Raw genomic sequence first — 288,358 nt, 5'->3', positions numbered from 1 at the left:
TGGAGGGTCCCATCATTCCTCTTCATGGAAGTCCTAACATGTACAAAGCACTCCTTGATAGGAATTATCAAGAGTCTTCATACCAACCCTAACAGTCAGACGATATTACTACCTTTGTACTGACTATGGAAGCTAAAGAGAATGAATTATTTGTCCCCAGTCACATGGCTAGTAAGTAATGAAGCGAAATTTTGAATCTAGGTCTGGTTCAAAAAGAAATACTTTTTTGTTTTTGTGAGGAAGATCGGCCCTGAGCTAACATCTGCCAATCCTCCTCTTTTTTTGCTGAGGAAGACTGGCCCTGAGCTAACATCCATGCCCATCTTCCTCTACTTTATATGGGACGCTGCCACAGCATGGCTTGACAAGCGGTGTGTCTTGCTCGAACCAGCGAGCCCCTGGCCGCCCCAGCGGAGCGTGCGCTCTTAACCGCTTGTGCCACTGGGCCGGCCCCCAAAAAGCAATACTTTTAATTATTGTGTTTTAATTAACCTCTCTGAGCCTCAGTTTCTTTGCCTGTAAAATGGGGCTCACAGCAGCTCTATTCATAACAGCCAAAAGGTGCAAATGACCTCAATGTCCATCAAATGATGAATGTATAAACAAAATGTGATGTATCCATACAATAAAATAGTATTCAGCCATAAAAGGGAATGAAGTACTGACACAGGCTACAAAATGGATGAACCTTGAAAACATTATGCTGAGTGAAAGAAGCCAGACACAAAAGACCACATACTGTGTGATTTCATTTTTAGAAACGTCTAGAATCATAGAGACAGAAAGTAGATTAGTGGTTGCCAGGGGCTGGGGGTAGGCAGCAATGGAGAGTGACTGCTAATGGGTATGAAGTTTCTTTGTGGGGTGATGGAAATATTCTGGAATTAGACAGTGGTGATGGTTGCACAACCTTTGTGAAATCCTAAAAAACACTGAATCGTATACTTTAAAAGGATGAATTTTATAGAATGCGAATTATCATCTCAAAAATAAATAAATAAATAGGGCTAATACAAGTACTAACTTCTCAGATTGTTGTGAAGATTAAATGAAGCGATTCCAGGGAAGTGCTTGGCACAGGGCCTATCTAGGGCTTTTTAGGCACATAAAAGCTCTCACCAAATATTGTCCTTTAAAACATTGTAGGGGAAAGGCTGGGCGTTGTGGTTGGCCACAGCCCTGCCGTGGATAACCTATACTCTGCCCCTCATTCCTTCCTCCGAGAGAGCCGTTTGCGTGTCCATCTGTATGTCCATGGGACCCCGGAACCTCCACCCCACCGCTAGTTCTCCACCCTGTCCACTCTCCCTACTGCTTCCCCTCCAGCCCAAGGAGAGCAAAGCAGGAGCTGTCCCTGCATGTTCCTTGTTCGGGGATGTGGTTCCCTCATGGCGGCCTCAGATTGTGCTGCCAACTGGACGTAAGAACTCACAGGAAGGGGACAGTTAAGCACTGTCACGGCATGTACAGTTCTTAACAAATGAGTAGAGGAGAGGAGAAAGGAAAAACCTTTCCTTTCAGAAGGAATGTGAAAATAAATGTGCATGTGCAAACTGTATCTGAGGAAGCGCGAAGAAGTCAAATGCTCAACAGATCCCCATGGAGAGAAGAAAGGAAAGACAACCACGGATGAGGGGATGAAGGGTCTCATAGGCCCTGCTGTGATGTTTGAACTTTATCCTAAATATCATGGGACTCTCCTGAAGGATTTGGTTGAGGGAACGCCATGATCAGATTTCTATTTTAGAAAAGATATTCTTGCAACATGGAACAAGTAACAAGGCCATCAGCAAAGAAAGGAATTTAAGGGGAGGGGCAGGCGAGGAGAGAGGGTGGGCAATGCTGCGTCCAGCTGGGGTCATTTTGAATTGAACATGCCAATGGGATCTGAAGATGGAACTTTCTGGAAGGAGTTGGGTGGCTGAGTTTGGAGCATCAGAGGGAACCCTGGGAGAGAGAATGCGAACAGCACCAGGGGGTAGAGGAAGCATGAATATAGTTGAGATCCCCAAAGGGAGAGGGATAGAGCAAGACACACAAGGGGTTGTGGAGGGAGTCCCAGCAAGGGTTGACATTTCCAGGCAGTGAGAGGAGAGCAGGGCTCAGTCCAGAGCACGTGTTAAGATGAGCCAGTGTTGCCAGAATCTGGCGTTCAAATCCTAGCTCTTCTACTTTCCCACCATTTGTTTGAAAAGTTGTGTGCTTTCTTCTCACATCTGTAGTTCATCCCCAGAGTACTGAGACCATTCTCAATTTTTACAAGACTGTTGCACAAATTTCAACATGAACAAATGTTGTGATGGGCAGGTGGGCCCAGAGCTGGCACGCAGAAATAGCCTGGCTACAGTGTAAACATCAGTTTAGCCACCAAAGTATTCATAGATTCTGTTTCTTTTTGTTTTTCATTTTGTAAGGCTCATCATTTTTACACTTTTGCAGAGCAAATAAGACAGTAACACATATTGTGCATTTTGCGTGGCCAACTGCACCTAATTGTGATTGTCCCATCACACTTCTAAGGGCAAAATAGTCCCACCTCCGTGAAGCTGGAGGCAGCAAGAACCCTTCAATCACACTGAGAAAACTGTCAAGTCGCTTCCCCGCCACTTCCTTCGCGCCGCTGTAGCCCACTCTTTTTTACTGAGCTAGCAGCCTAAACAATAATGGAGCAAGAGTGGAAAACTGGCCATATTTTGAACTGTCTTTCCAAGAAAGTATTTGCTTTTTCTGAAACGTGTATGTTCCAAAAAGAAAAGCTAGTTTAAAATATTGCTTGTCTCAACATATGCAAATTGAGCAGATGTAAAGGAATACATTAAATCCGTTTTTAAAGGATGTGCCCATTACAGACACATTCAGACGTGATTGAGCACTTACGCTCTTTATCGGAAATGCAAGCCTTCCTTAAATACCACTGATTATCATCTCCGATGGCCTGCCAGTTTCATCAGAACCAAACAGAGCCCCACATTCCTTCCTCCTTTTTGCCGGAGAATCCTGAGGTGGGAAACACGCAGCCATCTGGTTTCCGTTTGGAATTGCCGTGCATTATCATACACAATCACATGTGATAAAAGAAAACGTAGGAAACATATGGCTCAGGGTCCAAAGGTATTTGAGTGATTGCACCAAGGGCCACTTCTAGCTCATTTTATACATGGCCAGAATCAAAAAATTTTTTTTGCAAAGTCATTTGCAACAGTATATTTGTTTGCCCAGCATGATTGCATTCTTAATCCGTTCTTTTGATGTTAAATCAGAAAGTGACAGTGAAGCGGAGCGATCATAAATCAACAGGTTACAACTGAGTCTCTCTGGCATTCTTCTGCACTCAGACTGTCATGTCAACCAGCACATATTGAGGCAGTTCTAGAAATTGGGTTATCTTGAGAAGGGGAGAAGTGAGCAAGAAGAAAAAGGATGGAAAAAAGGGTAGAGCAAGCTCAAAGACGCTCGAAATTCCTGATAAGGACCAAGATGCCTCAGCTTACGTGATTTACGACATCCACAGTTTCCTCTACCCTGGTAGACAACTTGGCTCCAGATTTTTCAGGATATATGTTTTTAGTTCAGTGCTACACAATAACAGCCTGGTGGGACTGATTCACCTTGCTTACAGAGGAAAATAATGTGTTTCCCAAGAAAATATCTTACTCGCCTTCCAAAGCAGAATCTTCATTTGTTCTCTCAACCCAAGATTCCTAAACATTATCTTATTCTGTAATTTAACAACTACTTATACAGTGCTTATTACATGCCAGGCATCGTTCCAAGGGCTTGCAAATATATTAAGCCTCATAATATAAATATTGTAATACTCAAAACAATCACGTGACAGAGGCATGATTATTATTCTCATTTGCAGATAAGAAAACTGAAGCACAGAAGTAACTTGCCCAAGGACATAGAACAAGTAGGGGGCAGATCTGAGACTTAAATCCATTTCTTGAATCATTTTGTTGGAAATAGAGAAAAGAGACACACTTGGTTATCTCAGGTAAAAAGGGGGTATCTCATAAAGCACATGGACTAATTGGAATTAACCCTGGAACTGAAAGCCTCCAGTCAGCACTGGGTTCTAGAACTCTCTCTGCCTCCCTCAGTCATGGTCTGTGTCTCCCAGAATCTCCCCTTCTCTCCGCATGGCTCCAGGACTCCAGCTTGCTTGTGGCCTCTCCTGGTTCCTACTCTTCCTCACAGATCTTCTCCCTCTCAGCTACGCTCTCGAGTGCGCTCATTCTCTCTCTTGCTCTCTACTTTTGACTCTAGATTCTCCAGAAAATGGCTGCTGTCTCTATCAAGCCAGGCCACATTGTAGTTCCCTAGAAAGCCTAGCATTGGCTTCCTTGAGTCAAGCGCGCTCTTGCCACTGGACTAATTACATGAGTGTGATAGCTAGTCTCCAGAGATAGCTCCCAACATGTCTTCCCACCCCCACATGTGCATGCTGCAAGAGATGAGTCCATTTCCCCTCCCCTTGAATCTGGGCTGGACTGTGATTTACTTCGGCCCACAGCTTGTGGTAGAAGAGACATTCTGGGACTTCTGAGCCCAGGTCTTAATCATACTGACAGTTTCTGTTTCCTTCCTCCTAAAAATGAGCCACTACATTAGAAGTCTGACTACTCTGGTTGGAAAGAAGCCCAACCCCTTACACCATGTTGCAAGAAAGACCAAACTAACTACATGGAGATAGAGAGATTGAAAGAGAGAGAGAGAGAGACCATTTCACCTAGTGGAGTAGCACCAAGGTCCTAGACATATAAGCAAAGCTTTCTTGGATGTTCTGGCCCAGCCCAGCTGCCAGGTGATGCAGCCAAATGAATGACCCTAGCTGACACACTTGCAGCGGAACCATCCATCTGAGCCCTGCCCAAACTCCTGACCCACCACCTTGTAACAAATAATAAATCACTGTTTCAAGGTTCTACATTTTGGGCTAGTTTGGTACACAGCGAGAGATCACTGAAACAGCGGGCCAGTTTGTTTTTAATAACATTTTTTATAAGGTGAAATAGGGAAAGGGTAATAGCCAGATAGCCAGATGAATGTCTAGGAGATGCCTACCAATGGGGCCATAAATGAAGCCAGGGGGAGGCAGCGAGCACTGGCTACAACGGGACCTGCCTTCCCCTCCTTACATCATTCTGGCCTCACCCCAACCCTGTGAGCCAGTTAGTCTTTTCGGGAAAAGAGTGTGGGTAAGAACGTTGATGCATCTTCCACAAAGTCACTTATCTGAAACTTAAACCCGACTTCCACAGTCCTGCCCTTTTCTCTATATCATGCTTCCTCCCTTTCACTGACAAGACTTTAGTCCCCAAAACCACATGACCCCACTCCCCAGCCATCAGAGGCGAGTCTGGCTGGACACATGGGCATGGCTGACTGTAATCCCCCCTGTCTCATACTGCCAGGCAGCAGCCTCACCTGGAACCGCCTTACTGGCATCAAAACCAAGACCCACTCTTATGTCCCTGGAAGGCTCGAGTGGGAAACCTCCTTTTGTAGTTTACCTGCCCCCTCCATCGCCAGCATCAGCTGCAAACATTTATTGACCTCAACTATGTGTGGGGCCCTGTGCTAGTAGCCTAGGATATGAAGAGATTAAAACTCCAAGGTTGACCTCAAGGAGGTTGATGGAGAAGGCAGATAAACACATAAACCACAAGCAGTAGTGCATGGCAGCATGCACAAAAAGCCAGAAGAACTGTTTAGAGAAACAACAGTTTGGGAACTTGGATAAGACATTGGGTGATCCCTCTTGGAGGGCAGAAGAATGAACTGGAGTCTAAGGAGCAGAAGTTGGATTTCTCTAGTGAGAATGGGAGTTTCAAAGGACTGATCATGTAAAAAAAATTATTATTTAAATTATTTGAAGCTACTCAAGGTGAAAAACAGATTTAGGTTTAGATTAATTACATAGATAAAATCCCTCCAAATAATTATAAGCTTTACACAGTTAGTTGCATGAACAGCTCGAGAAAGCAGAATAGTCAGTTAACTGTGCAAGCAAGAAGACAGCCTCTTGAGAGTGTGGAAATCAGGGCCTGGCACACAGCGAAGAAGCTGTCAGATGGCAGAAGCTCTTGCCATGTAAGGGTGTATTGGATGCATCTTCTCAGTCCCTCCTTACCCGCTCCGCCCCCGTCTGACTTTGTGCCTTGGTGGCGGCCAGCTCCCAAGCGTGCTGCTGGTCTCTCACCTCAGCACCGTGCTGTGTCTATTTGGTTTGCTCGGGGTTTTCTCTGCAGAGCCCCAGCTCACTAAATCCACTTGTGCAGGTACTATCCGGAAGTGCAGGGGGTTAGTGTGCTTCGAACAACCCTCAACTAAGGAGTGATGGGAGTTAGAGTAAATGCCTCCACCTCCCATGTTTCAGAGTGGCAATTCTGAGGCATGTTCTACACAGTTGCTGGTAGGATTGAGCCTCAGTTGTCCACCGCTGTAACCCACTCATTAACGCACCTTTTATTAGTTTTTCCACCCTCCCTTCCTCCCTTTCTCTACTCCCTCATTCCTGCTTCCTGCTATCACCACTCAAATGAAAAAAAACCCTGCTTCTAAGTACTTATCACAGGCGCTCATCTCAGGGGCTAAGACAGCTGGGGACGAGGGAAAGAAAAGACGAGGTGCTGAAGGAAGGTTACACACTTTGGGTGAAAGGCGAGAGGTTGATTGAAGCCAGAAGGGTCTTTACAAAGACAAACCTCCTAGATCCCAGGTTGCCCCACGGCTGACCTCGCCTAAAGAGGACCCTGCCCATTACATGCTGAAGAACTGAGCACAGTTGGCTGGAATCCCAACGCTCCAGTTGGGGCACGCTTCAAGAAAGTCTCTTTTTAACAAAGAATGCAAAAAGTAACGAACTATTGATATACCCAACTCGGATGGATCTCAAGTGTATGCTGAGTGAAAAAGCCAATCTCAAAGGGCTACATACTGTATGATTCCATTTATACAACCACCTTGAAGTGACAAAATTATTGTGAGAGAGAACAGATGAGCAGCTGCCAGGAGTTAGGGTCAGGGGAAGGGTGCGACTATTAAAGGGTAACATGAGGGAGTATCTTTGTGGAGACGGAACAATTCTGCATCCTGATTTTGATGGTTACTTGAACTACACATGAGATCAGATTTCATAGAAATACACACACACACACACACACACACGAATGCTTTAATAGTATCGTGCCAATGTTAACATCCTGGTCTTGACAACATACTATATGTAAAATATTATCATTGCAGGAAACTGAGTGAAGTGTACACAGGAATTCTCTGTACTATTTTTCCAACTTCTTATAAGCTTTAAACTATTTCAAAATAAAAAGTTATAAAACTGAAAAACATTCTTAAAAATTGAATGCCAAAAGCCAAAAAAAAAAAGAGAGAGAGAGAGAGCCAGTTTTCCCTTTCTTCTCCCTCAAATGGTTGCTGTAGCCACGTTACTGGCAGCCAAGGATGAGCTAATGAGATAATCCATGTCAAGGGCCTGCCCCGGTGTGTTCAGAATAAACATTATCAGTTATTATGATGACTGTGATTATTATCGACAAATACAATATAAATTGTTACTCCTGCCACCTGAACAGCCAATAGGCTAAGAATTTAGTGAAGGCATTTATTCTACTGCTTAAGATAAGGGAATTGAAGAATTGTCGGAACATTTTCTTTATCCTGATTCCCTTTGGCCTCGACTGCTAAAGAGAATTTCAACTTGGTAGAACATGGTTCAAAGTGAAGCTGGGAAATGGAGAGGCTGATATCAGTGACCAAGAAACCGGTCTGGATGGGGCACCATCCAGTGAACTTGATGCAACAACTGCATTGAACCTGATCCCGATGAAAAGAAGATCTGCCTGCCATACGCATGGCTTCCACACAGAAGGCTCGGGGTCTGCAATGTAGGTGCACACATGCGTGTCTGAGATGCCAGGGCGTATGCTTCTATTTGACTAAAAGCCATATGATGGGACAAAGAGTTGTGGCCAGGTGGTGAGGAAAAGGTTAGCAGCCACATGATGGGAGAATCAGTCACCGGGAGCAGATGTTAGAAACCAAAAGTAGGTTATTGGAAGGAAAGCAGAATTGGCAGAGAGCTTGCAGAATTTCAATCTTTTCACACAAACAAGCAGATCATCAGTGGAAATGTTTAACAATATTTAAAAAAATATATTTTAGTGTCCTAGATGTTAAAGAAAGCTTAAATATTAAAGTTGTCAAATTTTAACTTAAAAAATTCTCAGAGGTGTACATTCCATGGCCACCCCCTTGGCACCTCCCTTGGGCCATTTCTCTTTCAACAGATTAAGGGCTGAGAGGTCACCACGAGTCATGAGAACAAGGCAGAGAGAGAATCCACAATGGAAACATGAATAGAGGTAGGCATAGTGTTTAGCCTGGCTTCAAAATGGAAACCTTTCCACCCTGGTGACAATAGCACCAGTAGCAATTCACTATAAACCCAAACACAGAGCCTGGAAAGACAGAAAATCAAGGCCATGCCAAGAGATATCTGGCCAGCAAAAAAAAAAAATCAGAATTTAGACCAATATTTCCCTCACCTGGATTAAGCCCTAGACCTGCCTCGGTACTCTAAACTCTCTATGCTGAGCCCACTCTTTCTAAGGAAAGGATCAAGAAAAGAAAAGAGGTAGGCTTGAAGTAGCAAAAAATATGCCTGGCTGGTCTAGGAACGAGGGGTTGGAACGAACTGATTGTGAGGGTAGATACTTAGTGATTTGTGAAGAGACATGTTAGAAGGTGATTCCATTTTCAGAGCTAAGGCTGCAGAAGAGCCAAGAACTCTGTTACAAGTAGGAGGACCTAAGAGAGGACCAGCCCAATTTCTGATACATAGTAGGCACTCAATGAATATTCATAGAGAGGATAAATGGATGGATGGATGGATAGATGGATGGATGGATAGATGGGTAGATGATTAGATGATGGATTGATAGATGGATAGATAAATAGATGAAGGAACGTAAGTATGAAAGGTAGGGATGCCATGTTTCTAATTCTGGTAGTACTGAAGAATGACACCAGTGATGCTCCTTAGTTTTTTTAAAGATAAAGTGCTTTTTGTTTTATTAAAATAAGAAAGTGAAATCTCTTCTTCCAGAAATACATGAGAAAGGGAAGGGAAGGCCATATGTCAGTTCTCACAATAGAGCTGCATGTTACATACCACCAAATTGTCTTTTCCAATGGTCATTCCCGAGCCAAGTTAAATAGGTAAGCGTTATCGGTGGTTAATAATACTAAAAGTTTGAGAAATTCATAAAGTGGAACCATTCTGCGTTTTAGGATACAGAAAAACTAATACTAACAAGTTATCTAACCTGGCTTTAAGGCAAAGCCCACACAAGTCATTTTCCAAATAATAAAATTTAGTTTCAGCCTCAAAATAAGGAGGTTCCATGAGTCCCTCCAGTATTGGATCACTGTCAAGATTTCTCTCCGCCTTATCTTAACCTCCATCAAATATTCTGGAGAGGAAGGCTCATCTTCATCACCTTCTGAGTAACAACCATTCATATAAATTGAGATCACAAGTACATTTTCTCTTCTCCAAGATCTACAAATCTTAGCCTTTGGCCTATGCGCACAGATCTTATATTTCCTTTTTAAATCATTAGGTGGCCATCTTATCACCCTTTATAAGTTCTCTTTACCTTTCATTAGGTAATACAAGGGATTTTAATAAAAGTTTATTAATGCACTTGTCCCTGTGACAGAGTAGATGTAGCTTATATAGATTTTTATTTTGGTTCCAGTTATCAAGAAAAAATAAAAACGTAAATTTGTCAAATTTAGTAATGGTCAAGAATCATTGCATCTTAAGTGACATAAACCCAATTGAAACTTGTTTAAGGAAAGAGAAAGGAGAAGTTTATTGATTCACATAAGTTTTAACTTAAGGCATGCTTGATCCATAATTCAAATACTATTGCCACCTCACTCTCCCTGGTTCTCTCTCCATCTCCAGGTCTGTGTCTCCCCATTTATGGTGTCATTCTCTCTTACACAGGTGAGCTTCCTCCATGCCGCTACTGGATTACAATATCACAGCCAGTGAGCCACGTAGAAAGACAGTGATTCTCTCTCCAGTTGTCCATGTATCAATTAAAGGCAAGATTCCAGACTTGCTTAAGTTATTTGCTCTCTGCTCAGAGCAATCACTGTGACCAGATGATTAGGGGATAACTGACCAGCCTGGGTCACATGCTTAACCTTCTGGACAGAGAGGCAGGATGGACAGCCCCACCAGAATGAAATGAGTTAGAGGGACATGTCCCCAAAGGAAAGGACAGGTGTTATTACCTAGGATGTCCATAGATTCCACTCTTCCCAGGACCCTGAATAGAGGGTACTGATGATTTACTGGGTATTATAAAATGCAGCAGCAAGATGTCCAGAAAACCCAACACACATGAAATAGTATGAGTCATTCATTCACTCTTCATTCATTTATTCAACAACATTTTTAGGCCTCTACTGGGCATCAGACATCACGTGAACACTAAGTGTCAGAGGGGATTCGATGAGCACAGCATTGTCTGATGGAGAAAAACACAGAATCCCATGGCTGCAGCCCAGGGTGGGGAGTGTCATAGTAGTGACAGTCATATGGACAGCACAAGTAAGGCACTTAAACTAGCTTGGAGAAATCAGGGAAGGCTTCCAGGAAGAGGTGATTCTTGAACTCAAAATCAAAGGATGAATAGGAGAAGGAGACAGCATCGAGGTAGAAAGAGGCACTTAGGTCAGAGGTAATATTATGGGCAAAAGTATGTGCTGCTTGGGGCCAGCCTGGTGGCCTCGTGGTTAAGTTTGGCGCGCTCTGCTTCCATGGCCCAGGTTCAGTTCCTGGACACGGACCTACACCACTTGTCAGCGGCCATGCTGTGGCGGTGACCCACGTACAAAATAGAGGAAGATTGGCAACAGATGTTAGCTCAGGGAGAATCTTCCTCAGCAAAAAAAAAAAAAAAAAGTATGTGTTGCTTGAGCAAGGAGCAAAAAGTTTGAGGGAATGGAATGGTGAGAGATGGGGTTGGATAGCTAAGCAACAGCCATGTCATGAATGCACCAAAATTCCTTGCTAAGATATTTGAACACTACTCTAAAGGTGAGGAGGACCCACTGAAGAATTTTAAGTACGTGAGTATCATCAAATTTGCGTTTTAGGAAGGTGACTCTGGTGTCGGTGTGGGGTATTGATTAATATGGAGTCAGGAGTGGAAGTCACCAGGAGACCACTTAGAGATAGCTCAGACCAGACATGATGAGAATTTGAAGTGACAGCAGACATGGAGAGGAGGCTACATATTTGGGAGATATTTAGGAGATAGAAGCAGTGAGTTTTGGTGGCCGATTGGTAGAGGAAAAGTCAGTGTGGACTCTCTGTTTCCAGCTGGGGTCGAAGAGCATACAAGAACAGGAAAGACAGAAGAAAGACCAGCTTTGGAGGAGAAGGTGATGGACCCGATTATGAACATGCACAGTTTGAGGCCCCTGTGAATGGAGATGTGCAGGAGAGAGGATTCCAGAACGGAGAGTCCAGCCCTCAGGAGAAACATCTGCGTGTGAAGCAACGTTTTAGAGAAGAGTTTGTAGCTGACACTTAGTGGGGTAGGTGGAGTGAGAAGAAAACCAAAGGCAGAGCCATGGGGACACCACTGTTTATAGGATGATGAGGAAGAGAGGGTTGACAAGAGGCCGGAGAAGGATTCATTAGAGAAATAGGAGCAAAATGCACGACAGTAGAGAAACACAGTTCAGGATGGAAAACTTAATGCTGAACCACGACCATTTTTGAGTTTTCTGTGGGCTGAAGAAAAGGTGTCATGTGGAAAACAGGAAGATCGAGAAGAAAAATATTCAATTTACCAAAATTAATGATGATTAAAATCGTTACAAAATTAACGCATTATGGCATCATGTTCTATAAGTGGTTGAGAGGTTTTACATAACTTTATCTGTGGGTGTATAATTTATATATAGACCTTTTTCTGCAGATGAGAAAGACTTTAAAAGCAGGGTCAGTAAACTTTGTCTGTAAAGGGTTAGATAGCAAATATTTTCAGCTTTGCAGGCCAGACAGTCTCTGCCACAAGTACTCAGCTCTGTCGTTGTAGCTCTAAAATACCCATAAACAATGTGTGCATGAATGAGTATGGTTGTGTTCCAATACAACTTTATTTACAAAAACAGGCAGTGAGGTAGATTTGGCCTGAGGACCCTAATTTGATGACTCCTCATCTACAGTAATATCTTTACAGACTTTCTCTCTCTTCAGAATCAGTTGCCAAAAGGAGGGAAGTGAACAAACCGCGTTCAGAAAAGCACAGCTTTACACAGGAAGTACAGACTGATGCTGAAAACATTACGTCAGCCCTTTAACCATCTCGGACTCTAGTAACCATTCGTGGGAATTGAGACGTGTTTGCTTCTAGCAGAGAGAAAGCTCTTCCGCCTGGTAGTGTAATATGTGCTGTGCCTACAAATTAAAACACTTGGAAGTTTTACTCCGAGCTCCAACTATATGCAAATACCATTGTTTTGTTTCTTTCCACTACTCATGTTTTAAGTCACTTTTCATAATCAGTGTAAAACTAAAAGAGTTCTTGTTAGATATAGACATGCATGTTTTGGTTCTTTCCAAGAACACAATGATATGCATGCATAATGTTGAGAAAGAGGGAAGGCATTTGAAGTCTTAAGAGGGAAACTCCTCAGCAAATTCTTAAGTGTACTGAATACAATGCAAGATTGCAACCCAGTTAAAATATTAGAAATGTTGTATTCTCTTTAGAGAGAAACAAGTCAGTTTTTGTTAAGTGTGTGTGTGTCTGCTTATGGCAGTGATCCGTTTCACTTTTGACTACTCGCCCAATGCATACAGTGGATTGCATCAGTGCTGAACACTGAATATTCCTAGCATCCAGTAGAATTGCACTTCGTGCCTCCTTTAAAGGGACAGCCACCTGATTTGCCTTGGCCAATAAAATGTGAGCAGATGTGATGTGTCTGACTTTCAGGCAGAAGCCTATAGAGCCATAGACAGCTCTCTTTTCCTGGGCCACAATGAGTAGCAAATTCCAGATGGTAAATGTTCTTTCAGCCTGGGTCCCCGTTTCTAGTATTAAATTCTCATCTGGCAGGTGCTCAATTTTTCTGACTAGACCCTGACTAATGAAGATGCTGACTTAATTTAATACCCTTGTCTGAACAGCAGTTCTTCTAAAGCAGGAGTTAGGCAATTTTTTCTGTAAAGGGCCAGAAAGTACATATTTTCCGCTTTGCAGGCCATACGGTCTCTGTTACAACCATTCAACCCTACCATGGTAGCGGGGAAGCAGCCATAGGCGGTTCGTAAATGGATGGGCGTGTCTGTGTGCCAATAAAACTCTATTTACAAAAACAGGTGGCAGCTGGATTTGACCTGAAGGCTGTAGCTTGCCAACGACTCGAACGTAACTCAGTCTTATATGTAGTCTCTGTGTATTTCCTCCTGGTAGGGGAAGGGCTCACAGACACTGCAAGGAAGAAGGTAATCAGAGCTGAGTGGAGAAACCTATTCAATCTTGTTTCCCAACTGCTGCAGGAGAAACCTGCCAGAAATAAAGGACCAGAGAAACCATTTGACTCAAAGTTCAGCACAAGTGGAAGGGCAGAAATTGCTGTGGAAATAAATGTTTTTGGTGTAAGGAATTTGTTATTGTCAATGCAAATAATCCTTAACTAAGCTATAAATCAAAATTGGGATGTGTTTATTATGAGCCAAATTTGAGGACCATATAACCTGGGGCCTTCCTTCCCCAAAGAAGGAAGGGCATCAAAGAAGTGGGGTGTACAGTGGAGTTATATACCATTAAAGAGCATGTATCACATATGATTGCAATGTTCCTTTTACAATAGTCACAAGATTGCCCTGTCGGCACAGTGATTGATGGACACAGCGGGTAGCAGGTCTGCTGTCTCGAGTTGGGTGGTCACAGGATGAGCGCAGCAATCAAATCCTAGCCTAGGGAGAAATGCTTATCCTTAAGGAAATGCCAATGTGGGGGAAGTTGCATCCTTATCTTAAGGGCATTTGTTCTTGTCTTTGGGACATGGTAAATGTGTAAAGCAGATATACAATGCATGTTCAAAGGCCACATCCGGCCCTTTTGGAAAAACAAAATCAGGCTGAATTAGTTTTACACCAAATGGCTTCTTCGTATACTCCAATATATCCTATTGCTTGCCATTTATTTATCATTATATAATTATGTGCACTTTTGTATTAATTCAAGATTCCCCATAATAAAAAGTGAACAAGAAGAAGGAGGAGGATGAGGAGGAGTAAAAAATCTCTAATATTTCATGTAAGCTTTTTGGAAGATGATTTCTGGGAATTAGTGTAATTCATGGCTTTGTATTCGGCAAAATTCACATAAAAAGAACATTATGGCTGGAATCATGGCCAGTATTTTATCTCGGAAATAGCATATGCATTTTTTTAATGATTTCTCTAGTCTCTGAGAAACTATAAGGGCTCAGCTGGCCCCTTAATCTATATGACATTTTTATGACAATTAAAATATCACCCCAAGGAGGGTCTTTCGTTCCATTGTCAGATTTTATTGGGCTAGCATAAGCTAACAAAACAGAATAAAATTATACAACTAATATTATATTTAAAACGTCAATTTATTACATTTAAGGTTATACCCATAAAATACACTGGCCTTAGGTGTCAACCAAACCAAATTAATCACACATGTTTAATGTCTGATTATACTTTTTCTCTAAGAGTAAGATTCTTTGTGTGGTCCACAGTTAACAAGATTCATCCTCCCAAACATAATGAGAATTTTAACAGCAACTAAAAATCATCTTATGTCTTTTTGTCAGTTTTTTGCTGTAGTTGTATGTAAATTCATCTAACTGCTTCCAAAGCAAAATTGTGTGTCTTTTGTGGGGAGGGAGGCAACTTTCTCTCTGTTTCTGTCTCTCTCTCTCTGTTTGGGCTTTGAACTGTGGAGTTACACGGACTTGGGGTCAAACTGTCATTCCAACACTTATAACTGTATGACTTGGGCCAAATTGCCTAAGCTTTTTAAGTGTCAGTTTCTTCATTTGCTAACAGTAAATGAACAAAGAAGTAAATAAATTCCCAAGATTAATCTCTATAAAGCTCTTAGCACAGTGGCTGACCCATAATAACTATTCAAGAATTGCTAGCTGTTTTCCTTTCTCTGGAATCACTTTTTTCCAAAAATTCACCACCTCCTTGATCTAGTTCGATTACCAATCAATCATATTTGGCCAAAGATCCTGGGCTTAGTTCCAGGGGATCACACGTCCTCGTGTGGTCTAGTACGTGTTAAATCTAGTTAAGCTGTGGAACCAACAGAGGAGCTTTAAAAATACAATTTCCCAGACCCAACCCCAGACCCATTGAGTTGTAAGCCTCAAGGACAGCGCCCTGGAATCTGCATTTTTAACAAACCCTCCAGGCAGCTCGTAAGCAAATGGCCTGGGATCATCCATACAGCTTGCCTTGTTGTCACCTATGTGGCAGGGCTGATCATCAATGTCATGTTCCATTTCCTCACCCACAATCCCTAGGTGCTTCTCACACCTCTATACAATATCCAAACTTCGCCTTTTCAGAAGACAAACCCAAGAAATGTAAGGACAGTACAAGAAATGCACCAAAAAATATTTTTGTAATGAACTGCTTTCAATGTTATACTCTTCAGGCTAATGTCACGTTTTCTTGCCCATTGGTATTTTCAGATGTAGGGCAGACTTTAAAGTCAATATAAACTGAAGAAGAAAAATCAAACAGCATAGCCTCCCCAAATGTCACTGATATCGAGGATGGTGGCCACTGACATTACAGGGTTCAGGGTTCTACTCACATCCGATTATCTCTCTTCAATACCAACCTTTTTCTAGCTGTTCTTTCAGAATAAATGCCATCTCTGGGTGGTGATTTCTCAAGCAATGTGAGTTTGCATTTTCCTTTTCATAAAATCGTATTGTCCCAAGCAGACAGGCTGGCAATGGAAATCGCATTCCCAACGTAGATCAGACAGCGCACATTGCTAAAAGCCTGTGTGCACAGTTCCCAGCAGATGCTGAGTGGCCGTCTTCCTGGGACCAGTAGGAGCTCACAAACACCAGGCCTGTAACCTCAAAGGAAGGGCCTGGCAGTGCTTGTACTGCGTCATGCCAGGCCATCTTGGTACTCTTGGGAGTCAGGTATAATGACAGAATAAAGCCACAGTCTTCCTTTTACTCCACTTACTCCCTAATAGCGTCATTTTTGCTCTTTACTCTGTCTTCTCAATGTTTAAGGGGAAGTCTTGATCAGAGCCCACCTCAGCCAAACAACAACAATAGCAGCACCACCCTTTAGGAAGAATTTTCCATTTTTCCTTGAATTATCTTTTACAACAACCTTAAAAAATAATCTTATTGTCCCTTCTAGTCAGTGTGGAAAGTGAGGTGAGTAAAGGTCTAACTAAGTGGCTTGTCCAAAGGCAGAGAGGGGTGGGTGGAGGGGCCAGTACTCTCCCAGGATGTAAAGCCCTCAGCACAGCCCACCTCCCTCCACTCAGCCATGTTGCAAAAGGGTAAAGTTGGCAACCTTGACTTTGTCTTCCTTTTCATTGGCCCAGCTTCAAGAGTTAACCATTTTAAAATATTTGTACTGAATTGGAGTGGGGGAGTTCTTAGAGACTGAAGAGTTTTAAGGGCATCTATTGAACGTTAATGAGAGAAAGGAGGGGAGTGAGGGAGGAAGGAAGGAAGAGAGGAAGAGAGGTAGGGAGGAAGGGCAAGGAAGGAAAGGAGGAGAAAGGAAGAGAGGAGAAGGAAAGAAAAGAATCTGTTGCTGGTGGTGACGGACCCACCAGAGATAACCCCGGGCAGTAGAGACACCCATAAGTCCATCTGAGCACTCCTGGTTTTCAATGGCCATCTCTGGCTGGAAGAAATGTGATCTGATTCCTTCAACCAAGGCCAAGCTTAAGTGCCAAGTTCAGAGCCCCTAATATCTCACTCCCAGCCCACTAACAATCATCAGGATTGCTTCTTGTTAAAATAGTGTTTCATAAAGAAAAAAATTATACATGTGTATAATTTTATATATATATAAAACCTGAATACACATAGAGTTTGGTGTCTTAAGCAAATAACTTATGCCCATTTTGCTTATAAGGAATTAATATGATTGAGTCACACTATCATAATTTTTCTCTTTTCATGTTACCAATTACCAATCATCAATCTTGATAATTTTTGCATAATCAGTCAATGCCCTATTTTCACTGATGCCTAGAACAGTTGAATCCTTTTCTCACCTGAGAGAGGTATGTGATGTGGGATGTTCATTGGACAGGGAGGAAGACCATTCAATCCTGGTTCCAGCTCAGTCACAAACCTTTGGTAACTCACCCAATGCTCCCTGGGCCTCCATCACCTCTTCTGTAAAATGGGTTGGGAGATTCTCGCTCCTTAAAGTCTGGTCTGTCGACCAGCAGCATCAGCATTACCTGGAAGCTTGGTAGAAATGCAGAATATTGGGCCCCACCCCAGACCTGCTGACTCAGTATGTGATTTTAACAAGACCTCCAAGATTCAAGTGCGTGGCAAAGTTGGTGAGGCCCTGGTGTAGATGGCTTCTGTGAGTACCTCACCTGGGGCTCTCTGTACAGCCTGGTTCAGATTCCTCACTCAGTGGTTCTCAGTTCTCGCTGAACATTAGAATCATCCGGGGGAGCTTTTAAAATTCTGATACCCAGACCAGTTAGATTTGAATCTCTGGCAGTGCAGGTCAAACAAGGGTACTGTTTAAATCTCCCCAGGTGATTCCAGTATGCAACCCTGGTTGAGAGCCTTGGCCTAAATATTCCTCCCCGTCTTGGGCGCCCTGTAGCTCTTTCTCTCTTGTGTTATTTACTCTACCACGCATGCTTTCTCCACTCCCCAAGAGAAACAACAGCGCTTGATCCCTTCTGTTCTGACCACTCTCTTTGGCACAACTGGCTGCAGGAGGATGACAACGGTAACAGCACTGTTGTCAGCCACCGAGCTCAGGGGATTTGGCATTCGCTCTGGGTATCTGGGATTTTGATTTAGGGGCAGCCAACCAATATTTGCTACAAAAGCACTACGAATGGGACCACCACCAGTAATAATACCCATTTATGAAGCACCTCTGGGTTCTGAGCACTATAGAATGCAAAGAAGTGAAATGATGATGCGTCCTTGCTTATTTCTATACACACATCCCCTGTCTTGAGCATTCAGAAGAGATCAGCAGAAGTGGGATGAGAGAGAGAGAAGTCCAAACCAGATCAAAATGGAGGCCATTCTTGCAGCTACCTCGTGAAGATCGTTGATGAACAGGACCTGGAGATGGGCAACAGGCCCTCATGGAGTTGTTTTTATAGCTGCATTTGGCTATGTGCCACACATCTTTCTTTAACATTTCTGAAGTCCCGGGTTAATGAACTCCATCATGGATTGTTACATGTAGACCACAGTGTGGTAGGCAGACTAATGGCCCCCAAAGATGTCCACATCCTAATCCCTGAAACCTGAGAAGGCATTACCCTAGATAGCAAAGGGGATTTTGCAGATGTGATATAGTTAAGGGTCTTGAGATGGGGAGATTATCCAGGATTATCCGAATGGACCCGATGTAATCACAAGAGTCCTTACACCAGGAAAGCAGAAGAGTCAGAGAAGGAGAAGTTATTAGAAGTAATGAAGGGAGCAGAGTTTGGAGCGATGCCATTGCTGGCTGGAAGGGAGTCAATGAGCCAAGGAAGCAGAAAAGGCAAGGAAAGGATTCTTCTCCAGAGTTTCCAGAAGGAACCAGCCCTGCCAACACCTTGATTAGACCCATTTTTGGACTTCTGACCTCCAGAACTGTGAGATAATGTGTTTGTGTTGTTTCATGCCCTAAGTTTGTGGCAATTTGTTATAGCAGCCGCAAGAGACTAATACACCAGACTTCCTATCACGGTCAAGATTCCCCAGCCCACAGGGGGCAAAACCAGGTTCCTGGCCACCCTGACAGAGTCCCATGTTAGGAACGTGTCACTCGTTGGGATGTGCTGCGGTGACACCCAGACCACGGCCCACTGGGCCTGGAGAGGCTCTCCCTGAGAGAGCATCCTCACCAAAAGGAAGAACACCTGCTCCCTGCCCCCCGGCCTCAACCACTTCTCCTATTTTTATAACTAACAACTGCCACTGTCAAAAAAGGTCAGGCTTCCCAATTTGTCTGAACATTTAAAATATTTTAAGAAAAATAGAGCATTATTTTGCCACAGAACCCTTTGCAATAGATTTACATAATCCACACCACCAGAGAAGCTATCAATTTTAATCCGTTGTTGCAACAATTAGTTCATCTGTAAAATCTGAAGAATTAATGTTGCTGTCTATGTGAGTACAACTATATATCTATTCAATGACATCATAATGATGTTCCATCAATATCCTGTAATTTTCTAAGTGTTCCATCAGGCTTGACAAACTTTGTTAAAGGTTCACTCTACCTTTTGGGGTAACCATAGGTAGGCTTTCACCAGAAGCACGAGATCTTTCATTTTGGATGTCCCAATGATCCTGTCAACTGCTATGCTGTTTTTCCAACAACAACCAATTCTCCAATTCTCCATATCAACTGAGTGTCCTGCAATTTAATTCAGTTGAGACGCTACCCAGAGTTAGCAGAGACTCCACAGGTTAAGGGCTTAGTCCCACAAGACTGCCTGCACTTCAGACACCAGCCACAAATGGCGTCCCCAGCTTACCCACACTTCTGCCTGGCCAACTACAAATTCGTGGGTTCCCACGACCTGCCCCCAACTCAGGTTCAATAATTCACTAGAACGACTCGCAGGAAAGCACTGTACTTAACATTACCGTTTGTTATAAAAGATACAAATGGACAGCCAGATGAAGAGGCACATAGGGCAAGGTCCAGAAGGATCCGGAGCACAGGACATGTGTCCTCATGGAGTTGGGATACGCCACCCTCCTGGTACATTGCTATGTTCACCAACCAGGAGCTCCCCCAAACCTCATCGTTCAGAGTTTTTTTTCAAGGTTTCATTACATAGGCATGATTGATAAAATCATCCGCCATCAATTTCCAGCCCCCTCCCCTCCCTGGACATTGGGGACATGGCTGAAAGTTCTAATCTTCTAGTCATGTTGTTGGTTTTTCTGGCCACCAGCCCCCATCCCGAAGCTATCTAGCCCCGCTTCCTTCATGAGTCACCTCATTAGCATAAACTCAGCAAAGGTTGAAAAGGGCTCATTATGAACAACAGAAGACACTCCTATCACTCTGGAAATTACAAGGGTTTTAGGAGCTCTGTGCCAGGAACCAGGGACAAAGACCGACTATATTTTTTGTTATATCATAACCACCTAGGGCAGAAACCAGAACCAGTCTAAAATTATGTTCCTCAGTAGGCAGTAATAAGAACACCCTGCTTCAGGTAGAGGTACCACCTCCAACGGGGAGGGACCATAAGACATAGAGCAGTGGTTCTCAGCCCGCCCATTCATCCCCTGGAAAAATTCGGCAATATCTACAGATATTTTTGGTTGTCCAAACCGGGGGGGTGGGTGCTACTGGCATCTAGTGCGTAGAGGCCAGGGATGCTATTCAACATCCTACAATGCACAGTATGGCTCCCTACAATAAAGAATGATCCAGCCCCAAATGTCAACAGTGTTGAGGTACAGAAATCCTGATACAGAGTGTGGGAACTAGGGAGTAAGGCATTCAGGCAAGGCCAGAGAGTTTTTGCAGAGTTTTGGAACTGGAAGGAAGCTTTTTTAGACAAGGAGACAATGGTTACACAGGAGTTAGCTAAGCTTGCTAAACTATGTTGTTATCATACATGTTGTATTGTTGTGTTCACATCATTTTAGCTCTCCTGGGATTTAGTCAAGTCCTTTCTGAGCTGCAATTCTGTTTTTTCCCTTATTTTATTTCTTTCTTACTATTAAATATATTCAGAGTAAAGCCTTTCTTGCCTCTGTCAAGGGGAACCAAGGTGGGGGCAGACGTGCTCAGTGGGACAGCATTTTTCCCAAGGAAAGCAGGTTGGTGGTGAGTGTGGAAATCAGGGGAGAGAATCCCAGAGGGAAGAAGCAACTTACGATAAACAGATTCAGGGGTGCCTGGTCCACCAGCCAGTTCCTCTAGAGATCTTCTTTCTGGGACTAAAACCGCAGAAGTTTGGGGCTTTGTTGAAGAAGAGAGGCGAGTCCTTCTCATGTGTGGATGAAATTAACACCAAAGTTGTGGACCAGAAAGAAACTTTTTGGAAGCAGCATCTAGAATGGCCTACAGTGTAAGTGCAGAGGAGGTCTGTTTTCAATCGTAAGCCCTGGAGAACAGGGCCTGTGCATTTTGCTTGCTTCATATAACATTTAGCACTGAGCAACCGTAGGTGGGGGCTTCATAAATGCCACCGAAAGACAATGGGGAGGTCATTGTCTTCTTTTTAAGTTTCACCTGGGATGTGGTTTCTTTGTCAGCAAAAGCTCATGGTAAAGAACTCTGAGTAGATACTAGCATCCTGGTGGTGGTTTGGGCTCCTGCTGTGGCAATGTTAAATGGTACTCAGACCATCCAGTTTCTTAAAGGGGAAGGCGCTGGGTTTGAAAGATCAGATGGAAGCTCAACTCTCTATGCAGCACCAGTCGTGGGTGTGGACGGGGCTCCTGTGGAAGACCGCCCTGGGTTACACAATGCATTTTAAAAGTATGAGGCATGGGCTCTGCTCATGAGGAGCTCTCAGTTGTGGGGGTGAGACCTAAATACATGACAAGGAAAATACTCCTCAAAGAGGTAAGTGAGAATGTAACACCAAGGAAAGTAGTAGATGTTTGTGGGTTTTTTTCCTTTGGTGGCCAGCATTTGAACCTCTCTAGGCCACTGAGCTAACAGTAATTTCCAAGGAACTGGGATGTTTCTGTTGCCCATTAGTCAGAGTTGGAGCTTGATAGGCATCAGGAGTTAAACAGAATTTGAGCTGAGGTGACCTAGAGGTAAGTCCAGTGGGAGCCCAAGTCCACCCTGTGTTTGGTTCTCCCACATCCTGAGTGCATGCTCAGCAATGAGCTAAATACTAATTTTGCTCCCAACCTGTGGTGGGAAGGGAAGTAGAAGACTCTAGAGTCCTCCATCCATAGCAAGAAAGGAAATTACGACCAACACCATGAACCCAGGGGAATTGCACTGATTGGAAGCACCATTGAAGACTTGAAAGATGCAGGGTGGGACTTCCCATCCATCTCCACTAAACTTTGCATTGCAACAGGTAAAAAGAGAGATGGGTCGTGGAAAGTCGGATGGTGACGCCAGTTGAGGCTGCTGTTCTAGATGAGGTCTCCTTACTTGGAAAACTCAAGATGCTACAGAAGCACCTTACATGTAGCTGCTGGCTACCTTTTACAACAACACGGTACCCCACACATTGCTCCTTGTGCCACATTCCAGCCCTATATCTGTCTAAGGGACACAGTTACAACATCAGCTATCACACAAGGAACTGCTCTTCATTCTTTCTTGAAGGTCCAAATTGTAATCTAGTGTCATTTCCTTCCAGCCTGAAGAGCTGCTGTTGGCATTTCTTATACAGGGCAGGTCTGCTAGCAAAGAATTCACAGTTCATCTGAAAACGTCTCTATTTCTGTTAATTTATGAAGGGTAGTGTTGCTGGAATCGTTTCCAGATTTTCACCTACAGGTGGTGGCCCAGACTAGAAAGTCAGCTTGTCTGGGACTTCACAGCAGTTACTCAGGGTTAGTGCCTCCGGGTAATGTTTTTTTGTCATTGTAGTTATTTCTGCTACAATCAGTACAAACTCATGTATCCCTTCAATGAATTGATACAATATTTCCTTAAATAAATTGTTTTAAAAAGTGAGTCAATTCAAAGAAAAGTATTTAGTAAATAAAAATATAGGTGGGACAGAGATGTGGCACAAATCTGAAGTTGGTAGAGCATAGCTGGTAACACATTATAATCTGCCAAGTGTTCCAAACTGAGAAGGAGTGCTATCCAGGGGCAGGACCTATGAGTTCCACTGCAAAGTTCCAGATAAGCAAACCCTCTAGTCTGGGTGACCTCGGATAGCTGCAAGTCTGGAAATCAGAATCGTAGAACTGACAGGCTCTTAGAGGACACAGCCAATCCTTCTGCTTTATGGAGGAAAAAGTGGGGGCCAGGTTGTTTTAAGTGACTTGTCCAAAGTCACACAGTTAGCAATTACTCAAGCAAGGATTAGAACTCAGGTCTCCTGCCAGTTCACCCCTGTCCATAAGCTCTCTACATTCCACTCTAAGCTCCTTCTAGACAAAGACTTCCCAGGTCTACATTTGTCTAAGAGACATAGCTTAGCACACCAACTCCTACACCAGGTTAGTAATGGAATTTCCAGGCTGGAGATGAGACCTCGAGCCAATATGTCCAATATCTGTATGGGGCTGAAACATACAGGAAGCAGGAGGTGGAAAGAAATGTGCATGGTTCATGAGCTGAAAACATTCATTAACCCTGAAACAGTGATTACAAAAGAATGAGCTTGTAGGTTACATTAGCACAAAGAAAACTACTTTTAACAAATATTAGCTAAGAATCTATATACATAGATTTCTTTCTTTTTTTTTAAGGTGCATGAATTTTATGATGTCACATTTGTCTATGTTTGATGATTCATTTCTTATGGCAAATATAGGCAAAAAAAAAAAAAGAAAAGAAAAGAAAATAGTGGGGCCAGCCCCATGGCCTGGTGGTTAAGTTCGGCGCACTCCACTTTGGCGGCCCGGCTTCGTGGGTTCAGATCCCAGGTGCAGACCTACACCACTCATCAGCCATGCTGTGGCAGCAACCCACAAACAAAATAGAAGAAGATCGGCTAGCTCAGGGCTAATCTTCCTCAAGCAAAAAAAAGAGGAAAGATTGGCAACAGATGTTAGCTCAGGGAAAATCTTCCTCAGCAGAAAAAAAAAAAAATAGGACAGATTATCATGTACTCTAGGGGCCAAAATAAACTCCTTGGATGAGAGCCCAGTGGGCTTGACATCATTAAATATTTTCAACTCTGAAACTGAGACCTCAAACAAACAGTGACCTGGGACACGGTCCACATCCTACAGAAAGAATGGAGAGAGAGAAAGACCTTTCCAACGGTGAATAGCTGTGCCCGGCTCAGCTTTGGGAGAGCCAGGCTGTGATGACCTTTTCTATTTTGAGAAAGTCAGGCAGTCTGTCTCAGGTTACCTGCAGCTTATCATGAATAAATTGTGCCCAACAGAGAATGTATTCCAAGCTCATGCCTGTCTTGAAGAAGACATCAGCCTCCACAGTTATTGGTAGAGGTGTTAATAATTTCTTCCATTATAGAGGCAGCATCAGAATGAGCTGAACACATTCATTAGATGTGGTCAGAGACCAGTAGATGCCGACATGTGTAATTTGACAACTGTACATACCAGAAACTAGAAGGTGCTATTTCCCATTAGTAAAATAATGTAATAGTAAATAGTAAAATAACTATTTCCCTGGCAAGTGAAAACCTATTACTCAGAATTTATGAAATGATAATTCTATTTATCATAGGGATATGATGACTCATTATTTTCCCACCTGGAAAGAAAGCAAGTTTTTCCTTTCTTGTGGTTTCCATTGAACATGTTTTTGATTGCAAGGTCAAGTGAAGAGGATCTGCTTCCCTTTTTATCATCTACAGGTGTGTCTCACTTTATGCAATAGATATAGTTCAGAAAAATTATGAATGCATTAAATTTCTGAACATGGAGGCATATTTTAAGCCCTCAATGAAAACGAACAACTTGAATGAAATTTGTGGCAAATGATTGTCTACTTTATTGGTAAGTCCTTGTTCTGTCACACTGGTCATAATGTTCCAGAGAGAGCTCCCATTTCTTGCAGGCTGCCTCAAACTCTTTTGTAAGGCATAAGAATGAAAAACTGAATAAGTGAATGCATTCATTAATTTTTTATCTCATACAGAAATAAAGACTTTAGCACAAGAACATGTGACAAGTCACAACCTATTTTTTAGATTTGCAAGCTTTTAAGATTTTATTTTCTAAGGGAAACACTGTGTTATCTGGGCAAGTAAACGGGCAAAGGTTGGGAAAGCCTCCCAATTAACTGTGCATGAAAATTCCCCGTGTGTGTTTACGAAGAGCTAGGACCATCCCCAGAGGGCTTCGGGGCCTGGGGCAAGAGATAACTGAGTCGTCTAGTACCGAAATATATTTCCTCAGGAGAAACCGGGTTAAAACGAACTTCAAAGCCCCCTCAGATCAAGAGAAACCAGAGCTTAAATGTCAGGATCAGAAGGAGATAAAATTGTGATTAAAATAAAAGACGTCATCACAAGATAGGAAAACTCACAAAGGGCAGTATTCAGTTATTTGTTGCAAATGTTTACTGCGCCTCTCCTCACTGTGTCAGAGGATGGGGATTCAACAAGGAAATAGACACTGCCGCATATTTCAAGAAACTCACAAAATAGCAATGGAAATGTACACTCATGTGCAAGGCGAACAAGTCTCTAAGTACTGAAAAGCCTGGGGGGTCATGGAGGGCTTCATAGGGGTAGGCATCCAAATTCTTATTTTAAAAATGTTCATATCTTTTTCAAAAAACCCAAAATAAAAATGTCTGTGTGCATATATGTAGATATATATACACACTTCTAAAGCTGTGAATTACAAAATCCTTGGGTAAGTTTGACTTCAGACTTGTTATTCTGTAGCCAAATTTGGTTCTCCTCATATTCCTTGAATCTTAGATTTGCAGCTCCTCTTAAAAATATAATATACCCACTCTCCTGTTCTGTGTTTACAGCACGTCAGGTTCTAAGGTCCGGTAGAGAACACCAAGCTAAAGGGAATTATGAGGTTCATGGACATGTCATTATCAGATGATAATTAAGTCCAGCTTTCTCTTTCCACGTTTCCCATCTTTTTAACTGGGACTGGAGATACGATGTTAGGTGGGTAGCTTCTTCCAGCTGCATAAGGAGACAATTTCTCTTTTCCTGAAGCAGAATCCTGTAGGTAAGAAAATAGTCCATTGGTGGATTTCAAAGACAGTGAGTATATTTTCATAACAAGAAATTTGACTACAAATTCCCCCAAATTGATTTAAGTTTGAATGACTAAATTTTAAAAAGCACATCTAGGTCATGAACACCAAGATAACAGAGACTGTTTTTGTCTTGCTTGAAAACGTACCTCCAGACCCCTGAACAGTGCCTGATACACTGTAGAAGTTCAATAGATGGGTGGGTGGGTGGCTGAGTGGATGGATGAATGAATAGGTGAGTAGGTGGATGGATGGATGAATAAGTGGGTGAGTGGATGGATGGATGAATAAGTGGGTGAGTGGATGGATGGATGAATAGGTGAGTGGGTGCATGGATGGATGAATAGGTGAGTGGGTGCATGGATGGATGAATAAGTGGGTGAGTGGATGGATGGATGAATAGGTGAGTGGGTGCATGGATGGATGAATAAGTGGGTGAGTGGATGGATGGATGGATGAATAGGTGGGTGGGTGGAAGGAAGGAAGGAAAATAAGCAAATCCTGAGTACAATACCTTGGGTCCTTTAGTTAAACAAACTAAAAGTTCTGATCAGCTCCTTAAAAAGTAGTACCTGGAAGTTATATCACAACTCTACAGTACATTCTTTGGAGTTTGTGGTAAATATTCATTTAACTTAATATTAAAATGGATATAATTCTCTTTCCATAGCCTGGTTCATCTCTTCTCAGTGAATCCTCTTATTATCTTCACAAAGTCCCAGGTTAAGGAACCCCTCTGGCTAGGTTATAAATTGATATATGAATTGAACAAGCTCTAGCTGGCTGTTGAAATCAAGACAACCATACCCAGAGTGTGGGTAAAACGGGTGAGCAACAGCCCTTGCATGTTTGTCTCCAGGTTTATTTCTGTCCAGACGTGCCCCATTTCACATCTGCTTTTCCTAGTGCGGGGCCATCTCTGCTGTTATTGGTACCTGGAGGTCATGACACTGTCTATAGTGAGTGCTAAATCATTTCTCAAGAAAAGGGCCCTAAGAGCAGTAAGAAGAGCGTTTCAAATGCAACTTGATTGATCTTTATCCTCAGATAGTGGTTTCTGCCTTAATGATAAGGAACTTCTTTCTCTTTCTATTGAGTGGTAACCGAATTCCCTTTCGCAGCACACAGTGGTCTATTTATTGATTTACTGCAACTGTCAAGATGCACCAAAGCTTTCTTCATTTAGCCACTTTCTTTGACCTTTGGGTGAGACATTAGGGGTAACGCAAGGGCTCCTCCTCATCACTTCCTCATCCTCTCAAAGAATGAGTTCCCCCCATGCCCAGCATTAACTCAGTCAATAAACCTTTAAAGGCTGCAACCTTACTGAGGCACTGTTCTATGCCCAGGCAATGTATGATCACTCCCCTGAAAGAGCTCATAGCCTAAGATAGGAAACAGAGAGGTAAGTGAATAACTACTTTCATTCAGGAAACTTTTGTTAAAGAAATATTTGCCAAGGCTCAAGTATGAGCATGAGAAAGTGGCTACTGCATGCTGCTGAGCGTAATAGACTTTCTCAGACCTCTTTGAAAGCCTTGTCTCCACTGTTGTGACTTAGAACACAACAATGAACAATCCCATGGAAGGCTTTACAATTCTTTCCATAATCAATCAGAACTTCACACCTAGAATCCCCCGTTTGGGTTATTTGGCTGTGCAACAAGCCACTCCAAAACTTAGTGGCTTAAACCAACAATAATTTATTTTTTCTCATGATTCTGTGAGTTGACTGGGCTCAGCTGGCGGTTCGTTTGAGCCATTTGGCATTGGCCAGAGTCATTCACTCAGCTGTATTCAGCTGCATCTGTACTGGCTGGAAGTGTCAAGAAGCCTTCACTCACATCTGGTGCCTAAGTGGGCTCTCCATGTGGTTGCCTTGGGCTTTCTCACAGCATGAGGGTCTCAGGATAATCAGACCTCTTAAATGGCAGCTGGCTTCCAAGAGGGAGGACTTTAAAAGCAGCCATTTTTCTTAAGGCCTGGGCTCAAAGTCCCAGAATGTCATATCCTTGACATTCTATTGGTCAAAGCAAGTCACAAGGCCACAATTCAGCTACCTGGGGAAGGGAAATAAACTCCACCCCTTGATGGGTGGAGCAGCATATGCGTACAGGGAGGAGAGGAAGTGATGGCAGCTATCACTGGAGATTATCTACCCCGCTTCCTAATACTGAATAAATTCCCCCTTTGGCCTAAGGTTGTCATTACACCATTAACAATATTTTCAGTACTGTGTGACGGGTGACGTAAGAAAGGTATGTTTTATGACAGGTCTCGGCCTATGGATAGTAATGTCTATTGTCTAGAAATGCCCGGGGGCACTCACCTGGGCCTTTGCAAGCTTCCCACAGACATCTCCCCTTTCCAAACCAATGTTACGACTGGACTGACCCTTTTCATTCTTATTATGATTGCAAGACACCCTTCAGCAATAACCATTAGGAAACTGAAGAAGAAAAAAAGAGTTTATTACTTACAAGCCCTGGAGTGTACAACACACACATGGGGCCACAGAGGGAGGTCCCAGGTAGAGAGAGAGAGAGAGAGAGCACTTGCACATGCACAGGAGTCTGGGGTTTGGCTTATATTGGGGTGGAGGGTGGGGGCCTAGGGTTTCCTGAACTCACCCTTTATTGGTGAATTTAAAACATAAGAGTGGAAATTTAAAGCCTAGGAAGAGAAAAAAAATAGCCCAAATGGTCAATTATTGAAATCAACCAGGATCTCTAAAATGAAGGAGCCTCAGTGAGGGGAGGTTGCCTGGCTCTTTATTTAGTCGTGTGGCTAGCAATGTGTTTATCTGAGATAGCCCTCTTGAAGTGGATGCCTCTTTGAAATGGATGCCTCCGCAATCAAAGCTTAAGTCAGGCACTTGCATTACAAAAAGAAAAGCCAACTGTCAGGGCTTACACTACAAGGTGAAAATTCGTTACCATGTTATCAGAAAATAGAAAATAATCAACACTACTCTTGGAAGGATGCATCTGGAAATTCTTCACAAAGGCGGAAACCCTTTGTGGCAACCCTCAAAACCTTGAGCTTCAGCAGAGGTGTTTAGGGTACCTAAGGGGCATCATACAGTGTACATTTCTTAGGGTAGAATAAACTGTGATTGGCTAAGAGGTTTGTATTAGTCAGGGTAGGCTACCTACTGCAGCAAACAACTCCCAGATCTCAGCGGCCTCACACTTTACAGGTTTATTTCTCGTACATGTCACAGTTCAATGCAGCCCATCAGGTAGTCTCTGCTCCACACAGTCATCCAAGGACCCAGGCTCCATTGATCTAATGGCTCTAACGTCCCTGGAGGTCTGAAGTCCTCTATGAGATGAGGGAAAGAGAAAGTGTGGGGACTCACATGAAAACTGTTGATGCGCCAGGCCTGGAGATAGCGTACAACACATGCCCCATCTAACCATAAGGAATTCTGGGAAACATTGTCAAGCTCTGTGCTCTAGAAAGAAAGGAAAGATTTGGTGATCAACTAGTCAGGCTCTGTCACAAACTCTTACTAACTCATCCCTACCTTTACAAAATGTAATACCCTCTGTTATGAAAAAAATGCTTAATTTGTATTTAGTGCTTGTTAGCAGCCATTTTAGAAGAATTGGATATAAAATACAACCCTGAAGAAATATCTGGGTAGTATCCTGTGAAGAGCTTTAGAGACCCCAAGCTCTGAAAGATACGACAGAAATTCCATTCATATCCAATCCCCTTTCCTAATGTCAACCTAAATAAAAACAATACTGAGCCAAAAAAATTAATGTAAGGAAGTCCAACAAATTTTCTGATTTTCCCCATCATTGTCAGTTTGTTATTTTTTCAAAATATCTAATCTCCTCCCCCGAGAATAGTGTGTGTGTGTGTGTGTGTGTACGTGTGGGTTCATGTGTGTATTGCTAGTGTCCTAAGCCAATGCATTGCCTGCCTATGAGAAAATCAAATCTAGCCCAGTACCCAAAGAACAAATACCAGAAGATTTGGCGATGCACAATTTTCCATAGTCCCCTCCATCCCTGACCCACCAAGGACACTCCTCAACAGTACTTGGAGTCCGACTCTAACCCACCTTGTAAATAAATTAATATTCCTGAAGAGGTAGTGTTCTGCAGTTCTGTGTTGACAAACTACATAACTCCTGGGATCCTGGGTAGTCTTGAAGAGGAGACTATTGGAGCAGAAGACTTGGGTTTGTATCTGCTTGTTTGTTTTTGTTTACTCATTTAGAGTCCTAAAGGAGTCTAATCAGAAGGTTTCTCCACCTAACCTGTTCTGATACTTCAGATATTCGAGGCTGAGATCACTATACCTTTAAGATATTTGTAATCAGCTCATAGAGAAGACAGTGTGTATTTTTACAAGAATGTGGAAGTAAAGTTTAGTCAGCATAGGAATGCCTATGCTACAGGAATAGAAATCTCAAAGGCTTAGCACAACATAAGTTTATTTCTCACTTACATGAAGCCCAATGCAAGTTGGCCAAAGCTCACCTCCATCTGGTGACTCAGGGATCCAAGCTCCCTCCATCTGGTGATGCTGCCATCATAATATGTGAATTCCCAGGTTGCCATAGTTGGGAAAGAGAGGGATGGAAAGGCACACCAGCTCTTCACTTCCCTGGCCCATACATGACACATGCCATTTGTACACATAGTTCATTCACTAGAAGTTGTCAGATGGGCCCCACTTCACTTGAAAGGAAGCCAGGAAATATAGGGGAACACATTGTTACCATCTTCGCCATATAAGGGAAATAAGATTACTTTCAGAAAGTTAAACAGGCAACATTCACATATCATGGATGCAACTAGGAAGTCGGGAGCATGTGTGTAAATAGGTGACTGAAGAGTCTGAGAGATATCCAGAACTCCATGAATACCTTGCTGCTCTGAAAAATCATTGGCTAATCTAGAGATTAACAGGCATGGGGCTTTTGGTCACTGGCAGTGTGTCAATTTTTCCTTTGCCTAGGAAAGAAGAGACTCCTAAACTGATATTGTTGTCAAGAAGGCAAGGTGCTGCAAGACTCTTGTTTCAACCCCAAATATAATTTAGACATGATGCAGAAGGAGAAGAGAATTGCAGACAGAAGCATAAAATTCCTGAGATAAAGCTTCCTCTTCCAAAATTATGACTTACTATCTTAAAGATGTTATGAGAGAAAAACAGGAGAAAGCCCGCCCTTCAGTGCTTCCAATGAGAAAAGTCAAAAGCAGGGGCCGGCCCGTGGCATAGCGGTTAAGTTCAGGTGTTCCACTTCAGTGGTCCGGGGTTCACCGGTTCGGATCTTGGGTGTGGACCTATGCACCGCTCATCAAGCCATGCTGAGGCCGCGTCCCACATAGAGCAACTAGAAGGATGTACAACTATGACATACAACTATCTACTGGGGCTTTGGGAAGAAAAGGACAAAAGGAGGAAGATTGGCAACAGAGGTTAGCTCAGGGCCAATCTTCCTCAAAAGAAAAAAAGAAAAGTCAAAAGCAGAGAACACCAATTCTCATCATTTCTGCCCCAGGTAAAACAAAGTCACTGGGTCATGCTGGCCAAGCTTGACTGCTGCCATGCCTCCCTTCGTCCAGTCTTCCATCTTGGGATGGGCCTCCAGCTCTAACATTTGAAAGATAAAGAAAATCTCACCAACAGAGGGCTAAAAATCTCAATGTGGTTAATATGTGATTATTACTTGATACTGTCATGGAAAAAATAAAAGAAATTATTTTGAAAAAACTCTTCTTGTGTTTGCCTGCCTCCTGATGTTTTGAAATGTCCATCCAAAAACTTTTAAAAACCAATAAGATAATTAGGCTATCAAGAAGAAGTTGTCTCTGAACTTGGAAAGATCCAAAATTACACCAGCATCAACTTAGAGAGGCAAGTCTAGAAAGTGATTGGAAACTATTTCATTGTGTTATATTCTTTTTAAAGAAAGGCTAGTTTTTAAAGGTGGGATGATACCGGTCTACCAGCAGACTAGAAAAATCTGTATAATGAAAGCAAATTATGGTGGTGTTTACCCAGGAGAGAGGCGGGCACTGAATCTGACAAATAGAAATAGTCTCGTTCTTAGACATAAATACTATTGAGAGACTTGGGTGGTTTATCAGAGTCAGCATGACCTCAATGGAGTAGCCCTTGGGACCATCCACCAGCCTCGATTCTAATTCCTTGTTATCCACCCAGTCTTCTCATTTCTAAGCCAACTCCCCAGATGTCTGGACACCAGGACAGAAGGCTTCAGGGTGGCTGGCACAAATACTGCACAAAGTTAGTGCTTGCATTTGTGTTCTTCATTATCCCTCAGTCTCTTAGGTGATTGGCTAGTTTGAGTCAATTCCCAAGAGCCCAATATCTCTGATGACATTGATAAAATAGATTTTCTGTTCTTGAAAACCCAGAACATGGTGACCCCCTGCCTTGCCTAAACTGTCAGCCCACTACCTCATCTCATCCATCTCATCTCTTTAACTGCACCAGTGAAGACTGCTGCCCTGGATGCACCACATTCTCTCATGGCCACAGGGCCTCAGTACAACTTTTGTATAAGTTAAAGTCATTTGCTTTTGTTGTAGGTTATGATTTAACAGGAATAGACATAAAAAGGGCTCAATTCTTTAACCTACAAAGTAGCAATCATATAACCCTTTGCTTGTTAAATTTATCCAGCTACAAACATGATTGTAATAGTGTTTGCCTTAAATTTGCCCCTTAGGACCATGGGAAAAGTTTTATGACATAGCCCATGACGCGTGCTGGAGTTCCGTGATGAAAGTACCACAGAAAACCATTATTATTTGTATTCATATAAAATCTCAGTGATTAGAAGTCAGATTGGTGAATTAGACCTTCTATCTTGTTCCCTTGAATGCAGGGCATGAGAAGTCACCATGGGAATGCATTCTGATTCTTGTACGCTCAGAAAAATAAGGATTTTGTTCATTTTGTTTGCCTGCCAGAGAAAGTAACAGCAATTTCAGCTCAGTTTCTTCATACCATATGACTTTTGGAATTTATGCCTTTTAATTGGCTGGCTTCTGGAAGATGGCTATTTATAGACCCATAATTTTATGTGCCACCTTCCCATAAAATTCACTCCCAGTTTGTAAACCCAAGGTCAATGATGGGAAAACTAGGTGTTTGGAGACACATTAGACATAGTAGTCCCAGAGAAACGATAACACTCAAGTCTAGGTTGATAATATGTTTCTTACTCTTTCTTGGGCCTTGGATTTCCAGGTTAGCAAGGCAAATGCTGACCCCCAAACAAAGAAGCTCCGTAACATTCCCTAATGGGCCTGTTGGCAGAAGGCAACTCATATGGAAGGTACTCTGGAATTCATGTGACCCTACATCAGGTTCTGCCCGGGGTCAATGCCTCCATGAGGATAAGTGGCCCTGGCTGCCTATGGGCTTGCCCTGAAGAGTGTGGGTTAGCTTGCTGTCTCCCTATTTCTCTCCCTGGGCTTGACGTAGCCCACTGTCTCATGAAAGTGCACTCCAGGCCCTGCAGTTGGTAGAACATCAAAAGCTAAAGCCACAGATTTCAAATCCACGTCTGCCTTTTATTTCTAGGGCCAGTTTCAGTGTGGTGCATGGGCCACCTTGGGACGTGGTTCCAAGGAGGAGCGTCAACGGAGCAGTGATTGGAAGCCCTTTATTGCGCCCTCTCAAAGCTTGGGATTCTCTCCTTCCTCCTCCCTCCCTTCATCTTTCAAGGTCTCTTACCCCCTGAGTGAACGGCACTTATTTCCTCATCTGCCCATGTGCCAGTTGAGCGCTCCAGGAAGCAGGCATTGAGATGGAGTTAGGAGTGCAAAAGGTATATTGGAGAGTAACACTTGAGGAGAAAAAAGGGAGGAAGAAGGATTGGGCAGAAGAATTGTCAGACTTTGATGCTGACCTGACAATTTCTCCATCAACCCAACAGGGAGCTCCAGAGCAAAACTTGCCCTTAAAGGAGTCCTGCATTGGGAAGAAATGGCTAATCTTTGAAGCATTGCCTTCTTCAGTCCTTGGCCAGGGACTGCCCTATGAAGAGCATGACCTTGGCTGTAAAGCTGAGGCAGTTGGCCAAACACACTCCCCACAGCTCGGCAGCAAGCTTTTTCTTGAAGCTTGAAGGAGGATCTGAGCAGCGCATCTCCATGTCTGCCACAGCCAGCCACATTTCCAATGGGAAATAGCCCCACTCCCAACTCCATGTAATTCTAACAAGGCAAGGAGTGGAGACCCTTTGCTTTCTTGGTCACAGAGTTGAGCACATGCCCCAAGGAAGGACAATCAGAATCAGTTTTAAACATTAGGCATAAGGTGGTGAGGGACTCTCTCTTTCTCTGCAGTGATGAACTCTAAGGACCATATAAGCTTGTTGCTTCTTGGCGGCATCTTGTCACCATGTGGATAAGCCTATCTGAGGATCAGGCAGATGCAAACACAATCAAGAGATGGAACAAGAGACAAGAAGATAGAGACACACTGATAGTGGATAAGACATCTCTATGAGCCACTTGAAATCTTCTCGGCCTCTGCCCTTACTCCATCCACTGCTACCAAGATCAGGTCCATGCAGGCTTTGACCAGCCTCACGCAGGTGCAACCTGACAGTATTTGCCACCCTAGGACATCTCTGAGGCCGCAATGAGTTCACTTTCTACCCGGAGGCTTCCCTCTTGTGGGACACCTATGGAACCTGCTCAGCACTCACATGTGCAACCCATAAATGTGGAAGGAGTCAACACCCATGGCCACACTGGATGAATGGAGGACAGAGCCGATGAATGCACGCTTCTTCCTTTTGTTTCCAAGATCGACAGACCTGAGATGCACTCTATGAGGCTCTCCTGAGGATCCCACAGTATCGAGCTCCAGTTTCCCATAATGCCAGGCAACTCATTAATGCATCTTTCACTTAGTTCTCTCGCATTCTCTTTCCAATGCTGCTCCCAAATAAACTGCCGGCACACAAGCCTTTGTCTCAGGTTCTTTTATGGGGAACCCAGTCTACGACTGAGTAGGCCCAGTCTACCCAGTCTATTTAAACACCTAGACCCAGCTGTTCCTGAATCTACTCCCTTGGATTTCCGAATTCCTTGTAACTCCGATATAGTTACAAAGTTTCTTTTTCCTTTTACTTTCTTTGTCATGTGTGTGTGAGTATGTGTGTGTGTGTTTAAGCTAGTTTGAGTTGAGTCTTTGTGATTCGCAACCCAAAAACACTCACTCCCACAACCCCATTTTCCTCTTCTAAGTTGCTCGTTACCCCCATCACATCATCACCACTTCCACCTTCCCAACACCTCTCCACCCTCCCAGTCAGCTCCAGGAAGATGAAGTGTCATCAGTGACTCCTCCCCATCCATCTCCTCCCAATACAACCAGATGCCAAATCTTGCAACCTTTCAGTGTTTTGAATATAAATGGTGTCTCTTATAGACAGCTCATTGAGTTTGAAGTGCCTGGAGGACCTCCAGCCACATCCAAATGGGAAGTTAGAGAAGCCAATCTGGAGTTTCGGCGATAGGTCAAGGCCAGAAATTGGGGAGAGATGGTCAAAACCGAGAGAGGCTGGATGAGGTCACTCAAAGGGCTTATACAGATGACAGGCCAAGGCTGGAGCCCTGCAAGCCCGTGTTTAGGGGTTGCAGGAAGACATTGCTCATTGTTACTCTTCCTAACACTCCAGGCGTGTTACACAGGTCCAGAAGAAATCTCAGCAGCAAGATGTCAAGTGCTGCAGAAGGTAAAGAAGGATCCAGGAGGCAGCAGAACCCTCATTGAGTGCCCCCTCCTCACATATGGACTCCATCTGTCTGGGTATCAGTACAGATCTGGATGAGGGGGTGAAAGTGAGCCATTTTAGCATCTTCAGACATCTCTGAGTGTCAAGCCTCCCTCCAAAATAGTTGCCTTGTCAGCACCCTTCAAATCACTAAAGACTATCAACTGAGGCAGGAGCATGGTTTCGGAGGTCAACCAATTTCTGCCCTCTTTTCTAGGCTCGAATCTCTCATTTGCTGTCTTCGATTTCCCATTTGTCCCTTAAAAATCTCTCAGTTTCTGGTGGTTGTTGAACACTTCCACGGTAGAGCGGCAAGCCTGAAATTTACTTAGTTCTGAATTTATGCACAATGAAGGACTCAGGAAAGGTCCCCAGGCTTTGCAGTCATGCTCAAGCTGCATCAGGAGGGATTTAAAAGGGGACAGGAAACAGTTGACATTCCACAAACCTTAGAGAGGATTGGTAAGTGCGCATCGGAAGGAGGATACAGTATGAGGTTAGCTGAATAAAATGGGAGGTGACAGCTGATTTTTGAGACGGCATCTTAACGAAGTTTCTAAGTGAGGAAAGAATACTTGCTGACAGACAGCGGTCACTACTGTGATATCAGACAGTTTTCTGGGGCTCTGACTAGGAAAGCATTTTGTCTTAACCAATGCGTCCATATTGCAAATGCCAGATGGTTAGCGCATGCAGCACACAGTCGACAATGACATTTGAAACTTCGGATATTGGAGTCCTCTGCTCTTTTATTCTTTCCAAACCTACTGCTTCTAATATCTACCTTTGAGGATTATATAGTAAAAGACAAGATAAATTCATTGGTCACCATTCCTAAAACATTAGTTTGCCAAAACTAAACTGTATATCACAAGAATAAATAGAATCTGATCCCTAGAGCCTGCATTTTTGCAGAATTATGTACTCCGATAAGATGATTGGGGATGTAGAAGGAGTGGAGAAGCTAGACTTCAAAATGCAAAAGGCAAAGACATTTCGTTCACCTCCCTGATTCTGGGTGTCTCCTTGGCCCGAACACTCACTTGCGAAGAGAAGCTTTGCAGCCCCCACTTTTCTGAGCCTCCGTGTATTATCTACAAAAACTCATGAAATGGCTTAGCACAGGAGTGTCAGATGCCTCTTACTGCATTCAACGTCATGATTTTGCAAATGAGGTATGCAGTTTGTCAAGCCAAAAAGGACTAATCTAGTATCTGCCATCTGGTCAATGCAGGGACTGGCAAACTATGGCCCGCAGGCCAAATCCAGCCCCCCACCTGTGTTTGTGCAGCCCACAGACATCGCTGGAGAAGGCTGGCGCTGTGAACCAGGAGACCAGCCAGGGCATCACTCTTCACCTCTATTTCTCCCTCTGTGCGTAGAACCTGCCTCTGGGGCCAGTGGCTGCTGCTCAGGGCCCATAGTGGTTGCCACCTATACATTGGGACCTCTGCTATTGGCAACTGCTGGGCCCTGAGTAGCCCGGAACCCTCCAGCCAGCTGCCCAAGTTGAGATGGCTCGGCTCTTCAGGAGGAGAGAGGAGTGTGCTGGGACCTGGGGGTCACTAAGGCAGGGTGAAACTGATCAGGGTGGCCTGCCTCTCCCTACCACCACCCACCTCTCAACACTCCTACCCCACCCCTGCCCTACCCAGTGTCAGGCCCCAACCCTAGGGCCAGTCACTCTTCTTCTGGAGAAGGTCTCCAGCAGATGACAACAGGGCACAAAGTTGCCCACCGCCCAAGACCAGCCACCCCAGGCAAATGGGGCAGGGGGGTGACAGGACTTCTCTCTCTTGTTATATCAGAACCCACATAATATCCTCAATTTTGCCTCTTGGCTTGCAAAGTCTAAAATATTTACTATCTAGCCCTTCACAGAAAAAATGTTGACCCCTGGTGTAAATTCTCATAAAACACTTTCTCCAAGAGATTAATGATGAAGGTGAAGAGGGGGCTGGAGGAGGGGGAAGCCTCAAGAACTTTTGCTGGGAAATCAGAAGTCCTTAATACACATTTAAAAAGAGATGCAAACTGTATCTTCACATACCGAATCCACACGCTTCTGAAAGTTGCATTAATTTCTTGCCTTTTGTGTCCTTTGCACATCAGCCTTAGTTATATTGGGTATTTGAATGCCATCTACTGGGCACGAATGGCCTCCACTCATTGGAAAGATCATTCACACTCCAGAGCCGGGCAGTGACAGCTGCGCTGGGTCACACTGCACGTGACAGCCAGCTCAAGGACTTGAAGTACACTGAAAGGCATTCTCTGCCGCAATCAAATTTCTTACTCATGGCAGAGCAGTTTCTCAACCTTTTTGTGGTGGGGGCTGTGCTGTGCATTGCAGGATGTTTCTCAGCATCCCCGGACTCTACTCTTGTAGTGGAGTGAATTGTGTTACCCCTTTAAAAATATGCCCAAGTCCTAACCCCATGTACCTGTGAATGTGACCTTATTAGGAAATAGTATCGTTTTTTTTTTTAATGAGGAAGATCAGCCCTGAGCTAACATCCATGCTAATCCTCCTCTTTTTGCTGAGGAAGACTGGCTCTGAGCTAACATCTATTGCCAATCCTCCTCCTTTTTTTTGCTTTTTCTCCCCAAAGCCCCAGTAGACAGCTGTATGTCATAGTTGCACATCCTTCTAGTTGCTGTATGTGGGACGCCACCTCAGCATGGCCAGACAAGCGGTGCGTCGGTGCGCGCCCGGGATCTGAACCCAGGCCGCCAGTAGCAGAGCACGCGCACTTAACCGCTAAGCCATGGGGCCGGCCCCCCAGAAATAGTATCTTTGCAGATGGAATTAAGTTAAGGGTCTTGAGATGAGATCATCCTGGATTTAGGGTAGGCCTTAAATCCAATGACAAGTGTCCTTACAAGAGAAGGAAAGGGAGGTTTGAGGCATAGAGGGGAAACCCATGTGAAGTGGAAGGCAGAGATTGAAGTGATGCAGCCACAAGCCGTGAAATGCCAAGGATTGCTGGAAGCCACCAGAAGCTAGGAGAGAAGCAAGGAATGGATTGTCCCTCAGAGTCTCCAGAAGGAACCAACCCTGCCAACATCTTTCAGACTTATGAACTGCAGAACTGTTGGAGAAAATTTTTCTGTTGTTTTAAGCCACCCAGTTTGTGGTAGTTTGGTACAGCAGCATCAGGAAACTAATACAACCCACTAGATGCCAGTAGCACCGTCCCCGAGTTGTGACAATCAAAAATGTTTCCAGATATTGCCAAATGTCCCCAGAGGAGCAAAATCGTCCCTGGTTGAGAACCACTGTGTTAGCATTACACCTTCTAAAATCTAAAGGGAAGGACTCTTCCAATCTAAAAGGAAGGAATTCCTGAGTCCATAAATGCTGCCCAGCCACCCTACAAATTGAACAGCAGGTTAAGACTGTTGACACACTAGGCAAAAGGGGACAGCAACTGAATCGAGGGAGTTGAAATGCAGAAATAACCAGTACCTTTCTTTTTTGTTGATTAGACATTCTCTCTGAATCACCATTGGACACAAGTGGGAAACTTTTTAAATCCATTTTGATCACGAAACATTAAGAGAACTATCATCTTCACTTCTTTGTGAGGTGAGAGGTGAAGTCCAGCATCCTGGAAACAGAAAGGAGCCCAGCACCTGTCACACACCCAGGGAGTCTCTCCCTTCACAACAGCGTGTTTCCAGGAGAAAGCGCAACAGTCCACAAAGGGGCTGTTTTTGTGAACAGGGGCTCCTGACTCTTGGCCTCTTCCACTACCGGTTAAAGCGAGATGCGACTTCAGCTCTATTTCTGGGAACAAACTTGGGCCACTTCCAAAAAGAAAGTGACAGTATCATTACTGGTTAGAAGTGTGGGCTCGAGAATCAGGCTGCCAGGTTTCGGAGTAGAGCTCTGCCATGCACTAGCTGAGTCCCCAGACCTACCTCCCCAGCCCTCAAGGTCCTCATCTGTACAATGGGGGCAGCCATGGTGTACTAAGCCCCGAGTGAGTATTCAAAAACATCGTGAACTGAAAAAGTACTCAGCCTGGAGTTTGACTGGCATAGTAAAGTGTTCAGGAAATCTTTGCTATTATTTTCCAGAATGGATCACATTCTTGAATAAGCCAACCAATTTGGTGAGAACATAAAAGCTATTGGCACATGGAAGGCACTACCAGAAGCACGGAGTTACGAAACCTTAGGATTCCAAGTGGCCAAAAACAGAGAGTGCTCAGACAGAGAATTTTCAATTATCTGGATGAGGGATTATCCACAAATAGGGTGGGGAATCAAAAGTAGTAGTTAATGCAGAAATAACTAGACACAATCAGCGGCCACCATCAACAGCAGATCTCCCTCGGCAATGGCGTGTGAGGTCAGGGTCTCTGCTCTGAAAAGCCACCAGCAGACCTCAGAGAGATGCCAACCCCGACCTCGATTTGGTGACAGTTAATCCACAAAGCTGATTCCTGAAACTAACTGAAAATAGACTGCTAAACATCACAACTATGTTGGATCCCAAAAATGCAATTCAAAAATACATAATTAAAAAAATTTGAATATGTGAGTGTATTGTTTTCCTCTTGCTGCTGTAATAAATTACCACAAACTTAGTGACTTAACACAAATTTATTATCTTACCATGCTAGAGGACAGAAGTCTGAATGGGTCTTACAGGCTAAAGTCAAGGTGTCAGCAGAGCTGCATTCCTTCTGGGGCCTCTAGGAGAGAATCTATTCTTATCTTTTCCGGCTTCTAAAGGCCGCCCACATCCTTTGGCTCCTGACCCTGCATAACTCCAATCTGCTTCCATCAACCCATCTCCTTCTCTGACTCTGACACTCCTGCCTCCTTCTGATAAGAACCCTTATAATTATATTGGGCCCACCCAGATAATCCAGGATCATCTCCACGTGTCAAGATCCCTAACTGAATCATACCTGCAAAGTTCCTTTTTCCATGTAGGGTAACATATTCATAGGTTCTGGGGGTTAGGATGTGGACATCTTTAGGGGGGCAATTTTTGTGTCTACCACAGTGCGGACGTTCTGATGAAACATATATCTAATCCAAGATGATCGTAATCATGAATGCATACAGAGATCAAGGTGCATATATGATCAGAGTCATGGTCAAGGGCAGCCAAGACCACACATGTGAAGTCCAGATTGAGAGGTCAGAATAAATGAGTCAGCTCACCTCTGGCAAAGCAGGGAAGTCTTGGTGGAATAAAGAATCAGGGGCCGGGGGCCGGCCCCGTGGCGTAGCGGTCAAGTGCGCGTTCTCCCCTGCTGGTGGCCCGGGGTTCGCCGGTTCGGATCCCGGGCGCGCACCGACGCACCGCTTGTCAGGCCATGCTGTGGCGGTGTCCCATATACAGTGGAGGAAGATCAGCATGGATGTTAGCTCAGGGCCAGTCTTCCTCAGTGAAAAGAGGAGGATTGGCACGAATGTTAGCTCAGGGCTGATCTTCCTCACAAAAAAAAAAAAAAAAGAATCAGGGGCCAGTTAGTGAAAGAACAGAGATGGTCTGGCTGTCAGGACAGGTTATGGGCATCCTAGACGTAGGGTGCTACATTGACCAATGGCTGAAGAGAGCTAATAGATAAACACCCAAGCCTCTTGTCCCTTTTGGGGGTGATAGCTCTGGGATGCGTGCTCTACACTGTCCCCCCGTGTCTCCAGTCGCCCACAGCAGCAACTTGCTGGATGATACACCCTTTGGTGGCTGCCTTGCCACTCTCTGCCTCCCTCCTTCCCTGATCCCTTACGCTGTTTCCCAGCATCACCTTGCAAATAAATGACTTACACTTGAATTTTTGTCTCAGGTCTGCTGTGGGGGAATCCAGAGCCCCCTCTGTACCTGCCACAGCCTCCCTCACAGGAGCACGAAAAGAATAAGACGCTTTCCCCGGGGCCTGTCATCACGGAGTGCTCGGGCGCAGGGGCAGAATCACCGTGCCTAGGACGACGCCCACTTGCCAGGTGGACAAGTGACATCCGGGCAAGGCGGGGGGGTAAAAAGAAGTTGAAGACCTGAAATTTCTAAAGGAACCCAAGACACAAAAATGTATCCCTGGCCCCAAATATCCCTCTTTTAGAAGGACAAAGATTAGGCTGTTCTTCCCTGTTTGCCATATGCCCCGTCCAACCCTAGGTGTTAGCGTTCATCCTTTTATAATGTCTCTTCTTTTAATTTATTCAAGCCTGATCTTGATTCATAGCCACCAACACTTTCTGAGTCATACAAATATACAATGCACTGGTTTATGAGGCTTTGGCATAAGACAAAGAGGAAAAAGATATATTCCCAGTCAGTGGTGTGCTGGTAAATGTTCTCCAGTGGGGCAAAGAAAGAACCTGGTTTGCAGTATCTGCCGATTTCTATGGTGCAAATATTCCCACCATGGCTGATTTCGAGCTAGGAATGTGACAACAAGCTGGCAAAACTCCTGCAACTTGAACCATCGGTCTTGTGAGTTGGTACAAGTTGGCTTCATCACACCACTTCCCACCTTTCTAGGAATTCATAATGATAATAAATGCGTAGTCTGGGTGGACTATCTGACTTATCAAATTGACCCAAAGTGGAAAATGACTCAATATCACAGAGCTTTGTTTCTCACTCACGTGACAGTAGTGGGCAGGTAAACAGAGAGCTGGGAAGTCCTGCCCCGCAGTCATTCAGAGGCTTCTAAGGTCACCCTGGGTCATCTCCATTCCAGCCTGGCAGAGCAGAAGACTGCAGAGGATTGCACATGGGAAGTTTTTGTTTGTTTGTTTTTGGTTTTTTATTTGAAAATTTTTTTGTTTTTTTATTGGTGTCATAATAGTTTATAACATTGCGAGATTCCACTTGTACATTATTTGTCAGTCACCACATAAATGCACCCCTTCACCCCTTGTGCCCGCCCCCCAACTCCCTTCACACATGGGAAGTTTTTAATGGGCCTCACTTCTGCTCATATTCCATTGGCTAGAACTAGTACATGGCCACACCTAACTGCAAGGAATGCTGGGAAATGTAGTCTGGCTGTACGCCCAGGAAGAAAAGGAGAACACACAGATTTGGTGAGCATCTGCTATCTCTGCCGCCGTCACATTTTGAGCATTGATGTTGTGTCAGGTACTGTGCTCAACAAGTTTATATGGATAGATGAATTAACATTTCTCATAGATGAGAACTGAAACTTAGAGGGGTTAAGTGATTTGCCCAAGGTTACACAGCTAGGAGGTAGCGGAGCCTGGACCCAAAATCATGTCCATCCTATGCCAAAATTAAAGGTCTTCAATAGATAATTTTCACCAGGCTTCACCTCTATAAATATAGTGGCCGAGGATAATACGATCCTAAGTCAGATACCAGCTAACGCAATTCTCTGGCAAGACAGAGTTCTCAACTGGCCCTCTCAGACACTGGCTTTTGTCTTACTGGTGACCCCTAAGTAAGAGTGGATTCTTCCAGGTGGCACTTTGGTGGCCATTCCAGGATGCAAAAGCAGACATCTGCCAACACAGTTCTGCATCGGCAGCTGCGAAGTAGGGTCCAAGAGGTTTGTTAATAATATGAAGTACTCAAGTATGCATAGTATTTTTACTTTTTATAAAATATAAGTTAGTATGTTTATTTCTCCAATAACATTCCCCAACATCTTGCCTCAGCCTCCTTGAATCCCCAAGAAAGGAGTCAAGTTGCAAACTGTCCTGGGATTTTCCCACAAACCCAGAGTTTCTCTGTGGGAGTGTTTGCACTGGTGAACTTCAGCCATCTTGGATGTCACAGCTGAAAACAACTTTTTGAACCACTTCTCTAAAAATTACAGTCCTCGTTCTATATTTTTATTCCCCTTCAGACGTGACTATTAGATGCACCTTTTGATATTTTTCTATTAAGTAAACAGAATCACTTAAAGTTCTTATATTTAAAAGAGAAAGAGAATCTATTAACCAAATCCAGAAATACTGAAATTTAATCTCATTTCTATTCTCTCTCAACATTGAGCACCAAAAGAACTTTCCAGTCAGTGGGGCATTTTTCGCTTTGATGTGACATGTTCAGTAAAGTCATGGGCATGGATTTCCTGAGCCGTTAGTCTCCACGGCATTGAGAGGCTGCCACAATTCTTTGCAGGTTCAGTTTGATCAAAGATACACTAGGGCATGTGGAGTCTTCAGACTCCACTTTCACATTCATTCTTTGGAAGTTCAGGATCTCTCAACTGAGCAGCCCTTCTCAGGCCATGAAACACCAAGCCGAGTACCATTTTCTTTTGACACGGAGTGTTTTATGTGACATTTTACACAACGGCAGATGGGTCTCTTTTGGGGAAACGCTCTATGTCTCCAGAAAACTCTGCCAGGATTATTCTAAAAGGTCACAACTAAAGAAGAGGTTTTCAGCACTTATCCATTCTTCAAAAATATGTGATGATTATCATCAATATATAAGATACTAGAATGGACACTGAAGAAATATAATGGAGACATAGCTCCTTGACCTTGAGAAACTCATAGATTTGACCAAGAAAGCCAATCCCAGTTTTTTCACCTTCACGATTCCCACTTTAGGAGTCAATACTCTATGTTAGCCCTGGGCTGAAGAAATAAAAGAGAACCACGAGTTGCTGCATCTGCTTCCAGAGACTGTGCTTTGGAACTTAAAGTTAAGCTACTACGTAAAGCGAGGCCTGCTCTTAACTCTTAGAGTCGAACTTGAATGTCAAAGTGCAGACTTGAAACCATCATGAGCTCACACAGTCCCACCCATCCTGGAAGCAGCATGTGCTTTGCAGTTAGTCTCCAGGTCCAGTAATTGCAAAAACAAAACCCGAATCAGATGATGTGGTTTCAGCCAACAACAGCCCCTTCTCGGAGTCTGTAATCGTTGTTTATACTTTCCCATGTCAGTCTGCAGGAGTCCCCCTCTCTGCTTTTCTTCTCCCGTTGGCAGCTGGTGCCGTGAACGTTTGGTTGAAACAAACATTCTTTCCCGGGGTATGCCCGTCTGTCCCCTCGCTCCGGGCGACCAGTGCACAGCCTTGAATTATGTATGTCTTGGTGCGGTTTTCAGATTGGGAATGGCAATGCTTTGGAGGGGGAGGCTCTGAAAGGGACTGAGGATGAGGCTGGATTCTTTCACCCCCGTGCCACACTGAGGTGTCCCTTCCCCTTGACGATCGTTGACTGACGATGACTCTCTGTGTTTCATCTCGGGGACAATTTGGAGCTCACGTTACAATATGACTTCTGGGGCCTTTAAAGTCCCAGCTGCAGGGGCAGAAGCACTGTAGTGATTAGGGGGCCAGCCCTCTCTGGGGAGGGGGATGGCTGCACAGTTGAATACGAAATGCAATTAAAAAGGAGCACCTGGGCTGAAACAGAAGCAAAGAATGTGACTTGGCTCCAAGCAGAAGGGGGCTCATTTAATCACACAAGAATGTTCATCTCTACAGAGTGCTTGATTCAGAAAAACCCAAAACTTTAAAAAACAAAAGCGAAACGAAACCAAAAAACCCCTCCGACTTGCCAGCAAAGCAAAGGAATGCATGACTTCTTGCTAACACCTTCAGGGCTGCCCACGGTAAAATTAAGTTAGCAGAGGCTCATCTCAGGACGCTGGTGAAATCTTTTATTCTTTTTGCTGCCCTGGTGTCTTCATACTTCCCCAGACGCCCACGGATTCTTGCGTTTTCCATCCTTTCTCACACTCACTCTGCCCCTCTACCCCCAGGGCTAATTTCCCAGAGGCAGTGCCTGTTCCAGGTGTGTGTATGTGTGTGCATGTGCACGCGTGTGTGTACGTGTGTGTTCTGGTTTTAGCATCTTATCTCCATCAAAACTTTCCCATCACCTTGGACCAGTGGTTCTCAATCTTGAGCTGCATCTGAATCAGTTGGAAGGCTTGTTAAAACACAGATGGCTGGGCTCTGTCCCCCAACTTTCTGATTCACTAGGTCCAGGGTGGGGCAAAGGATTGGCATTTCTTTTTTTTTTTTTTTTTTTCCCCCAAAGCCCCAGTAGATAGTTGTGTGTCATAGCTGCACATCCTTCTAGTTGCTGTATGTGGGACGCGGCCTCAGCATGGCCCGAGAAGTGGTAGCGCCGGTGCGCGCCCGGGATCCAAACCCGGGCCGCCAGCAACGGAGCGCGCGCACTTAACCGCTAAGCCACAGGGCCGGCCCAGGATTGGCATTTCTAACAAATTGCTGGCTGATCCTGATGCTGCTGCTCCAGGGACCACCTTCAAGAACCACTGGGTTAGACCAACCAGTTGGACTCAGAGACTAATCTGAGCTGAGGTGAACTGTCATGTAGGAAAAAGTTCCTGGACTTAAAGTCACCAAGAAGAGCCACGTTTGAGATCTAGGCAGACACCAACTAGCTATACCAACTGGGGCAAGTCCCTGGAGCCCAGGGCTTCTCAATCTTGACAACACTTTAGAATCACACGGCAACTCTTTGTAAGTTGATGTCAGGCCCCACCCCGGATCAACTGAATACGAATCTCAGGGCATCGGTATGTTGTAAAAGCTCTACAGGCGATTCTCCTGTGCTTTAACCTCTCTGAGCCGCAGATTCACCTTCTGAACAATGGGTATAATAATAATTTTTACCTCATGGGACCACTGAGAGGAATCAACATAAATAAATATTAAAACCCCTTCGTAAATGACAAAGTGCTAGTCAAATGTTAGGTGTTACTTTCCCTTGCAGAAAACATTTCAATTTTAACAGAGGTCACCAATACCTCTGCTAATGTCTAAGTCGGGACAGATATTTTTGGCACAAGTTAAGCTGTTGGAGAAACTTAGAGGATAGAAAAGTTTTTTAACACGTTCATGTTATTCCACCAACACACACGTCACTCTGCTTCTGTTTTAAAAGCATCTCTTCGGGGCCGGCCCCTAGGTGGCGTAGCAGTTAAGTGCGCGTGCTCCGCTGCTGGCGGCCCAGGTTTGGATCCCGGGAGTGCACAGGCGCACCGCCCGTCAGGCCATCTGTGGTGGCGTCCCACATAAGGTGGAGGAAGATCAGCGCGGATGTTAGCTCAGGGCCAGTCTTCCTCAGCAAAGAAAAAAGAAGAGGATTGGCATGGATGTTAGCTCAGGGCTGACCTCCCTCACACAAAAAATAAAAGCATCCCTTCATATTTTCCACCCGGTTTAAGGAAGAAAGTTAAATTACCCTTAGTGGCTATCCAGTGATTTGGCGACCCTAATTTACTCTAAGCCAGGAGTCAGCAAACTTTTTCTGTAAAGATCCAAAAAGTAAATATTTTAAGCTTTGCAGGCTATGCAGTCTCTGCTGCAACTGCTGAACTCTGCCGTTGTCGCTTGAAAGCAGCCAGAGACAATTCGGAAACAAATGGGCATGGCTGTGTGCCAATAAAACTTTATTTACAAACACAAGTGGCAGGCTGGATTTGGCCTACTCTGCTGTAGTTTGCCAACCATTCCTCTAAGCTCTCAATAAAGACACAAAAATGATCAAAGTTGACTCAAGCAAGCAGCTGGGAATCTTTCCAATGGAGTGTACCAAGCAGAGAGGCATTTTCTATTCACGCTCGTGTGTATGGACTGGACGTGGGAGACGGCTGAGGAAGGAGCACACGGCAGATCACACAGCCAGCTGAAAGGGAAGTCATTCACTTCGAAATCGCCAGTTGGTGGGAGATATACACCCAAGGAAGGTGACTGTAGTCTTCCGGGGTGCACCATTAGGTTCTCAGAAAGAGGCAATGTCCCCCCTCCCTTACTTAAATCGTGGCTTTCTGCTTAAAAGTGGGGGATACTCTTCCCTAGCCACCAGGACACACCAAAGCCTGTCTCCAGGCCTTGGACTCCCCACCCCATCTTTGTCTAACACTAGGGATTTTCACCTAGCTTTATGAAACACTCACCAAAACTACCCCAAAGCATGGTCCCTTTGTCCGTGCTTTGTAAATCCCAGGGCTCCCTTCTGTACAATTGGAGTGGGAGAGGGATTTGCCCCTCACACATACACACGCTTGGCCATGTCAGGAGACATTTTTGGTTGTCAAAACCAGGGGGGGGGATGGGAGCTACTGACATAGAGTGGGTGGAGAGCAGGGATGCTGCTCAACATCCTACAGCGCAGAGGACAGCCCCTCCACAAGGAACGATCCAGCCCAAATGCTGCTAGTGCTGAGGTGGAGCAACCCCGCGACAGAGCATGACACGGGAAAGTTGGGGGCTGAGAAATAGGACGGAGAGACCTCAGGCCAAGTCTCTCTCCACCTTGTTTCTCTGGACAGGCTCCTTCAGTGACCCAATCACTGCAGCCATCACTCCCTGCTTCCTCCGGAAGTGAGAGAATCTTGGAGAACTCTGGATCTGAGAGCTGGAAGTAAGCTCAGGAGATCATCTCGTTCAGACCTGGCACCTAAGGTAGCGCATCTCAAACTTTACGCCACACGTACATCCCCTGGGGATCTTGTTAAAATGCAGATCTGACTCAGCAGCCCTGGGCGGGGATTGGAATTCTGCATTTCTAATCAGCTCTGGTGATGCAGACCCTGCTAGTCCCAAGACACCATTCTGGTTATCAAGCACAAGGAAAGGTCCCTGCTTCACAGATGACGTGCCTGAAGTCCACTAATGGTGATGCACTTCTCCCAGGTCACTCAGCTAGAAATTCTGAAAAGAAATCAAAAAAAGAGACTTCTGGACCCTCACACTCCTGTCCCGATGGCAGCACTTCCCATGGGACTGGTCTTTGGAACCCCAGTCCCATGAGGTTGAACTTTCCAATGTATTTAATCACAGAATCTACTCTCTTCCTCGGGCACCTAGCAGCATCCGGCAGAAACACGTATCCTTGAAGCACTGGAAGCGCATCCCCACCGCAGGCAGACCTGCTAGTTCTCCCCCGCTCTTTAACAGCTAGTTGAGCCTCCTGCCCCATGGAGCAACTCAGCATCTGGCAAGCCCCCGGAGAAAGTTCCTCGTTGACCACGTAAACCATCCACAGCCATTCTTGGAAATACTCTGGTCTTTCTGGGGGCAGACTGAAGTTTGAGAAATGCCAGAAAAGGAAACCTGTTCATCAAAAGGAAGCTAGCTCCAATTTCCACTTCAGTTAGTATCAGCTGGAAACAGGTGGAAGCCCTGCGAGTGAGTGTGTGTGTGAAATGGACATGGAGCCCCATAGAAGGAAGGAATGTTCTACTACCAGCAAGCGTCCTCTGGACTCAACCTGTCAGGGAGCCTGTGGGACAAGAATTTATGTATGTGTTTTCAATTTCTCTGACAGAATCTGTTTGGATTGAGGACGGCTGTTTCATCTTTGAAATATGTGTTCCATAACAAACGCTGGAATCACATAGAAATTGCTCCCTTCATTCTGTGAGCCAAACTCTGACTAAAGGGGTTTAGAAATCCCCACAAGGTGCTCTCTGCTTATTGCTCATTCGCAAAGAAAAAAACATTTCTTTAATGAAATGCAATGTTGAGGAACTGCCAAAAATAGATGCTCCCTATCTGCCTTCACATATGGTAGCTTCTTTCTAGCCAATTAACTCCCAATGAACTGGGGAAGCGATGCAACAACAGGCACGCCAGACTCCCCCGTGCTCACTGGAGTACATTGTCTCCAGAGGACATGGAAGTTTCTGGTCCTGTCTCAACTCATGAAAGCCCAGGAAGAAGCCTGCCTGACCCAGACATTTATTTGCAAGGCCATTCTGGTTAGCTCTAGCTAAGCTCCCAGAATTAAAGCTGATGGTTAGTCCCCTTTCGGACAAATCCTGTTCATTCACTCTCCCCTCTGGTTTTTAACTACATCATGTTGAAGGGAAATATCCAGGCCCTCAAAAGCTGGTCTTTCTACATTATTTATTATCTACAAATAAGTCTTTCTACAAGACTTATTTCTACATTAACATCATGCCAGAGAGATTTTCCTCTGTCTGGAAGTGGAGCGGGTATTGGGTTTTACATTGTCTGAAAATAAGCAAGTAACATACAGTCTTGTGTTTCGTGAACGCTTGCTCCAAATTTTAAGCTAATCAATAGTTCAGAATCCAGGTGTATTGATACTTTTCTGCTCTGCAAGCCGATACAAAGCTACAGAGAAATGGAATTTCCTACCAAGTAGTTTCTTTTCTAATCATTTTCCCATTAATTTGGAGTCACAGAGAACTTTTTTTGACATCCCTTAAGAGATCTGAGTTTTTGTTTGTTTTGTTTCATTTTGGTTTTTTAGAAAAATGACTGCAGAAGAGCTACAAAAAAAGGCAATTGGTTAGCCCAATCTGTGTTTACTTTTAGGGGTCTTATAATTAAAGTGTAATATGTCCTTTAACAACACAAAATTAAAGTAATTTCCAAATACAGCTACTGGGAGGGCTTCATAACATGAGAAAATGATCATATGTACCATTTGCACGGTCTATTCCATGCCAAATGCTCTACAGTGATTATCTCGTTTAATTCTCACAGCCATGCCACTAGTTATGAGCAACAGCTCACTCTACAGAGATGGGGAAACCCAGGCTCAGAGAGGTTCAATCCCTTTGACAATGTCACACAGCCAAGAGACAATGGAGCTGGAACTCAAGCGCACTCCTATCAGTGTTGAATTCAACGTGACTCCCTGAAAACTCAATATTGAAATTCTGTTAGACTCTTGGTTCTGTTTGCTCTTAGGATACCATTAGACCACAGAAGTTTCCAGGCATGGCTTTAACACCACTGATATGCCAATGGCTTGTCTGATATGCCAATGGTTGTCTCTAACCCTAACAATTCCCCTGAACCCTTGACTTGAATGTCCAAGAGATCTCTCCAATGTAGCACTTCCAAAGCAGAGCTCTTCAGCTCATCCAGCCCATCTCAGTAAATGGCAACTTAGTTGTACCATTTTATATCCACTCCACCAGCAAATCTGTTGGCTATACCTTAGAAATATATCCAGAATTCAAGAACTTCTCTGGGGCAAGCCTCCATCATAACTCACCTATTTGCAATAGCCTCCTAGACAGATTCTTGGCTTCTAGTCTTGCTGTACAACAGCCAGAATGGTTTGTGTATAACGCAAATCAAATCATGCCATTGCCCTGAACTCCATGTCTTTATCTGGCCTATGGTCTGGCCCTACAAGGCCCTGAAGCAGCTGCTTGTGTCTACGCTCTCCCCAAAGGAAAATCAAACCAGCGTCCAATACCTCCACTCCCTCCCCAAGCACCACACGTCCTGCAGCCACTCACCCAGGAGCAGGCTAGGCCTGTTCCACCTCAGGACATTTGCACTTGTTGTCTCATCTACTGAAGATGATCGTCCCCAAGCTGGCCCTGGAGGCTGGCTTCCTCTCCTAATCAGAGAGGACTCCTCTCACTGCCTCTTCTAGGTCAAAGGTATGTGGCATTCTCTGTGCATTTTTTTTTTTTTTTTTTTTTACTTTTTTTTTTTTTTTTTTTGTGAGGAGATCAGCCCTGAGCTAACATCCGCCAATCCTCCTCTTTTTTTGCTGAGGAAGATGGCCCTGGGCTAACATCGGTGCCCATCTTCCTCCACTTTATATGGGACGCCGCCACAGCATGGCTTACCAAGCAGTACTTCGGTGCGCGCCCGGGATCCGAACCAGCAAACCCCGGGCCGCCGCAGCGGAGCGCGCGCACTTAACCGCTTGCGCCACCGGGCCGGCCCCTCTCTGTGCATTTTTTTTTTCAGATTTTCTGTAAAGTTGAAAATTTCAAAATAAAAAAACTGGTGGGGAAGGACGTGATTCAAACCATTGTGGCTCCCAAATAGATAAAAAAAATTTCCGTTGAAAGAAAGAATAAATATTAGACCACTGCCGAAGCTGTCCTCCCCAGCATCTCTGAACAGGGCAGACATACAGATGGCCTGGGGACAGTGGTCCTACCCTATCCTTGGATATTTATAGCCCCAGTCTGAATTCTTATTTAACTGTCGTGCACCAGGCTAAGAAGGGATTTTAAAGCTGTCCAAACTGACGTCACACTCTTGCATGACAATCGTAAGAACGGGTCTTGAACTTTACCAGATACTTCAGCAGTCACCAGAATTGGGTTTCCGGAGGTTCCATTGGATAGAAACAGGCTGTGAAATCAGTATCTCTTCCATTTACAACATGCTTCTTGAGGACTCGGCGCATGTTTTATTTTTAAAAACAGAGTTCAAAAATTTAATTTTTAATAAGGTGCCAACATTTACACAGCGTGTTACAATAAAAAAAAACAACCCCACATTGCTATGTGGTCGTTCCAACACCAAATGCAAACAAATCTCATAACAGTCGCACGTAGGCTCATTCCCAGTATACCTAGGACAGCAAATCAATAGTTATTACCACGCCAGTGAAGATGGAGTCTGCTTCATGTTCCCCAAGTTAGATCGCAGGCTCCCCATCATGTACATCGTTGCAAAGCTTAGAAGCTGAGTCTGACAAAACGATGCCCACGCCAAAGTTAAATGTAGGCACAATATTCCAATTACGCAATTCAATATCCCTCCTCCTTGGGTTTCTCATCTTTTCCAGCTCAGCATCTGATAATGAATACTGAGCAGAATCTGCACATGTTGATAATTTAAAGTAACCAGTTCTCACCTAAGTGAAACAAACTGCTCAAAATCTTCCAGTTTCTGAGACTTATTAGGGCCAAAAATCTATCTATTGACATGTCGTCTCCTTTGTCAGGTCTTTGGGAAGTACTGAATACAGAAATTTGAGATTGCCTGGTTCTAAGTAACAGCAGACACTGACTATTGATTTGCTTCTAGCACATTCACCTTTCCCTAAAAGCCACCTGCACATCTGCATTCCCAGGGGAGGCTCTCAAAAACACTTGCAAGAAATTCACATGTCACTTTCAGGATACTCTTTATTTGGTGTCCATCCCTCTACAACACATTTCCTCAGTAATTGAGGGGGGGAGCAAGAAACAGGTTGATATAGTTTGTCACAGAACTCTTTTTCCATTAGGTATCTATGTTTATTTACATCAAAAACCGATTCAGAAAGAATCCAGAAAGTGCTACAAGTGTCTAAAGCCTGGAAAAGAAAACACATTATTCTGAGAAACGTTTATTTGACCTCCACATCCCCGTTCTCCTCATCTTGCTCATCAGCGCACCAGGCAAAGTGGATGAAGTTCTACATCTGGACACAGCAAATACTTCCAAGAATCCCTACGCATGTACTTTTACGAGAAGGCGTGACAAAGCTCGACAGCACGTTCCCCAGCGAGTCTGTCTGAGGCTCCGGGCCGGTGGGCGAGTGGACTGCAATGGCTGAGTTAGGGCTCCGAGGGAGGAAGGCAGCTGACTCTGGCAGTCCCCACTGCAAACTCCCCCATCCTTGCCCTTAACCTGCCTGTCTGACGCTGGCCTTCTGTTGAGGAGAGCCTGAACCCCATGACAAATTAGAGCTTCAACTTGTGAAGGAAAACAAGGTTAGGTTATTTAAGTCAAGTAACACTCCCAACTGTTTCCCGTGATGTCACAGACATCTCTACGCTAAGCACTGGGGAGAAGGACACAACTCCCCTTGGTGACCTTGGCCCAGAGTAAACTGTCACCTCATCCCTCCACGGCCTCAGCTGGAGGCGGAGGCAACTCTGTGGTTTCAGTGACCTTTGGCTGTCCGCTCACTGTTTGTGTTCCCTTCTGAAGCTCCTTGTTTCAGCTAAAAGGGCGTCCTGGATTATATAAATCCAGGGTATGACTAATACTCACTCTTTTGGGAGGCCTCGTAGGAGTAAGACGGGAACTACATGAAGCAATCTTGAAGACTTTTTAGAATTTAAAGTCCAGGAGAATCCAGCTTCACTTGCACATGTTCCATGGAAACCCCAATAACAATAATATTAGGATCTGTTACTCAATACTTACGCGCTGCAAATGAGAACAAACTTCATTCTATTATAGGACCAAATATTACATTCTTTCCTATTGACTGCTATTTCCACACTGCGGTGGCTTCTTTGATATTATTTTGGAGGGGGCCAATTACAGAAACAAATTCTCCATAGTTTGTCAGCATGATCTGACAAACTTTTTTAACCCAGAGAATACATCAGTATATTTTCTTACATCAACTAGAAGTTTCATAGAAACCCGCTTGTAGCTAGGTTTTTATCCAAAGTGAACATTTTTCTTAGGGCTAAGAAATGACAGGTTCTGATTAGGAGTTCTATATCAAATCAGAGAGAAGGACTGAGAGGCTATAAGCTTAGCAGAGAATGTTCAGAGGGGTTTGGCAAGAGAGAGAGTAAAGAAGATAGGAAGGACAATGACAGGGACACAGTGATGGCATCCAATACAGCAGACAATATTCCCTTCCCAAAGACCAATTCCCCTTCCTCATTAAGAGAATCTAAATTTCGCTCAGAGTAATATGCACAGCTAAAAATCTTCCTTTCCAGGCTCACGTGCAGGGGGGGGGGGGGGTGCCATGTGACCGAATTCTAGCCAATGGACGTAAGCTGAGCATCTCTGGGAAAGCTTTGCTGTCCTGATGTAGATACTGCTCCTTGTCACTTGCCTCTTCCTCCCTCTTTTTGCTTAGAAGGCAGACATGATACCTAGCAGTTCAGTAACCATCTTGTGACTATGAGGCAATAAGCCAAAGGACAAAGGGCCAGGATGGTGGGAAAAACACCAGAAGAGTGCGGATCCTTGAGGACAGTCCTGAGTGCCTGCCTCCGGGTTTCTTATTCACCTCTTCACTGTGTCGAGTTTTCTATTATTTGCAGCCAAATGCACACCTGATACATCAATATCCAACAATGAGATTGAAAAGGATGAGGACAACTCAGTGGAAAGGGAAGAACAAAGACTAAAGTGAAGGGCAAGGGGGATGAATCTTTCAGAGATCATACAGCGGACCTGAAAAACACAGCTGAATTCCTTCCCGCGGAAAAACCAGAAGTCCTGACTAAAGGAATAAATGTAACATTAAGTCCAACACAAAGACGCCCAATGCTCAAATTGGCTGTCTACGATTTAACTCTGTCCTTCTGTGCTTTGATTGCTAGTATGAAAGTGCATGCTCATACATTAAAGCTGGACGCTTTGCACCCTACAGAGAAGAGAATGGAAGAGATTTAGAATCAATTTCGTATTTCTCTTGCAATCCATTTGGAGGAGTTCCCACTGAGAACTCGTACACCTCACCCTTCCGGCAGCAGTATTTAATAAGATCTGAGCAGGAAAATAAGTAGTAACACTGAGTAGCCTGTGTTGACTCTTGCATACGCTATTTGGAAATTAAAGCACATTTACAGCAAGCTGGGGGCATACAGAATATGGCCCATGGAAAGTGCTGGACTGATCAATATTTAAGAATGCACAGGCAACAGCAATAAATAAGTGAAGCAAATGCAATGGGGATGCAAATCAATGATTGAGTGTGTATACCCTCAAAATAAGGATGAATCCCTTTTATGGGAGGAAATATAGTGCAGCACTAAACGCTCCAATAGTTCGTCGTGCAGTCCCAAGATGCTGGTCTTGCATAGAGAAATGATTTCTTCATACTCATCATAGCAGGAGACCCTGATGTTGGCTCAGAGACTGACAATAAGCAAAATAACAGGCTGAGAACAGGAGCAAGAAATGGGATGGTCACGAGTGAACCCACCGACATACTTGCAGCTTTCACTATGCTCATATTTAATTTCTTTTTCTTTTCCAACGAAGTAAGTGCAAATATCTTTAGTCTGATTCAGTAACATAGCAGCAAAACTTCAGGAACCAATAAATAAGGACGCTGACATACCAACACCCCTTTGCCTTTGGGACTCAAAGCTTCACAGGCATCAGCCTCAAGCAGAAGGGGCAAACGTTTCTTGACTCAGCCTGTGTGTTCCATGTCCTTGTACAAACCACATGGTTTACCCCCACCCCCATTCCCCCATAGCAGTTATAGCAGTTAGTAAACTCATTAAGAAACACAGCTTGAAACTCATAAGGGGTTAAAGCTATAAAATACCTACTCATTGATGTATTTTTTTAAAAAAAAAAAAAAAGGTTTCATTCTTCTTCCCTTCCTTTCAAACAAAGCTTTTGTTTCCGCTGCCCTCAGCGCATGATCGTTCATTAGGATAATAACATATCATTTGTTTCTTTCTTTTAAAATGACACAGTTGTTGTGTTTTTCTCAAAATAATTGCCACCTCGTTTCTAATTAAACATGATGGATTCAGGGTCCTGGTTTGCCATCTGGGCCATATGTCTCAGAACATCCTTTTTCGTGATGATGCCAAGAAGTCTCCTGGAAAAGAAACAAAATGGAGAAAGGAGGTCAACCGGGCAATACCGACCCATGCTTGTCCCTAAAGCCCAGTGCTTTCTCCACCTGGGCACACAGAGACATTTCCCAGACTCCCCTGCAGTTGGGTGGGGCAACTGAGTGAGCTCTGGCTGGTGGCGTGTGGGTGGAGGTGACAGATGCCCCTCTCAGGTCACCTGCATTTCCTCACACTCTCTCATCTGCCAGCCAGAGGCAGGGTAGCCAGTGACGGACTCCAAGGTCACAGAGGACTGATGTAGAGGCCACCAGATTCAAAGACCTGGGTCCTTGAATGACTGTGTGGTGCAGAGCCTACGCCTGCTGCCACACACACACTGGAAGTGACAGGGGAGAAAAATCAACCTTCATTGTGTTAGGCCACTGAGACTGCAAGCTTGTTTATTATGGCAGTAAACCTACGATGACTAATACACTCTCCTAAATCTCAAGACTGTAATCAATTAAGAAAGGGCTTATGAAAGCCATTGTCAAAACTCGACCACACCACACAAATTCCAAGTATAAGGCATCTTAAGTATAACAATTGATTCTATTTTAAATCTACCTTAATGGAAGGGTAAAGTTTGACATTTATCTTTGACCATACATGTAAATTACCTCCTCTTCCAAAATTCCATTGCATTCAACTTACAAAAACACCACCACTTATCAGGGTCCCTTATATAGGGCCACCTAGACAATACACTGCACAACTCCAGGGAGCACTGTTCACAAACACTGCAATGTAAACAGTGCCCCCGGGATTATGCAAGTGTAAACACTTGCACAACCAGCTACGGCAGCCCCTGTCTCACTCTTGATTTTATTAAATATTTAAATGACCACCGGCTGGAACAAATCATTTCCCTTAGGCAGAGTGAAAGATTTGAAAGAAGGGGATGTACACAACTTCTTTGGAGAAAAGAAGTTCCATTGCCAAATTAGTTTGCAAAATGCTGCTCACCATATCTCCATCATACCCAACAAGAGGGGAATGGAGAAGTAAAGAACTGCGGCAGTCTCACACCAGAATACTGGATTGCTATCAAAATGGCAGCTTTCTACTCTGTATCTATGTGAAATGATGATATACCAAAAAATCAGAAAACACAATTGTAATACAGTGTCATTTATTTTAATTAAAGCCAAATTAGTCAAACTCATCTCTTACTAATAGAAAGTGAATATGAAGAGGGAATGCAAGTATTCAGAGCAGTATTCAAATCAGTTATACCTGGTGAAATGGACACTGGCTAGTGAAACTATCAGGCCAGAATTCTGACTTCCCTGCCCCTGACCACACTGGACCTTACACAATCTTGGAAAGGTAATTGTTTCTTGTGCTAGTTTCCCCATTTATCACACTGGGGGAGACAGCAGGCACTACTTCTTCCCCTCCATCTCATCGGAACATCTCAGGAGAGAGGAAAATCGCAAAAGGGGCCTTTAAAATCATGCTAAACAAAAAGAATAATGACGATATGGATGACAAAACACTGAAAGAAAGAGTCATGACCCCATCATGATAATCAAAAAAAAAATGGGGAAAAATGTAGAAAGCAGGATAGAATTAGAAAATCAACATGCAACTCCTAATATAATAATCAGTTTAGTCAATAATTATCAATGGATTCCAAAACCACTGGGTAAACGGTTGCTGGAAAACAGAAAATCCACATGATCTCAAAGGATCCCTCCACAGATTACGCACAAAGAGAAAAATGTCCCTTTACAATGGAGGCCTCTGGCCATCACCACCTCATCCAAGTGATGGAGATTATCACCAATAAGGATGGAAAAGCTGACATGATGACATCGTCTATGTTGGAATGTTGCCAAAAACTACTTAAACCAAATCAGACCATGAGGAAGCAATCAAGCATTCAGAATGTGAGACTACTGGTCTGAACTCTTCAAAAAAAATCTGTCATAACTAACAAACAAAAAAAGGCAAGGAGCTGTTCTAGACAAAAGACTAAAGAGGCAAAACAACCAAACTCAATGTGTAAACCCTGAAGGAACTCTGGATTGAAATTTGATATGAACTGGATATTGAATGATACATTGAGTTGTTAATTTTGTGTAATTACGGTTTAGGGGTTATGTAAAAGAACGTCCTTACTCTTAGAAGATGTATGCTTCATTCATAATTGCCAAAAACTGTAAGAAACCAAGATGCCCTTCAGTAGGTGAACGGATGAACTATGGTGCATCCGGACAATTTAGCACTAAGGAAATGAGCCATCAAGCCAGGAAAAGACATAGAGGAACCTGAAATGCATATTACTAAGTGAAAGAAGCCAATCTGAGAAGGCTATTTTCCGTGTGATGCCAACACTGTGACATTCTGGACAAGGCAAAACTATGGAGACAATAGACAGCTCGGTGGTTGCCAGAGATCAGAGAGGAGGGAGGGATGAATAGGCAGAGCACAGAGGAGTCTTAGGGAAGTGAAACTATTCTGTAGGATACTGTAATGGTGGACACATGTCCTTCTCTATTTGTCAAAACCCATAGGATGTACAACACCAAGGGTGAACCCTAATGTAAACTAGGGACCTTAGTGAATAATAATACATTGATATTGGTTCATCAATGGCAACAAATATAACACACAAAGGCAAGATGTTAACAATACGGGAAACTGTGAGGGGACAAGAGAGGGTAGATGGGAACTCTCTGTACTTTCTGCTCAATTTTGCTGTAAACCTAAAACTGCTCTAAAAAATAAAGTCTATTCATTAAAGAAAACAAAACCCTTTGGGGGACGGGGGGAGTGGGTGCCTGAAGGGAGAGGGGTGGTGGTGAAGAAGGATAAAGCCAGGAATTGTTTTTTGTTCTACGTGTTTAGAGCTACTTGACTTTAACCATGTTCATATATTACTTTAAATACATTTCTAAAATTTATCAAAATGCCATAAAACGAAGATGCCCCATAAAACAAGATGCTATTATAGTAAATTTGCCAAGCTGAGTCTGAGTCCTGACTTAGTCAGCTCGGGCTGCCATAACAAAGCCCCACAGACTGGGTGGCTTATCAACAAACAGCAGTCCGTTCTCAGAGTTCTGGAGACTGGTGGACCAAGATCAAGGTGCTGGCAGGGTTAGTTTCTCCAGAGGCCACTCTCTTGGTTTGCAGGCAGCCACCTCTTTACTGTGTCCTCACAGGGCCTTTTTCTCTGTGCAAGCAGCCCCGGTGTCTCTTCCTCTTCTTATAAGGACACCAGTCCTATCAGATTAGGGCCCACCCTTATGACCTCATTTAACTTTAATTATCTCCTTAAAGACCCTATCCCCAAATACAGTCACATTGGGGGTTAGGGCTTCAACATGTGAATTTGTAGGGGACACAATTCAGTCCACAACAGTCCTTCAACTCCCTTTAAAATCAAAAAGGAATGGTTATAAGGCAAGCAGCTTATACCTATAATGTGCCACTAAGAAGGCTGTGCTCACTAGAGAAACGGGAGCAGGTGTGAGCAGTTCAGTCCACAAAGGTGTGTTTGTACGCGCTGGGAAGCAGCTCCGATGCTGGCGATCGCCAACTAGTGGACGGTCCCCCAAATTAAACCGCTCTTTTGTCCTCTTTGACATTTATTTTCTACTTGAAAGCCTCAATCAGGACATTACCCTCTAGAACACCTGGATGACACCACTTAAATCGGATTATGCCCACGTTCCTTAGTAGATGACAAGCTCCTCGGCTTTTCCATTTTTTAAAACACTTTTTGAGCCTTCTCCAGTTCTCAAATAGATGATCAGTAAGATGTTGATTAAGCCAATGTTGCTTTCAAAACACTATGACTTGTTAGTGTTTGCAAAGCCATGAGAACTCTACTATAACACACACACACACACACACCCCCCACCCCCATATCTCCAAGCCTGGTTTTTGTTTCCTTATCTTCACCCTGGAGACAGTATCAAAAGATCAGGCATTTGCCTAAAACAGTCTTGACAACCTCCTCTTAAAGCCGTATAACTACAATGTCTGAAAGTCAAGCTGGTTACAATGGTTCTGGGGAAATATGAATTCAGCAGCTGCCTTGAGTTTGGGCATAAATTGTGCCCTGCCTGCAACAATAATTACTGCAAAAGAAGAAAGCTGCGCATCCACCCAGGAGGAGGCCACATCAAATCCAGCAGGGTTCCTCAGTGGCGTGAAACGTCCTCTGTGATTTAAATCAAGCGTTTGAGCTTCCAGCCCCTTGGGGTAGCAGGTATCATTCTGGTGAATGATAAACGGCTGATCTATGACCACGAACATAATTCAGATTAGAGCAACTGGGCTCTTCTGAGAAGACCACCCCGTCCAAGCCCCTGTGGCCCACCTAGCAGGGCTTGGGGAAAGCTGTCACCATCTCCCCTGCTCACTTTTCCTTTCCAGAGCCTCTACGGGACAAATCCCACCCAAATTCGCTTTTAGCCACTGGAGGCTTCCTAGACTCCAGCATTATGGGGACAATGACTTCTCTGGTTCCTGGTCTGGTTTCACGATTACCTTGGACCCCAGGCCCTGAGAAATCCTGCAGACGATGCAGGTCAACAGGACGAGCTGCGGCTCTCAGCCCCGGGCAGGGAAGGCACATGGCGACCGACGGAATACATCAAACACGCAAGCTGACTTGAGACGTGCCTGCTCTGGCTGAAAGCCTGAGGAGATGAAAGGCCCTCAGACAAGGATCCCTTGCCAGCACTAACGTATCAGCATCTGTGTTTGTTTAAAATATGTAGAGCGAGAGAGAGAGTGCGATTTTGTTTTCTCCCAGAACATTCGGAGCCAATTTCGGCACCCAGATCTTCACAGGAAAACCTCATGGGGCTCCGTGAGGTGTGAGCGGGCATTAAGGGCAGAATTTCCTGCCAGAACTGGAAATTCCAATGATAACTGACATTGGATTATTGTTTTAAAGGAAAAGAGAAACTGCTATCCACTTGAGACGACATGGCGATCACAGTGGTATTTATGTCGAGTGCTGGAAATTCAAGTACATAAATGGGCTTCAGCGTTTTGCAAAGCCGAGTCCCCCGACCAGCAGCAGCACCTGGGAGATGGTTAGAAATGTACATTCTCAGGCCCTCCCAGACCTGAGGGCTCAGGAACTGCGGTAGGGTCCGCCCTCCAGGTATAACCCAGAGGTTTAATCCTCTGGGGGATTCTGACGCACACTCAAGTTTGAGAACCACCAAGTTCCTTTAAAAATCACCGGCAGAAATGATCTCTAGGCCTCAAACATTTATTTGTTCCTTATTCATTGCCCCTCCCATGTGCACGACACCTCCCTAGCTGCAGTCAGAGCTAAGGAGGACGCTTGTCCTATCAGCTAGTTCTCTGAGTCAATATGCGAATTCAGCCCCTTGCAAGAGCCCTGTTCCAGTGTTATCAGGACAGTAGGGACAAAGCCGAGTGATTAAGGATTGCCCATTTGGCTATTCACGGGCATCCAGCCCAGGGTCGGCTCAGGGGCAGCGCTAGTGATACTGTGGGCCGGATGATTCTTTGTTGCAATGGGGGCCGTCCTGTGCATTGTAGGGTGTTGAACAGCATCCCTGGCCTCTACCCACTAGATGCCTACTAGTAGCACTCCCTCCCTCCAGTTGTGACACCCAAAATCTCTGGGGGGCAAAACCACCCTGGTCAAGAACTACTAGGCTAAACTGGAGTGCGCTGGCTCTAGAAACGTAAACTATGTTAGAGAGTTAAGCCTCTGGATTCTCTAAAGGCCTAAACTATATTTAGAGTACCATAACCCATACCCCACCTCCTACCCCCAGCCTATAAAGGAATAAACTGGGCAGACAAACCTAGGTTCCAGGCTACCCTGACTGAGCCAATCTCTCCCTCCACCCAAGCTTCTGAGGCTGTGGAATTTGGGGGGCACCTCTGAGCCCCAAGAATGGCCCTCCGAACACTGCACGTCTCACACCATCGTGAACCTTTGCTCTTTGGAGCGCTGGTTTCCTGGTTTGTGATAACACAAAGCAAAAGTAATACTGCTGTGGCAGAGACAATGCCATGGGGCCACCAAATCTCTCAGCTCTTCGATAATGTTTGTTTTGAAAACGTCAAGTTATTTCGAACAGATTGATATACTAGGAAACAATCTGAGCATAATGTGAACTTCACATTTGCTTACGGGTGATTTCATCCACGAGCAACCCCAGGTGAATGCAGAAAGCTGCACGCAGCTGAATCAGGGGCACATGCATATACCCAAAATGCTCGCAAGCTGCAGCCCTTGCGACACCCACTGCCACAAGCCAACTTCAGGGCTTCTTCAAGATGAAGTGACATATTTATTGTCAAATTGATATATTTCTTAACCACTGAACATGCATAAAATGGTACAACCGTTTTTATTAGATTCCTATTTCTTGTTTTAATGTGTCACTGATGAAGTTTTTGAGTGTTGTGTGCCTAACCCTGTTTTTCTTATAAGCCCTGTGATTTTCTTTGCTCATTTTTGCATAGCGTTGTGATTTTGAAGAATGCATATGTCACGTTATAGCAGAGCAGGCTGCACCTTCTCCCTGAGCCAAGTACTACCTGGGTGGCAGAAAAGCAGCCCGAAGCACTTCTCCTTTGGCTCCTCCCCTTTTGACTCAAACTTCAGCCCTCGGGCCAGACAGCAGCCCCACCTGGAAGCATCTCCACTTTCTCAGGCTGCACTGGCCGCTCCTGCGCTCAGTTCCCAAAGCTCCCGGTCATTTCCTTCTCAGTGCGCTCACCACAGCTTCTGACGCCCCCTACCAAGTACTGGTCCACCCCAGCCGACCGCGAGTCCCCGAAGGACTGAGACTGTGTCTCGTTCATCTTGTTCTCCCAGAGTCTGGTCAGAGTACACATCCCATCAGCGCCTGTGCAGCCACTCACCCACTCCGCGTCACCAGGCACTGCCGCAGCCCCAGTTTCCGGAAGATGTCCACCACCGTCTCCATGGGGGTGTGGTCCGTGACCGTGAAAGGGCTGAGGTTTAGGACGCGCCGCAGCTTCAGGGGGTGTGGGCTGTTGGCCGGCAGCTCAGGAGGCTCCTCCGTGAAGTACATGATGGAATTGCTCACGATGCCCTCCTGCCTCTGTCTGGCGTTCTCTAGGATAGGGGAGCAGGAACAATAAGCCACACAAAAATCCCTTGCTTAGCAACTCCCACGACCCCATACCCTCAGGAACACACATCTTCCCTTCACCCGCATCCTAGCATCCCACAGAAAAGGGGTTCAGAGGGCAAACTCCACATTCCTAATGAGGGGCTTCAACCAAACATCTGTGAAACTGGCATCTCTCTTAAGCTAATGCCGTGCACGAGTCCCCCTGCTGTGACCCGATCCTTCATTGCCAAAGTCTTGAGAGGCGGGCCTGAGCAGATGGCTCCTTGGGGGAAACGCACTGCTTCCCCTTGGATTGCAGGGCACCCAGAGGCCCAGAGCCTTCCACCCTTCCTTTCCTAACATGCCTTTAGCTCCTCATCGGCTGACGTATGACACGACAAGAAACTTCACTTAGCTGCCCAATGACCTTAACACACTGTTTTTTTTTTGTTTGTTTTTTTTTTACAAACTTATAACAGGCCCAAATGGCATTACGAATCCTGAAAGGACCCAATAGGGTCATCCCAGGCTCACAGCCCAGAAATGAAGCTCAATCCCAAATAAGACCCTTGGGACGAAAGAAATAACCTAGAAAAGCCACATCCCCCACCCCTTGGCTCTCCTCTCTTAAAACTGGGCCATTTTGTAGATTTCTCAAAGAAAGATAGTAAAACTGTTATGGTAACAATTAGTCTATTTCTATCTGTAGGCAAGGCCATGTGAAAGAAAGCTGAAGAAAAGAAGGCTAACAGGAACTCATTAGAAATAGAGCTTTATGCAGGACTAGAAACCCAGGCTATTTTAAGTCACACATGAAATAAATCCATCGGTCTCAAGATATTTCTCCAAGGCGATTTTCCTTCTGTTGGAATTTTAATCTTTCTTTTGGTTCATGGGAAAAGGTTAGGAAAAATGTACAGCGAGGCTTGCCTTAAAACGGATCCTGGTTTCTATAATACATTTCTTGCCTTCTCAAAGACTACTATTCACCTATATTGTTCTTTGAAAAATAAAATTCTAACTGCCTGCTCTGAGGCCATTTATTGCAATAGAGTACTCTAATGGAAAACCGGGCGCATTCGGGGTCGGGCTGAGTTTGAAAAAGGGCCTCTGTTTAAAAGAGGAGCAGAGGGCCTGCTGGGCAAATGCCTGCATATTATGTGGGTCAGGTTAAACCTAGTTACATCAAAAGGGATATGATTCAACCACAAATACCAGATGACAATGATGCACGTTTTCAAATGTAGACGCTACACGATACACATTGCACGCTTCTCTCCTAAACCAAGATGGTTCCATCACGAAGCACTAAGGCGGGGAGGCAACGGTCAACACATACTTATCTGCTCATTTTCATAGACCAATGGATTCTCCAGAAGTCCCATGTAACAGGAATCAAGTTGAATGTCAGGATTGGATTAAGCCACAAACCTCAATCAAGAACTGATCACATGGATTTGCTGAACCCCTCATTGGTTCATTTGTATGAACCAAATACAACTTAGTAAACCGTCAATCAACTTGTTGAAATAAACAACAAGCTTATACTGCCTCCGAATCTACTGACTGGGTTAGAAGGCCTGATTCTAACAACAGCTAGTTCAGTGACTTCTTGCTCACCAGTGAATCCCCAGTACCTGGACAATGCCTAGTATGCGGTAGACTCAAAGCAGATATTTGCCACACGCTTGCATGAATCAATCAATCACAGTGAATGAATGGGAGAGTAGGTGTACTAAATGTCAGTGTATCTGGTTCTGCCTGCCATGTAGAACAGAGCCCATTTCACGCAGGAGGCATTAGGAAGGAGAGCCCATGAGCTATTCACTGCTGAACAAGAACTGAAAGCATCAGCTGGGGTCCGAGCCGGAGATCTGAGCTGTGCTCCTCGCAACTCCAAGAGTGGCAACTGCTGCTCTCGCCAGAAGGGCTCTGCTAGGCCACTCTGGAACTCCACTATAAAGACTTATCTTAAAGCTTCGAACTTTGGGGGTGGAGGTGCTATGTACAGGCCAAAAGCCGGTGAATGGAAGAAGAACCAGCAAGAAGGCTCTTTGCATTTCTCTACTAGGGTGAACCATCTGCTCCGAGTTTGGACAAGAAATCTTCATCAGTCACCAAAATGCCTGCAATAAACTATACCATGTAAGTAGCAACCGGCTACTGTCATGCCTGTACTCCCAGCTCCTAGGAGAGTCCCGGCACATGGTGGATGCACCAGAAATATTTGCTGTATGAAAGGATAACCAACTCCTCACCAGGGGATGATCCAGTGCTACGAGAGTATAGACCCCCAGACCCCAGGGACTCGTGGGAGCCTGTGTTAGAAAAGAAACCAAAAAAAAAAAAAAGCTCAATGTTTACATGTGTAAAAGACCTAAAAGACAAGAATGAAATGCACCAAATATTAACCGTGGCCTTCAATCATATTGAGAATGTGAGTGCCTTTTTTATTTTCTCTTTTGCTTCTGATTTCCCCAATATTCTATGAGTATGTATTACTTTTACTTTAAAAAATAAACTTTGTTTTTAAATGCTTTAAAGATCAAGTAGTTAAACTGGTTTTAAAACTGTCTTTAATGGAGGAGGCTTGTTGTATATTCTACCAGAACTGGTATCAGTGGCTGCAGCTTCTGAAAAATGATGCACATTTTATGGGTACCTGCTAAGGTTATTCAACTTGACATTCCACTATCTAACAGCAATAAGATCATAACGCCAGGTGCAGAGAGCCTAATTAAGAAAGTGTTGGTAAAGTAAATTTCACAAACTATGATAGGCCAAGAAATTTAAAAGACCAGAAATAATCACAAATCTAGTAAGCTATCACAATGGCTTTAGAGCAGTGGTTCTCAATTGGGAGCAATTTTGCCCCCACCCTCACCGGACATTTGGCAATATCTGAAGACATTTTTGGTTGTCATAACTGGGGGATGGGGTTGCTACTGGCACCTAGTAGGTAGAGAGCAGGGATGCTTCCAAACATCCTACAGGGCACAGGACAGCCCCCCTCAACAAAGAATGATCCAACTCCAATGTCAATAGTATTAAGGTTGAGAAAGTCTACTTTAGAGTAATTATGTTTTTACAGAGGTAATACTCTATCATCCGGTTCCTTAAAAATGCTTCCATAGGGCCGGCCCTGTGGCTCGGCGGTTGAGTGCGCCTGCTCCGCTGCTGGCGGCCCAGGTTCGGATCCCGGGCACGCACCACTTCTCCGGCCATGCTGAGGCCACGTCCCACGTGCAGCAACTGGAAGGATGTGCAGCTATGACATACAACTATCTACTGGGGCTTTGGGGGGAAAATAAATAAATAAATAAAATCTTAAAAAAAAAAATGCTTCCATAAAACAGATGTAATTAACAAGAAAGGTTAAAATGGAAAATTGGAAGCAACTATAGTGGTGGTTAGTACAGAGATGATGTGATAAAAAAAAGTAAAAAATATTTAGAAGAAAAAGCAGATTATTTTATGACAAGTTATAGTTTACTAAGGCATGGAGAAGTCCCTCTATATGTGTTTTGATGCCCAGCAGAAAGAAGCAGATGACACCACTGTTCTCCATGGCCTAGCCCAATAATTAACAGCCCTCCCAGGAAGAAACCCCTTTATCCCTAAATAGCCCGTCCAACAGATCTGACACTTCTTGTTCAGTCCTGGACGTAGATCCTTTTCTGCAAGTAAGCATCTTCCACATGCTGGAGAATCATCATTAAATCCACCAGACGAAAAAAGGAGAGTTCCCTTAACTCTTGCCCATGACGCTAACTTTCCATCCCTTTAATCATCTTTGCGGCTTCCCACTGAGTCTCTCTGAACCCGTCCTCGCCTAATTGCAGAACTCAAGACTAGAAGAGCCTGAGCCCTGCTGAGCACAGAAAGAGCCTCATATTTGCAAATAGCACCAAGAGGGAAAGTTCCATTTACCAGGAATTTGAACAAGGGTCACAAATGGCCCCATGTGTTAGTATGTGATGGTGAAGAAGGCCACGTTTCCTAGGTGGTTATAACGAATCACTAACAAAAACAACAGCTATGGTTTGGCATTCCAGAGATGGATTGAAAATAACAAAACATTTATAGCTTCACGTGAGCAGTTGCTACAATTTTAAACATGATGTATAAGAAAAATCCTTATTTGCCTCATTACCATTCTTTTCTTATGCAAACTATCTATCTATAATCTTTGTTCCTAATTCCCCTGAAGGCTGAACTGGCATGGGATGGTTACTAGCTCAATGCTAATGTCATATTTCTACATTCACGAAAGGGCATATGACTCCGCAAATACAGGTCATGAATTTCTCCACCAGAGTACAGGGACTCTTCCATTTCCACAGGTCAGGAAAACAGCTTTTCTGATTGCTCAGAGCAAAACACTCTTTGTCTTTCCACAAACCATGTAAATAGCAGCTTCTATACTATTATCGGTCTGATTGAAAGCATATAGGTATTATTTACACGGCGTGTTGCCTCTTCAGACTTCCAAACATAGCTTCTAGGACAGCGCTCGCTGGCAAGCTTACATTTCTTCTCTAACCGGTTGATGACAATTACTGCTTCCCACTTGATTACAGTAATGGGTTTCAGCAAAATTAGTAAGCTGCCTCTTAGCAGGTGTGCCTGGAGCGACACAATAGGTAATGGGTTCCGTGACATTTATTACTTTAGTTTTTAAATTTCAACCTTTGCTTAAAAGATTTTAGGGATTGAATAAATTTTTTAAAGGCTGCTGATTAAATGATTTTAAAACAAACCCAACCCTACTTATACAGCTTTAAAAAAAATCTCATTATTTATAAGGCAATATTTATGCCTAAAGGCACCTACCTGTTAAGCGACAAGACCTATAACAAGGAGAAGCATCACTGAGCACTGAGGTACAAATGTGCTATTGTGTCTAAAACACAAAATCAATTGTTGTTTGGGGGAGGGAAATATGTTTGAGCAACAGGCTAAAATTAGAGGATATAGCTTATCTAAACTTATTTTTATAAAGCCTTTGATGAAGACACTTCAAAGATATTTTAAAAGCTATTTAATATCGCGAAGAGGTTTTAGAAATTCAAGGGGAGAGCGTTAGAAAGAGCTAACGGAGGCCAGGGACAAGCAAAGGACTGTCTGGTGAAGGTGTGCTCCCAGTGGGGCATTCTGCAATCATACCCGGGCCGAGTCCCACTGGCAAACTGCATACTCGGGAAGACGGCACATATAGGAAAATCGTCAAGTACACACAGGAGCCGTGTCATGGCCCCGCCTACCGTGAGATGCTGGGATGGTGTGCAGATCACAAGAGCAGGGTGCTGAGCGGGATGGCATGCGTGTTTGCCATGCATGTGGATGCGCTCTGCTGGTCCCTGCCCCAGCTGCATCAGGAGGTCTACTGGGACTCCACCCAGAGGAAGCCCTCTGAGGCTCACTGCTCCTCCTTGCCTGGGCCTCCAACGACTCACACCCAGACCCTTGCCTTTGGGATCCTACCTCCTGCTCCCCTTCCAATGCAGTCATCCCTAAGCTGACGGGGCCTGCAGGCTTGCTTCTGTGAGCTGCTTGTCTTTGGGACAGCCCACCTGGGCATCATCCCCTCTCTCCTCTCCCAACTCAACAGCCTGCCCCTCGGCCCAGCTGATTTCAGTTAGCACATGAAGAGGAGAAGCATCACACGGGACTGACCTGACATCTGCTCGTTAACCCACGTGGGCCTCTAACTGGTGGAATGGAAGATAATGTCATAAAGGGAAGTGAAAGGCTTCTGCGGGACCCAGGGAGGCATCTGAGGCAAAGAATTCACAGCCTAAGACGGTAAGCCTGCCTGACAGTCTGTCGCTGAGACTGCTCAGCCCAGGCCAGTCCAGGCCCTCCCATCTCTTCCTTCTCAGCTTCACTCAATAACTCCCTAAAAGGCAGCAGCAGCAGCAGCTTGCCTCCTAGTGGAAGTGGGGCCCAGGTGGCTGTGTGCAAACGTGGTGGTCATTTTCCAGCCAAGAATGCCTCTCCCAAGACATTGCTCCTCACGGTCTGACTTGGGGACCAGCAGCATCAGCATTAATGGGGAGCTTGGGAGAAATGCAGAGTCTTGGGTCCCCCAGACCTACCGAATCACAATCTGCATTTTAACCAGATCCTCAGGTGACATGAATACACATTAATAAGTGTGAGAGCCCCTGGCTTAATGCCCTCCGACCTTTGCACATTCTCTCTAACGTCTTTGAGAATTTGGGGGGTACAAAGGCTGCCATGCGTCTCTAAGCAAAACGTGAGCTTCCGTCTCTTTACTTACTTATTGCTAGAATCAGTTCCCTCCTCTGGGCAAACCCAATGAGGCGCTCGGAGTCCCTGGAGACCACCACGGGGAAGCCGTTGTAGTCGGTCTCCTTGATGAGCGTCTCCACGTCCTCGACGGTCATGCTGTCCTGGGTGAGCACGGACAGCGGTGGCTCTCCCCGCCGCGGCCGCATGACGTCAGTGGCCAGTGTGCGGTGGGTGAACTCATCCTTCACGTCCAGAAATGGGTACCCGTTTAAGTGGATGTGGGCCTCGTAGATGCCTTCCTTCCCAAAGGCATCAGCCACCCACTTGCTGGTCACAGCTGCTGCCATCAGGGGCACAATGTACTCCAGACCACCAGTTAATTCAAACATGATGACCACCAATGACACCGTCATCCTGGTAACTCCACCTGCCACCAAAGAGAGGAATGAAATTCCAAAACTCAACTCCAGACTCTCAAGAGGGCATGAACTGTGGAAATTGACAATCTGGCTATAAATTCTCCTGACACCTGTTCTAAGGAGACAGTCCTACCTGCTGCCCATGCTCGGACCTCTGGGACAGGGGCCAGGCTCTGTTCAACGCAGCCTTGCCTCAGGGAGCCATAAGTCACATCTGACTGGGGGGCTCTTCCCCAGCGAGGGACAACTGGGCTGTCTATTCACCCAGACCACACGCCCTGCTTTTTGGGGAGTGGATCCGATGTGGACTATGCAGGTTTCTGACTCAGCAAGTAAGGCTGTCTTCCAGAACCCCATAAGCTGGAAAACTGTAGAGATTCTTAGGGGCTACAGACAGGAGAGGGCCCACCCTTGCATCCCTTGATGTTCAAAGGGAGGATCCATACCAACTCCTAATCTTCCAATGACCTTAAACCAGGGTTTCTCAACCTCAGCACCAGGAACATTTGGGGCTGGATCATTCGTTGCTGTGGGGGCTGTTCTGTGCACTACAGGATGTTCAGCAGCATCCCTGGCCCCCACCCACGAGATGCGAGTAGCACCCCCCAGGTGTGACTTCCTAAGATGTCTCCTCCATTGCCCAGTGTCCCAGTTAAAAACCACTGTTCTAGATGGTACAACTGCAAGATGGTGGAGACTCCATCAGCCCAGGTTCCTAAATGACTGAGTGGAGAAAAGCCCTCTGCTAACTCACATTATACACACACACAGTTGATTCTCATTATCCGTGGTAGTTATGATCTATAAAGTCGCCACAAACACTGAATTAGGAAATACTGAATCACTGCCCTAGGACAAATAAAAGGTTAGGTTTCTGCAAGCCTCTGGTCACAACATTTTTGTCAACCAATCAATGCGAAAGCTTATTTTATGTGTGTTTCTGTTTAAAGACACTGTATTTCATATAATATATATATAGTTGATTCATTAACATTGAACTCACAGCCAACAGTACTATAACTCATGTCCGAGACTGACTGTGAAAATGCCAGTGAAAATGCCACGAGTATCACTTTAGGGGTTACAAACAAATTTTAGCAAGCAGGCAAATTCCCAAACATGGAATCCATGAATAATGAGGATGGACTGCATATCATGAGCAAGATATAAGCCTTGGTGTGGTAAGCCACTGAGCATTAGGGGTTTACTTGTTACAGCAGCATGACCTTGCCTATCCTGAGAATGCAAACGCTCAAGTCCATGCCTTCCTTCTTGCCAGTCCCTAAACTGGATCGGCCTTTGTGGTCGGTCTCTCTCACCTTTTCTTGCACCCCCCGCCCCCCATCATCTGTGGCCGTACCTAGGCAGGCTGCAGCTCCCACCATTGCATAAAGTCCCGGGGTGACACAGTCTGCTCCAGGTCTGCACCAGTTCCTGAAGATGATCCAGTCATGGTGATGGTAAGCCAGCTGCTCCACGCCAATTCCCACCATCCTACCCGCCATCGCTCCCACAGCCATGCTGGGGATGAAGAGGCCCGATGGGATCTCCAGGAAGCACAGAGGGAAAAGAAGCATGAGGGAAGGAGTCTGAATTCCCACTTCCCCACCCCCAGTAAACACAGGCCCCCCTCGACAAGCCTGCATTTTGCTTCAGTCTTCAAAGGAGGTGCCATGCTTCAAAATAGGTCAGCTGGGAAAGGGCGGGACAAGTGATTTCACCTGCTTAGTCAGTCATATCTACTGTGACTTGGAGAGAATGCAATTTTACACTTTCATTTCCTCTCCTTCAAAAGCTGGCCTGGTTTGCCTGCTACGGATTAAAAAATGATAAGCCCCACTGCAAATAACATTCAAAGTGAGCATCTGTCACTTGAGATACTCACCACTCTCCCTCTGCCCCTGTGCGTCATTCAGATTAGCTTTTAAAATTAAATGTCAAGCCACGGCATGAAAATGGAAAAGAAGGGCCTGCAACTGTTCACAGGTAAAATGAAGCTGAAAGCATCAGGGCAGCTGCCCTGCATCTTCCAAACAGCTTTTCACGTGCTTGCTGCCCCTTGAATCACGGTGGCCAAACACCTGTCAGAGAGAGCTGGGGCAGTTCCCTGTTCCTAACAAAGTACATTTTCCGAAAAGCATTCTGGATATTTTCGAGCCAGGCTAGAGGCAGCAAAGAAATGACTGTGTAAACTGAAACATCTTGGTAATAGTGTATTTTATATTTTGCTGTGTGGAAATACATCTTAACATATCTAGTGATCAGACGTGTGCTACAGAACACGCCTGACTCTCCGTGTTCATGGAGATGGCACGTGACCGAGATCCTGAGGGGGAGCTGCACTGATGCCCACCCCAGACTGTCATCAATCTGGGGATGGAAGTGGATCTTTAACCAAATTGCAGCTAAGTTTGGACCCTCGAATGTGATTTCTAGAGTTTGGGACATCCCTGAGGAAATGGTTCCTCTCTGAGCTGCCCCTTGTCCCACACTCATTTAATCCCCTGTAACTTCAAAGTAGACTTCTCCCAGCAGGCACAGAAGATGCTGCTAGAGCCTTCCTCAGACACGACAACAAATTCCTCTGCTAGGAGATGATGAATCAGAGACAGTCAGCTGTTAAATAAAATCCACCCAACCTTCTTCTTAAGGCAAAAATTCGGGTTTGTGTTTGACCACTATACACTCAAGTGTAAACTCTATACACTGTTTCTTAGACTTTTTAAAGAGAAACAAATCATAGAAATACCACACAGAAAGCAATAGTAACGAACACAACGGGGGTTCAGGAGGGTTCACAATGTTCTGCTTCTGGTCCTGGGTGCTGGTTACACAAGCGTGTGTGTTTTGTGAAAGTTCACCAAGCTGTACATGCCTCTATATGAATGATATACTCTGAGCCTTAGCTTCTTCACTTGTAAAATGGGATGAAAATCTCTATTTCATAGGCTTATTGTTTATCAAAAGCATAGTTTCTTGTTGATTAAAAGAATGTCAAATGCTCGGCATAAGAGAACATTGAATAAAGGCCAGGTCTCCTTTTCCTCCCATCGTAATTTTTTTTTGGTAAGTAGGGTGCCATCCCCAGAAGGACATGGGTTGCCCCCACATCCTCCTTCCCCTCCACTTACCTTCATGCCAAAGGTAAATATGGTAATGACGATTTTGAAGATCAGCGCCAGGGCCAGCTGCCACATGGCGGTGTAAACCCCGAACCCGGCCGGCCGGTCCGGGATGTCGTCCACAGGCCGCGTCATGTTGGGGTCGTTGACGTAGTCACAGAGCTGGGAGGACTCGAGGGCCCCGCAGTCATTGAACAGCTCAGAAATGAGCTCGCTCGTGCTCCGGCGCGTGTAGGGATTGGGGTAGGCGATGATGGCGGTGATGGCGGTCACCACGATGACCTCCAGCACCGGGTACTTGCCCAGCTTGGTGGTTTTGCGCCTCCTGCACCAGGCGATGTTGCAGCGGATGAAGAGGGTTCCCCACAAGCCCCCAAAGACCCCAAGCAGGATGAAGGGGAAGAGTTCGGCCATGTACCAGGGCGTGTGATATTCCACGTAAAAGAGAACAAGGCGGCTGTTCCCAAAGGGATTGATGGAGCGCAGCGTGAAGGCCGCCACCAGGGCCGCGAAAAAGGACCTCCACAAGGTCTTCAAGGGAAAGTAGTAACTGACCTGGGACGAACAAGTAGGAAATTAGCGACTGGCCAAAGAAACAGCTGCCCAGGGCCCTGACCCCACTGACCAGCAGCCACCCACAGATGCTTGGAGTGCAAGTCGCACCCAGACCAAAGATGGGCGGCACTCACTTCCTCAGTCTAGGCTTAGGTATGACCAAAATGCACCAACAAAGATACTTAAATGACTCTGGGTCTAAAGGTGCAGTGGATACTAGTCAAGGTGTGTTAGAACTATTTTTTTAAGAGAAATGAAAATATTTAATGATAATTCTGTTTACGGCATAGAGATCTCCTAAAAGCAAATAAACCTCTGGATTTGATTTGACAGACAACAGAACAGATCAAGGGTTGGAAAATCCTGGCCCACCAAATGTATTTATATGGCACGTGAGTTAAGAATGGTTAAAAAAGCGTATTTTGTGACGTGAAATATTCAAAAGAAGAACAATTTGTGACATGTGAAAATTATAAAAAATTCAAACTTTAGCGTCCATAAGGAAAGTTCTATTGGAATGCAGCCATGCCCATTCACGTGTGCGTTGTCTGTGGGGGCTTTCCCACTACGACAGCAGAGTAGAGTAGTTGCGACAGAGGCCATGAGACCCACAAAGCCTAAAATGTTTACTATCTGGCCCTCTACCGAAAACGTCTGCCAACCCCTGGAATGGATCCACTGGGGTTCCCAAAAACAAAAATGCTTAATTAAATTGGTTATGAGAAAGAGAGAGAAGACTGTAAACCTTTAAAAAAGTATTACAGTGGCAATTTGTGAAACAATACAGTCACGCACCCATGTCAACAACAGACTGCATATACGGCAGTGGTCCCACTAAGATTAGTGCCATATAGCCTAGGTGTGTAGTAGGCTACACCACCCAGGTTTGTGTAAGTGCACGCTATGATGTTTGCACGACAATGAGATCGCCTAACGACGCATCTCTCAGAATGCATGACTGTACTTGAAAACAGATATTTGCCAGCGAAAATTGTGGCTCCTTAATGAGCTGCAGGACTCTTGCTCAATACTCCATTGAGTCTAATCCTCAAAGGGCTGGAGACGGAGGCGCACTGCTGTGCTAACCATCCACATACTCCTCAGCCCTCCAAACCACGCATTCCCTCAGCTGCCCTTTCTCACCTCTTCTAGACTGAAGAGCACGCCCCCGATTGGAGCACCAAAGGCAACAGAGACTCCGGCAGCAGCTGCAGCCGAAAGCACCTGCAAGGCAGAGAGTCCTATGTAAGCCCCCGGGCCCTTCGTGACAACAAGCGTGTGCAGGTGAGACTGGAGAGAGGCTTCCGGAAGAGACCTGCACTGCAGATGGAAGCTCAGCCTGCTCACCTCACGCCTCTTGCCCTCGTTCTTGCTGTACTTGGAGAAGAGGCTGCTGAAGAAGTTGCCACAGCAACAAGCCACGTGCACCAGCGGCCCTTCTTTCCCAAGGCTCAGGCCCGAGGACACTACCAGCACCAGGGTGACAGTCTTGATCAGCAGGGTCCACTTCCCCAAGTAGCCCCTGATGATAAAGCCGCTCAAAATGGTCTTTATCTGAAACAGAGGACGGAGAACAAGGGGGAGTGAGCTGCTTCAACACCACGGCGAGGAAAATCACTAATGCCTCTGAGGGGCACTGTTCAAGCTGAGATTCACTAAATCCTATGGAAGAGAGGCGACTTCAGTTTTTGATTTAGCCATAACCTTACGTTAACAGAATGTATATTAACATCTAATTTTATATTAATGGAAACCTGAAACAATTCAAGGCACAGTAAAGCTGAAGACTTCCTACAATAAGAAGAGATCATAATGAGGACTGAATAAGTAATTAGCAGGGGCTCATTTAATTTACAGCATTTTATCCTGTTCACGTTACCCTCTGTTGTGTTGAAGAGAGACTTGTACCTATTGATTTTAACTATTAATTTCTGACTACTGAAAGATGTCCAAGATAAAGAGATGGAAAGCTGGCTACCTATGTGACAAAGCAAATAAAACAAAACGTCAACTGAACTTCAGGTCGGAGTCAGCAAATGGCGGCCCGTGGGCCAAACCCAGCAAACTGCCCATTTTCGCGTGATCCACAAGCTAAGAATGCTTTTAACATTTTTAAATGCAATATGTAAACAAGACTACTAGCCTTTTAGTGAGAATAGTTGCTCACTTTTGCCTCCTGGTTTACAAAGCCTAAAATACTGACTCTCTGCCCTTTACTAGAAAAGTTTGCCAACCTCTGCTGCAGACCATGGGTACATGGTTTACTGTCAAATTCTTTCAACTTTTCTGTATGTTTGAAAATATTCTTAATACGATGTTAGAAAAAGAAGATGCTCAACATTCTAGTAACACACCTCTGGGGGATATAAAAATGTTGGAATCCATGACGACCCCTTCCCTTCCCTGAAATTCTGCCCTCTTGTACCGAAAAGGACTTTGACTACAGGTAGAGTTGTCTTGCTCCATTTTCAGATCTGCCACATTTTGTAAATGCTAAATAATGGCTTTCTTCTTAAAGGTGCACATGAGTTTGCCTAACACTTTTGGAATTCAACTGGGTGCCAATCTCAGTGATTAACTTCATATATTGGAGTCCTCTTCCCCCAAAACAATATTGTTTTGGATACAGAAACATCACCAATGGGTAAATAACTTTTTACCTTCAACCTCTCCCACAACTGGCTGAAATGGAGTGAATGTTTACTGCTGAGCTAGCAATTTACAAGTCTTTAATCATAGATTAGTTAGAGATACCAAATGAGTCAGCCAATGAAATTCGTGGTCAATTTCTGTTTTCCCATTGTACAATACATAATGGGACAATGTTAACTCTTGTCAGTGAAGGGACGTTTACATAACTTCAAGGTGCCTCCTAGCAGGTGTTGCTCTGCCAAGAAATCCACTTGTCAAATAGCTATTAGTCCTTCTCAACCTTGGCGCTCATTGGAATCACCTAGGAATCAGAAACCAGTGAGGACGGGCTCTCCCCCGAGATTTGATGTGATTGGTCTGAGGTGTATCCTGGGCACGAGGATTTTTACAGCCTCCCGAGATGATTCTAAAATGCAGCCCAGGAAGAGAACGACTGCTCCATTCCCGAGAAGAGCAGTACAAGTATTCCTAATTTCTCAGTATTTAAGGGACGGTCCTGAAACACTCTTCAGCAACATGTCACCTTTGGTGATTTGGGGTGCGCTGTAAAGTGAGCAAATCCTCAAAATTTTAAAGGATTGTGAATGGACCATTTTCATCTCAGGAATTATTGATAGAGATCTGTTTCCTAATTTAAGGAAAAAGATCAAGAGCGAGTCAGCGTGAGGGCATGCATTTCCAAAGAAGTCAATGAGCTCCTTCCTATAGAATATAAGCGAGGTCTTCTAGCTATATAATCAGATGGTATTCCTTGAATTAGCCTTTAACTAATGGCAGACAAACTAGCAGTGGTTAAACCGGTCTTTAGCTCGTGGTAGTTGGCCTATTTGAGCCCGTGCTCTGGGGAGCTCAGGTGCCTTTATTTAAGGGATGTTTTACTATGCCTGCCACAATCCTGCCCTTTTGTGTTGCTTCGAATAAAATTATCTATAATTTTTGTCAGTTAGTTAATGTACATTTGGACCCTAGGGTACAGTTTAAGAGTGAAATACCATTTAGAAAATTACAAGCATCTAAATTACCTGAGCCTTTGCCAGCCATGACATGTGGTGAATTGAACAATGTAATAGGTATTTTGTAATTCTCTAAAATGATTTTATAAAATTGTCATGATCAAATTAGGGACTAAAGAAAGCAAATTCATTCCCAGTAGATACCAAAATCCAATCACTTGCTTTAATTTGAATTAACAGAGACTGAATCAAGCAGAGCTTGAACAAGCTGTATTATAGCCAATTTGTGATTTGGTGGCGGTAACTTGAAAACCTTTCTGGTAAATAAGTGTTTTTGAGAGTGTTCACGTTTTGTAACAAACTGAAACATCAACTCAAAGTAGGTTCTCTATAGTCAACAGTGGTTCTACTAAGGAAGCAAAGAGAAGTAGAAAGAGGGACATCCTTGCCCAGTTCTCTCTAAATTCCCAAGTCCAAGAACTAGTGTTCACTTTTCAATGGGCTCTATTGAGCTTAGACAAGAGCATTTATTACACAGAAAAAATGTTCTCTAAATTTTCATTTAAAAAAGATGTTTCCAAAGGAATTTTCATTCTAAGTAACCAAAATGTTTCAGAAGCAAATGCTAGGGAGGATGAGCAATTTTTAAAATGTGCAGAAGTACACTGCATTCAAAGTTGTTCTGACACCACACGCCATATAACAGCTTACAGCAGATCACTTCAAACCATGAGAAGTTTGTTTTCTAAAGAGCTCAGTTAGTATCTTTGCTAAAATGAAGAAGGGCCTCGTATCTCAATTTGAGTGAAGTCAGTTTGCAAGTTCGTTTGGTTTTGGCTGGGAGGAGGTTTCTTTTTATCCATGAACTATTAATTTACGTTGACTTTTTACTCTGCCCCTTTCCTCCAAAACTGGGGCAGGTATTGCACTCTTAGGTTAGGAATTTTAAGCTCTACTATAATAATAGTGAAAATTTTGCTACTACTGAGTCATAATAACCAAAACTTCATTATAAAACCTCCATTGGGTTCCTGATACTTTAAAAGATGATTGTGAACTCTTTCATAAATAGAGAAATGAATCTGTCACTATATATGGTTAAAACATAGTAATAGAGCGAGCCCTGATGGCCTAGTGGTTAAAGTTACACACTCTCTGCTTCGGCAGCCTGGGTTCGCTTCCTGGTCACAGAACCGCACCACCCATCTGTCAGTTGCCATGCTGTGGCAGCGGCTCACATAGAAGAACTACAATGACTCACAACAAGGACATACAACCATGCCTGAGGCTTTGGGGAAAAGAAAAAAAAATTCTTAAAAGCAGTTCGTTCCCGGGCGCGCACCGACACACCGCTTCTCTGGCCATGCTGAGGCCGCATCCCACATACAGCAACTAGAAGGATGTGTAGCTATGACATACAACTATCTACTGGGGCTTTGGGGGAAAAAATAAATAAATTAAAAAAAATTTTTTAAAAAAAGCATATTAAGGGGGCCGGCCCCGTGGCTTGGCAGTTGAGTGCGCGCACTCCGCTACTGGCAGCCCAGGTTCGGATCCCGGGTGCGCACCAACGCACCGCTTGTCCAGCCATGCTGAGGTGGCATCCCACATACAGCAACTGGAAGGATGTGCAACTATGACATACAACTATCTACTGGGGCTTTGGGGAGAAAAAGGGGAAAAAAAAAAAAAAGCATATTAATAACACGAGCACCCACGTACCCACTCCAAGCTTAAGGTAGAGGAGTGGGTGCCTTTGAAAGCCCTGTGTTTGCTTCCTCACTGGGACCTTCCTCCTCCCTTGTCCCAATCATTTCCCTGCCTTTCTTTATAGTTTTAGCACATACGTGTATCACTAAACTGTATGCAGTTTCATTTTAGCTGTTTATGGACTTTATATAAATAGAATCATACTTTATATATTCTTCTGCAACTAACTTCTTTTCACTTGATATTGCTTTTTTGAGTTTTATCCACATCAACGTGTTCCTTGCATTTTTGTCACAAAGGAAACTTAATGCTTGACTCAGTATCTTAATAATTGTGAGTTCAGCTGTGACAACTAAAGATGCCCACTTTGGATGAATGCCAAGTCCAGCCAATCCTTCACAGACAGAGCTCATATTGGAGCTCTGTCTACAAGATCGCAAGCTGAGCCACGCATCTCTGGTTCTTGGAAGGGGAAGATGGGATTGCCCATCACACCTTTTATTGCTGCTTTAAATTTTCTACCAATGCCCCACCGGCCATCTCCTTATTTTGAAAAGGTAGCTTGAGTCAAAAAATGCCTACTGTTGGGCAGTGGGACTGTAACTGTGATGCCAACAATGATGTTTTCTTTTTATTGTCCAGGGTGCCTTAGGTCTTAGATAGCAAATAAAATACAGTCAGTTCTGCCATAACGCTTGTTTTGAAAACACAAATTTGTTCCAGTGCAATTCATGCATTACGGAAGAACTTGAGTATAACACAAATTTCACGTCTATTTATGCACAATTTCATCTGGGAGAAACATTGGGTGAAGGCATAAAACTATACCAGCTGAACTGAGCCATGCAGGGAGACACAAAACACACAGAGGCAGGTGCCTCCAACATCTACCAGTTCACACGTGCACTAGGGAGCATTTATTTCTTAACCATTTGATGTGTGTAAAAGTGTGCTACTATTTTTATTAGGTTCCCATCTTTTTTATATGTGTCACCGATGAAGTTTTGTTTTTTGTGTGTTTTTTTGAGGAAGATTGGCCCTGAGCTAACATCTGTTGCCAAACTTCCTCTTTTTCTTTTTTTTCTGCCCAAAGCCCCAGTACATAGTTGTATATCCTAGTTGTAGGTCCTTCTAGGTCTTCTATGTGGGACACTGCCTCAGCATGGCTTGATGCGTGGTGAGTTAAGTCTGCACCCAGGATCTGCACTGGCGAACCCCAGGCGGCCAAAGTGGAATGTGCAAACTTAACCGCTATGCCACCAGGCTGGCCCCCACCGATGAAGTTTTTGAGTGTTCTGCCACTAACCCCATTTTCCCCACAAGCTTTGTGGTTTTCATTGTGCAATTTTGTAGAGCACTGTGAGTTTTAGGAATGCATATGTTGCATTATAGCAGAATGTGCTGTATTGAGGAACTAGGATGGTACTGCAGCTCGTTTTTCAGGTTCCCACAGCAATATGTTAATATAAACCATCAAAAATTCAGCATGACATATTAAGTCTTTTTTCTATCTTTCCTGAAACAAGACAATGTTGAGCTTTTCTTTCGACAATCTTTGAATGACTTCAGCCCTTTCTATGAACTGCCTGGACCAGCAGCAGCGCTGGCAGGCACCCGCCAAGAATGTGGGTGCAGGAGAGCAGGGACCAATGTGGGTCCATTGCCATAATTGGTCACATCTTTAAACTCACTGTGTCGGGCCGGCCCCGTGGCTTAGCGGTTAAGTGCGCGAGCTCCGCTGCTGGCGGCCCGGGTTCGGATCCTGGGCGTGCACCGACGCACCGCTTGTCCAGCCAGACTGAGGCCACGTCCCACATACAGCAACTAGAAGGATGTGCAGCTATGACATACAACTGTCTACTGGGGCTTTGGGGGAAAAATAAATAAATAAATAAAAATAAACTCACTGTCTCCACTGCCTATGGGTGTTGCTGAAGCAGGAACTTGAAGGAGAACTGAACTGCACTGATAGTGATAATATGAAAACTTTTAAAATTATTTCTGGCTAAAATTTTCACTGTCTGGGCTTTTCAGGAATTAGCTCAATTATCATTATTCTACCAAGTAGATGGTCCTAGGTTTGAAGTTTAGTCCCAGGCATTCCTCTTGATCGACGAGGTCACTTTCTGCATACTTTGGTTACACGAAAGTGCTGAAAAATATTTATAAGAACTCTAAACTCACCAGGGTGCATTCACAGAGCATGAACTGAATGTGCAATTCAGTTTTTTAAAGATTGCTATTACCGTGTCACCAGAAAATCAAAATGTGGCAAAGGAGTTTACTCATGAGGGAGTTTACTCAGCAGTCAACTTTCTGAGCAAATAACCTCCACTATTGTCTTTTTTCATGTTACATCATAGATGCACTTACGAGTTACTCAAGTGCCACATTTATGTGTATGGTTAATGGACTTGGATTCCACAGGCTTTAAGAGTTATGCCTGGTTTGCAAAGACAAGAATTTAATCCTCTGAGAAGCAATAGAGCATAAATCCTGAATACAGAGCATAAATCCTGAAGTCGGACAGCCAGGTTCAACTCCCAGCTTACCAGCTTAGTGACCTTGGGCAAGTTACTTAACCTCTCTGTGCTTCAGTTTCTTCAACTATCAAATAAAGAATAACAGTACCTACCTCATAGGCTCATTCTAAGGACTAAATGAGTTAACAGACGTCAAATGCATGGAACTGTGCTTGGCACATAAATGCTACATAAGTATTTGCCACGCGCTTCATTGGCACAAAAGAAATTCGGCCACCACTCACCTCTGGTATACCAGAGCCGCAGGCGTATGGCGCAAATACGCGCACCAGGGAGACGGCCAAAAATGCAAACAGCAACGCCCACAGGATGTACATTAGGTAATTCAGAATGTAGGCACTGGCACCCTAAACAACACACAAGACAAGAAAGAACACGTAAGCCATCACAGATCCGAGCGACGCAGCCACCCACCCCTCCACTGTGAGAGCGGAAGCTTTGATGGGATGGGCTGCTTCTCTCCCTGTCCTGTGTCAACAAAAAGGCCAGCGCTGGTTTAACCAGCTGTTGCTATTGCTACAGTCAGTACACACAAACCCAGCACCGGGTGTTTCTCCAGGAGCTGTTCACACACATCTTCTACCAGGTGAAATCTCAGCAGTCATGGAAACTGTGAATGATACTTGGTTTTAATCACCACTTGCACTAGAGTTAATGAAAGATGTGATGCAGAAAATTCTGTCTTCGAGACCCTGGAAGGTTTCTTTCGTCTTGTCTACAGTGGATCGGCCTCTCCTAGCTTTCATTAAGGCCACGTCCATGCCACAGCTGGCAGCAGCACCGCCAATGAATAATGTGGGAACTAGATTTGAGAATTACTGCTACTCAAATGTGGTCCCCGGACCAGCAGCTGCAGCAGCATCACCTGGGCGGGTGCTAGAAATGCAGAGTCTCAGGCCCCACCCAGAGCTGCTGCATCAGACGCTCCAGAGGGGGCCCAGCAAAATGTGTTTCAACAAGCACTCCAGAGGATTCCAATGCAAGCTAACATTTGAGAGGCCCTTTTAGAGGGGGAAAAACTTGATCATCTCCCTTAGAATAATTCACTGAGCCATTTATTCCAAATTATCTGATGTGTGGAGAAGGGTTTCTGAACCAAACACATAGTCTGGGGTCTTTGATGCTGAGGACCTGGTCTGCTGGGTGGAGAGCACATTTCTCTAGGCCCGCACATTTCTCTAGGCCTCAGCTTCGTGCCACCATCTGGAGTACTCAACTGAAGGGGGGAAGGAAAGCGAGGTCACCTACAAGTCAGGCCAAGGACACGGCCATATGTGTGCCTATTAAATGCAAAAACACGTTCCAGGAGACTGCTCTAGCCTTTACAGTCACATATATTCACACCCTATGTGGTGAGAAATCGGACTGAGGAATACATTTCACCCACTTAAAAATGTACTTTTTTGAGACTAAAAATAACTTCTCACTCTTGCTAACAGTAATTCTTTGAATCAAAGTATAAATCTTAGAAACGGTTGAAGGGTCGGCCCCGTGGCTTAGCGGTTAAGTGCGTGCGCTTCGCTGCTGGCGGCCCGGGTTCGGATCCCGGGCGCGCACCAACGCACCGCTTCTCCGGCCATGCTGAGGCCGTGTCCCACATACAGCAACTAGAAGGATGTGCAGCTATGACATACAACTATCTACTGGGACTTTGGGGGAAATAAATAAATAAATAAAATTATAAAAAAAAAAAAAAAGAAACGGTTGAAAAGCCATATTTGGGGCCATATTTCCCAAAAAAAAACATATCACAAGTAGGAAAAAAAATAAAATATGGCGCCCAGCCAATTTTGCCTGCCCACTCCCATCAACCCAAGTAGAGAATTTATTTTTGGAAGTAATGGAGAGGGCTGAGAACATGTGAGATTTCAAGATCCCTGTCTACTTCTGAGATTTTGAGGAATTAATTTTCAATTCCACCGAGAAAGAGGTTTAGTAAGATGGCAAAGTACATTCCAAATGTCTTCAGCTGTGGTAAGTCAATCGGGCAAAAAAAAAAGTGGGGGCCAAAGGAGATGTATAAATAGATTACATCTATCTTCCAAGAATAGTTCTAATTTGAACAGTACTCACATTACCCCCAATGTGAATCTTGGCAACCTAGCTCCCCCTCACCTGGGGTTCTGATCTGTCAATGACCCATAGTTGTGGTAACCACTGAACTTGGTTAGAACTTAACTCTTTTCCTGTACTAAGATTTTTACACAGATCTGAAGCTCTAAGTGCCATGAAGGCAAGCGCCCCAGTCTGTGGTTCACCACTACACCCCCTGCCTGGGACAGTCTCATCACAGAAGACCCAGAAACATCCTCTACAATGCACTCATAAGATGCAGTGGAAGATGATAACTTAAATCACAATGAGATACCACTTCACACCCGCTAGGATGGCTATAATCAAAAACAGACAATAACAAGTGTTGATGAGGCTGTGGACAAACTGGAATCCTCATACGCTCCTGGCGGGAATGGAAAATCGTGCAATCACTTTGGAAAACAGTCTGGCAGCTCCTCAAACAGTTAAACATAGAATTACCATATGACCCAGCAACTGTCCTACTAGGTATCTATGCAAGAAAATGAAAACATATATCTACACAAAAACCTGTACACAAACGTTCAAAACAAAATCATTCATCATAGCGCAAAAGTGGAAGCAACCCATATCCGTCAACTGATGAATGGATAAATAAAATGTAGTCTACCCACACAATGGAAAATTACTCAGCCATGAAAAGGAATGAAGTACTGATTCATGCTGCAACATGAATGAATTTGAAAAACAGAAGGCTAAGTGAAAGAAGTCAGACACAAAAGTCCACATATTGTATAATTCCACTTAGATGAAATGTCCAGAATAGGCAAATCTGTAGAGACAGAAAGTAAATTAGTGGTTACTTAGGGCTGGTGGGTTAGGGGGAATGGGGAGTGACTACTAATGGATACAAGGTTTCTTTTGGGGTGATGAAGATGCTCTAAACTTAGACTGTGGTGATGGTTGCACAACTCTGTGAATGTTCTAAAAACCATTGCATTGTACACTTTAAATGGGCAAACTATATGGAATGTGAATTATATCTCACTAAAGCTATTATTTAAAAAAAAAAAATTACATCTTTTTGCCTTAATTAGAAGGTATAAAAATCAACCCTACTTCTTCAGCATGATCAACAAACCACTCTTGGTAAGAAAAATAAAGCCAAACATAAGACTTTTAAAAATATATACATATATTATGCACATGAGACAGTGGGGAAGGGTTTTCCAACTGAAGTTTGAACATTAGAGCTAGAAAAAGCTAAGTTGTACTAGTACTAAACCACAGACGGTTATCAGAACAGACACTTGAAGGTGAAACCAGACATTCACAGAATGCCCAGCAGTGTTCCAAAGCGCCTACAGAGTGGCGAGCATTCCCAGACAGGACCCTGCCCAGAAACCCACCTCTGACTGATTCACCAGCAGCTCGGACCATTTCTGCCACAGAGGACACTTGTCCCTGTCCTCAAAAGTAGTCTCGTTGGAAGTCCAGCAGCACTGCTCGTGGCTGTACCAGAAGGCAGACAGGCAGACCCCCTCCTTCAAGTCGGTCATCCAGTCGACAGCGAGATCGATGACCCCAGCCAAGGTGCCTGGAAGAAGCAGCAAGAGCCATGTAGAGGAATCGCCCCGTGATGATGCAATGGGAACATGACATGGGGCCAACGTGGGAGCACATCGGCCAGGAAGGCCATGCGCCAGAGTGCTGAGGGCTGCCACTCACATAGAAAGCTTCTTTCATTAATCGTGAAGTCCCCTTAGCATTTATGGTGTGGGCAAGGCAGTGCCCGGCCCAGTGAGATACAAAGGCCAAGGATCTATGGCCCTCGGGTGGGTGAACGCAGGCAGGAGAGAGACATGCAGGTCTTCACTCATCACAAGCCACTGGGGCCAAGCAGCTTTCAGAATCACGCCTCCCAAACTTTAGAAATGCGGTCCATCCACCCTATAAATGACCTAATGCCTTCAGCGGCTTCTAGGGCAGGATGCTGGCATTACATCCATTCATATTTCTCAAGGAACCACGACAATTCAGACAAAATGGAGGTATAACAACGACAACAGCCTCATCATTTAACTAAGGTTTTGCCACCAAATGGGAACCAAACTTGGAAAATCTCACTTATTAGAACTTTCTGGATTTGTTAAATCATGGATAAGGGATTGTGGATCTCTACAATAACTACTTTAAAGGCCGATAGAAGTGGGATAAAATAGTGTGCAGTAGGCTACAAAAGGCTACCTTGAGTCTCTTTCTAGATTAACCTATTCCAATCTTTTATGAAGGCACGAAATACTTTCAGGCTACTGAATTTTTCAAACTTTTACTGGATCCCTATTACAATATCAATTCCCCACCTGCATCAACACCAAAGGCATCCACATACCTGCAACAGGGCTCACCCCTCCCTGCTCTTCTCCTGTTACATCAGAGGTTGCCCATTCCTCTTGGGAGAACACCTGAATCCTCAACAGGTCGCAGACTCAAACAGCTGGCCCCTCGTATCTCTCCAGCCTCATCTCTTTCCATCACTAACCCCTACACCCTGATATCATGATTAGCTACATACACATATACACATACATATGTGCATATACGTGTGTATATATATATACACACACACTCCCACTAGTCTATAAGCGGGGGAAAAAGATTTTGTTGTCTGGTTTGCATGCCACAGTGGGGGTCAGGCCAGATGTCCAGACCCTGTGTCCACTCTAAGTGGGCAAGGGCCATCTGCCTTTGTCCATTGGTGTATCTGTGTCGTACCTAGTTGGAACTCTATATCCATGTTGAATGAATGAGTACAATAAATGAACGAAAAATCAGAAAACTCAGGCCCATCCACTCACGCAAGAGATAATTATTGAGCACCCACTTACTATGTGCCAGTTACTATTCCGTGCCCTGGGGTTACGGCAGTGAACAAAGCAGACTCAGGTCCCTGCCTTTGTGGAATTACACCTCACGGGGGAGAAAGACACTAGACAAAATAAATAAGTAAATTGCAGGCTCCATTAAAAGGTGATAAGTGCTAGAGAGAAAAATATAGCACGTTACAATAGTGCCGCCATGTTGGAAAATAGTCTGGCAGTTCCTCAAAAAGGTAAACATGGAGTTAGCATCTACCCAAATAATTCTACTCCTAGGTGTAGACCCAAGAGAAATGAAAACGTTATGTCCACACAAAGACTTGCACACGAACGTTCACAACAGCACTATTCACAACAGCCAAAAAGTGGAAACAACCCATATGCCCATCAATTGCTGAATGGAGAAACAAAATGTAGTCTAGCCACGCAATGGAATAGTATTTGGCAACACAAAGGAATGGAGTATTGACACACACTACAGCATGGATGAACCGTGAAAACAGTATGCTGAGTAAAAGAAGCCAGTCACAAAAGCCTACATATTGTATGATTCCATTTATATGGAATGTCCAGAAGAGACAAACATAGAGGGAAAGAAGGTAGATTAGTGGTTGGCTGGGGCTGAGAGGAGCCTGGGGACACTGGGGCTGGATAGCTAAAAGGTACAGAGGTTCTTTGCAGGCTGATGAAAATGTTCTAAAATTGATCGTGGTGATGGTTGCACAATTATGTGAATATACTAAAAATCACTGAATTGTACACTTTGGGTGAATTGTATGGTGTGTGAATTATATCTCAATAAAGCTGTCACAAACATACACATGTACACACACACACACACATACAGTGGGCGAGGGGGATGAGGCTCAGAGGGGGAGAGAAGTACTTTTAGAAAAGGTGGTCAGGCAATGCCCGAAGCACAAGATGACATTTGAACAAAGACCTAAAGAAGGGGAGGGAGGGGTCCTGCAGATATCCAGGGGTGAGACCCAATGATCACCCCAAATTCCACCACTATTCATTCATGTGCAATCACATTATCCCACACCCACTCTTCCTGGCTGAGTCTGCTTCTGACGGCGCTGGGAATCTCAGCTTCGTTCTGTGGAACAACAGCGACACCCAGTGGAGCCTTCTGATCAATGCCCTGCAGAGCAGACCCTGCTTGGGCTTCTCTATCTAGCGAGTCAGAATATAACGTCCGGGGCACCACTGAGGAGATGACAGGCCAGGCAGTGAGACTCCTGAGTCCTCTCCACCGTTAGACCAGCTGGGGAATGGGAAAGTGAATGGGGCCCAGTCTGCTGGCTTTCCCTTCCAGGTACATCCAGGTCAAAAGAATACCTGAGCCTCCTTCACTGTCAGTATCTTCCCATTCTTGCCTTCCTCCTATATTCATTTGCTGATGTGTCCATGGCACCGCCCTTCCCCAGTGGTTCTCACCCTGGGCTGCACATTGGAATCACAGGTGGGGGGTGCCGGGAGGAAGTGAGGGGGCCTTTACCCAATGCTAGGGCGTCATCTCCAGGGATACTATTTAATTGAAGCCCAGGCAGCAATATTTTTTTTTAATGCCCCAGGTGATTCTTCCCGAAAGAACTGATGGAAATCAGGTTGATAGTGAAACCAAGTGGTCAATATCAGATTTGTTAAAGAGAGCCCAATGGGCTCTTAGATTAATCAACACACCTGTGCTGCACTGTTTACTCCAGCATGATACCAGAACATCTATTCCAGATTTCTTCATTTTCTCTATTTATTTCACCTTCCTAGGAGCCAAGAATAATGATACAGTGTACAGTTGTAGCAATCTATTCTAAATAAAGACATCAAAATTCACAGCAAACTCCTACCCTGCCCACTTTCAAAGATCTTCATAGAAGCAGTCAAACAAACTGGAGGAAAAACACCGTATATCCATGAAATCTATACTCCTCCAACGTTACCGCCCTTATCTACTGGGAACGCCACTGGGAGAGAAAGGGAGAAGTACACGGACAGCTGCTGTGACTAGGACTCTTCCTTACGGTCTCCTCTTGGCTCTTTGTGACATGCCAGAGCAGATGGAGCCCCTCCCCTGCAAATAAGCCCCTCCTACAGTCGCATATGGACTAAATGAAAGAGCGCCCGGAAATCACAAAATCTGTATCTATGCCCTGTTATTACAGTCATTCTCTGATCAATCCTATAACCATAACTTTTATGTTATTATAGCTAGGGGATTTTTATTAAAGGAATCTCTTTAGCATGCTCTAATTTTTTATCCTTAGACATTAACCTTTGCAGACTCCTAAAACGAAATAAGTTTCAGGAAACAATTTCCAAAGAGAGCTGCTGTATTTGATATTAAAAGGGCAGGTTTCCCCTCCAGATAGTCACCCATTCACTCTGGAAACATCTACTGCTTGCAGGCATCGTGTTGGAATTATGAAAATGAAGGACGCAGAGTCCCTGAGGGTCAGGACAATGCAGGGGCTGGAGGTTATCTCCCCTGGGCCTACCTCAGATCGCGCAGGTGTCTCACACTATTTTGAGTGTCTTAGGATGTTTACAATTCATTCCAGGGCCTGCCAGTATTAGTAAAGGCCACTCTCACATGGTGTTTTATTATTAGAGATCAAAAGTTTCCCATACGTTCTTGCCTTCTATATTATATAACCCAGTACTACAGAATATAAAATGTGTGCTTTCGATAAAATCCAGTATAGCACGAAACCTTTGTGCTGTGTGGACAGGGCCAACCAGCTCTGTAATTACAGCTCTCCGATGGGCGCACTTGGGCCATGCCATGGGGTCTTGCCTTATGGGGGATAGATTTTATGTTAAATGTAGGGTCATGTATTTTGCTCTTAGATATTTCAAGGAATCAATCCTCTGCGTGGGGTAAAAGAGAAGCATGCCATTTTCAGACTATCACCCCAAACAGTCAGCGCTCTGGGTTCCAGCCCCTCAAGCTTTGCCCCGGGAGGACTGCATGGCCTTCCACGTACCCGCCAGCAGGCCGATGAGCAGCATCACCACCCATCCCGACCAGGCATCCAGCAGGCTCTTGATGAACTCCCATATGGACTCCTTGCTTTTGCTGGTTATCTAGAAACAAGAAGACACAGTAGTTGATCTAGATCCATTTTCCAATTCCTGCTTCCTTCTCTGAAACTGTTTCCTCTGGAAAGAAGGTGATTGAGAAAACTAATGTAATTAAGCACTAAATTCCCACTCACATTACCTTCAGTTACCCACCGCAATGACAACATGGGCTTTCCAGTTCAGAGAGCTCTAAAGATGCCACAGCACTCTCCAAATAATTATAATCCACAAAAATTCACTTAATTAAAAAAACTTGAGCCAGCCCTGATGGCCTAGTGGTTAAGTTCAGCACACTCCACTTCAGTGGCCTGGGTTCGGTTCCCAGGCACAGAACCACACCACTCGTCTGTCAGTAGCCATGCTGTGGCAGCAGCTCACATAGAAGAACTAGAAGGATTTACAACTAAAATATACAACTATGTATGGGGGCTTTGGGGAGGAAAAAAAAGAGAGAGAAAAAGATTTACTAAGTGTGATTTGATCTTTGATTATTCCAAAGCCATTCCGAAAGGAGACAGATTCGGTGTCACCATTTTGAATAAGAATTACTATTTGAACTTACATTGTAAGGTCTGTTCACAAAAGAACCTCTTCAACAAAGACTTCATTTCCTGCTGTTGTTTTCGAGGGTAAATGTTAACAGGAAGAACTCTGAATTAGCCAGCATGGACCATGTTTTCCAGGCAGATGGAGACGTCTACACACATTGTAAGAATGCCCCTCCACCTCCCCGTGTTAACTGAATCCTACATTCCTCTGAGATCGTCATTCCCCTCCTAACCCTTTACAGCAGGGCTGACGAACATTTTCTGTCAAGGGACAGAAAGTAAATATCTTCGGCTCTGCAGGTCAGATGGTGTCTGTCGCAACTACTCACCTCTGCCGCTGTAGCACAAAAGGAGCCATAAAGAAGGTGTGTGTGAATGGGCGTGGCTGTGTGCCAATAAAACTTGACTTACAAGAACAGGTGCCAAGCCAAGGGCTATGGTTCACCCACCTCTGCTCCAGAGTGAATGCTGCCCCATCTCCCACATTCCTCCATGTTGGAGCCAAGGGGCTGGTCATCTTCTTGACTCTACCTCACTCCCTACACATCTCTCTTCCTCCTTTCTCTGCCAGCTACGTGAAATGACGTGACACAGTCGCACTCTCAATGTCGCTCCTCATCCTACTCTGAAGCTGCTCTCCCTGAGGCCACCAATAGTCCCCCACCCTGTTGGTTTGACTCCTACTTTACCCCTCCATGGAGGGGGACCTGGTTAGCAGCCCCGTCCTCGCCATTCTCTCCTCCTTTCACTTGTGGCCACTCTTTGCTGGTTCCCCTCTTTTACCTCCACCTGCTTCATCTGAATGTCCGTCACTGGCTCCCCATCTACCTCCCACTGTACCTAGCAAATCTTGGCATTGCCCAGGGTCCTGCCTGCCTCCTTACTTCTCCCTCTATATACCCAGGCCACCTTGGCCACTTCTAAAGCTTCAGCACCCACTCGCATGCCAAGGATCCCTCATTCTCCACCGCAGCCCTGACCTCGCCCAAGAACTGTGCAGAGTTCTCTCCACCTGCCAACCACCCCGGCTACAGGCTGGACCAACAGCTCAAACTCAAAGCGGCTGAAACAGAACTCATCACAGGACATCATCCCCTTCTGACCACAGCCAGGGCGTCATCCTTGACTCCACTCCCCTCCTGACCCCAATCCCCCCTCCAATCCTCTCAGTGGCTTGTGTGAATACCTCTTGACCTGAGCCTCGCTCCATCTGCACTTCACTGCCCTTTGTCAGACCTTCTTCCTCTTTCTCCTGCACTAATTTCCAAGCTTCCTGTTTCTCACTCTGCAATGCATCTTTCTTGTATTCTGAAGCCATCAAGGTGAAATCCAAACTCCTCTTCATGGCCTACTTGGTCATTCCCAATATGGCCCCGTTCCCATGGTGCCAGACTCATCTCTATTCCTCCCCTTCATGAATCCTCCACCAGACCTCAGAGCTCCTTGAACTGTACAAATGTGCCATGTTAGTTCATGCCTCTGTGACTTAAAAAAGGGCCATTCCTGATTTTAGAATCCTTTCCCCTTTCTCTGCCTAGCAACCTTAGTCATCTTTCAAGACCCAACTGAAATGTGACCCTCTCTAAAACACCTTTCCCTAACCATCCCTCCTAAATGACCCCATAGTTGTAGCCTATTAAAATATGTATTAATTGCCAACTAGACGCCAGGCACTGTAATATGTGCTTTCATACGCACATAACCTCATTTATTCTTCAGGTATAATTACCTCCATCCTTACAGATGAGAAGACAGGGTCCAGAAATGGCACCCCAAAAAGTCGCCCAGCCTGAAGGTGTCAAGGGCAGGATGTACCCGATTTGTCTGGTTCCAGAGTCCCCTCATTACCTTCCATACCACACCTCTGCATGACACAGCCTCCCACTCAAAGCACCTAGTATTATAATTATCTGTCCATATCTCTGCCTCTCCCACCGGCCCTTCTCTTTAGAGCCTAGCCCAGTACACGACATGGGAACCTAAGCCCTAGCTCCAGAACAGTCCAGTGAAAGCACAGCCTAGCCACTTTAGGTAGCCATGTCGCCACCTACCTTTCTGTGTCTGTCGGTGTCCCGTGACTTTTCCCTCAGCCAGTCGATGGTGTGGAAGTCCTCATACGTCCCCACATCAGGGAACGGCTCATCGAGGAAATCCATCAGGTTTCCGGAGCCACTCATCGCTCCTGCATTGACCATGCTAGTTACACCTGCAGAGGAAATAACTGCGGTTACAACATAAGCAGGATATCTGACAGACACGGCAGAATGATCCACGTGCACTATTTTCCTCTATAAGAAAGAATTATTTCTGCATAGGTATCTCTCTGCTGTCATGAAACATATATATATCATGTCTTAGTCAGTTCTGGCTGCTATGCCAAAAATACCATAGACTGGGTGGCTTATCAACAACAGAAATTTATTTCTTACTGTTCTGGAGACTAGATCCAAGCTTAAGGTGCCGGCAGATTCAACGTCTGGTGAGGGCCCGCTTCCTGGTTCATAGACGGCCATCTTATCACTGTGTCCTGACATGGTGGAAGGGGCAAGAGAGCTCTCTGGGGTCTCTTTTGTAAAGGACCTAATTCCATTCATGAGGGCTCAGCCCTCACGACCTAACCACCTCCCAAAGGCCCTCTTCCTAATACCCTCACATTGCAGATTAGGTTTCAACATATGAATTTTGGGGAGACACAAACATTTAGTCCATAGCACAGTCAATTCTTGTTATTCACAGTAGTCATGTTCTATAAAGTCACCATGAACACCAAATTAGTGAATACTGAAGCACTGTCCCTAAGAGAAATATAAGGTTAGGCTCCTGTGAGCCTCTGGTCACATTTTCATCAACTGATCAATACATAACCTTGTGTTATGTGTGTTTCTGCTTAAAGACACCTTATTGAATATATACTGTTGATTCACTAACATTGAACTCATGGCCAATAGCACTGTAACTCATGCCTGAAGGAAGCTTATCTAACACATGTATTTTCTCCATAAGGCACATTGCAGCCTTCTTGTGCTTAGCAACACCAGAGGCCCTCCAGCACTGCATTTCAGGGCCATTGTAAACAGCAAAATTACCAATAAAGCAGCACAACAATGTGAAAAATATGGTACTAAACAGACTGTGAACAGGACACTTGTTTACAGTCTGAGAGCTGAAACAAGATGGTGGAGTGTTGCCTCAGCTAGGAACGTGCATTTATGGTGACTCAAACTTTTGCCACTCTGCACATGCACATGTCTGTGAATGACTGGGAAAGTGCCATGTGTATTGATTTGGGGGTTACAAACATATTTTAGAAAGTGGGCAAATTCACAAATACAGAACCGCAAATAATGAGGATGAAGTATGTACATGTCTAAAAAGCCTCAAGTTCTGCAAAAGCAAGGTGTCAAATGGGAGGGCTGGAGGGGCAAAGAGGGTTGAGGCATACCACTCAAAATCAAATCATTGCAACCAAACCCATAATTGGTTCTCCTGGGAGATAAAGTAGACCACGCAGGCAGGCAGCCTGTGTGGCTGTCACTGCGGATATTCAATATGTACAGCAACAGCAGAGTAAAAACGCTGGCAAGACTTTCACTACCTGGTGTGAGCCAAGGCAATATGCAGAGGGCAGTGGCTCTCTACACCAGGGGGGCCACCATAGAGATGGACAAGGAGGCAGGACAACCTGCCACATGGGCCATGCTATGATCTGAATGTTTGTGTCTCCCCAAAATCCATATGTTGAAATCCTAACCCCCAATGTGATGGTATTAGGAAGTGGGGCCTTGGGGAGGTGATTAGGTCGTGAGGGTAGAGTCCCCATGAACAGGATCAGTGCCATTATAAGAGGAGATCCCACAGAGGTCCCTTGCCCCTTCCCCTGTGTTAGGACACAGCAACAAGAAGTCTGCGACTGGGAAGAGGGTCCTCACTCGATCATGCTGGCCCCCTGATTTTGGATGACCAGCCTCCAGAACTGTGAGAAATAAATATCTAGTTTACAAGCCACCCAGTCTGTGATATTTTGTGATAGCAGCCCAAACAGACTAATACAAGCTACAAGCCATGGCAGGCTGGCAGCACACTCCCCTGGGCAAGGAGCTCTGGGTGCAGGCACTCACTCTTAATTTTTCTTAAAATGCAGTCAAAAGGGCTCCTGCTCCCAGGGCAGTAGCACAGTTGAGGGTTTCTTCCTTTCCCGCCTAAGATAACAATTCCACTCCCACTATCCTGGTTCCCCTTGTCTTGAAAACAATCGCAAAGAAACCAAGACATCTTCCATGTCATACCACCATCAGAGCCTGATTTACAGATCACAGAGGAGCTGATTTGAGATGTTGAAAATGCTCTGCAGCAGGACCGCTGCTCACCGCCAGTTAGCAGAAAAAATAATATCCTCTTACAACGACAAGAGGTTGGAATATGCACTAAATAAAAATTACTTAGGCAGAGAGCATGGAAATTTGAATTACAGGATGAGGACCACAAAAGTGCTGGAATAGATGGTTAAAGAGGTGAAGGGTAGTTATAAAAATATTTGAGAGCAGGCTTCTCTCACTGCTTTACGTATTTTTATATCTGGAGGACCCAACCAAGACCTGATGAAAGTGCATTTTAATCAAATTGAAAAGTCACTATGGGCAAAATGATTACCTTACAAGCAATAAAGTGGCCATAGTGATTGATTTATTGACCATCTGCGCAACTCAGCTGCTTTAAAACTTTAAAACTTTGAGGTTTAAGCCGTGCCAAGCTGAAAGCCATACACACTGATGAGTACCCAGGGAAGAATCATGTTGCATAAGTCAGTAGCAACCAATAATAAAAGGGAAGGAGTAAAATTGGAAAGCAAAGATTTCGTTCTCATTTCTACAAAAACAAGATGGTAATAGCCTTTTATTATATGTGGTAAAGAAAATCTTTGATGCGGGCCGGCCCCGTGGCTTAGCGGTTAAGTGCACGCCCTCCGCTGCTGGCGGCCCAGGTTCAGATCCCGGGCGCCCACCGACGCACCGCTTCTCCGGCCATGCTGAGGCCGCGTCCCACATACAGCAACTAGAAGGATCTGCAGCTACGACATACAACTATCCGCTGGGGCTTTGGGGGAAAAATAAATAAATAAAATTATTAAAAAAAAAAAAAGATAATGAGAGACAAAGATGGGCATTATATAACGACAAAAGGGACACTCCACCAAGAAGACATAACACTTATTAACATATATGCACCTAACACAGGAGCACCAAAGTATATAAAGCAACTATTAAGAGAACTAAAGGGAGAAACTGACAGCAACACAACAATAGTAGGGGACCTTAACACCCCACTTATGTCAATGGACAGACCATCCTACCAGAAAGTCAACAAAGAAAGAGTGGCCTTGTGGCCAGCCCAGTGGCATAGCAATTAAGTTCCTGCATTAACTTCCACGGCCCGGGATTCATCGGTTCAGATCCTGGGCGCGGACCAACTCATCGCCCATCAAGCCATGCTGAGGTGGCGTCCCACACAGAAGAACTACAACTCTACAACTATGATATACAACTATGTACTGGGGCTTTGGGGAGAAAAAAGAAAAAGAGGAAGATTGGCAACAGATGTTAGCGCAGGGCCAATCCTCCTCAAAAAAAAAAAAGAGAGAGAGAAACAGTGGCCTTAAATGCAACACAGGACTAGATGAACTTAATAGATATATATAGAACATTCCATGCATAATACACATTCTTCTCAAGGGCACATGGAACATTCTCAAAGATAAACCATATGCTGGGAAACGAGGCAAGCCTCAATAAATTTAAGATCGAAATTGTATCAAGCATCTTTTCATCCACAATGCTATGAAACTAGAAATCAGCTACAGGAAAAAAGCTAGGAAAGCCAGAAATATGTGGAGACTAAACAACACGCTACTGAACAACCACTGGATCAATGGAGAAATCAAAAAACACCTAGAGACAAATGAAAATTAAAACACAACATATCAACTCCTATGGGATACAGTAAAAGTGGTACTAAGGTGAAAATTCATAGCAATATAGACCTACCTGAACAAACAAGAAAAATCTCAAATAAGTTATCTTAAACTACACCTAACAGAACTAAAAAAAGAAGAACACAGTCCAAAGTCAGTAGAAGGAGGAAAATAATAAAAATCAGAGCAGAAATAAATGAAATAGAAACCAAAAAAACAATAGAAAAGATCAATGAAACTAAGAGCTGGTTCTTTGAGAAGATAAACAAAATTGACAAACTCTTAGCCAGACTCAATAAGAAAAAAAAACACAGAAAACTCAAATAAATAAAATGAGAAATGAAAGAGGAGAAATTACAATGAATACCACAGAAATACAAAGGATTAGAAGAGAATAATATGAAAACCTATATGCCAACAAATTGGATAACCTAGAAGAAATGGATAAATTCTTAGAATCATACAACCTCCCAAAACTGAAACAAGAAAAAATAAAGACTCTGAATAGAACAATCACAAGTAAAGAAATTAAAACAGTAATCAAAAACCTCCCAAAAAACAAAAGACAAGGACCCAATGGCTTCTTTGGTGAATTCTACCAAACATTCAAAGATTTAATACCTATTCTTCTCAAACTCTTCCAAAAAATTGAAGGGGACAGGATGCTTCCTAACTCATTCTATGAGGCCAACATTACCTTGATACCAAAACCAGACAAGAACAACACAAAAAACAAAAATTTCAGGACAATATTGCTGATGAACATAGATGCAAAAATCCTCAAAAAAATTAGCAAATGGAATACAACAATACATAAAAAGTATCATACACCATGATCAAGTGGGATTTATTCCAGGGATGCAGAGATGGTTGAACATCCACAAATCAATCAATGTGATACACCACATTAACAAAATGAGGAATAAAAATCACATGATCATCTCAATAGATGCAGAGAATTCATTTGACAGGATTCAACATCCATTTATGATAAAAACTCTCAATAAAATGGATATAGAAGGAAAGTACCTCAACATAATAAAGGCCATATATGACAAACCCACAGCCAACATCATACTCAATGGTGAAAAACTGAAAGCCATCCCTCTGAGAATAGGAACAAGACAAGCATGCCCACTCTCACCACTCCTATTCAACATAGTACTGGAGATTTTGGCCAGAGCAATTAGGCAAGAAAAAGAAATAAAAGGGATCCAAATTGGAAAGGAAGAAGTACAACTTTCACTGTTTGCAGATGACATGATTCTATATATAGAAAACCCTAAAAAATCCACCAGAAAACTATTAACAATAATCAACAACCAGAGGAAAGTTGCTGGGTACAAAATCAACTTACAAAAATCAGTTGCATTTCTATATACTAATAACAAACTAGCAGAAAGAGAACTCAAGAATACAATCCCATTTACAATCGCAACAAAAAGAACAAAATATCTAGGAGTAAATTTAACCAAAGAGGTAAAAGACCTATACAATGAAAACTATAAGACGTTACTGAAAGAAATCCAAGAAGATATAAAGAAATGGAAAGATATTCCATGCTCACGGTTTAGAACAATAAACATAGTTAAAATGTCCATACTACCGGGGCCAGCCCCGTGGCATAGCAGTTAAGTGCGTGCACCCCGCTGCTGGCGGCCTGGGTTTGGATCCTGGGTGCACACCGAGGCAACGCTTGTCAGGCCATGCTGTGGCTGCGTCCCATATAAAGTGGAGGAAGATGGGCACAGATGTTAGCCCAGGGCCAGTCTTCCTCAGCAACAAAAAAGAGGAGGGTTGGCATGGATGTTAGCTCAGGGCTGATCTTCCTCACAAAAAAAATAAATTAAATAAAATACAACCCATTTAAAAAAAAAAAAGATGTGGTATATATAGATATACAATTGAATACTACTCAGCCATAAAAAAAAAGACAAAATCGTGCCATTTGTGACACCATGGATGGACCACGAGGGTTTTATGCTAAGGGAAATAAGTCAGACAGAGAAAGACAAACACCGCATGGTTTCATTCATATGTAGAAGATAAACAAACACATAGACAAAGAGAACAGATTAGTGGCTACCAGAGGGGAAGGGGCAGGGGAAGGGCAAGCAGAGTAAAGGGGCACATGTATGGTGACAGATAAAAACTAGACCTATTGGTGGTGAGCACAAAGCAGTCTATACAGAAACCGATATATAACAACGTACACCTGAAATTTACATAATATTATAAGCCAATATAAACTCAATAAAATCATTTTTAAAAAAAGAAAAGAAAAACAGGAGGGCCAGAAGTGTAAGAAGGGGGCATCCAGGTCAGAAAAATGGAAGAATTCTATCTGGAATCCACTTGGGAGTTGTGGATGGATAAGGAATAAGAATCCAGCCAAACACAGGAGCAACAAGGAGGGAACTCCAAGGACTTGCTAACTGAGAAATAAACTTAACCTGTGTAATTTCAATATGGTACTAGGAACAACCCCAAACAGATGCAAATAGCCATTTGCACCTTAGAGAGGGGCCCTTGCTCCTCTCACCTGTTTTTATTTCTTCTCTCCAGTAAGAGTATTTCTTCTGGCAGATCACACCTCTGCTTATGGCCTCAAGGCCACAGTTTCAAGGACAGCATCCTAAAACCTGAATCTGAGATTCCTACTTGGTCTAAATCATCTACCTCAGGGCTCAGCAAACTGGAGCTTGTGGGCCAAATTTGGCCTGCTGCCTGGTTTTGTAAATAAAGTTTTAGTGAAACACAGCCATGTCCATTCATTTATATATTGTCTATGACTGCTTTCACATGACAACAGCAGGTGAGTAGTTACGACAAAAACCATATGGTCCACAAAGCCTAAAATGTTCACTATTTGGCCATTTACAGAAAACATTTGCTGACTCCTGATCTATGCAGTGAACTGATTGTAAAAATGGCCCATATTCTCTACCCCTCCCTGTATCTACCACCTTTTCAATGGGACTTTGCAGCTCCTCTTCATTAAGAGGTAGAGTCTGTTTCTCTACCCCTTGACTCTGGGCTGGCCTCGTGACATGCAGTGGAAGTGACAGCATGCATGTACTGAGTCTAGACCCCAAGAGGTGATGCAGCCTCTGCTTTTTTTCTTGGACCTCTGTCTCTGCCACAAGAAGAAGCCTAGGTTAGAGCGCTGGAAGATGAGAGACCACATGCAGTCAAGTTAGGTCATCTCAGCTGAGGCCATCCTAGATCGTCTAGGCCCAGCCAAGCACAGATTCATGAGTGAGCCCAGCCAAGATCAGCTGAGTCTGGCCCAATCAAACCAGCCAGCTAACCTGTAGACTGAGAAAAATAAATGGTTATTGTTTTAAGCCACAATAAACAATTGGGTTTCTTGAAGGGGTTGTCATGCAGCAGCATCATAACAATGTTTAACAGGTACAATTTACTTGGGCTCTGAGAGAGAGAAGAAATGTGGTTAAAAAAAAATAACATGAGATCTACCCTCTTAACAAATTTTTAACTGTACAGTACATTATTGTTAACTATAAGCAGAATGTTGTACAGCAGATTTCTAGATATTTTTTTATCTTACACAATTGAAACTTCATACACACTGAACTGCCAACTCCCCATTTCCCCATCATCCCAGGCCCTGGCAACCATCATTCATTCTACTTTCTGCTTCTATGAATTTGACTACTTCAGATACCTCATATAAGTGGAATTATGCAGTATTTATTTGTCTTCCTGTGACGGGCTTATTTCACTAAGCATAATGTCCTCAAGGTCCATCCACATTACTGCAAATGATAGGATTTCCATCATTTTTTTTAAGATTTTTTTTAATTTTTTATTTATTTATTTTTCCCCCAAAGCCCCAGTAGATAGTTGTATGTCATAGTTGCACATCCTTCTAGTTGCTGTATGTGGGATGCGGCCTCAGCATGGCCGGAGAAGCGGTGCGTCGGTGCGAGCCCGGGATCTGAACCCGGGCCGCCAGCATCGGAGCGCACGCACTTAACCGCTAAGCCACGGGCCCGGCCCCAAGATTTCCATCATTTTTGAAGGCCATTGCACACATATTCACATTTTCTCTGTCCATTCATCCGTTGATGGACACTTAAGTTGCTTCCGCATCTTAGTTATTGTGAATAATGCTGCAATGAACATGGGAGTGCAAATATCTCTTCAAGATCCTGCTTTCAATTCTTTTGGATAAATACCCAGAAGTGCCACTGCTGGAGCATATGGTAGTTCTATTTTTAACTTTTTGAGATATCTCCATACTGTTTTCCACAGTGGCTGCACCACTTTACATTCTCACCAACAGTGCACAAAGGTTCCAATTCCTCCACATCTTTACCAACACTTGCTCTTTTTCGTTTTTTTGATAATGGCCATCCTAACAGGTGTGAGGTGAAATCTCACTGTGTTTTTTGTTTTTTTTTTAAGATTTTATTTATTTATTTATTTCCCCCAAAGCCCCAGTAGATAGTTGTATGTCATAGCTGCACATCCTTCTAGTCGCTGTATGTGGGACGCGGCCCCAGCATGGCCAGAGAAGCAGTGTGCGCCTGGGATCTGAACCCAGGCCGCCAGCAGCGGAGCGCGTGCACTTAACCGCTATGCCACAGGGCCAGCCCACACTGTGGTTTTGATTTGCATTTCCCTGATGGTTAGTGATGTCGAGCATCATTTCACATACGTGTTGGCCATTTGCATGTCTTCTTCAGAGAAATGTCTATTCAAGTCCTTTGCCTGTTTTTATATTGAATTATTTGTTTTTCTCCTATTGAGTTCTAGAAGTTCCTTATACATTATGGATATTAACCCCTTATCAGATATGTGGTTTGCAAATATTTTCTCCCATTTTGTAGATTGCTTTTCCACTCTGTTGATTGTTTCCTGTGTTGTGCAGAAGCTTTTTAATTTGAGGTAGTCCCATTTGTCTATTTGTGCTTTTGTTGCCTGTGCTTTTGGTATTGTATCCAAGAAATCATTACCAAGACCAATGTCATAACGTTTTTCCCCTCTGTTTTCTTCTAGGAGTTTTAAGTTTCAGGTCTTACATTTAAATCTTTAATCCATTTTGAGCTGATTTTTGTGTATGGTGTAAGATAGGGGTCCAATTTCATTCTTTTGCATGTGGACATATAGTTTTCCCAACACCACTTGTTGAAGAGACTATCCTTTCCCCTTTGTGTACTCTTGGTGCCCTTGCCAAAGACCAGTTGACCATATATGCAGAGGTTTATTTCGGGGCTCTCTATTCTGTTCCATTGGTCTATATTTCTGTTTTCATGACAGTAGCGTACTATTTTGATTACTGTAGCTTTATCATGTTTTGAAATCAGAAACTGTGAGGCCTCCAGCTTTGTTCTTCCAAGATTGCTTTGGCTATTTGGGGTCCTTTGTGGTTCCATATGACTTTTAGGATTTTTTTTCTGTTTCTGTAAAAAATGACATTGGGATTTTTATAGGAATTGCAATGAATCTGTAGATTGCTTTGGATAGTATAGACATTTTAATAATATAAAGTCTTCCAATCCATGAACACAGAATGTCTTCCCATTTATTTGTGTCTAATTTCTTTCAGCAATGTTTTGTAGCTTTCAGTGTACAAATCTTTCGTCTCCTTGGTTAAGTTTATTCCTAAGTATTTTATTCTTTTCAATGCTATTGTAAATGGGATCTTCTTAATTTCATTTTTGAATTGTTATTAGTATATAGAAACACAACTGATTTCTGTATATTGATTTTGTATTCTGCAACTTTACTGAATTTGTTCACGAGTTCTAACAGGTTTTTCTGTGGAGTGTTTAGGGCTTTCTATATATAAGATTATGTCATCTGTGAACAGAAATAATTTTACTTCTTCCTTTCTAATATGAATGCCTTTATTTCTTTTTCTTGCCTGATTGCTCTGGCTAGGACTTCCAGTACTATGTTCAATAGAAGTGGCAAGAGTGGGCATCCTTGCCTTGTTCCTGATATAAGAGGAAAAGCTCTCAGTTTTTCACCATACAGTATGAGGATAGCTGTGGCCTTTTCATATACAGTCATGTACCACATAACACCATTTTGGTCAAAGATGGACCGCATATATCACGGTGGTCCCATAAGATTAGTATCATATAGCCTAGGTATGTAGTAGGCTATACCATCTAGGTTTGTGTAGGTACACTCAATGATGTTTGCATGATGAGATCACCTAATGACGCATTTCTAGGTTTCATATATGTCTGTTAGGTCCATTTGGACTATACCATTGTTCAAGTCCTCTGTTTCCTTACTGATGTTCTGTCTAGATGTCCTATCCATTGTTGAAAGTGAGGTACTGAAATCTCCTACTATTATTGTGTGGTTGTCTATTTCTCCCTTCAGTTCTGTCAATGTTTGCTTCATATATTTAGGTGCTCTGATGTTGAGTGCATAAGTATTTATAATTGTTATATCTTCCTGGTGAATTGACCCTTTTATGATTATATAATGTCCTTGTCTCTTGTTACAGTTTTTGCTTAAAGTCTATTTTGTCTGATAGAAGTATGGCCACTCTTTTGGTTGTCATTTGCATGGAATATCTCTTTCCATCCTTTCACTTTCAGCCTATGTTTGTCTTTAAGTCTAAAGTGAGTCTCTAATAGACAGCATAGAGTTGGATCTTGTTTTCTTAATCCATTCAGCCACTCTCCCTCTATTGACTGGGGAGTTTAATCCATTTACATTTAAAGTAATAACTGATAGGGAAGGTCTTACTATTGTCATTTTGTTAATTGTTTTCTGTCTGTCTTGTGGCTCTTTTGTCTCTTTTTTCCCTTCTTGCTGCCTTCCTTTGTGTTTCAATGATTTTTTTCTTTTTGTGGTGACATGTTGATTCCTTTTCATTTTCTTCTGTGTATCTTCTATAATATTTTCTTGTGGTTACCATGGGGCTTACATAAAACATAGTTATAAAAATTTATTTTAAGCTGATAACAACTTAACTTCAATCACATACAAAACTCTACACTTTTGCCTCTCCCCACACATACATTTTATATTACTGATGTCACAAATTACAGACCTACCTCAGAGATGTTGCGGGTTCAGTTCCAGACCACTGCAATAAAGCTAACATCGCAATAAAGTGAGTCACATGAGTTTTTTGGTTTCTCAGTGCATATAAAAGTTATATTTACACTATAGTCTATTAAGTGTGCAAGAGCATTATTTCTTTAAAAATTTACATACTTTAATTAAAAAACACTTTATTGCTAAAATTCTAACCATCACCTGAGCCTTCAGTGAGTCAATCTTTTTGCTGGTGGAGGGTCTTATAAAAAACGCAGTACCTGCGAAGCACAATAAAACAAAGTGCAATAAAATAAGATACTCTTGTACATCTTTTTATACTGTGTATCCATCAACATATTTTTATAGGTATAGTTATTTTTTATACTTTAACTTTTATACCAGAATTAAGTGATTTATACACCACTATTACAATATTACAGTATTCTGTATTTGTCTATATAGTTACCTTTACCAGGGAGCTTTAGACCTTCATATGTTTTCATGCTGCTATTTAGCATCCTTTCATTTCAACTCAAAGGACTCCCTTTAGCATTTCCTATAAGGCAGGTCTAGTGGTGATGAACTCCCTCAGCTTTTGTTTATCTGGGAGTCTCTATCTCTCCTCCATTTTTTAAGGACAGTTTTGTCAGATATAGTATTCTTGGTTAGTAGCTTTTTTTCTTTCATCGCTTAGAATATATCATCTCACTCCCTGCCTGCCTGCAAGGTTTCTGCTGAGAAACCTGCAGATAGTCTTATGGGGGATCCCTTGTATGAGATAAGTCAATTTCTCTTACTGCTTTAAAAATTCTCTCTTTATCTTTGACTTTTGACAGTTTGATTATAATGTAATTCAGTGTGGACTTCCTCGGGTTCATCTTTTGTAGAATCTGTTGGGCTTCTTGAATCTGGATGTCCATATTCCTCCCCCGATTTGGGAAGTTTTCTGTCATTATTTCTTTAACTAAGCTTTCTTTCTTTCTCTTCTTCTTCTTCTTGTAGACTCCCATATGCATATATTAGTTCACTTGATGGAGTCTCCTAAGTCCCTTAGGCTTTCTTCACTCTGTTTCATTCTTTCTTCTTTTTGTCCCTCTGACTGGATAATTTCCAATGACCTGCCTTCGAGTTCACTGATTCTTTCTTCTGTTTCATCAAGTCTCCTGTTGAACACCCCTAGTGAAGTTTTCTGTTCAGTTATTGTATTCTTCAGCTCCAAATTTTCTGTCCAAAATTTCTGTTTATTTCTTTTCTACATTTTCTATCTCTGTTGAAATGCTCATTTTGTTCATGGACTGTTTTCCTGAGCTCGTTGTGCTTCTTTATGACAGTTACTTTGAATTCTTTGTCAGGTAAATTATATACCTCTGTTTCTTTGGGGTTGGTTTCTAGAGATTTCTTTGTTTGGGTCATGTTTGTCTGCCTCATGTTTGTCTGTCTCTTTGTGTTCTTTGAACTTTTGAGTTGGTATCTGTACATTTTAAAAAATAGCCACCTCTTCTAATCTTTACGAACTAGTTTCCTACAGGGAAAGACCTTCACCAATCAGCCCAGCTAAAGAGTCGGGGGGCCTCTAGGGCCAGCCCCATGGCTTAGCGGTTAAGTGCGCGTGCTCCGCTACTGATGGCCCGGGATCGCATCCTAGGCGCGCACCGATGCACCGCTTCTCCAGCCATGCTGAGGCCGTGTCCCACATACAGCAACTAGAAGGATGTGCAACTATGACATACAACTATCTACTGAGGCTTTGGGGAAAATAAAAGGAGGAGGATTGGCAATAGATGTTAGCTCAGAGCTGGTCTTCCTCAGCAAAAAGAGGATTAGCATGGATGTTAGCTCAGGGCTGATCTTCCTCACAAAAAAAAAAGTCTGGGGGCTTCTCAAACCTTTTCTATGGATGCATTTTCTCTGGACTTGTGCATGTAGTCCTAATTAGAGGAATTTGCCAGTTTATTTTTTCAGAAGCTTCTAATCTCTTGCTCCCTCTGGTGTTTGTCTGTGGCTCTGCAAGTTCCCTGGTTCTATAGCAGCAAGCCATCCCACTCTCCTGGGTTCTCAGTGGCAACCAGGCAGCTCCTGTCAGTATGCCAAGTCAGGCCAGAGAGATATCAGTCCCTCAGGCAGCTTTCCACAAAGCCAGAGAGCTGCATGCAAACTCTACTACTTATTTCTCTCTCTTGCTCCAAGTGACAAATGAGGCAAAACAGAAACCAGTCCCTCAGGCTGCTCTCAGAAAAGCTGGGACATTGGAGGCATGCTTCACTCCTCTTCCTCCTGAGTGAGAAGTCTCAAGTTGAGTGGCTTCTCCCAATCACACAAATCCATGCCAGCTGCCGCAAGCCACCCACCACTTTCCACTGTTCTCAGCTGCCCTCAGGCCTCCAACCCATGCTGGTTCATCAGCGCTCTAAGTGGAGAGTGAAGCAAGCCCTCAGGTAGGGCTCTGACAGGTTAGACATTGGAGATACCTTCTACTCTCTTTCCCCCAAAGGAGAAGTTGCAGGCAAGGGATTTCCCTCTCAGGGCTGAGCTGCGCCATCTTGGGGGAGGGTCTGACACGGGTAAAGTGAAATTGCTCTTCTTACCTGTTTCATTGCAGCTGTTCTTGGCTTTATGCTCACCTAGGGTAGTCCAACTTCTTAACTGGAATCTAGAATTCTCATAAAGGTATTTTGATCTGATCATTGTTATTGGTGTTTCTGTGGGGGAACAAGGGCTAGGACTTTCTATTTTACCATTTTGCTGAAGTCACTCTGCCCCAAAGCATTATCAGAACTCCTAATTACATTGTGGCAGAAACATCTTCCCACTCCACCGTGACACCGTGCAGTCATCAACAATGACTTACTCATATTTGCGTCCCCATCACTGTGTCAGGCACGCATCTAGTCAATATTCACTAAAGTGTTTTGAGTTCATTTAAACGTGTGCCTATCTCTGAACCACTGGAGCAACAAAGGCAAGGCCCCATTACAGAATTTTTATAGGCTCCATCTATGCACCTATCAAAAATGTCTAAGTCCCAATTTTGTCATAAATAGGATAAACAGACTCAAAAAAAATGTGTGAGTAGACAAGATAGCCTAGAAAAAAAGAGTACAAAGAGAATGAGTTTGTCAGTGTGACTCCTGCACAACTCAGGGGAATCCAGACCGGTCTCCTCTGCAGGGACATCCTCAGGATGATTTGGGGAACATCAGACTCTCAGAACAGGATGGTAGGAGCCACCAAGATCACCCCCAAGAAGTCCCCAGTTCTGTGACTATGGCCTCCAGGAGCACTCCAGGTACAAAAAGCACAAATGGCAGCTTTCCTGAAAATTCTAGCCCATGCCTTATTTTGAGTTAATAAATCAGCATTCAAGTTTACATCAAAGTATTTTAACAGTTTTTCATTGGTCCATCCCCTTAAATCTGATTGGTTCTGCTTCCCAGGAAAAACTAGACTTCTGAGCTAAGGTCTAGGCCACGTGCAAGAATAAGAGCCCCAACTTATGCCCTGCCATGGGGTTCTGTCCAGGCCTTAAGTTCTCTGTGCCTCAATTTGCTCATCTGTAAAATGGGGATAGTAATAGTACATATTCCTCATAGACTCGTGAAGATTAAGCAAGTTAATATAGGAAAAACATTCAGAATAAGTACTATGTAACTATTCTTTTAACACCAGAATTCTGTGTTGTGTCTCTCACAAGGTTGCAGTCAGACAGGGGCTGGGGCTAGAATCATATGAAGGTTTGTTTACTCACACGTCTGGTGCCAAGGCTGGGAAATTCAAAACCTGAGGACTAGAAGAACAGCTGGGGCTAGAATCATCTGAAGGCTTGTTCACTCACACGTCTGGTGCCGAGGCTGGGAAATTCAAAAGCTGGGGACTAGAAGAACAGCTGGGGCTAGAATCATCTGAAGGCTTGTTCACTCACACGTCTGGTGCCGAGGCTGGGAAATTCAAAAGCTGGGGACTAGAAGAACAGCTGGGGCTCCCTGGGCATCTCTCTCTCCACTGGCATCTCCATGTGGTCTCTCCAGCCTGGTGGCTTTAGTGTGGGAGGACTTCTTACCTGGGGCCCTGGGCTCTGAGGCAAGAATGTCAGAGAGAGAGACAGGCAGAAATATATGTTATGGGTCACCTTGCATGACCTAGCCTCAGAAGTCATGCAGTGTCACTTTTGCCACATTCTTCTCATTGTGGCAGTCACAAAAGCCTGCCCAGGTTCAAAGGGAGGGAAGTAGACTCCATTGCTTGATGAGGAAATGGCAAGGTTCTGGAAGAGCATCCAAAAATCAGAAATATTGTTGTTGCTATTTTTAAAAAATACAACCTACCACTCAACTTATAAAAAACCTTGGAAAATACAGAAAAGTATCGAGAAGAAAATAATGATTTCCTGCCATCGTGTTCTAGATAGAGAATCACTGCAAAATGTTGGTATATTTTCTTCACAGATATATTTTAAAACAAGTTGGGGGCCAGCCCCGTGGCTTAGCAGTTGGGTGCACGCGCTCCGCTGCTGGTGGCCCGGGTTCGGATCCCAGGCGCGCACCGACGCACCGCTTCTCCAGCCATACTGAGGCCGAGTCCCACATACAGCAACTAGAAGGATCTGCAGCTATGACATACAACTATCTACTGGGGCTTTGGGGGGGGAAATAAATAAATAAAAGTTTAAAATAAAATAAAACAAGTTGGAAGTATGATACAACTGGCTCTTTCATATTGTGCTTTTTTCCTCTCTATTTTGAACACTTACCATAAGAGAGGCCGCACTGCATAGTGGGTAATAACACAGGCTCTGGGCCTGCCCCAGTGGCCTAGTGGTTAAATTCGGCGCACTCCGCCTCGGCGGCCCAGGTTTGGTTTCCAGGCGCAGACCTACACCACTCGTCTGTCAGTGGCCATGCTGTGGCAGTGGCTCATATAAAATAAAAGAGGAAGATTGGCAACAGATGTTAGCTCAGGGCAAATCTTCCTCAGCAAAAACAAAACAAACAAAAAAAAACAGACTCTGGAACAGCACTGCCTCGGTCCAAATCTCAGCTCTGCCACTTACTGGCTGTGTGACCTTAGGCAAATTGCTTAACCTTACTGTGCCTCAGTCTCCCCATCTATAAAGTGGGGATCTAACAGCATCTACCTCAGAGTGTTGTTACAAAGACTGAAAAGAGCTGACATTTGTAAAGTACTTCGTACCTGGCACACGGTTGTTAGTGCTTCATAAATGCGTGTTAAAATAAAAATCCATAAGTGTTTCATGAAACCACATTTTCCTCACTGCCCTGCATGTTCCCTCGTCCCTAAGGTTTATCTAATCACTCCTCTAATGTCTGTAGCTGACAGGAGGGACCCAGTGGACTCCAGTCTCCCAATCTCAGGGAGATTAAGGAGGCCAAATTGAGCTTTTGGGGGACCCTCTGCTGACTTCTGCTTACCAAGAACTAGTGAGGCCATTAAAACATGAATCCATGCCTGGCATCTCAAATATCTTTCCCTGAAAACTCCTCAAACTGTTTACGTTTATTAGAGACTATTTTCTTCCAAATGAAATACATCCATTCAGAATGGAAAGACCACTAAACGAGAATTGTGTGTGAATCCCGTCTGGCTGTGTGACCTCAGCTGACCCTCGCTGACCCTCACCACCTTCCTCTGAAAACCCAGAGTCCTGGGATAGACGTTTCTCAGTTGCTTTCCACTCCGAGTACATGACACAGAGACTGAAACTTAGTACCAGCCCCTTTCACCCGCACAGGGATAAGCAAACATTTTTTAATCAATCAAAACTATTTGTCTCTGCCAGATACTGGTTAAGCCTGTGGGACTTTCCAGAAATTTCAGAGCTATCTTCACTGACAACTGTTTATATCAATCATTACAGAGCAAAAAAGCATAAAAAACGTACTCTTCACTGTTGGCGAAATTAAAACTTTCAGATAATCTGTGTGATAATCTTACACTCTCAAAAGCTATAGTGATATCTGTAACCATTATTGCCCTTAACACTTAGAAGTGGGGACCAAAATGTGCAACCCAGAAGACATCACTAAATATTTATAAAAAGCAAGGTACAGGTAAGCCATGGGATCCTGGAGTAACCAGCAGGAAGCCGGCAGTCCACGCCTATCGATGGAAATGCGCCCCAGCAGCTGCTACAAAGATTCTAATTTCTCTCCAATCAGACCAAAGGAAAATAGAGATCAGGGAAACAGGATTAAGTTGGGCAAAATCACAGGGAAAGTCCAGGAAAGAAGTTATCTATAATCTTCCAGTTTGTCTTATTTTTTGTAGAATTGCAGTTTCAGTAAACAGAAGTATCAAATCTAACGTGCCCATTTTAGCTACATTCTAGAAACTGCTCTGTGCCACTCAACTGGCCTGGATCTGGGGGATGGGTGTGGATTACCTGGCGGAAAAGTCGGGCCTTCCCCCCATCAACCTTCAATTTACCTGCACTTGGAAGAGCAGCACGAAAGAGCAGGCAAGGTAGCTGTCGCCTTGGGACCTTCTCCTTCTGACTTGTATAGACACACAGGGGGCTGTAGCAGCAATCTTTTTAAGCATTTTTTTTAGATATAATTCACACACCATAAAATTCACCTTCTTCCGTTGGGCTTAACATATTCACACAATTGTGCAACCATCACCACCATCCAATTCCACTATATTTTCATCCCCCTCAAAGTAACCCCATACCCACAGTAGTCACTCTCCTCCCCCAGCCCCCAGTGACCACTAATCTACTTTCCGTCTCTGTGAGTTTGCCTCTTCTGGATATTTCATATAAATGGAATTACACAATACATAGCCTTTGCATCTGGCTTCTTTCATTTATGTTTTCAAGGTTCATCCATGTTGTAGCATCAGTTCTTCACTCCTTTTTATTGCTGACTAATATTCCACTGTGTGGATAGACCACATTTTGTTTATCCATTCTTCAGCTGATGGACCTTTGGGTTGCTTCCACTTTTTGGCTATTGTGAATAATGCTGCTGGGACCATTCGTGTTCAGGTCTTCATGTAGACATATATTTTCAGTTCTCTTGGGTATATACCTAGTAGGGGAATTGCTAAGTAATATGGTAACTCTATGTTTAACCTTTTGAGGAGCTGCCACACTAAAATCACTTTTCTTTTTTTTTTTTTTTTAAAGATTTTATTTATTTATTTTTTCCCCCAAAGCCCCAGTAGATAGTCGTATGTCATAGCTGCACATCCTTCTAGTTGCTGTATGTGGGACTCAGCCTCAGGATGGACGGAGAAGTGGTGCCTCGGTGCGCGCCTGGGATCCGAACCCGGGCCGCCAGCATCGGAGCGCGCGCACTTAACCACCAAGCCACGGGGCCGGCCCTGAAATCACTTTTCTTAAGTAAGCTTTTTATTACAGTAAACATCTATCCGTAAAAATACAAAAATCATAAGTGTACACCTCCACAAATTTTCGCAAAGGGAACTCACCCACATAACCAGCACCCAGATCAAGGAACAGAATATGACCAGCCCCCAGAAGCCTCCTTGTGGCCCCTCCCAGGCCCTACCCCACCCCTAAAGGTAACCACTATCCTGACTCACACCACAGATTAATTTTGCTTGTTTTTAAACTTTATATAAATGGAATCTTTTGTTTCCAGCTTCTTTTGTTCTACATTATGTTGTAAGATCTATCCACATTGTTGAGTATAATTATCATTTGTTCCTTCTCTTTGCTCTATAACAGCAAACTTCTTCTATTAAGGGCTGGATAGCAAATATTTGAAACTTTGTGGGCCATGTAGCCTCTGTTGGGACTACTCAACACTGCCATTGTCACGTAAAAGCAGCCAGAGACAATATACAAATTAATGACTAGGGCTGTGTTTCAATAAAACTTAATTTATGGACACTGAAATTTGAACTTCATATAATCTTCATGTATCACAAAATATTCTTCTTCTTTCAGTTTTTTTTCAATCATTAAAAAATGTAAAAACCATTCTTAGCAGGCCGTGAACTGGACTTGGCCCACAGGGTGATGGCCTTTTCCCACTCCTGTCCTACAGTATTCGACTGCGGACTAAACTCCAATGTATGTATCTACTCCACTGTGGACGGACAGTGGGTGGTTCCCACCGGGAGCCATTACACAGCGTGCTGCCATCACTTTTCACACCCACCCTTAAGACTCTGTTGTTGAGGACCTGCCACCTGTCCCCTCCTCTCTCAGCCCAGCAGCAGCCAGGTGCCATCAGAGCCTGACAATTCTTCTGCCAGTATTCCTCTCCCAAATCAGGTCATGGCGTCTTATTTGCCAACTTGCTCTATTAGCTAATCGCCAGACGACTTGGGCAGATGGAACGAAAAGTCATAACTCAGATTAAAAGATTAAAAGTCTCCAATAAGCAAGGAAGGCTGGTCACCACATAAGTCCCAGCAGATTCCTCTGGCAGCGTGGGCATGGCAGAAACTGCTAGCAAAATCCCCTCCCGCTCTCATGAGCCTTTCCCACAGGCTGTCCTCGCCACCGTTCTCCTTCCCGTCCCCCTGTAGTAACCTAACTGACATTCAGGGTTAGCAAATGTTTCCTGTAAAGGGTCAGATAGGAAACATTTTCAGCTTTTCAGGCCATCCAGTCCCTGTTGCAATTACTCCACTCGGCCACTGTAGCATAAGCAGCCCTAGATGATGCGTAAATGAAGGCATGTGGCTGTGTGCCCAGAACATTTTATTTATAAAAACAGGCAGTGGGCTGGGGGCTGCAGTTTGCCAGCCCCTGCTTTACATCACAAGTATTTATTGGGCATCTGCTACCTGCCAGGCCCCTGTCCAAGGTACCAGAGCTACCAGCGGGCCTACAACCCTCACCTACCAAGAGAAGCCAGCAAAGAAAGCATAGTGATCCACTGGGAGAAATACAAAGATAAGTAGGCAGTCGTCTCTCATAGGATTATGAAAGGGAAGGATAAGACCCCAGAAATGCAAGTAAAGGACCTCACTAGCAATGTTTCAACCTGGAAGCTTTGGGAGAATTAAAGGTAGTTCCTAACATACACACACACACACACACACACACACACACACACACTGAGGTTTCTATGATATTCTATAATCAAAAAAGTTTCTCCAACTAATTAGCTATCCCAGTGCTTCAAAATTCTAGATGCCCTTGACTCATGAATAAAAATATGGTCATACCACAGCTCTAACAAGGCCATCAGAGCTAGAGGTTACCTGTATTCACAAGACACCATAAAAGGCAAAGGATACAAGGAGGAGAGGATCCGAGAACATCGAGTTCAGAGTCAGACCTTGGTTAGATGACAGCTAAAAAAAATATCCAAAAAAACTTCATTTCTTACAGATTTTCCAGAAGCTCCAACAACGAATCACAAACAGCCTTTGCGAAGCCCGTTTTCTTGCAACCCACGTGGATCACACAAGGCTCTGAGCTCAGGGGCTGATGTCTGCTGGAGGGGCTGATGTCTGCTGGACACCAGCTCCTTGGTGCTGGGCGCTGCTCTAAAGGCTACCAGGCTGCGTGTCCCTGGTCTCAGAGGGAGTGTCACTGTACCACATGGCCACCAGATGGTGCTGTGCAGGCAGCCCTTCCGCCTGGGGCATCCCGGAGTCCACTGGGGAAGCTCCTGCGGGTCCAGGCAACACGGGCGGGGACTGCCTCCTCCTTTCTCCATCTGCTCCAACATGTAACCCCCACCTCCACCCAAAGAGAATGAAGGACAACTCCCCCACCTGCCTAGCCTCCCCTGCTGTCCTTCCCTCCGCCTCCTTAGGCCCTAACTCCTACCTCAGGTCACGGGAACCTCCTACCTCCACAGTCGGCCCTGAGTAACTCAAGGGTAATGCCCTCTCTGACTTGTGGCCAGTCACCTTCGGTGGCTTCTCTTCTCCTACTCAGCCTCTGACTCAAGGGCTTGCAATGGGTAAGTTCTAAACACAGCATGTTCCCCAAAAGAATTGGGACACATCAGAATACACACTGTGTGATGCCATTTACATGAGATTATATAAATGATTTTATACGTCAAGTGGCGATATAGATGTTTCTTTTACAATCTATTAAGCCACACATTTAGGTGTTATGCACTTTTTGACATGTTTGTTATATTTTACGATTTTAAGAAGTGTTTAAAAACGTGGCCTGCCCATCAGTAAATGCAGATTCTCAGGCATGGTTTTCATCTGTGCTTTTTGCCCCGGGGGCATCCATTCCTTCTGGTGTCAGTACTGTCTTTTTTCTTTGGAGCACAAGCCCTTTCCCACTCTCCACGATCCTTGAGGCTCAGGTAGAGGGAACCATGCTAGAAAGAAAACCTCTGGTTAGATGGGAAGCGACTTCAGGGCTGACTAAAAACGCTCGCTTTCTTTCGAGGCACAAAAGTATTTTGAGAAGACTAGGATGTTCTAAAACAGCCCTCGGACAGCAATGTGGAGGGTGGCCTGGAGGGGGAAGAGAGGGAAGGCGGGGACATGGAAGCACTGAGGCTGAAAGCAGGGCGGGGGACGGTTAGGCAGCCCTGGGCTCTGCAGTCAGAGGCTGCGCGTCACCAGCCCGGCTGAGCTGCAGTCTGCTGTCCTGTGAAATGGGCTAACAGGCCAGCACTCTTATGGGGCCCCGGGGACTGGTGCCAGCACCTGGAACCGCGCCCAGCTCTTGGTTGCCACTCATCAGGTACTTGCTAAATGAGCTTGTGACTGGATGAAAGCTCAGCAGAGCATTTACCTCCATAGCAGGGTGCAAGAGTGGGCCGCAGTAGCCACTTCTGCCTCTCCCCAGGACTGGCCCCTCCCCCTTCACTTGGTAACAAAGCTGGCCCCTGGCTCCTAGTGTGGGCACGTGAAAGATGCTAGCCAACAGCCGGGCGCAGTGCCTGGCTGTGGGGGTGAGCATGGGACCCACACAGGCCATGTATGGACAACAGGAAAAAGGAAGCCTCTCTTTCCGGTGGGGGCTAGCCTGGGAACCACTACCTCTACCAAATGTCTACAGCAGGGAGGAATGAGGCTGGGTGGCAGAGACCAAAGATAAACAGACCAGGGGCTCCCAACAGAGGCGATTCTGCCCTCAGGGGACATTAGGCAACGTTTGGAGACATCTGTCACACGTGACAGGGGTGCTCCTGCATCTAGTTGGTGGAGACCAGGGTTTGCTGCTCAACATCCTACAGTGCCCAGCACAGCCCCACCACAAAGGATTATGCAGCCCCAAATATCACTAGTGCTGAGGTGGAAAAATTCTGCCTTAATCCAAAAATGGATCAAATGAGCCTTTCGGGCACTTCCCTGTGGGGGATATATTTGGCAACCCCAGAGCCAACTGGTAACCTTTCAACTGTGCAGATCTGCAGGTCATTTGTCCCCAACACGGCCTTCCACTACTGGCAAGCTTTGCTCTGGAGCACCAATGCTCATGAGGGCCAACTCTGTTTGTCCCCAAGGGGACACTTGGCAATGCCTGGAGACATTCTGGGTGGTCATAATTGGGCGGGGAGGGGGTACCACTGGCTTCAAGTGGGTAGAGGTCAGCGATGCTGGTAAACATCCTAAATGCGCAGGATGGCCCCACAGCAACGAATGACCCCGCCCCAAACGTCAACAGTGACAGGCTGAGAAACTGCAAACAAACAAGCAAGACGTGCGGAAAGAACCTTCCAGCTCCTGAGGCCCCGGTTCCCCAGATTCCACCAATTCCCGGGGTTCTTCCCCAGCTCTGTCACCTAGACCAGTGCTTCTCACACTTTCGTGTGCACCTGGATCACTGGGCATCTTGCTAAAATGCGGCTTCCGATTCAGCAGGTCTGGGGCGGGGCCTGAGACTCTGCATTTCTCACAAGCTCCCGGTGAGGCTGACGCTGCCGGCCTGCGGACCACACTTTGAATAAAGAAAAGGGACCGGGCTGAAGTCAGAAACGTGGGGAGATGGGCAGGAGCAGGAGACAGAACCACAGTGCTGGGAGATGAAGAAGTCTGTCTGGGATGGAGGCAGAGCGGCGGAAGGGCACGGTGCCTCGGGGGCAGGGGAAGAACTTCAGGGGGGCGCAGTTGGCAGGGCCTAGGCTGGTCCCAGCCCTGGCTGCGTGGCAGAATCACCTTTGTGAAAGCCCCCCACCCAGGCCCCAGCCCGGAATAATTAAATCAGCAGCTAGGGGCGCAGGCACCAGCATTTTTTAATGCTCCCCAGGTGCTTCCAACATGCAGCCTCGGGTGAGGCCCTGACTCAGGCTTCATGAGCCCCAAGATCCTCTGGGGGTCTTACTAAAACGCAGATTCCGATCCTAGAGCTAGGGCAGGGCCGAGACTCTGCATTTCTAACGAGCTCCCAGGTGATGCTGGTGCTGCCGCTGCGAGGGCCACCACACAAGGCTCTGGGAAGATGGGTCTGTGGTCAGAAGCATGATCTTGGAGACAGATGCCTGAGAGGAGGGCGGGCAGGCAGATCCCCGCCGGCAGCTAAGGGGAAGAGGGCAGTCCTGTAGTTCCTGGCTTTGAAGACTGTCACCTCAACACAAGGCCTGCGTTACGAAGATGATCACGATGACCGTGTACTTCCACTCCTTCCTGATCCACTCTTTCCCCCACTCCCTCCTCCCAGGGCAGCCAGGCCAGCTCATCCACTCAGTTCTCCGACAGGGGAGGAAATCAGGAGCTTAAAGTGAATGAGAATGCCCCAGGCTGCCTTATACAGACCCTGGATCTCCGAACGCACACCACAACACACTTAAGGAACGCAATTCAATACCAATTCAGAGCTAGCTTCGAATTACACAACAGAGCACAGTTCTCTTCATTTATTTGTTCATGTGGGTAGGTGAAAAAGATTTTTTTGCCATAAATGTTTGAGGCTATAGCAAACATTTGTTTATCTGCCCATTTCTGCTGCTCCGAATTCAAAGATTAAAAGAGGAAGTTTAGGGGGCCGGCCGGCTGGTGCAGCGGTTAAGTGCGCATGCTCCGCTTCAGCGGCCTCTAGTTTGCAGGTTTGGATCCCGGTCGCACACTGACGCACCGCTTGTCAAGCCATGCTGTGGTGGCATCCCATATAAAGTGGAGGAAGATGGGCACAAATGTTAGCCCAGGGCCGATCTTCCTCAGCAAAAAAGAGGATTGGCAGATGTTAGCACAGGGCTGATCTTCCTCACAAAAAATAAAAATAAAAAAAAATAAAATAAAATAAAAGAGAAAGTTTAAAATATAACAAACGTACCGGGATTTTCTGCCCTCACAATGCTCACTCTCTCTCTCTCTCTGTCATACACACACACACACATCATGTATACTTTCCCATCCAGCCAATGGGCAGACATGAGAAGGAGGTATTAACCAGTGACTAAGCATGTGTTTCGTACCTGTGCAGAAAGACTGACCACCACAGGCCTGAGACTGCTCTCAGCTCACTGTGGGAGGAATTAAGCACATCCTGTGTGACTCTACTGGGAGAGGACTCTGGAAGCTTGTGCATGTTTTTTCCCGCCTTCACCCCTGTGCCTCTTCCCTTTGCTGACTCTGCTCTGTATCTTTCCACTGTAATGAATCATAGTCATGAGTACCAGTGTATGCTGCGTCCCATGAGCCCTCCCAGTGAACCCGGAAGTGATCCTGGGGACCTGTAACACAGCAAGCACCACTTCCTAGAGTTTCCAAAACGTGGCTTAAAGCTCCAGTTGCCCACTGGGTGAGCTGCGTTAAAGCCCAGCCTCTAACGGCTGCCCCCTTTCCCAGTCACACCTCCCACTCCCCCCCTAGAAGTCCCTGCACCTCCCAAAAAACTCCTTGCACTGGAATCATCATCTCAGGGTCCACTTCTGAGAGAATCCAAATAAAGGTGGTATCCCGGGGTATTCTGTATTTCTTTTGCCAGTGATGCCTTGGCCTATGGAAAACCCATGAGTGATTTTTATGGCCCTGTACAAATGGGCAAAATCTTCAGGATCTAGGGCTAGGCATGATCCTGGGGACCTGTAACACAGCAAGCACCATTTCCTAGAGTTTCCAAAATGACACCAAAAGCATGATCCATAGAAGGAAAAAAATGGATAAGTTGTACTAATGGGCAAAAGTAAAACTTTCCATACATGTAAGAATTCAGGAAAACTCTGATACACTTTACTGACTGCAATGGATGAAGAGCTCACCAACTAAAGCATCCAAACTGTGCTGAGACCTCTGGCAATTCCGGGACGACTGAGCACCAAAATGGCCTGTCGTCCCCTCCTCAGTGGAACACTGGTGGCCGATCATTGCCTAGACCAGTGACCCACAAATTCCAGCGTGCAGCCACATTACCAGGAGGGCTGGGTCCAAGTCCCACGCCCAGACTTTCAGCTTCAGCAGTTCCGGGGTGGGGCCCGAGAATCTGCATTTCTAAGTTCCCAGGGAGGCTGACGCTGCTGGTCCAGGATTGTACTGTGAGAACCACTGGCCCATTACTACCTTTTGTTCCCCTCCTATTCTCCACTACTTCATTCCCTGCATCCTTTCTGTTGTGTTTTAATTACTAATATTTTTAATATCAATCTGATTTATGAAGTGCATTTTGTTGCAATAATTATTTACAAGCTTGCTTCTTCCTGTATTTGATGGTGAGCTCCTTGAGGGCAGAGGCCTGTGTTACTCACCCTTACCTACTACCTGGACCTTTAAGGAAGTGTCTGCTGAGCCCTGCTACATAGTAATATCCACTAAACCTAAAACGCTTAGCCAACCGCATATACTGTCTCTATAAAGAGCGTTATTAATGCCATGCCCATGTAGAGACATAAAACTCTATGAAGCAGTCAGCTGAACGCTCTGGACGTCACTGCACAGACATGCTCAAGAACACGCAAGAGAAAGATATTCTATCTGTGCACATACATAGGACAAAGAGAACACGTAAACCAAACTGAAGTCGTTCGACATGTACAACACGAGTGGTTTTGAAACACTGACTACGTCATCTCACACATGCACCATCTTCCACAGTTTCACAGTTTGTAGCAATGCAAGTCTGAAGGGCATGACTACTAGGTTTGTAGGGGGTTTGTTAACTGCTCAATTCATCTTGATTCTTCCCTTATTACTTTTCACCCATGAAAAACGTTGGGCTGACAGAGAGAGAGCGAGCTCCGCCTCGGTGCAGCAGGCGCACATCCTGGCTGATATCCGACCACAGGCATCTGACGCAGGATCACTGGGGCCCCAGGGAGTGGACTTGGAACCCGTCACAGCGGCTAAAAGCACCACAGGCCAACAGTTCCTCCAGCGGCCCCACGAGGCAAACCCTCCTTCGCCATTCTGCTCCAACTGGAAGAAGGGAGAGCTCGACAGGGAAACTGGTTTAAAACTCCCTTTAAACTCTCTCAAGAAATTCCTCTGAAATAAATTTTGATTAGCTGACCAGAACATTTACTATAGGAAATCCTGTTCTACCGAAAGATTTAAACTATTCGACTACAACCCCACAGACACAAGAGGCTCAACAAACCCCAAGCACCAAAAAAAAAAAGAAAAGAAAACTGCACCAAAGCATATCATAATGAAATTGTTAAAAGCAGTGAAAAGGAGGATATCTTAAAAGCAGCAGGAGAAAAAAGACACATACGGACAGAGAAAACTATTCAACTCTGCACAGCCATGAGCTCTACAGACAAATGGGGCAATGTACCACTACATACGCTGACAAGGAGGAAGCTGCAAACCTAACGTCACGCGAAACCCAGACACAAAGGAATCCAGGAGTCCATTAATGTAAAGTTCCATGCGAGCAAAACAAATCTGTGGGAGCGGACAACCTTGGGCTGGTGAGTCACATGGGGGTGGCTTCTGGCGGCTGGTCATGGTCCATTTCTTGCTCTGGGCACTGGTTACCCAGGTGTGCTCACTTGGTGAAAATTCATCAAGCTGTACACTTATGATTTACGTACTTTTCTGCACGTATATTTCAATAAAAGGTTTACTAAAAGCAATCCAAAAAAGCCAGCAGCTAGAATGAAATTTCACTACCTCACTTTACAAAAGTTAAGATTTTTAGTTGGTATACTGCAACACTTCTCTGAGTGCCCGTGAAATACTTTCTTTCTCTTTTAAAATACCTATTGCATCATCTCTTACAAAAATGATCTTGCGCCGAAATAACTCAGGTCAAAAGTCTGACTCCTCTGATAAAGCAAAGGCACTGGGGTTGGCAAACCCACCGCGCAGTGGGCAGAGGACACGGGCTGCACACTGCATTACAGGTTCCACTGTGTGGGAGGAAAGGGGGAGATGCTCCCACGGAAAGTTACATCCCATGTTTGCAAATGCTGGGTGCTGGAAGGGACAGCCGGACATCCAAACCCCACTGGCATCTGAGGGTTACTGTACTGGAGTCTCTAGACTCGGAGGATGGACACGGGGATATACATTTTCATGAAATCTAGGCAGGTGCCCATTTACTTAAAATCAATACACTCAAAATCATCATCAGTATGCCCTAACTTATAATCAATACACCAAACCTTGCACGAAGCTCCTCTCCTCCCCAACCCAAGACAGAGAACATCATGGACAAATGGAGCAATCAGAGAAAAGCAGAGCTTCAGAAGGGGCAAGAGGGAGGCAGCCAAGCCTGGGGAGCTGACCCAAGGAGAGGCCAGCACTAGGCCTCCCCTCCCAGAAAACTTTGGGCTCTTAGCAGCTGTATCAGCTATCCAATGCCATGTAACATATTACCCCAGAACTCAGCATCTTAAAACAATAAACGTATACAATCTTATGCACTTTCTATGGGTCGGGAATTCAGGAGCAGTGTGGTTAGGTCTTTCTGGCTTGAGGTCTCTCAGAAGGTTGTGGTCAAGCTGTCGGCCGTGGCTGAGGTTATCTGAAGGTTTGACGGGGGCAGGAGGACCCACTTCCATGTTGGCTCCCAGATATGTTGGCAAGCTTGTGCTGGCTATTGGCAGGAGGCCTCAGTTCTGCTCCATCTTGGCATCTCCACAGGGCTGCTTGAGTATCCTCAGGACAGGGGAGGTGGCTTCCTCCAGAGCAGGTGACCCAAGGGAGCTAGGTGGAAGCAGTAGTCTCCTACCACCTAGCCTTGGAAGTCACAGACCGTCACTTCCACTGTATCCTCTTGGTGGCACAGATCAGCCCTGAGTAATTCAGGGTGGGAGGGGACTGCACATGGGCATGAACACCAGGAGGCAGGGTCACCCGGGCCCAGCTTGGAGGCCGGCTCCCATACCAGTCAAGGCTTTTCACCTTACCTTTCCACCTTGCCTGAAACCCCACCAATTTCAAGTTCATTTGAGATAACAGAGTCTCACTTTTTAAAATGCAGACATCTTTAGGATGGTGAGGGGCCATGCTTCATTCACCCCTTCCAGCTAATCCTCCAGACACCAAGCTGGGCTCACCAGAGGGGAGAAGATGGAGAGGCACCGATGGTGACAGGAGCCCCCTGGCGGCCACCTGGTGAAGAGCCGAGGGCCGCAGGACCAACGACAGTCTCAAAGAGAGGGAAGCTCAGAGCCAAAGGACAAGAAGAAAGAGAGGAGAAATAAATTCTGCCTGTTTCAGAATTTGGCCTGGAGCAGGGAGAGCCAAGGGAGGGTCACTTCCTCCCCTCTTCCCCCTTCCTCCTTGGCCCACCTCCCAGCACCAGCACTCTCTGTGCTCATTTGGCTGCAGTCTGGCTTCCCCAGGACTGGGCAGCCGGTGTGGGGCCATGAGCCTCCCTCCGTGGCATGGTTCCTACAGCCTCAGGGCCACACAGCTATTTGTCCCATTTTGGAACACAGCCTGCGTGTCGGAAAGGGGATGAGGCCAACTGCATGTGGCCTCGGGTGACACAATGGACTCAGTGTTCTCACATCCCCACCCCAGGGGACAGGGAGAAGGGGCATGAGGTCTCTGTATTCCTGGGGCCAAGGATTCAAAATCTCCCCAGAGACTCCTTCTCACAGTACCAACAGTAACAACAACTCTGTACAGGGCTCCCAGTGTGCCGGGTGCTGGCCTAAGCACTTCATATGGACTCATTCAGCAGGGCTCCTGACACCCTCAGGAGTAAATACTGTCACCCTCAGGCCCACGTGACAGATAAGCAGACCGAGGCAGAGGAGAGGTCAGGTCACGGGCCCAAGTCTCACAGACAGTGAGTGGGGAGCCGGATTCGAGCCCAGGCCCCAAGGGCCCTTCCTCCACAACAGCCTAGCAGGCCTCACTCCTATCAGGACCCGAGAGCCACCTGCCTCCACCAAGAGGCCCTGCTGGGCACGCTTCTCCTAAACTGTGTGGAAAGAGCTGAAGCAAAGGCCCGCTGGGTTACCCTCTGACCTCCCCTGCAAACGCTGCTGTGAGCTCACCAGGGCGGCCACACCAAAGAACCAGACTGGATGGCTCACGTAACAGAAATGTATCGTCTCACAGTTCTGGAGGCCAGAAGTCTGAGATCAAGGTGACAGCAGCATTGGTTCCTTCTGGAGGCTATGAGGGAAGGAGCTCTCTCCTTAGCTTGTAAATGGCCGTGTTCTCACTATGTTTCTTCACACCATCTTCTCTCTGTGCCTGTCCGTGTAGAAACCTCCTCTTCCTATAAGGATACCAGTCATACTGGATTAGGGACCACCCTAATGGCCTCATTTTAATTGGGTTACCTCTGTAAAGACCCTGTCACCAAATAAGGTCGCATTCTGAGGTATTGGCGGTTAGGACTTCAACATGTGAATTTTGAGGGACACAATTCAGTCCATAACAGCTGCTGAAAACAATGCTGGAGGGAAATAGCACTCTGCCCCTCCCTCTCCTGGGACCTCTTCAGACTGACCTTCCATTGACCATTTTCCTCCACAACAATCTATTTTCTGCTTATGTGGGGAATACCCACCTCAGAGATAAAAAAAATTTCAACAGACACTCACGACCAGCAACTTTGTGAAGGTTAAGTGCAAGGGAGTCATCAAATCCGGCCTAGAGGTGTTCCACCCGTGTCCTCAGAACAAGGCCACAGGCGAACACCGCCACGGGGTGGCTTAACCATTTTCTAGCTGGGTTACCAGGCGAAGGCTGAAATGACAGTTACTTCATATGTTTTAGGCAAAGGGGTGCTGGTGGAAGGCATGACGAAGCTAAGAGGAAAAATGACTCGTCTGTAGCGTGCGGTCAGCCCTCCTATCTACTAACCACAAAGCCCTTCTAACCCGCCCAGCACCTCCAAGGGTTACAGTGGAGAAGAAAAATAAGTTTCACATTGAGCCATTTAAACCCAGAAGGGAAACTAAGAAGCAAGAGGCAGGTAAGCACAGTCAGCCCTCAGAGAGACGTGGTAAAAAGTGCTGGGCAAGCACAAGGGAAGCAGTGTCAGCCACGAGAAATGAGTCAGCAGGGCCCCGGCCACCAGGGCAGGGAGCAGACTTCCGAGGGGATAAGCAGAAAGCAGCGTCTGTGTGCCATTCTCCTTCCAGCCAAAGCCCACACCCACCCCGGGCATCCGAGCTGCTGCTGACGGGAGCGAGCCCAACACTGTCCTCGGAGGGCCAAGGGCCTGCCCCCAGTCCTCCAGGACTTGCCCCTGTGTGACTTCAGGAGGGGTTACAGTCACCTCCGACAGGGAAGGCTCTGGTCTCAAACTGCCATCAGTTCAACCCAGGGCCAGGCTCCCTCCTCTGAGGCACTGCACAAACACCCATACAACAGCCAGCAAGTGCTCGGTGGGCACAAGTGCAGAGGGAACTGTGTCTGGAAGGAAGGAAACACAGCAGAGGGATGGGGACTATGCCTGGCCCGGGCAGGGAGAGCTCGGGTCAGGTGACAAGGAAAGGCCACTTGGAGAAGATGACAATGGACAGTGAATGACCTGCCTGGCCAGCATGTGGTGTGGGGGCCCAGCCCTCCAGAGAGAGAACAGCCAATTCACAGACCCAGTGACAGGGACAAGTATACTGGGCTCGAGGGGCAGCAAGAGAGCTGTGCATGGGCAGGACTGTGACCCCAAGAATTACAGCCACCAAACAGTGGCCCAAGGACTCAGGTGACTTCATCCACAGCAGGAAAGCTTTTCTAGTATCATATGCTGAACGCACGTCCCATCTCCTTTGCTGTCCCTGCGAACCGCCGCCCATCAAGGGTAATGCTGTCCCTGCCCCAGGCACAACAGGCGACGCAGGCGGCCTCCACAGCCTCCATCTTGAAGCGCTGTAATTACACATTCACAGTGTGACCCGACCGCCCGTGCTCTTCTGATAGCCAGCCCACCCCGGAGCCTGCACAACATGCTGCAAAAGTAGTCAGAGGCATGGTGCTAACTTAGAGCTCACCTGGTCCCCCAGGTCACTGCTCACCTGGCCACCAGCCCAGCCACCTCACCAGCCACCCTGCTTTCTCCCTTACCCACCTCTGACTCTTCTTACAGCTGCCAACGTCATCCTTTCAAACACAAGTCCCTACATGTCACTCCACCGCCCAAAAGTATCCAGTGGCTTTCCATCACACGTAGAACAATCCAGGGCTGGTGCCGCTCCTGCCAAGTTCCCGTGTGGTCTGCCCCCGCTACCCCTCTGGGCACCTTTCCCACCACGTCTTCTCTGGGTTGCTCTTCTCTGGACACACAGAGCTCCTTGCTGTTCCTTAAATACAGCCGGCTCTGCCTCACCTCGGGATCTTTGCACTGGCTGTTGCCTCAGCCCTGAACACTCAGCCACCTCGATGTTCACACAGCTCTCTCTCACTTCATTCGGGTCCCCGCTCACGTGTTAGCCCTCAGAGCGGCCTTCGTGACCAGTGTTCTAACTAGCATTGTGAATCCATCACCGTCCATCCTCCGCCTCCCCTTATAAAATAGAGTGATTTTCTCTTTCCTCAACTCGAATGTCAGTTCCACAGAGCATGAACCTTGTCCATTTGGTTCCACAGTGTACCCCATTGCCTAGACTAGTAGGTCTCAACCAGGGGCAATTTTGCCCACGAGGGGACATTTGGCAATGTCTGGAGTTGGCTGTCACAACTGGGGGGCAGGGCAGTGGTTGCTACTGGCATCTAGTGGATGGAGGCCAAGGATGCTGCTAAACAACCTACAGTGCACAGAACAGTCCCCACCACAGAGAATCATCCAGGCCAAATGTCCCTAGTGTCAAGGTTGAGAAACCCTGGCCTAGACACAGAGAGACATAGCAGGGACCCAACAAATATCTGCTGAACAAAGAAGTAAATGAGGGAGTGAATGAATGAACGAATACTGAGGCTCATGTCTCATGCAAATGCCTTTGCAGGTCTCGTGATATTGACAGTCTTTTCTCAGGATGCTAATATATCACTGATCTTTTCATTCACCAAGTATTTACCAAGCACCTCCTCGGCCGAGGGCTCCGTGCTGTGTTCACAGTAGTGATAGGGCCAAGCAGAGCCTGAAGTGGAAAAAAGAACATTCTGTACAAGGCTTCGAGGGACCCAGGTGGCTCCCCAGCTCTGTCACTATCGGTCACATGACCTTGGGCAAGTCACACTTGACTTCTCTGGACATCTGTTCCTCATACAGAAGACAGGAGGGTTGCTGTGATTCTGAAGCTCACTTCCAATATCTAAATTCTATGCATTTAATTAATCCCGGAGGATCTGTTCCTCTTTAGCATTTTTACATTCATATAATACCATTATCATTGACTACAAAAGCCTGTGTAAGCCACATGTCCCTCAATAGGGGACTGCTTAGGTAAATGACCACACCGTCCACAGTGGAACACTGTGAGTCTGCTTATAAGAGCAGTCAGAGAAATGGGGCGTATCCAGTGCTCCCACTTTTTCTCTAAAAGTGCTATTCACAAGAAAATGGAATGAATGAATTACTGCTAAATGAAACAACGTGGATGAATCTCAAAATCACGCTGAGTGAAAGAAGCCAGATATAAAAGTGTATGTATGGTAGGATTCCATGTACGTGAAGTTCAAGAACGGGCAAAAGCAAACTGTGCTGACAGAAATCAGAGTGGGGGTTGCCTCTGGCCAGAGGGTTAGGCTAAGGGGAGGCAAGATGGGGCCCTCTGGGGGTACCGGGAATGTTCTCTGCCAAAAATGGCTGAATTAAGATCCACGCATTTTGCTCCACATAAATTACATCCCAATAAAGCAAAAAAAAAAAAACTGCTATATACATTCTATAGATGGGTATATGTGCACAGATATTTTCGGATAAAGTTATTAGTGCTTGCCTTTGGAAGGGGATTAGGGGACTGGGGATGGGAAGAAGACTTTGTTTTCTTTGCATAACCTTGACACTGCTTGAAATTCTCACTATGTACACATAATATGAAAAACAAGTCACTCAAAAAATACTTACCATGATTTATAAAGGAAACCCAGCCCTGCCCTTCGGAAGGAGAGTTTATCTCCGGCTGTCCACTGAAAATATGGTTAAGCAAAGCTTTGCTAACAAGGCCTTCTCCACAGCCAGCACGCCAGGGTCGTGCTGGGACTGTCCCCACACACCCGCCCCCATCAGTGGTGGGAGGACAGATGAGCCAACACCACTAACTATTCGCCTCGGTCTGGTTCAGGAGGTGGAGGGGTGGAGGGCAGGGGGGTGAGCTGGGAACCTCTGGGGCAGCTGGCCTCAGGCCCATGCAATCAGGGGCACCTGGAGCTGGGTTAAAAATGCTCCTGCTGGGCCTCACCCCAGACCTACTCAATTGGAATCCCCCACACGTCTAAGAGCCTACATTTCTTTTCTTTTTTCTTAACTTTTTATTATGAACATTTTCAAATACACAGAACATTATCCAGAAGAGTCCAATGAAAAACACCAATCAGATTCAACCACGTTCCTATTTGGTCATATTGCCTCATCTCTTTCTTTCTTCATTTAATTGAACCATTTAAAACTAAATTATTGATCTAGAGCACTAGTTCTCAAACTGTGATCTGGGAACAACTTGGAGTCCCCCAGACCCTTTAGGGAGGCCCATGCTGTTAAAAAATTTTTATAATAATCTTAAATTGTTATTTGCCTTTTTCCATTCTCATTCTCTTGTGAATGTACAGTAGAACTTTCCAGAGGCTACATGACATGTGATACTGCAACACGTTGAATGTAGAAGCAGGTATGAGAATTAAATTCATCTGTCTTCTATTCAGCCTCACATTAAAGAAATCTCCAAAAATGATTTAAAAAAATTAAAAAGTAACTTATTGCTATCATGACACTTCATCCCTAAATACTTCAGCATGCATCTCCAAAGAAGACGACTCTTCCATATACACACACGTGGGCCGGCCCCGTGGCTTAGCGGTTAAGTGCGAGCACTCTGCTACTGGCGGCCCGGGTTGGGATCCCGGTCGCGCACCGACGCACCGCTTCTCCAGCCATGCTGAGGCCGCGTCCCACATACAGCAACTAGAAGGATGTACAACTATGACGTACAACTATCCACTGGGGCTTTGGGGAAAAAAAGGAGGATTGGCAATAGATGTTAGCTCAGAGCTGGTCTTCCTCAGCAAAAAGAGGAAGATTAGCACGGATGTTAGCTCAGGGCTGATCTTCCTCACAAAAAAAAAAATAAATAAAATAAAAAGTAAAAAACATGTACACACGTGTTAGCTATCTCCTGCTGGGTAACAAATTATCCCAAAACATGGCAGCAAGAAACAAATGTCTTATCTCACTGTCTCTATGTCAGGAATCCAGGAGTGGCTTCACTGGGTGCCCACCACACCACAAGATTATCACATCCAATAAAATGTACAGTAGTTTCCTCATATCATCTAATAGCCAGTCACATAAAAAAAACCCAGGTGTCCGCAAATGCCTATTACAGATGTTTGTTCAGGCCAGGATCCAACCAAGGGTTACAAGTCACATTTGGTTATTGTCATGGACTGAACGTGTCCCCCCTAAGTTCATATGTTGAAAAGTGAACCCACAATGTGATGGTATTAGGAGGTGGGGCCATTGGGAGGTGATCAGATCATGCGTGGAGCCCCCATGAGGGGACTAGTGCCCTTATAAAAGAGGCCCCACAGAGCTAACTCGCTCTCTTCCTGCCACGTGAGGACACAGGAGAAAGGCAGCCGTCTGCAGCCCAGAAGAGGGCCCTCACCAGAACCCCACCAGACTGGCACCCTGACCTTGGACTTCCAGTCCCCCGAACCGTGAGAAATAATGTCTGTTGTTGATAAGCCACCCAGCCTCTGGTACTCCGTCAGAGCAGCAGAGCTGACCAGGACAGTTATTCAGTCTCTCATGTCTCAGTTGATGGAGAATCCTCCTTTTTTACTTTTTTCACAATTTTGACTTGTTGCAGAGACAGGGCCAGATGGTCCACAAAGGGTGACAAGTCATTCTGAGCACACGGGGGTCAGGGGCCTGGTCTGGGGCACAGGCAAATTGTAGAATTGTCACCGACTAGGTGCCCTGAGAAACTCAAGGCTGGGTTTGGAAGCATTTAACTGTTTTTCCAAGTTATTTTTTCCGTTTTGTATGTTAAGGAGATGCAACCAACAACCACCCTGAAACTGACCAAGCCTCACCACAGGAGCTACGCCCATGACCTTTGCCTCATTTTTAATGCTAAGATCTCTCCAGGAGGAGCTTAGGTCTCATTAGCATAACCTGCAGTGTATGAAGAAACATGTTTTCCAACTGAGCCTGCGCAGGCAGGCGAATACCCACTTCTCCCTTTTGAATATTCATTCCCCATGCGAAATAAAGGTCCCTGCTTCCCTTTGTTCAGGGACGCCATGACTTTGGAAATGATTCCTCATGGCCTCCTATTTGCTACAAATACACTTTACTTTGTGAGACAACTTTCACTGGTGTAGAGTCTTATTTAACTCACCAGGAGGCGAGCACACTTGGTTTGGTAACAGAATGGGACCTGTTAAGGAGCAAGGCCGGCCATGCACCAGGACCCGCAAGTGCACAAAGGCGGCTACTGGCCCGGCGTTCTGCACAGCGGCTCTGTCTCCCTGAAGACCAACCTCCCCGGAAGACCAATTATTATGAGGCCTGGAAGAGTCAGAGAGAGAGAGCTGATGGCAAGGGAAGGGAGGGAGGCACATTGCAGGCAGAGACCCAAATTTTTCTGGCCATTCTAAGCCCCCCCACTCGCCCATCCGCAAACACACGAAACATGGCCCGCACCTTGCAATGCCACACTGCCACCACTGCTTCCTGTCTCTCGGGAGTTTTCCAGCTCGCAGACCCTCTTACATCCATCTGATCCCCCCAAACAAGCCAAGGAAGCAGGCCCAGCAAGTACAGTTGTTTCCATTTTATAGACCGGGTGGCCGCTCCGGGAGGGGGAAGTGATGCAGCCAGAGCCGCCCTCCCTTCGACACAAGTCCTGTTCTGAGGCTGAAAGCGTGTGCCCACCACCGCCCTGAGGGGTGGCGCCAGAGGCGTTCTGAGGGCAGTTTGCGTCGGTCTCCTCCTAGCTGCAAAGACATCACCCCCACCTTCTCCCACAGTCGGCGCCAGCACCATTCGTGATCTCAGCTCCGCCTTCAACACCCCCACGGGTACTGTGACTCCCACTTTCGCAGGGAAGGAAAGGGACACTCGGCTGTCAGGTCCGCCCCAGGTTCCGAGTCAACGTGGATATGTCGTCCTCCAGGTCTGCTGAGCCCCACGTCCCAGCAGGTTTCAGCACACACTTATCTAGTGCTTGGGGTTTTTTCTTTCCCTAACACTCTCCTTTCTGCCAAGCTTGCTTTCCAGCTACAACTGGCATACAAACAGGCCTCCCATTTGGATAGAAGCTATTTCTGGAACCACACAGCATAAAAAAAAGCCTTCACATTGTATTTTCCAACACACAGCATACGACGTTATGAAAGGGAATCAGCTCTCTGACCAAGAGCTCAGCATCAGACAAACCACAGGACAGTGAATTCTAGAATACTGGAGCCAGAATGTTTAGAGATCATCTGAATCAGTGGTTCTCAACCGGGGGCAACGGAGCGCCCCCAGGGGACACGTGGCAATGTCTGGAGACATTTTTGATTGTCACAACTTGGGAGGAGGAGTGCTACTGGCATCTAATGGGTAGAGGCCAGGGATGCTGCTAAACACCCTACAGTGCACAGGACGGCCCCACACATCAGATTTACCCAGCCTCACATGCCAATAGTGCCGAGGTTGAGAAACCCTGATCTAAATTCCCTGTACTCTGAGGACAAGAAGACTGAGACCCAAAGACACAAAGTGACTTGTCCAAGGTCACCCAGTCGCAAAGCCAGAAGTGGAATCCAGGTCTCTACTGCATCCATCTGTCATCTGCTCTGCTCTGTCTGGCGTTAGGCTAGGGGAGAAGGAGGGTGGCAAGCTGAGGTTTTTAGTCCTTGTAGTCAACCTGAACAAAACAAAGAAAACTGCAAAATAGATTACTGAAATACTGCAGCAACACATCAGGGCGTCCAAACTCTGAAAGAAATGCCTCTCACAAAATTACACCTTCCACAAAAATTCACTCAAAATGGATTAAAGACTCAAACGTAAGACCTGAAACCATAAAACTCCTAGAAGAAAACACATGCGCTAAGCTCCTTGACATAAGTCTTGGTGATGATTTTTTGATTCTGACACCAAAAGCAAAAATAAATAAGTGGGACCACATCATATTAAAGAGCTTCTGCACAGCAAAGGTAACCATCAATAAAATGAAAAGGCGACCTACTGAATGGGAGAAAATATTTGCAAATCATATCTCTCTCAGATAAGGGGCTAATATCCAAAATATATAAAGAACTCATACAACTCAATAGCAAAAAAACAAACAATCTGATTAAAAAACGAGCAGAAGATCTGAATAGACATTTTTCCAAAGAAGACATACAGAGGGCCAACAGGCACATGACAGCTGCTCAGCATCACTAACCATCAGGGAAATGCAAATCGAAACCACAGTGAGCTATCATCTCACACCTCTTAGAATAGCTATTATCAAAAAGGCGAGATAACAAGTGTTGGTGAGGATGTGGAGAAAAGGGAACTCTTGTGCACTGTTGGTGGGAATGTAAATTGGTGAAGCCACTATGGAAAACAGTATGGAGGTTCCTCAAAAAATTAAAAATAGAACTACCATATGATCCAGCAATTCCACTTCCGGGTATTTATCCGAACAAAACAAAAACACTAACTCAAAAAGATATTTGCACCCCCATGTTCATTGCAGCATTATTTACAATAGCCAAGACACGGAAACAACCTAAGTATCCATCAATGGATGAATGGATAAAGAAAATGCAGTGTGTATATATATATTTTTATTTTATTTATTATTTTTTTTGTGAGGAAGATCAGCCCTAACATCTGCCAATCCTCCTCTTTTTTTGCTGAGGAAGACCTGCCCTGGGCTAACATCGTGCCCATCTTCCTCCACTTTATATGGGACGCCGCCCCAGCATGGCCTGACAAGCGGTGCATTGGTGCACACCCGGGATCCGAACCAGCGAACCCCGGGCCGCTACAGTGGAACGCGCGCACTTAACCACTTGCGCCACCAGGCCGGCCCCTGCAGTGTGTATATAGACAACGGAATATTATTCAACCATAAAAAAAGAATGAAACCTTGCCATTTGTGACAACATGGATGGACCTCAAGGGCATTATGCTAAGTGAAATAAGTCAGACAAAGAAAGACAAATACCATATGATCCCTCCTATATTATATGTGTAATCTAAAAATAAAAAAAAAAGCTCATAGATACAGAGAAAGATTGGTGGTTGCCAAAGGCAGGGGGTGAGGGGTGGGAAAAATGAAATTTTTTAAAAAAAAGGAAACTTCAGACATGGTTGGATCCAGGGGCTTGAAAATAATTGATAAAAAATGAAAATCAGTTACCAACTAGGCAATGAGAATTGCTAGCTGTCTCCTCCTTGGTAGTGATTTCAGCTTGAAACCACATGCTGCCAAATCCAGCTCATCCCTGACCCTCCACCCATGAGAACCGTGGAGGCGCCACAGAGGGTTTGACCTCCTCTGGCATGAGCAAGGTGGCTCCTGGCAGGCCGTCGAGACTTGTTCAATAACTAAAGATTGGCTAATGTACTAAACAGTTACTCAATATGTCCAATATCATGCCCAGTGCTGGAGATTACAGGAATGAATGAGACAGACTCTAATCCCTGCCTTCATGGAGTTCATGTTCTAGCAGAGGAAACAGACCTGAAACTCAATAAATCAGTAAATTATAAAAAAATAAATTTAAAAAAATAAGAGAGAGGCCAGCCCAGTGGCACAGCAGTTAAGTGCACGCCCTCCGCTTCGGCAGCCCGGAGTTCGCAGGTTCGGATCCCGGGCGCGCACCGACGCACTGCATGTCAAACCATGCTGTGGTGGCATCCCATAGAAAGTAGAGGAAGAGGGCCGGCCCCGTGGCTTAGCGGTTTAGCGGTTAAGTGCACGCGCTCTGATGCTGGCGGCCTGGGTTCGGATCCCAGGCGCGCACCGACGCACCGCTTCTCCGGCCATGCTGGGGCCGAGTCCCACATGCAGCGGCTGGAGGGGTGTGCAACTATGGCGTACAGCTATCTACTGGGGCTTTGGGGGGATAAATAAATAAATAAACTTTAAAAAAAAAAAAAAAAGAAAGTAGAGGAACATGAGGCCGGGCCCGTGGCTTAGCGGTTAAGTGCTTGCGCTCCGCTGCTGGCGGCCCGGGGTTCGGATCCCGGGCGCGCACTGACACACTGCTTCTCCAGCCACGCTGAGGCTGCATCCCACATACAGCAACTAGAAGGATGTGCAACTATGACATACAACTATCTACTGGGGCTTTGGGGGAAAATAAATAAATAAATAAAATTATAAAAAAAGAAAGTAGAGGAAGACGGGCACAGATGTTAGCCCAGGGCCCAGTCTTCCTCGGCAAAAAAGGGGAGGATTGGCGACAGATGTTAGCTCAGGGCTGATCGTCCTCACAAAATAAATAAATAAATAAATACGAGATACCATTACTACCCACTAGAATGGCTAAAATTTAAAAAAAACAAAACTGATAATACCAAGGTGCTGGCAGGGAATAATTTACATACAATAAGACTCATTCACTTAAAAAAATAAACACAATAGATACCACTACATACCTACTAGCATGGCTAAAATATTTTAAAATATGTAACACCAAAGTGCTGTCAAGGATGCTGAGCAACTGAAATTCTATACATTGCTGGTAGAAATGCAACATGGTACATGCACCCTGGAAAATAGCTTGGTATTTTCTTATAAAGTTAAACATACATTAAAAACAAACAAGGCTACAGTAGTAAAGACACAGATGATAGATACAGAGATACAGAGACATAGATGTGGAGATATAGATACAGATATAGATACAGGTATAGACATAGACATGGATATGGATATAGATACAGACATGGATATAGGCGTAGACATGGATATGGATGTAGATATAGACAAGGAGATATAGATACGGATACAGAGATAGATATAGGCATGGATATATAGATATAGACATGGATGAATACAGACATAGACATGGATATGGAGATACAGATATAGACATGGATACAGACATAGACATGGATATGGATATAGATATAGACATGGAAATAAAGATATAGACATAAACATGGATATAGATATAGACATGGAAATAAAGATATAGACATGGATATAGACACAGACATGGGTATGGATATAGGTATATACATGGATACAAACATAGACATGGATATGGATATAGATATAGACATGGATACAGACATAGATATAGATATATAGACATGGAGATACAGATACAGACATGGATACAAACATAGACATGGATAAAGACATGAATACGGACATAGATATAGATATACAGACATGGAGATACAGACACAGATATAGACATGGATATGGATATAGACATAGATGTGGAAATAAAGATACAGACATGGATATAGACATGGAGATAAAGATATAGACATGGATATAGACAAAGACATGTATGGATATAGATATAGACATGGAGATATATAGACATGGATATAGACACAGACATGGATATGGATATAGATATAGACATGGAAATATAGATATAGACATGGATATAGACATAGACATGGATATGGATATAGGTATAGACATGGAAATAAAGATATAGACATAGGCTGGCCCAGCGGCATAGTTGTTAAGTTTGGGTGCTCCACTTCGGCAGCCCGGGGTTTGTGGGTTCGGATTCTGGGTGCAGACCTACACACCGCTCATCAAGCCATGCTGTGGTGGCGTCCCACATATAAAATGGAGGAAGGTGGGCACAGATGTTAGCTCAGGGCCAATCTTCCTCAGCAAAAAGGGGAAGATTAGCAACAGATGTTAGCTCAAGGCTAATCTTCCTCACACAAACAAAAAAAGATATAGACGTGGATATAGACATAGACATGGATAGGGATATAGATAAGGAGATACAGAAATAGACATGTAGACATAGACATGGATATGGATATAGATATAATTTTGACATTTGGCTTTCTAGGCTGAAGTATATGCAAGACTATGTCCCAATATCTTGCCAGTTCATTTTCTGACATAGCTTTAATTTCTCAGAAACATTATTTTGATTTTAGCACACGATTAGTATTGCTGACTTCACCCCTATCCCCATCCACATTTTTCTTTAAACAGGGCTCACATCCTGTCTCTTTTTCCCCCTGATGTCTTCTGGGTGGATCTTACAAAGTTCTAAGTTGGAAGAGAGTTCTCTGTGGTTTTTCTAGCTTTGCCTTACTCCGAAATAAATGATCACAGCAAATCAATTGAAAATGAGTTAGAAAATAAAGCAGAGGGAGGCAGTATAATCCCCTTCTTAGAGCCAAAGAAGCTATTTGGTCTGCCTGAGACCATAGTAAGCCCACTGTAAAAAAAAAAAGAAGAAGAAAAAGAAAAAAAAAGAAAGAAATCCTTCTTTATCAACTAAAATAGCATTGCTTTACAGATCCTCCAACAGTTGCCAGTGGGTCCAATTACTCACCATGTGAGTTCCAATACAGTTTACTGACACCAAGGCTTCCCGAAGGGTCATGTTTTACAAGAAAGAATGCCACATTCTCCTCCTAAGGGTGCCCACACACACACCTCTTGGCCTCCGGTTGTATTTGAACCAGAGAAAGTAACGTAATCACAGGTCAGAACTCTCAAAAGAGTCCATTAAAATCCCACCCCCTATCCTGCCAGAACCGAAAAGTCACCTGACCCCCTCCATCTGCCGCTGAGTCATCAAGCCCCTTCTTTGAGCAAGGGAATTATTCAGCAAGGGAATCAAAAAGAACCCTGGGAATTCTTGGGTTTTGGTGTTCGTCTCCACCCTCACCCTCGTCTAAAGACCATTTTGTTCTTAAGAGATGTAGCTGATTCCCTCTTTCTTTCACCCGCATGGTTACCTTCGGAGGCTGCCTTTGATTTTATTGGATACTGTTATTTTTACATCTCTTTAAAACACCTGCAAGAAACAAAATACATTTCCGACATATCCCCTTTAAATGCTAGAAGCTTGCAAAATAATACAAAACGATTTAGATTGCACATCTAGCTCTTAAATCGCTAACCAAAGAGTTTCCATTCCATCAGAGCAAAGCAGCTTCTGCTTTGAAAGAAATCAGGCTAAACACTGAGGACAAACCCCTGTAAGAATTAGTAAATGTGTCATTATTTAAGAAGCACAATGACAAGTGGAAAACATTTGATAGTTATCTTTGACAAGCCCCTCTCTCTCTTTATAATGCGTGTATCGTGATCATTCCAGATTTCTTTCCTCCTGAACAAGATGATCCGGTCTTTCTGTCTGGCCCCTGCCCACTTTCCCAGGATGGGCATGCCAAGACCCAAGTCACGCGTGGGCCTGCAACAGCCCTCCCCCGCCTGGCACCTGCAGCAGCTGCAGCAGCCAGAGACCCCACTTTCGCTTTCCGGGGTGCCGACCGGCAGGAGGCCCGCGGGCCGGGGCTCCTCCTGCAGAGTCGGTGCCGCACGCCCCTTACCTGCAGTGCCGCATGGCGCAGCCCGGCCGCCCACCTGCACAGCATCCTAGAGCATCCTTTCTTCAGCGCGACGGCTGCGAGCGCGGTGACGTCACCAGGAGGCAGGCCCCACGCCGGCACGTGACACCCTCGGGGCGAGGCGGGGGGGTAGGGGCGCGGGGTCTTAGGGAGAAGACCTGGAAGTCCCTGGAGGTGAGGAGCGAGTGGCGGGGAAGCCTCGCTCCGGCCTGCCGTCTGGGCGATTTGCTTGCTGCGCGCAGCTTGCCTGGCCTTTCACGAAGTATGGGAAACAAACAGCGCACAGAAGGAGAAATCCAAATGATTACAGGCTCCAAGCATGTAATAGGATTTCAAAAGAGCTAGCAATAAGGGGATTAGTAATTAAAGGAAACAATTTAGTGTTTTATTTTAAAAAGTCTTTATCAAATGCAATGGAGAAATAAACATTTTGTGCAAATCAAAATGACGGTTTAAATTTTGAGTGCATGGACATACTTTGCATAGAGATTCAGTGTTTCAAATCATATAGCAAATATATCAAATACTTTAATTTGAAGCATATTCATTATGGATTATTATACTAATTGCACTGATGAATAATGCTTTTATTTACTCTCAGTAGCTGCACTCCAATATTAATTTTTATTTGCCAAAGAAAAAAATAGTGATACCACGTATTTATACTACTTACTCGAATATTTGATTATTTAAAATAAAGCACTATTGCATGAGCATGGCTGTACTTGGGTCTGTGTTTGTTTTGTTAAATATTCTGGCAAGGAATTTGAACTCTCAGACATGAAAGAGTTAATTCACAATAACTCATTTTATGTTTTCTAATTTTTATGACATTCTGCAGAAGTGAGTCATCTTACTATTACAGAAAATATGTAGGATATCAACATTTCTCATTCACAACGGAAACAGCGTTGCCTAGAAAGCCTTAGAAAATTCCAACTGTGATCATGCCGTAAATTTGAAATGGCATATTTCAAACTTTAGCAGTGAACACATCAACTTTTCTTTTGCCACACCACATAAATGGTTTTGAAGTGGGAAGGGGCAAAAGCAGGAACTGTTTTTATTTGTATTCCAGTTTCATATAGATTAGCTTAGTTTCGCTTGAGTTTAAATAACAATTTTAACATTCCCTTCGCTCACGCGCCTGAAAGAGATGTGAAATATTGTTTTACAAGCAGGCAGGAGTTACTTGCTATTTATTCCAGCAGCTTTCACGTCCTTCTATATTTAACCGGTGCCCTTTTACCACGATTCCCTCCAGATTAACCAAATTTCTGTTCAGAAGGTCAGTCTCTAATTTGGGGATAAATATGGGCCCTTGTCTCTCACAGCCATCTATTATTTTCAACATCAGATTTTAAAAATCAACATAGTGGCCGTGTAGTTTTCTAGGTCACTCCTCTCGTTTGTTTTTCTGAGTGATAAGCAACTTACCTTTGCTTTCAGGTTCCTGAGATATAAAGTTAAAATGCTATCGAATTCCCCTGCTCCTGTGGGTTGAGGGTCTGATGGAGACAGAAACTGACAAGCTTATTTTCCTGCCCGAAGCAAATGTCGATTTCAGTCTCAGGCGCCCGGGATCCACCTCCACCTCCCGGCGAGCCCGGCTGGGAGCGTCACGTGCTCGGCCCTGCCACTCAGCCCCGCCCAGCCCGCTCGGTCACCTCTTGGCTCTGGAGGCCCGCCATGCCAATTTCTTTCGCCTCCTATACTCGGTGTTTTCGTGTCCAGAGACAAACCAGCGTCCCCGACACAGGATGCGCTGCCCTCAGAGGCTGGGTTGCACAGACTACGGTCACAGGAGTTCCAGGAATCAGTGGGAGCTGGAGGGTCTATAAAATGCCCTCCTGCGGTCTAAAATGACTTGCTTTGTGTTCCGGCTTGGCGGAAATGACTAAAGTAGAGGCACCTTCCTCATCTGGGGGCGACGTTTTTGCCAATAGGTAAATTTCACCTTCTCTTTTCCAGGTGATTGCTCAAGTGTAAAAACATTAGGGCAAACAGGCGATTCAGAAAAGACTCAAAACTGGGCCGTGCAATTTTCAATAGAATGAGATAACTTTCAACATCTTCCACCCTCACCTATGAAATTGTCATGTTGGCAAAGATTAAAAAAAAAAAAAAACAGATACCACTCATGAGAATGTAAATTGAACAAGCTTCCTGGTGGGCTGTTTAGTAATTCCTACCAAAAGCCTTACAAGTGTGCATAGTGTGAAAAATACAATGGGCCCATCAGCTGTTGGTGTCGTTTGGTCCAGGAATTTGCCCTAGGGGGAAGGGAGTGCAAAGAATCACCTAAGGGGGCCGGCCTGGTGGTGCAGCGGTTAAGTGCGCAGGCGCTCTGCTTCGGTAGCCCCGGGGTTCGAAGGTTCGGATCCCGGGGCTCAAGGCACCGCTTGTCAAGCCATGCTGTGGTGGCATCCCATATAAAGTAGAAGATGGGCACGGATGTTAGCCCAGGGCCAGTCTTCCTCTGAAAAAAAGAGGAGGATTGGCATCAGATGTTAGCTCAGGGCTGATCTTCCTCACAAAAAGAAAAAAAGAATCACCTAAGGAAAGTTTGCTGCCATATTATTTATGATCTCAGAGCACCGGAAGCAAGTTAAAGCTCCCAAAACAGAGGATGGGTTAAATTATAAGACATCTGTACAATGGAAGAATTAAAACTAATGTGGTAGTAGATACTTTCTGACGTAGTATATTAAATGAAAAAAAAGCAAGCTCTGACGCCTTATATGCTGAACATCCATCTAATGTATGCAGGTGTTGAAGGAGAGCAGAATATGCCGCTCCAAAATATGCCATTTTGGCATATTGATGATTTTGAACTAAAGTTAGTTAAGAAACAGTCAGTGCAAGGACACTCCGACCCTCCTTTGGCCCGCTGAAAGCAGGAAATAAATCTCCATGTGAAGGTCACCTCCCTGTACCAGGAGGACAAAAGGCATCCTTATGGTCACAGAGAGGGAATTCAGGGCCCAGAAGGCTATATAAACAAACTCTGTTACTTTTTCTCTAATTTGCTACCCGAAGCCCAAACCCCTCTGTTTTGTCAATACTTCACAAATTTATTGTTTCCTTGTCTAAAAGGTATAAAAGCTGCTTGCTTTTGTCACTTCGTGGAGTCTCATTTCTATGGGCTCCCATATGTACGAAATTAAATTTATCTCTCTCTCGCAAATTTGTCTTATATCAATGTAATTATTAGATCAGCCAAAGAACCTAAAAGGGAACAAGGTGTAGGGGAAGAGGGAGAATCTCCCTCTGCTCTTTCCCTTAAGGTTCTTATGGCTGGCCAAATAATTAACAAGACAGGTTACCAGGAGAAAATAATACCAAGTTTAATAACATGTATACATGGGAGAAACCAGGGACACTGCGTTTCTCAACACAATAGCAGAAATTCTCTCTTAAATACCATGTTCAGCTAAAGACAAAGGAGGATGTTGGGGGTGGGGGGAGTCAGTTACAGGAGATTATCACTAAAGCACAGTAAACAAGAGTAAGGTTATTATGCAGATTTAAGGCCTCACCTTCCACATTGATAAGTTTCTACAAATGAGGTCCTCCCCCCTCTTCCCAATACAGAGGGAGATACCTTTACAAATGGAGATTTCCCTTATAAATGTAAATGTTTGGCAACTCCTTGCAGGGCAATCTAGAGAATGTGGCCAGAGAAACAGAATTTCCGATAAGATGGGCTTGTTGGTGCCTTTCCTATTGTAACATCTATTTTACATTATATTACAGATCTTCTATGTCAAATTCTTTAGGCAGTTAGTGGGGGAGGTCAAATGTCCGTCAGAGAAAACAATCAAGGTAAAGAGATAGATTTCAGGGTGGCCAAATCTTGATCTCCCACAAAGGGAAAAGTCTCCTGCCCCTACAGTTTAATATATTTATATCTACACAAATACCTTTATATATGAAAATTGAAAACAGTCAGGAAGCGAATCCACTACAGTATCAACCGTGGTATTTCACTGGGTTGTGGGATTCTGGGTGTGTTACATTTTTCTTCTCTTTAGCTTAGCTACATTTTCTAATTTTCTATGAGTAACATGTATTCCTTTTGTAAGAAGAAACAGTTATTGCTTGTTTTGTTGAAAGCACCATAGTAGACACGATCATGGAATAAACATTTTTGGCTACCTTTTAATGCAGATTTAATTAGCTGAAGATTCTCAAATCTTAACCACAAAGCCCCGAGAGAACAATTCCTAGTCAGCCGAGATTATTCTGCTCATAAAAATCTTTAGGAAAGAAGATGCCAGCCAGGAACTGGTATTAATGTTTAATCGTCTGTACGTCCAGTCCCAATTTTTCTTCCATTTAAATTCACTTTTTCTTATTCTGCCCTGTGCGGGGATAGAAAGTCAGTCCTTACCATCCTTCGTGAAAAGATTCTTCAAATACTTATGCAATAACTTTTGAGCTTTAATTTCTCCATACTGGCGCCTTCTATTTTCTTCACAGATTTCTACTTTTTACCCCTTTGAATCTTTTACATTTTTGTCCTCTTGATTATCTGCTGCTGGGACATTTAGTAATGTCTGGGGACATTTTTGGCTGCCACAACTTGGGGAGGGAGGTGCTACTGGCATCTAGTGGGTAGAAGCCAAGGGTACTGCTCAACATCCTACGGTGCACAGGGCAAACCCATAAGAAAGAATGTTCCAGCTCAGAATATCAGTAGTGCCAAGGTGGAGAAACCTTGGTTTAGAATTACTTATAAAGTATAATTTGATGCCCAAAATGTTCCATTTCCCAGGCTTTTTTTTTTTTTTTTTTTTTCATTTCTTTGCTTTATTTGACTCTTTAATTTCCAAGATAATGGTTGTCTTCCCGGGCATTCTTAAGGGTTCACAGCTAGACACTCTGCTTCATCATAAACCCTTAAATGTAGTACTCCTGGCAGGTGAGAAGTATAATTGTCTGTGTGTTCATGTGCTATTTCGGAATCAATGCATAGGAAACTTCGAAGGGTGGTTATCTCTGGGGAGGAGAAGCCCCAGTGGCTGGAACACAGAGGTGGAAGGGAAGTGTTCATAGACATGGAAACGCGTTACATGGTTGTGGGGGAAGAGGGAGAGGCCCCCCCTGCCCTTTCCCTTAAGGTTCTTATGGCTGGCCAAATAATTAACAAGGCAGGTTAGCAAGAGAAAATAATACCAAGTTTAATAACACGTATACATGGGAGAAACCAGGGACACTGCGTTTCTCAACACAATAGCAGAAATTCTCATCTTAAATACCATGTTCATCCAACGACAAAGGAGGATGTTGGGGGTGGGGGGAGTCAGTTACAGGAGATTACCACTAAAGCACAGTAAACAAGAGTAAAGTTATTATGCAGATTTAAGGCCTCACCTTCCACATTGATAAGTTTCTAGAAATGAGGCCATCCCCTCCTCTTCCCAAAACAGAGAGGGAGATACCTTTACAAATGGAGATTTCCCTTATAAATGTAAATGTTTGTCTGGCAGCTCCTTGCAGGGCCATCCAGAGAATGTGGCCAGAGAGACAGAACTTCCGATAAGATGGGCTTGTTGGTGCCTTTCCTATTGTAACATCTATTTTACATTATTATTACAGCCATCATGATAATAACTCCTTCCTGAAACAGATCTTTTGTTTTAAATTCTTTAGGCAGTTTGGGAGGGGAAACTCAAATGTTCTTCCTGAGTTTTCTGAGTCTTTATTGTCTTCAGCTCGAAATAATCCGCATACCAGAGTGGTGCTTCCTGGGGTAACTTGCCTTGAGCACCATCATGGTAAAAGACACAGTTTGCAACCTCTTTATATTAATGCTGCAAGTACAGTGTGGCATTACATGCACAGTGTACAGGACACATTCATCTCCAGGATGTCGTTTGATTCTCACAGCAGCCTGCTGACAAGGGCAGGGCAGGTCTGCCATGCCCACATTTCGAACACAGCCCTGACGTCAGTCTCCTGCTCCCCTGGCTGGAGTGTCCTGTGGTTGGGCCAGGTCCTCTGCCAGGTGCCCCGGCTTCTCACCCTGGAGCCCTCCTAGCTCCCTGGTAGCCTCTCCAGCACTTGCCAAGTTATACCCAAATCATTTGCTCACATCACCTCCCCCTACTCTCTACCACCCCCACCACCCCCATCCCCTACCCCCCGCCCGAGCTCCTGGAGGCAGAGAGGGGAGCTGGATTGACCTGTCTTTGAAAGCCCAGTGTTTAGCACTGTCTCTGGGATACACCAGAACCGAGACTGTCTCCAAATGTTCTCAACCAAAAACCAGCACCTTCCATCATACACCGTCTTGAAGTACTATATGACCACATTACAGTATTACTGACTGCTGTTTGGCCAAGCCTCGATTTTCCCTTCTGTAAAGCAGGGGCAGTAGGAGTAGTAACGGCATCCACCACCTGGGGCGTTGTGAGGCTTAAGGGAGAGATCTGGAAAGAGTCAGCAGTGCCTTGCAGATCCTTATTGGAACCGGAGACACAAGAAAAAACATGTACCCCCGTATGTGCTTATCAAAATATCTTCCCATACTTTGAGCCAAGTGGAAAAAGTCAATAAAGATTCTACAATCAAAAACACATGCAGGGCCGGCCCCGTGGCTTAGCGGTTAAGTGCGTGCGCTCCACTGCTGGCAGCCTGGGTTTGGATCCTGGGCTCGCACCGATGCACCACTTCTCCGGCCATGCTGAGGCCGAGTCCCACATACAGCAACTAGAAGGATGTGCAGCTATGACATGCAACTATCTACTGGGGCTTTGGGGGAAAAAATAAATAAATAAAAACACACACACAGGGGCCGGCTCCGTGGCTTAGCAGTTGGGTGCGCGCGCTCTGCTGCTGGCAGCCCGGGTTCGGATCCCGGGCGTGCACTGACGCACCGCTTCTCCGGCCATGCTGGGGCCGTGTCCCACATGCAGCAGCTGGAAGGATGTGCAGCTATGACATACAACTATCTACTGGGGCTTTGGGGGAAAAATAAATAAATAAAATTTAAAAAAAAACAGACACGCACAACTATATATAAAGCCCCACGTGGCCCACTGTATTCGCACACCATTGTCAAGCCACATAAACCCACCCTGCGGGACGAGCAGGGCATGTAACCCTGGCTGGAAATGACTGTTCCCCTTGCACAATGATGCAGGGTCATCAAACAAACAACCTGTTTTTATTTTAAAATGTGACATTTTGCTCTTTGTGAATTTTTGCATTAATTTTGATTTTTATAAATAATATGTTATTTTGACACTGATTTTTTTGGTGCACATTTAAATTTTGCTCCCAAGGCGAGTGCCTTCCTCACCTCCTCCAAATTCCAGCCCTGAGTATCTGGTAAATTATTCTGTAAATGGTGGGTCTGATAAAACCTGGAGGTGAGGACTGTTTCATCTGTCTTTATGTTCTGAGCTCCTGTGCCTCTGAACATATTGTCCCATGAATGCATTCCTCAACACCTAGCGTGGTGCTATGCACATGGCCAACATCATAAAAGATTTGGGGAATAAGTGAATGATGTAGACTATAAGAGCATGCAATCCAGCCTTTCCCATGCATTCTGAGCTGTGTCGTAGATCATGATGAACATCTGAAAGCTGCAGATGTGGACCACGTTACCCTGACGTCTATCCAAAGGGATGGCCTGCACTGACGTGACAAACAACAGCTTTGAAAGCCCTCTGCACTTTTGTAGCGGAGTCGTTGTGAAGGATGTCATTCAAGGAAGCCTGAGAGAAGATCCTGTGTAGCACTAAGGGCTAAGAGAATCCTTGCTTCCCCTGAGAAACCATCATGCTGTTTTCCTCTCTGACAACAAGAACTGTGTAGTTGACAGCGTCACCTTTTTCTCTTTGGCTGCCAGGAAAGTCAGATTGTGCTAAGGCAATTCAGTAGGCCTGTCTCCTTAAACTGGCATATGCACAGTGGTGTACTGGTCAAGGTTCAATAATTGGGCTCTCCAAGGGTGGGAAGGGGTTGGGAAGGGAGCCTTGACTTATAGTGTTTGCAGATTACCATGGTGTAAATTCTCCTGCCCTGGCTGGCTTCTAACTACTGTGCGTGCACGTGCATGGAGTTGCAAAGTGATATCGTGTCTCCACCAGACACAGGCAATAGAAGTAAACTGTTCTATTGCACCTGGACAAGGGACAGCTTTTCTCACCCAGGACCTGGCCTTTGAGGAAACTGTTACTCGTCTAGGTGCTTTGGATTGGAAATATGATTTTTGTAAAATTGCACTGCTTCAGTATGGTAGCCACAAGCCACGAGTTGCTATTTATGTTTAAATTAATCTAAATTAATAAAATGTAAAATTCAGTTCCTCAGTCACATTAGCCATATGTCAAGTGCTTGAGAGCCACATGGGCTAGTGGTTACAATATTTTAGTGCAGATATAGAACAATTCCATCATCGCAGATAGTTCTATTGGATAGTGCTGTAAAGCATTTCTTTTAAACTAATTCCAATGCAATAAAATAATTTATGTTTATTATCCAGAGGATTCTGCCTATAATAGCAGGGTAGGAAAAGCAATCTGGACAGAGCGTCTGTTGGTGGGAAGGATGGAAAAGCGCGGGTTCCAGAAAGCTGTGTGCCTCCAGCCACAGGTTCTAGGCAAGATGCTTCCAAATGCCAGAAAATGTGCCGCTTCTGCCTTTGGACTTCACCAAGGGCCTGCAGATCTTGTTCCAAAATGAGAGGGGGCCATCTGATCACTTGTTTCAAAGCAAAACTTGAGATGCATGACAAGAGTGCACACATATGGGAATAAAGGAGCAGGCCCTTCAAAGATGGGTGCTTCTGTGGTCGGCTGAATAATGACCCCCCCCAAAGATGTGCACACCCTAATTCCCAGAACCCGTGAATATGTCCCCTTACATGGCAAAAATCACTTTGCAGCTGTGATTATGTTAAGGCTCCTGAGATGGGGAGATGAGCCCGGGTTATCCAGGGGGACCCAATGTCATCATAAGGGTCCTTAAAAGAGGGAGGCAGGAGGGTCAGAGTCAGAGAAGGAGGTGTGACAGCAAAAGCAGAAATCAGAGAGAGAGATTTAAAGATGCTATACTGCTGGCCTTGAAGATGGAGGAAGGGGCCATAAACCAATAAATACAAGTGGCCTCTAGAAGCTGGAAAATGCAAGGAAACAAATTCTCCCCTAGACCCTCCAGAAGGAATGCAGCCCTATCAGCAGGAGGGTGCTGATACCCTTATTTTAGCCCAGTGAGACCCATTCTAGACTTCTGACCTCCAGAAATGTAAGAGAATAAATCTGTGTTGTTTTAAACCACGAAGTTTGTGGTCATTTGTAACAGCAGCAGTAGGTACCTAAGAGCCTTGACTCATTGATTCCCCTGGTTCATGTGAGCACCCAGTGTCCACCCACAGTGCAAGGCTGGAGTGACCCGGTGCATCTGCGCTCAGAGCTTACAGTCCATGGGGAGACAGCCAAGAAATGAGTCTTTCTGATCGACAGGGGACACTGCTCCAGAAAGAGAAGTGCTGGGTGATGTGGAAACACACTCTTGTGGGCTGAATTGTGTCCCACCAAATTCATATGTTGAAGCCCCAACCCCCAGTACCTCAGGATGTGACTATATTTGGAGATAAGGTCTTTAAAGAGGTGATTAAGTTAAAATGAGGTCATTAGGGTAGGGCCTTAATCCAATACAACCGGTGTCCTTATAAGAAGAGGAAGAGATACCAGGGGTGCAGGCACAGAGGGAAGACCATGTGAGGACACAGCGAGAAGGTGGCCATCTGCAAGCCAAGGAGAGAGGCCTCAGAAGAACCCAACGCTGCTGACACCTTGATCTTGGCCTTCCAGTCTCCAGAACTGTGAGAGAATCAATGTCTGTTGTTTAAGCCCCCAGGTCTGTGGCATTTTATAATGGCTGCCTGAGCAGACTAACAGACATACATAAAGCAGAGGGGCCAAATTTATTCTGGGATGGAGATCACTTCCTGCCTCCTTGAGAAAGTAACTGGTACGCCTTTCAAAGGGTGGGCAGGATTTAGCACAAACTAGGGGGCCAGAGGAGGAGAATGGGCCAGAGGGAGGAGAGAATGTGCCAATGGTAGCCAGCAGGGGCATACTTTATGCTACAGTAACTGAACAAGTGTGATTTGGCCACAGTAGTATTTTTTGAAAAAATTATTGAAAAAGAGAGAATAAAAAACAATGACATCACTACAGGTAATGAAAACATGCCAGAAAGATGAGCTCACAAAACAGATGAAAAGTGTAATTTGAAGATTTCAGAGAAAAACAAAAAAATAAGAAAGTGATATATGAGAGAACAACATAAATGAGAAATAGAAAAACTCAGAAATGAAGAGGTAGGACTCAGAAAAGAATTAGAACTACCAGAAAGAACATAGAAGGAACCCAAGAATGAATCAATGCAAAAGAGAGTGCCTTAAAATAGTAAAAGGTGAAAGTACTAAAAATCAAAAAGAAATCAGCTGAGAAGGTTTTGAGAGAAAGTAACAAAAATAAAAATAGGCAAAGAAGAGCAAACATATATATATTTATCAGGAGAACTCAAGGAAGAAAAATGAAAGCAATAGAACTGGACAGATACCAGAAAGTAATTAAAGAAAACTGTTATCAAATAAAGACATGAAACTGTGTATTGAAAGGGCACACTGAAAACTGAGAAACTGAGAAAAAATGGCCAACACTAAGATGTATGCTGGTAAAGATTTTGGCTTTAAATAAGGAAAATCCTCTGAGTATCCAGGAAAAAAAAGGACCAAGTCACTTATAAGAAAATGAAACTCAGTTTGTCATTCAACTTTGAAAGCACCGCTTCATGCCAGAAGGCAATGGAGTATCATATTTAAGATACCCGAGGAAGGAAAATGTGAGGCAGGGATTTTGTATCCAGACAATGTGCCTCTCAAGTATAAAGGCAGCAGACACACTGTTGTCAACATGCAAGAACTCAGAGAATATTGTTCCCACAAGCCCTTCCAGGAGAATCTACGCAGAACAAGCTGCAGACAACCGGAATAAGGAGAGTGAGCAAGAGGACTGATGGTGACCAATATATATATACATTTACTTGTAGAACTACAACAAAATAATAGCTATACAAGACAGAAGAGAGGATATAGGGTTGAGAGCTGCCCTGACAATGTGAATACATGGCAGCTATCAAAAAATGGGGTGAGACGAGGAAGGATTCTGAAAAGGAGACTATGCTTGTTGATGGACTTCTATTTACATTACTTCAAGTTTCAAGTTGGACGTGGGGGAAGAGGGCAAAAGGAGACTTGCTAATTTCAATACTGTTAATAGTAGGGAACCAACAAGACATCAACCAAAAAAAGAGTGGGAACTGAAAAGAGTATATGAAGATATTAATAGAAGGTAACCATTAGAATAAAATGTAAACCTTCCTAAATACTACATACATACATACATATTTGTATATCTACACACACAAATACAAACATGCACACACACATGCATACAAAAGACAATGGCTACATAGCGAAAATTATACATCCATAATTTCCAAAACATAAAAATGACAGAAATGAGGCCATATATAGCAACAACATTAATAAATGTTAAAACATTTTTAGAATATGTAGCAAAGCAAAATATAACATTAGTCTGTGTAGAAACAGATGTAGCCAAAACAAAAATATGGAAAATAAATGATGTACAAAGATACGCAAGGAAAATGCAAATAAAATGAAAGTAGCTATCACATTCTTTTTTTTTTTTTAATTTTTATTTATTTTTTTCCCCAAAGCTCCAGTAGATAATTGTATGTCATAGCTGCACATCCTTCCAGTTGCTGCATGTGGCACGCAGCCTCAGCATGGCCGGAGAAGCGGTGCGTTGGTGTGCACCCGGGATCCGAACCCGGGCTGCCAGCAGGGAGCGCGCGCACCTAACCGCTGAGCCATGGGGCCAGCCCAGCTATCACATTCTTGATATCTGACAAGGCAGAATTCCCAGCGAAAAGCATTCTGAGAGATGAAGAAGGCCACGTTACAGTGCGAAAGGCTACAATGCATGATGAAGATTTCAGAGTCATTAATATTTATGCACTTAATAACACGGCAACAGGGGCTGGCCCCGTGGCTTAGCGGTTAAGTGCGCACACTCTGCTACTGGCCGCCCCGGTTCTCCCGGGCGCACACTGACGCACCGCTTCTCCCGCCATGCTGAGGCCGAGTCCCACATACAGCAACTAGAAGGATGTGCAACTATGACATACAACTATCTACTGGGGCTTTGGGGAAAAAAAGGGAGGAGGATTGGCAATAGATGTTATCTCAGAGCCGGTCTTCCTCAGCAAAAAAAAAGAGGAGGATTAGCACAGATGTTAGCTCAGGGCTGATCTTCCTCACAAAAAACAACAACAACAACAAAAAAAATAACATGGCAACAGCTTTCAAAAGTAGAAATGACTAGTGACGTAAGGAAAAATAGAAACACAACACACATCGTCACTGCACCTAGGACAGCTTAAGTAAACCAAACCTGAGTGAAGATACAGAAAACCCAGACACGATCAATAATCACTAAAGTAGAGCAGAGGTGTGTATCCATGTATGTGTAGCGGGGTGAACAGCTTCCCCCCAAATTCATGTCCACCAGAACTTCAGAATATGACCTTATTTGGAAATGGTGTCTTCGCAGATGTAATTATTTAAGGATCTTCAAGATGAAATTTACAGTGGGCCATAAATCCAATGACTGGTGTCTTCTGAAGAGCGAGGAGAGGGAGATTTAGAGACAGAGAAACACAGAGGAGAAGACCATGTGAAGACGGAGGCAGACTGTCTTTGGAGTGATGCGGCCCCAAGCCATGGAATGCCTGGAGCCACCAGAAGCTGGAAAAGACAAGGAAGGAGCCTCCCCTAGAGCCTTTAGAGGGAGCGAGGCTCTGTCAACCCCTTGATTTCAGATTTCTGGTCTCCAGAACTGTGAGATAATAAAATTTTTGTTGTGTTGAGCCACCCAGTTTGTGATAATTTATTATGTTATATGTTTGTATGTATGCATGCATGCATGTATATATGTATGTATTCATGTATGTATGTATGTATAAATTAATCAACCAATCAATTTCTGAACCCGAATTATACAGGATATGCCTGCTTTCCATGGAACATTCACAAAAACTGACTATATCATAGGCCAGAAAGAAAATCTTAATAGATCCCAAATAATAAAAATAACACAAACAGGATTTTCTGACTATTTTGCATGAAAGTAGAAATTAATAACAAAAATTTGTGAAGACCTTCATATCTGGAAAAAAATTTTTTTTTTTTTTTTTTTTTTTGTGAGGAGGACCAGCCCTGAGCTAACATCCAATGCCAATCCTCCTCTTTTTGCTGAGGAAGACTGGCCCTGGGCTAACATCCATGCCCATCTTCCTCTACTTTATATGGGACGCCGCCACAGCATGGCTTAACAAGCGGTGCGTCGGTGCGCACCCGGGATCCCAACCAGCGAACCCCGGGCCGCCGCAGCGGAACGTGCGCACTTAACCGCTTGCGCCACCGGGCTGGCCCATGGAAAAAATTTTTAAAGATATGTTTTTTTTTTGTGAGGAAGATCAGCCCTGAGCTAACATCTGTGCTAATCCTCCTCTTTTTTGCTGAGGAAGACCAGTTCTGAGCTAACATCTATTGCCAATCCTCCTCCTTTTATTTTCCCCAAAGCCCCAGTAGATAGTTGTATGTCATAGCTGCACATCCTTCTAGTTGCTGTATGTGGGACGCGGCCTCAGCATGGCCGGAGAAGCGGTGCGTCAGTGCGTGCCCGGGATCCAAACCCTGGCCGCCAGTAGCGGAGTGTGCACACTTAACCGCTAAGCCACAGGGCCGGCCCTAAAGACCTGTTAATAAACACCTCTTGGGGGCCTGCCCGGTGGCGTAGCGGTTAAGTGAGTGCGCTCAGCTTCGGTGGCCCGGAGTTTGCAGGTTCGGATCCCGGGCTCAGACAGACGGATTGCTTGTCAGGCCATGCTGTGGTGGCGTCCCATATAAAGCAGAGGAAGATGGGCACGGATGTTAGCCCAGGGCCACTCTTCCTCAGCAAAAAGAGGAAGATTGGCAACGGATGTTAGCTCAGGGCTGATCTTCCTCACAAAAAAAAAAAAAACAAAACACCTCTTGGGTCAAAGGGGAAATACAAAGTGAAATTATAGAATTTCTTACAAATAATGATAATGAAAACTCAACATATCAGTTGACAGAGAAAAATGTATAGCACCAAATTGGCTCAGCAATATAAATTTAAAAATAAAAATAAACATACTCAACTCAAACAACTACAAAAAGGGCAACAGACACAAGAAAACAGAAAGATTAATAAAAATAAAAGCAGTATTTCATGAGCTATAAGACAGAAAAACAGCAGAACTAATAAATAAAATGAAAAGCTGGTTCTCTTTTAAAAAATAAGCCAATCATGAACCTAAACAAGGAAAAACAAGGGAGAAAATTCAAGTACAAAAAGTTGAAAATGACAGGGGGTAAAGAACCATCAAAACAAAGGAAATTGCCAAACGTTCTTCTGTACAGCTCTTTACAAATAAATGGGAAAACTTAAATGAAATAGATCATTTGAAAGAAAAATACAACTTGCCAAAATTGACCTCAAGAGACAGGTCTAAACAGATCAATTTCCATAGAAGAAATAGAGGGAGTGGTTTATGCAAAAAAGCATGCAGCATACCCAGATGGTTTCCCAACAGAAGTCTCCCAAACTTATCCTCTCTGAGCCAGGAAAAAGAAGAAAAACTTCCACATTTGCTTTATGGAGTATAACATTGATCCTCCACTTAGCAAAGACTGCACTAAAAAAATTACAGTGTATCAATCAAAAATCATAAATAAAATACTAGCAAACCACTCCAAGACACATTAATATCTATACATCATGAGCAAATGGAGTTTATTTTACAAAAGCAAGGGTGGTTCTCTATTAGGAAATCCATTAATACAATCCATCATGTTTTTAGAGCTAGGAAGGAAAAGCATGATCATCTCAGTAAATGGAGAAAAGGAATCTGAAAAATCCAACACCCATTCATGTTAAAAACACTCAAGAAAATAGAAATTGATGGATTCGTCCTTAACATCATGAGAGTGTGTGTGTGTGTGTGTGTACCGTGTGTGTGTGTGTGTGTGTGTGTGTGATTCACCTCCTAAAGCCAACATTTTATTTAAGGGGGAAACACTATCTTCTATAAAGACAGGAAAATGAAATAGGCAAAAACCTATCAAGAAGTACCCGAAATATTAAAATGTAAAAATGTAAAGCATTTCTGAAAGACACAAAATTAGTCTTGAACAAATGGAAATACATAATACATTCTTGGATAAGAGGATTCAACATCATAAAGATGTCAGCTGCCTCTAATTTGTAAATTTTATGCAATTCCAGTAACGATTCCATCACTTTTCCCCGCTGGAGCTAGACAAGTTGATTATAAAATCATTTGGAAGAACAAGCAAGGATAGCCAAGAAAACACTGAAAAAGAAGAAAGGAAGGAGGGCAAGCCCTAACAGATAACAAAACATACCAACAAGCTTCTATCATGAAAGCAGCCTAGCTCAGAAGAAAAGCACCCATTGAGACTACGCTGAGGGATCATTTCTCACCTTCGAAAGTGGCAAAGACTCACAATGTGACAACATTCTATTGGTGACGTTGTAGGGAAATTGTCGCAAACATTGCTGGTGAGAACACAAAATGGTATACCCCCTGGGAGAGAAATGTAGTGATGTCACAGACTAGGCACCTGGAGAAACTCAAAGGGGTGTTCAGAAGCAATTAACTGTTTTTCCAAGTTGTTTCTTTTCCTTTGTAGGTAAGGAGATGTAACCACCAGCCAGCCTGAAACTGACCAAGCCTCACCACAAGAGCTACGCCCATGACCTTTGCCTTATTTTTAATGCAAAGATCTCTCCAGGAGGAGCTTAGGCCTCATTATGTGGAAGCATGTTCTCCAACTGAGCCTGTGCAAGCGAATACCCGCCTCTCCCTTTTGAATATTCATTCCCCAAACAAATAAAATTTCCTGCTTTCCTTTGTTCGGGGACGCCATGACTTTGGAAATGATTCCTCATGGCCCCGTATTAGCTGCAAATACACTTTACTTTGTGAGACAACTTCTGCTAGTGTAGAGTCATATAACTCAGCAGGAGGCGAGCCCACGTGGTTCAGTAACAGTGATACCCAGGAAAACCCCATATGCATTTACCCTCTGACCCAGAAAGCCCACGTCTAGGGATCTATCCCATAGAACCTCTGGCAAAAATATGAAAAGATGTCTGCAGAAGGCTTTTCACTGCTGAATTATTTTTATAGCAGGAGACTAGAAACACCAGGAGATGGTTGAAGACTATGGTACATGCACTAATGCAGTGTGCAAAGGTGGAAAGAAATGGCGCAGACTGATACATACCACTCGGGGGGATGCGGGGCTCGGGGGAATGTATTTTGAATGTGGGACGGATGCGAATTTTGGGTAGCCACAGGGCAGATGGTAGCCATTCGAATGGTGGCCCTCCAAAAGACATGTCCACCTGGAACCTGTGAACGTGACCTTATTTGGAAGAGTCTTTGCAGAGGTAATTAAAGATCTTGAAATGAGGTCATCTTGCATTAACCGGTGGGCCCTAAGTCCAATGACACATGTTCTTATAAGAGATAGAAGCGTAAAAGACACATAGCATAAAGCGTGATGTGAAGAGGGGGCAGAGATTGGAGAGATTGTTCTACAAGCCAGGGAAGGCCAAGGATTGCAGGCAGCCCCCAGAAGCTGGAAGAGGCAGGTAGGATCCTCCCCTAGAGCCTCTGGAGGGAGCACAACCCTGCTGACTCCTTGATTTCAGACTTCTGGCCTCCAGAACTTCAAGAGAATAAATTTGTTGTTTTAAGCCACCAAGCTTGGGGTCAATTGCTACAGCAGCCAATATAGATGTTGGTGATTTCTGAGATATAGATATATCTCTTTTTTTCTTTTTTGCTGAGGAAGATTTGTCCTGAGCTAACATCTGTGCCAATCTTCCTCTATTTTATATGTGGATCACCACCACAGCATGGCCACTGACAAGTGGTGTAGGTCCATGCCTGAGAACTGAACCCAGGCTACTGAAGCGGAGTGCACCAAACTTAAACAGTAGGCCACGGGGCCGGCCCAACTGAAATATATATATATATATATATATTTCTTTTTTGGTGAGGAAGATTGGCCCCGAGCTAGCGTTGCCAATCTTTCTCTTTTTGCTTGAGGAGGATTGTCCCTGAGCTAACATCTGTACTGATCTTCCTCTATTTTATACATGGGATGCCACCACAGCAGGGCTTGATGAGTGGTGCGTAGGTCCGTGCCCAGGATCCAAACCCACGAACCCCCCGCCGCTGAAGCGGAGTGTGCGAACTTAAGCACCACACCACCGTGCCGGCCCCCTGAGATATATTTTTAAGTGAAAAAAGCCAGGTAGAGAAAAGTGTGTTTGGTGTACTACCATTTATCTGAGAAAGGGGAGCCAATACAAATACAGATGTGTACATATTTGTGTGTGTGTGTATATATATATATTCACATGTATATATATGTACACTCCTGTATATATGCATATATATTTGTGTATACACTTATATATGCTATCTGTATACTAACATTAAAAAATAAACAATGCAAGGAAAAATGGTATTTCTTAAATGGTTACTTGGAAAGACAGGGAAGAAAGAGTAGAAAGGCAAGAAGACAAACCAGACTCCTTTGAATATACCTTGTTTTGTATATTTGTCTTTGGAACCCTGTCAATATTTTATATAATTATAAAATAAAATTTAAAATCCAAAATAAAGTGAAACACGTGTATCCATCTGATAGCTTAGCCACACAGAAGGGAAATATGTCAAGTTACTTTATTACTTTTTTTTTTGTGAGGAAGCTTGGCCATGAGCTAACACCCATGGCCAATCTTCCTCTTTTTGCTGAGGAAGATTAGCCCTGAGCTAACATCTGTCGCCAATCCTCCTTTTTGCTGAGGAAGATTGGCTCTGAGCTAAAATCCGTGCCCATCTTCCTCTATTTTGTATATGGGATGCCTCCACAGCATGGCTTGATAAGTGGTGCATCGGTCCGTGCCTGGGATCCGAACCTGCGAACCCCAGACCACTGAAGCAGAGCGTGTGAACTTAACCACTACGCCACCGGGCCGGCCCTGTCAAGTTACTTTAAACCACAGTCATTTGACTACACATTCCTAGTGAGATACACCTGGACTAAAATTCCTGCAAGAAAAATGTCCAACAGTTTTCAGTAATTCTATTATTGCTGGCCATGTTGGTACCGTTATTCTGAAACTGTGGAGTATGTGTGTGATGTGGGATAAAGCAAATGAGAAATTATGTGATATTCTATCATCCCTTTATCCTTAAAAAAGAAAATACTGTCTATCTATTTAAAAGGCCTAAAAACAATGACCAACCCAGTAGCAATGAGTACTCCTAGCACCAAGAAACCAAGTCTCCCTGAAGAAATGACCATTGCCAGGTCAGAAACATCTGGTCATCCGGGATAGTGAGGAAGCCATCAAAGACCCCCGGGAATATAAAGGCTCCAGGAGCCAACCAGAAGAGGGTCCCCCCGACAAAGATGGGGGAATTAGAGCACCAATAACAACTCCAATGAATTAAAGCACACCAAATGTATTTAAATCCATGTGTTAATAATAAGGACACTAAAAAAAGATTTCAAAAACCAAAAACAAATTGGTCACCACTGTACACAGCTAGGGAGATAAGTCATTATTTTCACAACTGGTCAATAAAGAAAAAAATCAAGCATTTATCTTTTTTTTTTTTTTAAGAGTTTTATTTATTTTTTTCCCCAAAGCCCCAGTAGATAGTTGTATGTCACAGCTGCACATCCTTCTAGTTGCTGTATGTGGGACGCGGCCTCAGCATGGCCAGAGAAGCGGTGTGTCGGTGCGCGCCCGGGATCTGAACCTGGGCCGCCAGCAGCGGAGCGCACGCACTTAACCGCTAAGCCATGGGGCCGGCCCCTCAAGCATTTATCTTGCTTTTCCCATATTAACTGTGCCACTGGATAACCAAATAGATGAGTTTCTCTTTATAAAGTTATTTCAAAGTAAATAAGTTAAAAAAATTGATAAAATTAGAATATCATTTTCCAAACCTTGGTGAATTAATGGATCTATGCATTGATTATCAATAGTTGTGAACACTACAAAAAGAAACAGGATAAGCCATCTGATGGATGGACATATGAATGTCTTGTCACCCATCCCCCCCCAAAAAAGAAAGAATGAAGTGGAATCTGATCAAGCTTCTAGATTCAACAACAGCTTTTTTTCAGTATTTATTTATAGGAAATAAAGTTCAGAGGAACATGTTCAACTACACCACAGAGATACAATCAGCAAAGTCCAGAATGTGGGAGACCAGAGGATATGCAACCTTGTTTCTTGAACACATTTCAAGGGTATGTATGGGGGGAGTGTAGATCCTGTAGATTGAAAACAGACACAACTACAATGAGATACCACTCGGCACCTACTAGGATGGCTATGATCAAAATGACATAAGTGTTGGCCAGGATGTGGACAAACTGGAACCTCACACGCCGCTGGTGGGAATGTAAAACGGTGCAGCTGCTTTGGACAACAGTCTGGCAGTTCCTCAAAAGATCAAACATAGAGTTACCATAAGACCCAGCAATTCCACTTTTAGGTATAGACCCAAGAGAAATGAAAACATATGTCCACACAAAAACTTGAACATGAATAATCACAGCAGCATTATTCATAATAGCCAAAAAGTGGAAGCAACCCAAATCTCCATCAGCTGATGAATGGATAAAGAAAATGTGGTCTATCCACAAAGTGGAATAGTATTCAGCAATAAAAAGGAGTGAAGTACTGACACACACTACAATCTGGATGAATCTGGAAAACATTATGCTGACTGAAAGAAGCCAGACACAAGGCCACATATTGCATGATTCCATTTATATAAAATGTCAAGAATAGGCAAATCCATAGAGACAAAAAGCAGGTTAGTGATACTACTGGGAATCTATCCAACGCACCTGAAATCAACAATCCAAAGAGGCTTATGCACCCCTATGTTCATTGCAGCATTATTCACCATAGCCAAGAAGTGGAAGCAACCTAAGTGTCCCTCGACTGACGATTGGATTAAGAAAATGTGGTATATATATACAATGGAATACTACTCAGCCATAAAAAAAGACAAAATCGTCCCATTTGCAACAACATGGACGGGCGTGGAGCGTATTATGTTAAGTGAAATAAGCCAGAAAGAGAAAGACAAACACTGTATGATCTCACTCATATGTGGAATATAAACCAACACATGGACAGAGAAAACTGGACTGTGGTTACCCGGGAAGTGGGGGTGGGGGGTGGGCACAAGGGGTGAAGGGAGTCATATATGGGGTGATGGACAAACAAAAATGTACAACCCAAAATTTCACAATGTTAGAAACCATTAAAATATCAATAAAAATCAAAAAAAAAAAAAATTGTCAAGACCTGGGCCCTTCCCTAGGCCGATTAAATCAGAACAACGCAAAAAAAAAAAAAAAAAAAAAAAGCAGGTTAGTGATAGCCAGGGGCCAGGTGGAAGGGAAGATTGGGGGCAACTGTTAATGGATAGAGAGTTTCTTTCTGGGGTAATGAAAAAGCTCTAAAATTGATTGTAGTGATATTTGCACAATTCTGAATAAACTAAATACCACTGAGTTACATCCCTTATACAGGTTAATTGCATGGTATGTGAATTCTATCTCAAGAAAGCTGTTACCAAAAAAAAGATAAAAAAATCTCAATAAATGGATATTTGGCTTCTGCTCAGTTCAACAAATGAACGACATATGAGACAATTAGAAAGGTGAACTCTGGATATTTAATGACATGAAGGAATTATTATTATTTTTTTTAATTTTTATTTATTTTTTTCCCCCAAAGCCCCAGTAGATAGTTGTATGTCATAGTTGCACAGCCTCCTAGTTGCTGTTTGTGGGACGCGGCCTCAGCATAGCGGGAGAAGCGGTGCGTTGGTGCACGCCTGGGATCCGAACCCGGGCCACCAGCAGCGGAGCTCACGCACTTAACCGCTAAGCCACGGGGCCGGCCCTGAAGGAGTTATTAAATGTTAAGATGTGATAAGGATATTGGGCTTATGTTTATTTTTCACTTTTAGCAATACATACGGAAATATTTACAGCTGAACTGAGAAAGTGTATGGGATTTGCTTCAGAACCCAGGAGGGGAGACAGGTGTGGTGTAGACAGAACAAGATCAGCCACAACTGATCCGTGGTGAAGCGGGATAGGCCTGCATCTGTGTTCATTTTACTATTCTATTTTTATGTTGAAAAAATTATATGCATTATATAGTTAAGTCTCTAATTACATTTTTAAAAAAAAAAAATCACACATTTCCACTCTGTTCTTAAGGCAGCTTAGTTTAATTTTATAGAAGAAATACTCTCAAACAATAAAAATTACACAGAGAGACAAAAACAGAGATGAATACTGATTGTAACTTATTCCCACAACAGAAGCTTACTCATTTCGGCGGTGACGATTGAGTGATCAGATGAAGTGAAGACCCAATTCCCTTTTACTAGGTGTACTGTTTCTAAAGAACCCTGGTGGCAGATTTCGGATCATCTCTAGACTACAATTGCTGACAAAACATGGCAGAGTTTTCTTATCACGAGGCACAATTATGGACAAATTTAAACCTAAGATGAAAACACCCCTTAAGACGATAGGACTTCACTTTTCTGATGGGTGGGATATTTTCCGGGGGGGCGGCGGGGGGTGGCGGCAGTCTTAACTAGTCAGAAGCAGCAAAATCAAGTCATGAATGAGAAGCTGATGAGGGTGTTTCGAGTCCTCCTGCCTGCTCGGTGGCCTCCATCGCTGTCCACGTGCCCTTTCCGGCATGGACAGCGAGCAGCACAGAAGCCACCCCTCTGTCTGGCTTTTCTTTCCTTGCTTACTATGGTCCCGTTCAGGTGCGAGCGCAGACACACGCAGGGAGGCAGAAGTAAGTCGGAAAGGTGGCAACACAAGCACTCCTTGGACTGCTACCAAAGCAGGGGCTGCATTTGTTTCTGGTGAGGCAAAGGTGGGATTTTTTTTTAAACCCTGGGGTGGGGAAGCACTCCAAACAGAAATCTGTATATACTGGGCAGTGAACTGTATTTGAAAACCCACAGTGGGTTTTCCCCACATTGCTACTTAATAGGGGTTGCCAGAAGAGTTGCCTCAGCCCACCAACCCACTTAGAGAGCTTCAGGTGGCCGCTGTTCAAAAGCAGCGCCCAGACACTGCGTCCAGGGGACTCGCCCACGTCCAGCGAGCCGTGCACCTGAGACATAACTGACCTGCCCTCCACACCCCCCGAGGCCAGCAGCAGACAGGTCTTCCTCGGAGTGTAACTTTTCAACAGCTGGGGCACGAGAGGGCCTGCCACTGTCTCCACCTGCTCAGCGATGCTGCCTGCTGCGGCGTGGTTCTGGCAAGGCCCGACGTTTTGTGTTTCCACCTTTGTTGTGGGTATGTACACAGAGAAATTACAAAAACAAAAGCAAGACTAGAAGCAGAAATACATAGCAAGAGATGACAACAGTGCAAAAGCGTAAAGTTTTCCGTCTTACCACCACTGACAAATTCCATTGTCTGTGATAGGTCGCGTGTCAATGAAAGGCTTCTACAAAATTCATTTTGAATAAATGTAAAAGGGAAGGCGGGTTATGCAAGAGGGACGGTTACGGACTAATGAGAAGAGGGATGCTGATTAAAGGGGGGCATTTCCAAGGGAGGGACAGAAAGATCTAGAAGAGAGAGTTCTTTTCTTTTACATTTTGTGTGACCACCTCGTTTACTTCTCCGAGGCCTCATAAAGGAGAGTGCATTTCATATATAATAAATATGTATTAGGCAAATATTTATATCATTTGGCATTTTAAAAGAATAATGGTATATTTTTATTACATAAAAAAATTTTTCCTCATGAACTAGTTCTAAGATTTCTTAAGAAATATTGGGTAGATTAAAGTATGGGGGGGCATTCTGATTTAAATCAAATACCCTCCTGTAAGTGACTCGCTGGGTAATTCTAGTTACCCACACATGCTTCCTTCTACAAACAAGTGCCTTCACAAACTTTACCATGTCTATGTCGTAACCGCCATATCCATCAGCGGATTCACTGGTTCACTGAAAATGCACATTCCTAGTCCTCTTCTCACTTTCCTTCATGAAGAGTAGTGGAGCAGGAGTTCCACCACCACCCTCCCTGTGGGTCATGAGCAGATGGCGTGGACTCAAAGGCGGGGCTGCCCGAGGTCTGGTGAAGGAGGGCAGTGTGGGCAGCCACCGTACACAGGCTGGCAAAACCCCACGACATGGGGGCTCTGTGGCCTGCTTCAGACTCGTGGTGAGCACAGAAAGACACGTGATAAGACAACACAGAAATGAGAGGCTGTCAGTGCACGGCCCACACAGGAGACGGAGCTCGGCGCCGCACACACGGCCTGTGAACTACGACTGAACCACTGCAGATGTATCTCAACAGAACACAAAGAGCGTGCAAGTGTACAACATACATGATGAACGCACGTATGCAAACCTGACACCAGTGAGGAACGTAGCACATAGTGTTTGCATTTCGGGTGTCAGAAACAAAACCAGCCCCAAAGTTCCATTCTACTGCATGGCAAATACTGAAGAACAAAATTTCAGTCTTAAAATACATCTTAAAGTCAGTATTTTCCTTCAAGGAAAAAAAGTACTATAAATAAATTACAATACAGTGAATTTGCCTGAACTCACTTCGTTTCTGTCTTCCAGCCTTTAAGTCAAATAAAACAGCAAAAAAACTGTACACTCTTAACATGATAGTTGATCTTTTATAAAATAACCTGTCTTCAGAGATGTCAATTTCACAACAAGGGGAAACCAAGCCCTGTTGCCGTCACTATTATAGAATATACATGTATAGATAGATGGGTTTTTTTTTTTTTTTTTTTTACAAAATGTGTATATTAATAGCTTTGCACAAATATTTTAAAGACAAATTTAGCTAGTCTAAGAACTTCATGAAAATAAAACAGGCAGATAAATACTTCATGTGTACAAAGCACGACATCAAACGTCGTCGGCGGGCAGAGGAGGTACATTAATCCTTGGTCTCGTAAAAAATGCTATCTTCTCCCTGGGATTGGAAAGAAGGACAGGTTAGAAGCTGATATAAATGTAGTGAAAGCTGGTGGGAGGCTCTCATGTCAATGAGAGCTTTTCTTACAATTGGATTTCAATCCCTAACAACACACCTGTTTGTATACAGATCCTCTAAATTTTAACAGAAGTTATGAAGCCCCATGCAGGCAAGGGTTTGTCTGTCTCCAGTGCCTAGAACACTGCCTGGTATACAGTAGATGCTCAGTAAATATTTGCTTTATTAATAAATGAATGAAATGAAAATAAATGAATATATAAACGTATATAAATGAAGGAGTTCTAAATCATAATTGAAGAAAGATGTTATAGTGTTTTATGTTCATTTATGATACAGACGTGAAAATTCAGGGTATAAAACAATTAAGGCTAGGCCTTGTGGCTTAGCGGTTAAGTGCACCCGCTCCGCTGCTGGTGGCCTGGGTTTGGATCCCCGGTGGGCACCAACGCACCGCTTCTCTGGCCATGCTGAGGCCGCGTCCCACATACAGCAACTAGAAGGATGTGCAGCTATGACATACAACTATCTACTGGGGCTTTGGGGGAAAAAAAATAAAATTATAAAAAAAAAAACAAAAATAAAAAACAATTAAGGCTAAAAGTCACGCACATATTATTCAGCCATAAAAAGGAATGAAGTTCTGGGGCCGGCCCAATGACGTAGTGGTTAAGTTCACACGCTCCGCTTCGGCAGCCCAGGATTCAGAGGTTCAGATCCCAGGTGCAGACCTATATCCGCTTATCAAGCCATGCTGTCGCAGGCATCCCACATATAAAATAGAGGGAGATGGGCATAGCTGTTTGCTCAGGGCAAATCTTCCTCAGGAAAAAGAGGAGGATGGGCAACAGATGTTAGCTCAGGGCTAATCTTCCTCACCAAAAAAAAAAAAAAAAGGAATGAAATTCTGACACACACTACAACATGGATGAACCTCAAAAACATTATGCTAAGCGAAAGAAGCCAGACACAAAAGACCACATACTGATGACTCCACTTACGTGAAATGTCCAGTATTGGCAAAGCCACAGAGCCAGAAAGCAGGTTGGTGGCTGCCAGGGGCTGGGGGCGGGTGGAGTGAGGAGTGACTGCTTAATGGGTATGGGGTTTCCTTTTGGGGTGATGGAAATGTTTAGAAACTAGATAAAGGTGGTGGTTGCATAACACTGTGACTGTACTAAATGCCACGGAATTGTTCACTTTAAAATGGTTAATTTTATGCTACGTGAATTTCACCTCAATTTTTTAAAAAGTCAGACCCAAAAGAATATAGGTATAACTATGTAATTCTCCTCATATAAGAAGCAAAAACAGGAAAAACTAATCTATGCTATTCAAATTCAAGACTGTGGTTACTCTAGGGTGGAAAATCTGGGGTTGCTGATAATGTTGGATGCTTGCCATGTAGAGTTTGTGACGATTCACTGAACTATTATATACATATGATACGCACATTTTCCTGTATGTATAGTATGCTTCAGTCAAAAGTTAACTAAAAAGGCAAAGGTGATGTGTGTATGTGTGTGTATGTAAGTCACTGTGCTGTTTACAACAGCAAACATTTGGAAAGAAGCAGGTTATAAAATAGTCAGGTAAACTGTATCTATTAGATGAGACTTTATAGCCAAAAAAAGGTAACAGATCATGTGGCAACACAGGATATTTTAATTTAAAAAAAGCTAAATGCAAAATTGAACCTACATTATGATTACAAGTAGCACTTTGAAAAAAAACAGTGCCTAGGAAAAAAAGATAAGAAAACATCAAAATGCTAATAGCAGTGGGGATTCTTGTTTTGTTCTCAACTTCCTGTGGGTTTGTGTCAATCCTTACTTCAGTTTTCGTAATGATAAAGGAGTGACAGTAAAAAGAAAGCAGGACAGCAAGGCCTGCGGCTTCCCTTTCTCCCTACCTGAAGGTCTGCACCTGGATGGGCTCTTTGTGGTTCTGCCCGCGCAGCTGGCAGACCCCTCTGGAGGCCTTCTTTAGCATCTTCTCAGCTGCCTGTTCTTGATGGAAGTCGAGTTTGGTCTGTCTTGTCTGGAACAGCAACATTGGATGAACAAGACGTTTTTAATTCTAGTTTTAAGGAAGAATGAAGCCACTCCCAGCTCTGGGAACCCAGAGGGGAGAGAGGCCCACCCCATCCACTCCCCCCAGGGAATCTTCACAGGAGCTACTCGGGGTCACTGGGGTCATGCCTCACAGACAGGGCACCCAGGGAGCGAGGAACGGGAATTCTGGCAGCAGGGCCAGGGATTCCTTCCTCCAGCCCCCGCGCCCCCACCCCCTGGCCCGGGCACCTCAAAGCCTCACGATGTGTGTTGCTGCCACCTCGAACACCAGGTGCCTGGCCCATGGAGGAAGAAACCCAGCTCCTCGAGATGAGCGCTTGTATCGTTTACATTACAGTTTTATCATCTGAAATGCTTACTGCAGAATCCAAGAACCCTGGGGCAAACGGCAGTGACCGTGACCAGGCAGACGTGGGAAGCCAAAGGGACCGTGAAGCAGGCCCCGGGCCTCTTACCTGCCTCTCGGCTTCCTTCAGCAGACTCCGGAATCGCTCATCCCGCAGCACCCAGTGCGGGAGGTCGGTCTGACCTCGGAGCTGGGCGTCTTCTAACCGCTGCCTCAGTTCTCGAAGGGTGCAGATCTCCTCGTTCAGCTGCCTCTGCCGCGTTCTCGACGCCTGAAGATCCAGCTCCAGGTCCAGGGAGGTGCGGGCCATGAGCTCGGCCAAGGAGGACCTGCAGGACTGCAGGAGACAGCAGCAGTGAACACACACACTAACCAGGCATCTGGATGCCACGTGGCTGGCAAGCTCAGGCCTTCTAGAAGGTTCTTCCACAATTAATGGAAGACGGGGCAATCACAGTTATTGGAGAGGTGTTTTTCTACACATGGCCTAATGTTAAAAAAACATAGATTTGGGCAAGATTAATTTAAATCTCCAGTTCAATATCAAGTTAGTGACAACAAATTGTTTTCTTTAATGATAACCTATATATTTGCAAAAGTATAAAGAAATAGACCCTCTCATATGGGGCTGGCAAGATCAAAAATGGGCATAATCTTCCTGAAGTATTATCTGACAATATATATCAAAAGCCAAAAAATATGCATTTTCTTTGGTTCTGAAATTTCATTTTGACTTACATTTGAAAGGCACAACTGATGATGTGCGAAAGTGATCCAACTAAGGTTTATAACAGAAAAAAGCCAAAATATATAACAAGAGGAAACTGACTAAATAAATTACAAGGCCAGCATAAAATCCATCCATTGTACACAGTTGAAAAAATATATTGACATGGAAAATCTTAAATGATCCACTGTATAAGGGGGAAAAAGCACATCATAAACTATGAGTGTTTTTTGTTTAAAAAATTATACATACACACCCATGCAGGTGCGCACACACACGCAAGCTGTCAAAAACTCTCCTCCCTCTATAAGCCTCAAGTAACCAAATCTGCTGTTTTCAAGAAAAGTCCTAAGACAAGGAAAGAATTTTGTATGCGGAGCTGAGAGCAGTACTTCCCACCCAATGGGAAACCACCCTGGGAATGGCAGTTAGTGCAGCAAAATCACAAATCCATGGGCACATCAGCGTGTGCAGTGGACTGAATAACTGTATGCTTTTTACACACACGTAACACTATTCTGCACATACACAGAATTTAAATGCAAATATATGATGTGACTTAATAAATACGAATTCATTTAAAAGCACTGCTGAATTCACAGCAGAGCTCAGCGGTTCTCAACCAGGGGTGACTTGGCCCCCCAGGGGACACCTGGCAATGTCTGGAGACATTTTTGGTTGTCACAACTAGGGGGAGGGGTACCACTGACAACTAGCGGGTCAAGGCTAGGGATGCAGCTCAACGTCCTCCAGTGCACAGTCCAAAATGTCAACAGTGTTGCTACTGAGAAATAACTTCTGCAGCTGAATTATGTATTTTCTTACCATTCTCAGTCAGCAGCTGCTCTAGATAAAACCAGCACATGGAAATCTGGGATTTTTTTTTTTCTTTAAAAGAATCCTTGCTTAGAAAAGACAAGGAACCACTAGCTTACAAACTAAAAGCAGCAAAGCTTTGTAAATTGGTGTGATGTGGAGAAAAAACTTGGTGGGTAAAGGAAATGAAAACCTAGAACAGTCCTATGTAGAAGAATGCTCTATGTTGAAAAATTTAAATTCTCTAAACTTTACATACTCCTCTGTCAAAAAAGAAAAAAAAAATTTCTTATGTAGAATGGTTGACTGTTTATTTTTATATATTTTATTAATTTATTAAGTTTGTATATGTAAAGATCATGAATTATCTTAGATCATGACATTATCTCAGGAAATTAAGAAATATTGGTAACATTTGACATTATATGTGCTTTTAAAATTATACCTAAGAAGGAAATAAATATACTACCTTTTAATTAATATTACCTAAAATATTATTGTATAAAAACAACTCCCAGGGTAAGTATGGATTGCATATTAGTTTATGTGGCACACACCTGCTTGTAGCGAAGGGTTCGTCTTTCCAAAGTGTTTCGGACAAAGGGGGACTTCCGGGGCAGTGTTGAACTGTCGCTGTCACTACGATAAAGCTGCACCAAAAAGAATGATGTTCAGAAGCACTTTCTCAGAAATTCAATATTCATTCTCCCTGTGTACTCTGAATTGGACCATTTCGTTTCTCCTCACAGGTACTCAAACGCACTTAGGACTGTCAGCGCTTTTACCAAGACTTCTGGTTTCAGTTAAGACAAAACCTACACAGGAGTTTCAAGTAAATTGAAAGACAAAAAAAACAAACCAAAGAAACAAACCAATCCCACACCCTCCTTCATGCTTATCAATCAAACCATGTGATGCTTCCAGGCTAATGGAGTCTACAAAATTCCTGTCCTGTCAATACTAACTGCGTCCTGGGCCGGCCCTATGGCTTAGCGGTTAAGTGAGCACGCTCCACTGCTGGCGGCCCGGGTTTGGATCCCGGGCGCGCACCGACGCACTGCTTCTCCGGCCATGCTGAGGCCGCGTCCCACATACAGCAACTAGAAGGACGTGCAGCTATGACATACAACTATCTACTGGGGCTTTGGGGGAAAAAAATGAATAAATAAAATTATTAAAAAAAAAAAAAATACTAACTGCGTCCTGATAATGTGCATGATGCTCAAGAAGGCCACCACTGTCCTCAGCGCTTTTCACTTGTTATCAGTCATTCTCATTTGCTCTATTTCTGGCTTTGGCAAGAGCTGGGAAAAAACGGCTTTCCAAAAACAGAGACTCGTTCCCGGTAGTAGGACAAGCCAGTACCACTGACACCCACTCTGCCAGTCAGGGGAAAAGGTCTGCTTTTATTTGTTTTTGTGAGGAAGATCAACCCTGTGCTAACATCTGCCAATCCTCCTCTTTTTTTTTGTTGCTGAGGAAGACTGGCTCTGGGCTAACATCCGTGCCTCATCTTCCTTCACTTTATATGGGACGCCGCCACAGCATGGCTTGCCAAGCGGTGCATGGGTGTGCGCCCAGGATCCGAACCGGTGAACCCTGGGCCGCCTCAGCAGAACGCACGCACTTAACCGCTTCTGCCACCGGGCCGGCCCCGAAAAGGTCTGCTTTTAAAAACAAAAATAAATAATGCCTTCTTCATGGGAGCTAAGACAGTACGGATTTCATTTGGTGGTGGGTTCTTGCTTCAGGATCAATGTGTATCTGTGTGAAAACCAACCTCCTTGCCTTCATGGCCTTATTTTCCATGCCAATTAACCCAAAATACTCAGGAAATGCCCTGGGACAGCAGTTTACATGCCCCTTGATCACTATACACATATATACAAACAAAGAGGCCGCTAAAAGCGTCGCCAGTAAATGCACGCTTTCACGCAGGGTGCAGAACACAGCACATGAGTTGGAGCCCTTTCTCTGGGGAGTGAAGGATTTCCTCCCTTACCACCCTATCCTATTCAATAAGCAGGCTTGACTCTGCTCCGAGGTGGTTTGGTAAGAGTCTAGAATAAGGAACGGAAGTGAGGACGGCCCTGGATCTAGTACCTTGACGTGTTCGGTTAAGCATCAGTCCCCACAGGGCTGCAGCCTGATGGGGCGGGAGTGCCCGGGCCTGACCCTGTCCTACCCAGGACAGCCTCGACTCGGACACCTCGCTTCTGTGGGGAGAAGAGCAGCAGGGCTCGAAAATGGCAGAAAGGCGGCTTGGGCCACTGAGGCCTCAACCCCCGCTGTTCACTCCTGTGCAGTAAATGATTAACCTTGCCCCAAGAAAGGTTTGGTCCTTGCCCATCTCCTGGGACGTGACCCTGGAATGTCCTGCCTAAGTGTCTTTGTTTACCTGGGGACCTCGGGCCAGGCCACACGGTCTCTGCTAACAATGTGATTTATGGTGGGGGCCCTGGGCCATCAGCTTGACCTCTGCGGGGGGGCTGGAGACTAGAGTCAGCCATGCAGGCAATCAGCTATACTACATGACCAACCCCCACAAAAAGCCTGGACACCAAGGCTCTGGTGAGCTTCCCTGTCGGCAATACTCCATGACTGTTGTCACTCGTCACTCCTGGGAGAGGTAAGAGCTGTCCACACAACCCCACTGGAAGAGAACAGCTGGAAGCTCACGCCTGGTCTCTCCTGAATGCTGCCCTACACGCCTCTTCCCTCTGCTGACTTTGGTCTGTATCCTGTCACTGTAATAAACCATAATGGTGAATATAACGGCTTTTCTGTCAGTCCTAGCAAATTACTGAACCCAAGGGTGGGCCCAGGGACCCTGCACCACACTCCTGATGTCTCCTGCACGGATATGAGGGTCTGTTTCTTTTGTATGATCTAACTCTGGCTTTGCCCTAACGGAGCCAGCTCCTTCGCAGCCTCTTCAAGGGAAGGTGCTTTCTTCAACAAGCCCCATTCAGAGATGGGAAGGGTCAAAGTTCTTCTCAATCCAAACAGTCCCTCCAGGCCACTGTGTCATGACCACTTATCCTTAAAATTCCCTTCTCTATCCTCATCCGTGCTGCCACTGTCACACTGCCACTGCCTGCCAACATGCTGCCCTATCTTCAAAGATCACAGCGGGTTAGGTCTCCCTCTCTACCTATCTCAGGGTTCTCAACATTAGAATCATCTGGGAGCATCCCAAAACTCTGATGTTCAGCCCCACATGTAACCAGTGATGAATCTTGGGGGTGGAACCCAGGCACCAGCATTTTGTGAAGCCCCCCCCAAAGTGACTTGACTGCAAGGTGTAGCCAAGGTTGAGAACCACTCAGCATCTCCTGCTGTCACCCTCGGGGTGAGAATTTACAAGTAGGGGAGTCAGAACCCACTGTCTCAGCACCTCAAGTCTTCAAGGCTGCTGTCTTCCCTGGGACCCCTAATAGAGCCACACTACAGGACTTCTAACCACTCAGTCACCTGACTTCCCAATCTCAACCCAATTCAAGATATTCCCTGTTCCAACTTGTTAGTCCCTAGATTGATGTAGAAATGATGCCCTCTGCTTCCTGACCACAATTTGCTGCACATGCAGGCACACTTCAGAGGTATTGCAGGTTCGGTTCCAGATCACCACAATAAAGTGAGTTACATGAATTTTTTGGTTTCCTGGTGCATGTAAAAGTTATGTTTACACTATACCGTGGTCTATTAAGTGTGCAATAGCATTATGTCTAAAAAAACAATGTACATACTGTAATTAAAAAATAATTTTTGCTAAAAAATGCTAACCATCACCCGAGCCTTCAGCGAGCCTTCAGCGAGCAACCTTTTTGCTGGTGGAGGGTCTTGTAAAAAATACAATTATCTGCAAAGCACAATAAAACGAGGTATGCCTCTACAACACTGAAGATCTGGGGAGAAATGTATTAGAATCCTGAAGAAATCCAGAGTCAGATGTGCACGGGGTGAGGGGGGGATGAAACCACGCTGATTCCACATCCACACATGCGTGATGCTCATTTCTTGTATTATTTGCGAAAACACATGTCTTTCAGCATAAATAGTAAAAAATAGAACACGACAAAGGGGGAAAAAAGAAAATATTCCAGACAGTGGCAAAGGAATTCCAACTTACTCTGCAAACATACTGACTTCGTGCTCCGGGCGAGAAAGTCTGTGAACGGACAATTGTGCTACTCCGAACGAACGGCGCCCCGCGGGCCCTCCGGCTGGGCCTCTCCTTCGGAAGACTCGCTACTTCTTCTGGGAAGAGATCTTCCGTGTTGGTTTCCTTATCAACCTAGACAGTAGTTCATTATTACCATGACTGTTTCTAGAACATAAGCAACAAACTTCACATGAACCGTCCTTGCCTTCTCCACCTGGAGTTCTAACCGGCATTTCACACTTACGTCCAAAACTGAATTTCTGATGTTCCCTCCCCCCACACACCCCTCCTCCTCTTACAAGGATCGCTACTTTCCATTTGTTTACACGAAAAAAATTTTCGTGTCATCCGGGACTCTGCTCTCGTTCCCACTCCCCATCCCCGGTCCAAGATCAAATCCTGTTGGCTCCATGTTTGAGATGAAGCATGTTTTGACCACTTGTCACCAACCCTCCATCTGAGTCACCATCATCTCGTGCCCGATTAGCACAGTAGGCTTCTCACCCGTCTCCTCAGCTCCACACCTCCTCCCCGCTTCAATCTCTCCTCAACACAGCAACCAGGCAGATCCTGGTGAAACTGAAGTTAGAACTGGCAATTCTACTCCTAGGCATATGCCCAAGAGAACTGAAAACAGGTGTTCAAACAAGTACTTGCACATGAATGTTCACAGTAGCATTATTCCATCAGCCAAAAGGTGGAGACAGCCTACATGTCCATGTATGGATGAATGAATAATAAAAATGCGGCATACCAATGCAAGGGAATACTACTTAGCCATGAAATGGAGTAAAGTTCTGACACATGCTACAGTGTGGATGAACCTTGAAAAGATCCTGGTGAGTGAAAGAAGCCAGACACAAAAGGCTACATACTTATGATTCCATTTACATGAAACATCCAAAATAGGCAAATGCATGGAGACAGAAAGCAGACTGGTGGTTGCAGGGGCTAGGGGAGAGGGGATGGGGAGTGACTGTTCAGGGGTGCAGGGTTTTACTTGGGGGTGATGAAAATGTTTTAGAACTAGACTGAGGTGGTGGTTGCACAAAACTGTGAAGGCACTAAACGCCCCTGAACTATTCACTTTGAGATGGTTCATTTCATTTTATGTGAATTTCATGTCAAAAAATTATTTTAGGGGAAAAAAAAATCAACAAAAAGCCTTAAGTCAGATCACCCCAGGGCTCAAAACCATCCACCAGTTTCCCAACCACCTCAGAGAAAACTGAGAGTCCCTAATGGGCTCTACACAACTAGCTCCTCCACTCCTCTGTCCTCAGCCCTGACTCCCCGACCCACGCTGCCCTCAAGGCGGTTCTCTCGCCAGCCCCCCACTCCCACCCCCCGCCTGCACTTGCAGCTCCCTATACCTGAACGCTCTTCCCCAGCGCCGCGCAAGGCTCCCTGAGCCTCCTTCCTTAAGGCCTCTACTCAAAAATCGCCTTCTCGGGCCGGCTCCGTGGCATAGAGGTTAAGTGCGCGCGCTCTGCTGCTGGCGGCCAGGGTTCGGATCCCGAGCGTGCACTGACGTACCGCTTGTCAGGCCATGCTGTGGCGGCGTCCCATATAAAGTGGAGGGAGATGGGCAGGGATGTTAGCCCAGGGCCAGTCTTCCTCAGCAAAAAGAGGAGGATTGGTATGGATGTTAGCTCAGGGCTGATCTTCCTCACACACACACACAAATCGCCTTCTCGGGGAGGCTTCTATGATCTTTCTTTCTTTTTTATTGTAAAAAAACACATAACATAAAATTTACCATCTTAACCCTTTTCAGTGTACAGTTCGGTAGTGTTAAATATATTCACACTACTGCGAAACAAATCTCTAGAACTTTATCTTCCCAAACTGACATTCTGTCCCCATTAAAAAGCAACTCCCCATTCCTCCCCGCTCCCCTAGCCCCTGGCATGCAACCTTCTACTCCGTCTCTATGAATTTGATTATACTAGGGACTTCATTTAAGTGGAATCATACAGTATTTGTCCTTCTTTGACTGGCTTAGTTCACTTAGCACAATGTCTTCTTCAAGATTCATCCATGTTGTAGTATGTGACAGGCTTTCCCTCCTTTTAAGGCTGGATAATATTCCACTGCGCGGGTAGACCACACTTTCTCTACCCATTCACCCATCAATGGCCATCTGGGCTGCTTCTGCCTCTTGGCTTTTGTGAATAATGCTGCTATGAGCATGGGTGTGCAAATACCTCGTGGAGACCCTACTTTCAATTCTTTTGGGTATATATCCAGAAGTGGGATTGCTGGATCATATGGCAGTTCTATTTTAAATTTTTTGAACAACCTCCATACTGTTTTCCATAGAAACTGTTCCATTTTACAACCCCGATCTTTCTAAAATATATATATTTTAGAAATTGCATATATATATGCAAATTTATATTTCTAAATGTAAACCGTTTCTAAAATGGTACATCTTTCTAAAAATGCAAACCCCGCTTCTCCACCATCTCATCCTCCGGCAGCCCCTCTACCTCAGACACTGTTGTATTTGACTGATTGACTCTCTATTGCCTGCCTCCCCCCGAGGGCAGGACTTTCCATTTATTTTCTTCGCCGTTGCATCTGCAACGCCTAGCACCTACCCCCACACACACACGGAAAGAGAGGATGTAGACATGGTGAAGAACTAACAATTGGGGAATCCAGGCGAAGGGTATAGGAGTATTAGTTGTATTATTCTAGCAACTTTTCGGTACATTTGAAGTGTTTCAAAATTAAAATTTGGGGCGAGCAGGACACATTAAAGCAGCCTCCCACAGCCACTCCCCCTGATTTGGGCCGATGCTTTTCAAGGTCTTAGAAAGCCGAACAACGGCAACTGCTGGCAGCCTTGTCCAGAACAGCTCCCCCGGAGGTGCTTCGTGCGCTGCACTTGGGGAGCTGCCGAGGGGGCGGGTTTCACTTCTCTCAGTACTTGCGTTTTGGGGTGAGAGCAGGGGCCATGGTGATAAAATGTGATGAGTTAAACAGTTTGAGGACAAAGTTTCAATAGAGCATTGATTCAGTGTCTCCCAACCTCACTGGGTTCCCGAGACATTTATCACTGCAAACATGAAAGATTTCCTCACTGAAGATATGGTGACGAGCACAACTGAGATCAGGTGAACAGAAGGGCCAAAAGGTCGCCTTGCTGTGCTTAACATCACAGAGGGAGACAAGAAGCTACCAGTGCCTAATACCTTGGGACGCAGGAATATCCTGTGCCGTATGTGGCCCCAAAGATGGGAATGGATCATCACTGGATGGCATATGAAGGAGTAAAAATCTACCCTTTTTAGTTGTAGTTGTCCTTTCTTTCTTTCTTTTTTTTTTGTGAGGAAGATCAGCCCTAAGCTAACATCCATGCTAATCCTCCTCTTTTTGCTGAGGAAGACTGGCTCTGAGCTAACATCTATTGCCAATCCTCCTCCTTTTATTTTCCCCAAAGCCCCAGTAGATAGTTGTATGTCACAGTTGCACATCCTTCTAGTTGCTGTATGTGGGACACGGCCTCAGCATGGCCGGAGAAGCGGTGCGTCGATGCACGCCCGGGATCTGAACCCGGGCTGCCAGTAGTGGAGCGCGCACACTTAACCGCTAAGCCACGGGACTGGCCCATGTCCTTTCTTTCAATTGAAAGTTGACAGACCTCTCTACGGTACCTGCTGTGCCCGTCTCAAGCCGTTTACAGATCTAAGGCCAGTCACTTCTTTTCCTTGGCTCTTGGTAAAATACGGCCTTAGCTATCCTGCCCTAATCCAAAAGCACGGTCCGTTTTATACCACGCCTTCCCCACAGCCAGTGTCCCCTGGTGTGTCTATAAGGAAGCCATGTTGTCCCACCCGTGGGTATGAGCCTGTCAGCTTCCGTGTCCCTTAGTCCCTCTCCTCTGCCCATTCCCTCACGTGTCACATGGAGGATGTGGGACACACGCTCTCCCTCCTGGTGTCGTGTGGCAAAATGTCAGGGGCTCCATAAAACCCCTTGACCTTTCCTACTTACCTTAAGGGGTGGGGGCTGGAGCTTCTCGGGGCTGTAAGGATCTGTCTGGCCAGCAAATGTGTGTCCATGGATGGAGTCGATACCAACGCAACAAGGCTCTGGGTGCGGGGGGCTGGTCTGGGTGCAGCTGCTACAGCCACTGTCGACTGAGTCGGCTTGCCAGCTCCTAAAGTAGACATTGCCCAAGGCCACACAATGTGCACCAAGGGACTGAGTTCACCGCTGCCCCCAGAGCACAGCAGCGGAGGTTGCCAATAGGACCTATTTGCTTCCAACGACTGAAGACGGGTGCTTTCCTCATAGTAAGAGGGCATTTACGTTACCCAGGGAAGACAATGCTACAAGGCCTTTCATGAAGGGGGTCTGTGTTTATCACCCAACGGCAGCTGCTACAGCTTCGAGAATCCTGAACCTCCTCCCTGAGGCCCTCCCAGCTCCCTGCCCGTCTCTGAGCCCAAACACCCTTCCCCTCTGCCATGCACTTTCCCTCCCTAAAATAAATTCCTCTCTAAAATAAATCCAGGGAAAGCTATAGGAAGAAGCAGGACGCTTTGGAAATATGAAGCTCTTTATGGGAAACGTGGAAGTAAAGCAGTATGACAGGACTTCCGGAAAGGATCAGATGGAAACCAATTCACTGGACGAGCTTGCTCATCTGAATTACTCCTCTGCTGCAGCCAGGTCTATACTGAGTCAGGGATTCACCAATAGGCTGCTTCAGGAAAAACGTAAAGGGACACTGCATGCTTCCGTTTAGATGAAAAACCCAGAAGAGGCAAATCCAGAGAGACAGCAAGCAGATTAGCAGCTGCCAGGGGCTGAGGGAGGAGGAATGGGGGTGACCGCTAATGGGTATGGGGTTTCTTCTTGGCACGATGAAAATGCCCTAAAACTGTGTGATGGTGGTGGCACAACTCTGTGAGTGTACCAAAAACCACTGAGCTGTCCACCTCCAATGGGTGAACTGTATAGTAGGGAGATTATATCTCGATTAGGCTGTTTCAAAAAAAAAACAACGTAAAGGGACCTTATTGTATTCAATCATGGCAGAGCAGAGTCACTGGACAGTCCCACTCTTTAAGAGACATTCTGGAACAGAAGCAAAAGGGAAAAAGTCTGCCCAGAGAGCTGGGGGACAAGGTCAAGGTACTGCCCTTGTCCAGATCAGCATTCAATTCCCCACAAGAATCCCAACTTCTGGGCAATGGTATTGAAGAATCACCCAGCACATTCTACAGAGGCATGGACGAGAAATGCAACTTGCACCCAAAGACCCCCGAGAGAGCCAGGGCTGACTAACACACTGGCCGCCTCCTCTCCAAGAAAATGTGCTTCATCTCCCTGGCACTTTTTTTTTGTGTGTGTGTGAGGAGATCAGCCCTATGCTAACATATGCCAATCCTCCTCTTTTTTTGCTGAGGAAGACTGGCCCTGGGCTAACATCCATGCCCATCTTCCTCTACTTTATATGGGACGCCGCCACAGCATGGCTTGACAAGCGGTGCGTCGGTGCACACCCGGGATGCGAACCGGAGAACCCCGGGCCGCCGCAGCGGAGCGCGCGCACTCAACTGCTTGCGCCACTGGGCCGGCCCCTCCCTGGCACTTTTGAAGGACCCTTGCCCAGGGCAGCCCCACTCTGAGCCCCCTAACCTCTCGGAGGCGGCCTCGGCCTGCTCCTCCTTCGGCACCATCTCCAGAACCCCCTCCTCGGTGCTCTCCAGCTTCGCCCGCTCCTCAGCCAGCTCTCTCTCCACCGCCTGCAGCTGTGCTGTGGTTCTAGCCAGCAGCACCGTCACCGCGTCCTGCGGGGGGAAAGGGACATTTCTGAGCACCAGCTTAGACCAAGAGCTCCTCGCAGCATGGCAGAAAGCAGGCGCGGTGCACACCCCACAGCAGGACAGTGAGCGTCCACTCTGCCAGGCTGGTGGCTGCTCTTCAGCAGGAAGAAATCCACCCCGCTGTTAGCAGTAAGACAGGAGCTTGGCCTGTTTGTGTAGCAATCAGGGCTCAAATTGAAAAACAACCAACGTGTCAATCACGATCATGAACACGTTTGCATTAAAAGGTCTGTCAGTTCTCTGGACGGAAGGAATGACCAGATATAGCAATACGTGCCATTTTTATCACTTCCCTTGAAACTCTGCTCCTTCATCGCCACTATGTTCTAAGACTAAGTCTACACAGATGCTTCTTAGAAATGACTTCCCCCAGTAAAAGCCAGTCTCAAAGTCGGGAAGCAGCAGCGATCTGTTCTGTAGGCCAGGCCCGTGTACCGTCTTCCCGGAGGCGGCGAGCTCGGGGTCCCAGGCGGCGCCTTCTCCGGCCCGCTCACTCTCCTGGGCCCGGGGCGGCTCGGGGCTGGTGAACACCTGGACCGAGTACCAGCGCAGCTGCAGCTCGCTCGGACCCTCACAGTCGGCCAAGTTAATCTGAGCAATGCCCTGCACGGGGGTGGAAAAAAAGCAGAAGAGGCAGTGAATGATTTCACCTCAACAACCCATGGGAAGCTTTTAAAACATCAAGGCGACCCTTCAATCTTAACCAGAAAGGATATAAAATGTTTCATTGCTATTCAAAGGACTGCCGTAAAATGAAAGTGGTCGCAGAGGATCCTAATGGGGGCAGCTCCTGATTGCTTCTTCAGCCCAACAGAAAGTGCTAGAAGGGGAACAAGGGCAGAGAACGGACAACCTGGAGGGGTGGTCGGGCTCACGTTCTGCCACTTGATGAGCTGCTGATTCTCTCAGAAATTTCTGAAATAAGAGAGGACTGGCTGAACTCTACAATCTCCAATTCTGCAAATGAGAGGCAAGACCAACGGGAAAATTCCACCTTGGAAAGAAATCCCACCCCAGCTTCCAGGTCCTGACCCAGCAGTGGCTGGCTGCGGTACTGAAGGCAAACTACGGACTTGCCTAGTTCTACGGTTGCCAGATAACATATAGGGCATCCAGGTGAATTTGAATTTTAAATAAACCATAGATTAAAAAAAAAAAAGTATAGGGCCGGCCCCGTGGCTTAGTGGTTAAATGCATGCGCTCCGCTACGGGCGGCCCGGGTTCGGATCCCGGGCGCGCACCAACGCACCGCTTCTCCGGCCATGCTGAGGCCGCGTCCCACATACAGCAACTAGAAGGATGTGCATCTATGACATACAACTATCTACTGGGGCTTTGGGGAAAAAAAGGAGGAGGATTGGCAATAGATGTTAGCTCAGAGCTGGTCTTCCTCAGCAAAAAGAGGAGGACTAGCATGGATGGTAGCTCAGGGCTGATCTTCCTCACATAAAAAAAAAAAATGTATAAGTATATCCCAAATATTGCATGGGACATACTTATACTAAAAAAGTACCCATGGTTTATTTGAAATTCAAATTTAACTGGCCATCCTATATTTTTATTAGCCGAATTTGTCAACCCTACTTAGTTCCCTCGACTGAAAATGGGGATAATACAGAAGCTGTCACATAGGAGTTTTGTAAGTATTAGTGGAGATAATATATTTAAAGTACAAAACACTTGACAAGATAACTGGTTTTATCATCTCTTTCCGTAACGTTATAATTTCTAAGCACCCTGCCACAGGGCAAAGGAAGGAGGGCAGAGCAGGAAGGAGCGAGGGAGACAGGCGAGGGAGGGAGGGAGGGCCGGGACAGCGAGCCCTACCAGCAGTTCTTCCTGCAGCTGCTGACTCACTGAACACACGTATAATTGAAGTGACTTCAGCGTTGACATGCTTGAATGCACAGGGATTCTGAAAACTTCATTAAATACCAGGGGGGCCTGCAATTCCAGAGCCTTCGAGCAGTAAGTGTTCGGTGTGCTGGAGTTGAGTGGCGGCAAATAGACGCGGATGTGACTGGAACCAGAAAGAGGGAGGAAAAAGCAGACAGAGGCCATGCTTAGTGACAGATCTGTACAATAAACTGCACCAACTATGTGCATGTATACATATTTCCCCCTTTGGATGCCCATGGGTGGAATTTCCAGGTCTTCCAGATAAAGTCCTTCTCTCGACTAGGAGTAATAAGCCCAAAGAATGTACATGCCCCCAGAGATGAGGGGGAAAAACCCCATTCACAAAAAGGAAGACTTGGAAGTCAATAGTTGAGACTTTAGAGGGAGTCACACCAAGGCTCTGCTTTCCCCATCTTTTGGGAAAACATCTGCATTATCTCTCCCCGGCCCCCTGGCTCCCACTCTTCAAGCTCCGCCTGCCTCGCCTCGCAGACTGGTCGCCACCCACGCTGCGTGTCCTGCCGTCTGCCCCAGCAGGGAAGCTGGCACCCGGGAGAAGTTCAAACACTGGTGAATGCTGCATAGGACCCCATCAGGGTGAACAAAAGCCACGGGTGAACCCTCAGCCACTTAAAACCAGGCTGCTTCCAAGGCCTTTAGAAGACTAGTTTATAAAGAAGACTCACAGAAGGGGAGTGTACTCTGGGCTTGAACGAACCATCACAGGTGTGCTCACCTGCCTGGGTCACAGGCCCCTCCGTCAGGCACCCATCTCAAGCTGCCGAGCTCACCGAGATAGCACCTCCCAATCAGTGACAACATGTATTTCCTTGTCCTCCCCTCAGACATGGACCCGAGCCCAGACGAGGCCTCTTCAGGCACCTCATGAGATCACAGAGCCAAGTGTAGCCACATCACCACCCAGTCCCATGACCAGGATGGACATTTTAAGCCCAAATGCTGCCGATTACGGGCACTTGGCACTTAGCGTCGCTGCAGCACATAACTAGCTCGGCTCCATTAACTCTGTCTGCCTCTAATAAAGCAGACTCTGTACAACTTATAATCCTTTATATTTCAGACAGACATCCCCTGGTGTTTTATTGTAAATTCAGGCTCCAAAACAGTCTTTTCTCCTCCCCAATTGCCAAGCAGAACAGATCAGCGAGTAGCGCTGTGTGGAGGAGGGCTGGGAGAGGCCATCGTTGGCTGGACACAGCCGCCGGGTCTCCGAAGGGAAACGTCTCGGCACTCGCCGGCCTGGGAGCTTACATTTTGCAGTCTTCCTTCACGACCAGCCCGGCAAAGTTCTTCAGCTGGAGCACATTCACGAGGAGACATTCGCTGGCACTGTCGTGCCTAAAAAATAAAATGCAAGTTTACAGATCGCTAATTCCCCACGGTGGAAAAATCCTTCTGATTGAACTACAGTGGTGGCCCCCAGCGAAGGGGGATTGTGCCCCACCCTCTCCCAGGGGACACATGCAATGTTGGGAGACATTTTTTACTGTCGTGACTGGTGAAGGGGGTACTACTGGCAGCTAGTGGGTGGAGACCAGGGACTCTGCTCAACATCTGATAGCGCACAGCACAGCCCCCATAACGAAGAATGATCAGTCCCAAGTGTCAACAGTGCCAACACTGAGGAACACTCGACTGGAGTGACAAGATGGAGCAAAGGAAAGCCGCCGGGGTGTGAGCACCCTGCTGTGCTGGATGAACACCACTGGTTACCCCCTTTACTGAAACTGCCGTTAGAAACCAAAAGGCCTCGTGTTGCACACCCCCTGGTCACTACTCGGGGGAGGAGGGGAAGGGCCCCGCTGTCTGTGCTGCAACTTCCCCAGGAGTCCTACTTCGCTGGGGGTTTCCAGTGCACCCTGCGTTACAGCCCCGACCCCCCAGCTCCACGAGGCGACAGCTCCCAGCTGTGACTCTCAGCATTGGAAGACACGGCTGGAGCTGCTCCTCCTTGTCTCTCCTTCCTGCCCCCTCTGTCCCCTGACCTGAGGCCGGCTGAAGCAGGCTCGGGGTATCCAGGCCGGGGAGCAGCACCCAGGTCAGGGGGTCCCTCCTGGCCTGTGTGCAGGTGTGAGGTGCTGGGCGGGCCCCAAACTACGCATCATCTTTAAGAGCAACAGGGAAGGAGGCTTCCGTACTCACAGAAATCCAACGTGGATCTGGGGCCCTTCGTTACCGCACGTGTCTCCATGCGCAGACTCGTCAGCATCCTCACTCCTGAGCACAACCGGAAAGGCAGCGGGGTTACCCAAAGCGAACCGATTACCACAGGGGGCAGAAACGCTCCCATGTTAGGGGTGCTTCTTACGGAGAAGAGCTTTGCTACGTTGCGACTTAAATAAATACATTATTCCACTGACTGAAGGGGCACGGCTGGTTCCTGGCATCCGGGACACAATCTCATTGGGTACCTGCCTACAAAGCATTGTTTTTGAGAAAACAACTTTGCACACCTTTCAAAAACACATGTGATATTCAGGGCAAAGTTCAAAAACTAACTTTTAAAAAGTCTGCAATAAGTGAAATGTCTTATAGATACCTGAGATGAAACAATGACATCAAAGATGTCAAATCAAAATAAGGCCCAGAATCCCAAAAGGTGTTTTGTCATGGCAAAGGGAGGAAGGAAGTTCATTTCTAATGAATGTCCTTTCTAGAAAACCAGGTCTGTCTCGTAGGCTGATTCTCCTTTTCCAGCTCTACTGGGCTTAAGGCTTAAACCCAGCAGGGCCAGAGAGCAAGGAGTTGTCCCAGAGCCATGGAATGAGGGCCAGCCTCCAAACGTCACATAGAAGCCAGAGGAGTTTTCTTTGTGGGTTGTTAAGGCCTAATCGCCAAAGTTGACAGGAGCCACAAAGAGATCACGGCCCTGGAGAATCACACGAGGCATCAACGTGCAGAAGTCTCGGGCAGGCTCCCCTTCGTGCTTACCAGTGGCCCGGGGGACAGCTGCTCAGGGAGAGGACAATAAGATCAGCTTCTAACCTTTTGGTTGGAGGTTCAAATACGCCACTATCGCTCGCTAGTGAATAATCCGACAGGCACGTAGAGACGCGGCGTGCCCTCCTCTCCAACCTCTTGGCGCTGTCTTCTCGAAGAGTCACTGCTACAAGTAAGAGACACACTGGGGTCAGGAGGTGACAGCACGGGAGGCCGGGGACCATGGTGCCAAGAAACGAACACTCTATGTTAGAGTACATACAAAGCTACTAAGTGTTCCAGAGACACGCCATCGTATGTACACATGTATGTCTAAATATGCTGCACTCAATTTTTTTTTAAAATTGAAGAAATAGGCTTCTGGCTACTTCTTTAGAAGCTCTTTAAACTGTCATAAATCTCTTTTCACCTCCTTAATGAGTAAACAGAACATAAAATGGTGGGAAGCCCCTTCACATTGAACTTTGAGAGACTGTCATCTGGAAAGACCGGGAAAGAAACGTTACTCCAAATGCAGACAGCAGCTGCGCTCTCTGAGTGGTGGGATAGGGGTATTTTTCATTTCCTTCCTTATGCTGTTTGGTATGTTCCATATTTCACACAATAAACATATGCTATACTGTCTTATAATCAGAAAACAAAATTTTTAAAAATTATCCAAATAAACCCTAACACAATGTAGCGACTTGCAAATTAGAGGACACAGCTGAACCAGGCGCAGCCTTTGAAAACATCTCCTTGACAGTCTCTCTCTCTAATTACAGTATCCTCCCCAGCAGCCCTGGAGCCAGGTTTGCTTCCAGAATTGCTTTTCTGGGGTTAGCAAGCTACCATTACGAGGTAGCTTATTTTCATCTCATATCTATTTTAATCAAGAGCCAAAGATAACCACTGACATTTTTCCTTCTACCATTTCATCAACTGTTTCTCCTTCTTCCCTCACAGCAACAAGTTCCTTTTAACAAAAATAGGCATATCATCTCCCATGCTAAGTGTGACTATGTCCACAAGAGTCTCAACGCTTCCCAGAGAGGTGCACTTGGTTAGAATGCAGGATTAACACATGGCGCCCCAAACTGAGCCTTACTCTCAGTTATTAACAAGGTCCTTGTTAACAACACGGGGCCCTCTGTCCTCTATTCTGTGCTTTTCTTCAGCCATGTAAGCTCTATAAACTGAAAATCTAGACATCTCTGCATCCTTAAGTTGAGGGAAATAGCGAGTCCACCAATGACCATCTCTCTTTTCAACCAAAGTATTATTCACATACCAATTAAATCCAGACACGTTACACAGTGGACAAAACAGACGGGGCTGCGGCCTTTAGTCTCACAATCTCAACTGCAGACAAAAGCTGGCGTTCCAAAGCTCTGCAATGCCAACCCTTGGGGACTGCTGGCTCCTCCCCCGTCAGGGACAGAAACTGGCTCCAATCTGGAGCGGCTGGAGACACTGGCTCTCGAATTTTTGATCAGGGGACTCCCAACTCCAGCTTTCCTCGTCACCTCTGTCACATGGGAGACCCAAAGCCCCCAGCTTGGAATTGCAGATGGAACCCCTCAGTTTGATGATCCCCAGCAAACCAAACAGCTCACTATGTCCATTCCCAGCCCTGACACTCGGCCTGGCTCCTAGATACAGCCTTACATTCCTTTAGGGAAAAACCGCCACGCAATGATGCTAAGCACTTCAGTTAACCCGACCGTGTGACTCTGACAAAGTTTCTCTCCCACTGCAATGAAGGTCGATGAAGAGAGAAAGGAGATGAAGGACTTAATCCTCAGTGATCCCAGGCTTAGTCACTGCACTCACGGAGCAACCGGAAGCAGAGCTAATGGAGGGAAGTACGGTCAGCAGTTGCCCTGGGTGAGAGAAATGCACACAGCAGATCCCACGCTACACACCCCAGCCATCTGCCCTCGGCCTTCAAGGCAAGGAGATGGACCATGGGGAGCAAGGTCGATGAAGCAGGGACTAAATCTTCCAAATGCTCATTTCAAAAATCATTAAAGACAGACATACAGACAGACACTGAGATCTGAGGATGTCAACACTGCTTGACAAAAAGGAAGAAAATATAACAAAAATCACATTGTGGGCAAAGCTTCCAGCTGGCATATTATAATAATGAAAGCCATTAACAGTCTAGGGAAAAAAAATACATAGAAAAATAAATACTTCCAGCTTTTAGAAAAGTTCTTACACAACTTTAGTAGCCATGATGAATGTTAATGTTGAACTGATAGTAATAATGGAAACTGTTGAGCTACATCAAAGTACAGCTATAAGAGATGGCCTTGTTGGCCACATCGACCATCCTAAATACAGTGAGTCACTGCACAAAGACGTGCCCCAGCCTGACCAACAAGGGGAAGCAGAATTCCAAGGTCACTTACAGTGAACGTTTCTGTCGAGCCGCATGAGAAAAAGAGATAAAAAAAAAAAGCATAAAGTGAAAAAAATGCAGAATTTAAGCCAACAATTTTAAACAGAGTATGAATATAATAAAAACGTAATAGATAAATGAGCAAAGTCAAGGGTTTCACGGAGTTACATTAGCAAATACCAATGGGAAATGAAAATTGGAACGGGTTTTTAAATTATGACATTTGACTTTTAAAATCCAGGGAAGGTAAAACCATAGTAAAAATGTAAAAAATGTTGAAGATCACAGTCCATCTCCCACTCCCCTGTCCCACCTTCCGTCCCTCAGATTGATTTAAAACACAATGGAAGAAATCACTCCTAGAGCTTGCTTTGGAGGTTGGGGGAATTTTGATTTTACCTTACTAAAATTTTATCTTGCTAAAACCCGCTTGAGGTCAAACCTGGACTGCACTGTTCCGAGCCAGACTGGAATGGAAAGTTGGAGAGAACTACGGGACTCTGGGCGACATAAATGAGGGGCAGGGTAACATAACCAGTACTAAGGTCCTTGCCAACTTTAGGAAGCTTTGATGACTCTGGGCTCAGGCATTCCCACAAGCACCAAGGGAGGCACGGAGTCACCCTGTGTCCATGCCTGAAGCTGCTTACCCAACCCAACCCTTTGGAGCACCCACCAGGATCCACTCACTGAGTCAATTTCTAGTTTGTAAGGACCCAAATCAATTGGCAGTGTCATATAAGAATGCACCATCAGGTGGCAGGATCCACTCAGAGCCAATTATTTCTAGTTTGTAAGGACCCACATCAACTGGCAGTGTCATATAGGAATGCACCACCGGGTGGCAGTATCCACACACTGAATCAATTATTTCTAGTTTGTAAGGACCCAAAATCAACTGGCAGTGTCATATAGGAATGCACCACCAGGTGGCAGTATCCATACACTGAATCAATTATTTCTAGTTTGTAAGCACCCAAATCATTTGGCAGTGTCATATAGGAATGCACCACCAGGTGGCAGTATCCACACACTGAATCAATTATTTCTAGTTTGTAAGCACCCAAATCAACTGGCAGTGTCATATAGGAATGCACCACCAGGTGGCAGTATCCACACACTGAATCAATTATTTCTAGTTTGTAAGCACCCAAATCATTTGGCAGTGTCATATAGGAATGCACCACCAGGTGGCAGTATCCACACACTGAATCAATTATTTCTAGTTTGTAAGCACCCAAATCAACTGGCAGTGTCATATAGGAATGCACCACCAGGTGGCAGTATCCACACACTGAATCAATTATTTCTAGTTTGTAAGCACCCAAATCATTTGGCAGTGTCATATAGGAATGCACCACCAGGTGGCAGTATCCACACACTGAATCAATTATTTCTAGTTTGTAAGCACCCAAATCAACTGGCAGTGTCATATAGGAATGCACCACCAGGTGGCAGTATCCACACACTGAATCAATTATTTCTAGTTTGTAAGCACCCAAATCATTTGGCAGTGTCATATAGGAATGCACCACCGGGTGGCAGTATCCACACACTGAATCAATTATTTCTAGTTTGTAAGCACCCAAATCATCTGGCAGTGTCATATAGGAATGCACCACCAGGTGGCAGTATCCACACACTGAATCAATTATTTCTAGTTTGTAAGCACCCAAATCAACTGGCAGTGTCATATAGGAATGCACCACCAGGTGGCAGTATCCACACACTGAATCAATTATTTCTAGTTTGTAAGGACCCAAATCATCTGGCAGTGTCATATAAGAATGCACCACCAGGTGGCAGCATGTGACCATAGCATAAGCAAATACCTCCCAATCTAAGACATTTGAAGCATTATTCACCCTGTGTCCATGCCCGAAGCTGCTTACCCAGCCCAACCTTCTGGGAAACCCCCCAGGATCCACTCAGAGTCAATTATTTCTAGTTTGTAAGGACCCAAATCAACTGGCAGTGTGATATAAGAATGCACCACCAGGTGGCAGTATGTGACCATAGCCTAAGCAAATACCTCCCAGTCTAAGTTAGAAACATTATAATGTTGGCCTCAGAGTGGGAAGGAAATATAAAAAAAAAATCAGGATCAGAAATTGAGTCCGCTCTTCTCCCTCCCACCCTGTCTTTCTCCTGGCCCAAAAGGGCCCTTGGGCCTTGTGTGGGTTTTCTGCTTAACCAGACTGACACTCCTGTATCTCGACCTTTAGAGAGAAGTTGGTATGGGGGTTGGGGGTCACTGAGAAAGCAAGCCTAAGCAACAACAGATGTGCAATTCGGTCCTTATTTTGTATTTTCTTTTTTGAATGAAAGGAGTAAACATGGAGCACTGAACCTGTGATTATGAAGAACAAAGTGAATGAAGGCTACCTGTACACGTGAATTATAGAAACAATGTATCTGGGGATATGAAAGGTATGTTTGCAAACACAGAGGAGAAGACACCAAAATAAGAGAGATGCCAAAAAGCCACAGGGCTGCCTCAGAACATAACGGATCTCTGGTTAAACACGTAAGTGCTAACAGAGACTATTATTTTACACATATATATACAATAACTGGTGTGGTTATACATAGAAAACTCACAGTGACAGAATGGTGGTGAATGGAAGAGCTCATAAAGATCCCCTCATTCAAGGGAGGAAGCTGAGACTCAGCTACGTCCAGGGACGTGATCAAGGTCAGCCAGCTAGTGAGTCAACGGGGCAGGGAACAGAATCCACGTCTCTAAGCTGCTAGTCCGAAGTCATTTCCACGACACCATCCTGGTTTTGTATTCATGTTTTATTTCGACCCTTTGCTGCTAAACTACTCAACAGTATGTGACCAGGGTTTCTCAGCCTCTGCACTATTGACATTATGGCGGGGTCAGTGGGGGCTGTGCTGTGTGCACTGGAGGGTGTTGAGCAGCATCCCTGGTCTCCACCCATTAGATGCCAATAGCACCTCCCTGGCAGCCCCCTCAGTTGTGACAACCAAAAATGTCTCCACACATTGCCAAGTACCTCCCAAGGGCAAAAACGCCCCTGGGTGAGACCCATTATGCTATACGAATTATCTAGTGTTCGCCTAAATGAACGTCTAAAATAGTTCTGCTGTGCAAAGAAAAGTTACTTAAATGGGCTGAACTTCAGGAATGAGAGATCAACTTGTTCTTGATCCTCTGTAAAATCAAAGGAAGTTAAAGTTGCTGGAGGTTGGCTCCAAAAAGCACAGGGTTCAAGATGAGGAGGGTTGAGGCCCAGGCCCTGCTTTGTGCACAAGCTATCAGCTGGAATATTCTCTAGAACAGCAGTTTGGTTTTCCACGTGGGCTACAAGCTGACAGACCCTGGCAGCAAGTAGAAGCTAAATGAACACCGACTGGATGAAGTTCGCTGTGGCTACATGTTTCTCGATTTGAAGACCACCAGAGAAATGGATTCAGTAGAAAAGACTGATGCTTACTGGCATGTCTTTTGAAATTACGCCAATTATTTTTCATTTCTACTTTTGATAGAATTATGTCCTTGAAAACTATAAGGACAAAGGATGAAGAGATAAAGTCACAGGGGCATAGGAAGTAGAGATTTCCACTGGGCTACAACCAGACACGGGTCCACATGCTGGTCTGAGGCAGGCACGTGCAGAACGTTCCATCTGGGCACATGCCCTGGAGAGTTCATTAAGGTCCTAGTACCTCTTTACCAGCCTCTGACTGTGGAAGACTATGTGGTTCTTACCCTCATTTTCAACAACTAAGCACATTCTGAAAGCAAGCCGGACACCTGGGAAACACGACTTCGTCAATTTCCGTAACCTTTCCAGGACACAGACCCGAAGGACCTCCAATGACAGAGCAGGCCAGCGCTCTTCCGAATCCTATCAATAGCGCTAAGCGTAAAGCTCACTATGCAACTGAAGAGCCAGCTGGCTTCAATGCAATTGCACATGATTTCGTCCCTGCATTTGAAACCTTGCTACCCAGGACCGGGAAAACCACAGGACTTACTTGCACCTGTGGGAGTGGCAGCCACCTGGGGTACTTGCTCTCGAGGTCCTTCCCCGTCCCCGGGGAATCCGTGTGGCTGAAGGCATGTAGTGCCCGGCAAGTCTTCATCCCCCAACGCAGAGGGCTGGGCCCGCAGTCTGTCTAGGGCGCCCAGGCCTGGCACCTCAAAACCGTCCCCCAGCTGGGCCAAGGGCGAGTCCCGCGAGGCCGGGAGGAAGGGTGTGTCCAAGGGCGAGCTCGGGGGAGACAGAGAGGACAGGGAGGAGCGAGAGGACAAGGACGCCAGGGACTGGGGCGTGTCCAGGGAGCGCCTCTGCTTGTGGAAGCCTGAGGGGCCCGGGGGATCCGAGAAGGGGGCATCTCGTGCCAGGGAGTCGAAGGGAATCAGGTCAAAGCGCAGAAACTGGCCGCACTCGGCGTCGGGTTTCTCGTACTGTGGAAGGCCGTAGATGTCGGTGAAGCTGACGGAGCTCAAGGAACCCCGGCTGGAGGCGAGCGAGCCCCGGCTGGAGGCCAGGGACCCGCGGCTGCTCCCCGAGGACACCGTCAGGGTGCTGGCAGACAGGCTGAAACGAGAGCGCCCCGCGATCTTAGAAGAGCAGCCTGAAGATCGGCGCTTGAGCCCCGCTGTTCTCCACTGCAAAGCGGAGCTTCTGGTGTGTTCCACGGGGGAACAAAATCCTGCCTCACTCTCATTAACCCGGCATGTCTTTAAACACCTGCCAGCCCTTAAGGCACCTTCATTAATATTTGTTTCTTTTGAATGTCGGTAGAGAGCGGTGGTTAATGTCAAGGACTCACGCCCGAGTTCAAGGGTCAGCTCAAATGTGCACGGGCTGAGTCCACTTGGTCAAGTTATTTGCCCTTTCTGAGCCTCCCACATTCTCACTGGGGGCTGTGATAATAACAGCTCGTATGTCACGGCAGTCTTAGGAGGAATAACTGAGAAAATAAGACATAGGAAGCCCTCAACAGGATGCCTCACAACACACTAAATGCTTGAAAACAGGAGCTATTATTGAGCAGCCAAATTTTATTTTAAAAATATTCATATCCTGGGGCCGGCCTGGTGGGGTAGCAGTTAGGTTCCTGCACTCCGCTTTGGCGGCCCGGGGTTCGCAGATTCAGATCCCAGGTGCAGACTGACGCACCATTTATCAAGCCATGCTGTGGCAGGCATCCCATATATAAAGTAGAGGAAGACAGGCACGGATGTTAGCCCAGGGCCAATCTTCCTCAGCAAAAAAGAGGAGGATTGGCAACAGATGTTAGCTCAAGGCTAATCTTCCTCTCACACACACAAAAAATTCATATTCTTAAAAGAAAAACCCAAATAAAAATGTCCGTGTGCATATACCGAGATGGATATATACACTTCTGAAACTGAATTACAAAATCCTTGGGTAAATTTGACTTCAGACTTGTTATTCTGTAGCCAAATTTGGTTCTCCTCATATTCCTTGAATCTTAGATTTGCAGCTCCTCTTAAAAATATAACATACCCACTCTCCTGTTCTGTGTTTACAGCACTTCAGGTTCTAAGGTCCGGTAGAGAACACCAAGCTAAAGGGAATGATGAGGTTCATGGACATGTCATTATCACATGATAATTAAGTCCAGCTTTCTCTTTCCACGTTTCCCACCTTTTTAACTGGGACTGGAGATACGATGTTAGGCGGGTAGCTTCTTCCAGCTGCATAAGGAGACAATTTCTCTTTTCCTGAAGCAGAATCCTGTAGGTAAGAAAATAGTCCATTTCAAAGACAGTGAGTATATTTTCCTAACAAGAAATTTAACTATAAATTCCCCCAAATTGATTTAAGTTTGAAAGACTAAATTTTAAAAAGCACATCTAGGTCATAAACACCAAGATAACAGAGACTGTTTTTGTTTTGCCTGAAAATGTGCCACCAGCCCCCTGAACAGTGCTTGATACACTGTAGAAGTTCAATAGATGGGTGGGTAGGTGGGTGGGTGGATGGGTGAGTGGATGAGTGGCTGGGTGGGTGGGTGAACAGGTGGATGGATGGACAGATGGGTGAGTAGATGGATGGGAGAAATGAACGGATGGATGGACGGACAGATGGGTTGACAGGTGGATGAACATACAGATGGATGAGAGACTAGACTAGAAGATGGATCCAAATGAAGAGCATTTACTAATGTACTGGAATTCCTTGCAACAAATCAGATTCCCTCATTCTAAGCCATCTTCCAGGCAAAAATACATGCAATTCTAAAATCTATAGAATTAGGGGCCAGCCCGGTGGCGTAGCAGTTAAGTTCGCATGCTTCAGTGGCCCGGGGTTCACCAGTTCTGATCCTGGGCGTGGACCTACACACCAGTCATCAAGCCATGCTAAGGTGGCATCCCACATAGAAGAACTAGAAGGACATACAACTAGGATATACAACTATGTACTGGGGCTTTCGAGAGGAAAAAAAAAAAAAAAGGGAGCCTTTAAAAAAAAAAAACAAAAAATAAAATCTATAGAATTAAAAGATTAGACACAAATAAAACAAAATAGCAACTGTCACAGGGTTGGAGGTAATTTTTTTCTTCTTTCCACTTTTTTCTACTTTACTATTTTCTAAAATGAACTTTTTCCCACTGCACTAAGTCCACTGCCTAGAGTAGAGCCCAATGTGTACAGGCACTTGATCGAGTTATTGAATGGATGTATGAATGAGTATGTTTGCCTGTAGAACACAACGGTCCTCATTTACAAACCCAAACGATGGCACTGTAACATGTGGCCTAATGGGCACCCTTAAAACAGTTGCTCCTCCCTTTCAGCATCCTCCCAATCCCCAGTGATACTCACTAACCCGGCTCAAAGTTTCCGTCTGACAATGATGACACTGAAGCCGAGACGGGCAAAGAATGGGCCCAGCCAAACAACTGGCACATCTCAGCCCTAAGACGCCTGCCTTGGCCCCTCTGTGCCCGGCTCCACACTGGGTCTCTTCTAATGCTCCACAGCCTGTTCCCAGGGAAAGCCTCCTACCTCGGGGCCCCATGCTTTCCATCGTCAAGCACACCTCAAATGAAAGGAGGCGGCACGGAGAAATGGGCCTGCATTCACCAGGCCCAGAACGTCACAGCTGAGGGAACCCTGGCGGGGCACTTGGCCCTATCCACTTGCTGCGCAGCAGAGGTGGCAGACAGAGAACATTGGTGAGCGAAAAGTGCCGGGCATGAAGGTGCTTATCAGCACGTGTGTATGCCCCTCCCTGCTCAAGACCATTTAGTGGCACACTCGGGAGACACATTTGGGCCAATTCAGTCCCAGTTGAGGGCTCTGCACCCCAGGACTCAGCTCCTGGGCTGGTCCCACGAGAGACCCCATCAGCCAGATGAGCTTGGGTAGCCCAGCCCCTGACCCCAAGCCTCAAGGGTAACACTGGCTTGGTGGGGTTCCGTGGACTTGTACCCTGGGACCATAGCACTCACACGGGCTGAGATGTCCACACGGTGAGGAGAGAAATAGTCAAGGCTGTGCAGGTGTGGGGTCCTGAGAAGCAGGTAACATTCATGGGACCGAATCTACTCCCCTTATGAGAGAACCAACTGGAACTCCCAGGCCCTCCACCCAGGACATACACGAGCATACCAAGGGTAGAACGGAAGGTAATGTTTGACTAAAGCATACAGAAGCACAAGAGTACAGATGAAAACTTCAATTCTGTAGTCCCTTTTCAGAGTCAGAATCAACTCCATGTTCTGAGTAAGGGACGCTATCATCTCAGGTAAACTAAAATTCCCTCCATATATTCCTATGAGCTGGGCTCTCCAAACACCACCGCTTCCTGTCACGGCTGACACTGCTTCTAATGTCAAGCCACAGACGTATCTATCAGTTAACGATGACTCTCCAGGCATAAATAACCCCCAACAAATACAGAGAATAAGCCTGACATTTGATGAAATCATGGTTGTAAGGGCATCTGTACTGATGAAATAATTCAGGTGACAAACTCTATGTAGAGAATGCTCATATAGACACAGCTTATGATCCTGTTCACACACTGAATTTAAAGGAGCCACTATATTATCAAATGTGCGGTGGGCTCTCCAAAGGCCAGCAGATATCCACGGATAAACTTCTGATAAACTTCTGTGAACCTGAAAGCAGACTCAGCCTCTGACGCAGTCTGTGTCCCACATGGCAAATGGAAACCGAGAGACATGGCACACAACGAAAGGCCGGGCAGCAGAGGACAAAGGCCGCTGCGCGGGCCTCAGGCGTCCTATGCTGGGAAAGAGCCCCGAGACCTGCTGACTGCGAGGCACGTTCGGAAACGGACACGACAGGCTGCTGGCTTCCTGTGGCAAAAGAAAGAGCAGGCTTTCCCAGGTGGAAGTCAAAGTCAAAGGTCAAAATAAGAGGTAGACATTGGATCAAGAAGATGTGGTATATATATACAATGGAATACTACTCAGCCATAAAAAAAGACAAAATCGTCCCATTTGCAACAACATGGATGGGCCTGGAGCGTATTATGTTAAGTGAAATAAGCCAGAAAGAGAAAGACAAACACTGTATGATCTCACTCATATGTGGAATATAAACCAACACATGGACAGAGAAAACTGGACTGTGGTTACCCGGGAAGTGGGGGTGGGGGGTGGGCACAAGGGGTGAAGGGAGTCATATATGGGGTGATGGACAAACAAAAATGTACAACCCAAAATTTCACAATGTTAGAAACCATTAAAACATCAATAAAAAAAAAAAATAAAAAAAAAATAAAAAAATTTTATATAAAAAAAAAATAAGAGGTAGATTGCAGCAACACGGAAGATGTCAGGAATGGGGACCTCTCCGTGGCAACAGAGCTGTACCACCGCCTGTCTCCCCGTCCTCCCGCTGGCGACCCCAGGCCTGTCCAGGGTGCTGTCCTGCACGCCCAGGCGAAAGCACCCAGCACCTGCACTGAGAGAGTGCGTCTAAGGGGGGTTCCCCTGTCTTCCCTCACTCCATCTCCTTCTCCATCATCTCCCACTTCTGCACAGGACCAGGAGCCTCGGGAGCCCAGGGCAGAGCTGGCACTGCCTGCAGAAGGGGAGGCACATGCTCCCTCCACCCCCTGCCTTCTCTGTACTTGGCAAGGAAACACGCCAGTTAGTAGCCACCCCGAGTAATAAGGCGTTTTCAAGCCATGTGCAAGTTCTCCGATTTAGCTTTCCGAGGGGGTTCTTCACTGGAAGCCGGGGCCTGCCTGCTCCTGACACTCTGCAAGCCAGCCCACCTTTCTGTGGCGCCCTGTACAGATGTGGCCCGTGCTCGCTGGATCTCCTCCTCCAAGCGCCTCCGCTCCTCCTCCAGGCGGGCCACATCCTCCGCCGGCCGCCTCTGCTGAACGATGAACTGCAGCTCCTGAAGCAGGGCTTCCTTCTCCTTGATGAGCTGCAGCCGGTCCCTGTCGGCCTCAGCCATGCCCGGCCAGGACTCGGTGTCAAGCTGGGCCAGCTGCTGCTGGATATTCGAGACTCTGCCAGAGAGAGACACGGAAAAATCCACGAGCTTAAAAATTCGTTTTCATACGTTCTCAGCACATCAGACTGATTCTGGAGAATCACTCTACTAAGTAAACACTGAAATTATTGCACCGAATGACCCTTAAATGACAAAAATAAAGGATTTGCAAACGATGGGTAATAAAAATGGTTCCTAAGTCTTTTGCATAATCTCCCCTGGTCTGTGAGATTTGGCATGAGAGTAACCATATCATGCTTGTTTCTAAGAACTGACAAAAAGGCTGGCAGGCCTCAACACGCCCACGCACTGTGTGGTTTCAGGTTCATGGTTTCCTGTGTGGTACCGTCCGAGAGCAGGATGGAGCTACCTCATTTCTCCCTACCCCACCCTCATCAGTAGCTAACACTGTACTGGGCACACGAGAGATGCTCCTGGCTTCCTGCCTTCTCTGCCCTGCCTAACTGCTCACAGTGCCTTGAGAAAATTCCGGGAGAGAAATGCACCTATCACTGGGCTTCTGAATAGAAAGCCGCTGACGCCCGGTGCTCTTTGTTTTCTAGTCCTGTCTGCTCTCTCCCGCACCGGAGACCTTGACCATGTGTGCGATTCAAAACGCCTCACAGAGAGCAGATACTCAACAAAAGCTGAACGCCTGAAACAGTGAAGAAACATGCCAGCAAATATATGAAAGAATGAGAGTCAGCCCGGCGAGCACGGATGTGGCGAGAGGTAATCGGGATGGATGCCCACCAGTCAGCCTCACTAAATGTATCAGCATGACCATCCTCAAGGTGTAAACATACAGCCTCTACTGTCACTTTCCACGTGCCTGCACGTCCACGTGCTTGCTTGGCAAACAGCCTGCATCGCTTTTTGTGTCCTGAGGTGTTGCTGAATGCAGATAAAGTGAAACAGATGTGGCTCATATTTTCAGAACATCCTTTCAAAGCAAAAGCAGAATGTTTTAAGCCCTTTAAGATGAGGGCCATCTGTTTCCGGCCAGAGTCAACCTGAACCCAGTGCTGTGGAGGACAGAGGTTGGTATAGATGCCCAAAAACAAAATCCAAAGACTTCTCTGAAGTCACAGAGAGCTGTGAGGACAGGTAAGTGGCAGGTGCACACAGCCCTATATCCTCTGAAACAGTGGTTCTCAAAGTGGGGGCCCCGACCAGCAGCCTCCGCATCACCCAGGAGCTTGTTACAAATGCAAACCTCAGGCCCCACCGGAGACCTGCTGAATGTGACACTCTGAGGATGGAGCCAGCCAATCTGGGGTTTGACAAACTCTCTAGGTGCTTCTGATGCTTGCTGAAATTTGACACCCTCTGCTTTCAGGTAGCCTGGCCTGGTCTGGAGGATGCTAATGGGCCTTGGAGCTCTTAGGTGCTTGCATTAGGCACCGATGTGATGGTCCTCACTAAAACAGGAATGGAGGGGTGCTCCTGAGACTACCCTGTTCCGTGCCCAGGGCACATGTCACTAATCAAAGCAGGCATCCTGCCTGCGGGGTCCAGACTTCAGAAAACCCACAGTTATGGAAAGAAAAGAGTATACAAGTTATCGTTGAAATGTATGCATTTTACTCAGGTCCAATTCCCCAAGAAGGCAAAGAAAACAGTTGAATGTCAGTAGCTTTATTAGACAAGTTCTTTTCTAACTTAAAACTAATTTCCTGAAAATGCGTTGGAAAATGGTGCCAAATCATTTCACTGAAAAAACTAATGACAGAGGCAGCTGAACAGGGTTAGGAATCCAACTGGGCTTAAGTGTCCACCTATGTCTAATTAGTGTAATTAAAATTTAGGGCAGTCATATAACCGAAGCTCAAGGAAAACACATTCCAAGCAAACCCATAAATAAGTTAGTGCCAAGTCAGACATTATACCCAATGAAATTTCTAGAACATTCAACTGTAGATCAAGACAAGCCTGGGGCCGGCCCAGTGGCTTAGCGGTTAAGTGCGTGCGCTCGGCTGCTGGCGGCCCGGGTTCGGATCCTGGGTGCACACCAACACACCGCTTCTCCAGCCATGCTGAGGCCGCGTCCCACACACAGCAACTAGAAGGATGTGCAGCTGTGACAGACAACTATCTACTGGGGCTTTGGGGAAAAATAAATAAATAAATAAAATTATTAAAAAAAAAAGACAAGCCAAAAGTAAGGAATAAACATAAAAGAGACAAATGACAATAAGCAAATCCACTATGTCCTCATAATTTTTCATTTCAATTTATGTGATCCACAGGAAGGCCTATCTGAGCCCAGCTAAAGTTAGCAGAATTACCTTGTACTATATACTAACTCTCATAAATATACTATTTTCAGACATATTTTAAAAAGCAACTCCTTTTGAGTTTTCTGAGATTTACGTGTGAGATCAAGATTCCACTTGAGTCTGCCAGCTCCAGGTTCACGGCTATTCTACAAGGATTCAAGTTGCTGAAGGCAGCAGAAGATCCAATCCTAGATAATCCTACTCTTTCCAGGAAAATCTCAAGTAATAGCCACTATCAGAATAAAGGATGAGGAAAAAAACTGAATTATAGCAGGGAGGAGAGGCAAAGGGCAAATTTCAAAATGTCTGCCCACTGCAGGCATAAAACAAATAGTACAGCGGCCAAACATACACAGCGGACTGTAACTTTCCACAGCTTACGAGAAAAATACGCAAGGACACATGGCAAGGGACAAGCTCTGGAGCAGAAACAAAATCTGGATGAAGCTGACTTCACACAACCCATCTGGAAGAGTTGTTTGGGCTGTGCGAAACACTAGGCAAGCATTTCTGTGCTTAAGAATAGTGCTTTCTAAAATAAATTCCACAATGACAAAAATGAGTGCATGTTCATTTCAGAGCTATAGATGAATCTAGAAGATTATTGGCATATATCGGAAAGTGCAATTTCTTTCCCTCTATCCATACTCTGGATGCAGACATTTGGGGTCTGCTCTTAGCTGAGCTGAGAGAGGCACATGTGTCTGTCAGTCTGTACTGGAAGCCAAAAGCTCTAGAAGGATTCCTTCAATGATTCCTTGTACATTCGCCATGGGATAGACAAGACAGTTCTGCCTTTAAAACAATATGCCTTGTCTACTGGGCTGCTGGCCTGGAAATGAGCCACGTGCGAGCAGTGCCCTCCGTGTGTTAGGTTTACTGCAGGAAACAGACTTTCTGCCTAAGGCTAAACACAGATGTCCAGAGCTACGATGCCCTTTCTTCTACATCCATGCCAAACAGCTGATCCACTGGTTGGAACCCCACTCCTGTGACTGCCATCACTCCAGTTCTGGGTAATAAAGGAAAAATAATTTCCAGAAGGGCTTTTTTCTGAAATATCATTTCAGTGAAATTAAATACATGGAAGCAAAACAAGGTCATGATTAAAGTTTGCAAAAAAGAAAACTTTTCCAAATTCATTTTTAAAGAGAACCAAGAACAACTTAAAATTGGCAAGGTTTTTTTCCCCTACAAGTCAACTGCATTCTTTATAGATTCTTTTTTTTAATTAATTTATTTTTTGCTGAAGATTTGCCCTGAGCTAACATCCATGCCAATCTTCCTCTATTTTTTAGTACGTAGGCCGCCAGCACAGCACAGCTGCTAACAGAGTGGTGTAGGTCCGCGCCCAGGAACCGAACCCAGGCCGTCGAGCAGAGTGTGCTGAACTTAACCACTAGGCCACTGGGGCTGGCCCCTATTGACACTTATTTTTGATAGGTAATACATTTTATGGCCTATATATAATCTCTCACAAATGCCTCTATAAACTTTAAAATATATGTCCCTGTGCTCATGATAGTGAAGAAATGAAAGCAAATCCTCAATCAACCATTTAGGGTTCATAATTATTATGTGATCTCCAAATTCTATTCCCTGAACAGATCTAATGTAGACAGAAGCAAAATACGAATCATTTTTTCCTACTATCTCTGCTGAAACACCCTTTCTGTTACAACCCAGACACCATTAAATCATGAATGGAAACCTGCATTTATGCTGCAGAAACCGCTCAGACCCTCACAATTCACATGCAAATCTTAAATATGATTTGTATTTTTCTAAGAAAAAAATGCACTCAATATTACACAGTTTTGAGGCATATTTTACATATCCAGAGCAATCCCCAATTATTTGAATTTATACTTAAATTCTGCAATCTACTATATAATTTCTCACATTTCCAAAATACTGCTGCTTTTTGGAATAGCAAATGGAAGTGCAGGCAAGCCATGGTCCCATCTGATGGCGATGAGGTGACAGATCCCAATGCGACATTCCAGGACGCGGTATCAGCTTAGAGGCTCGGGCCTTCAGATTTCAATTACAGCTACATTGATGTTTCTTACGTTTTCTCTCCTTAGTTTTCTTTTTTGTAAATAGCCATTTAAACGAAAAGCAAAAGTTCAAGAAAATCTCAGCTGAGATCTAAGTCAGATGGAAGATGAAATCACTTCACCTGATTGAAAGAAATATTGATAAACTAGTGTCCATGCAGCTCGACTCTTTATTCTACATTGGAAATTCGAGAAGTCTGAATCTAGAATATGTGGTGTAAGAAGGGTCTCCTAATACCCTGATATCCTTCCCTGCCCTTACATCTTTCCCCTTTGAACATACAGATCTTCAGAGAGCAACTTCTTTAAATGAAATGCAGAGTGTCTACAGGCTTCTTTCTCTTGGCCTGAACGGGGAAGATGAAGCTACAATGGCAAGGATGCTTTCCTTTGTTTCTCATAGCTGTGCCCCATCCCCAAAAACCCAGATACATAGTCACTTGAGAAATGAAGGAAAAATCCAAGTGACTGATCAAATTCAACTGGAATTCTAACATTACACTGATTCCTGACAACGGATGAACAGCAGGACCCATCCTGGCAACAAATGCTAAGACACAGAGAAACTGGATGGGCCGAATGTTTTGTTCCTATCTGGACTGCGAGTGTTTCCATGGAAACAGCTACAGTCTGTGCACAGTTCTGGAACAAGCGCTCTTAGGTTAAAAATAAGGAGCCATCTGCGTCATTGGGATTGCTTCAAGAAGACTTGCTCCTCTAAATTGCCTTTGAAAAATTCTAAAACTTTCAACCAATAATGTGAAAATATTCCTATCATAAGGTCTGTCTTGGGAATCCAAAGCAATGTTCCTGAAGGCAAAGGAAGAGGCAATTGTTCAGGTACATTTCACATGACCCACAGTTGAAAACAGACAACTAGTCACCATGAAATTACACCATCACTTGGAATTATGAGTGCCACTTCCACAAACTTCCTTTAAATCTGAATACATATGAAACCCCCTATTGTCCAGAACACTGCATTTTGACAATTTACCAACTCTTAAAAGCAATCTCAAATCTAGATACACAAGGAATGACTTCTCCGACACACAGAAATGCATAAACTTCTCCCCTGTTTAGAAGTGGCAAAACCCAGAGGTTCTGCAGAGGGTAGGGAAGCTAAACTTCAGAGTGGAATGACTTCAGAAATGCGAGCTGGGAGACTGAGGTCCAAGGGTGAAGTGGCAGAACGAAAAGACCCGACACTGAATTGTGGCACTAAAATGATGGAAGTCCATGGCAGCAAAAGAGGTGGTCACACGACCTTCCCTAGGCTCAGAGTGAAAGAGCAGGGAAGGAGACATTATTCTTTGCTAACACTGCCATTAAGTGATGCATTCTTTTCCACACGCTGGGAGGTGAACGGGGGTATATGATGCTTTCCAGTATGTGAAACACCCTTCCCCAATGATGCTCATGGGGGTCTCACGGAGGTGGCCATGTGGAGAGTCCCTGGATTGAACCTCCAAGCCACTGTGTTTTCACTGTGGTCTTCATTACTCGGGTTCTGGAACATTAATGTCAGTTCTAGATTTAGTTCTTGGCAAAGAACTGCTGCTCTCTTCGCAAGTCTATATATTATTGTTCTGATCGGGTGTCTCATTTAGAGGCAGTCTAAAAAAACACACAGAAAAGGCAACAGGAATAAAATCCCTGACCTGGTACTGGGTGACTCTGCCCCTGTGACCCTCTCTAACTTCCACACGTCTACGGGGGGGGGGACTGGCGGGACATAAGGTTGTCTTGACCATGCTACAAGGTGTATCGAGTCCAGTGCCTTGCCCAGGTGCAGCAGGCATTTACACGACCAACAGCTGGGTAGGCTATAAGTCAGGAACTCAACCAGTCAAGCCTTAACTGTAAGAGCCAACTTCAGTGACTGGAGGCAGAATATAATTCCCCCATGGGGCCTGGAGACGTGCACTGCCGCCATATCGGGGGACCACAACCTGGAGCTCCCAACAGAGGGTGCTGCAGTCAATGACTTGGCAAGCGGAGGATGTGGACTCCGCCAACAAGAATGCTTCAAGGGCGCCCTTACACAGCTTCAAGTCCAATGAAAGCACCAAACTACTTGTCAAAAATCAAGATCCACCTTCTAAATGATCCTCAACCATAATGCGAGCCTCTGACATCTCGGTCTTAGGGGCTATTCTCCTCCCTTAATTCCAGGGAGTGCCATCTATGTCACACTTCCCACAGGCCAGTACAAGTGTAGGGCTGCCAATGTTTTGTTTTGCCAAGTAAAGGCTCTGAAAACAACTCACTCACATCAACTATCATCACTATTTCATCAGGAAAACCTCTTGTTTTTTCTTTCAGCTCCTAGCTAGGCTCTCTCAGACTTTTTCCTGCACATCTGGTCAATCATAACCTCACTAGGACAATAACTACTGGACTCTCTCATGACTCAGTCCTGGGTCCTCTCCCTTTCTCAGTGTATTCTCTGTCCCGAGGAGAACACAGGGGAGTGGGCTGATGCTGAGTTAGCCGAAAACCTGCTCCCGTAGGCTGCTGTTGTCCACGCACCGTAGGGATTTATGAGCAAGATAAGAAGCCTGAGAGTAAGGTTTTTCAACCGTGGCACCACTGACACTGTGGGCCACATAAGTCTTCGCTGGGGTGCCGTCCTGTGCACTGTGGGATGTTTAGCAGCATCCCTGGCCTCCACCTACTCGATGCCAGCAGCACCCTCTCTCCAGTCACGAGAACCAAAAATGTCCCCTGGGGGGCAGAAATCGCCCCCCTCAATGGATGAGACCCACTGTGAACAGAAGAATGAGGGGATGTAACATATTTTGAAAGGACTGCTCTGTCTGAAAAAAATTTCAGACATGGTAATTTAAATAAAAAGTCACACAAAATGATGTTGAACTGCACCACCAGTGCAAAAATGCACTATTCTCACCAGGGAAAAGCACATGACAACTGAGTGAACATCTTTGCCCATTAGTCTAGTAAAATTTACAAAGAATGCTGATATTTAATGATGCTAAGAAGGTACAGAAATCAGGGCTCTCAATCGCCACCCGTGGCAGCGTAAAGTGGATAAGTCATTCTGGGAGGTGATTTGGTGGTATCCATCAAAACTTTTAATGTACATATCTTTAGACCCATACATTTCATTACTAAGTATCTGTCCAAGGAAACAGTCATTTCTGCAAGGCTGGGGCCTGTAAATAGATGTGCACTATTTGTGAAAAGGAAAAATTGGAACCATCTAGATGTCTATCCAGGGAGGGATGGTTATAACCATTATAGAAGCTCTGCATCATATACTATATAACCACACTGGGCACAATGTATTTAAATGTTTAGATAAAAGACTAGAAGGTTTCACCCCAAACCATTAACAGTGGAAGGTGGGATTAGAGAGGGGGAAGATGGGTGGTCTCTGTTGATTGTGCCTTTGACAAAAACAATGAATTCAGAGATTATTTATGTAATAAAAATAGAGGAAAACACACATGTGTATGCATGTACATATGTAAATATGTGTTGTGTGTACATAGATGTATAAGCATGCATATGCACATGTTTCTGACCCTGGCATATATGTGCATGTATAGACATTGTGTGTATAAATACACACACACACTCAGCAGAACCACTGGTATCCTCACATACTTCTGCTAGTTGTGGAAGAGTTTATCTCCCAAACAGGTTAAAGACCATATGTGATCGTGTCACATAAACCACACGATTTCTTCAAAACACCTGGACCAGGGCAGGTGTTAGACAGAAGTAATCTCCCAATCTCCCAGCTTCTCTGCCCACTGCAGCAGAGTGTGGATAAAGCTACTGGGGTCCCTCACACTATCAGCTGTTGGGAAACCATGCAGCGATGGCCCCGCTAAGACATCCCAATCCTCCAGCATGGAGCAGGGGGCCTCAGCCTCGGCACTAGTGACATTTGGGGCTGGATCATTCTCTGTGTGAGGGCTGTCCTGTGCATTGTAGGATGCTTAGCAGCATCCCTGGTCTCCACCCACTAGATGCCAGTAGCATCTCTCCCAGAGTTGCGGCAACCAAAGCTGTCTCCAGACACAGTGAGAAATCCCCTGCGGAGTAAAGTGCCCTCTCCCCCTGTTGGGAACCACTGTGCCAGTGGGAAAAGGACAGGAAGTGCTTGAGCAAGCCAACCAAGGATGTCTTTATAAGGCATCTCTGATTTTTAAATGTTGCCAATGCAGCCCAGAAAGGCATTTCTGAGAAGCCCCTACTATACCACAAAGGTTGAGACACTGGAGGCAGGACCCTCCTGTGTAGCTGCAGTGCATTTCCTAACGAGGTTCTGGCGATCTTGAAATAACACTCTCATTTAAAAGATACTGATGAAGTGCATTGTTCTCCTCTGAATAATTTTCTTAAATACTCGACTTTTTGCCCAAATGTATTATCTCGACATTTACAAAGTTACTCACTGTATACCGACACCATCTCTAGAAAACAAAGAAATCACTTGCTATGTTTGGTAAATGTCACAGCAACACACGTAACAATTACGTTCCTAAGTGCAGCAACCATCTATTTTCTGTGTTTTAATCAGCACAGCAAATTCCAGCACCCACACTGTGCAGTTCCAGCAGAAACACGCAAGAATGGGCAGAGGGATACTCAGATGAGACAACAGCCCCTGCTAAACCGCAGCGAGCTTGAGAGAAGGAATGCACGACAGACGGAGACTATGACCACGGAGATAAGCAGCATGGCTGAACAGACTCGGCAGTGGTCCATGTGGAAACGTAAAGCCCACCAGGAACACATCTTGAAAGCCAAAAAGAATGGGGTATAGAAGCTCTGAGCAAACAGAAGGTCCACATCAGTTCAAGCCGGCCCTCTAGCAGGGAGTCATATGATCTGCTTTTGTTGCTATTTTTACGTTTTCTAAAAAGACAACCAAGTGGATTTCCAGACATCCATGAATGATGCAGTATACTGAGCAGGCCCACTATTTAGCTTCCAGAAAGGACCCCTCACCCCACCTGCCATTCGGCTCCTTAACTCCCATCCCCCAAGATAACAGTTCATATTGACCAAAGAAACTTTTTTAAAAAGATATGCTTCATAGCAGTCTAAAACACATATTTTTAAATAATTTAGTTTGAAGACTTTCCAGAAGGCACAAAAGAGAGAAAGTCTCTAAAAAGAGGATATGAAAGCTAGGGTAGGGTCAGAATATTGAAAACAGGAGCCCTGTGCACGTGGGGAGAAATGTGACATGCTAAAAATACTGTGCCCATGTGAGGATTACGTGCCGCCTCTTGGTTTTGCCTGTGTCCTATGGTCAAGACTGGCAGGAAGGGAGGGAAAGACAAAAGAAAAGGCACAGACGAGGTCAAGTCTCGATTTTCAGAAGGCAGATGATTTATAACACAGGTCAACAGGAATTTCAATTCTCTCCATCAAAATGAACTAGATTAGGTACTGCTATCACCTGTTGACGTAATCCTTATTAAACTGTCTTTTAAACTAAGATATGTGGCTTTTTCCATTAACCTATGAGTTAGAAGCCACACATAAAAGAAAACACTTCTGCTGAATCGGTCCAAGGGACTGATGCTCACAAGGGAGGAAGGGAGGGGGAGGAGATGGAGGGAGAGAGGGAGGCAGGCAGGGAGGAAGTTCTGAACTACCTGAGAGTATAAGGAAAGCCCAAAAAGTCTCTATTTTTATTAAATCATGACTTCATAATTGTTTGCAATATTGAGAATTTCACATTTTAAATGCACTTGAAACTGTGTTATACATATTAAGAAGCTACACAAATGAAGATCCTTTATTTTGTATTCTGTCAGACAGTGCTTTCTGATAAAAAGTAGACCATCACACTTTGGAACTCTACTAAACCTCTTTCCACGGGAGAAAGGAAGTAAGCAGAAGGCAAGATTTGAAAAAAGCGCTTCTTACCTCTTTCTGGCTTCCTCATACTGCCAATTAAGCCTGACTCGGTCGACAAGTCTTGTTTTATCATCAAAGACAAACTTTCCGGAACAGAAGAAAAGAAAAGAAGGGAAACACATATTAAAAACATATTTCCAAAAGAGAAAATTCATTTAAACTTTCAGCATGAATGAAAAATATTTTAATTTGTCTTTCAACTTCCATTTTTCAAAGGTCTGGAGGAAAATACACCAAATAATACTCGGCTGCCCCCTCTGGCCAGTGGGGGTTAGGCATGGGGCTGGGAAGACTTACTTTTGCTTTCCCGACATTGCTGGATTTTTTTTTTTTTAACAGTGGAAGTGTATTTATTTATTGTGTAACTCCAAACAAAAATAAAGTTTTAAGAGAAATAGGGAATTACTCAGTAAAAGTTGATACAAAGGCAAAAAAATTCATCCCATTTTGTGTAGTATATTTTCTAATTCCTCAATAAATATAAAAGAATGATGCTCTCTTAAGAAGTCACAAGATCTGAAGAAGACAGACTAGGTGTGTGAGATATGGGCTATAGGACTCCTTTGAATGTTACACAGCATGTTACAGAGCCCAAGGTAAAGGAAAGAAAGAACAGTATGGAAAAGCCTGGAATAGGGGCACATCACCTTAGGAGTTAGAATCAAAATGCAGTGCTCCGATGTGATCACTAGTTGTACTAAATATTTTCCCACCAATTACACTGAAGTCAACAAATCCCCAAACAAAACAAAGACCTGTATGGCAGATAATTGTAGCTCACCTTGGTTACCTCTTCCTTCTTTCCTGGAAATAGACGACTCTAGTTTCAACAAATCGGCTCCATCTGTAGATCTGATCTTACTAGACTAGACTTACTAGACTGTATGTTATGGCCACTAAGTATTTTTTTGAAATAGCCTCATGTCAACAAATATTTGAAAATAATTTACTTGAATGATTAGTGATGAATTTATTGATATGAGTCTTGATACACGTCACTGGGGAATTTCTTTACATCTTTATCGCCTTGAATGGCAAGATGAAGAAATGCCTTATGAGGGACTGAGCATTCTCCAATGAGATGTGTCACAATTTTACACATTTCAACAGCCTCATCTGATGCCCCTCTCGTTTCCTCAGTATATTTAGGCTGCAGCATCACATCTCCAGAAACTGTCTACACAGAAATGAGCTACATGTCACCTCATCACCTTGTTTGTTAGAGACCCCCTCCCAGCTGACTCTTCATCAAGATGTTATATCTTAAACCTCTTCTCAAGCTGTTTATAGACCACGAAGCTTTGTTTTTATACTCTTCTTTGAGAATAAAATGATGTTTTAGTCAAAAAAGAAGAAACCTACAGCCAAACAGATCCAACAGGTTCCTGCCTCACAGTTCCTTCACACGTAGCCTTACAGCACGTACCCTAACTGCTAAATTCCATTGTCAGGCCTTATACTGCTTACAAGTCTGTGCGTGCAAAGTCTCAGGCTTAAAGAGCATGTCTGATTACATCAACACTCATCCCACAAAATCGACTCAAAGCAATAACTAAGTGAAGTAGGCAGACGTATAAGATGGCCTTCAATGGCCTCCACCTCCTGGGATTCACCCCATGTGAAATCCCCTCCCCTTGTGAGTAGGCTAGAGCCATGACTTGACTGTTACCAATAGAAAACAACACAAAGGTGATGGGAAGTCATTTCTGTGATTAGGTTACAAAAGACTGTGACTTCCATCTTGCTAGCAGACTCTCTCAGCTTGTACACTTTGATGAAGCAAGCTGCTGTGCTGGAGAGATCCACATGGTAAGGAACCAAAGCCCTCAGCCCAACAACCTGTGAGAAACTGAATCCTGCCAACAATCATCTGAGCTTGGAAGTGGACCCTTCCCCAGTCAAGCCTTCAGATGAGACAGCAGCCCTGGCTGATATCTTGATTGCAGTTTTGTGACAGCCCCTGAAGCAGAGGACCCCTCCCAGACTTCTGACTCACAATATAAGTGTGAGATAATAAAAGTGTGCTGTTTTAAGATGCAAGGTTTGGGGGTAATTTGTTATGCAGCAATCACTAACTAATATGGTTATAGCTTTTTGATATATTTTTCTATAATAACATGATGTAGTAGAAAGCACAGTGGTTTAACAACCAGAGATGTTGACTCAAACCCAGACCTGCCTCTCCCTGGCTACGTGACCTTAGGGAACCTGGCAACTCAATCCCCTCATCTGTCAAAAGGGGATGGAAACAACTACTTAAACTGAGCTAACAGCTATGAAGCTGCCAACCCAGAGCCAGTCCCAGTAAACTCATAAACAATGATAATTTACTGCTGGAGTTACTGCAACAACATAACCAGCCACTCCCCACCTGACATTTTTAGAAAGTCTTACCTAAATCATTATAGAACCTTCCATCTTACCTATTTCTCTCAAACTAGTTAAGAGTCTCTAAATTCTAATTCTAACCTTATGATAAGCAGCAATGAATTATTCACGGAATTCAGTGACTCTTCTGACTTACAGATTCTTCTCTGTATGTTATATAGATGGTGACCACATTCTTTAAACCAAAGATGCCTGGTCAAAAATATCCAAGTGTACTTTTGAGAACAATGAGGGAAAAACTGAAAATAAGGCTGTTCCAGCCCACCCACAACATAAAGAGCTGCTGTTTACTATATTATACTCCCCTCAAAGAGGCACTACTTGCCAAAATTTCATAATATTAGCTCATTATTTAAAACCCAGTTTTTGTCAATGGTTTTTTTCCTATTTTTTTTTTTTTACTTTTTTTATTTATTTAATTTTGGGGAGGGCATTCTGCATTCCATTGATATCTCATCTTTACTTAATAAGCCCTAAGAAAAAGAAGCCGTCCAAACTGCTTTTCCATTTATAACAAATAAATGTGAAACTTCACTCGGTGACATTACAACAGTAGTGTCTTTAAGTAGTCACCATCCTGCTTCAAACGATGATTGCCAACTTTGTTTTTGTGGCTAACTCAAGGCTTCATTAATTATCAAAAGGGGCAATATGAAATTTCTCCAAGTCCCAAACAAAATTAATTTTAATTCAATTCAATTTCCTGACATTCTTTTAGAAGAATAGGAAATAGCATCAAAGTATAACCCAAGGGTGACACAGCCACAAAGCCTTTGAAAATCTCTGGTCTAAGCCAGAGATCAGCAAACGCTGGCTGGCATGCCAAATCCAGCCCACCATCTGTTTTTGTAAATAAAGTTTTATTGGAACACAGCCATGCCCATTTGTTCACATATCGCCTATGGCTGCTTTTGCGCTACAACAGCAGAGCTGAGTAGTTGTGGCAGAGACGTCATGGCCCGCAAAGCCTAAAAAGTTTACTATCTGGACCTTTACAGAAAAAGTTAGCTGATGCATGCTCTAAAAAGTCATATGTGTGTCAAAAAAACATCTAAACTCAACTCTCAAAAGGATTCTGCCATTGTTAAGAATCCAAATCACAAGGATAGAGGTAATAAGTGATTCAACTGCATCCTGGGCCACTGAACCTTCACAGCTAGATGTGAGAAACAATATTTTTTCTTCAAACTTAATGGCATTAAAGTCAAAACATTTCTGAAGAGAAAATGGAAAACCAAACCAAATGAGTGACAGCAACATGAAAGCAGCCCTTTTCTCTGTCGGCATACTCAGTTCTCCCCCCGTGAGCATACCTCTCCGATGATGTCGGTCTGAGACCCAGCATCGCAGAATTGCTGAGGTAAAGAATCACCAAGCGTGCCTGGATTGTGAGGGAACTCTTGCAGAGGGTCGGTGAGAGAAAAGCTATTCTTGAAGCCATCAGTAAGCTTGGCCAGGCTCTGGAATAGAATGAAACAAGCTACTGGAACAGCGATGGTAAGGCTTCTCTTCCCTCTAAAAGCACTCATTTCATCCTGGTTCCCAGTTGGCAGCTTCACTACTAGGCAGCTGACCCACTCCAACCCCCATCCTCATTAGACTGAAAAGAAATGTCTATCGCCGTGTGCACCTTTAATAAAATGCTCAGTGACTTAAATCGGATAGCAATTGAGTCTTCCTGGCAGCACGTGAATAAAATAGAGAACAACTGTGGTACCATTTTTACTGTTTTTTAAACCTTCGAATTTCCTAAAGAAAAAAAATAAGCATTCCCTCCAAAAAAGCCAAACTCATAGAAACAGAGTAGAATGGTGGTTGTCAAGGGCTGGGGGATGGGAGAAATGGAGAGATGTTGGTCAAAGGGTAGAAACTTCCAGTTATAAGACGAATAAGTTCTGGAGACCTAATGTACAACATGGTGACTATAGTTAACCATACTGTAGTGTACACGTGAATGTTACTAAGAGAGTAGATGTCAAAAGTCCTCACCACCCCCCCAAAAAGGTAACTATGTGAGGTGATGGAGGTGTTAACTCACCTTATTGTGGTAATCATTTCACAATGTATATGTACATCAAATCATCACATTGTACACCTTAAATTTATATAATTTTATTTGTCAATTATACCTCAATAAAGCTGGGGGGAGTAAATGCTTCCCACCCAAAATGTTCTATCAATAAATGAGTCTGACAGACACAAATGCTACCTCGAGAACTTTATAAACCACACAGAAGGTGAAAATGGCTCCCAGACAATGCTTATGTATTTTTATAACCTGATTTTTCAGTCATAATTCTACATGTCAAAAGTCATCTCATATGGATGTTAGTTTGCCAAAAATTAGTGTAAGTGTGTATTCTGGCACATGAAACCTCTTTGGGTGAAAGTTAAAGAGAAATCAGATTTTCTATGATTTTTTAAAAGACTTTTGGATGTATTTTTCTTCAGCAGATATTTCTGCAGATACCAGAATGCCCAGGTGCAGAATAACTCACGTAGCTGGCTCTGGATCAAGACAAAGGCGTCTTGGAATAGGCCAATATTGCTAAGTTCATATAAGAAAGACAAAACAACTTATTTGATTTTACTAGAAGAGGATGCTGCCCATATCTTTTTCTGGAGTTTCTCAGAGAAGATGGTGGGGTCTGAAGCTTCTTCCAGAAATTCTATCTCTAGCCTCCATGGTAGGGAACCCACTCGAGGCAAGTGGGTGGCTTGCCCCAGCTCTGCACACTCAGAAAGGCCAGGGTAAGGAGGCCAGCTCAACCTCTCGGGGCAAGGCCTCCATGTCCCCGAGGTGAAATACCACCCAGTTCATCTGTGGGGTTTGGGCTTGGATTAGAGGGGTAATGTCCACAGAGTCCCTTGTCCATGCCCGCAGAGGCCTCAGTAAATGGCAGTTCTTTTTGCTACCAGTGCTTGGAGAAAATCTAACAATTGACCATTTACCTCTCATGACCTGGAGAAGGCATCTGAAAATAGATTTCTGGGTCCCACCTCCAGAGATTCTCATCCAGTAGGCCTGGGGTGGGGCCCGTAAGCTGCAATTTAACGAGCACCATGGGGACACTCCACAAGTCTCTCCTGTCCTTGACCTCAGGAAGTGCTGCTGTGCAAGGCAGCTATCTGTGCACTTGTCTCATTTGGCCTATGAGTCTGAGCTTTGCTTCACATGTTCTTCCATGTCTCACATTCTGCAGAATCTAGACAAATGCCCACCAGATGCTAGGTGCACACTTAGTGTGTTGAGCAAAAAATCAAGGCCATAACAGAAACAACTGACTGCATTCCAGCACTGAGCAAATAGACCAGTGCACAACCATGTGCAAACCCCCAGCTTTTTCTAAAAATAACAGAAACTACAGGAGTTCAAGGGGCAAAAAAATAAAACAGTATAAAGTTACAATGATCCCAGCCATATAATTTAAATCTATCCACATGGTAGAATACTATGCAGCCATATCAAGGAATGAAGCAGCTCTTTGTGTACAGATATGGAAAGAGGTACAGGGTATTACCATTATGTGAGGAAGCTAGTGTAGAAGAAGAGGCACAGTCCCAGCTCTCCGTGAGAGCGGCTGAACATGTGTTCACACTTTCATGTGTCTGCCTAAACACTGGACGGTACACAAGGAGCTAAGAAAAGTAGTTAACGGGAGGTGAGAGAATGGGGTGATAGTGAGACTTCTCTTCTTATCATAGACTTTCCAAATTATTTTGATTATTGAACAATATGAATGTATCACCCATTGTTGTGGCTTGAACTGTGTCCTCCAAAAAGATATGTTCGGGTCCTAACCCCCAGAACCTGTAAATGTGAGCTTATTTGGGAACAGAGTCTTTGCAGATAAAATTAAGTTAAGATGAGAATGGGTTCTAATCCAACTAGATTAGAATGGGTTCTAATCCAACAATCAGTGTCTTTATAAGAAGAGAAAATAGAGACACAGAAACACAGGGAGAACACCATGTGACGACCAAGGCAGAGACTGCAGTGATGCATCTACAAGCCAAGGAACGCCAAGGAGTGCCAGCAGCCACCAGAAGCTGGAAGAGGCAAGGAAGGACCCTCCCCTAGAGCCTTCAGAGAGAGCATGGCCCTGCCAAAACCCTGATTTCAGACTGCTAGCCTCTAGACTCTGAGAGAAGTTTCTGTTGTTCTAAGCCACCCGTTTTGTGGCGCTTTGTTATAGCAGCTCTAGGAAACTAATATACATATTTTAAAATATTTATACAAACACACACATATATAATATATACACATATATAATATTGTATATACATGTGTCTTAAAAATATATATGAATTGCGAATATAATAAATATATAATATATATTTTTTCAAATTTTTAAATAAAAGAAAGATAGACACGCAGGCAGGCAGATGAATGAACACGGGATCTGAAGAGCATCTGGGCCACTTACTTGCATCAGGTCCCGTCTCTCCTTCTCGCCTGTACAAATGGCTTTCTTGATGGTCCGGAGCTCACTCATTATAGCCTGTGCCTCATCCAGTTTGTAGTTGGTATGAGCACTTGACATCTTACGATCAATCCTGGTTAAAAAGGAAAAGTAAGAGTCATTCCACGCGAGATGAGAACATTCCATTAAACAATAATAACAAAAAACGCAGAAGCTTCATAGAAAGGTGGGAAAGAGTTGAAAACAATGTTTTGGCAAAGAAAACTAAAGATCCTATAGAACCTTCCTTGTTTGTGGAAAACACCACAAGATGAGGCTTGGCTGCTGGATGACTTCCTGTGCTCCAGGAGCATCCTATGCAAGTGAGGACGTTCAAGTCAGGATTCCTGTGTCCTCAACTAATGATTAGGCAACGAGGTCATTGGCTTGAGTAATTCCCAGAGATTTTAAACTCCCCTCTCTGATAGGAGGATCATGTCTTATTTGTTTACTACCAGCATCTGGGTTAGTGGTCAAAACTGTCTATTAAATACACATGAATGAGATCTGTGTGCAAGGAGAATATATGGGAAACAGGAGAAAATAGTGACCTTCCAATAATGATGTCTTGTACAAAAGTTGGAAACTCTTGGGGGGTGGGGAGTTGGAAACTCTATGTCTCCTGTCTCTCTCTCTCTTTATCTCTTTTTGGTTCTTATTTATCACTCTACTACTCACCTTCTCAATTCTTTTCTTCAATACAAACATCCACTCATCCTTCCTTCCCTCCTTCCTTCTTTCCCTCCCATCCTCTCTTCCTTCCAGCCAGCCCGCCCCTGTGCACACGAGGCCTGGTTCTGGGTGGTGGAAGCGGAGCACTGACCAAGACAAGGCTTGCTCTGGCCTTCAAAGAGCAGGCAGTCTCCTGCAGCACGGCCTTTGTCGAGTCTTCCATAGCTAAGTCTTGAGCCTTGGAAGCCCTCAGGGCTAAAGAAGTTCGGATACTTTGGTCCCGAAATGGAATGAACTCCTTCTCTGGAAAGTCATTAGCTTCCGTTTCAGGTTCCAGATCCACCAATACATAGGTTCTGGTTCTAAATTGTTTCCCCCGTGTCACCTGAAAATCTGGATCCTTAACGGTCACCCCAAACTCCCTCATTTTCCACTCAAAAAAGCATCCTGGCACACTGGTGAGTGCGAGTGACACTCCAGCTCTACAGTGGGACCCTAGGCAATCACTTGACCTCTGTAAACCTCAGTTTCCTCATGTCTCAAATGGGACACTTAGAATGTTTCTTCCATTTAATGAGGAAATGTAAGGCAAGGGCTTACTTGGCAGAGGCCTGGCATGTAGTGTTTGTGGTGGTTATTATTATTATTATTATTGTTATCACCAGGATAATGCTGAATCTACTTACTCATGGGAGAAAAAGTAAATAATTCACAACTCTGGTACTTTATTATCATCGACAAATTCCTGGCCACATATGTCACCACTCACAGCAAAACTCAGCCCCGCAGGTGACCTAAGCTATCAGCACCCTTGGACTGAGAGAAGGACAAAGAAAACAAGCAGGAAACCGTTCCCCCCCGCCGTGGAATAGGGCTCTTGGGTGCCACAGCACTGCTAAGATGGCCATCAGCAACAGAGAAAACATTTATGAAAACTGGTCCCGAGTCCTCTTCCATGGACAGTGGGTGCAGGCACACTACAGGATCCCACACATTGAATGGTGACACCCCTAAATCCCAACATGGCCTGGCCATACATTTTTCCATTTTGGCTGTTGTATGGAGAATCAAGAGTCTCTAATGCAAGGCAGAAATAAAAGGCCATCCACCTCACAGCATTACATCTGCCAAAGAAGTCCCAACTTTTCTTGCAGAGAAAATCTGGACTTATAATAATGTCTCCTTGTATTCATCTTCTGATAAAAGGCTCTCCAATACATCTCATTTCATGTCACAAACCACAACCCACAGAGGCTGATGAAGTCTGTAGAAAAGGATTACATCATTTCCAGACCAAAAACTTGAGGCCAGAAAAGCCTGGTTTCTCTGTAACAGTCAATGACCAGCACCTCTGCTATCCAAGTCTACTGGTTCCCTCAGAATAAAAAACACAGCAAAAAGATCATCACTCGACACTGACAGCCTTATAGAGAAATGAAACTCTACTATACCGAACAAAATTTTTTCAATTGCTTGAAAATCAACGCTAATCAAAAATCGCCACAGAAGTCTAGACACACACCCACTGTTAAGGCTGCCACGCAAGGCAACAGCCACGTGAGCTCCAGCTTTATACCTCAGTGTCGTGATTTCCTGATCCCTTTTGGAAGGTATAAAGCCTAAGCGTGGCCATTAGTAAACCCAGGAAAACAGGCCCCAATTCCCATCAGGGAGACGGACCAGCAGCCCTATAATTCATCCCACTGGTGGACACTGCAGAGCGCCTAGGAGAACAGAAGTTCAACTGGGAGACCAGGGTCCCGGGCTCTGGCCTTAGCTTTACCCAAGTGGCTCTGAGACCTCGAAGAAAAGCAAAGAGTGGCCTAGAGCAGCTGTTGTCACCCTGTTCCGAGGGTGTCCTGGCGTGGTGGGCAGCAGTAGCTAAGGGGAGAGCCCACCTAAGGCTTGGGGACCCTCACCCCTGCTCCAGTAAGCACCTCCCCTTTGCTCGGTCTCAGATATTCTGGTTCCATAGAAGATGTCATTTGCAGGGAAGGAACGGAAAAAAATTCCACTGTTAACAAAGTGTGAAAGCTATTAGAAAGCATGATCTCGAAGTTCTAGGAATCTTTGAAATACTATTATTTAAAAACAGTTATACATTATTGTAGAACATATAATTATAAAAAGGATTATTATATATTATATAAATATAACTTTATATAAACATTTTATATAGTATATATTATTTGGTTATATTATATAAATAGTATGTTAAAATAATTCAATATATTAAGCACCTACTAGGTGACAGGGTCTTGCTGCATGCTTTAGTTTGTCACCTCATTTAATCCCTTCAACAGCTTTATGAGATAAGCATAATCTTCTCAAGATTTTATAATGAAAAAATTGAGGCTCAGAGAGATTAACTAAGTGGCCAAGACGACAAGCTAAGATCTGCCAGAGCCGAGATGCAAACCTACATCTCCCAATTCTCAAGTTCACTTTGGATCACCAGGTGCAGCCATGCCCCTTGATACCACAGGTGTACTCCGCTCCGAGTGGCCAACGTAGGGTCCACGTGCTTTTACAAGGGCAAGCAACATTTCGCAGAATTTAAACCACTGCCATTTGTCAACTGTGATAAACTTTCATCTAACAAAAACTTCAATGGACAGGAAACCTCTTCCTTCACATCTGCAAAATTCATTTATTTGAGAGTTTTCTCCCTTTTTTCAAATTCCATCTAGAACTTTGGTCAAATTCAGAGGATGTACTCAATGATTTGGTATTTTCTAAAATATCAATATATGTTTCATATCATAAAGAAAATCATAACATCTGCAACTGCCAAGGAACTGTCTTTTTCTTTTTTTAATTTTAATTAAGAGCTCAAGACAGTGCTTATACATCTTGAATAAAATGATAGAAAATTGATAACTGTTCAACAAAAGGTGGTACTAATAAGGACATAAGTTATTATGCAGTGTGCTATGATCTGAATGTTTATGTCCCCGTAAAAGTCACATGCTGGAATCCTAATGCTCAGTGTGATGGTATTAGGAGGTGAGGCCTTTGGGAGGTGATCAGGTCATGAGGGTGGAGCCCTCATGAATGGGATTAGTGCCCTCATAAAAAAGACACCAGAGAGCTCCCTTGCCCCTTCCAGCACGTGAGGTTACAGCGAGAAGATGGCCACTTATGAACTGAGAAGCTGGCTCTCATCAAACATAGAACCTGACCATACTGGCATCCTGATCTTGGACATCCAGCCTCCAGAACTGTGAGAAATCAATTTCTGTTGTTTATTAGCCACCAGGCTGTGGTATTTTGTTATAGGAGCCCAAATGGACTAAGACTAAGTATTAAAAAAATCCAGTACACAGACCACACAGTCTTTACTTTTCACCCCTCAACATTTTGCAGCAGCTTCAGGGAGGTTAAGTAACTTGCTCAGGGTCACACAGCCAGTAAGAGGTACAGTGAGGGTCACATGGGGGCCCCTCCCACCAGCACTCATCCTCTTCATCACCAGGTTAGCAATCACTCAAAGTCAAGGCCTCCAAACTCACCCTATATCAAACCTGAAGGCCATCCACACAGCCAGTCAAATGTTGTCCCAAAGTAAACTGGTGCTCTTTATGGTCTACTTTTGAAAGAAATGGTTAGAGAGAAAAGAAGGTACAGCTTCAAATGATGACTGCAGTACCGCTGAGAAGGCATTTTAGAGATGTTTATTATCAACCTCTACCTCCTGTTGCCCTAAAGTTTCCATATTTGTTGTTCTGTTTAAGATGTCAAGAGAACTGCACTAGCAAAAATAAACCCAAACGACTTCTTACACCCACATCTTGAAGAAAAGGACTGCCAGGCCTCTAAAGACATTCCATGTTAATACCACACATTACAACCCAAAAGAATGAGAAGTTTTGTTACAGCTTCTACCTTTTACATCACCAGCTCTGGCAAGGAGGCTTGAATGAACCTCAGAAAGCTTCCGGCAGCTTTCTATCAACAGCAGGTCCTGTGTAGAACACCAGACCTGTCCCACAACCACGAACAATGCTCTTTTTGTTTTCGCCCCCATTTCTGTATGTTTTACTGTTATCTGAGCAGTGCCAGAGTTTTCACACGGGCTGTACCTTATGTGCTATGTTAATGGGACATTGTTGGTTTAAGCCTGTTCTAACTGTGAACAATTCCATTCTCTTCCGAAACCACTAAATCTCCTTGGACAGAAAAGGCTAACTCCAATACCTAATACTGCCTCATCCTGGTATCGAATGCTCAGGAGAGTGTAGTCACCCTTATTTAAGGAGACCTATGGTTTAACTTCATTCATACCATATCAATAGGGAAGAAGTTCATCAAGCAATTAAAAGGCTTGAAGCAAAGAGGCTTACCCAGTAGCTAAGAAAGTACCTCATGGAAACTGGTTGCTGGAACATTTAGCAAACACCCCTTTCTGTGATTTGAATAGCAGTAATAAGAAACAAGATTTCTTAAAACACAATGTAACACAATGTGTAGAAGAGAAGGAAATGCTATAGGGCAATTGCTAAGAAGGCTCCTGGGCCAATTTGCAGAGACCTCCAGTGGCAGGAGCAGCGACATCAGCCACTCCGCAGGGCACCCGGCCCCAGTCCCTTCATTCTGGGCTAAGGATGTGTCTGGGCTGAGGACCGAGCAGGGAACAAAGCAAAGTCCTTGTCCTCGTGCAGCGTTACGCTAGTCAAGGAGACAGACAACAAAAAAACAAATCCTCAGGTCAGGCAGTGATGGGTGTTTTAAGGAAAACAAAGTCAGGTTCAGGGATAGAGGGTGACAGAGGGGGCTCCTTGTCAGCTACAGTGGTTAAGCAAGGATCTTGGCAAGATGTCATTTGTTCAGAGAAGCACAGAAGGGAAGGAACAGGCATGCAAGGACTTGGGGGAAAGAGTGTTCCAGGCCCGGGGAGCTGCAAGTTCCAGTGCGGAGAGCCAGCAGGGTGGCTGGGGTTGTTGTAGGTGACTGAGGGTGAGACTGGGGGAAACGAGGTCAGGATAGGGCCACCTCATCTAGAGTCGAGTCTGTATTCTAAGTGAGAGAGAGCCACAGGGGGCCACAAGCAGGAGTCATTTTAAAAGAAGCCCGTGGCTAAGTGGGGGAATGGTGAGCCATAGCAGCGGCTCACCCAAGCGGTTGTGGCGGAAGCTGTGAGGACAGAACAGGTGCCAGGGTGGAAACAGCACACCGGGAACAACGGACGGTAAGAAGGCGGTCAGGACAGTGCTCCCCCAAGGCGTCTTGGCCATCACACCAGCACTCAGGGACATTACAGGTGTGATGACGGAAAACGGCTTCGATGGCACAGAGCCTGGGAAACTCAGGGTGAAGCAATGTTACCTGAGCTTCCTGGCTGCAGCACAACTCGGAATCTAACCCGAGGAACACTCCAGATCTCCAGAGATCTAGAATAACTAGAGAGGGAAATCCCTCCCTACCCGTGGGCACACTTAGCACCTTCTTATGCATCAGCCATTCGGGAAATTGCATACTTCCTAGCTCTGAGTCCTCCCCCTTTGCCCCTGGATGCTAGTAACAAGTTACACTCAGATAATTTTTCAAACCAAGCTTCAGAAACTTTAGGGCAGCAGAGCCAACTAGCTCTCATTGGAAAAGCTCAGTTTTTCTGAAGATTTTTGTTACTTGTAAACATTGTTCCCATTTTCTGAAGTCTTTTATAAAGGGCCTCAAGAGAAATGTAAATGACGATTACACTGAGATTCTCTCTCTCTGGTAGGAGACTGGCAGAGATGCAAAAGCCTGACAACACATTCTGTTGGCAAAGCCATGGGAACAGGACCCACCATCAATAGTGGTGGGAATGCAAAATGGTGTAATCTCTAGAGAGGGGAATTTGGCAATATATAACAATACAACTGATACATTCACCCTCTGACCCAGCAAATCCACTTTTGGGAACTTAGCCTGAAATCTCTCCTATCTACACGTGCACAGCATTAGGTAACTAGCTGATGGGAAACGTTATTAACGGATGTATCCAGCTGACAATGCCAGAACCCACCAACAATCTTCACAGCACAAAGAGAGACAACTGAAGTGTGGACCTCCTGAGAGAAGTGCTACCACCACCTACAACACATACTTACCCCCAGAAAAAGGAAAGAAAAAGAAACTGAACTTGAATTAGATGAAGCCTCTCAAACTAATTACAACAGTTTGCATAAACAGTAGGGGACAGAGGAGCATGGTAAATGACACCATGCACATTCAAACAGCAAAATCCAGTGTCAGGCAAACAAATTAGTTTCTTCAACAAATAAATTGCCAGAAGGAAAAAAAAAAAAAAAAAGGAGAGAGGAGTAGAGATTAAGAGACACACCAACCAAACTTACTGGGTGGGCTTCGTCTGAACCTGGACTCAAACAAACTGGAGAAATGGGAAAACTCACTGGAGAAGGGATGATACTAAGAGATTACTATTAAGCTGGATTAACAGGTATTATAGTTATGTTTTCAAAAAGAGTCCCTAACCTTAGGAGAGATATTTATGGATTACATATCATTCTGGGATTTGCTTCAATAAGGCAGTAAGAGCTTGGGGGATGAGGCAGGGTGACAGACAAAACAAGGTTGGCCGTTGTGTTGTTAGTTGTTGAAGTCGGGTGAGGGGTACAGGAGGGTTCCACTATACTATTCTCTCTACTTTTGTGTATGTTTGACATTTTCCATCATTAAAAGTTTATATATATTATAGACACACACACGCATGCACACACAAACACACAAGTACATATTCTATCGTTAACCCAGAGACTGTGCTCATGGCCAGCTCCCATCTACAAAAATGAACAACATACACAGACTTCAAAAAAAATACAAAAGGTTCTTTTTTCCTCACTTGGACCCAAGCATAATGATGGATTTCCTTGCTAGCCAGGAAAGTTCACCAAGATAAACAAGTCGAGTTTAAAACATTCTAAGCCACCAAACTCCTGGTGAGGTGCTCTGGAAAAGAATACACCGGATATTCTGGGAAGCAAGAACAGCAGAAAATTTTCTGGAGGAAAATCTTTGGTCTCTGCCTTAAATCGATGTTAATAATATCCAAGAAGCCCATTTATGTACAACAGTTCATGTATTATCTGTGCTTGGAGTGAGGATTTTACAGCAGGCATGGGGTAATCACATTAGCAATGCTTACAAAAAGGTTTTCAAAATTTCTCAATAAATAATACCAATCTGCATGATTCGATCCAAACCTAAGAGCCAATCTTCAATACCAGAAAGACCAGGAGGCTGGTTTCTGTCTCATATACAGCCTGCATAACTCAGAGGACGGCTGGCAGATTGTTTTTCACTTGCAAAGAATTCTAAGCATGGCATGAGTGCCCATATTTTCTCTCTTTCCTGTGAGGTTGTGTCACAGAACAGAGTGAACATATACAGTGACAATGCAGCAGCCGATTAAACGCTGCCTCCTGAGGCAGCTCCATCTGGAAAGCTGGGGTGGGTCCCCCAAGACCAAAGCCAGATCCAGAATCTTCCCCCTTGCCACTCCTCAGCCTCACTTCTCAGGGAAGGCATCTCCACAGGCTCTGGCAGGGAGTGAGAATCATCCCCTTGGCAGGGAGCATGTTTACCATCACTGCTCCCACACATGGGCTCTTGCTAAGGAAAGTATAAAGAAAATACAAACAGCACTGGCCCTTCTCTTTGCAGAAGCACAACTCATACTCCACTCCAGCTGCAGGTGTAAAGTCACAACTCTCTCATACTGGATTCTGCTTCCTGTCCAATAAAGCTGGAGAAACCGAGGCCGCCTTTTCCTATTCTTAAAATTATTTCGACTAAAAGAAACGAATTTACTTCCTAGCAATGCCAAGGGGAAGGGGTTTTCTCAGTCACCTGAGCCCCGGCACCTTTTATTTGCCAGAGTGTTCAGTCTTAAGCTGACGTTGCAGTATACCCTTCGTCTTCATGTGAGGAAATGGAGATGGCTGGAGTGATGGAGTCCAGGCAAAGCAACAAGCGCTGGGCCCAGCAATCCCACTACAGAAGCCAGAGCCGGCGGGGAAAGGCGCCAGGCAGGGCTCCCCTCTGAGACTCAGGGGTCCTCTGCGATCACAGAGCTTTCCTGAACCACCTTGAACCCATCACCTTCAGTAGAGCTTCTGCGAGTGAGAATTAAATTAACTGCACCTTGCAGCCTGCCAATGCCTAGCATTAAAAGTGGGTATTATCTAGAGACATCGTGAAAGCTTAGTTCTCTCGGTAATGAGAGAAAGCCAAATGAAAGAAGGAGAACAACCTCTAAGTCAACCAGACAGTCCTAGCAGTCCAGCTTTTTAAAAAAAGTTTTGCTTAAGCAAATCAAGCTTCTTTTTCAATATCAGCTACTGGTTTTGCTGTTTATTTTGTCCATTTGCTATGGTGCTTCCCAATGCCCTGAAACACGTTCTATAATTTTACCCTGTACAGCCTGGACAGCCTCCAGATACTCAGATGCCTGCTAGTGTACTCCTGTGTATCCTGTGGCTAGGGCTAATTAAAGGAACCCCCAGTGGATCCAAATCACAGAATGCACACACACACACACACACTGGGTAATGGGAGACAAAGCAAAAAGCCGAGAGTAAGGTTAAAAGACTCCAGCCCACACTAAGCATGTGGACGGGCCTACCAAAACCCACTGAGTGGCAAGACTTGCAGGGGGCAGGGCCGTGTCTCAGGGCCAGAGAAAGTCACGCCCCTCTAGGCAGGACCCAGCTCACCCTCCCATTATGTCTCCCTTGGTGCCTATAATATGCCCTTAAGAAAGAAACGGACAAACCAATCATCTACCAAACCAACCCTGGATGATTAAGAAAGTGAATCTCAACCCAGTGTTAAACAACAGGGTTTGACGTGTCCAGTACTTACCCTTTATATGAGGCTAAGATAATTACGTTTGTCAAACACTCACATTCTTGTATTACCTCCCTATAAAGAGCAATACTGCAGTCACCTTTGACACACTATCATTCTGTCTGCACACAGGATGTAAGAGAGTGGCACGCTGCTCTCAGGCACCTTTCCTGAGATTTGTAACCACATGGATCCCTGCCATTGCTGACAGATGACTACATAGCAGGCACTAGTGCTACCCTCTGGATAATTTAGCCCAATGAGCGCTGTTTATGGATTGAATGTTCGTGTCTTCCCAAAATTCCTATGGTAAGCCCTAACCCCAATGCAATGGTATTTGGAGATAGGGGTCTTTGGGAGGTGATCAGATTTAGATGAGGTCTAAAGTAGAGCTAGAGTGGGGTTCCCATGATGGGATTAGTATCCTTATAAGAAAAGGAAGAGACATCAGAGACCAGAGCTCCCCGCTACCACCACATGAAGACACAGCAAGAGGGCAGCCTTCTGCACGCCAGGAAGCAGGCCCTCACCAGACACTGACTTTGCCAGCGCCTTGATCTTGGACTTCTAGCCTCCAGAACTGTGACAAGTAAATGTCTGCTGTTTAAGCCACCTGGTCTATGGTGTTTTGTTATAGCAGCCTGAGCTAATGCAATCCCCACTGACAGATGAGAAAAGCAGGCACAGAAGGTGTGAAGCATATGCCCAAATTCAGCAAGTAAAGCCAGGCTCTGAATGGAGGGAGAATGGACTCTCTACCAACAAGCATTCAGTACCCTTTCTTAAGAAAATTAATTCTTTCAGCCCAACAATATCACCATTTATAAAATAACTTTTGTTCATTGGATTTGCTGACTTAATATAGCTCACAAATAATAAGAAATTCATCCCCAAACTCTTAGTAGGGATAAAGTTCTAATTGTAAAGATGCCAACAGGAGGAAGACCTATAGATCAGACTGTCCAATAGACTGTTTTGTGATAATGGAAATGTTCTGTTATCTGTGCTGTCCAATGCAGTGGCCACTAGCCCAGGGGTTCTCCCGTGGGGGCAAATGTGCCCTCCAGGGAACACTTGGCAATGTCTGCAGACATTTTTGGCTGTCAGAACCGGGTGGGAATGTGCTACCAGCATCTAGGGGGTCAAGGCCACGGATGCTGCTAAACATCCTATGATGCAAAGGACAGCTCCACCACAAAGAGTTATCTGGTCCCAAATGACAATAGCGAGGAGATAGAGAAAATCTGCACCAGCCACATGTGACTACTGAGCATTTCAGATGTGGCTTCTAAGAGTTAGGGACTACATTTTTTATTTTATTTAATTTCAATTAATTTAAATTTTAGAATAAAAAACTTAAGAGACTAAAACTAACAAAACTGGAATTCAAATTTAAACAGCCATGTGTGTCTTGGACAGTGCAGCTATCGAGAATGTGCATAAATATAAAACAAAGGTCTTTTTTCCCAAGTATTTCCATTTAAAGAAGTAAGTATCTTCAAGGAAAAGAGAGATTCTGATGCGTAGGACCGGGAAACAGTGAGCATAAATGAAAGCACAGAAGCGGACATCCATGAAGCTTTAGGACACATGTCCAGGCACCAAACAGGTCAGCACAAAAGGAAATCAGCACAGGAAAGATCCCCCTTCTAGAAACGCAGGCCACTCACTCTTGCAGCGTCTCCACCCCCTTTTCTTTGTACTGCAGTTCTTGCTTCATCTGGGTCAGCTCTCGTTTTAATCTGGAAAGCTAAAGACACATTACATTTTTTTTCCCAAAAAAAAAGCTGTGAAAAATTATGTCTACAGTTTTTTTTTTAATAATTTTATTTATTTATTTATTTTTCCCCCAAAGCCCCAGTAGATAGTTGTATGTCATAGCTGCACATCCGTCTAGTTGCTGTATGTGGGACACGGCCTCAGCATGGCCGGAGAAGCAGTGCGTGGGTGCACGCCCGGGATCCGAACCCGGGCCGCCAGCAGTGGAGTGTGCGCACTTAACCGTTAAGCCACGGGGCCGGCCCAATGTCTACAGTTGTTAATACTGTCATCTAAGTTTCTGATTAGCTTGCAATTCACTGGATCATCTATTCTCCCCGTGAACAGGCATATAAAACAGCCATCCTAGAAGAACTGCCTTGCTTAGATACAAAAACCCAGACCACTAACAGGTTCCTACCCATGTGGAACTGTGGAACTAGCAACTATTTTCTTTTTCAAGGTACTGATTTATGCATTACAGTCATGCACCGCATAACGTTTTGGTCAACGACGGCCCATGTATACAACAGTGGTCCCATAAGGTTAGTACCATATAGCCTAAGTGTGTAGTAGGCTATACCATCTAGGTTTGTGTGAGTACACGCTACGATGTTCGCACAATGACAAAATCCCCTAACGATGCATTTCTCAGAATGTGTCCCCATCGGAAGCAACGCATGACTGTACAATTAGCAAACTTCATAATACTCTTCTCATCTTCCTTTCTACTTACCACTCATAGATCCCACACATGAAACATTGTTGCTAAAAGAGTGGTCTCCAACTACCTGAAACTCCACCGCCTGGAGTGCTCATTTAAACAGATTCTGGGACCAGCTCCAGGCCTGTGTTAAAACTCAGGGGGTGGGCCTGGGAGCTCACACTTTTAACCAACTCCCCAGGTGTTTTCTTAGGTGCATTAGAATTTGAGAACCACTGCACTAAAAGATATACTCTGGGGGCTGGCCCCGTGGCGTAGTGATCAAGTGCGCACGCTCCGCTGTTGGCGGCCTGGGTTCAGATCCCAGGTGCACACTGATGCATCGCTTGTCAGGCCACGCTGTGGCAGCGTCCCATATAAAGTGGAGGAAGATGGGCACGGATGTTAGCCCAGGGCCAGTCTTCTTCAGCAAAAAAAAAGAGGAGGACTGGTGTGGATGTTATCTCAGGGCTGATCGTCCTCACCAAAAAAAAAAAAAAAAAAAAAAAAAGATATACTCTGGTTGAGGCAATGAGACACCAGAACAGGAGGATTCATGTGCAAGATGTCGCCTGTGCTTTGCAGCAAATGCAACAAAACTGTCCCCCTTCCCAGATAACCAAGACAGGGGGCTGAAGGGGTGAAATAAGGTGGCACAGAAAGAATTCTGGCATCATCGGGGAAGGAGCATCGGAACCTTCTGGTCAAACACCATTGCAAGAAAGGCTTCTCTAGGAATACAGCAACCAGGGGAGCGCAGCAGATGCTAAAGCTGCCAAGAGTCAAGGCTGGCATCCCAGTAATATAGGGAAGTAGCCTTTGAGGTCAGGCCCCGATGTCACCAGATCTTCCCAAATCAGGGGGAGTCAAGCTCCATGAAATACACAGAGGGATACAGGCGATGTTTTGTTAGATGGGCTGAGGTTTTTAAATGCAACTTTTTCCCTCCTATTGGAAAAAAAAGTAAAAAAAAAAAAAAAGTAAAACTAAATGAAATAATAATCCATAAAATAAAAAATCTTACTAAAACATGAGTGTTAGACACACTGACCACCATAAAATGACCCATGATAAGTGATGTTACATAAAAATATACATGCGGCTTCTAGTTGTGAAAACACTCGTTTTACTCACCCTATCCCGACGACTTGCAATTTCTGCTTTAATTTGGTGTGGGTCGTACTTTGTATTTGTTGAATATCCAGAGAAGGCTAAACAGAAGGAAAATATTTTATTTTATAATGGATCCTTTAAAATAAATAAATACACATAGACAGGAACTTTTGGTTCACCATATTAAATAATTAATTCTAAGTCTCAGATTTACAAATTGGCACTGGCTCCTAAAGAATTAACATTTCACAACCTCAACTCTTGATGTCTCATTTTTGCATGAGGCCTTTCTACATGATTCCACATAATAAAACATGTGGCTGTAGATAAATGAAAACTGTTTACTTTGACTGCAAAACTACTAGGGTTAAAAATCATATATACCTGGTGCAGGGTATGATTATGGTGTGGAAAACTGCTCTTACTATGTAAATAGTACACACAGTATGAATCCATTTTTACTTTCTTTTAAAATGCACACACATGGAAGTCACTGGAAGGATAGAACCAAAAAGTTAACTGTGGTTATTCTCAATGGTTTCATTACAAAAGTTTTTTTTTTTATTTTCTCCATATTTATATTCTCCAGATGAACAATTTTTGACATAAGAAAGAAAAAAATACTAAAGATTTGTAAAATGAAAAAGACAACTTTCTAGTAATGTGGCAGTATCTGGCAGGCTTGAGGAAAAAGTTATTCTTCCAAGTTGTTTGTGCCATGCAAACGGAAGTGAAGCACCCACACTTTTATTCTAGTAGCTTGTTTGTGATGGATGTTTAACTAAAACACAGCACATAGCTAAATGCTTTCTTCAACAGTGCACATGATTTAAAGTCTTTGTACAGACACAGCATCATTATTATGAACAGCCAATACCTGGGGGTGGATAAGACAGAAAGAGTGGTTTATCTGTGTGCTAAGCACAGTTAGCCAATTTCTGTCTGCAGAGAAAGAGGCAAGCCTTTTCTGGTGTTTCAACAGCTGGAGCAGCTAGTGGCCATTTCTAATTTCTATCATCCCATTCACCTCTTTCCACTGCTTTTCTTGATGCTTCTGTCTCCTTTCTCTTAGGCTTCTGAAGCCATCGGCTCTTGTGCTGCAGTGACGTGGTTTCTAGCCCTTCCAGCGCTGGTGGAGTGCTCTTTTGTCTTCATCTGTGAGTCACCCCACACTGGTATAATCTGCCTCTGGGTCATTTTCATTAACTTCACCTGCTCAGAAGACCCATCTGCAGGGTCAGCATCCTTTCTTTTACTCCTTTGATCTGGGTACTGAAGGCTGACTATCATTCAGGTAACTTCGGTGCCAACACCAAGAAAGTAGCTCAAAATCATTTCCTAACTTTATATGGGAAAGGATGGCTCAAAGCCATCAAGTGGCTTAAACAGCAAGATTATTTAATGGCCTCAACTAGAACCACATCCAAAGTTAATTTGAGCAGTTCACATATCTCCTTTTTTAAAAACAGTTCTATGGAAAATCTACTATTTAAACCCCCATCAGTCAGAATTTCAAACCACTAGATTCTACTAGAAATAAATTTCTATTTATTAGCTCTAGGAGGAGCTAAGTGTTTGCCAACTTTATCTGAAATGTACTTATATTTAGAGTCATAATGTCTTGAAAACATGGAATAAAATGTTTTTAAAATAGAATTCTTTCTTAGATGAAGAACGTCTATCTCCAAATCCTACAACTTCATCTTGTCTGACTCTTTGGTTTCATTTAAGATCAATGATGAAAGCAACACGTCAAACAATGCCCTTAAGAGGCAGAACTCATTTCTATAACATCTCCACATTAAACTCCTGGGACTTAAAAGTTTCTCAGACCTGAGCTTAATGGGCTTCCACTTGGGACCCAGATAATATGGAAATGAGTCTAGGACTTGCTGACTCCTCACTTCCCCGTGTGTCAACTTGTCGTCTTGCAGTTGAAAAAGACAATGCCAACAGTTATCACCTGGGATCTTTTCCATTGGGGTAGAAAGTAACTCCACCACCAAAGTCCAGGGAAGTTAACTGCCGTGTTAAACATCAGTAACAAAGATCCGAAATTGTTGCTACAAAATCTTCCTGTCTGTGCAATTTCATAGGGAAAATTGGCAAAGAGACTTGAAATGCATATGGGAGGTGCAGTAGGTACAGTTTGACAAATACACAGCAACCTGTCCCCCAGTTCTCCTTCCTAACTAACAGAACCCCGAGGTTGTCGGGCATCCACCTCCCTCCACCAGGAGACTCTGCATGTATCCAGTCCTGGAGGGGAGTCTGATAAACCAGGACATCACTGAACCACCAAATCCACGAATGGGAGGCCCACCCCACCTCGGAGGACTGTTATGTGACAATGGATTTCCTTACTGTCCAGGCCCGTGGGAGTCAGTCTTTCTGTTACTTACAGCTGAAACCATCCTAAATGTTAGAACAGGTTTTCCTTATACTGATACCATTCATGCTACCTTTGCTATGGTCTCTAAAATTAGAAAATTCCAGGACTGGGATGAGGGAAAAGGTACCTCAAGTACCTAAGACAGTGAGTACATTTTATCTTCAAATGCTCAGGAGAGCTGTGAACACTGGCATAACTTTTAATAATATAATTCAATTTACACACATTCTCAATTCCTTATGTCTGCTGGTAAGTCTAATAGAACCCATTTCTGGAGTCCAAGGAATAGCTCAGGACTCCAGACCCTATTTTTAACAGCATGTGCTCTACAACATTTAGAAAAAGAAATATCTTCCTCTGTTAAGACATGTCTCCAATCTCAAGGTTGACAATAAATACCAGACTTTCACCTCTGAAGCCTTCTTCTCTCTTGAAGAGTTAAGTGGGCAGAGCTATTAAATAGCTTAAGGAATCTGCTCAGGCATACACTATTGCTTTGGATGACATAATAAGGTTTTAGTTTAGCTGAACCACAACAATGTAAATTATTATACCTTGCTATTATAGGGTGCTTTTCACATTTATTTCATCTATTCTCACAAAACCTTTGTGAGAGACCATGATTGTGTTTTCCCACTTGATACACTAAAGACTGAGTTTGTAGTCACTTGATCCACACTAGGCCATCAGTCATAGAGAGACTTGCATCTAGAACTTGGGCTCTTGTAGGTCAGCTGCCCAGCATTCTTTAATCAGATTAGCTTTTCCAGTGCAAGAAGGAATGGCCCTCTGGCTCCCCAATGCCCATCGCCCAATAGGTGAGTTTGACCTGTGTATTTAGCACTCAAAATGCTGCAGACCCTAGTACTTATCTTGGATTCCAATTTTACAAGTTATTGAAAGGGGGAAATGTGTGTGTCCGTGTGTCTGTCTGTCTCTGTCTCTCTTACACACAGGCCTCCTCTGTACTGTGAGAATCTAAGATCACCCCAGGGGGATGATACGTTTTAAAAGACCAGTAGTCCTTCTCCAAAGACATCCTCCAGGCAGATTGCTCCTTAGGACCAGGTGTGCACCTCCAGGCGTCAGCACTATAGGGAGTTGCTGAAGGGAGCCAAGGAGACTCTGGCAGAAAGGACGGCAAGCCCTGACAGTTTCCATGCTAACAGGTACTAATTACCAGAGCAGTAACAAAAGCGCACCCATAAATAACCGAGGCCAACAAAGGAGGGCATGACATTTTTATAAAGGCACCATAAGCAAAGGACCAAAAAAATCAAGCCCACTCAGGGGTGACCTACAGAAGTAATGCAAGAAGCCACCAAACCCAAACCAAGAATTCTCTCTCTAGGACATACAAGGAAATTCTCTCTCGGTAGACATGTGTGCTCTGCTACAACCTACAAGACTGAGTCTTGCCAACTAATACCTGTGAAAAATGCTGCGTGATCCATTTTTCTCCTGCCTGCTCCAACATGCTTGCATGTAGGAAAACAAAAGGCTGAATGAACGGACTGTGGCCCTTATCCTAACCTAGATAGTAGATGAGAAATCCTTTAAGGGAGAACCAATGGAAGACAGTCTTTGTGGGATGGGCTTGGAGCCTCAGAAAGAATGTTGGCAGGACTGATGACTGATAAGGTCAAGCTTTACCACAACCTAACCCAGGAATTCAGGGTGGGTCAGCACTTTCTCACAGGAGATAAGGCCAACTCATTCCCAGCCACCCAAAGAGACTTTTGGTACAGACTTCTGGTAGCTCCTAGGAGCCAGGGTAATAAATAAAGTCATATTCCTGCTGCGAGAAGAGACAGTCACAGTCAATCTAGACTAGTGGATCTCAACTCTGGGAGCTGTAAAAAAAAAAAAGTCTGACCCCACCCAAAGCCAATTAAATCAAAATCTCTCGGCGTGGGGCCCAGGCAGCAGTAGTTTGTAAAAGCCCTTTATGAGATTCTTATGAGCATCCAGGGTTGTGAACTACTGGTGTAGACCAGGCGTTGGGAAATTTTTTTCTGCAAAGGGCCAGACAGTAAATATTTTTGGCTTTGTGGGCTACACAGTCTCTGTGTCAACTCTTCAACTCTGCTGTTATACTGCTGCGGACAACAGACAAGTGAATGGAAGTAGCTGTGTTCCTATAAAACTCTATTTACAAACACCCAGAGGGAACAAGATTTAGCCCGTGGGCTGTGGATGTGTTACAATAAAACTTTATTTACAAACACCCAGAGTGGACAGAATTTAGCCCCTGGGCCATACATAATTTGCTGACCTGCGGTTCAAACTATAATTTACACCATGCAAGAATTCCTTCCAAAAGATCCTGCAAATGGTCATATACTTCATCTGAAGACATCTGGAGGCTAGAGTTTCTCAGGTAGAATGAAAGAGTAACTCCAAAAAAAAAGTTTCTGAAATAATGAATGCATTCAGTGTTAAAAGGAAGGCAAACAGAAGAATATATTAGGATGAAGAAAGTAGGAGAAAATTCTACAAAATGGAGCTGTAGAAAAAGTACCAGGTGTGTCTTAGGGAGAATGAGTCCACTGTAAAGCAGTTCCATCCCAGTGTTCTACAAAGCATAAAACAAGACTGGGTCTCAGGCAGCTAACTCATAAGCTCACACAAATAAAGTTGGGGTCTTAGTCTCATGGGAATACATGTGCTCAAATTCAGCAAAGCATCTGAGTTTGCTTTGGTCAGGGACAAAAAAGGTCAAGGCTTAGACATTCTTAGATACCAGAGGGCCCAATACTGACACCAAATCTATCCTCTCCAATGAGTGGAGTTTTATTCTGGTGATTTCCATAACTCAGGGGGAAATCTGTGAGGGGTATGGGTGAGACGCACTTCTTTCCGAAAAGAGAGGAGGAGGGAACACTTCCCAATTCATTCTGTGAGGCCAGTATTGTCCTGATACCAAAATCAGAGAAAGATATTACAAGAAAAGAAAATTTTGGAGATAAGAAACCAGCCTCTAAAAATTAGCACTGAGCTGACCTATCACATTCTGATGGACAATTAAAAAAACAAAAAACAAAAAAATCTGTACATACTGGTATCTGAAGTATAACAGATAAGACAACCTGGAAACAACATACCACTATACCTGAGTCCCTACATTCTCATAAGGCACGTGGTAATAGAACTATCTTAAATTCCTGTTAGAGGGGAAACCCCACCTCTCTCTTCTCCACAGCTTGTATGGCTTATTCACCTTCTATGGCAGCTACAATAAAAAAGACATATGGCCCCTTGGCCTTAACTTCATTCTGACTTGCAACACAGAATAAAGCTTTGACCATGTCTTTAATGTTCAAAACTGGGTCACCAGAGCCAAATACCTGGCAACATGGCAGTCTTGTCACAGGTAAGTCCTTCTATGTCTCAACTAGACTTAGGTTGTTTTTTGGTTTATTTTTTTAGTGAGAAAGATTCCCCCTGAGCTAACATCTGTTGCCAACCTTCCTCTTTATGCTTGAGGAAGATACGCTCTGACCTAACATCTGTGCCAATCTTCCTCTAATTTGTATGTGGGTTGCTGCCACAGCGTGGCTGCTGACGAGTGGTGTAGGTCTGCGCCCAGGGAACTGAACCCAGGCGACTGAAGCAGAGTGCGTGGAACTTAACCAGTAGGCCACAGGGCCGGCCCCAAGACTTAGGTTTTTATAAAATAAAACCTAGTGGCAGCAACTTCATACATTCTCCCCGAGCTCACTGGCACCCAGGACAGCTGTGGCCATGTGCACCTGTGGTGGGCTATTAAGTGTGACAACTCTGTTGGGAAGGGTCTGACTCAAGCAGTGGCTAACTGTGTCAGTAACAAAATGCTTTGGCTTCTGAGACTGGACCTGGTTCCTTCAATACCTGAACAGATGCTGAGTACTAATGAAATGGGAGCCCACCTCCGGCAGCCTCCGAAAGTAAGAGGGATTCCCTTTAAGAACATTAGCATGTGTCCATCTAACTTGAGGGGCAGAAAGAGATTCCCCCGATTCTCGGGGTTATGCTGAGTTACTCTGCCTTCAGTGTACTGCCCAAGAGAGGACTCCACAAAGAGATAGATGCTTGACATGTGTGAAGGCTTCTGAACCTTTCCATCTAGGATCAATGAAACCGCTGTTTGGATTTCCCAAGGATCACCCCAGACAAGCAGTATTAACTACAGAGGTCTCTGGGTGAAGCCCTTTTCCACACTGACCAACATGAGACACGAGGTTGTTCCATGTCACCAACTGAAATTTGCTTGTTTATTTTCTACCCTCCCCACCCGACTGTAAGCTCCAGGAGGGCAGGGAACTTTCCTGTCTTAGTCTCCACCCTATCACAGTGCCTGGGCACAAGGCAGGCCTTGATAAATACTTGCTAAAGGAGCGGGTACCAGATGACCATCTGATTTCAGTGCAGAATACTGACTACCTAACAGTATGTAATTAGAAACTTGATGAAGACGTCTTGCCTGAGTCAAGTACAGTGTTTGCACATAACCTAGCAGAGAGATGGCTTTTCAAGTCACGCGTGTTAACCGTAGGTGACAGTCAACTCACAGCTGGCATATGAGCGGCTGTCGTCCTCACACATCTTGTGCAGCTGCTGGTACTCCTCCTGAGCCAGCTCGAACCGCTGCTGCTTAATCTGGTAGATTTCTTTCTTGGCATTGAGAGCCTCCTGGGCTACAATTAAATATTCCTTCAGCATCCGTTCCTGCTCTCGCCTCCACTGTTCTCTGGGATCCTCAATCTGGGTAAGCTCTGAAATTAAAAGGGTAAAAGTGTAAGTGATTTAAAAGTAAAATCTTTAGGTTGACCAACAGTCATGCAACTATGTGACTAGTCGATATGAAAATTAATTAATCACCAGGATGCACATTATGGAAGCATCTACATAACGAACCTTCCTAAAGTGTGGAACATCTTCTATTTTTATATCCACAGTTAAAATGAGGAGAAAACTCTATAGATATGAAATAGTTCACTGGAAGGGGGAAGACAATACCAGACAATTTTTCACACTGTAAATAAATGCTGGCAGAGCCAAACCCAAATGAGCTCATCACTGTCAAACTGACAGGTATTTTCAAGCTTCTTCTCACTGACTTCTTTTTTTGTGAGGAAGATCAACCCTGAGCTAACATCCATGCTAATTCTCCTCTTTTTGCTGAGGAAGACCGGCTCTGAGCTAACATCTATTGCCAATCCTCCTCCTTTTTTCTCCCCCAAAGCCCCAGTAGATAGTTGTATGTCATAGCTGCACATCCTTCTAGTTGCTGTATGTCGGATGCCGCCTCAGCATGGCCGGAGAAGCGGTGCGTCGGTGCGCGCCCGGGATCCGAACCTGGGCTGCCAGTAGCGGAGCGCACGCACTTAACCGCTAAGCCACGCGGCCGGCCCTCACTGACTTCTTTAACTCGGGATGCCATCAGCTCTGCTGTCCTCTGATGGACTTGCTCCCCCTCTCCTTTCACCTCCCACACCAGACTGTGCAGTCTTTTTGCATTCTTCATGGACTTCCTTGCCTCTTCCCATCATAAATTCCCCCATTTTCCACTCCGGCTTTCTCACCCTACGAGCTCCGGTAAGGGCTCAGGCCTACCTCTAGCTCCAACCTCTCTCCTGAGAGCCCATCTTTTCTTTCCGACTGCCTCATAGATACAGCTCCACCTGGACAGACCCAAAGGAATTCTGAGTCATTCATCCACAGCACAACTCATTCTCACACAGCGCCCTTTCACTACCAAAACCGAAACCAAACCAAACCACCACACAACAACAAACGCCTTCCCCCTCCAAGAGAGCAGCATCATCCGGATCTACCCACTTAGCCAACTCGGGAATCCAACCTGGGACTCATCCTCAGAGAACTCCTGCTCTTCTCCCTCACCCAGAATATTCCGTGGGTCATCAAGAACTAGTGATTCCTGCCCCTAGATATAATAATGACCGATGACATACCCTTCTCTCCATCTCCCTTAGTCCAATCAGCCCCTCATGATCTCTCTCCAAAAACACCCAGGTTTCCTCTCTCATCCCACCAAAAGCCATCCTCAGTGCACTCCCCAAAGGCACCTTCCTACCTCTGCTTGCAATTCTTTACCACGTGAACCTCCTTTAAAGCACCAAGTCCGATCTCCTCCGCCTGATACATGAGTCCCGAAACTAACTCGCCAGCTTCATTTCTAGTCTCTGTCCTTTTCCCCATAAACAGCCTCTAAACAGACTGAATTTTTCCAAAGTCCACATCTTTGGAAATGCTCATCTGTGCATTTGTTTCTGCTGCTTCTGTCCTCTTCTGTCCACAGGAAACTTTACCATCTTCCAAGTCCCTTTGCAAAGGCACCCAGTTTTTGAAGCCTTCTCTGCCCCTCCAAGCACCTACGTCTCTATTCAGTGGCTAGGACTGCTGTTCTTACCATTTACCACTTGGCACATAATCGTTTTTGAATTTGTTTCCTACCTAAACTATGAGCCCTTAGAAGGCAGGTGCACAGCTTCAGTCACCTTTACAGTCTCAGGACGTTTCATTCGTCTGAAACTCAGAAGGCAATCAATAATTGTTGACTGCAGGCTCATTGAATGAGGAACAGAAGAGGCACTCTGCTCCACAGACAGAGGACTAGGGTCCTGAAACCAGGTCCTTAGACTGAGGGGGCGAAGCAAGCAAATGGGCAAGACATCCAGACTCAGGAAAGGCGACTCTCCTTCATTGCAACAAATCTCCTAGTGGAGATTTCAAAAGAAGTGCCACCCTAAATGAAGTAAAAAATGGAAAGTGGTGTCCCTGTTCCAAATTTAGAGACCCCAGGCTCCGGTGGCTCCATTATAATGACAACCTGTTGGTAAATATATGCAGGCTGCTGGCAGCCAAAACAAAATAAGGGAGAGTTCATAGGAGGGGAATGCTGGTAAAATCCCCCCACCCAAATCCTAAATAAATATGCAAATTATTCTTTTAAAGTGTGCTTGAGCAGCACTATCACAACAGCCAAAAGGTGGAAACAACCTGAATTCCATCAACTGATGGAAAAATAAAATGTGGTCTATCCATACAATGCAATCATATTCAGCCACAAAGGAAATAAAGTATTGATACACGTGACAACACGGATGGACCTCAAAAACATCATGCTGAGTCAAAGAAGTCAGACACCAAAGGTCACATACTGTATGACTCCATTTAGACGAAATGTCCAGAATAGGCAAGTCCAGAGAGACGGAAAGGAGATTCATGGTTTCCCAGGGGCTGAGGGACTGGAGGGGAAGGAGGAGTGACTGCTAATGGGTTCGAGGTTTTACCTTGTGGTGATGAAACATTCTGGAACTAGACAGAGGTGGTGGTTGTACAACACTGTCAGTGCACCAAGTGCCAGTGAACTGTACATTTTAAAATGGTTAATTTTATCTTCTGTGCATTTCACCTCAGAATGGTTAAAAAGGTAAATTTCATGTCATGTTCACTTTACCACATACACAAAAAAGAGTGCCTGCTAAGATGTTTCCATTAAGTTCTCCCTTTCAAACCTCCTCCCGCCAACATCCCCTACCCCCCCTTCACACTGCCACCCCAGGGCCCGTCCTAGAAAGCCTTGCCAGGCCTTAAAAGCTCACATGGGGAAATAAGCAACCAAACGCAGCAACAAAACTCAGGCTCCTGCCAGAGCCCGGGGGGTCACTTTCACTGGGCCTGGAGCAGGGCAGGGCGGGGCTCCTGCAGTTTTTAACTGGCTGGATGTCACTGTCATTTATTCCGCACTGAGACCCGTAGTGCCCGACCTGCATTGTTCACACTCTGTCCACTGCAACGGAGGGTCTCAGGAACCTCGAAGGTGGTCAACCCAGGGGCCTTCGGGTCCCTCACACCACCGTTGACCTGCACAGTTCCAATTTGACATTTGACTTCTCAGGTTCTGTGCCTTTAAAGATTTTTAAAGCTGTGCTATCAAGAGTTGGGTTCTCGGGAGCAAGTTTTCTGAAATGGGATCTTCGGTCCCCTATGTACAAATTATTAGAATAACCTTTCCTCTTCCTGCAAAAAAAAAAAAAAAAAAAGACTTGGCTTCTCTGAAGGTCTCAGAGGGAGGAGGTGGTGTGACCCTGGAGCTGATGTCTTCACTCACGTCCCCATGGTGCTGGGTCATCCCAGTTATACTCAAGTGGGCGGAAGAAAGTCCTTGGTGATTACTCAGTTTTAGGGTTCATGGCCATGTCTAGAGTGTCATGACGAATCCCTGAGGGTGGAGACTGAGTCTCACTTTCCTGTGTCCCCAGGGCCTAAAGAGTGGCCAGCACAGAGAGGTGCTCTATAACACTTGCTGTGACTCAGCAAGTAAGCAAGCAAGGAACCCCCACAGCAAAGGGGGCATGCAGGGATGAGCAAGTTGGGTTTACAGAGAGATGAGCCAGAATGGGTCCTGGGCCTCCGCAGCAGGCAGGCAGGCAGACTTTCCAGAAAGGTTGTGTAAGGCAGATGCCTATGCTGGTCAGTAATACCACCTGAGCCCAGGGAGGTGAAAGGGTGGTGAGGAAACCGTGGTGCACGTGTGCCCAGGCCCACAGCGCTCACCTGTGGGGGCGGCCCACCAGTAGCTGGGAAGGTGAGCTCAGATGGCCAGACACCCCAAACACACAAAGACATGAGGCGCTGGGTCAGCTGGGCCGCGGGGAGGGCTGCCCTCAGCCAGAGCCTCACTAAGCACCATGCCCTGTCCAGTGGGTGGTGGCTCCCCCTAAAAGCCCTCTTGCCATCTGGATCACTGCCTGGGAAGGCAATGGGGCCAGAGCAGTACTTACCCCCCATTGCCCAATCCTTGGGCAAGAGCTGCAATCCTTGGGTGAGTGTGAGGCTGAGTGCCACGTGTCAAAAACCCCACTGCCCTGGGACTGACATAGGAAGCTTCAACTTTCAAGTTTCCAAATGCTGCACTTGGGAGGGCGGCAAGTGAAAATGTGGGAATAGGCCCTAAAGACAAGAACCTGGGTTGATCACACTAAGGGGACATAAGGAGCCGTGGGACTGGAGCAAGGAAAGAGCTGTGAAGGCACTCATGTGGTGGGCATCGTATATCTTCAGGCCCTCCCAGCCTCCCCGCACCTAAGAAATCGAAGGATGGAAAACATGCTGAGGGAAGCCATGCTGATGTCTCCAGCAGTAAAAAACGACAATGACAGAAACACTGAGGGCAGCTGGGATGAAAATGGGGGAGAGAGAGAGAGAGAGAGAGAGAGTGTGAATCTGAGAGAGAAATGTGTCCCAGCTGGTACCTGATTGAGGAGGGCAGATGAAGGGGCAGAAAGCCAAGAGTGAGGGGTGGAGAACAGATCTAGAATGCAACGGAGCCTGTGAGCTAGGGTGTGTCAACTTCGGCACCACAACATTAGGGGTCGGCTCATTCTTTGTTACGGGGCGATGCAGCGCACTGCAGGAAGTTTAGCAGCATCCCTGGTCTCCACCCAGTAGATGCCAGCAGCAGCCCCCAGGCGTGATAATCGACAATACCTCCAGACATTACCAACTGTTCTGGGAGACACAATCAGCCCCGGTGAGAACCACTGCTCGAAACAGCTCTACAAAGAAGGCTGGCGTGGTCAAGGACCCGTTATTTTAGCTGTGGTCTTTACATCACTTTCTCCCTTCACAAAGAAGGTTTAGCGTATTCAAGTTAAAATTAAATGTATAAGAAAATGAAGGTAAGGTAACCACTTGCATTTATTGTTTCAGGAAGTTGTAAGTTCCACTTTGCAATAAGCAACCTTCTCATTATGAAAGACATTTCTATTTCTAGACTGCCTGGGAAATGTATTCCTTATATTAGACATTAAAACCCTCCATTAAACATATTCCACACAGTTCCGAGCAACACACAAGCAAGGCAGCTACATAACTGCTTCACTCTTTGAAGAACTCAGCTAACGAAAACTTAAGATTACATTTATAAAATCCAGTTTAATGCTGTGTTGGACAGGAAGAATTGTTGCGCTCTATAAAGAGTTTTTAGTATCTCTGAGATCAACATGAAAAGTCATTCACACATAACTCAAATGTGGCACTCTACTTACTATTTATGTGGTCCATGTAATAAATTCCAATTTGTTTATCATATACAGTTTCCCATCCTAAAGGGAGTTCATCTCCAACACAATCGGCAAAGGTCAACGGCTTTGTTATCCTGCAAAATAAAATTATGAAAGCAAATTTGAAAGTCAGGTCAATTTTGTATAAATTTGCTGAAATGACTCTAGAATTAGGTTTTAATACAAAATTATATATTATCTTGTCTAATTGACTGCTTTGGCTCCAACTATTTGGTTGGAAAATTAATTCACCGTCTTTGCCTAAATAATAATCAGTAACGATATCAGTACGCTCACAGTTAAAAGCATTACTTTCTCAAAGTACAACTTTAAATATCCGGCAAAAAGAGACATTGACAGCTACAAAACAGGTAAAACCAGCATCTTCTTCCAAGCGGTATGTTTTATGAGGTGATGACAATGGAATGTGGCTCGGCTCTTCCACAAGAATAGGAGAGCGCTGTGTTTTGTTTGCATTCCCTGACAAATGTTCCCCCCTCGCAACTTTCAGTTTCCGTGCATTACAGCTTAAATCTATCTAAAATGTATTTGTAAGATTCATCTAGCAGTGTTCATAAGTTAAGGAGTTAAACACTAATCACTGACCAAATGCAAAAAGCCAAACAACCACGGTAATACTACAAGGAGATGCCTACTAAATACTGCCTGTATTCCTTATATAGTAGGAATCAGAAATTGCAAAGGGTCTTTTTGGTTTTCAGGAGAAAAATAACAAACGCACATTGTCTACAGAGCTCTCTCCTTGAAACACATCTGATTAAGGAAACCTTGGCTTGACACAGATAGATAGATAAAGGGGTTTCCAGATGGGGTTCTTTAAGTAGAACTCCCCTCTCCTCCACGCCCCATGATCACGATGATTGACAAGACAGCTGTTGTATAAAACGGGCCACACCTATAATTGTCTGAGTCTGGGCAGCTATCTCTTTGGTTCTCTCTATAAATGCACACTGACTGGTATGCATGGGAATCCAATAACCTAAATTTCACTAACTCAATCCTCCCATATCTTCTGTTCAAGCCCCTGGCCCCAGGAAAGTGAGATACCATAACCACGGCCAAACCTTCCAAGACCAGTATGAATTTTGAACATGTTATTTTCCCAAACTGGTTCAACAACAAGGCTCTGTCTCTCCCAGTAGCATTTAGAAACTGATAAACACCACCAGAATGGCACTGATTGTGATTCGTCTTCATTTTAAACATGGTTTTAAGCTAGAGTCAATATTAAAACAGAAATACACAGAAGGGAAAATATGCCATGGATATCCTCCCAGACAGGATGTACTCAAAAACTCACAACGGGCCGGCCCGGTGGTGCAGCAGTTAAGTGCGCGCGCTCTGCTTCAGTGGCCCAGGGCTCACAGGTTCGGATCCCGGGCACGCACCGACGCACCGCTTGTCAGGCCATGCTGTGGCGGCATCCCATATAAAGTAGAGGAAGATGGGCACAGATGTTAGCCCAGGGCCAGTCTTCCTCAGGAAAAAAGAGGAGGATTGGCATCCAATGTTAGCTCAGGGCTGATCTTCCTCACCAAAAGAAAAAAAAAAACCTCACAACATCACAAGATGAGCCTATCGCAGGCCATCTGTCCCATCCCGCAACACCAACGTCCACAGCACGATTCCCTTACAGGTCGGGAATGTGTGACGGTGACGTGGTTCCAAGTCAAGCAGGTAACTTACGGCAGGGTGTTGTGCATGATCCAAGTCCTGAATGGGACCAAACCACCACAAAAACAATGCTACTTGAAGATAAGTTGAGTCCTGAGCACCTCTCTGCTATTCTAGATTCCTAGAGAAAAATGCCCAAGCACAGGCTCGTTCTAAGCACATTTACATACATGATCCCATTTAATCAACAAATATAGGTGGGAAATCTGACCTTATAGCTCTGCTGAGCCCAGTTCACTTACTGTACAATTCAGAACTGTTATAAAACTATCCTAAGTTCATATTTTTCAATTTTCTAGCCAATAAACAATGTAGGTAATTATAACATTTCCATGCTCCTTGTTCCAAAAATAAACAAACTGATACGTCTATCATTTTGGTGAATTTTCTTTTGGAATCCATATGTCTCTGATTCCACTTCCTTTCTAAACAAAGCATGGAGTTTGCACCATCATTCACAGAATCAGACCTTCGAAGTAAGCCAATGAGGAGCCATGCATCTGAGTCCAGCTGACGCCAAGAGCAAGGTCTTTGCACCCACAGAGAAGTTATCAAGTCCTTGCTGTTGATCTCATCAGTCCACAGGGCCATGCTTTGAGCCCATTTACTCACTGACAGCAGTGTGAACAGGCTCAACGATGAAGTTTTCCAGCTCCCGAAAGACAGAAATGGTCAACTAGAAGGCAAGGACAGGGATCCCTTGGGCAGGCAGAATGCAGCAAACGCAGCAGCTAACAGCAGGGAGAAGCACATAAACTCACTCACTAGATGCACCCATTACACTGTGAAACACACTCACCTGCAGCAGGACACCCACGGCAGCCAGCTTCTAAGATGGCTCCCAATGCTTCCTGCTTCCTGGTGTTTCCGTCCTCATGTAGTCCCCTCCCACACTAAATAGGGCTGAGCTGTGCAACCAACAGGATATTGTAGAAATGAGGGTGTATGGCCTCCGAGGTGAAGTCATAAAAGTCACTGTGTTTCCACCTCGTTCTCTTGCATTGCTGGCTCTAGGGGAAACCAGCAGCCATGTTATGAGGTCATTCAAGCAGTCCAAGGGAAAGACCCATATAGAGAAGAACTGAGGCCTCTTGCCAACAGCCAGCACCAACTTGCCAGTCATGAACAAACCACCTTGCAAGTGGGTCCACAAGCCCCAGTCAAGCCTTCAGATGACTGCAGTCCTGGCCAGCATCTTGACCACACCACCTCGTGAGACCCCAAGCAAGAATCACACAGATAAACCTCTCCTAAACTCCTGCACCACAGAAATCATGTAACATAATGCTCATCATCATCTGAAGCCACTAAACTTCAGGGTAATTTGTGATACAGCAATAGATAACTAATAAAATACCTAAGACCTGACATCTCTTCCTGGTGCATCAGATACTGTTAATAGACATCTGTGGTGATGATCCAGGCTGTCCTCTATTAGGAGGCAGTGAAAGGCACAGAAGGTTTTTTCATCCTATTCAAGAACATTAAAATAAACATCTATACTGCTCTTCTGAGTCATCCATCTATCTATCAGGACGACACACCCTCCTGACTTCCAGATGGTTGCAACTTTATTGTATATAGACAAACTTGGGCATGATTTTCAATAACAGCATTGAGAATGTGGGCTAAATTTATTGTCCTAATTATCATTCCAAAATATTTATGGGACAGGCTTCGTGGTTTTCTGTTGCACAGCACATGCCAACACTAATATTCAAAACTGTAGCAATATCAAAATGGTGTTTTTCTCCCAAGAAAGGTGTTAGTGGGTAACATTACTTCAGTAATGAGTAAATCACTTCAGATGAGTTATTCAGTTTCAGAATCTATTTGATCACATTGCTACAAGGAGGAGAACTGAATAAATCTTGGCTCCCATGTTACTGTCAGAAGGGCAATGTCTGGGAGCCTGGAGTAGTGGAGTTCTTTTGGTGTTAGCTTTTCAGCAAGGAGTGCTTTCTAGCTGTTGGCTGAAAAGCATGATTCCTGCATGTCAGGGTGAGGCTGGGAGCCACTCGGGAGAGATCTCAGACTTAGCCGGGGACAACCAGCCCCCTCAGCAAGGTGGTGGGTTCATCCTGGACAATCTCATGACCCTTCATCCTGCCAATGGTCATCCCCTGCAACTGGCTGGAGACACTGATGTCCAATGGCTCTTCCTCAAGCATAGTGGCTCTCTGCAAAAGTGCATAGCACTGAGTTTGCCAGGGCAAACCCCTGGATGGGTGTTAAAAGTTCTCCCCAAGGCAAGCCCAAGGTTCTATCTTCACCCAGAAGTATGACAGGCTCTTGAGTTCTCGTCTCCCCAAAAACTTGATGCTAGATTTTTCCCACCAATTCCTTCCCACAGTCACCACACACAGATTTGGGGGCATTTTTGTTTTCATTACAGAAAGTTTAGAAAACACACCTAAATAGGAGAGAAACGTCCATTCGTACCACCACTCAAATACAACCATTATTCCTGTCTTGGTGTGTTTTCCTCCATCTTTTTTTTCATATGTTCTTTTTGTTTTTGTCTGACATAATCATGATCATACAGTACATACAATTTTCTATCCTGTCTTTTTCCACTCAACTTTGTAACATGCTTACTTATTAATTCATACCTTGAGTCTCTCCAAAAATTACTGGAGATGGCTTACACTAGAGCATAAGTATTCTGTCCCCCCTTGTTACAAATTACTTGTAAACATCACCTGGAACAGCTGAATACCTTAAGCTCCTTGAGAACAATTACCCCATCTCAACTGCCTTTGACCCGCAGCACCTGGTCTAGGAATAAATAACTTGCATTTTCACAGTTTGCTAAGGGGATTAATATAATTTACCTAAGCACTCTCCTAGTATTGGTAAGTTTATTATTTCCTAATTTCATGGAGAGCTGCTTTGGAAAACAGTTCAGCAATTTCTCAGTTAAACATAGAGTTTCCATGTGACCCAGCAATTCTAGGCCTAGGTGTATACTCAAGAGAAATGAAAACATATGTCCACACAAAAGAACGTCCATACTGGCATTATTCACAATAGCCAAAAGGTAGAAACAACTAAGGGCCATCAACTGATGAATGGATAAATAAAACATGGTCTATCCCTACAATGGAATATTAGCCATAAAAAAAGAATGAAGTACTGACACATGCTACAACATGGATAGATCTTGAAGTCATTGTGCTGGGTGAAAGAAGCCAGACATAGAAGACCACATGTTGTGTGGATCCATCTATAAGAAATGTCCAGAATAGGCAAATCCATAGAGACAGAAAGCAGATCAGTGGTTGTCAGGGGCCAGGGGGCGGGACAACGGAGAGTGCCTGCTAATGGGTATGGGTTTCCTTTGGGGGTGATAAAAGTGTTCTGTAATTAGATAGTGGCGACAGTTGCACAACTTTGTGACTACACTAAAAACTAATAAACTGTACACTTTATTTTTTATTTTTTTATAATTTTATTTATTTATTTATTTTTTCCCCCAAAGCCCCAGTAGATAGTTGTATGTCATAGCTGGACATCCTTCTAGTTGCTGTATGTGGAACACGGCCTCAGCATGGCCAGAGAAGCGGCGCAACGATGCGCGCCCGGGATCCGAACCTGGGCCGCCAGCAGCGGAGCACGCACACAACCACTAAGCCATGGGGCCGGCCCCAAAATCTGTACACCTTAAATGGTGAATTTTATAGTATATGTGAATTATATCTCAATTTTAAAAACTATGAAGAAAGGAACATCTCGGTGTATAAAGCTCATAATCTGCAGTTAAAATTATTTTCTTTAAAAGATTCCCAGAAGTAAGTTTACAAAATAAAAGGATATCAAGCTCTTTTCTCCATATCTTAAATTCAGTGTAAAAAATTCAGACAGTAAAGTATAAAAAATAGGAAATAAAATCACCTATAATCCAGAAGCCCTGGATTCATGTTTTAGCTTATTTTCCTCCCTTCTTTTTCCTACATTTTTTCACAGCTGATATCATACTAGACGCAATTTCATACACTAATTTTTTTCATTTGCTTATTTCCTCATGCCCTTTAAACTCTGTCAGCATCACCTTCTATCATGTTGGAATCTTCCATCATGTGTAGCAAACCATAATTTATTTACCAGGCACCTTAAATCATCTATTTAGGTATGTTCCAATTTTCTGCTCTTTATTGTAAATAATGGATATGAGCTTACAGTAAAAGCTTGATATACACTGCCAAAGTGCTTTACCAGCAGCATACACTCCTACCAGTGAGGTAAGAGATGGTCTTTTTCAACACCCTCTGGGGATATCTTTAACGCATTTGTTCAAGGGCTCAGAATCAATCCGTATGGCACAAGCATGCTTTACTTTCAAGGAACAAGTCGGTAAGGAGTACAGCATAAGCTTAATAGCATTTTCAGAATGCGGGAGAGTTGGGAAAACATGCTAAGCAATGAACTGAGAAGCAGGGTACCCACTGTTCCCACGCTTCAAAGCATGCCCTGATATTGCATCTTAAGGCCCCCAGGCCAGCTCTCACTAGTCTCCTCACTCTACTGGCTGCCTCCATCTGAGCAACATCAACCAGGACAGTCCCCTGCCTTCCCCGCCCTCAACCACCACTCAGAGATATTACCATTGCAGAGTCTCCCCTTAACAAATGGCTCTTCTTGGCCTCAGGAGAGGAAACCGAATATGTTTTGCCAGCCCTTCTTACCAGAGTTGGTCCACAAGAAGGGAGAGAATGATGGATGGCACAGACACTGGTTTCTTTTTGTTCCCTTTTGCCTGTTGCATTATGCAGGGCTCTTTAAGAAGTCGCACTGGGCCATTTCAGTCAGTGCCAGTTCCATGAGAGCCATTTACTACCATGAAACCTTGGATGAGTCATTCCATCTCTCTCTGGGCCTTAGTTTCTTAATCTTGAAAATAGGGATGATCAGACAAACCTCACAGGGTCATGCCAGCTGGGTGTGGCCTTTTTAGTTACAGCATGGAGACCAGCTCCATCCACTCCCCTTCCTGTCTCCCTCTCATTTCTCCAGTAGACTTGCTTCAGACTGTATTAGTTTCCTTTTGCTGCTGTAACAAGTTACCACAAACTTGGTGGCTTTAAACAATACAAATTTATTATCTTAACAGTTCTAGAGATCAGAAGTCTAATTGGTTTCACTGAACTAAAACCAAAGTGTCAGTAAGGCTGCATTCCTTCTGAGGTTCTAGAGGAGAATCCGTTCTCTTGCCGTTTCTATCTTCTAAAGACCACCTGCATTCTGCGGCAGCTTCCTCCATCTTCAAAGCAAGCCACGGCCAGTCGAGTCTTTCTCAGGATTCCATCTCTCTGGTTGTCTCTCTTCCACCTCCCTCTTCCACTTATAAAGACCCTTGTGATTACATTGGGCCCACCTGGATAATCCGGGATCATCTCCCCATTGTAAGATCCTTAACTTATTCACTCACATGTGCAAAGTCCCTTTTGCCATGTAAGATAACATATACACAGGTTCCAGGGATTAGGACATGGACATCTTGGGAGGCCATTATTCTGCTCACCACAGCCAGCCACTGGGGAGACTGCAGGGCCAGAAAGGGTGGCAGAGCAGTTGGTGGTAGCCTAGTGCCTCGAAGACCATGCCCTCCTTCCCAGCCAGGTTCAGGGAGCTGGAATATCTGACACCAACTATACCAAACTGCAGAAAAGCAGAGGTGGGAGCAGGGAGAAAAGTATAAACACTGATTCTTAACACATTTTCTTTATCAAAAGAGGCCAGGGTAATCCTATGCCACTTGTACTACACTTTCCAGTCTCCTGGAACCAGACAACCTTTGTTTCCAATTCATGCTTATTTTTAATATGCTATTCAGAGAGGATACTAGTCATCTCAATTTCAGTTCCAAACTAATGCTCAAGAAATTAAAATGACTTCCTTCACCTTTTCTAACATACCTGGCTCATATAGGCTCCTACCTGAGTTTCAAAGCCCGCCAGAATATGGCCACCAGTCTGTCTGGGATCACCTATGTGCTGAACTACAGCCTGTTTGCTGTGCTAGTTGCTTCTCCTACTTCAATGGCCCTACACTGACACTTGAGAGCCAGAGCTCTCACTTAGCAGTGAGCGGGTCGCTGAACTCCCTGAAACAGCACAAATACGTTGGTGAGCACAGTCCAGGGCTTTCAGCAGACTCCCAGAGATTGTGGTCACCCCAAAAAACGAAGTTAAGAAGCTCTTTTGGAAAGATTCCTCATTTCTCTGTCAAGTTTAAAATAGCAGTGAATGTACCACAAACCTGCCCCATTAGTCCTGAAAAGTCACGTGAATAATCACAGCATTTACATTTTAACTCCAGATATCTGTTTAGAATATGCGCATAATTGACTTGGCAATCGTCATGGAGTCCCAATTCTAGAATTTAGGGTAAAGGGTAATCACACCTAGAACTCAGTCTAAACATTGCAACTGACATTTCAGTGTATTAACGTAGCATGAGTGACCCGATTTTATCGATAAGAGTCTTAGAATCGTTCTTGAATTACATTCGTGATTTCTGCGTGAAAAGATTTAGTCCTCTTGAGGATCAAAAAAAAAATTATACATTGTCAGTCTTTTCATTGACTCCAACACAAAACTAACAGTTACAGTTCATGGACAAATTCTCAGACAAACCTGAAGAGTAAACGGCTCCTCAAATACATCTCAAGGAAAGAGGACGCATAGAGGTTGTGTGAATGGCAGTGAATCCACAACACAAATGACCACAGAGAATTGGACGCGGGTGAACCCCTTCCCTCAAGGACCACAAAACTGCATTTGCAGGAGACCTCCAGTCTCCACATCTTCGATTTAAAAAACCAAAGGCCCACCACCACACTTGCAGCTTCAGTATCGACAGTTTTATCACTATCCTTTATACCTCAACCAGGTACATCTTACTGAGATTTTTCTAAGTGCCATTCCTAGGAACATAACATCATTTAGGGAGGATGCATTCGGCTTCCTGAACCTCCACATGCAAAGCCAGGTGCCAGCATGTTCTGTAGGGCACAGCTTTTTACAGTGGAGAAACAGGCCGGCTAGCCTGAAGGGAGATGGCAGAACCTGCTCACAGTCAACTCTCCTGAGTGCGAAAGGTCAATGTTACTGATATCCCAACAGAGATATCAATCAGGTCACAAAACCCCACTGAGAAGCATGCCAAACGCATCTTTCAATAGTCACAATACAACAGTCCTGCTCAATCAGTTGAGCCAATATTTAATTTAAAGGATGCCTCCTTTAAGTCAGCATTCGTCACCCAAAGCAATGGAATAGCAAGGACACTAACTTTCCACCAAACCCCTGCTTCCTTTTCCTCTTGGGCACACAGAAAGATCACATTTCCCAGCCTCCTGTGCAGCTGGGTGGGGCCATGTGATGGGGCTCTAGCCAATGGGCTGTGGGCAGAGGTAATATATACCCCTTCCAGGCTTGTCCCCGTAAGTAAGCTTCTTGCAGGACCCTCCATGCTCTCTCTCTTCCCTTGCCTGTCAGCCAAAAACAAAGGACCCAGTGAAGGATGGCTGCTATGGTCTCAATATTTGCGTCCCCTCAAATTCATACGTTGAAATCCTAACACCGGATGTGATGGTATTAGGAGGTGGGCCATTGGGAGGTGCTTAGGTCATGAAGGTGGAGCCCTCATGAATGGATGGAATTAGTGCCCTTATAGAAGAGACCCCACAGAGCTCCCTAATCCTTCCACCATGTGAGGTTACAGCGAGAAGTTGCCGACTGTGAACCAGGAAGAGGGCTCTCACCAGGACCCAACCATGCTGGCACCTTACTCAGGCCAATTTGAGAAACTGATACCGTATGAAAACCAGAATGGAGCCAATTAACAATCAAGGAACAACTGGACGAGGACAGACTGGAGAGAGAAAAGGGCGTTTAGAATTTGACTGAGTTCACAAGGTCTGGATTACAAGAAAAGCTGGGCTCAGAAGGCCAAAGCGCCACAGTCATCCCTCCCTCAGACAGCTCTTTAGAGACAAATTCAGCAGGCTACAGAGCTGGATGAAATGTCCCTGAAGACTGCCATACCCTTCTGTTCTGATTCTCTACTGACCAAGCCGACTCCTGATCTCTATACTCTGGTTTCCTGATGTGGGCCTGTCCATCAGGAAGGGAGAGTCCAGGGCACACAGAGGCAAGATCTTGGCAAGATGTTCTTTCCTCCAGCAAAGAATAAACTGTGTGAAGACAAACCAGTCTAGGAGGTATTTTGAAAGACCAGTAAACTTCCCAGGGGCTCTGCTTCCCCGGCGATTCTACTGGTTTTCAGACGGGCTCAGGTCCCGGTGAAGGGAAGTCACAACACCTGAAAAAGCCCACAGACTGGCGACCGAATAAGCATAAGGTCCCTCAGTATATATTTTGTTGAATCATATTGACAATGGACATAGACAGCAATAACTTTTTAAAACTTTATGGGAGAAAAACTTCCAACTGAGGAAACTACTTGACTCACTTCCTAGTGAGGACAAGACTGGGCAAATGGCTGCCTCACTGTGCCTCAGGTTTCTCATCTTTACCATGAGGTGGTGGGCTGGAAGGCTGTGACCAATGTCAAGGTTTCTGGAACTTATTACATACTCCACAAACATTCCTTTTCCTCCCACGTTTTTTCCTCTGAAAACTGGGAGAATGTCATTATTATTGATTTAGCAGCATAATACTGTAGGAGTGGAACATAGCTTAAAAGCCTGGGATTCAGGTGTTGGAACGCAGAGCTGAGCAAGCTGATCCCAGGCCAAGACTCCAGTCTACCATCCAAAGGAACCCACCCCGAGAGGGGCACCGAGCGCAGCCATCTGTCTGAGCGCCTCACTCAGCAGGGTCTTCTCCCGTGAAAATAACAGAAAAACCATTTTTCATCAAGCCCATCAAGTGCACAGTCCTCAGATAAGTGGAGACACTCTGATCACCTCCATATATGAGCTCTAACGACACAACTCAGAGTAAAAGAAAGACTAGCTGGTAAGAATTCTCTAGGGCAGCACTATCCAATAGAAATACAGTAAGAGCCACATGCTTAATTCAAAAATTTCTAGTAGCCACACTTAAAAGAGCAAAAAGAAACAGGTGAAATTAAGTTTAATAACATTTTATTAGACTCAATATACAGAAAATATTATCAACTTAACATGTAATAATTATAAAAATTAGAAACGATATATTTTACATTTTTATACAAAGTGTTTGAAATCCATTGTGTGTTTTACACTTAGAGCTCATCTCAATTCGAGCTCACCAGAAGTGCTCAATCGCCCACGTGGCTGTAGCTACTGCGCTGACAGCACAGCTCTAGGGTCTCATCTAGTTCTGTAATTGTCTGATTCTACCAAGGATCACAGTGAAATCCACCAGCTGAGACTGAGACCACTTGAGAAATACGTAGCCTGAGAAGCTGTCTTCCAGAAGCCCCTAGTGGGGATCTAGAAAAAGCCAGGTTTCTAAGACCACAAAACCTCATGCAGGGAACTCTCTGCTTCCCTCTGGCCCCTCAATATCCATCCGCATTCTCAGCAACCCACGGGAACTGCTATTCCCAAACTTGGACTGTTCTTTCCCCTTGCTGTGCTTCCCTCGCGCCCCCCCCCCCCGTTCAAATCCTAATGCGTCTTCCAAGATGTGGCCCAGATTCCTCCTGTCCAGACCCAGCCCATCCAGCAGGAAGTAAGCTGTCCTTTCTGTGGCCAGCCTCAGCACTTTCTCTCTCCTCTTGAGACACTTATTAAAACTACAAGCAGAACATGGTTATTTTGTTCACGTCACATCTCCCCTAGTGTTTGTTCCTTCCGGGCAAGAATGGCATCTCCTCCAACTCTGACCTGCCCATGGGGCTCCAGGGTGTGCCCCTGTAGGTGCTCTGCTGCGCACACAGGGTGAGTGAGTCACAGACTTGATCTGATCAATGGCAAATGGATTCTGCCACCAAATATATGTCTACGGCAGCTCGAGAGCTGTTTTCAGATGTCTTCGTCCCGACAGAATATGCTTATGAGCAGGTGTACAAATCTGAGGCTTAAGAGACTGGATCCAAGGGAGTGAGCTGCAGCGTGACGGATGCATCGCTTCCTCTTCAGGGATAGGAGTAACAGGTGCTCGGGATCTGTTTACCAGTGCGATAGGAAACGCAGGCTTGTTGCGTTAGGAATGGTATCCTGGATGCACAGTGCTAATGGAGGGGAGCCAGTGCAGGCCGGAGGGCCCTCGCAAGGAGACCCAAAGTCAGCTCTGGGCCTTCCAATATTCCACACCTCTCTTACAAGCCCCTGCACCCACCCCACGCACGCACAGACCAGCCCTCATACCCAGCCCCCTCCAGGTGGATCCGAGTGGGTCCTCCTCCCTGGGCTCCAGACCAGGCGGGCTGGCCACCAAGGAGAACCACAGCCATTGCAGTTCTCAGCAGGGAGGGTGGAGAAATGACAAATCCCAGGAGAGTCTGACTTTTGGAACCCACCTTTTCCAAAGAGGAACCAGAAAAACAGGCATTCCAAAATATACACACAGACAGAAAGCAGATCAGAGTTGTCGGGGACTGGAGCAGGAAAGGGGACATTTCAGGGAGGATGACAAGAGATGGGAATGCTCTAAAACCAAATTGTGGTGATGATCGCCTAGCTGTGTACATTTACTAAAGCTCATCAAACTACACTAAAATGATGAATTTTATGGTATGTAAATTACACCTTATTAAAACTGTGTTAAAAATATACACACACATGCATTGAGATTCCTAGTAAGTACTTCATTTATAGTGGGAAGAAACAATTTCAGGATTCCAAGTCACATGAAACACTCGGGAGAGGAAAAAGAAAACACTCGGGGGAGGTGGGTGCTATCGCTAGTTCACGGTCTTCTCACTCATGTCGGGCTGTTACACGCATCCCGTCATTCTGATCCACAAATTCCAAGTCATGGCTGAACAATGTCCCAGAACATCTTCCAAATAGCTAGACACATGCTAAAATATTCTCTAAACTAATCATTTCCAATCCTCGGTACTCATTCATCACATTACTCTATATCAGGCTCTCATGCTATAGTCACAACACATTAGTGAGTGGTGAAATTTATTGAGTAGGTCCCAATTCGCGTTTTAGTTTAAAAAGAAAATACTGGAGCACATCACACACACCTCATGATGGTATCATGGTACATACTATGTCGTGAAACTTTTCTTTGGTTGTGCATGTGATACAAAATAGTCTCCTTACTTTGGGTAGCAATCAGCAGTACTTGGAAAGGCAACGCTCCAGGATATGCCTATAGGTGGATGTATCCAGTCATACAAGCAGTAAAGCGCTTCACTGCAGGGCTGCCGCCTACCACCTCGCAGGGTTTGCAGACACAACTAAAAGTGTGCAGCCACACCCACCAGCCCCGGGGCGAAGCCCACATTATGCTCCGCCAGACAGGCAGAATCTCCTTTAATCAGCACAACAATTTTAAGAGGTGGGCCCATTATCACCAGCCTCATTTTACCTAGGAGGAAACTGAACTCAGGGACATGCACCTAAGAAGTGGTGAGACCAGCCACCGACACCCTGCATTCCCACCGAGCTAGGAGAGGGGAATCTAAGCATAAATTAAAGGGTTCCAAGGGCCGATCAGGCAGGAACCACCATCCTGAGGAAAACACTAGAAATAAAGATGCCGTATTACGGCTATAAGAAGAAGCATATATGCACTATATTCTACTTTTAAATAATTCTTATCTCCCTTACCCTCCTAATGAATTTCTAATGATGACTACTCTGACGAGAGCACAGTGAGGGAAGTTAATGATCACCTTCTTATTTCTAATATGGCCAAAATGCTAGATGAGGAACTTAAAATCGTCCTTTAAAAATAAAATATTACAAAAGTTTGGTTCTTAACTCACTACCGAATACAACGGACAGGAAGAGATATTTAAAAATTAAAAGGGGAGATTTTAAGGAAGGATTTAGGAAAAAAAGAAACCAATAGTAACAATTGACGGAAGAAGTAAATTCAACTGAAATGGGAGAGGAAAATCGCACTGGCCAAGGAGAGCGAAGAGGCCCAACAATAACATTCTTTAGAAATGGCATCACAGGGGGAGGTGACTTGGGACGGGTCTGGCCATCCGTTCAGAGAAGCGGCACACAGCAGCGGAGAGGCCTGCACCAGGCTGCCAGGCTTCTAAGAGCCAGAGCGAAGGGATTTTATCACCTGCCCTTTTTTGCATTAATTACCCTCCCCCAACCCCTGCAAAAAAATAAAAAGAAACTTTTCAACAGTCACTTAATCTGTTTTCTTTTTGGCATGAGAATTCCATTCTTTATCGATGCATCTTTGCATATGTCACCAACTGAATCCATGAACAAAAGCACAGGGGAAAATGCCCGAACATCTATGACATTCAGTCATCCATCAAGCTCGTATGAAGCAGCTGTGCCAGGAAAGGATGCAGGGAATAGTAAACTCTCAGGGACAGCAGTTCTTTTAGGTCTTGGGTTTCTTTGGGAATCTGAGATAAGCCATCTATCTCTCGCTAGAAAAATGTGCCTACACATACACCCACGATGCTGCCCTCACATACACACAAAATGTTGCCAGTCCGGGAAGTCCAGTTTCAGGAGCCCCGTTCCCAAAGCTTCCCACCCAAGGGGCAAAGGCGCCAGGCAGAGAGCGTGGCTCCTGGAGGAAGGGCCGGTTTCACCAGCCATGGGATCAAGGCCGAGAGAGGAGCACCAAGGCCGCTTCTGACTTGCCCAGGGAGAGCACAGGAGGCCGTTGGAGCAGAGCAGGCCAGTCCCAGATGGACTGGGGACCTGCCCTGGCCTCATGCAGATGGGCAAGGGCAGGTGTGGAGAAAGGAAGCCCCCCCAAGAAGGCGTGGGCTGTCCTGACAAAGAGCAGGGCTGCAGTTTGCAGGCGGCGCTAAGTCAGGAGGCGTGCAGGCAGCCTCGCTCTCCTCAGATCTGCTTTATAGAAACACCCGCGGGCTGCAGAGAAAGTGGAAGAGGGGATCGGAGGCACGCACAGGACATGATGAGGCCTGAGGAGCGCTGGGCCGGGGAACAGTGACGGGGGCCAGGTCCTTGACCCAATGTGAAGCCATTCACCAGGACCTTGACCAAGGTGAGGTGAGCATCACCACCTCAGCTATACACTACGTAGGGGAAGAGTGACAGGAACATCAGTGCTACTTTGTCACCACTTCTGCTCACTTCCATGACCCTGATGGTTTCCCTTCTAAATGACATCAGGAAGGCCTTGAATTTGAGGTCTTGCGTGGTGTATCTGCGCTAAGGCACGTCCATCCAACGGGTAACTGATTCCCAGTGTTAAGGTTTCTACAACACCAGGTTCCCGTGAGGCAGGAGCGGGCCGCTGTCGCCTATATCACAGCATCCTTAGCAGGGGCCTGACAGATGAGCGTGTGAACAAATGAATGAGGGAGGCAGCCCAGGTGTTACCGGCTGCAGTCAGGGTGTCCTGTAACATAGAAAGCTACCCCCAAAATAGCAGGCACTGGAGTAGGGACTCTCATTTTGCTCAATATCGAATCTCAAGAATTGTAAGAAAATTCTTAGAGCAGCACTGCGGACAACAATATGTGAGCAGCCCCATGAAGTGAGCCCCAAATTCTCCCTCAGCACTGAAAAGAAGCTGAAGTTTCCCACCTGAAGGAGCCCAGTAAACACGGTGCATTGTAACAACTACTTGAAATCCTTCCCTACATGGACCCACGCCGGGGCTCCTCACCATAAGCACGCCAACTCAACTTTTCCTCTCATGGCCTACCACTCGGGCTGAAATTTCTGGACCCTAAAGGTTCTTGAAGGCCATTCATGTCCACTCTGCACCTCTCCAGTACTAGCACTGAAACGCGTGTGCAGGCCTGGGGAGCCGGCAAAGCTCGGCCTGGTCCACACACACTGGGCCAAGTCCCCCCAGGCCAGCTGTGCATGCTGGATTAGTCCCCTTGGAGGACACACTCCAGGCCCTCTCCAAAGGTGCCTCCTCTCTTTAAAGCCACCACTAGGAAGCCTGTGGAATCATCCCTTCAACTCCGCAAACAGAGACATGGCTGGGCAGGACTGCTGGCCGCTTAAAACAAAAGCCCAACACCCAGCTGTCTCCAAAACAGAAAGCAACACTTAGAACAAGTAACTCGCTATTTTTCTGAAATACATTTGTTCTGTCAAACTTGCCAATGCACATCCCCAAGACCGAGCCACCAGCACTTGGAATCTGAGCCCATCTGAGCAGAGTTCAGTACTGGCACCAAGAGCACCATTAAGATAAATCAGACCTGCTTAACGACGCGCGCAGAACTGCCTGGCCCCTTGTATCACTGGGACACTGCTCATCAGGACTCTGCAGCGAGCTCCCCTTGCTGAAGCAAACCTCATGTGCCTGAGGGCTGCTTCATGACGACAGAGGGGACACAAGAGGAATAAGGAGTTATTCCCAGGACCAGAAACCAAAGAAGACCAAAGGGCCACGCCTGCCTGGCTTTCGCACATTATGGCCCGGCAATCCAATTGCAGGGAATGAGACTGCAAGGACACAGGCCTTTTGTCTTTGATCCTCCAAAAAACCAGCCCAATGCTCTCAACACTGAAATGACCTTAACTCATCTTCTCACTCCAAGTGTCTATAGCCCGCTTTCCCCAGAGAGGCTACCTCACTACAAGCCCAGGCAATCCTGCTCCCAAGACTCGCTCTGCTCTGAATCTTCATTCAGGACACTGAAGTGTCTGACTGTGCACATCACAAAGTCAAGGATTATAGAGGACTTGTTTCCCCGGTACCTAGCACAGACCCTGACCCTACAGCAGGAGTGCACTATGCTCAGATGGAGGGAGGGACGGAGGGAGAAAGGGATGGAGGGGAGGATGGACAGAGAGAAAGATGGATGGAAGGAGAGGGATGGACTGAAGGATGGATAAAGGGATGGATGGAGAGATGGACAGATGGATAAATAGGTGGATTGGTGGGTGGGCCAATGGAAGGATGGATGGATAGACAGAGGGATGGAGGGATGGAGGATTGGATGTGTGGACAGATGAAGGATGGAGAGAAGGAAGGAACGATGGATGGAGTGAGAAAGGGTAGGATAGACAGATCAAGAACCCATCTATATAGGCCAGTGGGGAGGAAACCTCTTGAAAAGAAGAAAGTGAATGTTATGAGTTAAGGGAAAACTCCATCCTCCTATCAGGTTTCTCCTACAAGCCAGAATTCCCAAATCAGGTCCCTTAGGACAAACACATTCCAGGCAGGCTTAGGGGGCCAGAGGGCAGCCCAGCTCCTTCATATCTCAATCGGGCTTTTATTTCCTTAGATTGCTTTCCTAGCTGGGATGCTGGGAGGTAACAAACGAAGGAGCTGAACTCAACAGTAACCACACACCAACTACGGAGAAGTCACCTAAAAACTTGCTATTGATTTGCTTTTCACCAGGGCTACTATGAGAAAGGGTGGGTTACCTTGGGTTGCCACAGAAAGAGGCTTTCCTGCACTGCCCATTGTGGCAGCCACTAGCCACATGTGGCTATTTAAAGTTAAATTAATTAAGGTTAAATAAAATTAAAAGTTTATTCTTCAGTCGCACTAGTCACATTTCAAGTACTCAAGAAATATGTGGCTAGTGACTGCCATACTGGACAGGGCAGACATTGAATATTTCCATCATCACAGAATGTTCTATTGGACAGCACTGCTCCAGACAAAGGGCAGTGGGAGGACACTGATCTCTCAGGGGAGGAGAGTGGGCAAAACAGGAGTAGAGAGAGGCAGCAAACAACAGTTCGCTGAAATGTTTTCTCCGAGCAGCATATATTTTAAGGTTCAAAATCTTAACATACATTGATACTCTTCGACTTATTAATCCCTCTAGCACAGTGGTCCTGAACCACGGGCCATTTTGCCTCCTGGCAGCGTCTGGAGACATTTTTGGTTGTCACAACTGTGGAGGAGAAGTGCTACTGGTGTCTAGTGGGTGGAGGCCAGGGATGCTGCTCAACATTCTACAATGCACAGGACAGCACCCACAACAAAGAATTACCCAGCCCAAAACGTCAATAGTACCACCTAGAAAACTATCTAAAATATGTAAAGAGCTTAATGTATAAAGCAGTGCATCACAATATTATAAACAATAACAGGAAAAAGGAAACAAGCCGAATGGCCAACAATAAGAATGAGATCCAATAAGTTACCACATACCAACAATCATTTATTGAGTACTTACTACACACCAGGCTCTGCTTAGGTGCTATGGACAGAGGGAACAAAAACCAAAACAGAATTCCCATCCTTGTGAAGCCTACCTGGGATAATTTTGTAAGTGTGTTTAATAAGACACTGTAATAACGTGGAAGTGCTTTGGTTATTGGTCAGGGGGACCGGGTGGCTGTAAAATTGCTTGATATATGATCACATTTTCATTCCTTTGTTTACAAAAAGAAAAAAGACTAGAGACAACACCCAAACACAGCGGTAATTGTAGGTAGAGGGCTGGATGGGATTGTGAAGTGTTTATACAAATAAAATAAGTCATTTTTTAAAAGGGAGAGTTTACCCAGAATCCAACACGGCCTTCTCTCCTCTCCTCCCCCTATGATCTCACAAGTGTGGCGATCACTGAATTCTTCCTGGGTTCCTGCATCTGTCTGCCCAGGAGAAGGGCAAGCCAGGTAGCGAGAGCTGGAAGCACACAACTTCAAGTCTGCCCGGGGGGCCAACTCGGCCTGCAGACGTGTTCTGTCTGGTTTGTAGTGCTGGCCCTCAGAGAGTTCTACCAAAACCCCAGTGGGTTGCCAACATTTAAACTCAGGAGATTTCATTTCAAACACCTGAATTTCTAACTCCCTTGAAAATCAGAAGAGCTGGCACACGGGGATTACAGTCCCCAAAGACAAAAGATGGCTAAAGCTGATTAGGGCCAACCCCTTTAGAAGGGGCCACTTGCTAGCTTGCCGCAGTCCCCACTACTCCGTTACCTCTGACATCTAGCCATTTGGTTGGGGGCCCAGCTCTGGTGGGCATTTGAGTCACACGCCAAGGTGAGGCAGAGCGGTGGGAAAATCCTTCCCAGAGAATGGCCCAGCAAACAGATGGTATGCACAGGGAGCTCCTGCCAAGCAGAGGCAGGCAGGAAGCTTGGTATAACCGATGCTCACAGTCTCAGGCAGGTAATCTTGGCTAAGGATGAGAGAGCTTAGGGACCCCACCCTAGGAGAAGCTCTATGAAAACTCTAAAGTGCTATTCATTTGTTTGAATATTCACTGCAGGAAAGCTATTTGAGATGCTAGGTGCCAAGAGTTAACCTCAAGGAATTCAGCTCAGCCGGGGAGCAAATAAATAACAAATAGCCACTGCCCGACAAATTCCCTCAATGGTAGAGGCACAGAAAGAGAACTATGGAAGCTCAGAGGAGGAAGTGATTCAACAGAAACATAAATTACTTTTATGGTCAGCAGAACATCAAACCCTTATCCTGCTCTCACTGCTCCAAAACAACAATACAATGGCATTTATAGCTATTTGACCTTTCTTTCCCCTTTACAAACCTCAATGTTTCTGGTTTCCAAGGTCAAGGCTTATCTGCCCAAATTTCATAAAGGGGTTGAAATCATCAACAAATATTCATTCATTACTGTGAACAAGATGGAGTCCCGTAAGACAGTGGATTTCCACTGTCTTACAATCACCAGGGACATCTGGATTCACCCAGGAAGTTGGAATTAATTGATTTGTGGTGGAGCATGAACAACAGCAGCTTTTAAATGCTCTTTAGAAAACTGTAACTTGAAGTCCGGGTTGAGACACTTGTATAAGTGATGCTCAAAGGTACACAGTCCTCTGTCTTCTGCATGTGTGGCGTCTCCATGGAGAGGGAAGATGGTAGGTGAGCAGTCAGGAACCACAGATGGGGAGCACACGATCAGTTATTTCAACAAGCATCTGCTTTTCAAACTGAGAATTCCACCTTGAATATTTAAAATATCTTTAGAACTGTAATCAAATAATTATTTATTCACCCACCCAGGGGTGGATGACAGCATTGCCACTTGCCAAGTGCAGGAAAAGCTCTGGGAAACGAGAGACTAGGGCAAGCCCCAGACACTATACAGTCTAGCAATGAGGAGAAAAAAGCAAAGCGCCAAATACATGGACCAACCACGTGTCATGCCGAGATGCTTCTGCACATGGTAAACAGTAAAAGGCAACACTTACCCCAGGGTCAGCTTCTCCTTTTTCAGAGGGAGACAGTAGTTCTAAAACAGTCCTCAATTTTTAAAACTGGTACAGAGAGCATGTGCTAAGCATGAGATGTATGGCTGACCATGAGATTATTCGAAATACATTTTCGCTTGCCTTCTTTCTCTAAGGTTGAACGCAGCACATAAGTAAAATAATCCTATAAAAAGCGTCCAGCAAAAAATAACTTTCACCCTAACTTGGAATTTAATAAAACATGTGTACTTCTATGAAACTGATCCCTTTGAGCTGACCTTTGTCTTCTCCCTTCCCCGCCCATCAAAATCTGTTCTTAGGAGTCCCTATGTTGTTCCCAAAGTCCATATGGAAATAAGTCATTTTAGACCAGCTGGAGACATGTAGGGGGAGTCCGTGAGCAGACTAGAGTGGAAGGTACAGGAAGAAGAACCACGCACACAGAATACGGCAGGCCCTCAGCCCCTATGAACTCAGGAACGAGGAGGGACCCATCAGGGTGATAAACGATGCTGCAGGAAACAATGCCAGATCAGTAGAAATGTTTTCTCTTAAGAGATTCCTAAGAAGCAGAGAACTCTGGGGATCCTGCCCTCTCCAGCCCCCATGCCCAGCTTCCTATCAGATGAGAACTTTTTTTACTAGAAAGCTTCACCAACTGCCCCAGAACCATCCCACCTTCTCGGTTTTGAGCCAAGCCCTCAGCCATCCTTTAGAATTAAGGTACACAACGTAGGGAGAAAACAGGCTGACAATATCTTTCTTCAGAGTGGAAAACTGCAATGTTCCACATTGACATGATTAACGTGATGTTCCAAGCAAGGACCAATAGTGCTCTCTCCATCAGAAGAAACCGAAAAGAAATAACAAGTGCACAGCTCAACATCTTACACGTGAATGCTGAGGCACCTTTCCCATGGCACAGAAGGAACAAGCAGATGAAATGTCACCTCCTGAGAGGCCTGACAACATGGCAAGTCTTGGTGGTACTTCAGGGGGCCAGTGCATCCTGTAATGTGCGTGAGCATCACGAAGGGCAGCCTACTGCACATTTAACAAATGCTCTGCACAGAACATTCTGGAGAAGGGGGAGCAGGGAGCTGATGCCGGCTGATTCTCTACGGAACTGCTGGATTCTCTGTTTTGATGACATCTGTCCATTCAGTTAGGGCATCAGTCACCTTAGTTAAACTACTGCTTTGCCATGTAGTTATTTGTTTGTTTTAGGGGGAGGGGGCTTATCGGAATCCCCTGAGTAGCTTGAGGGTAAGGGGCTGCGTTGTTTTTTTGTTGTTTTTTTTTTTAGAAAGCTTCTCAGGTGTTTGTTGGAAGCCCCAAGAGTCACTGGTCCAGATCAGTGGTTCTTGAGCCTGGCTGCTATTCAAACCCACCAGGAGAACTTTTCAAAAATGGACAACAGTTGCAAATCATATATCTGATAAGGGTCCAGAATATATAAATAACTCCTAAAATTCAACAACAAAAAGGCAAACAGCCCAATGTAAAAATGGGCAAAAGATTTGAATAGATATTTCTGCAAGATATACAAATGGCCAACAAGCACATGAAAACATGCCCACCATCATTAGTCATTAGGGAAATACACATCTGAACCACAATGAGATACCACTTCACACCCACTAGGATGGCCATTTTTTTAAAAAGCAAACAAACAGAAAATAAGTGTTGGTGAGGAGGTGGAAAAACCGGAACCCTCATACATTGCTGGTGGGAACGTAAAACGGTACAGCTGCTGTGGAAAACAGTTTGGTGGTTCCTCAAAAAGTTAAACATAGAATTACCATATGACCCAGCAATCCCACTCCTAGGTATATACCCAAGAATACTGAAAGCAGGTACTAAAACAGATACTTGTACATGCATGTTCATAGCAGCACGATTCACAATAGCCAAAAGGTAGAAACAACCCAAACGTCCATCGACGAATGAAGGGGTAAACAAAGTGTGGTCTATCCATACAATGAAATGGTTTTTAGCCATAAAAAAGAATGAAGTCTTGATAGGTGCTACAACATAGATGAACCTTGAAAACATTATATTAGACACAATAGACCACATATTCTATGATTCTATTTATATGAAATGTCCAGAATTGGCAAACCACAGAGATAGAAAGCAGATTGGTGGTTGCCTGGGGCTGGAAGGAGGGAGGAATGAGGAGTGACTGCTTAATGGCTACAAAGTTTTCTTTTTGGTGATGAAAATATCTTGGAACTAGATAGAGATGGTGGTTGCACAACATTGTGAATGCACTAAATGCCACTGAATTAACCATTTAAAATGGTTAGTGGTTAATTTCATGTTATGTGAATTTTACTTCAATCTTTAAAAATGGGAGAAAGGGCCGGCCCCGTGGCTTAGTGGTTAAGTGCACGCGCTCCACTGCTGGCGGCCTGGGTTCGGATCCCGGGCACGCACCACGTCTCCGGCCATGCTGAGGCCGCATCCCACATACAGCAACTAGAGGGATGTGCAGCTATGACATACAACTATCTACTGGGGCTTTGGGGGGAAAAATAAATAAATAAATAAAATCTTAAAAAAAAAAATGGGAGAAAAATGGGTATCAGGGGGCTTCCTGGGCCCTGCTGATCAGAATCTCCTAGGGTGGGGCCGTGTGTGTGTGAGAGTGTGTGTGTGTATAAAAGCAAACATATACAAATATATAACTCCCAGGTTAATCTTACATGCATCTAGGATTGAAAAGCCCCAGGTTAGGATGCTATATATATATACATGCAACCTTAAATTAATACAAAAAGGACAACACTTCTGTGGCTAAGACCTCAGGGTTTTACCTGATGCTACACTCATCACGAGTAAAGAGTATGACATGCTGCCCTTCCCTCTCTCTGAAAAAAATCTATGCATTTTCAAACAACAAAAGATGTATAACATTCAGAAAAACAAAGGTAATAACAAAAGCCCAGCTATGAGGCACTCAAGAGCAACATAACCCGGACAGGGCATGCGTTCAAAATCATGCCCCCAGAATGATGGGAGGACCCATACTTCAGTCCACATAGATGAACACCAAACAAACCGGAGCAGTGTCCTCAACATCAACGGACCATGGTGTGCTCGTTACTAACACTGAATAAGGGCAAACGAGAACAGACTTTTATGGGAACCAACAAGGACCAAAGGAGAAGGTGAAACTGAAGCTGCAGCCCAGGCCACTCAACAAAAGAAAGAATAATCTAACTCTGAGCTGGCTAACAAGCCTTGGTTAGGGATGTCATCGGCCAGGAAGGACCTGGCCACTTGACTGATGATGGCCCACATTCAGTCTGTGATTCCTGCGGGAACCTGAGAAGCAAGATCCACCTCGAAATAGAAATGATGCCTGTGGCTTCAAGCCCATGATGTTCCAATCCTGTTCACTGCAGACAGTTCCTGTAGGTATTTCAGAAATCTGGTTTTATTAATACTGATCGGAGATAGTGAGACACTGTTTTATTACACAATCCCACTGGAGTGGAGGTCGTTACCATGAGGGACTACCGTACCTAGTATTCATTTGCTCCTTTATAAACAAACTGCACTAATTGACACCCTTTCTCCAGCACTTTGTTTTCCTTGCTCCTGGAGAGTTCTGACTTTGATCCTATCTTTCCAGTGAGTATAAGACCTACTTATCAAAAGAACGATGGCCTAAAGGTCACACTTCTGTCTCACCTTTACTTTCACAGGAAGAGAAAAGAACTTAACCTCAGTTTCTTCAAAACCCATTAATTAACACAAGAATGATAACTTTAACGCAGGGCTGCCTTTTTGGTGAGGGAAAAAACCCCAACCATTTCTTACACCTCGCAGCTTTGCAAACACTACCAGCCAACCGCTTCACAAAACCAATTCCAGGAATTCATATGCCTCTGGTACCATTATGTCATTGGTTTGCTTCATGGAAAATTTCCCAATTTTCCTTTATTTTAGTAGCTTGGAATATGCCAAGGCACCTTCTTTAACTCCGAGTGGAGAGGGAAAGCAACCAAACCCCAGTGAAAGGTAAGAAAGACCACAGGAAAGAGAGGAAAGACGCAGAGGCATGCTGGTTTTTTCTGTTACACAGTCAGTGAAGAGCTCACCATCAATACTGTGGAATCCAAGCTGTCAGTGAACACCCATGAGTTTGCAGAGTGTTCCACAAATGAATCTTGCAGCTCAGGAAGGTGAAGGACCAGCTTAGCTCTTGCTTCCACCCCACCACCTGGTTGAGATTAATCCCCATGGTTTTATATCTCTGAAAATGGTAAAAGCAGCATTCGCCCCCAAAGTGACATGCTAGGGTGTTATTTTCACTGGTGCAAAAAAGAGATGATATCCACTCCATCCAAAGAAAGAGTGGCTACTAACCAGCCCAAAACACACGGAAAGAAAGTGACATGTTTCTCTACTTTACACAGCAAGATAAAAATTAGCCCATCTGAAGGAAATGCAGCCTTTGGATTCCAAATATTTACTGAACCGGCACTAGATTGAGAACTAAAATTCTGACAACGACTCAGGAAAAAGAAGTATTTTATCAGTTACATGTTTATGCAAAACTTTATAGTGATCCATATTTTTGAAAGAGCTGAGTGATAAATGGCACAAGAATAAACAAGTGGGACTTCATCAGATTAAAGAGCTTCTACAAGGCAAATGGAACCAGGATCAAAATGAATAGGGAACCCACCAGCTGGGAAAAAATATTTGCAAACCATATATCTGACAAGGGATTAACCTCCATAATATATAAAAAACTCACAACTGAATAACAAAAAAACAAACAACCCAATCAAAAAATGGGCAGAGGAAATGAACAGACACTTCTCCAAAGAAGATATACAGATGGTCAGTAGGCACATGAAAAGATGCTCAGCATCACTAATCATCAGGGAAATGCAAATCAAAACCACACTAAGATACCATCTTACACCCATTAGAATGGCTATAATCACCAAGACAAAAAGCAACAAATGCTGGAGAGGCTGTGGAGAAATGGGAACCCTAATTCACTGCTGGTGGGAATGCAAACTGGTGCAGCCTCTATGGAAAACAGTATGGAGATTCCTCAAAAAATTAAAAATAGAAATACCTTATAATCCAGCTATCCCACTACGGGGTATCTACCCAACAAACCTGAAATCAACAATCCAAAGAGGCTTATGCACCCCTATGTTCATCGCAGCATTATTCACTATAGCCAAGATGTGGAAGCAACCCAAGTGTCCCTCGACTGATGATTGGATAAAGAAGATGTGGTATATATATACCATGGAATACTACCCAGCCATAAAAAAAGACAAAATCGTCCCATTTGCAACAACATGGATGGACCTGGAGGGTATTATGTTAAGTGAAATAAGCCAGAAAGAGAAAGACAAACAATGCATGATTTCACTCATATGTGGATGATAAACCAACACACGGACAGACAGAACTGTTTGGTGGTTACCAGGGGCTAGGGGGGTGGGGGTGGGCACAAGGGGTGGAGGGATGCACTTACATGGTGACTGATGAACAATAATGTACAACAAAAATTTCACAATAAAAAAAAGGCACAAGAAAAAGAATTCTATTAATCATTTTAAAGGCATAATAAGTACATGAGCTCTTATTTAAAAATTGAAAGTAAATATGTCTAAAGCCCCAAGAGTTCCTCAAACAGGAATTATTGGTTCTGGCCACCATGGTGGCACTTAAAATGCAAATGATATTCCGTCCTTCTCCCCTAGGAACAAGCAAATGCAAGAAGCTATGCTTGGTAATCCTTGACATTTTTTGTCAATATGCCATCTGCACAGTGACATTTTGGAGGTTTATGATATTGGAGGGGGGAGGGTTTCCTTTCTGGTATCTTGGCTTCTAACACTGAGACTGACGAGATGACAGTCATGGGTTAAGCTGGGCCAGATCAATCACAGAATTATCTAGCTGAGATGCCCTCTGAAGCAGTCTATCTCTGGCAAACAAAACGACATCACAGTGCTTCTGAAGAACGGCCACAATGTGAACAAGCTCTGCAGAGCTGGCCACCGGGGGATGGAGCCTTACCATCTTAGTTCCCAAACCCTCAACCATTAGAAAGCAACTACCCACCACGTTTTTAAAGAAATAATAAAAACATCAGTTTCTAAACACAAGAATTTGTAACGCCATATGGGCATTCCAAAAGCAAATATAAATCTTCTCTAAAGACATGCTCTCTAAGTACACAGCTCCGACTGCTAAAATAACAAGAACGAAATACATCCGCTGCACAGCATTTCCTGTTCCACAGAATTCCTCGCAGCCGCCCTGAGCAAAGCTGAGGAACAGTACAGGAACAAGGCCCAGCTCCTTTGTGCTGATCCACACATTACAGCCATGCTACCCATTCCGGCAGCATCCTGTATTCCCCAAGCCAGCAAGGATTCTGAGGGGTGACCTCAGGAGCGGGGGTGGGTCAGACAGGCGACTACAACATGGGGTTCAGATCCTTAAGAAACCATGTCTAGGTCCGGGAGCGCCCCCGCTGCTCCCTCTCAGCCTGAGCCACTGTCGCCTGGCCCTGGGGACAGCCACCATCTCCTACCTAGTCTTCTTGCTTCAGCTCCCGCCCTCCTAGTCACCCCCCAGCAGTCAGAAGGACCCCAATAAAAAGGGAAGTCTCCCCAGTAGAATGGCTTGCCGACCTGCTCAGAGTCACAACCAGAGTCCCTGCAATGGCCCGCAAGGCCCTTCAGGAGCCCGCCTCACCCCAGCCTCTCTCCCCCATCACTCGTGCCTCGGCACCTGTGCTTCCTTCTCCCTGAAAGCCTCATTCCCCAGACACCTCAGGCTTCCTCCTCACCCCCTGCAGACAGCACTCAAAGGCCCCTTACAGGAGGCCTCCCCTGACACCCTACACAAACTAGCTCCACTGCTCAGCCACCTCACCCCGCTGGAGTTTTCTCCCCATAACGAGTACTGACGCGGTCAGTTACTGCCATTTGCCACCACTGCACTGTAAGCCCCACGGGGACAAGGACTGTCTGGGAATGGTTCATCGGTGTACCCCTAGAGCAGGTTCCCAGCCTGAGCACTGTCGACATACGGGCTGGATCACTCTTCGTGGTGAGGCCGTCCTGTGTGTTGTAGGATGGTGAGCAGCATCCCTGGTCTCCACCCACTAGATGCCAGACCCACCCCCTCTCCACAAGCTATGACAACCAAAAATGTCTCCAGATGTTGCCAATGTCCTGCTCCTAGCTGAGAACCCCAGTTTTAGTGGAATTAGTGAACCTACGGGTGAGAATATCTTTGAGAGCTTGGGCACATGCTGCTAGGGTAACAGCTAAGTTAACTCTTGAAGTGACTGGTAACGGTGTTCACTGCCTCTCTCTAACCCCGCTTCACTCACTTTCCCATCTCCCACAGCTGGCAAGTGAGCCCAAAAGAGTGAGGACTTTCTAGAGGCATTGGTAGGGAAATGCGCTCCTTCCAAAGAGTTTCCTTCCAGAGCCCAAACAGCACAGCGATTTGGGTAAACTTCATTTCATCCCCAAAGTTAAGTTCATCTGTGCATTTAAATGTACATTCAAAAGCTGTTAATCCACATATGAAAACTGTCTTGTAGATCTTGTACAAGGATGCCAAGAAGACATAGCTGAAAATCTTGATCTTGAATTAACTTCTCCTATTCTTAATATCTGTTCAATATTAAGTGTTCAATATTAATCATAGAACAAGGTCTAATCATATGATGTGAATTTTTTAAAAAGTCTCTGAGTGCTACAAATACCAAGTTCCAGAACAAGATGACATCCATACCATTATTATACAGAAATAATAATTCTGTACACATTTGGGGTATTTTCAGATTTGTATCCAAGCTAATACAACAATAATGAAAGTGAAAGATGCGAAAGTTTTGGTTGTGTTAACATGGTACACAAACAAGCATGACATCGATCACAGGTTGGCAAACTAGGGCCTGGCAGGCCAAATCCGGCCAGCCTCCTGTCTCTGCAAACGAGTGTTGCTGGAACACAGCCAGGCCCATCCATGTTTAGGGATTGTCTGTGGATGCTTTGGAGCTACAACAGCAGAGTTGAGCAGTTGCAACAGAGACTCCATGGCCTGCAAAACCTAAACTATTTACAACCTAGCCCTTTACCAAAAAAGTTTGATGGCTCTGCTCTAATCTGTTATTAACTCTCTTTAGTAACATTTCCTTTCCAGCAGCTTCACTTACCCAGCCACAAAACCAAGAGAGTGAAAAGAACAGCTCCAAGCAGAGAGGAAAAATAGTTATCATGAACTCTGAGCGCTCTGAGGCAGAAAAAAAAGAAAATGAAGAATCACAACACTGAATGACTATTTAATATGACCACAAGAACAATTAAAATATAGGTGTCTACTATGCACTTAAGAGCATAGTTGACTTAAGTGCCCCCATTTTCTGGAAGAGGAATTTGAGGCTCAGAGAGCCCAAATACTGTCTTAGGGCACACATCAAATTGCAGAGCCAGGAGTCAGACTCAAGACCATCACGTCTAAAATCAGGGCTAACCACACTTGGGCGGTCCCCGTGCTGAGTGGTACATTCCAGGACATACCGAGGCCCATGTTCACTCACAAACCCTAACTATCACAAAAACGTTACACTTCAATATATTTAAGAAGGAACAAAAAGCATGTAATACAATTTTAAGAGGTTCTTCCAAAACTGGGTGAAAAATAAGAATGCTGATATTTAAAGGCCCAAACATCAACTGGTCCTTTATCCACAAACTTCATTTTACTCCAAACACTGCCACATAATCAGATATCACGTCAACTTTTCTAAACCAAACAGCAGTGCTAGTGAGTCGCCTTATAAGACAAATTCCTCTGAATGAAAGAGGTAGTCGCCTTCATGAAAACTAACTATATTTTTATTCTCATAATGATTAACAGGTTGTTACCTGGTGGTCTTCTCCCCTTACAGTGGGCAAAACTACTGGGCAATGTTAACCTGTGGCTTCTTGGTAAGCGTCCCTGGCAACTGTATGGACATTTTAAGAAGCCCAGAGCCTTCTGCACGGTTAGAGCCTGCCAAATCTAATCTACAGAGCCCGGTCTGTCCAACAACCAAGGCAAGGCAACTGCCTGAATTTAAAAACAGGTTCACTTTAAAAGATTTTTTTAAACAACTTTATTGAGGTTTAATCTGCATACCATAAAATCCTCCCTTTTTTAGTGTACAATTCAATGATTTTTAGTAAATTTACTGAGTTGTGCAACATGAAGTCCAGTTTTAGAACATTTCTATTACCCCAATAACATCCCTGGTGCCTGTCAGCAGTCACTCCCTTTCCTGTCCCCAGACCTAGGCGACCACAAATCCACTTTCTATCTTTATGGATTTTCCTTTTCTGGACATTTTCTATCAATCAAATAGTACAACGTTGTCTTTTGCATCTGCTTCTTTCACTTAGCATCCTGTCTTCGAGGTCCATCCATCGCTTCCCTTTTCATGTGAAACCTATCCAGTACTTGGGGATCATATCCAGTACTGCACACCACAGTTTAATGCTGGGTTGGGTGTGAGGTTGGGGAAGAGTTAGAGAAAGCATGGAAGGTTCTCTACGAATCATTGTTCAATGGATGCCATATGACATAACTAGGCTAGTGCTGGCAAACACATGAGCATGCATTCCTTCACTCAAGGATCCTCACAGCGTGTGTGGCAGGCACCTAGGTGACTGTCTGCCCTTTTCAAATCAAGCCTCCTCTGGGCTTCGAGAAATCCTGAAAACATATGCAAGCTTACATGTGCTTGTGCATGTTTCCAAACACAGATTCTCTACCTTGAACAGATTTCCTGGAGTCCATGATTCCACAATGCTTTAGAATCTCTGCACTCTACCATGAGGCCTCAGAGCACGTCTAATAAGTCTGTCAAATGCAGCACCAAGGATAAATGAATACCCACAAAAAAGAGATATAGGAAAAACCTACAAAAATTAGGTTTGAACCATACAACTTTCAGCAATTCAATAGCTCTAAAAACCACTGGAACCGAAAAAAGACATTAGTGGAAAAACGGGTGAAATCCGAATAGTGTCTGGAGTTTGGTTAACAGTAATGTATGAAGGCTGGCTTCTTAGTTTTGACAAATATACTATAGTGATATAAGATGTTAACAATGAGGGAAATTGTCCTATCTTTGCAACTCTTCTGTAATTCTAAAACATTCCCAAATAGAAGTGTATTCAACCAACAAGCAACCAACCACTGGGTTGCATTCACCCCATGCCTAGAACTATCTCCTAAGGCAAACATGAAAAAAACCACTACAGAGAAAATAACTGCACATAAGCAGCATTATAATTACAGTACTTACATAATCATAAATATCAGGGGGCAATCTAAATGGTCAAAATCAGGAATATTTAACTTTTAAAATAATCATAGATTCACAGAAAGTTACAAAGAAATGTACAGGGAGGTTCCGTGCACCCTTCACCCAGTTTCCCCCAGTGTCACATCTTGCATAACGATAGTGCAACCCCAAACCAGGTAACTGACACTGAAACAATCCACAGAGCTTATTCAGAGGTCACATGCATTCGTGTGTGTGTGTAGCTTCTATAACCACAATCAAGATACAGAAAGAGTCCACCACTACAAGCCTCCCTGTGCCACACTTTTATACCCACCCCTGCCTCCCATCCCTAACCCTTGGCAACCACTAATCTGTTCTCCATCTCTATAATGTTATTATTATTTTTCGTGTGTGTGAGAAAGATCAGCCCTGAGCTAACATCTGATGCCAATCCTCCTCTTTTTTTTTTTTTAATTTTATTTATTTATTTTTTCCCCCAAAGCCCCAGTAGATAGTTGTATGTCATAGCTGCACATCCTTCTAGTTGCTGTACGTGGGACGTGGCCTCAGCATGGCTGGAGAAGCAGTGTGTCGGTGCGCGCCCGGGATCTGAACCCGGGCCGCCAGCAGCAGAGCGTGCGCACTTAACTGCTAAGCCACAGGGCCGGCCCGAATCCTCTTTTTTTTTTTTTTTTTTTTTTTGCTGAGGAAGACTGGCCCTGAGCTAACATCCGTGTCCGTTTTCCTCTACTTTATATGGGACGCCGCCACAGCATGGCTCGACAAGCAGTGTGTCGGTGCGCACCCGGGATCCGAACTGGCGAACCCCAGGCTGCTGCAGCTGAGTACGTGCACTTAACCGCTTGCGCCACCGGGCTGGTCCCATGTCATTATTTTAAGAATGTCATATAAATGGAATCATAACAATTTCCTTTTGTGCGTCATGTTGGCTAGAATCATACGGCAGTTTGGGGTATGACCACCTCTCGGTTTCCTCCGAAGGGGAACGGGCTAATAACGGTTCTCGCTGTGACACTGTTCCCAGGGGGTCGTTTCTTCATTTCCAGGTCTGTGAAGGAGGGTGGAGAGGGGGAAAGAGCAGCTGGGTTTCTTCTTTCCTTCTGTATGCTCTGAGCAGGCACATATGTGCACACACACAGTTCCCTTAACTGGCCTTTAAAGCCCATTGAAGTTCATAAAGTACAGATGGGATGGGGGGCTTGTTTACCTGGGAGTAAAAAAGAATGAACGTCCGATACCCGAATTTTCCCAGGAAGTAAAACTTTTTGTACCATTAAACCTTTGCTTTCTAACTGCGTATTTTTCTTCAGCTTTATTGAGATATAATTGACATATAACATTGCGTAAGTTTAAGGTGTACAATGTGTTAATTTGACACGCTTATATATTGCAACATGATCATCACCACAGCATTAGCTAACACCTCCATCACATCACATAATTACCATTTCTTCTTTGTGGTGAGAACATTTAAGATCTACTCTCTTTGCAGTCTGAACATACGATATAGTACTGTTAACTACAGTCACAATGCTGTGCATTAGATCCCCGGAATTAAATGTGTATTTTTAATGAAAATCTTTCTAAAAGTGGTTATTTTCCTGCCTTCTTATATAAAGTAGTTAATTTGCATGTTATTTATTTATTTATTTTATTTTGCTGAGGAAGATTCGCCTGAGCTAACATCCGTTGACAATCTTCCTCTTTTTGTATGTGAGCCACTGCCACAGCATGGCCACTGACAGACAAGTGGTGTAGGTCCGCACGCAGGAACTGAACCCGGGCCACCCAAGTGGAGCGCGCCGAACTTAACCACTAGGCCACCGGGGCTGGCCCTGCATGTTATTTAAATGATCTAACTTTCCCTGCTTGTCTTATGACAGATGCAACATCCGTTTTTGAGGAAGGAGAGAAGTTTCTACTGAGAGGTTCCTTGACTAAAAGGTCCCCACTGGCTTTTATCATTCCAAGCCCCTTCTCTCTAGTTGATTAGACTTCCCACTGGGGGTCTCTGTATCTTGCCTCCCCTATCCCCACCCCACTGACCGATGGTTACCTTGATTAGATTCTGTATTCTCCTAAGATCAGGGGTCAGCAAACTTTTTCTGTAAAGGGCCAGACAGTAAATATTTTCAGCTTTGCAGGCCACATGGTCTCTGTCTAGTGACTCAGCTCTGTCCTTGGTGTAGCTCAAAAGCAGCCACAGACAATAAATGCATGAGCATGGCTATGCTCCAATAAAACTTTATTTATGGACACTGAAACCTCAATTTCACAAAATACTACTCTTTTTATTCTTTTTCAACCACTTAAAAGTAGAAAACCCATTGGTATCTTGCAGGCTGTACAAAAACAGGTGGTGGGCTGGATTCAGTCCATGGGCCAACCCTGTCCTAAGATGTCCCAGGGCCAGCCATCACATTTGGGAAACAGTTTACACTTAATAAACATTGGTTCATCAACTAACTAATGACAAGTATTGTCGTTCTTCTTGTACATGTAAGAAAATCTAGCCACAAGGAAATTCAGGGACTTGCCTAGTGGCATGGTGTAGGTGGCAGGCGCTGACCTGGACCCTCAGCGTCCTCTAACTTCAGTTCAGGGCTGACTTGCTCCCGGCAGCACAGTGGTATCCCCTCCATCACTGGCTTATTACTTTATATAGGTTCTTTTTGTTTCCTCAACTGCATTTTCATCTCCTTGAGGAAAAGGGCTAGGTGATGTTAATTATTTGTTATCCTCCATCGCACCTGGCACAGACGTAGCATATAGATTATTAAAAAGTCTTACCACATATTAATTTTTTGGCTTCCTGTCCCTAATTTTAGAAAATGTGAAATATTTTATACTTCTCTCTTTCTCAAAGTAACAAACCAAAAGCTAAAATCGATTTTATTTGATCCTCAATTGATTTTTCTTAAAGAGTGTCGGCTGTTCCTGTAGGCAAAGTTCACACAGCTGCCCTCAGTTAGGATCACATGATGGCATGTCCCCTGCATTAAACCAAAAGCAGACTCACAAAACCAGATTCCTACAAAATGGATGAACCTCAAAAACGTTAGGCTAGGTGAAAGAAGCCCAACACAAAAGGCCACATTTCGTATGACTGCATTTATGGAGTATGAACCAGCAAATCCATAGAGACAGAAAGTAGGCTGGTGGTTGCCAGGGGCTGAGGGAGAAAGAAACGGGGAGTGACACTTAATGGGTACAGGGTTTCCTTTTGGGGTGAAGAAAATGTTTTGGAACTAGACAGAGGAGGTGGCTGCAAAGAAAAAACAATCAAGCTGTTCTCTGGTTGCCATGATGCCAAACAATTTTTACTAAGTATTGCGCTGCTTTAGCTGCATCGATCGGTTGATCAGTCCTAGGAAGTGCATCAGACTTAAATGAGTACAACAGGCTTCAGAAGGGCCTACCATCAGGAGAGCATCACCCCCTCTTTAAAAACTTTAATTTTTCTCTTAGAAGTAGGCCAGTGAGCACGAGAGGCTTTTCCAGACAGAAGAAGAAGAATGGAGGGGAGGGTGCGAATATGGGCAGCTGCAGTCAGACCATCCCCAAACTGGCCTCCGAATGCCAGGCCCCCATCCTGGAGATGGGAGCCTGGCAGGCCAGCTGGGCACGACCCCTGCCTCGTCCCTCACCTGCCAGGCAAAGTCGGCCAGTCTCCCTGGACCAGGAAGCCTGAAACTCCCCCATTCCAAACCTTCACAGGCTTCACCGACGCATGCCTACCTGGCCCCATGTAACTGACACTTCCAAAAATTAATGGAGACCCAGGAAAAAAGGGCAAGAGAACATTTTCAAAAAAGACGGGATGAGCAATTCCCAAGCAGTATGCAATAAAACAGCTATTGGTTACAGTTTTGAAGTTCCAAATGCACAGTGAAGAACTGAAAATATCCACCTAAGATCAACATTGTGAAACTGTATTGAGTTGTGACATCTTCACGAAAAACAGGAATGTACTCAAGCTCAAGTTAGGGAATAGAAATGTGCCAGAGAAATTTACACACAGGGGATAGCGGGGCGGAGGAAGAGGAGGAGGAGGATGGCGAGGAGGAAAAGGAAGAGGGAAAAGAGCTTCTTAAATTCATATCTATAATACCACCCTATTCTGCTATGTTGAATTTTTTCATTTAATTCTTTGAAAAGTTAATATATTCACATGGTTCAAAAAGCAAAAGGGATAAAAAGACATATTGCCCACCCCTGGCCCCATCTTCACAGTTCTACCATCATCTCCCCCCAGCAGGTACACAAATTCCTTACACACAAATATGAATACAGATACTAATTCCTCCCTCTCTTAAGGCATGCACATGGGGCCCATTCTCCAACTGCAGGTGCTATGGACTTCCTGGTCTCTGTCCTCCAGACCAGCAGCTTTCCAACCTCACTACGATGCAATTCGGTGTTCTACATGCGACAATGCTAGCTGCCTTGCAGCCAGGGCTGCGGGTGCGCGGGACACAGGCTCTGCACGCAGCCGCCTTGCTCATGAACCCTCACCACAGCCCACACTGGCCCCAGTTTATACAGCAGGAAACCGAAGCTCAAAGAGGTTACAAGCAGGCACAGCAAGCTAAATGACAGCCAGAACCTTAACGCAGGTCTGTCCAGCGGATCCACGGGATAAGGGCGCCTTCTCCTCCTTCAAAAATAGATAAATGACCATCTTTGCCCAATATGCAGAGACATTAATAAATGCATAAAGTCTCTCAATTTTAAGATTTCCATCTCCAATTTTGTTCAACATCAGCACCTCCTATACCACTTTTCCGCTAGCCCCAGCACAAAATGGTTGTGACTCTTGGCTACACACTGTAATCTCCAGGGGAGCTTAAAACACAGAGCTACCTGGCCCAGATGCAGAGGGCATTGGGATTCCTGAAGCTCCCCGGGCAGTCTGTGTCCAGCTCTAGTGGAGAAGCCCGCTGCCGGTTATCAAGAAGCCAAAACAGGGGCCGACCCAGTGGCGCAAGCGGTTAAGTGCGTGCACTCCGCTATGGCGGCCCGGGGTTTGCCAGTTCGGATCCCGGGCGCACACCGATGCATCGCTTGTTAAGCCATGCTGTGGCAGTGTCCCATATGAAGTAGAGGAAGATGGGCATGGATGTTAGCCCAGGGCCAGTCTTCCTCAGCAAAAAAGAGGAGGATTGGCATCGGATGTTAGCTCAGGGCTGGTCTTCCTTACCAAAAAAAAAAAAAAGAAGCCAAAACAAGCAGCCAACGGACAAGAACAGACAACACCTGATGGTGGCCAGCCTAAGATCTGGTTTTTTTCATGAGCACATGAGGTCATGTTTATATTTTGACATTGTAAACATATGAATGGTCATTTTTCTGTGAGTAAAACAGTTGGGAATTAACACAAAGGAATTAAAGACACAGCTATTTCCTATATTCTGCAGGGAACACCTGGACAAGGAGGGCACTTCAGGCTGGCTTCCAAAATGTGGTCTAGCCACACAATGGAACAGTATTTGGCAATGAAAAGGAATGAAGCGCTGATCCATGCTGCGACAAAAATAAACCTCAAAAACATTACGATGAGTGCGATAAGCCAGACACACAAGGCCACAGATTCTATGATTCCATTTATATGAAATGTCCAGGGGCCAGCCCCGTGGCTTAGCCGTTAAGTGCGCGCGCTCCGCTGCTGGCGGCCCGGGTTCAGATCCCGGGTGCGCACCGAAGCACCGCTTCTCCAGCCATGCTGAGGCTGCGTCCCACATACAGCAACTAGCAGGATGTGCAGCTATGACATACAACTATCTGCTGGGGCTTTGGGGAAAAAAAGGAGGAGGACTGGCAACAGATGTTAGCTCAGGGCTGGTCTTCCTCAGCAAAAAAGAAAAAGAGGAGGATTAGCACGGATGTTAGCTCAGGGCTGATCTTCCTCACACACAGAAAAAAGAAATGTCCAGAATGGGCAAATCTAGAGAGACAGAGAACAGATTAGTGGGTGCCAGGAGCTGAGGGAGATGGGGAGTTACTGCTAATGCGTACAGAGTTTCATTTTGGGACAATGAAAATGTTCTGGAATTAAATGGTGATGATAATTGCACAACCTTGTGAATATACTAAAAACCACTAAATTGTGTATTTTAAAATGGGATAGTTTATGGTATGTGAATTATATCTCAATTTTTTTAAAGGGGGATAATTTTCAGGGCAATTCCAGTAGAACCATACACTCAGAGGGCACCCCCACACAGGAGACAAGCACCTTTCCACAGGACAGGGCTCCAAGTGGCAGAAAGAGTTCATCTCCGGCAGTGGCTATATGCTGTCCTGACTGAGCTCTATGCATCCTGGAAATGTCGTACTCACCTTGGCAGTGACCTACCTCCTGGTAGCACCAAGGCTGGCACATAGGAGCCACTAGGAAGACCTCCCGCCTGGCTCGATGATCCACCCACCAAACTGTAGGGCTTGTCACCTAGGGGTTGGCCCAGCCACCTCCCTTTCTTCTTCCCTCTCTCTTCCTTAGCCCCTTGAGCTTTAAGGAAATAAAAAGAGGACCCTCTAGATGGAAAACACCGGAGATTCCACAGCTCCATAAGCAGCCCTTCAAGATGCCCTTGCCCTGTCTTTCTAGAGCTTATGAGCAAAGGCAGAGGCAATCAACACTCTCACCACTCCCTTGTTCACAGAGGGGATGGGACGTTTCAGGGCATCTTAGGCAGCCTAATACTCCCCCTACACATACACACATACACACACACACACACACTCAGAAGGCCAGGCCAGCTCTCTAGGTTGCTGCAGAACATTGAAGTGTAACAGATTCATTTTCTTCTGTTCCACTGTGTGTATGTATACACTTGACACTCAGTAACTACCTATCAATTGAGAATATTCTAAAAATTGAATAATACACTCATACTAAAACACATCCCCAAAGTTTCATATACTGGTATTACTATTTGTATGATATAGTAAACTCAGAGATTTTTATATAAATATGTTTAATATCCATTCTTCACAGAAACACAGAAATCAGACCTCTGTGGTCTTACCCTCTGTTATGTAACAGCTCAGTAACTGTCAATCTACTTGAAACAAATTCAGCTACTAAACGTGATTATTGTGACTTGGAGGGGTGTGCTGCTAGAATCTAGTGGATAGAGACCAGGGATGCTGCTAAATATCCTAGGCTACACAGGACAGCCCCACAGCAAAGAATTACCCAGCCTCAAATATCAATAGTGCTGAGGCTGAGAAACCCTGATCTAAAGTAACAGCTGCCCAGTTTGGATACCTTTTAGGACATTGACCATCAGCAACAGAGTAAGTTGAATGACTCAACATGCTTCTCCATATAACCAAGTCAGGAACACACACAATTAACAACAGCAGCAGCAAAGCAAGGAAGGCTCATGAGTGGGGTTAACAGAAGGCCTTGAGGTCGGCCCCTGGTGAGTCTCAGCTCCTCCTAAGGTTATCATCAGCAAGAGTCCTTTGACCCCCCTCCTGATTGCACCTGCCTTAATTCTAGCATCAGCTAAATCCTGTGCACTTCTTGTTTCCATCACAATTTCTCTGACATAATCCCTGCCTTTTCTAGGCCAAGTGCCCCAGATCTCTCTAGCTCAGGCCTGTTACTATCTACGAAAACCTCCAATAGTTCCCAGCGGAAACTTTTCCCACCACCCACATCTGGCTAGCTTATCAGATGACTTGGTGCCTAATGTGAGTGAGACTCCAGGCTCGGTCCACAAGAAACGAGGGCTCTTATGGGTGTTGTGAGGAGCCAGGAAGAAAATGGATGTAAAATGCTTAGTGTGGTACTCCCTAAGCACACAACAAACATGAGCTATTGTGGTCGTTATCAAAGACACCAAGCTGACCAGATGCTTCCATTCTCACTGGGAAAATAATGCATGAGGTGTATTAGTTTCCAACTGTTGCTGTAACAAACTGCCACAAACCAAGTGGCTTGAAACAATATAAATTTATTATCTCACAGTGCTGGAGGTCAGAAGTCCAAAATCAGTTGCATTCAGCTAAAATCAAGGTGTCAGCAGGGCTGTGTTCCATCTGCAGACTCTAAGGAAAAATCCATTTCCTTGCCTCTTCCAGCTTCCAGAGGCTGCCTGCATTCCTTGGCTCATGACCACATGACTCCAACATCTGCGTCTGCTGTCACACCTCCTTCTCAGACTCTGAACCTCCTGCTTCCCTCTTGAAAGGACCCTTGTGATGACACTGGGCCCACCCACATAATCCAGGATAATCACCTTATCTCAAGATTTTTCACTTAATCTCACCTACAAATGTCATTTGCCATGCAAGGTAAATTATTAATAGGTTTCAGAGACTAGGGCATGGACATCTTTGGGAGGCCATTATTCTACCTACTGGGGGGGGGGTGTTAAATATCAAACAACAATGGGGGCCAGCCCTGTGGCATAGCGGTTAAGTGTGCGCGCTCTGCTGCTGGCGGCCCAGGTTCAGATCCTGGGCTTACACCAACGCACCGCTTGTCCGGCCATGCTTTGGCGGCATAAAGTGGAGGAAGATCGGCACGGATGTTAGCTCAGGGCCAGTCTTCCTCAGCAAAAAGAGGAGGATTGGCATGGATGTTAGCTCAGGGCTGATCTTCCTCCAAAAAAAAACAACAGTGAATGCAAGATAAAAATAACTGGTGGGTACAACACGGTGCAAGGGGCACACAGTTACCCAGCCAAGAGAGGGTCAAGTACAGGTAGCAGACCTGGGCTCAACTCTGGAGTCTGCAGACACTGCCCCTCGTAGGCTATGTGAAGCAAGGTTGCTAAATCAACCTCCCTTGGCCTCAGTTTCACCACCTGTCCACCTACAGCTTGTGCAGCCATTGTGGTGCACCACGCAAATGCCTAAAGCACTTGGCACAAGGTAAGCATTCCACGTATGCCTGCCATAATCACAGACCCAAGGGATCCCAGCGGGGAGAAACCGGGAGGCAGGAATAGCATGGTGAGGCCTCAGGGAGAAGGACACGAGCACTGTGTAAGCCTCATGGACACAGGGACCTGTCTGCTGGTGCTCACCACTGGAGTCCCAAACCCAGGAAGAGCACCTGAGACTGAGAGCCTGTGCAACAGTTACTGAATGAATGAATGAACAAATGAAATGAACGAAAGAATGAACACAGGCAGGATGCTTAAAACTGAGTAGGGATTGGCAGTTGGGTGGCATACTGGGAAGAGCACTGAGTCAGAGTCAGAAGACTCAGCTCAAGTCCCTGTCCTTCCAACTGCTGGCGGGACACCCCTTGGCTGTGGCCCTCAAATGCAAAACGAGGAGTTAGAACAAGAAGGTCCTAGCTCTTCCAACACCAAAGCTGCAGGATTCTAAGCTACTCATGGTCTTGCCCGAATCTTCCCTCCCTTATGCAAAGACTCTGGGTCGGTCACAGTGACAGATTCCTTCACTGTTTCTGAACACACCCAGCACTTCCTCAGCTCCAGCACTTTTCTCACAGTCCCCCTCTTCTTCCTCAGCGCTGAGAAAGCACGAGAAACCCTCAACCTAGGAGATTAATGGATGAGGATAAAATCCTCCAGACTCAAGAGAGCCTTCCCTCCTTTTCTCAGAAGCCATCGCCACCTGATAATGGTGCCTTGCCACCATTACTGTCTTCATTTTATATGTCTGTCTCCCATCTCCCAGACAAAGCTAGTCTCCATCTACGGTCCCAGCACACAGGAGGCCAAGAATCTCTGTAACTATTTCTTCATTCTACTGGATTCAAATAGGGGTAACTGAACCGAGTAGCATTTAACTCTGCTTTTATTCTATCTGATTAATTTTATTGAATTTATTGGAAAGGCAGCCAACATTAGTAAAAAGGACCTGGGCTAGAAGAGGCTCACCAGGCTCACCAGGCAGCCTTTAACATGTCACTTGACCCAAGGGTTCCTGAAGTAGAACCTACCAGGGAAGGTGAAACACGTTATTTCCACTTCCAAAATCAGAGCGAAAGGGAAGAAAAGGAAACTTAAGAGATTTCTAAACATCCGGGAACTATTTTTGGAAATGAATGACTTTTCCATTCACTTAAAAAAAAAAAAAAAGGAAGCAAAGAAAAAGAAAGATATTAGACCAAAAATAGACCACGAAGTTGTTGATAATCTACATGGAAGAAAATTCTTCCAGGAGCCCATCCTTAGGGCCTGAAAAGCAAGACACTCCCCCATGTTCATACAAACACTATCTATAACCTTAAAAAATGAAAAATGGAGAATTACTTGTTTATCAGAAAGTTTATGTAATCCTGAAATAGACTGTGTGGGGTAAGTTAGTATACCTCCTATTAACTAACACTAAATAAAAGTTCCAAGACAGCAACGATGTCATCTGGCTCTGTTATGTGGGGCTCCAACTTGGCAAATTCCAGAACCATGGATTGTTTCTCCATAAAGCAATAGCCTGTTCAAAGGACTTTTAACATACCACAGAATTCATCCATGTGGCACAGGTCAAATCTCATCTCGTGAACAAATGGGTCCCTAAAAGCTTACGTCATGATATAATTTGGGCCTTCCACCATCATCATGACCATTTCTACTCTGCTTTGACCTCAAATGTGATATGGTCCACCATTCTTAAGCTGCTCAAGGTTGGCATTTCCAGTACTGTACAATCCCAACCGAGCTAGGAAACAGAACACGAAGTTTCAACCACTCAGTCCATCTACAGGATAATATCAACACAACCCCACAGGAAGTACATGTCACACAACTGTGGAAGGCACTGAATTTTTCCAAAGGAGGCAAAAATGTTTTTCCCGTATTTTCCACATAAATGGTAAATACCTTTTTATAAAGTGGTCACTGAACTCTATGTTAATATATGTAGAATACACATGTACCACTAATGTAAACCACACAGGACTCACCCATGGAAACCAGCCATAGAACTGGTGAACTAATTTTATATTTTTTAACAAAGTTTTTGGGTACGATCTCCAGAAAACTAACTATGAAAATTATATGCACAGTACTGATCTGCAGAGATAGTGAATTTAAACCTAAGGTGGGTTCACAATCAAACTAAAAAAATTCTGTTTTGAAAATACTGAGATTTCTTTATACATCTATAGCCACATCTGTAAAGATGTTTCCTTAGGCTTGCAACCTCTTCGTTGTAACTTGAAAAAGAAAGAACAGCAACATAATTCACCAACACACCCTGACCTGGCAATATCGAATGCTGTTAAACACAACACTGAATGGAATTACTATAAAACTCCAGAAGAGATTGTTTACAACACTTGGTCCTCAGTTACTTTGCTTACAGCAGCAGATTTTATGCTATGATAGTTTTTACTAAATTATATATAGAATGATGTTTTCAGTCACCAACAATTTTCCCCTAGCCTACCATGTTCATTTATTCCTCCATAACTTCATTTTCTTTAAAACCCTATTATTCGTTTGTCTCTCTCCTGTCAGTTCCCTATTTGGAAGCTGTCTGGGGAAAGTCCTCATTTCTTGGACACCATTTTCCGGTTGTGTGAATCAAACGTGACTCAAAAAGGGTTTTAACTGTCAGATGCACATGGAGAATATGGTGTGCTCTGACACATGGTTTTTTCCATATAATAAAAAGCAATTACAACTTTAAAGGATAACCAGTCCCCTATAAAAATCAGCAGGGTTCTGTTTTGAAAGAGTAAGAAGAATGACTATTACACCATTTACACCATTCGGGTAGAGTCCACTTAAATGTTTGTGGCTTGCTTAACATTCTATACATATTTCGGGCAAGGTATTATGGGAGCTGAAGTGCAAGCTGTCCCCTGCTGAATTTTCACTCACTATAAAAACAATGTCTCATAAAAGTATACGCATGTTTTTACTTTACAAAAAAATGCAAAATATCCACTTTTGTTCACCCAATCGACATTTTTAGCATTAGAAACAGGACTTCTTAAAAATCTATAACATAAGTGATGTCTGAAAAGGGTGAAAACGGTTTTCAGTAACACAAACATTTCTGGAAAGAGGAACATAGGAAATGTACATGCAATACACGTAAAGAAAGATTCTACAAGCTGACTTCTGTAGGGTCTGCTCACCTATGTCCTGGGTGGTACCATTAAAAGGGAAATTCTTACATTTATATTTTTCATCAAGAATCCCCACTCTAATGTAACCACAACTGTTTTATATTACCCTCATAAAATGAGCCTTAGCCTTTTCTAAGCTAAACAGTATTCTTAACTGGTTCACTTTCCAGTTGTTTGGGTTTTTAACAGATATACAGCATAAAAGGGCACCACATTCCAAGCAGTTCTACCAATTCTAGAACCATCCAAGGCTTGATCAGTTATGGCTCTCTAGCTTTTGGTTAAAATTATAATATGATCTCACCTGATTTTTTAAATAACTAAGCATCTTTTTAACCCAAAAAACTGTGCTAAGATTTGTCTAAGTTTCTAAATCCAGAAGTTTGCAATGTTCAGAGAGAATGTTAAGGAACCACGATCCTCTTGCTTTGTTTTGTTTTTCCCTATCTGAACCCAGAGAAATCTTCAAACAATAATTCAACAGCTTCCCTCCCCAAAAGTTTATCTTCAGAGGCCAGTGCCAGGCAGGGCTGCTTTCCCGTGCAGGTAGGAGGAAGCAGGCGAGATGTCACCACGCTGGGCCTTTTCAAGTCTCCAAATCACTGGGAAGCCTGCACTATTTCCTTTCTGGCACTCAGGCCCAGCGTGGAGAGAGGTTGCTCCGGATAGGACAAGATATCAGATAACCGCCGCAAACACTCAGAATTCCCAATTCCACAAAAGAATGCATCTCTCCAAAAGCAGCTGAACCGCTGAAACCAGCAGACAATCCAGCAAAAAGTTAAGGAAAAGCCTCTCATTAACCTAATTAAATGCAATCTGGTAGTGCTTTTAGAAGAATCTGTTTTTACTCCATAAGATTTATTTACATGAATAATACAACTTAGTGCCCCATCATATCTTGCACAAAAATGAAACCTAAAATTCGACTTTTGTTTTTCGTTTATTTCGAAAGCATATGGGTCTAATCATACTCCACTCTGGCTGCAGTACACAAGGCTCTTTCAAACAAAATTCTAACTCAGTTTTTAAAGCGCTCGAGCACAGTTTGAGAACAGGCTCTCCCAACTCCAAAAGAATTGGGAATCCCTGGAGTGTCCCGTCTGGCCTCAATCTTTTGATGGAAACTAGACTGAGCCCGCCAGGCAAGGAACCCACACCACGAAGCTGGGGCGCACGTTTGTGCCCCAAGATGACAGCTCATCTGGCCACCGCGGGGCCGGGGGCGGCGGGACGCAGAGGCCCGGCAGGGATGGGCGAGGCCGAGGCGGAAAAAGGAAAAGAGGGCCATCCGTCAGCCCTGGGAGAGGAAATTCCAGGCGCCCAACTCCCAGGCGCCGGTCAGCGGGTGACGTGAGGGAACCAAGTCCGAGTGTCCGCCCCGCGGCCAGGGCCGGGAGGAGGCCGGGGCTCCGCACTCCGGGGGCTCCAGGCCGGAGAGGGGGCGCCTCGATCCCCGGCCAGGGCCCCGAGGGTAGGGGCGCCCGGAGCCTTGCCCGGGCCCCACGGACGCACGATCTTCGCCCCGAGCCGGGGGCCTCCCGGTCTCCTCGATCCTCTCCCTGGGCCCAAAGGATGGGGTGCCCCGATGGTGGCCCGGGTCCGCGCCCTTACCGGTCGCGGGGATCGATCCACGACGTCTGGCGCGTGTTGTGGTCGATGTAGAAGACGCGGCCGTCGTAGTCGCGCGCCTCCTCCCAGCCGGCAGGCAGCGGCAGCTCAGCGCTCTCCCGGGCCCGGGGCGGCGGCGGCGCCGGGGGCGCGGAGGGCGCGGGGGCCGCGACGGGGGGCGCAGGCGGCGGCGGCGGCTCCCGCGGGGGCTGCGCCGGCGGCGGCGGCGGCTCCCGCGGGACCTCTCGCGGCTGTCCCCGCCGCCGCCGCCGGCCGCCGCTCAGCCACGGCATGACGGCGCGGGCCCCGCCGCCGCCCGGCCGCCCCGCCTCCTCCGCCAGCACTACTGCCCGGCGCCCGGGGCGCGGGGGCGGCCGCGGGGAGCCGCCCGCCGCGCCCGGTGCATCCTCCAGCCGGCGCCCGCGCACCGGCGCCCGCCCGGCGCCCGCCCGGCCCTGCGCGCCGCCGCCTGCGCCGCCTGTCCGCTGCCCCCGGGTCCTCGGGTCGCGCTGCGCGTGGAGTCACAGCTCGGGAGCCGCCGCCGCCTCTACCGGCGGCCCCTCGGTTCCCGCGGCGCGCCCGGCCATCTTCGTTCCTCGGCGCGGCCCGGTCGGGAGGGGCGGGGCGCGCGCAGGCACCGCCCCCTCCGCCCCCCCCCACTGCTCCTCTGTCGCTGGCTGCGACTCCTTTACTCTCCTTCCGCTGCTCGCCTCCAGTCTCCCTCGGGGCTCCTCCGTTCTCGGGTTCTCTGCCCCCCTACCCCCACCTCTGCCGGCTGCTTCTCCTCCGCCCCAGCCGGCTGCTCCTTTTCCCACCGCCCCGCTGCTCCTCCTTCTCCCTCCCCTCCGGCTCCGCTCGCTCCTCCCTCTTCCCTCCCGCTCCACCACCTCCTCGGGCCTCGCCGGGAAACCGCACGGGGGCCAGGATGGGCGCCGCCGCGTCGGTCCGCCCCCGGGCCACCGCGGGGAGGAAGGAGGGCCGGGAGGAGGGCGCCCCACCCGGGCTATAGGCGCGACCTGCCTGGAGCTGACTCCTGGAGCCCAAACAATTCCCGGGGGAGAGGGCGGTCACCTCGCTTCACTCACTCTCAGGCCTTGGACGTCTGGGGTCCTCCCTTCTGCCCACTTGAGCGGGGGCGCTGCCCCCTTGGTCTCCCGAATGCCCAAGATGGTCCCGCAAAGGTGGGTAAAGCCCCGAGGGGAGGGCAAGGGAGCTCGGTAGCTGGAGGAGAAACCCGAGGCCGGGCCTCAGGTGGGGCAGGGAGGACACACCTGGAAGCCGCTTAGCGTTCCTGCCAGGAGAGCCCCAGAAGAGGTGATCCGGAGTCCTCACTCGGAGCCAGGCCCCCTGACCTGCCCTGAGCGCTTCCATCTTCCAGTCTGGAGGATCCGATAGTTTGAGCGGAGACCCAAGTAGGCCACTGTTGGAGAGGAAGCCAGGTCAACTCCTAACACATGAAACCTCGGTGGTAATTTATGTTCCACTTACATCTCAGAGCTGGGGAAACTGAAGTCCAAAGTTGGGGCGCTCTGTTGCTCCAGATTCCCCAGCTGCTTAGTGCTCTAGATCCCTGGCCACAGAACTTGATGCCAGGAAATGCAGGAAAGTTATCAGGGAGGTTTTAAAACAGAGTGATACAAAAATATCTATAAAAAAACTGGCAGTGCTCCAAATCTAGGGATCTGCAGAGGGGAAGAGACTAGAGGAAAACCTCCCAAAATGCTCACGGTAATTTACATTCCTTCAGTGGGATGATTTTTTAAGAATTATTTACCTTCCAAATTGTTTGTAAAGTCGTAATGCTACTTTTATAAGGAGAAAAGTTGTTTTAAAAAGAAGAATGTGAAGGCATGGAGATGTCCCATGCTGATTGGGACATACCCAAGGAAGGCCTCCCCTCTTCCCACCACAACACAGAAACTTCCTCACTCCCCAAATGTCTGCCCCCACCCGAATGTTATAATGCTGGAAATTCCACCACTGGGGTCCTTTTAGTTTAACATGGACAGTTATTAAATATCCAAAGGAAAGGGGGGGAAGAATATCAAAAAAGCAAATATTGTGATCTTGTGTGTTCCGGGGAATGCCCAAGTGCAGAGTATCCTGGCTCTGGCATCTTCCCTTTGGATTGGCATGACTTATTGCCAAGGGGGCTGCCACTGCCTTTTCCCTCTCTTCCTGCCCACCCTGCAGTCACCTTCCCACCCAACATGGCCGGGCTGAAGCTGCATTCCCGCCCTCCCACGCATCCTGTCGTTTCAGAATTTCACAAATCTGGGCGCTCTCACTGGAAATGGCCGTGAATGGGGCTGGAGTGTATTGCAATGAAGCCAACCTCTACAGAGAGAGGTGGAATGAGAGGGAGAACATCCGCACACATCAAAGGACTGGTAGAAGGAAAGGCAAGATGAAAAGTATCAGATAAACAATAAGGGGTGGGGGAAGCTACATCCAATTAGGAGCTAAGAGGCAGGCGTTGACCGGCCTTTTGCTGAAGATGAGAGATCTTATGTACTTGTTCAGACTGGCGGCAAATATGTGCTGCAAACCTATGTGCAGGCCTTGTGCTGGGTGTTGGGATGCTGCAGGGAACAGGATAGAGTCTGTGCACTCCCACCCCCCAAGTTGGGGATGAAACAAAGAAATAGGCACTTAGGACTGTGACTTGTCTACAAATGAAGCCAGGGTGCCAACCTCAAATTAGAGACTCAGAGGAGGCCTTGTGAGACCAAAAGGAAGACGTCTTGGATGAGGAAATTGAGGCTCAGGTTGTCAGGTTCCCAAGTTCTGAGCCCTTGCCCCTTGGCACACTGAGCTGCTGTCATCAAATACTTGTTGATTTGCATAGCAGGTGCAGCGTCCCAGCCAGATCTCCTTGACTAGGGGCGCACCCTTCTCAGAGGATTACCCTTGGTTGACAGATGTCTGAGAGGTTATGCCCACCCCCCAGAGACTGATTCTGCGGTATGACAGCGCAGCCCCCTTGACTTGGTGGGACAAACTGTAGTGCACCTCATACTCCAAGCTCCCCGAGGGCTGCCATGGCTTTGCTAGCTCCTCGCCTGCCTCCCGTACCCGGATCAGTCAGCACCCCCCTAATCAATCACTTGCACGGGAACCCCGACCTCGGGCACTGCTTCTTGGGAGCCTGACATAAGAGAGTCTGTTGTGCTTGCTCTCTTCCCAGACCTTAGCAGATATGAATCATTTGATCCTCGTAACAACATCTACAGACATTCCTGATTTCATTTGCACATTAATAGAGGAGAATTCAGGAGTGTGACAGGGCATGCCAGTGCAGATAGACCAGAGACCCTCGCTGAAAAAGCTTTATCCACATGCCCACCACCCACGGCCCCTGGACCTCTCTGACTCAGATAAGTGAAGCAGGCCCATTGCATTTGTCTTCCTAAAATGAGCCAGCTAAAGGAAAAGGCCAGAACTTGGGGTGACTGAGGCCTGTTTACTGCACCATTAGTCCTTTTTGACTTTGTTTGCCCCAGGCCGCTGCTGATTGTCCCAGGAGACCTGAGCAGAGAGGTGGGATGGAAGAGAAGTTGGTAGGGGGGTGAAGAGAGGCTTGACTCCCCAGCTTTGCCATAAATTGGGAAGTCTTGTACGTGTGTGTTAATTGTTAGGGAGAAGAAGGCCTGTCTGTCTTACAGTCAAGCGGGGCTTTCGATGTTGGACTAAAAGACACGTGCACACACAAAACGCTGTAGGGAAAGGAGTCTTTAGTCTTAGCTGAATGAACAATTATGCATTCTTTGTTGCCTCCATCTTAAAGCCACAGCCTTGCCAACAACAAAAGTACAAACATTGGAGTGACCTCTCCTCCCACCAAGATTTCTGATGGAAAAACGGCTCAGGAAAAATCCACTTAGCTCCTGAGTAATCCAGATGCAAATACTTGTTCTCCTCCTCTCAGACCCTCTGGGAAATTCCCTTTCTGAAACTGTTAAAATGCACTCAAGTATAGCCTGCAGAGTATTTTCTTTAAAATGCTTGTTAAGGGGTAAATCCAACGCACTCTTTGCATGCCAGACAAGCAAGCACAAAGTTTCAAGACTTTCTTCGATTCCACCTTCTCTCCCCACCCCTCTTCCCAAAGGATGACTCATTTTAAAAGGGAAGGTACAAAATTGCATCTATGCACATTCAACACTTGAGAAGCTTCTAGAAAAGGGAGCACCGTGAAGGCTGCAATCATCGTGTGTAAAATGAGAGAAATAAATACTGCCAAAGAAGTCTTGCTTGTATAAACAATCGAGTGTTCTAGGAAGTGACACATTGGGTAATTCTACACAGTGTGCTAAGAGGAAGACGGAAATGGGCCGGATCGGGTCTGAAGAAGAAATGGCTCATTGTTTGGCATTCTTTAAATGCTGGAATAATTACTCAATTATGGGCGCTTCCCATACATGTAAATAATGCAAATCCATGAGCTGTGGAGGAGACTAGATGCAGTTCTTGCTAATTCCTGTCTTGCTGGTTTAGGGACTGCAAAGGAATGGAGAAATACCGAGATCCCTGGAGTCGGACAACACCACCCCCACCCCCGCCCCGGCCCGCTCAGGAACTGGAAGGGGGGTGGGGTGGGGTTATTCCCTGCTGTGTTATTTCATGGCTTTATGGCTTTAACTTTAGGCACTTATTTGACTTGTGATCGGAAAAGCCATTGTCTAGATTTCGAGTGTGGACAGAGAGCCTGGGTACGCTTTTCTCAAATGAGACTTCCTTGATTTGTGCAGATGCATCCAGTTTTGAGATTAAGGTTTTTCTCGTTTCCTAATCTTCCACTCCAAAGAGACGCAGGGTATTCCAGAAGAGTCAGCTTTGTGGATAAGCCAGGCGGACTCTGTTTGGTCATGTTTGTGCTTTATCCTGCTCTGTGTCGGCTTCTCAGCGCAAAGCAATGTCCTTGGAATCGGTTCATGGCTGTCATGCTGTAGGCGGATTCCATTTGTACCTGGGTTATTAAAATTCAGATTTTAAAAAAATGTTAGACCAATTTCTCTCCCAAACTTAGAACACTCATCATAGTCACCCACTTCCTTCCTCTGCAGGTCTCTCCTCCCAACGCTACATTTTTACTTCTTTTCCTTCCCAACCCATGGGTTACGTTCAACAAAATGCTAACGAGCCAATTGAAAATGTATTCCAGGCAAACCATAATTTTAGGAAGACACAGCTGCCATGAGCCAGCATACTACAAGATGCTTCCTCCTGGCTGGATTCTCTCCTGCTTAGGATTATGACTCTGGTCCCCTGTGTATTTGGAAAAACAGATTCTTAAACTGCAGACCTCTGCTTTATGAGCCAAGCAGAGCAGCTTGGAAGTCTCAGGCTTACAGAAACAAGAAGGAGGATTTATCAGTCACAGAAATGAGTAGTCTCTGAGTCATTGACTGTTTTTTTCATTTGGTGACACTAACATTACAAATTACTCTCTTTTGTAGCATAAGGGAACAGTTTCAGAACACCTGTAACCTCACTGGATCCTGGAGCAATGACCCTAAGAGGGTTGTTACATATCAGTAGTTCTCAACCGGGAGTGACTGTGGCCCCCAGGGGACATCTGGCAGTGTCTGGAGTCATTTTTAGTTGTCACACCTGGAAGAGGGGTGCTCCTGGCATCTGGGGTAGAGGCCAGGGATGGTGCTCAACATCCTACAGTGCACAGGATGGCTCCCGCCACAGAGAATGATCCAGACCCCAAAGTCACTAGTGTCGAGGTGGAACAACCCTATAAGATATGTATAATTTATGATAACATGTATACTATGTAGGGTTTATAGTGTGGAAACCAAGGCTCAGAGAATGTAAGTAACTAGCGCAATGTAATGTGATCTGGCCACTGCTGAAAAGCATCAGCCTTGAGACTGGAGTTCAGGTATCCCAGCTGACTTTCTGTATTAGGGTTCTCCAGAGAAACAGAACCAATAGGAGATATATATACATACATGTATATACACACACACACATATATATATATATGATTAATTATAAGCAATATGCTCACATGATTATGGAGGCTGACAAGTCCCAAGATCTGCAGTCAGCAAACTGAAGACACGGGAGAACTGATGGTGTTCCAGTCCAAGGCCAGCAGGCTCGAGACCCAGAAAGAGCTGCTGTTTCAGTTCAAGTCCAAAGGCAGGAAAAAACTGAAGTGCCAGACCAACAGTCAGGCAAGAGGAGTTCCCCTTGACTCGCAGAAGAGGCAGTCTTTTTGTTTTATTAAGGCCTTCAATGGATTGGATCAGGCCCACCCACATCTGTTTTCCTCAAGTCTGCTGATTGTAACGTTCATCTCATCCAGAAGCACCCTCACAGACACACCCAGAATAATGTTTGACCAAATATCTGGGCACCCTGTGGCTGAGTCAGGTTGACACCTAAATTACCCATCACATCTCCCGACTTTATCACCAGATGCTCTGTGTTTCTACAACTCCTCCTGCTCACAGAGCAGAATGTGGATGAGCAGTATCAGCATCATGAAGGAGCTCGTTGAAATGCCCAGCCCAGACCCATTCATTTGCGAAGCGCTGTGTTACACACACGGAAGGGGATGGTGTGGGGGTGGGCATCTAAAAAAAGCGATTTTACAATATTGACTCAAAAAGCCACCTGGGTAGTGTTTTCCTTATTTAACCTCATAATCAATGGGGGTTTATTTATGATTTAAGAGGTGCCAAACCCAACTCGAGTCATTGAGCAAAATGTGATCACAAGCCACGTTCGCACTTGCTCTGCATGATAAGCATGTTTAAATGCCCGGATCTGTTTGTCACTCAACTTTAGGCTGTGTCTCTGTGAAGTTCAGCCAGATTTACCTGGCACAGAAGTAGAAATGGGCAAAAAGCCAGCCCCAAGCCAACCACGCTGTAAGCCACGCTTTATTTTTGCCTTTGATTCGGAGGCCTCTCCCTGCCTGCTGTCCCTACCCAGGACTGGCTCCATAATTTGTGATCTACATTTTGCAGTGCAAGATGGAAATGTGGGACCCTGTGTTAGTCTGTTCAGGCTGCTTTCACAAAATACCACAGACTGGGTGGCTTATAAACAACAGAAATATATTTCTCACAGTTCCGGAGGCTGGAAGTCCAAGATCAGGGTGCCAGCCTGGTCGAGTGAGAGCCTCTTCCAGGTCTCAGACTTTTTGCTGGGTCTTTACATGGCAGAAGGGGCAAGGGAGCTCTGTGGGGTCTCTTTTGTTAAAAGAACGCCAATCCCATTCATGGGGGCTCCACCCTCATGACCTAAGCACCTTCCAAAGCCCACTCCTCCTAATACCATCACGTTGGCATACGAGTTTGGGGGGGACACAAACATGTCAGACTCCTTGTTTAAAAAATATATTAAGAATTTCAAGATGGTGACAGTAGAGCATTAAAACAAGCACGAGCCCTATCCATACCTTTGACTTCTAGTCATTGTGCCCTTTGAACATTCCAAAGGGACAGCAATCTTTAGCGATAGCACAGGAAATCAATTTGGGGAAAGAGGCCCTGTCCCGGCAAATAAAACCACTTGTTCCCCAAGCCTTCTCTACCAGCCCAGTCACCACCTCCTCAAGGTCAGCTTGACACTGCTGGCAGGAAGAACGGCCACTACTTCTATGCCCTGGTTCCCTGGTGTTGTGGGTTGAATTATGTCCCCCAAAAGATATGTTCAAGCACTATTCCTGGTACTTGTGAATGTGACCTTATTTGGAAATAGAGTCGTTGCAGATGTAATTAGTTAAATTGAGGTCATATTGGCATAGGGTGGACCCTTAACCCAATATGACTGGTGTCTTTTAAAAAAGAGAAGAGATACAGACACACCGGGAGAAGGCCATGTGATGAAGGAGGCAGAGATTGAAGTGATGGTCTCTACAAGCCACTGAATGCCAAGGATTGCCAGCAACACCAGAAGCCAGGAGAAAGGCATGAGACAGAGTCTCCCTTAGAGCCTTCAGAAGGAGCATGGCTCTAGTGACACCTTGACTTCAGACTTCTAGCCTCCAGAACTGTGAGAAAATTAATTTCTGTTGTTTTAAGCCACCCAGTCTGTGGCACTTTATGCCCAGGAAACTAATATGCCTGGAAACTTGTCCCCAGGCTCCTGCTGCTGTTTCAGGGGAGACTGGAGTCTATAGAACTCTATCCACAGAGTCCCAATCAGTGCCACGAAATCCCAGGGAACATAAGCCCGCCATGATAGCCCACAGAAATCGCACCAAACCCAGGAGCCCCAGATGTGACACGCTGAGCCCATTCCATAAACAGTAACTGCTGACGTCCAGCGTAGACCAGAGGCAAGCCAGAAATGTTCATATTTGCTATGTGCTGCTCAAAGCTCAGATTTACCTTGGACCGCTGGGCATCTAAGCTGTAGAAGAGAGAAGTATCTCTTTATGGAAGCACTCCAGCTAATCCCGAAGAAGGAGTGATAGAATTAGAATAAAGAACCCTCCCGATTAAAAGGATCCTGGCATTGAGCTTCAATGGCTGCTTGGATCACAAAAGGAGAGACAGCTAGACCTGATGTGCTTCCCTGGAAGAACACGCCACCTCAGAGGTAGTCTTGCCAATAAGTCAAACCTGAATCTGATCAAAGCCTGAAGATCTGATTACCAGCTTCCAGGAAATACAGACATCAGAGGACCACATTAACACCACAGGGATGCAATCAGTAGAGTCCCAGCTGGGGAAACTACCCAACAAATAATCTTGTCCCTTCAACAAATAAACTCCAAGGGGAAAAAAAGAGGGATGGAAGGGGAGCCTGTAGATGAAAAAAGAGATTCAAGAGACATAGCAACCAGTAGCATGATGTGGCTGTATTTGAAGCCTGATTCGTACAAACCAGAAAAAAGATCTGTGATATTTATAAGACAACTGGAAATGTGAACACGCCCTGGATAGTTGACGATATTAAGGAATTATTTTTTTTAATTTAGGTTGGATGTGGTATTTCAGTTATTTTTTGAAATAGTCCATATATTTTAGAAATACATTTGGAAATAATTATGGGAAATTCGATATATCTAAGATTTGTTTAAAAATAATATGGGTGATGGCGAGCGAGAGTCAGTGGGGTTGAAACAAGATCATGAATCGATAATTGTTGAAGCCGGTGATGGGTCATGGGGGTTCATTATACTGTTCTCTCTAATTTATATATGCTTAAAATTTTCCATAATAACAAAAGTTTTTTTAATTCCATTGGAACTTCATAAAAACATCTAAGCTGATAGAATCTGATTTTTGCATGTTGTATTAGTTTCCTATTGGTGCTGTAACAAATTACCACAAACACGGTGACTTGAAAGAACAAAAATTTATTATCATACAGTTCTGGAGGTCAGAAGTCCAAAGTGGGTCTCATTGTGCTAAAATGAAGGTGTCAGCAGGGCTCCATTCCTTCTGGGAGATTCTGTTTCCTTACCTTTTCCAGCATCTAGAGGCTGCCTGAATTCCTTGGCTCATGGGCCCTTCCAGCAATCATGCCCACCTCTACCCTCGGCTTTCGTTTCACCTCCTCTTCCCTGACTCTAACCCCCTACCTCCCTCTTATGAGGACCCTTTTGATTATATTGGGCTCACCAGGATAATCAAGAATAATCTTCCCATCTCAGGATCCTTAATTTAATCACACCTGAAAAGTCCCTGTTGCCATGTAAAGTAACACCTACCATATGAAGAAACAGATTTGGGGGATTAGCACATGTCCAGATATCTTTGGGGGGGCCATTATTCTGCCTACCACAGATGTGATTCAGACTAGGTATCTCAGATTGACAAACATTTATCAACATTTTTTCATTCAAAACAGAGACATCCTGTTGGGATTTCTGCATACCTCAACAGGGGGGATTATGCCTCCCAGGGACATTTGGCAATATCTGGAGGTATTTTTGACGGTCAAGACTGAGGGTGGGGTGGGGGGAGGAGGAAGTGCTGCTGGAATCTAGTGGGTACAGGCCACGGATTGTAGGCTGCCAAACCTCATACGAAGCACAGGACAACAGATTTATCAGGCCCCAAATGTCAGTAGTACCAAGATTGAGAAATCCTGGGCCAGAAGCAACAGAAAGAGAAGCACATGTTGTGTTCTCCACTGTATATCTGCAAAGAGCAAGTAATCAATAAATATATGTTGAATGAATAAAGAATTAGCTTGCTAGTCATATCCATCACACCTTCTTGTCAATAAAATGACCTCAAATTCAGTGACCACAGCTCAGACAAAGCCATGTGAGATATCCAAAATTGAATGTAATTTGGAATATCCAAAAAAGTACGTGTTCCTGCTGAAATCACAAGAGACACCTAGACTTGACATGCCTCTAGGGAAGAAAACACCACCATCTATGAGGCAATCCTGTCCCAAAACCCAAACCCAATCTGATCAAAGCCTCTAGAAAGATTCCGTGGATTCCAAAGGTCTTATTATTAGCAGATAAAAAGGGTATTTACGTATCTTAGGATTCCTCAAGTGCAAAGGTCTTTAGAGCTAGAGAGAAAAGTATGTATATATTTTCAGAACTACATAAATGCAAAATCCTATCATGGGATCAAGATGCCAGTCCTACCAATGTCCATGGGTGCATAGAAGAATCAATAATGTGTACAGCTTAAAACTAACGGTCAGGGCTTTGAGACCACCTCCTGTAAAATATAGCACCGTGGACATACCAATCATTAATAGGGTTCAAATATCTTATTAGGGTCACTGACAAGAATCTAGCCAGGGGCCAGCCCAAATCTTGGGTGTGTGGGCAGGCTCAGTTATGGGATGGTACTATCATCTGTAATGGGGACGAATCTCTCAGCTCCCTGAGATTTAGGAAAAGTATAGAAACTTTTAAGAGAATCAGAACTATAGGATTCATGTTTGGAGTGAAGAAGGAAGCTGTGCGTAGTCGATATTATATGCATTTGCAAAGTTTCAAAGAATTTCTGAGCTTTGGAAACCACTGTAAAATATATAATTGGGTAATTAATCTAAACTTGTGTTTTTAGTTGAAAGCTAATTTTATATACAATGTTGGAACATTTTAAGAGAACTTAAGTTTCACTATATTTACAAGTTTAATTTATTAGATGTAAAAGTTATTTGCATACTTGGGAATGTATTTTGTGTGTGTGTGTGTGTGTGTGTGTGAGGAAGATCGGCCCTGAGCTAACATCTGCCAATCCTCCTCTTTTTGCTGAGGAAGACTGGCCCTGGGCTAACATCCATGCCTATCTTCCTCTACTTTATATGGGAGGCCAGCACAGCATGGCTTGACAAGTGGTGTGTGCCCTGGATCCGAACCAGCGAACCCCAGGCCGCCGCAGCAGAGTGCCCACACTTAACCGCTTACGCCACCGGGCCGGCCCTGTTGGGAATGTATTTGTTACTTAAGACAATTGAAATGATTAAAAAGGGAACTGAGTACAGTATATTAAGAGTTATAAATCTACTTTAAAATGCATGTTTTTAATTAACTAAGTTTGCAAGTGGGATCAAGTATTTTGCAAAGGCCCCTTAAAAGTGCTTGCTATTATTTGTTAGACTTAAAAATGAATTGAAAAAAAAAAAGAATAATAAGGTTTCTAGGCTGAACTTAAAAGGTTAAGGAAAAACTAGGCATTTAAACTTGTAACTTAAATTAGTTGACTATCAAATCTGTAAAACAGTAAATCTTTTTTCTTCCATCCCCCATATTTAAGGGCTATAATCACCACTTCTGAAGGGCTGTACAATGTCCAAATTACTGTGCTTACATAAAAAATATCA

The 288,358-nt window shown here is 44.9% G+C and overlaps 2 protein-coding genes across 9 annotated transcripts; both read right to left on the bottom strand.

Annotated features, from left to right (window-relative positions):
• Positions 1 to 52,776: 52,776 nt before the first annotated feature.
• Positions 52,777 to 136,587, bottom strand: CLCN4 (chloride voltage-gated channel 4). 5 transcript variants are annotated; one of them, XM_058535422.1, is made up of 14 exons: positions 136,418 to 136,587; positions 134,963 to 135,232; positions 133,957 to 134,424; positions 92,102 to 92,256; positions 89,406 to 89,505; positions 84,946 to 85,133; positions 81,727 to 81,849; positions 74,992 to 75,198; positions 74,788 to 74,868; positions 73,099 to 73,644; positions 71,328 to 71,514; positions 69,577 to 69,975; positions 63,079 to 63,295; positions 52,777 to 56,186 (listed from the first exon to the last, which is right to left on the bottom strand). In XM_058535422.1, the coding sequence occupies exons 4-14, from the start codon at positions 92,243 to 92,245 to the stop codon at positions 56,096 to 56,098; spliced, it is 2,283 nt and encodes a 760-aa protein (XP_058391405.1). In that variant the 5' UTR covers positions 92,246 to 92,256; positions 133,957 to 134,424; positions 134,963 to 135,232; positions 136,418 to 136,587; the 3' UTR covers positions 52,777 to 56,095. The 5 variants fall into 5 exon arrangements, with proteins under 5 accessions (XP_058391405.1, XP_058391407.1, XP_058391406.1 ...); XM_058535424.1 differs by having other exon boundaries at positions 134,366 to 134,424; XM_058535423.1 differs by lacking the exon at positions 133,957 to 134,424 and adding an exon at positions 98,985 to 99,154 and having other exon boundaries at positions 136,418 to 136,586.
• Positions 136,588 to 158,674: 22,087 nt separating this feature from the next.
• WWC3 (WWC family member 3) lies at positions 158,675 to 277,213 on the bottom strand. Of its 4 annotated transcripts, none has more exons than XM_058535417.1 (23): positions 276,587 to 277,213; positions 232,611 to 232,720; positions 227,106 to 227,309; positions 220,185 to 220,261; positions 218,260 to 218,339; positions 207,032 to 207,161; positions 203,918 to 204,064; positions 200,226 to 200,299; positions 189,747 to 189,989; positions 186,137 to 186,226; positions 184,494 to 185,059; positions 178,148 to 178,268; positions 177,305 to 177,379; positions 176,414 to 176,500; positions 175,070 to 175,262; positions 173,678 to 173,845; positions 173,055 to 173,206; positions 171,402 to 171,567; positions 167,367 to 167,531; positions 163,792 to 163,884; positions 161,801 to 162,028; positions 161,183 to 161,310; positions 158,675 to 159,249 (listed from the first exon to the last, which is right to left on the bottom strand). In XM_058535417.1, the coding sequence occupies exons 1-23, from the start codon at positions 276,874 to 276,876 to the stop codon at positions 159,183 to 159,185; spliced, it is 3,654 nt and encodes a 1,217-aa protein (XP_058391400.1). In that variant the 5' UTR covers positions 276,877 to 277,213; the 3' UTR covers positions 158,675 to 159,182. The 4 variants fall into 4 exon arrangements, with proteins under 4 accessions (XP_058391400.1, XP_058391401.1, XP_058391402.1 ...); XM_058535418.1 differs by lacking the exon at positions 276,587 to 277,213 and adding an exon at positions 235,120 to 235,325; XM_058535419.1 differs by lacking the exons at positions 203,918 to 204,064; positions 276,587 to 277,213 and adding an exon at positions 235,120 to 235,326.
• Positions 277,214 to 288,358: the final 11,145 nt, after the last annotated feature.

The sequence above is a fragment of the Diceros bicornis genome, chromosome X (assembly GCF_020826845.1).
Source record: "Diceros bicornis minor isolate mBicDic1 chromosome X, mDicBic1.mat.cur, whole genome shotgun sequence".
Taxonomy (NCBI): Eukaryota; Metazoa; Chordata; class Mammalia; order Perissodactyla; family Rhinocerotidae; genus Diceros; species Diceros bicornis.
The sequence above is the reverse complement of the archived record's forward strand: the minus strand, read 5'-3'. Positions and strand labels throughout refer to the sequence as shown.

Excerpts from the sequence above, each read along its gene's own strand:
- WWC3 (XM_058535417.1), bottom strand. The coding sequence starts at position 276,876 with ATGCCGTGGCTGAGCGGCGGCCGGCGGCGGCGGCGGGGACAGCCGCGA. Across the intron at positions 218,340-220,184 it reads TTGCAAGTCGTCGGGATAGG|CTTTCCAGATTAAAACGAGA; the intron begins GTGAGTAAAACG and ends ATGTGTCTTTAG. Across the intron at positions 189,990-200,225 it reads TATGAGGAAGCCAGAAAGAG|AGTCTCGAATATCCAGCAGC; the intron begins GTAAGAAGCGCT and ends TCTCTCTGGCAG.
- CLCN4 (XM_058535422.1), bottom strand. The coding sequence starts at position 92,245 with ATGGTCAATGCAGGAGCGATGAGTGGCTCCGGAAACCTGATGGATTTC. Across the intron at positions 85,134-89,405 it reads GCTCATCGGCCTGCTGGCGG|GCACCTTGGCTGGGGTCATC; the intron begins GTACGTGGAAGG and ends TGCTTCTTCCAG. Across the intron at positions 63,296-69,576 it reads GGAACTGATTCTAGCAATAA|AGAACGCCAGACAGAGGCAG; the intron begins GTAAGTAAAGAG and ends CCCCTATCCTAG.